The sequence below is a fragment of the Oryctolagus cuniculus genome, chromosome 14, assembly GCF_051225735.1.
Source record: "Oryctolagus cuniculus isolate XC-2025 breed Fujian yellow rabbit chromosome 14, ASM5122573v1, whole genome shotgun sequence".
Classification (NCBI taxonomy): domain Eukaryota; kingdom Metazoa; phylum Chordata; class Mammalia; order Lagomorpha; family Leporidae; genus Oryctolagus; species Oryctolagus cuniculus.
The window spans coordinates 23,668,087-23,956,444 of record NC_142880.1 but is presented as its reverse complement, the minus strand read 5'-3'; the positions used below and the strand labels follow the sequence as shown (position 1 = coordinate 23,956,444).

General features: G+C 37.9%; 1 long non-coding RNA gene and 2 pseudogenes across 2 annotated transcripts; all 3 read left to right on the top strand.

Moving 5' to 3' along the window:
- The first annotated feature begins 72,208 nt into the window (after positions 1 to 72,208).
- LOC127492897 (U2 spliceosomal RNA) lies at positions 72,209 to 72,372 on the top strand (annotated as a pseudogene).
- Positions 72,373 to 78,730: 6,358 nt separating this feature from the next.
- Positions 78,731 to 221,222, top strand: LOC149122264 (palmitoyltransferase ZDHHC5 pseudogene; annotated as a pseudogene).
- A 2,274-nt stretch (positions 221,223 to 223,496) lies between these two features.
- LOC149122263 (uncharacterized) lies at positions 223,497 to 226,379 on the top strand. Of its 2 annotated transcripts, none has more exons than XR_016220236.1 (3): positions 223,497 to 223,677; positions 223,974 to 224,074; positions 225,868 to 226,379. It is a non-coding gene; the product is annotated as an uncharacterized LOC149122263 (long non-coding RNA). The 2 variants fall into 2 exon arrangements; XR_016220235.1 differs by lacking the exon at positions 225,868 to 226,379 and adding an exon at positions 224,500 to 225,149 and having other exon boundaries at positions 223,501 to 223,677.
- The last annotated feature ends 61,979 nt before the right edge of the window (positions 226,380 to 288,358 follow it).

Below are 288,358 nucleotides of genomic sequence, written 5' to 3'. Positions count from 1 at the left end.
TTTTTTCAATTATTGATATATTTGGATATTAATATGACTTATTGCTAAACTTATACATTACTTCATGTTAACCTTGAGTGTAATTGTAGAGGAAATTAGTTCACATTAAAAAGTAGATTCAGAGGCTAGTGTTGTGATATAGCAGGTAAAGCTGCAGCCTGTGCTGCCAGCTTCCCCTATGGGCACTGGTTTCTGTCAAGGCTGCTCCAGTTCCAGTCTAACTCTCTGCTAATGGACTGGAAAAAGCAACGGAGGATGGGTCAAGTATTTTGGCCCCAGCTACACAAGTGAGAGACCTGGATGAAGCTCCTTGCTTTGGCTTGGCCCAGCGCTAGCCATTGTGAACATCTGGAGGGTGAACAAGTAGATGGAAGATCTCTCTCTCTCTCTTTCTCTCTCTCTCTCTCTCTCTCTCAGTCTCTCCCTCTTTCTCTGTATCTCTGACTTTAAAAAATAAATAAATCCTTTAAAAAAAGACTAGATTCAGATACAAATTGTTTGGATTTTACAATGCCACTTCATACACTAATTGTTAGAAAAAACAAAAATTCTCATTATGATTGATCATCAAAATTATTTTTAGACAAATCCATAATCAAAGTGGAAGGTCTCTCCTCCCTTCAGAGAAAGGTACTTCCTTCTTTGATGACATTTTCTTTCCGCTGGGATCTCACAGAGATCTTTCATTTAGGTCAGTTTTTTGCCACAGTGTCTTGGCTTTCCATGCCTGAGTTTATGAACTCAAGAGGCTTCCATAGCTTTGGCAGCTCATGACAAAAGCCTCGGATGATTACTGACATCATAAATAAGAGTGTCAATTGTTAAATCAACAACAGGAGTCACTGTGCACTTACTCCTCATGTAGGATCTCTGTCTTTAATGTATTGTACTATGTGAATTGATGGTAAAAGTAGTATTCAAACAGTACTTTATATTTTGTGTGTCTGTGTGGGTGCAAACTGTTGAAATCTTTACTTAGTATATACTATGTTGATTTTCTGCATATAAAGATAATTAAAATGAATCTTAATGAAAAATGGGATGGGAGAGGAGAAGGAGATGGGATGGTTTCTGGGTGGGAGGGTGGTTATGGGGGTTATTAATGTATTATAATTAGGAAGTTCAGTTTCAATCAAAATTATTCATCATCCTTGAGAAGCTAGAATCAAATTCCCTCAAGTCCATCCGTGTGCCTTCACACTTATTTTGGGAGGATTCACTACATATTCTAGGATAATTCCACTGCAATTTGAAGAGAACACTATTCAACAGTAAATTTGATCAGACAATGGGATATGTGGTGAGAGTCTTGAAATAGCATGGTAGATATTCTTAGAGATGGTCATAACAGTTGATATGGTGGAGAATGAACAGATATCTGTGATAGCTGTGAACATTATTTGATTTTATCTTTTTGTATCCCAGAACCTAGTCAATAGCCTGAAACTTTATATTTCCTCATATATTTTGATTGAAAGAACAATATGGAATAAGCTATTTGCTGATACTGCCTGTCAGCATTAGGTTTGGATTAAGATTTTAGGATTGGAAGATGTGTTGCGACCCACTTACTAGGATGTTTTCAAGATTACAGGGACTGCCTTCCTAAACAGTAGTGTTGGTAGGGAAATGGAATGTGCTCCCTACTGTTGTCGAGGGAAAGAGGGAGAGAAGGAGAGAGAGTGAGAGATCTCTTCCATCTGATGATTGACTCTCCAGATGGCTGTGTTGGCAAGGGCTGGGCAAGACCTAGACCAGGAGCTTCTTCCGGGTCTCCCACATGGGTGGCAGAGGCCAAAACACTTTGGTCATGTTTTTTATGCTTTTCCCAGGGCCTTATCAGGTAGCTGGATTGGAAGTGCAGCTGCTGGAACATGAACAAGCGCCCAGATGGGATGCCATCATTGCAGACAACAGCTTTACCCACTATGCCACAACGCCAGCCCCCGAAAGAACTGTTTTACATATCTATTTGTATCAACAACATTTGAGTGTTCAGTTGTTCCACATCCTCTCCAACTTTTAATAATTTCACTTTTTCTTCTTTCATGTATTTGTATTTCATGATGGATTTATTTTTCATTTTCCAGATAACTAATGATATGGGATAAGTTTTCATGTGCTTATTGAATATTTGCTTATCATCTTTCAGAAGAATTGTTTCAAATAGTTTTCTCCTTCTAATGTTTAAAAATAAAATTGATCTTTAGTCTTTTTGTATTCTGTAATATTAGTAAATCTACTTATTTATTTTAGAAGAGTTTTAGTATTTTCCTGATCAAAAATATTTTCATAGGAGTTTGCATTTAGCCTAGCAGTTGAGATGCCTGTGTCCCACATTGGAGTGCACAAGTTTCATACTCGTCTCAGGCTCCTGACTTCAGTTTCCTAATAATGCAAACCCTGGAAAGCAGAAGTGATGACTCACATAACTAGGTTTCCACCATCCACATGGTGGGATGTTTCCAGTTCTCAACTATTCAACTATTGTGGACATTTAGGGAAAGAATCAGTGACTGGGAATTCATTCTCTCTCTCTCTCTCTCTCTCTCCCTCTCATCTTTATCTTTCTCTGCCTCTCATTTTTTTTTAAATCATATACAAATAAAGTCAGCTTTCCTTCTTCCTTGCCAATATAATGAATACTTCTTTTTCCTTTTTGTTTTTCTATTTTAATAAGCACAGTGTCCCACACAAGGGTAAGTGGAAATAGTAGAGGCAGATATTATCTTACTGCTCACATTATGGAAAGTTTTTGGGTTTTCACTGCTTGATATAGCATGGTTCTTTCACTGTTTGCCTTTACCATGTTTGGAATGTTTACTTATATTTCTAGTTTCATTGTAGTTTATCTTTTATTGTAAACAATGTTTCTGTTTTATAAAGATTTCCTTTATTTTTTGAAAGGATCATTCATTGTTTTGCCTTTAATTTATTAATGTGGTGAATGACAGTAATTAATTTTCCTATGCTAAACGTACTCCACCTTATCAGAGTATGCAACATTTATTTATGTATGCTTCAGTTCTATTTACCAGCTTTGTATTATGGAAATTAAGAATAGTTCTATAATTCAGGAAATTTATAAGAAATATATTTATGAATCAGCTCAGAATAGTCAATTTTGATCAAGAGGCCAAGTGTGACTACCTCATCATCATTATATTCATGAGATGCACCCAGAATACTAATCACTTAATTTCCTTGAAATAGAGGTAGAACTTGTGAGATCTTGTTTAGCTCTAGGATTTTGATGTTAAATACCAGTTATATGAGCCAGAATCCTACACTTCACAAATAGATATGACATGTTATAAAGATCATTTCAGACTAACATAATCAGCAAAAGGTAAGTAGTCTACCACTTTCAACAGCATAAATAAAATATATACTGCATAGTTATGTACAGTATGTCAAAGTAAATATTTTAGAAATATTTCAACTTGTACTGGACATTGTGGTGCAGTAGGTTACATAGCCTCTTGGGACGCCTGCATGTGTCATCCCAGCGACTGTACTTTCTGTCCAGGTTCCTGCTGGAAGGCAGCAAATCGTGGCCCAACTTCTTAAGTCCCTACCACTGACATGGGAGCCCAGATGGAGTTCCTGGTTCTGGCTCCACCCGTGTTCAGACCCTCCTGTTGTGACCATGTGGGAAATGAATCAACAAATGGAAAATCTCTGCATCCGAGTTCTCCTACTCTCTCTGTCACTCTGTCTCTCAAATAAATAAATAATAAATATCTAAAGAAGAAATATTTCAAGTTAAAAAGTAAATTGCAATAGAGTATACATAGCATCATTTCTATTGTAAATAAATAAAACATGATGACAAATGCACATAAAAAACAAAGCTAATAGCATTTACAAAAATGTTAATTTTTGGTTTTCAAAATTATGAATGTATTGGAAAAGGAGACCTGCTTTTAATATGTTCTCTCATTGTTTTTTTTCTTATTTTTTCTATGTTTGTGAACATGTTATTTAAAGCAACAGCTAGAGTTTTATTATGGAATACTCATTTCTCTGTGTGTGTCAGAGATAGAAAGAGACTCTAAACAAGCAAAATGTGTAAAGACAATGATACCTACTTCATTTTAATTCAGATAAAGCAAAAATAAACACAAGAACAATAGTTACCATCTCCTTCTGTCTTGGATGAATCAGAGAAAAGATGACACGCTTCTATTCTTTGATATTCCACCAACCGATATTGACTGTTGAATCATTTACATTGTAAACATCTGTTAGGAATGATCTCTATATCCCATTACAACTCTGGGGAGAATAACAGGACACAGTGAAGGGTTGATAGCTTTAGAATACATTCTTCTTGCTAGATACCATTTTTGAACTGTTGTGCTGCTTATAACAGCACTGAGAAATACTTCTAATATAACTGTTTTATGAGACACATAAAATGGCATTCATGCTGCCATACTAATATTACTATCTCTAATTTCTAGCCATATTTGCCAATTTACACTACTCACCATATTTATAGATAAAAATAAATTGCATTTGTCAGTTTAACTTTGTTAGTGAATTCTTAGTATGAACAAATCTCAGTGAAAAATAAAGTAGATTTTGATTTGTTTTTCACAATGTTTCACTCTGAATTGTTTCGTTACTTTTGCTACCAAGGAGTTTCTTATACCCATGGAGTCACAGAACACATTTCAGTGTGCCCCTTTCTCCCTGATCTCAGAATGCTAACATAAATAGTGTCGAAGTAAGCTTCCCATCATAGCAAATTGTATTTCTCTCTTCCATTGTGCTTGCCTTTTGCACTCCTGTGCTCCACAGAAAGCTCATTTAGAATGTTGCTTATGGTGTATTCATTAGGAATCATTAATTTGTGCAAGGCGCTTTTCACGCTTCTTCACTGCCTTCTGCCTGGGAAGAGGAGCTCTAGAAACTGCCTCAAGAGAGCTCCCATGGCCCTTGTCTTCTGGCCAGGTGGATTCCCATCAGAACTGGAAGAAGACACAGGAAAGAGTGAGGTCAGAGTGTTTATTACCTTGACTATTTCCCAGCATGTCTGGCTTGGCTGGCTGTTATCTTCCCGAAAAGGTTACTTGATCCTTTCAATATGGATGACCTTATGTATTTCTCCGGGTTTTTTTTTTTTTTTTTCTGGTTCTAGAAACTTCTTCCCCTTGTCTCTTGGTCTCCATTAGCAGTATATTGAATTACCCCAAACTCAGTGATGTGTAATAGCCACTTCTTTTTCCAAGTTTTATTTATTTGAAAGACTGAGCAATAGAGAGAGAGAAAAAAAGGTATGCCTTAACATTCATGGATTCATTCCCCAAATGACCACAGCAGATGGGACTGGAACAGGCTGAAACCAGGAATCAGGTCCCCCCTGAGAGTGGCAGGGACCACATATTTGAGACATCATTTCCTGAATCCAACGGTGAATATTAGCAGGAAGCTGGGTCAGAAGCAGAGGAAGGGCTGATCTCAGGCATTTGGATATGTGATGTAGTGCGCTTAACATGCTGTGCCACAGTTCCCACAGTAGAATAATCATTTTCTATGTTCACGTATCCTACGTATCATCAATTCACACAGGGAAAAAAAAAGAGTCAGGTTGTCACTGGTTCGTTATGTCTAAGGCCTCTGAGGAAAGATTGTAAAACTCAGAAATAACAAATGTCGAGAGTCTGAAACTGTCTGACAGTGCATTCATTCACTCTCATGTGTGATGTCCAACGCTGGCAGTTAGCTGGAACTTTAGCTTTGCGCAGGAACACCTTCACATGGCCTCCACATAGTTTGGCTTCTTTACATTTTAGTTCCTGGATTCAAAAGGTAAGAACCCTGATGGAGAGAGAAAGACAGAGATGAGTAGATATGTTGACTGTGTAGAAGCTCTATGGCCTTTAAAGCCTAGACTCAAAGTCGTTTAACATCATTTTCAGCCGCTTCTATTTTTGAGGCAATCACAAAGTCCTTACTAGCCTTAAGAAGACAGAAAATAAATTTCAAGTCCTATTTGAAGAGTAAACAGATTCTACAAGTAAACTCAGACCCAGCTATTGCTATAAAAATAGCACGTTTCTTATTTAATAAATAAATTTTAAGGAACAATTTAAAGAAACATACTGTCACTATTACTTTTTATAAATTCTGGCTGAAGTAATAAAAATTAATACATGATTATGTAATGTAATGTAATATGCTTATGCTGCACATGGCCATTAAAATAGGGAGTTCACACAACTGTATCTGGCTTCAGAGTGAATTAGTTTCTATATTTTTAAAATCACATTATCTAGTAGCTGTTTAAGAATTCTTTTTTTTTTTTTTTTTTTTTTTGCAGCAAAATTACTCAGGAGAACTTGTGGCATGAGATTAACAGGAAACTTTTATTTAATAAATATAAATTTCGAAAGTATAACTTTTGGATTATAGTGGTTCTTCCCCACATAATCACCCTCCCACCCACAAACCATCCCATTCCTACTCTCTCTCCCATCCCATTCTTCATTAAGAGTCATTTTTAGGCCTGCGCCACGGCTCAATAGGCTAATCTTCCACCTGTGGCACCTGCACACCGGGTTTTAGTCCTGGTCGGGGCACCAGATTCTGTCCCGGTTGCCAGCTCTCTGCTGTGGCCTGGGAGTGCAGTGGTGGATGGCCCAAGTTCTTGGGCCCTGCACCTTCATGGGAGGCCAGGAGAAGCACCTGGCTCCTGGCTTTGAATCAGCACGGTTTGCCGGCCGCAGCGGCCATTGGAGGGTGAACCAACGGCAAGGGAAGACCTTTCTCTCTCTCTCTCTCTCTCACTGTCCACTCTGCCTGTAAAAAAAAAAAAAAGAGAGAGAGAGAGACATTTTTAGTTATCTTTTTATACAGAATATCAACTCTATACTGAGTAAAGATTTCAACAGTTTACACCCACACAGACACACAAAGTATAAAGTACTGTTTGAAGATTAGTTTTACCATTAATTCGCATAGTACAGCACATTGAGGACAGAGGTCCCACATAGGGAGTAAGTGCACAGTGACTCCTGTTGTTGATTTAACAATTGACACTCTGAAGCAGCAGATGGAAGACCTCTCTCTTCCTCTCTGCCTCTACCTCTGTAATTTTGCCTTTCAAATAAATAAATCTTAATACAAAACAATTGACACTCTTATTTATGACGTCAGTAATCACCCAAGTCTCTTGTCATGAGCTGCCAAGGTTATGGAAGCCTCTTGAGTTCACAAACTCCAACCTTATTTAGATAAGACGTTAACTTTTAATAAATATTATAAAATACTAGATAAGATTATATGTGTTTCTACATGGTAAAGTAATCAAATATATAGAGAGCCTATTATTAAATTCTAAAATATCTGCAAAAATAACTTCTGGATTTTGTAAGGTCCGGTAGTCCCAGTGCTGGATATTGTCTACAAAATAGATGAAATCAGTATGTCAAAGAGACCTATGCAATCCCATGCATACTACAGCACTATCCACCAGAGCCCCCCCAAAAATGTAAACAACCCAATTGAACCTCCAATGATGAACAGGTAAAGTAATGTAGTACATATATACAGCAGAATACTCTTCAGTAATAAAAAAAAAAAAATGGAAACTCTCACTTGTAACAGCAAAGATGGAATGGGATCATTATGTGAAGTGGTCCAACACAGGCAGAGAAAGACATGTACTGTGTGTTCTCTCTCATATGGGCAATCTAAAAAACTTAACTTCACAAAGTTGAGAGCAGAAGAGGCATTACCAGGGTCTGGGAAAAGTCAAAGACGGAGGGGGAGCACGAAATTAACTAATGGGTGGTAAGTTATAGTTGGATAGGAGAAATAGCTTCTAGTGTTATGTTGCACAGTATATAAATAGCAATAAAGTCTTGTTGCAATAATGTATTTATACAATAATATGTTTATTCTGTTACTGTTACTATATTAATTATAATGTTACTAAAAAGATGTGTAAATAAAAGTAATTACTCAATGATTTTAAGCAGCTAGAAGAAAGATTGTGAAAGTCTTCAGTGAAAAAATGAATAATTATCTAGAAAATAGATATGTTTACCCTTATTTGACACTGCACAAAGTATACATATATTAAAATATTAACTGGTAGCCCACAGATACATCCACTTTTATGTGTGAGTTAAACATTTTAAAAATTAGTATAAATTTTGAAAATAAAAACACAATAAAATACAGAGAATAATTTAGATTTAAACTTTAAAATAGTTTGTATCTAAAGGTGGTTGGAGAAAAGCAAATTTGTAATTAAGTTACTTGAGGAATTAGGACTTTAAATTGATTACATTTATTTAAGACAATTATGTGGGGACGGCACCATGGCTCACTTGGTTAATCCTCCACCTGTGGCGCCGGCATCCCATATGGGTGCCGGTTCTAGTCCCAGTTGCTCCTCTTCCAGTCCAGCTCTCTACTGTGGCCCGGGAAGGCAGTGGAGGATGGCCCAAGTGCTAGGGCCCCTGCACCCGCATGGGAGACCAGGAAGAAGAGCTTGGCTCCTGGCTTCGGATCTGCACAGCTCTGGTCGTTTCGGTCATTTGGGGAGTGAACCTATGGAAGGAAGACCTTTCTCTCTGTCTCTCTCTCTCACTGTCTATAACTCTACCTGTCAAATAAATAAATAAAAAAAGAAAGAAAATGATGTAATATGGTCACATTACAATTTTTACTTTGTTAAATTTTCTGGTAAGATGTGCCTTTAGTAAACGATGGTTATTCAGTCCGTGACCTGGGATTTTATCTTAACTTCTTTAATTGAGCACACAGAGGACACTAAGGATGTAGGGGCTGAAAATGGGTACGGGATGGTATATTCACATGTACATAAATGCAGTAAGTTTAGCTACATAAAGATAGAAACTCCTGTATATTTTGACAAATACACCATAAGCTGCTTAACAAGTGACACTGGAGGGTTAATCATACTTTAGCTCCCTTGCTTAACAGGAAAGAGATAAAAAATTGAAATTTGGTAAATGTGATTCCTCTGTTCCTTCCACTGAGACTCTGCTGAGTGCTGAGGACGTCCAAGGACAGCTGTGATTGCGCCAATGGAGCAGAGCTCTCCACCCCAGCCCCAACCTGAGGAATCTTTTGTTAAAGAATGGCCCACTTATAATAAATCATTATTCCTGTTCATGCACTGTTAGGAAGGAAGAATGACAGCCCTCTCAACGTGATACAAAGCTCAGTGATTTCCTAAATCATACTGAGACAACACAGGGTTTCGCCAGAGAATTCTGGCCAACTTTCTTGCACTCATATCTTTATAATAGGCTGGGAACAGTCACAGCTCCAGAAATCTTTTTGAATCAAGATAAAATTGCACACTTTAAAACATCCATCTTGTTTCAAGTTCTCTGAAGTATATCACTTAAAGAAAATTATTTCTGATACAATTTTGAAGCAATTTTAATAAGTACAAGTTTCTAAATGTTTGTTTATTCTTAACGATATATTGTCAATGTAATTTTTGTCTAATTACAAATTTGTCTAAATTATAAATCAACCCTAGGCATTGTTATATATAGTTATTAAAACACTGAATTCACACAACTCTATCTGACATCAGAGTGAATCAGTTTCTGGTTTTTTGGATCATATTATCTAGTTTCTGCTCATGAATTCTCATAGCGAAATTGCTCAAGCTAACTTGCGACATTTGTATATTTAATTCTATGAAACAAAACTTCCATTTGATTATTTGAAGTCATTAGAAGATATATCTAATGATGATAATGTGTATATGTCATTTATATCTATAAAATAATGTATGTAATAAATAGCCTAAATCATTGTAGATTAAAGATATTATTTAATAATCACACTTCATTTTGATAATTTTCCTGTTATTACAGAAGATAACTTTTTATAAGGAGATAACTCAGGACACTGAAGTTGTACAGTATGATCTCTGAGACTTATTTTCAAATGGTTTTGCAATTAATAACAAATTTATCCAAAGACACATATATACATTTCCTTGAAAATTACCATTTTCCATTTAATCACAAAGGGATTATGGAAGGCTAGTGGACACACTCTCAACCAGAAATAAATGTGAAATCATGATTTTTTACATTCATTTATGATTATGATTTATATAAATGGAAAAATTCATGTATTTCATATACACAGATTTAAGAGAATAATGACACTGTCCTTTCCTCCCTTACTCCTACCCGCTTCTTCCTTAATTTTTTTTAAGTTTTACAATGGCATAATCACATGCTTAACCCTAAACTAAATAAAAAATTCAACAAGTAGCAAGTAGAAAAAACACAGTTCCTCAAGACTACAGACAAGGGCTATAAACAATAGATAAATCACAAAATGTCAATTTCGCTCATGTACACTACATTTCTTGCACTCTTTATATTAGTTGCTACAAAGCAGATAAAACACAGATTTTTCTTTTGGGGACTGGCTTACTTGGCTAGCATCAGGGTCTCCAATTGCATCCATTTTATTGTGAAAGACAGGATTTCATTCTTTTTTAAAGACGAGAGTAGTGTTCCCCTCTGTATATATACCACTTCTCCAGACACCAGTTGATGGATGTCTGGGTTCACTCTATATCTTAACTGTTGCAAATTGAGCTGCTATAAACATAGGGGTACAGATAATTCTTTCATATGCTCTCATGAAGTCATAATGAATGGGAGATATAGGCATCCTGTGCCTCGTGATGTGATACATTGAAAATGCACATGATTTTAATGTATTCCTGACCAAAATGTGTAACCTGAATCTCATTTTGATCAAATGCAAGTTAAAACCAAACTAATCTCTATTCCATCATCTAACTTCTGTTAACTCATTCTTCAAGAATTCAGTGTCTGTAAAGATAAAGTCAAAGTAACTGCTCGAGATTAAAGGCAAAGAGGCCGGCACCACGGCTTACTAGGCTAATCCTCCGCCTTCAGTGGGGGCACCCTGGATTCTAGTCCCAGTCGGGGCACCAGATTCTGTCCCGGTTGCTCCTCTTCCAGTCCAGCTCTCTGCTGTGGCCCGGGAGTGCAGTGGAGGATGGCCCAGGTCCTTGGGCCCTGCACCCGCATGGGAGACCAGGAGGAAGCACCTAGCTTCTGGCTTCGGATTGGTGCAGCATGCTGGCTGCAACATGCCATGCGTGGGGGCCCCTTGGGGAGTGAAAAAGGAAGACCTTTTTCTCTGTCTCTCTCTCTCATTAACTCTGCCTGTCAAATAAATAAATAAATAAATAAGGCAAAGAAAGAGCCAGGTACACTAAGCCCAATATGTTATCTTAGGTTGTGTCTTGGAGACCAACAACGGAAAAAGGAAGACCTACAAAGGATGTGCCTGAGACTTTGTCAAAATCTCAATGCTGATTACATATAATAATTTTCCACTGAAGAAGCGGGTTTATCCACTAGGCCATAGTGCTGGCCCCCATCTTCATTTTCTAAAAACAGACCTCTATTTACAATTTTCTATAGTCCAAGGGTCTACAAATTGCCACTTGCAGACACAGTCCAGGTGTGGCCTGTGTTTATAAAGAAAGTTTAATTGTCACCCAGTCATGACCATACATTTTCACATTGTCCACAGATGCTTTCGTATTATTTGATATTTGGCCTTTTTATAGGAAGAGTTTGTTCAACCCTTTCTAGTGTTTTAAGTCTAATATTTCACAGCTGTCTACACAATGTTACTATGAGTCTGGATAGCAGTGTATCAAATGATCTCTTTACAATCTTCTTGCTCTCAATTTTGCTCTCCTCTCTTAAGCAACACACGTGTGGGCTAGCACTGTGGCTGACTTGGTTAATCCTCTGCCTAAGGCACCGGAATCCCAAATGGGCACCAGGTTCTAGTCCCAGTTGCTCCTCTTCCAGTCCAGCTCTCAGCTGTGACCCGGGTAGGCAGTGGAGGATGGCCCAAGTGCTTGGGCGCCTGCATCCGCATGGGAGACCAGGAAGAAACACTTGGCTCCTGGCTTCAGATTGGCATAGCTCCAGCCTTAGTGGCCATTTAGGGCGTGAACCAATGGAAAGAAGACCCCTCTCTCTGTCTCTTTCCCTCACTGTCTAATTCTATCTGTCAAATAAAAAAAAAAAAAAGCAACACTTGAAATCCATAAAACCTTCCATCCTGTCCTCAAAGTGAGCTTGCTGTTTCATATTTCTTTATTCATCTAGAACATGTATTTTATTCATGTTTTCATTCAACACTTATTGTCCAGTTATTTTATTTGCATCAGTCTCATTACAGTAGTTATGTATAAGGATGGTTAATTTCTTTGAAGCCCATTTGTAAAAAGTTGAGAGAATTTAATAAAGAATTTTATATCATTTAATAGCAGATGATGCAGATGTAAATTGTATTTTCTGTTCCCACCACTAATCTATTTTTCATATATGTTTCTGTTTCATCTGCTCTCCAGTTCATTTGTATAGCATTTCACTTTTTTTTTTTTAACTTTTATTTAATGAATATACGTTTCCAAAGTACGAATAATGGATTACTATGGCTTCCCCCCCATACCGTCCCTCCCACCCACAACCCTCCCCTTTCCCACTCCCTCTCCCCTTCCATTCACATCAAGATTCATTTTCGATTATCTTAATATACAGAAGATCAGCTTAGTATACATTAAGTAAGGATTTCAACAGTTTGCTCCCACACAGAAACATAAAGTGAAAAATAATAGATGATTTTTTTTAATGATGATGAAATCAGATCAGACCTATTGTCATGTTTAATCCCAGTGAGAGTCAAGTTGGGAGTTGATAGTTTCTTTTTTTTTTTTTTTTTTTTTACAGAGGATCAGTTTAGTATGCATTAAGTAAAGATTTCAACAGTTTGCACCCCCATAGAAACACAAAGTGCAATATATTATTTGAGTACTCGTTATAGCATTAAATCTCAATGCACAGCACATTAAGGACAGAGATCCTACATGAGGAGTAAGTGCACAGCATAGCCCTGACTGTTAATGAACAACTTAATACATTATCCCTCTTAGTAGTTTTTTTGTCTGTTCTACTTAATATGACTGATTTAATTCTGTAATTAATACACAGTTATTCTTAAGTGTTGAAATTTAACTGAAATGTGATCCCTGTTAAACATAAGAGTAGGAATAAGAGAGGGAAGAGATATATAATTTGGGACATGCTCAAGCTGACTTGCCCCAAATGGTAGAGTTAGAAACATACCAGGGGACTCCAATTTAATCCCATCAAGGTGGCATGTACCAATGCCATCTCACTAGTCCAAGTGATCAATTTCAGTTCGCAATTGATCATAATGAAAGGACTAAGAGTCAAAGGGAGCACATAAGCAAGTCTAGTACCTGCTAACACTAACCGATAGAATAAATAAAGGGGAGAGTGATCCAACATGGGAAGTGAGATACTCAGCAGACTCATAGAATGGCAGATGCCCTAAATAGCACTCTGGCCTCAGAATCAGCCCTAAAGGCACTCGGATCTGGCTGAAAAGCCCATGAGAGTATTTCAGGCATGGAAAGCCAAGAAACTCTGGCAAAAGATCTCTGTGAGTGAGATCTCAGTGGAAAGAACAGGTCTTCAAAGAAGGAGGTACCTTTCTCTGAAGGGAGGAGAGAACCTCCACTTTGACTATGACCTTGTCTAAACAAGATAAGAGTCGGAGAACTCAAGGGGCTTCCATAGCCTTGGAAACTCATGACTGGAGCATAGGGAGATTACTGATGCCATAGACAGGAGTGTCAATTGGTAGCATTTCACTTTTGATCAGATCCTGTACTACTCAATTCTGGAACCATGATAATGGAGAAGATGTGACAAGAGATAAGTGAGTACATAGACAATTGTTCTAAATGATTTCACACAGCAAAATGCCAACATGTGGCAGACAAGATGCTGCACCCAAGATTTTAGGATCTGAAAAAAGCAACATGGACACTAAAACCTTGAGAATTCCTCCAAAGTAGCAAGATTAAGGACTAATAAATCGCATTTTAGTGAGATAATACTTGGAACATTCTGAGTTAAAAGACTGAATTGTTAGATATTTGCCTTGGGACATAAAGAGGAGTCATGCAACAGATATTCCACACCCAAAATGACAACAGCTACCTAATATGTATTTCTAAGATTGCTTAATTTTGGCATATGAGCAAATAGCAATCTATATTTATGATTATTAATGCCTTTTAGAAAGTAGTCTTCAATAAGGTAGAGACCATTGCAGTTTAAATAAAATATCTGACTGCCATCTGGATATATGATTGTCAAAATAAAAGAAACACAAAAAAGTAGGCTTTGGTTTTAGGAGCCTCTCTCTCTTTCTCTCTCTCTCTCTCTCTCTCTCTCTCTGTTTCACACACACACACACACACACACACACAAATACATGTGCAATGGCATGCAAACATACTACTTAGCAAGAATCACCAGGGTTCTTATATTAGCCATTCCATAAAGACTCAATAAGCTCCAGTAAATTACTAGATTTCCATGTTCTTCTTAATAAATCTACAAGAATGGCTTTTATCTTTAAAATTTGTATGATATTAACTCTGCTCATAATGTTCTATTTTTCTACTATGTTAATCTTGCTTTGATTTTTCATGACTTTTTCTTTCTTATCAGTTAATACAATAGAAAAATCCTTGAAATACAAGAAGAATGGATATGGAAATTAAATTATATTGAGATATGACCAAATTCAACTATATATATATGTAGACGTTAATCTATCATTTATTTATATATCTTTTGTTTAACTGCTAAGCATTTATTTCCTAAGATTTATTTATTGATTTGAAAGGCAGAGTTACAGAGAGAGAGAGAAAGATCTTCCATCTGCTGGTTCACTCTACAAATGGCCACAATAACCAGAGCTGGACCTATCCAAAGCCAGGAGCCAGGAGCCTCTTCCTGGTCTCCCTCGTGGGTTCAGGGGCCCAAGCATTTGGTCTGTCTTCTGCTGCTTTCCTAGGCACACCAGCAGGGAGTTGAATTGGGTGTGGAGTAGCTCATACTCGAACCAGTGCTCATATGGGATGCCTGCATCACAGGCAGTGGCTTTATTGGCTACGCCACAGTGCTGGCCCTTAAGCATTTGTTTCAAACTTAGTTTATGTTATCAGTGAGGCTAACAGAGGTAACTATAAAGTTGACCCCATCCCAAAACACAGTTTGACATTTCTTTTTTTTTGTTTTTCACACTTTTCTCCTTTTACACTCTACTGGGTTTGACTACTACATCATTTCTAGACTGTGTTTCCTATTTCCTTTCCATTGCTCTTTGTGATCTGTGCAAGTCACTTAGAAAAGTTCTTTTGACAAAGACAAACTGCCTGCATTCCTTACACAGAAAGTACTGGTATTGTTTTAGGGCATTTGAGTTAAAAAAAAAAAAAAAAACACAACTTAATTCCCTACACATAAAGAATAATATTACTGTCAACCATTCCATTCTAGATCTTATGGTTGGACAGCCAAAGGAAACAGGATCTTTCTCACAATTAAGAGAATCTGAAAAATCATGTCTTATGATTCCGATTGTCCCTGTCTTTGAAATAAGTGACTCTGGGGTCTGCATTGAAAGAACAGCATTTGTTGTGGTAAAGCTACATAACTTAATATCAGTGATAGAAACAATTGGTCTTGCTGTTATTTATAAGGTTATTGCATGATTTTAGCCAATTTTCATTTATCACTCAATTTAATTTCTAGCAGAAATTCACTGTGCAGTTTCTTTTACATGTCCAGTGTCACCAATGCTGAATCCAAGGAAGGATAGGTTAATTGACTTGCTCAAAGCCAACACACAGAAAATCTAATTATTTTATGTCTGATGTAAATTTATAGAATAGTTTGCTTTTTTTTTTTTAAGAAAAAGTTTAAGAGGCAGTAAAGAAGCTAACTAAATCATATCTTCTACTCTGTGGAGGAAATTACAAATACTTGAGCTTTGCGGTAAAATCAAATTACAGACTATATGACCTTAGCAGTACTTATGCTATGAGTCTCAATTTCTTCTCTGAAAAATGAGAGACAGTTACAACAGAGTTTTTGTAAATGTGTAAACACAAAGCAAAAATCTGACACAAGACACACCGAAGTGAAATTTTGCCTTTTCTAATGCTGAAAATATGTTCTTTAATGAAAAATGCCAAATTATGTATGCATGTAATTCTTTTTTAAGATCTGTTTATTTATTTGAAAGGCCAGGAATATTAGAACAGAGCTGGATCTGAAGTGGAAAAGCCAGAACTTGAACCAGCACCCATCTGGGAAGCTGTCACAGCAGACAGCAGCTTAACCCACTACATCACAGCACAGGCTCCACCAGTAATTTTTAAACACTCATAGAAATTTACCTGATAAGTACTTATAATCTATAAAAGATAATCAATAATAATAAGGGCTATTTTAGTTTTGTTTGCAAATTCAATGAAAATTACTTACATATTAATAAAAATACTTTATTCACTTAGACTTTCAGAGGCATAAACACTATCACTGAAATATGGGTAAGTATTATCCATATTTCTGTTATTATAGATTTACTTTTTAATTTGGAGGTTTATTTTATAACATTCAAAACTATTACTCAGATTCAGTTTGATTAAAGTAATTTAATTATCCCTTGGCATACAGGTGATTCCCTATTTAATTCTACAAATTATTACCAGTTTTCTTAAAAATTACAACATATTACATCTAGTTTAAAAGGAGGGAGTTCACTAGAATTCTATGATTATTAGAAAGTACAGTTTATTGTATTTTAAAAATTATTTATTTGAGAGGCAAAGAGGGACAGCACAGATAGAGAGCTCTCTCATCTCTCAGTTCATTTCTCAAATGCCCACTATATCTAGGTTTGCCCAGGCTGAAGTCATAAGCCAGGAACTCAACCTGGGTCACCCACCGTGGGTGGGGAAACTCAAGCGCTTGAGCCACCACCGTCTCCAGACCCCACCATGGTGCATATAAGCAGAAAGTTGGAAAGAGAATGAAGCTTGGAGTTGAATGCAGGCACTCCAATATGGGATGTGGGGGTCTCAAGACACCTATTAATCATTAGCCAAATCTCTGCCCTAGTTTATTCTATTTTTTTTATCATCATGAATATAAGCTTTATACATTGAAATCCTTCAAGCTATTCTTTTTTATTATTATTATTTGACAGGTAGAGTTATAGACAGTGAGAGAGACAGAGAGAAAGGTCTTTTGTTGGTTCACTCCCCAAACGGCCGCTACGGCCAGCGCTGCACTGATCCGAAGCCAGGAGCCAGGTGCTTCCTCCTGGTCTCCCATGTGGGTGCAGGGGCCCAAGCACTTGGGCCTTCCTCCACTGTCTACCTGGGCCACAGCAGAGAGCTGGACTGAAAGAGGAGCAACTGGGACTAGAACCGGCACCCATGTGGGATGCTGGCACCACAGGCAGAGGATTAACCAAGTAAGCCATGGTGCCGGCCCCTCAAACTATTAATAATGGAGATTTTTAAATAAAGTTTTGCAAAAATTTTGTTATAGCATTTTATTTTATCAATTATTTTTATTCTATTATATCACTGTTGATACAATAACAACTGTAATATTCAACAGTTCCTTGTTCAATGACTATATAGAAAATCATAACATATCTTATTTTGTGTATATTTTACTACAAGTTTCCTATACTTCAGAATATATTGTTATTTTATTGATATGCATGATGACATAATGAAAACACCACCCCAGTGGATTAAATATTATGGTATGCAAAATTTAAGCATCATATCCACCCATAGATTATGGTTTTTAAAATATTCACTCAATTATAATATTTATTTTTCACATGCTAGGAATGGAAATGGCTGTAATTTGTAGTGTCAAAATTTGTTCCATTCAGCTTTCAAAAGGTTTAATCTTTCTGTTATGAGATATTAACTGAGGCTGATGGCCTGGAAATATACAAGGATGGGGAAATGAGGAGTAATTTATACAATTATTTCATTTTCCTTACATTTCTCTGTAATTTTATCGCATTTTAAGAATAGCATGCATGGGCTGGCCTTGTGGCATAGTGGGTTAAGCTGCTGCTTGCAACAACAGCATCCTATTGGGGCGCTGGTTCTTGTGCCAGCAGCTGCACTTCCTATCCAGCTCCTGCTAATGTGCTTCAGAAAGCAGCAGAGGACGGACGAAGTCTTGGGTCCCTGCACCCATGTGGAGAGGGGGAGGAAGCTCCTGGCTCCCGGCTTTCACCTGGCCCAGCCCTGCCCATGGTGGCCATTTGGGGAGTGTACCAATGCATAGAAGACTGCCCTCTCTTCTGTAACTGCCTTTCAAATAAATAACATAAATATTTTAAAATAACAAAGCATGCCATTTAATTTTATTCTAATCACTTTACCATATTTTATCATATTCATATTTTTCATACATTTTATTTCATTTTTATTTTTAAGCAATTCTCAGCTTTGCTGTCCACATCATTGATTTGCTTTTCCACAGAGCAAATGCTTTATTTGACTGAATCTTACTGTGATTTTAATTTTGCTGCTGCAGTATTATTTCCTTTTTGATCGTTCTATGATCCATTGACTTTTCATGCTACCCTATTGTTTTTTAAAAATCTTAGCTTGATATACTTTGATTTTTGTTACATTTGTAGGGAAGATATTGTTTTATATTCTTTAGAAGATATCAATTATCTTTTAAAAATATTTTTAATGATTCCTTCCAACAATTAATCACTTACCTTTTCTTCCTAAGATTTACATTCTGTCCCCCCTTTCCTTTGTTCCACAATTTTTTATTTGCTTTCTCTGAGTTAATTGTGCTAGAATAAGGTGAACTGTCTTAAGATAGGTGCTAATAAAGATAATATCTGGTGCCAGTGCTATGGCATAGCAGGTAAAGCCTCCACCTGCAGTGCATGCATTCCATAAGTCCCTGGTTTGGGACCTGGCTTCTCCACTCAGATCCAGTTCTCTTCTGTAGCCTGAGAAAGCAATAGAAGATGGCCCAAGTCCTTGGGCCCCTGGCACACACATGGAAGACTGGGAAGAATCTCCTGGCTCCTGGCTTCGGATTGGCACATCTCCGGCCATTGCGGCCATCTGGGAAGTGAACCAGCAGATGAAAGACACCTCTCTCTCTCTCTCTCTCTCTCTCTGCCTTTCAAATAAATAACTCAATCTTTTTAAAAAAGATAATATCTGTGCTCGGCCCACTAACAGTCCTGTGGATGTTCTCAAAATCCCTGTATGAAGAACGTCAAACAGTTATGCAAAGGCACTGCTCCAGCCTTCTGTATGTACTTCACATCACACTAGTACAGATTCATGACCACGCCACAGACCTGCAGTTGTACTGAAATCTGAATTTAGTTCCATTCCTAATCACCATAAACTTAGCCATGCTTCCTGACCTGTCCCTTCATCTGACCATACTGCTCATCTGGAGTACTTGGCTATAATGAAACGCACCTTGCAAATTCCCTTTGTAGGCCTTTAACCTAAGTGCGAACCAACCACCTTCCCTGCCAACACACACACACACACACACACACACACAGAGGCAAACATAGCTTTGTTAAAGTTGAAGTTTCACTTGATGTGGAAGAAATACTATCGCCATAGTATGAACTCCTTCTCTGGTGATTAATAAATTACTACAAAAATATCAGAGAAAATTTACAGGCTTTTCTGTTGGGTTTGGATCATGGGTCTAAGGATGTAGTCACATGGGGAAAGACAAACACTTCATTTAGTTTGAGAAGTCTTCTCTATCAAGAGGCAAAATGTTCTTTTCTAACCATTATCTCTATATTCATTTTGCTATACTTACATGTGTGTGTGTTTGTGTGTATGTAAATTTTATATATATACATATATATAGTGTATGTATGTAGCATAACTTGGAAAGTTGCATCATAACCATTAACAGGCATTATTTTAAATTTTAGTATTAAAAATAGTACTAAAAGGGGCCCGGCGCTGTGGCTCACTTTAATCCTCCGCCTGTGATGCCTGCACCCCATATGGTTGCTCCTCTTCCAGTCCAGCTCTCTGCTGTGGCCTGGGAAGGCAGTGGAGGATGACCCAAGTGCTTGGGCCCCTGCACCCGCATGGGAGACCAAGAGGAAGCACCTGACTCCTGGCTTCGGATCGGCACAGCACTGGCTGTAGTGACCATTTGGGGGGTGATCCAACAGAAGGAAGACCTTTCTCTCTCTCTCTCTGTCTGTAACTCTACCTGTCAAATAAATAAATAAAAAAATCTTAAAAATAGTACTAAAGACATATTATAAATATAAGGTGGAAATCATACAAATATGCCTTACATGTGGATAAAAAGTATTTATAGCAACTTAATTATAACTGTACAAGAGGAAAGAAAAATAGTGTTAAAAAAGTAAGTGATCTAATGCTTATGTACATTCACACAATTAGATATTATGCATCTCTTCAAATCATATTAACAAGGTAAACTTAATAAATCATGAATTCAAAACCATATCTGTGACTGAACAATACGTATCTGAGCATCTTTGAATAACAACCATGGAGCCAATGAAGCTAATGTCAGACCAACTCACTCTCTGGGGATGACAATTCAATATGAATAAAATACAGTAATTTTTAAGAGAATATTTTTCTGAGATTCAAAACTAGAAAAGCATTCATATCTGAGAACAGGAAATTGCAATTAAGACAGACTATATTGGTAATCAGTTTTGTCTACTAAGGTTTTATCTCCTTCAAAATACACAGGATGAGGAGAACACTACAGTGTTGAAACTATGTCAGAACTTTGGGTTGTGGAGACCAGTGTTATAGCTCAAAGCACCCAGTGACTCAGGATCTCAGCAGGGGTGGCATGAAGAGAGCCACAAGTCTGTGTCCTCATGCATCAGCAAAGCAATGGACAAATAGGCCACTCTAAGCAAGCCCATCCTTTCCGCCACTCTTTTTATCTTCAAGTTAAATGTTTTCCCAGAAACCTCCCTTTAGCCAGCCTTTCTGAGAACTGTGTCACATGTTCACCCATAAATTCAGAAGAGTCTGGTTGATTGAATGTGACAGCTTGGAGTGTCCATTGTAGCTCCATCCTGCTTCCTATTCAGTGCAGAGGGTTATGTAGCAGAAATATTTCCTGATGAATTTTCTCTGTCTCTTGCCATTTTTTCCATGAAAAGATGGTTTGGGGAGTTTTTTCTCCTTGAGAATTTGCTTTCTTGATAACAGAATTTCCTTTTACAGTGCACAGGATAACGGCTACGTAATAGAAGTATTTCAGACATTAGATATACATTGGTGAGGGAAATTGGGAGAACAGCATAATTCAGGGGAATTCTTGAGGTCCTTGAGAACAAGCACCAAGTGGATGCCTAATTTAACTGCTCCAGAGTAACCCCTTTACTGGAGATAATATTTATTTTGTATTTTGATAAATTGAGTGTGAACAGCTAGGGAAGTGTAATATGTGTTGCAGAGCTCCAAAATGATAATGTTGTTCTAAACAGTATATTGGTTTCTTCTTAAGCCATTACCAACCCCCTCAATTTCTTGGAATCCTTGATTCACTATGCATAATGCTTGTACTTTGGATAAATAGCTCTTGTTCCCGGAGTTAACCGTCTGACTGCTTATTGGCGTCAATCAATTTTAAAAAGAAAGGCTTGAGAGTACTTGTAAAAAGGTACTTTATTTGCGGAACACTTTCGATATTTCAAAAGCTCTGTTGGAGACGGCATTTCGATAACCAATAGTCATAGAAATGTCTCTCATTTTCCAGACATTTATAAACTTGTCCCAAGATAAATTGGTCTAGGCACTCCTTACCACCAATTTCATTTGACATTTGTGTGTAGGTGCATGTCTTTTGAATTTGACCTGAGTGATTGATTTGGAGTAATGCACACTATTTCTGAAACGCCTTGTACTAAACAAAGATTTCAATATTAGTAAAATGGTACTTTTATTTCCTTAACAAAACTATTTGGGTTGTGTGTTTATGTGTGTAAAATGTACTTCAAAAATTTCATGGAAAATGTATAATATGAAAAGTGTATATAAGGGTTTCAATTTTTTTACACCAAATAAACTTTTAAAATTTCCATTCAATGAAATTTTGAAATGCACTCATATGTAAATAGGTATTTTACATTACAGATATATTTATGCATGATTGACATTACTGCTTATATCATCACATGCTTATCACAAATAGAGATACAGCAAATATTTTTGCAGTCTTTGGAGAAAAATATACTATCCATGTTCTTAAGTTCAGATGAATCCGTTTCTATCCTATACTAGTAACACCAATATAGAATAAAAATAAATCAGAATGTCAGAATAGGTAAGGCATAGCCTAAGAGAAAGACGATTACTCGAGTAGTATATTATATAGTTTCGTAAGTAACATGGATAACTTAGAGTCTTACATTTCGTAAATGTCTGTTCATCTTGTAAAACTGTTAGCTTGTAAAGTCGTGTTTTGTTGCAATCTCATGACTCATTTCCTTTCCTTAACTCTCCTGCTGCAGTTTTAATACGTTCAGAATAATAAAGCTGGCAGCTTTCCATAAAAACATTTAATAAAAAACTTGTGATGAGACAAATATTTACAATCTATCAATTCTGTTAACGATGCACTGGTTAAAAGAGTACAATATAGGTAATATAAATATTTAATCGACCAGCCTAGACTACCTAACAGGTACCCATTTCCTGCAAAATTAATGGAATGTCTTCCCATATGTTAAGGGGCTTATCTCATAATTTCTCAAAGAACTTGTAGGTTTTCTAGCAGCCAGAAATGCATCTTAGGACATGTGTCACAGTAGAGTTTGACTGATAAGATAATTACTGTCAGTTGTCACCTCCAGGAAAGTCATACATGACAAGAACATCCTCTGAAACAAACTCTGTTACTCACTTCTAGGGGTCCCTACCTCCTGGGCTTCATGGCCTCTAGTCACCTCTCTGCATGTTTTGCTGATTATGTGGAAACCACGGTTTCCCAAAACAAAAAGGCTGAGTCTCGTCATCTGTATTTTTTTTTTTTTTTTTTTGCCAGGCAGAGTGGACAGTGAGAGAGAGAGAGAGAGACAGAGAGAAACGTCTTCTTTTGCCGTTGGTTCACCCTCCAATGGTCGCCGCGGCCAGCGCACCGCGCTGATCCGATGGCAGGAGCCAGGTACTTCTCCTGGTCTCCCATGGGGTGCAGGGCCCAAGCACTTGGGCCATCCTCCACTGCACTCCCTGGCCACAGCAGAGAGCTGGCCTGGAAGAGGGGCAACCAGGACAGAATCCGGCGCCCCGACTGGGACTAGAACCCAGTGTGCTGGCGCCGCAAAGCGGAGGATTAGCCTAGTGAGCCGTGGCGCCAGCATCTGTTTTTTAAACCAGAGTTGTCACTTACTGAATCTCCAAAAGGAAGAGGCTTATTGCCACCTTAATGGCTTATTATCATCTGCAGCTGACACTAAGCAATCAAGCTCATGTGGGCCCATGACAATCTATAAGTGATGGGGATTACTTAATAAGCATTCTATAAAGTCACATTTTGTCAGGTGGTCTTATAAAAAGAATCCAATGTAGTACAATTATTTAGTTAGAATTTTGGTACACACACACACACACACACAAAGTAATTTTGCTGGAGATCACACATGGGTGGAGGAACGAACTATTTGTATCATCAGCCATTGGTGCTGTAGAACCGTGAGACCATTGAAATAATTAAAGCTCTAGGATTAATCCGCAGCCAGACTCCTATACTCATTTCTTCATTTGGTAGGTAAAATATCTACCCTCAGAAGCTCTAGTTGTCTGTAGTATCTAACCTCAGCAATGGAAACATCAGTTCATCAGATATACTTAAATGACTTCTTATATTTCTATGATATTATATGGGTCACATTTAATAATCTTGGTGATGAGGACCTGCTCCCAAATTTGTAACCTCAGGATTTCTTATTTCCAGGTTACCAAATTCTAGATGGTAATTGCCAGTGTCTAATATATTAATTCTCTCTAATGTAAATACATAGTCTTATAGATTTATTTCCAAATTATTTTTAAAGAATTCTCTTTTTAAAGATTTATTTTTATTTGAAAGACAGTGTGAAAGATCTATTGAAAAATTTGTGATTTAATTATGGGTATATAGTTGTATGGGCAAGACAATTTATTATTTTTTTACTTAAGGTAAACAAATTTCAGGTAATTCATATCTACAGATTTAGGAACTCATTTATACTTCCCACACTACCCTCCCTCCCTGCCACACTCCCATCCCTCATCCTCCTTTCTCTCTTATTCCATCTCTTAATTTTTACAATGATCTACTTTCAGTTTAATTTATACTCATAAGATTAATCCTACACTAAGTAACCAATTCAACAAATAGTAAAAAGAAAAACAAAACAAAACATTGTTCCACAACAGTAGAGACAAGGGCTATAAACAACCATCAAATCTCAAAATGTCAATTTCACTTTTTTTGTGTGTGTGTGTGACAGGCAGAGTTAGACAGTGAGAGAGAGAGAGAAAGAAAAAGGTATTCCTTCCATTGGTTCACCCAAAATATGGCTGCCAGTGCTGGCGCGCTTCGATCAGCGTGCTGCACTGATCCGAAGCGAGGAGCCAGGTGCTTCCTCCTGGTCTCCCATGCGGGTTCAAGGCCCAAGCACTTGGGCCATCCTCCACTGCACTCCCAGGCCACAGCAGAGAACTGGACGGGAAGAAGAGCAACCAGGACAGAATCCGGCGCCTCAACTGGGACTAGAACCCCGGGGTGCCAGCGCCTCAGATGGAGGATTAACCAATTGAGCTGCTGCACCGGTACCCTGTTAGTTACTACAGATCAGGGAAAACATTAGTATTTGTCTATTGGGGACTGGCTTAGTTTTCTAGGTATAATGATTTCCATTGGCATACATTTTCTTGGAAAACACAGGATTTCATTCTTTTTTACAACTAAGTATTTGTCCAGTCATCAGTTGATGGACATCTGGGTTAATTCCGTATCTCAGCTATTTTGAATTGCACTTCAGTAAACATGAGGGCACAGATCACTCTTTCATATGCTGATTTCATCTCCTTTGGGTAAATTCCCAGGAGTGGGATAACGGGGTCCTATTATAGGTCTATATTCAGATTTCTGAGGTATCTCCATACTGTCTTCCACATGGTTTTACTAGTTTACATTCCCACAAACAGTGGATTAGGATACCTTTCTCCCAACATCCTTGCCAGCGTTAATTGTTTTTTGATTTCTGGATGAAAGCATTGTAACTGAGGTGAGGTGAAACCTCATTGTGGTTTTGAGGTAGGCAAGACATTCTTAAGAAAAAAGGTTTAAAATACAGGACCTTCCAGTGCCTGAGAAAGGGCACCATTTATCTTCAGTGCCTGAGAAAGTGCACCATTGCAGTTATTATGGTAAGAGATTAGTTGTCCTTTAGCATTCTTGGCCAAAAATTTTCAATACTTATAATTTTGGAGCAGGTTTTGTGGCCTGCAGGTTAAGCTGCCACTTGAGACACTCATTCTCATATCTGAGTTTGGGTTCAAGCCCCAACTACTCAGATTCAAATCCAACTCTCAGCTAATATGTCTGAAAAGCGTTTGATAGCATCTCATGTCCTTGAGTCCCTGTTTTCCTTGTAAGAGACCGAGATGCAATTCTTGGCTCCTGACTGTGGCCTGGCCCAACCCTAGCTGTTTATGGCCATTTGGGAAGTGAACCAACTGAGGGAAGATTTTAATTCTTTCTCTTTTCTTTCTGCCTCTCCTTCTCCTCTCTGTCTCTTTCTCTCACTCTCTGGCTCTCTGTCTTTCAAATAAATAAAAATCAGTCTTAAGTAATTTAAATTTAGCATTTCATCGAGAGTTTTGCAAGATGGTCTAGCTATATGTAATTCTGGATGAATTATAACACTGAGATTAAATTGCTTTCAGTACCTGAATTCATTGACGCTTTTATCTTCCAACTTGTCTTAAATCCAATATCACTGTATCTGGCCAAGGAAATAAATGGCTTCATGATGGAAGAAACTGAATATTAAATTAAAATGATCTAAACATTGTGAGTATTTTCCCAAAAAATAGTCTCCAAATATTATTGTGTGATTATCATAAAAATTTCAATGTCAGCTGAAATGTCATATTGGTAAGAAAATAGCAAAAGAGAATATTAAATAATAAAAAAAGAATCATAAAATAGCTTTTATATTGATTTTGGAAGAGTTCATTAAAGGTTTTGCTTTATTAAAAGCAAATTAATCTTAATTTTCTTCCCAAAGTTGGTAGAACAACTAAGGCATTCACACTAGCTCTGGAAATGTTGGAAACATCTTCTGAGAAAGGACTTCAGCACTGCTGTGATGGAAAATTTTATGGTGTCCACTTGACTGGATTAAGGAGTATCTTCAAACCTGGGAAAGCATCATTTTGGTTGTCTGTAAGACTGTTTCCAAGGAGATCAACATATGACCCTGGGTATACTAGGTGAGAAGACATGGCCTCTGTGAGAGTGGTTACCATCGATGAGCTGGGAGTCTGGAAAATCATTTCAGAAAGGCAGTTTGGTCTCTCTCTGAGAAAACAAGAAAAAAATCTCAATGCTGTCTCTGATGTCAGTTGCTGGGCTTTGGATTCTAGGACTTACACGCAGTGCCTCCTTGCTGATCCTCAGGCTTATGGTCTTGAACTGTGACTCACATCTTCCACTTCCCTAGAACTGAGGTCTTGGAAAGTGGACTGAGCCACACTACAGATAACCTAGTGTCTCCAGATTGTAGACAGCTTGTGATGGGACTTCTCCGTGACCATCATCATGTAGGCCAACCCCCTCAGAAATCCCCCTTTATATATTTCTCTACACATCCTATTAATTCTGAACCTCTAGAAAACCTTGACTAATGCAGTGCCATGGGTTAAATCTGATGCTTTGAAAAGATATTTCTAAAATGTTACAATTAAGAGAAGCTGAGTGTGGAAAGAGAATGCTAGGTGAATCTATGTCACACTTTCCTGCATTTCATCTTCAGAAGATGGCCTAGGTTACTATGCATAACCCGCAGCTTTTGACTGGCTCTTCTAGGTAACAAGAAAAGGGCTTTGGGAGGAAGTTTTAGTCATGACCTTTACAAAGTCACTAAAAGCAAAGAGTAAAATCACCCTATTATCCTTAATTATAGAGCAATTCCAGGAGCATTTCCATTGCAATAGCTCTCTGCTATTTTTCAGGCCACCTAGTTGCCATTTCTCCTTTGACAGAAAGCCTACGATATTTCAAGGAAAACACTGTCTCCTCTTGGAGTCCCCTGTTCCTTGCAGAGTTGACATTGACTGGAATTCTAACTCCAAGTGTGAGGCCAGGATCCAGACCTAAGCCAATAACCCATCTTCATTGTCATGATAAATGGACTGATGTATGATCTAGTTTGGATGACTTACTGTCAAATCCAGTGTTTTCCTGTAATTTTAAAGGTAAAATCTCTTTTCTGAATGGATTTCTGGATAACATATGAGTGTAAGTTGAAACAGTTGCACCAACTACTCCCAGGATATGGTAATAACACACCTATGTGAGAAGAAAATAGACCAAATGTGCTTTTAAAAAGAAAGTAACTTCTATTTGCATAATGTAATTCATATAGGGTAATCCTATTGCTTTGCAAATAAAAAATTCCTAACAAACACTCTTTAGACCACTGATATTTATAACTGCATGTGTCTACCTTTGTTGTGTGTTAACTTTATTCAGTGGCTCTTGCTTTAATTGTGTTAACTGTGTAAATTTTCGAAGAGTCCTTATGATATGATATGCAGAAATAACATCGACAAGTATATAGTATGTTGTCCCTGAAATTTATAAAAAATTTCAATTGGTTGGCCTAAAATTTGTTAATAAGACAACCATTAACATATAAATCCAATGAATAATTATACATGTCCAACATGATCAGTGAATGAATCAGTTTGATAGTGGATTTAAAATTTTATTCCAATTAATCTGATTCAAAATATAACATTTTATGGTAAAGATCACTCTAAATTCACATATTTATTTCTGAAATATGTGCACTTGTTTAATATGAATTCACTAATAAATGAAAGAATACAAAACAAATTAAAAAGTTCATACAAAGTAACTGATTAAATATTAGCATATAGTCTGCAGAGAAAAAAATCCAATTGATTTACCCTGCCTTGAAAAATAAGACTTTTATTTTCTACAACATAAGTTCAGCTACAGTTAATTATATTAAAATTTCGGCTATAAGAAATTTAACATTAAACTCAAAATAGTTTTTTGAGTCCTGTCAAAACATGATTTTAACCCATATTTTAACTGCTATGGTGTTTTAACTTGAAAAAAATATATTCTTCACAACCCCATTATGCTTTTCCCTCCTTGATATAGAAAGAAACAAGCGCACTAATGGAAGGAAGAGTTATAAGTTGTTACTGAGTAGCCTGAGGCTAAAAGAGCCAGTGCTAGACAAATTCCTATTATCTATTACATTCTCCAAAAATAAATATGAAGTCAAAATATATTTAGTCATTTCAGGACTAAAAATGAAATCTGGGGACTGGCAATGGGGTGTAGCAAGTTAAGCCCCTGCCTGTGATGCCAGCCTCCCATATGGGCACCAGTTCAAGTCTTGGCTGCTCCACTTCAGATCCAGCTCCCGGCAAATGTATCTGGGAAAGCAGTGGAAGATGGCTGAATTGTTTGGGTCCCTGACACCCATGTGGGAGAAGAAGCTCCTGGCTCCTGGCTCCAGGCTCCTGGCTCCTGGCTCCGGATCATCCCAACCCTAGCCATTGAGGCCAGTTGGGGAGAGAACCACTGGAAGGAAGCACTCTCTCTCTCTCTCTCCTCTTTTCAGCAATTCTGACTTTCAAATAAATAATTAAATCTTTTAAAAAATTAAACCTGGGGAAGTGGAGGTTCTTTTAATGCAGTTTGAATTCAGCGATGATGTGGAAGTTAAGTCTTTGAATTATGTCAGTAAGCTTAAAATAATGAAGAAAATAGAAAATACAAAGTGCGCAAAGATAACCAAAAACAAAAATATATACATTATCACAATATATTTTCCTCATATATGTTTCTCAAAGTCTCAGATATCCTATAGAAGAAGCACCTGTGTTTGTTCCTAAAAACACTGATTTGTGATCTACTCAGAATCCAGGGACGCAGTATCTGTGGGAGTGATGGAAACTGAATGATTGTTATTTTTCCTCAGGACATTTTTGTTGATTGATCGCTTACAGATAACTAAATCAATTGTATTGTCCCAATCTTGTACCAACTTTAGCTTCAACTTTTACACAATCTACACCCTCACATCTTGATACTAATGATCTTTTAGGAACCAAATTTGGTCTTATCTACATCAACTGATGACAGTTAATGGTCATTATGTGACAACAGTGCCTGTGAGACAAGACCCCTGCTCCTGCAGCACCCACATCTTTGTCCTTAAACATATTGCAATGCCTTCAATATGCACTTAAATTTTCTTTAAATTTCTTTTTAATTGAGTAAGATAGTGGAAAAAGAAAAATGAAAACTAGTGTTTGTTTCTTTGGATTCGTTCTGAGAGGAGGAGCGTGCTGGGCACAAGAGGTGTGGAATCACCACACAGACCCCGGGCATCAGGTGAAAGCGGGCCGGAGCCAAGCAGCCTGTAGACTCATCTATTTCAGTTGGTACAGCAGCTTATATAGCTGAGGCAGCCAATCCGGTCAAGGGGTGGTTTATGCCCTAACCAATCACAGCCTGTTGCCAGGCAGTTGCCAAAGCCATCCAATCACAAGCTGTTGCCAGGCAGGCTCCGTTGCCAGTTGGGTTCCAAAGCCATTCCTGAGTAAGTGATGCCTGCTTACCAGCGACCATCTTGACATGGCCTTCTCATTCCACCACAAGTACTGAAACAACTGATATTTGAAAAATATTTTAAAAATTTGTATACAAGCAAGCCTTGTGTTATAGCTGGTTAAGATGCTACTTGCAACATCAGCATCTCATATGAGTATGGGATTGTGTCCTAATCATTCCTCTTCTCATCTAGTGGCTGATAATGCACACAGAGGAAGACGGCCCTAGTATTTGGGCCCCAGTAACCCATGTGGGAGACTTGAATGGAGTTCCTGGCTTTTGGTTTCAGCCTGCCCAACCCCAGCTGTTTTGGCCATTTGGGGAGTATATCAGCTGATTTAAGGTTACTTTATATCATTTCCTCCTTATCTCTTTCTGTAACTCTGCTGTGTGAATAACTAAAGTAATCTTTTTTAAAGAAAACCTGCATACATTTTAAAAAGTGATGTTTAGCCCCTTCTTCCTATCACATTATGTTGAAACATAAAAATTACTGGTGAAAACTTATGCTACAGATTTATTTTTCATGTTGATGCCCAAAGGAAAGGTATGTGAATAGCTGGTGATCACATAAAAGATTTTGGTTCTGGTGTTGAAAGCTCCTGTTTATTTATTGATTTTACTTTTGGATATTTTGATTATCTATGTCTTAATTTTTAAGAAAGGTATGTAAGAAACTAGAGTTTCTGAATATTTAATATTGTGATTATCATTCAGTTATTTATCTATTGGAAAAATATGTGTGAAGCAAGTCTTTCAGTTGTAGAAATTGAATACTATGTACTAAAAAGTTAGGGAATCCTGTTTCATTGAAGCCATTATTTGTGAGGTGACTATTCAACTCAGAACTAGGGAGGCCAAGGGAACAAATAGTTGCATAGGAAGTTTTTTTTTAATGGATAAGATGGAATGAAAAAATAATTTTGCAATCGGAACAAAAGAATTACATTTTATTTACCTTTTAGAAGGGCAGAGTGACAGAGAAAGAGGGAAGGAGAGAGAGAGAGAGAGAGAGAGAGAGAGAGAGAGAGAGATTCCATTGGCTGATTCACTTCCCAAAACCCTGTAACAGCCAGGGGCTGACTGAGCAGAAATTTGGATTGTACGTTCAAAGTAGCCAGGACTGAAACAGCACTCCAATACTGGAAAAGGTCATTGCAAGCAGTAACTAAACAGCCGCACTGCAACGCGTAACCCTAGAAATGGTATCTCAAAGAGAGTTTAGATGTGCTCACCTTAGTAATTAGTGAAGATCAAGAAAATATCCAATCATTTACCTTGTGATAATACTGTATTTAGAAATTAAAAATACTCGTATAGGAAACAGAGAATAATGAGTTGAGCAAGATAACAAAGCTATGTTCCCTAGTACTGAAAAGCAGGGAAGGTGAAAGGAGAGTCAAAGTGACGATGGGTGGGTTTTTAGCAAAGTGGCTGAGCTGTGTCTTCTATTAATTACATGTGTTTGACAGCCAGCCCTGGCTTCTGACTCTAGCATTTTGCAAATGCAGATCCTAGAAGGTAGTTGTGATGGGTCAAGTGACTGGGTCCCTTCCCCTGTAGCAGCTTTAGCCCAAGCCCATCACTGGCCCATATGGGCATTTGAGAAGTGAACCAGTGAATGGGATCTCTCTGTGTGTTGATCTGTATGTCTCTATCTCTCTGCAATAGAAAAACAATTTACAAAATGAAACCACAGTTTCTATGTCTAAATAACTAGAAAGCAGGTAATGAAATTGTCTATGACAGTGAACAAAGGAGAATAGCAATTGGTAGAAAATCTCTGGAGGACAAAAGCAAACCCCCTTCCTCCAGGTTCAGAATGCATTTCCTTTGATGTTCCAGTACAGCTCAGCACACAGAACAGTTATTGTTGATCACAAACTGTTAATTAAGGAGCATGAAACTAACAGTTCCTTTGATAAGTTGTCATAATGTATGCAATAGATAATGGACTGTAACATCTTAGTTATGTAAAGCTGCACTTTTGCATACTCAATGTTTTTTCTGTGCCATCATCTTCTCTTCCTTGGATCCAGTATGTGAGTATAAAATGAACATATTTATTATTTGTTATTTTCCTTTATTTTAGAATGCTTTTGGTAGTAGTTTAGATATATGACAGTAACAAAATAACAATTTGTATTTTAAAATTGAAGCACTTAAAATATACAACAATTAGAAGCAGGCATTTGGCACAACAGTTAAAATACCACTTGGCACAAGCATATCACACAACTAAGTACCTCTGTTCCTGTCATGGCTCCATTCCCAATTCCAGTTTCCTGTTAATACACAGCCTGGAAGGCAAGTTCAAGTTTTTGAAAGTATATTCTGGGGCCGGGGCTGTGGTGAGTGAGGAAAAGTGATCACCTGCAATGCCGGCATCCCATGTGGTTGCTGGTTTCTGTCCAGACTGCTCCACTTCTGATTCAGCTCCCTGCTAATGCACCTGGGAAAGTAGTGGAAGATGGCCCAACTACTTGAGGCCATGCACCCATGTGGGAGACCCAGGGAAGCCCTTGGCTACTGGCCTTGGATGGGCCCAGCTCCAGCCATTCAGCTATTTGGGGAGTGAACCGATAGATGGATGATCTCTCTCTCTCTCTCTCTCTCTAACTTTGACTTTCAAATAAATGAATAAGTAAACCTTAAAAAAATATATTCTGATTAAAAATACACAATGGAATAAAATAAAAATGAATAAAATCCTGACTTTTGCAAAAAAAATGTATAACTGTAGATCATTATGCTTAGTGAAATAAGTCAGACCCAAAAAGGCAAATGGTAGTTAACCCATAGACAGAATATAAAAACTTTAATATGTATGAGTTTAATTGACATTTTTTGGATTGGATTATTTTTAGCCCTTTTCTGTATTTCTGCAGAACAAGGATCTTTGAACTTTTTAATTTTTTGAAGTCTTTATTTAGTAGAACATTTAGCCATTGACTATAAAGTAAACTTAGGCCAGTGCCGTGGCTCAATAGGCTAATCCTCTGCCTGTGGCGCCAGCACACCTGGTTCTAGTCCCGGTGAGGGCGCCGGATTCTGTCCCAGTCACTCCTCTTCCAGTCCAGCTCTCTGCTGTGGCCCAGGAAGGCAATGGAGGATGGCCCAAGTCCTTGGGCCCTGCATCCGCATGGGAGACCAGGAGAAGCACCTGGCCCCTTGCTTCGGATCAGTGTGATGCACCAGCCACAGCAGCCATTGGGGGGTGAACCAATGGAAAAGGAAGACCTTTCTGTCTCTCTCTCTCTTACTGTACACTCTGCCTGCCAAAATAAATAAATAAATAGGCCAGTGCCGCGGCTCAATAGGCTAATCCTCTGCCTGTGGCGCTGGCACACCGGGTTCTAGTCCTGGGCAGGGCGCTGGATTCTGTCCCGGTTGCCCCTCTTCCAAGCCAGCTCTCTGCTGTGGCCCGGGAGTGCAGTGGCGGATGGCCCAAGTCCTTGGGCCCTGCACCCCATGGGAGACCAAGCCTGGCTCCTGGCTTCGGATCAGCACTGTGCGCCGGCCGCAGGGCACCAGCCGTGGTGGCCATTGGAGGGTGAACCAACGGCAAAAGGAAGATATTTGTCTCTCTCTCACTATCCACTCTGCCTGTCAAAATAAATAATAAATAAATAAATAAAATAAAGTAAACCTAAATATGTTATCAGAAATGTTAAAAAGGAAAGAAAGGAAGAAATGAGGGGGAGGGAAGAAATCAGGGAGGGAAGTATTATTATATTTTTAGTGTCGTTGTATTCTATGACTTCTATTAAATTTGTTCTCTATATTGACAAAAATGTAAATTAAAAATAAACACTGCATCCTGAGATTTTAAATAATATTTGATTATAAAATGCTAGTAACACATTTTGTGAGATTCACTTGATAACTTAGCAGTTACAGGAACTGGCTATATCTGACTTTCATTTTTCTCTAGGTGTAGTAGATCGGCTCACTTGCACACTGCAGGTGTGGCATATTTTGATTATAAGGTCAAGAAGATGAGAAAGCATCACTCTCATCCCCTGTTTTTACTTATTGTATCACTTAGAACAATAGGGATTTTCAAAGATCATTTTGCAAGTTTAAATAGACACTTGGATTGCTTTATCAAGTGTCCAAGAATTTCAATTTGCAAGATCAAACCTCAGTGCTTCTCACTGGGAATAAAGATTCTGAATGAGAATAGCAGATTGGGTTTACTAAATCAAACTTTGCATATCTGACACAGTGCAACCCCTGCATCTGCAGGCTATTACTGGAGCATCTCCCAACAAACCCTGTTCTTTTCTGGGCTCTGAAGCAGGGCACTTGGCTTATTATTGGCATTTCCATGAAAAAATTTCATTTTCGATTCAATACACCAGACCAAACTAATTATTTTCTCCAAAATGTCCTCATTTTCTGTCACTGTCTCAGACAATGCTTTCACCACCTCCCTGGGTCTGACACTTGAAATTGAACTGCTGGTGTTTCAGCATTATCTTTAACTCCTACACTTCCTTTTGTTGTCCTAGAGGTCTTACAAAAGAATGCAAAGCAGTTATTTCAGTTAAAAAATTTCTTGGAATCATAATGTCAATAAATGTTTATAAAAATATTATATACACATTTAGAGAATTTAGACAATTTGACACATCAAGAGATTAAGTTAATGCTTACTCATAATCCTACAAATCAGAGAGAACTAGTGTTAACATTGTTTTTCAACATGTAATAATGTCAACTGCAATATTTAATATTCATATTAATGTATATAATTTATAAGAGAAGAATAATTACAAACATGAGTTCAGCCAAATTCTCCATGTTTTAAGAATGATTGTTGGCCTGCGCCATGGCTCAATAGGCTAATCCTCCGCCTGCGGCACCGACACACTGGGTTCTAGTCCCAGTCGGGGTGCCAGATTCTGTCCCGGTTGCCTCTCTTCCAGGCCAGCTCTCTGCTGTGGCCCGGGAAGGCAGTGGAGGATGGCCCAAGTTCTTGGGCCCTGCACCCCATGGGATACCAGGAGAAGCACCTGGCTCCTGCCTTTGAATCGGCGAGGTGCGCTGGCTGCAGTGGCCATTGGAGGGTGAACCAACGGCAAAGGAAGACCTTTCTCTCTGTCTCTCTCTCTCACTGTCCACTCTGCCTGGAAAAAAAAAAAAAAAAAGAATGATTGTTGCATCAAATATTCCCCTGTCTCCCTTTTATTTTTTTTTTTTGTGTGTGTGTTTGTATGTGAAGAAAAACCACAATCTCTTTAGCACAAAATGTGTTCACTTAACTCAAAATCTGTTTTTATACTAACTACTCAAAATCTGTTTTTATACTAACTACATGATATCCTGTTAAATGAAGGTGCTACAAGTTATTAAATTTATCCCCCTCTATAAGCTTATAGATTATTTTGATTTTTCTTCTTTATGAACACTGTGTCTAAGATGATCATAGTAACCATATCTTTTTGCAAGTGTTTCCTTAGATGTCCCTAAAGTTTGGGGCTTTTGAGGTTCACTGTGCAGGGTCTTGCTTTGCCTCTCATTTCCTGCAGACCAAGGGCATGCTTCTCAGCATGTCGTTTCACACCTTGGCTGAGTGCTTTCACAGGCATTCACTTTTCTAGTTTTGTGCCCCATTAGAATTGCACCTAGTCACATAGCTAAAATGCAGCTATGTTAAACCCTTTGGATACAACTGCATATTTCCTTCTCTTGTTTAAGCATGTCAGAGTCTGTTTTTTATTTGATTTTTATACTTCAAAATGTACCATTTACAGGACAATTTCTCTTAAGTATCATTTTAAAAGAGAAGTGGGAATGGGAGGGTTGTAAGGAGAAGTACAAACCCCTGCTTTGACAAAAGGCTATCATTCAAACCCAGCTGAGGGAAGGAATGAGCTTTATGGAGAGGGAGAGGTAGGGGTCCTTGAAAAAATATGTCATTTTCTAACCTCTAGATCTAGACACAATCAATGTTTTGCTCCATTTTTCTTTATTAATTATCAGAATAGAAACTCAAAATAGCTTTGTTTTCTCTGTAATTATAAAAATAACATAAGCTCTTTTTTGCAAAAAAGCACCATATATAATAAGAAGTCACCTGTATTGGCCAGCATGATGGCTGCTGCTTGGGACGCCAGCATTCTCTAGCAGAAGGAAGATTTGAGTCTGATGCTTGGCTTTCGGTCAAGCTCCCTGATTATGCTCCTGGGAAAACAGAAGAAGATGGCCTAAATGCTCGGGGCCTTTCCACCCCAGTGCGGGAACAGGATGAAGCTTGTGCATCCTGGCTGCAAGCTGGCCCAGCACAAGCCATTGGGACCATTTGGGGGAGAGAATCAATGGGTGGAGTTTCTTTCTCTATCATCCCCTGTCTCTGTCACTCTGCCTTTCATATAAATAAAAGAAATATCAAAAAATAACTAATCCATCAATACCTGTATCCATCTCTTACTGGTGTAGTTTGGGTACACAGACCTGTTGCACTTCATCTATGCACACATTCTCATGTATGCCATGCAACTACAAACATAAGATTGAAGGCTGGATATCTGGCCTAGTGGTTAAGATACCCCTGTCCTACAGCAGAGTGCTTGGGTTTGGTTTCTGGCTCCAGTTACTGACTCCACATCCCTGCTAATTTATACCCTAGGAGGCAGCAGTGAGGGCTCCAGGAATTAGATTCTCACCACCCATGTAGGAGACCTGAATTGAGTTCCTTAGGTCCCAGTTTTGGTCCTGGCCGATCTCCCAGTTGTGGGCATGTGAGTAGTGAATCCTTTGATGGGTATTCTCTCTCTCTCTCTCTTTCTCCCCTTCTTTCTCTTTCTCTCTCTCTCTCCTTCCCTCCTGTTTTATTGCCTCCCTTTTTGACTTAACAATCTATCACCTATCAATTTTCTATGTCAGTAAATACAATTAGTTACTAATCATTTTAATAGCTGTATTAAAGTCACTTCTTTTAATGTTTTATAACAATGTGCTATCAAATCATCACTTGTTTTTATGTTACTAAAAACATCTGTATCCATAATTCTTGACAGCCTTGCATGCTAAGGCTTTTGATGCCCTATAGAAAGACATTTCTTGTGTAAAATATGACCTAGTTCTGCCTCTTCCTGGAAAACATTTTCCTCCCCTCTATGAATTTCTGTGATATGTATGTGTCTAATATGCACATAAGTAAAATTCCATATAATAAAAGTGTTTTTGACTATGTCGTGATTCCAATAAGCATGCCTAGCAAGTGACTAGTTCAAAGTATGTTTTAATCATATTTGCATTTGCCGAAATGTCTTGCTGAAAGCAGCAATATATATTTGATTTGTATTATAGTGAATATCTCTTGTGAGACGTGTAGCCTTTACCTTGTTGAGCACAATTTAGGTGTTTGTGATATATGCTTAATATTGCATCATACAGTTTCAAAATTTCTGCTTTGATAGTGAAAAGCAGAGAAGGAATGCTAAATCTTTCTGGTGTGGATAATAGTTTTGTGCACCCAAGCATCACAGAGCTGTCTGAAGTTCAAATATTTCCAAGTAAACTTGGCTCTCTGTTGACTTCTGGACATTTTAACTGAGCACTGGGTCAATATTTGAATTACTGAGGTCTTTGATTATCAATCTTTATTTCTTACTTTCCCATTTGTCCGTAACCCTAGAACATCTTAAATGCTAAATAAATAAAAATGTATGGAATTTTATACAGATTTATTAGAGATTTAGTAATCAAGAATTTGTTGAAATCCTCACAACTTTGAGCATCTATAATATGATTTTATGAAATAAAATATTTTGTATAGTGCTTGAATTACTCAAGATTTCATGAAGTTGGGCCTTCTTTTGCATTACAAACATATTATACTCTGACACAATAAACTAAGAACATCTTTCAGTTTTATTTATTTATTTATTTTTACTTAAAAGTAACAGCAACAGAGAGAGAGAAAGAAAGAGAAAGAGACAGATGTCCTTACTACTCATTCACTCCTTTTTTTCCTATTTATTTATTTGAAAGCCAGAGTTACAGAGAGGCAGAGGCAGAGAGAGAGAGAGAGAGAGAGAGAGAGAGAGATCTTCCATCGGTTGGTTCACTCTCTAGATGGCTGGCAACTGGAGCTGTACTGATCTAAAGCCAGGAACCAGGAACTTCTTCTGGGTCTCCCATGTGGGTACAGGGGCCCAAGGACTTAAGCTATCTTCTATTGCTTTCCTAGGCTGTAGCAGAGGGCTGGTCTAGAACCGGCACCATATGGGATGCTGGCACTGCAGGAGTGGTGGCTTTACCAGCTATTCCACAGCGCTGGCCCCTCATTCACTCCTTAAATATGCACAACGGCTGGGGCTTGAGCCAGGCCAAAACTAGGAGTTTGAAACTCCATCAGTGTCTCCTATGTGGATCGCAGGAACCCAAGTATTTGGGTGATCATCTGTTTCCTTTCCAGTAGTGTAAACAGGAAGCTGGATTGGAAGCAGAGTAGCCAGAACTTGCACTGACACCCCTGTAAGGGATGTCAATATGTCTTAACCACAGGGAACATCTTTTTACCAGGAAAAAAAGTGGCTTTTAGAATACTTGCCTGAATATCTGTGAAATTTGCATTCAGGGCTGAGTGTTTTCAGGAAAATCAATACAAAATTATAATGAATCTTAAGACAAATTACCTAAACAGAATTGGTTTAGTCTTTTAATATGCCTTCTAGTATAATATTGTTCCCATTATACTGCCTTTTAAAATTGGAATTTCACCAAATGCAATCTTCCAATTGATGGGACCAGGGTTGAAAGTAGTGAAAAAAATACCAAAGAGACACCTATTTTAGTTTTAACAACTTTTTAAACTATTCAGAGCATATGGAGTTATTTGGGTAATAATTTAACATATTCAGTCATACAGTTTTCTTTCAAAATACTTTGAACAATGATTAGAATAAACAATTAAAGAAAACGCATCTTCTATAAATATATTTTACTGTGGATCTCAAGGGGCAATATCTTGGGACAGCAAAGTACAAAAGGCATACAAACAACCAAAGGAAAAACCGCAGCAGAATTTCTGCCCAGGGCTGCGGTGAAAGTGACAGTTTATTTCAGAGCAGTGTTCTCTATGGGGACAGTATTGTATCCCAGGGTAATGTGGCAATGTCTCTAGACATATTTGGTCATCACAAGTGGAGGATACCTGTGTAGTCCACTGGGTGAAGGCCAGGAAACCGCTAAACATCCTCCAGTACACAGGACAGACATTCATAAGGAAGAATGATCTGGGTCAAAGATTTTAATATTGCCAATGTTAAGAAGCAATGTGTTAGTGCCTATTCACTCTCCCTGCCTTGTTTGTGGTTTCTCCTACCCCAACCTTTGACCCAGGTACTAATACCTGGTCCCTCAGGTCAAGAAACACAAAGACGTGGGACTGGTGTGGTACAGTGGGCTAAACCACCACTTTGACACTGGCATCCCACGTAGGCACTGGTTTGAGTCCTGGCTGTTCTGCCTCTGATCCAGTTTTTTTGGTTATGTGCCTAGTAAAGCAGCCAAAGATGGTCAAAGTGCTTAGGACCTAGGAATCCATGTGGGAGACCTGGGTGGAGTTCCAGGCTCCTAACTTCCAACCGGCCCAGCCCCACCTGTTGAGACCTTTTGGAGAATGAACCAGCAGATGGAAGATGCCCACCCCCTTTCTCTACCCACCCCCCATATCTACCTTTCAAATAAATAAAACTTAAAGAAAAAACACTCACAATATGTTTACTATAAACCAGGAGCTGTGTAGCACTTCCTATTCAGCCCAAAGGTACTCAACCATCAGTCATAAATTAAAAAAAAAAAGTAATGCAATATGTATTTTTTATAGATGTGTTTATTTGTTTGAAAGTCAGAATTGCAGAAAGAGAAGGAAAGCAGAGAGATCTTTTATCCACTGGTTCGCTCTCCAAGTGGCTGCAACAGCCATGTCTGGCTTAGGCCAAAGCTAGGATCCAGGAACTTCATCCAGGTCTCCTGCAAGGGTGCAGAAGCCCAGGGACATAATGGGCCATATTCCATTGTTCTCCCAAGTAATTAGCAGGGAGCTGGATTAGGAGTGGAGTAGCCAGGACACCAACTGGTACCCACTATGGATGTCAAGGGGCAATATCTTGGGACAGTAAAGTACAAAAGGCATACAAACAACCAAAGGAAAAACTGCAGCAGAATTTCTGCCCAGGTATTGTTCAAAGTATTTTCAAAGAAAACAGTGGGTTGCCAGCATCCCAGGTGGGAGCTTTACCCACTGCTCCATAATGCCCACGCAAGGAAAAGCAATATTAAGCCACTTCTCATTTGCTTTCCCATACATACGCACATGCACTCAACTCATTTTCTCTCCTTGTTTCCTTTTTCGTTGGTAGTCATTTTTTAAGAATGAGATAAAAAACTGATCACATACAAAGGAATGTTAAAAGGTCTTAATTTAACTGGACATTCATTCTGATTGTGGAATGTTCTTTATTCCTCTTCCTATCAACAATGAGAGTGAGAATCTAGAGGTTTAATGAGAGTTGTTCCAAGACTAATATTTTCACACAATTTCCTAGTCACCCTAAATTACATCAGCTTCCACATTCAGGCAGAAAACCTGAAGAAGCATATATTTAGAAAAAAAAATTTTTTTCTTGGCGAACTCCAATCCATGGATTAGGATCAGCCAGACACTCTGATTTTGTAAATCATTGGAAAACTACGTGTTCAAGTATTGCCTTGGCTTATAATGAAGATCGGAGTAGTTGCAGCAGCAAGGATATCACCCACGCGGTTTTTATATTCTGTTGGTTGGTGTTGTGGTGCAGCTGGTTAAATATCAGAGCACTGGTTCGAGTCCCAGCTGGAAGTGACAATTTTAATTTTTTTCTAGGACTTGTACTTTTTTGATTTTAGGGCACACACTGTAACATGTAGCCACTAAATACCTTTGACAGGCTTATTAAGAAAGAGATGAATTAATTCTCCCCCCTCTTTAATTTTATACCTATTTTATACATATATGTGTGATGGAGGTATTTTCATGTTATGAAGATTTAAAATGTGGATCCAGTTCTGACCTGCCAGGATTTTGAGGTGTTCCTTTTGTCCATTTTCTTATAATTTAATTTGCTATTTGTGTTTGAGATTTTTAAAAATTGCTAAATCATAAAATAAAGTACCTACTTTGACTAACAGCTGCCACTAAGGACTTTTGTGCTTAATTAGATGCAGACAGGAGAAGAAAAAGAACAGACAATGTAATTTGGGCAACATGGTATATCTAAAGAAATGGAAAAGCACAAAGAAAATGTTATCTATTAATAGGCTGGTTTTTTTTCTGACATAGAGAGTTGCTAGGTCCTATCTCTTATCTAAGAAGGGTGTTCAAGTCCAATCATTTAATTGGACCCCCATCTTCAATCCCCACCCATTGTCCTGGTATTCGCAGGTCAGCAAACAGCAGTCAAAGCTCCCTAGTTGCTTAGGAGAAAAAATAGCAAAAACCTAACAATGTGTTTAGTTTCTGTCTTTGTTGTCACTTTCCAAGGCAATCTTCTATCAGTCCTTATTGGCTTGCCTCCTAAACAATTTTCCAGTACTGCTCTGACCCAGCACATCACATCTCTCTTGGTCTGCAGCAACAGTTTCCTGACTCTTCTCTGTGTTCACAGCCTTGCTTCACATGATCTGGTTTCTAGAGTGCATTCTTTTTTTCTTCTTCTTTTAAGAAGTAATTATACAATCCACTTCACTGTATAATGCCTCTGTCCATCTTCGTGATTATAGCAACAATGCAAGCCTTTCTCTGAACTGCAGAGAGCTACATCAGGACTCTGCTGCCAGAAGTTCACCTCCTACACCTGCTTCTTTTGTCTTCTCTAGAGATGCTGCCCTTCTCTTCTGGCCAGGTGACTCACTTGTTTCTGGCCCTCTAAGCCTTCTGTCCCCTTTGGGAATGTCTTTCTTCTGATCTTTGCTGGTTGTATCCACTGAAGAGATCAAGTGAAGCTGGAGGAATATCAGCATGATTTCTACTACAGTAATAACAGAGTTTTTTTTAAATTTTTTACTATTCTGCTGGCTTTATAGACAATTTAACATACAGTGACTTTATGTGTAATTTTTCCCCTATATATTCCTTCAGTTTCCAAGGCATTCATTAATGAATGGTATGTTTTCTATATTTTGCACCTGTGTCATTGAGATGTAATTTTCCAATAAGTTTTCAACTTGGCATGTTGTGACAAATATAGACAGGTACATAAACACCACTTTATCTGAGATATTGATTATTTCCTTCCATCCCAAAATTTCCTTTCAAGACATTTGCTACCAATAACCTGTCCCCAGTTTCTTGAATAGACATTTCTCAAAAAAGGAAAATACTAACAGATATATGAAAAAAATGCAGAACAACTGCTAATCACAAGGAAGAATTCTAATCAAGACCACATGGGTACACAGTGGGGTTTGTGCTAATAGGTTTATAAAAGCAAACTTTTGTGTTTTTTTTTTTTTAAGTTTTGAGGCGCTCATAAAAAAGACAGGCTCTTATCAGGCATTACAAGTAGTTCATGGTGGAAGCTGGCTAAGGGGTTAAGTTCCTTGTTACAATACCCACATCCCACATCCAAGTGCAAAGGTTCAATACCCACTTCTGACTCTTGACTCTTGCTTTCTGCTACGTGCATTCTGGGAAACAGCACTGTTGGATCAAGTAATTGGGTTCCTGCCACACAGGTGGCAATCTGAATTGAGTTTTCTCAGAAGCTTTATCTCTATTGCTCTCTCTGACTCTCAAATAAATAAATTAACACGATTTTCCCCAAAAAAGTAGTTTTGATTTAATTACATTTAGAAAACCCTGAAGCAGAAATATGAAATTGTTTGTATTCCTAGGAGAGGTGAGCTGCAGCAGTGCATACCTGAGAGGTGTCCTTTGTGAATGTCGGGAGACTACACAACACGACCCACTGCCAGATGTCATTTCCATGTTCTTCATCATAAAGTGGTATGAGCATTCTGAAAATTTTGTTCTTTTGACTTTGTCTCCAGTGTGCTAGTGTCAGGAGAAAAGATATAATCTAGTTGGGCTAAATTCCTAAGTTATTTCACTTTCATCACTGTCACATCGGTATATTGTGGGACAAACTCAAATAGGAAAGTGCTCATCTGGGTGTGTGCCACGAAACTCTCCCCAGGCCAGAATTAGGTGTGGAAAGCTACTGGCACCTTGACACCATTTCCCCCTTTGCTACTTTGCCCTTGATGTTTTACCAGTAAAACAGATTAACTTAGACTTTCTGCTTCCTAACTCTTACCTCATTCCATCTGTTCTACTCCTGGAACACCAAATGTTGCATGTCTCATCACATTTCCCTAAAAATCCTTCTATCCTAAACGCCACTCCATCACCATTCACTAATTCCTATTCTTTGCTTTAGTCATCATGGTTTCATAAATATCCATTTAATAGCAACTCTTATACATTTCTATGTGAAGTTCTCAGGGTAAGAAACCCCAGCTAAGAGTGGCCAGCGCCGCGGCTCACTAGGCCATTTCTCCGCCTGCGGCATCAGGGGCCCGGGAGTGCAGTGGAGGATGACCCAAGTGCTTGGGCCCTGCACCTGCATGGGAGACCAGGAGGAAGACCTGGCTCCTGGCTTCAGATCAGCGCAGCACTGGCCGTAGTGGCCACTTGGGGGGTGAACCAACGGAAAAAGGAAGACCTTACTGTCTCTCTCTCTCGCACTGTCTAACTCTGCCTGTCCAAATAAAATAAAATAAAATAAAAGAAACACCAGCTAAGTTGACAGTTCTTTCATGAAGGAACAGGAGAATGATGATTTCCGTATCAAATGGAAGCAATAACACAGAGTTGCACATTAGATGCACCTAAACTTCAAAATTTCAAAATAGAAGTTTTGTTGCAGGTAAAATAAATGGAACTTATTTGGTCATCTCCAGGAATGAATGGCAGCATCAAAGATGCTTAATCCACCACCTCTCATCCACCCCATGCAAAAAGAAAAAAAAAAAATAATTTCAATTTGCACCAAGGTTCAGAAGCACTGAGGAACAAGGTTTGATGAGGGCTGCAGGTAGGAAGTGCTTGAGCTGAATCACAAGGGATGGTAGATCGAGATTTTGACCATGGGGTCAAGAATGATCACTTCTGACACAGAAAATGGCAAGGCATAGTTAATATACACATTGACTTATCTGCAGTAGTGATAATATTTTTAAAGATTGATTTATTTATTTGAAAATCAGATTTACAGAGGGAGGGGTAGACAGATCCACTGGTTCACTCCCCAGATGGTGGCAATGACCAGGGCTGGACTAGGCTGAGGCCAGAAGCCAGGAGTTTTTTCCAGGTTTACCACATGAGTAGCAGGGGCTAAAACACTTGGGCCATATTCTGCTGCTTTATCAGGACATTAACAGGGAGCTGGATCAAAAGAGGAGCAACCAGGACATGGAGCAACACCCATAGGGGATGCTGGTCTTTACAAATGGATATTTTGTGCATTTTAGCTGATATTCCAATAAGTTTAATTTTCTGATTTTATTTATATAAATGACAATGAATTTGGTAAGTGGAAAATTTGTTCCTTTTCTATATATATATCCATTTGTACTGGGATTCACCTAGAATTTTATAAGGGAAAATAGTTCTTTTCAGATTATAAACATAAATCTCAATAGGCAATATGGAAATAAAATTCTTCAGAATAAATTTCTTTATGGTAGTATAACTTTGTGTATATCATAAACTTAAAATGTTCAATATTATCGCACAAAATATTAATAAAAATTATGTTTCATATGCATCCTTGTACTACACACACATAAATATATATATATATATATGGCTATTCTTAAACATCAATAAACAACTTATTAAATGAAAAATCTTTGAATTTCATATTCTAGAGATCAAACTCTGTCTCTGTTCTGGAACTATGAGAATACTCCCTAATCATTTTTCTTTATTTAGAATCTGAACTTAAAAAATTTGGAATGTCTGGAATTTAAATGTGACCACTAGATGGCACCAGTTATCCCAAACATATGCGAAATGTCAGAAACAGTAGGAGAATAACAATTTTGAACCTAGCGTTGCCATGGTGACTTGCCTGGCTTGTTGTAGAAGCTTTTCCCTAGGCTACTTGCCCCTTTTTGCTTTTCTATCTAAATACATGAATTTATCCTTTTATTCACATGGTTATACATTCTGTCAATGTATTGGTTATGTTCACAATCTGTGTTGTGTGTCATGCCCTGGTGCCTATATATCCATTGGGGTCAAAAGGATATTTAAGCCATGGTATTTGCCATGATACAATTTTAATTTGGTTAAGACATAATAGATAAAGAACAAAAACAAAACAAAACAAACTAGCCAAATCAAGAAATATTTGAGTTGATAAAAACTAGGAGCTATTCTTGATTAATGTGGTTGGATGCACAACATTTAATACCATGAATTACAGGATATGACTCTTAAGTGTGTCAATAATGTTTTGAGTTTCTGAGACAACTTTCTGATCATAAGAAGTCTTGTGAATGTTTCTTGATATATACTGCTTATTTGAAAATGTAAAATTCGGAAGAATATAGCGCTGATTGAACAGGGGAAAAGGCCCACCAAACCAAGTTGTCATGTGCACCTTTGACTATTTTCATACAATGTGAAATGAATTTCTTCAGCGTAAAGATTGTAACTGTTTGCCTGGTAAACACACTAAGAACACAGAAAAGATAGTAGTATTCCCTAATACCTATGAATAAAATTATGACTGTGAGAATTACACTGATAATATGAAAACGAAGTTAAAACCGACTCCCTATAGAAATGCCTTTAATTTTTAAGGGTCTCATAAACAAAAATGAAAGAAAAATTTAAAAAGCATTAACATTAAATGTGAGAAAAATGCAGACCACTCTTGTTCCCAGTGTATTTCGAGAAAAGCCTGTGCTGTGCACTGAATGTGTATGTATCCTTCACATTCCTACTCTCAAACCCTAGATGGGCTCATGAGAGTGGGACCTTTATGGCCAGAGCGATATTACTATGAAAAAAAGGAAGACATAACTAGGAAGAAGACCCTCACCAGAACTGGGCCATGTGGGCATTCTCAGCCTGACCACAGACTTCCAGCCTGCTGCTTAAGCAAATGCAGTCTATGGCATTATACAATAGTAGCCAAAGTGAGTAAAATACCCTGTACATCAGAATCAACTGTGGCATGCCTTACACCTGGGGCTGCACCTGAGACTCTGGGGCCAACTCCTTCTAATTGATCACTCAATGAAAGAATGAATGGACGAGGAAAGGAGTAGGGGAAGAGCGAATCTGGAAATAGGGACAATGGATATTTTTGCTGTAAAACTGAAGGCACTCTCATGGAAAACCAAGCAGAGTAAGGTTTCAGAAAAGGCAGAGTCCTCTGGTTCCTTTCACAAAACTGTATGTGGTGCTACACATGGCTTGTTTTTTTTTTTCTCTAATCAGCTTCAAAATTTGAGCACTCAAAGAGTCCTTTAGTATCCACTCTGTTTTAAGTGGCTCACTCTTTTCCTCATATGTTTCTGCTTATATTTCTTACCTCCAATGACACTGAATGAATGTATAAAATATATGTACAATTCCTTATACATTCTTTTCCTCTCCCTGCTAGACAGTGGACTGTAGAGCACCAACTGATGTCCCTGTGTCTTTCAATCACTCCCCTATTAGACTTGGAGCTGGAAGATAAAGATTCTGTTTCCCCAGTAAGGATTAAGTTCCTCTACAAACACTTAGGCTCATTGAGAAAAATAGCCACTAACTGAAAACTATACTAATTTAATTACTACTCCTGACTCCTGTTCTGTGTGGGATCCAGTTGAGACTATCCATGAAGGCTTGTAGTTTTTACATGTTGCACTTGATGGGTTTCAAAAGTCCATTTGATTATTTCTTCTGAGTGTGCTGTTATGTTCCTTTTGCATCCTTCTGTCTTTGGCATGCTATTCATAGTTATTTTGAGATCAGTTTCTGCTTACTCCAAGTCTGGATCTGCTTCTTTTTTTTTTTCTATTTTATCTCTTATTAATGACTCTATGGCTTTTCTCATGTCTAGTGATTTTATATTATATTCTGATCATTATAGATACCCAGATATAGAGTTCTGAAAATCATATAATTCCTGAAAAATACTAATGTTTATTCCTTCACACATTATAATTACTAGTAATGTGTGATAATTCTGTGATAGCCTTGATGTTTTTGTTCCTATCTGGAGGGTGTGCCTCTTTCTTCAGCATGGTATTTTTATGCTTAGAGTGCGGCTTTTTTGGAGTCTCACTTAAAAATCAATAGCGCTCACTAGGCAATTTTTAGCTCTAACCCTGGTTGGGTTGGAACTTCAGTGTCCCCAGCACTTACTCCGAGACATTTTTCTGCTCTTAGTCACGAGGTAATGTTCTTTGGTAGACTCTGGAATCATGCTTTGTATGCGAACAGCTTAGAAATTGTCCCAAAACCCAAAATGAGATTTTATCCAGATTTTGGTCTCTTCTCTATATCTCTCTTCTTTTCAGCATGTACTCCAAATCTCTGTGATGTTTGTTACTCACCCACAAACCTGTTCCCTCCTGCTGTTGTCTGTTTCAGTTCAATTTCCCTGAATAATGGTTTTGACAATTTCTTTAGAGAGAATGCAAAGGAAAATCAGTGTTCCCATTTTTGGTATGCCATCTAACACTTGCGAAGTATTCTACTTCAAGTACCTATTTTTATTTACTTGAAAATGAGAGAGAGAGAGAGAGAGAGAGAGAAAGAGAGAGATCTTCGATCGGCTGGTTCACTTCCAAAATGTTCCCAAGACCCAAGGCAAGACCAGGGCAAAGCCAGGAACTAGGAACCCCATCAGCTTCAAAATTTGAGCACTCAAAGAGTCCTTTAGTATCCACTCTGTTTTAAGTGGCTCACTCTTTTCCTCATATGTTTCTGCTTATATTTCTTACCTCCAATGACACTGAATGAATGTCTAAAATATATGTACAATTCCTTATACATTCTTTTCCTCTCCCTGCTAGACAGTAGACTGTAGAGCACCCATTGATGTCCCAGTCTCTTACGTGGGTACTAGGGACTCAGCACTTGAGTCACCATCCATTGCCTTCCAGTGTGCACAAGCAGGTAGCAGGTTCTGATGGGGCATGCCCAGGGCTGACTAACTCTCTATGCCCCAGCATCACCAGCCTGCGATGAATTATTAACTGTGTCTTATGTATCTGTTATTTTTCACTAAAGCAAATGTCTAATGCCAATCAGTATTATTCTATCATGACTACAAGTAAAAGTTTTCAAAGGATTCTAATTGTGAAGTTTCAAGCTGTAGAGAATTTGTTATGTCTGGTATTTTCTTTTCTTTCAGTAACTGTTCATTCATTTTTAAACAAATATAAATATAGCACCTATTATACACAAGTAACTATTAAGTACTGAGAATACAGATGCAGAAAAACAAGTATAGATCATGCCTTCATGGAACTTGGCAGGGAAAATATTCATTAAACAAAAATATGCAGAAACCAATTTATCCAAATCTCATAAATGGAACAAAATTAAAAATAGAACTTCCCAAGAATGCATAATACACAGACTCTCAGATCAGCGTTTTATATATATATATATATATGAGTAAATTAGTCAAATTATCCACTTGTTCTTTCTTAAATTTACTGTGGAACTGCATACATCTACAATATTTGAGCAGCAGTCAATTAACTGAAATGGGGGCAGAATATTTCTTGCAACTAATACTAAGATATTTTAAATATCTTGGGAACATTTTGATATTTATACTGTGAAATACTAACTTATGAGCAAGAAGAGAAATATCCACCTAAAATATTATGTTTTCTGCAATGACTATAAGTTCAGCTTTATCTACTCAAAGAAAACAAGTAAATTTACTTAGATGAAGTGTGTCTAGGGAGACCAAATGGGACATGTGATTTTCCAACTGAACATGAGCTTCTCTTGGGGGACAAAGCAGTTTCACACAAACAGTGTTCTGGTAGAGGCTTTCAAAATAGCTGATATTCATTGGGAAAGTGAATTTTATTATATGAAAATGATAAACATTTCCCAGAACAACTGAGCAAAAAGCCATTTTCCCACAACCTCTTCTGTCATTATTCATGAGAATAGAAACTTAGTATAAAGTTCACATGAAGGTCAAGGAATAATTTCTTTCACTTAATGACTCAAATGGTTTAAGGAATATTTGGACCTTGATTCATTCAGACCTTAAAAGTAGAATTTTTATTTTCTCAGTCAATATCCTACGATCAAATGGAAGGAGTCTTTTATTTTCTAAAAGTTTAACACAAGTACCAGGGATATGGAGTTATGGCACAAACCAAAACCATGTGTACTGTTCTCACAGAGAAATACTGAATAATTCGGGGAATGCAGTATACCTAGGAATTACCATTTTGTGTAATACAAGCAGTAAGTGCAATGTGAAGGCATGACAAGCTAGTGAGACTTTTAATGGTCAGGAGTGTCTTGGTTAAGGATATTGGGGCAAAGATGTCTCTGACTGAGTTCATTACTTACTGTAGATTGACATGACATAAATGACTTTGAGAATGGTTGAACCTTTCGTCTCTTGATCTGGGAGTTCCTAATGGAGCTTTGTCATGGAGAAGGGAATAGGTCCGTCCAGATACTTGCCACAAATCTTTGGCTTACATTAGAACTCATGTATCATCTGTGACACTTCATCATCTCATTTGATGAATAACAGAAGGGTTAATTCTAAACCCCACAGAAAATATGTATCAGACCAGCAGATAACATTTATGTGTAATTATTTCACCTGGGCAGGTGAAACTGAGATTCCAGTGAGTGAGGTTTATGTTCATTGCAAAAAAAAAAAAAATTAAAAATACTAATTTCATCTGTAATAATCTTTAATAACCTTGGTAGTCTTTTTTAAAATTTACAGTTTTTAAAATGGGATATTAAGAATAGAGTTTAGGCTGGCGCCACGGCTCAATAGGCTAATCCGCCACCTGCAGCACCTGCACACCGGGTTCTAGTCTGGGTTGGGGTGCTGGATTCTGTCCTGGTCGCTCCTCTTCCTGTCCAGCTTTCTGTTGTGGCCCGGTAGTGCAGTGGAGGATGGCCCAAGTGCTTGGGCTCCTGCACCTGCATGGGAGACCAGAAGCACCTGGCTCCTGGCTAGGGATCAGTGGGGTGCGCCTGCCGCAGCAGCCATTGGGGGGCTGAACCAACAGAAACGGAAGACCTTTCTCTCTGTCTCTCTTATTGTCCACTCTGCCTGTCAAAAAAAATAAGACTAGAGTTTAAATGTTACTCTGACATGAGTACAAAACCCCCAGAGGGAGGGGAAGAGGAGAGGGGGGGAGGATGTGTTTCCAAAAAAAAAAAAAAAAAAAAGTTAAAGACTTAAAACTTTATCCCTTTTAGTATTTTTTTTTGTTCTACTTAATACTATTGGTTGAACTCTTTAATTAACACACAATTGTTCTTAGGTGTTTAAATTTAACTGAAAAGTGATCCCTGTTAAATATAAGAGTGGGAATAAGAGAGGGAGGAGATGTACAGTTCGGCACATACTCAATCAGACTTGCCCCAAACAGTAGAGGTAGAAAGATACCAGGGGATTCCAATTCAGTCCCATCAAGGTGGCATGTACCAAAGCCATCTCACTAGTCAAAGTGATCAGTTTCAGTTCATAACTGATCATAATGATAGGATTAAGAGTCAAAGGGATCTCATAAACAAGACTAGTGTCTGCTGATACTAACTGATAGAATTAAGAAGGAAAGAACGATCCAACATGGGAAGCGGGATACACAGCAGAATCATAGGATGGCAGATGTCCTAAACAGCACTCTGGCCTCAGAATCAGCCCTTAAAGCATTCAGATCCAGATAAAAAGCCCATGACAGTATTTCAGGCATGGAAAGCCAAGACACTCTGGCAAAAAAACAGACCTAAATGAAAGATCTCTGTGAGTGAGATTCCAAGATCCCAGTGGAAAGAATGGGCCATCAAGGAAGGAGGTAGCTTTCTCTGAAGGGAGGAGAGAGCTTCCACTTTGACTATGGCCTTGTCTAAATAAGATCAGAGTTGGCAAACTCAAAAGGCTTCCATAGCCTGGCAACTCATGATAAGAGCCTCATGTGATTATTGATGCCATAACAAGAGTGTTAATTGTGAAATCAACAGCAGGAGTCAGTGTGCACTTACTCGTCATGTAGGATCTCTGTCCTTAATATGTTGTATTATGTGAATTACCGGTATAACTAGTACTCAAACAGTACTTAACACTTTGTGTTTCTGTGTGGATGCAAACTGTTGAAATCTTTACATAGTATATACTAAATTGATCTTCTGTATATAAAGATAATTGAAAATGAATCTTGATGTGAATGAGATGGGAGAGGAAGCAGGAGATGGGAGGGTTGCAAGTGGGAGGGAAGTTAAGGGGGGGAGCCACTGTAATCCAAAAGCTGTACTTTTAAATTTATGTAAATATATATTTATACATTTATATTATATATTACATATAATATATAAATTATTATATCATTATATATAATAATGAGCTGGCATATATTTATATTATATATTATATATAAATATATATTTATATAAATTTCAAAGTACATATATATATATTTTATGCCAGGCAGAATTAGACAGTGAGAGAGAGAGAGAGAGAGAGAGAGAGTTAAAGGCAGTGAGAGAGAGAGACAGAGAGAAAGCTCTTCCTTCCATCGGTTCACTCCCCTAATGGCCGCTACGGCCGGCGCACCACATTGATCTGAAGCCAGGAGCCGGGTACTTCCTCCCAGTTTCCCATGAGGGTGAGGGAACCAAGTGCTTAGGCCATCCTCCACTGCCCTCCCAGGCCACAGCAGAGAGCTGGACTGGAAGAGGAGCAATCGGAGCCAGAACCTGGCACCCCAGCTGGGACTAGAACCCGGGGTGCTGGTCCTGCAGGTGGAGGATTAGCCAAGTAAGCCACAGAGTTGCCTGGAAATTTATATTTATTAAATAAAAGTTAAAAACAAACAAAAACACAAAAAAACCATAAACAAGTGATTGATAAATGATTTGGAAATTTGTAGAATGGTCAGTCTTACCTTGGCCCCATCACTTATTCCTTTAGTTTGTTGGAAGATGTAAAGCTTCAGGTTTAACTAAAATATAAATAGAAGCAATTGGGCATAAAATCAAATGGCAAATATACCACAGAAATACAATTTAGAAAGCTCAGTAATAATCAGTATTAAGATCAAAGTCTCCAACTGATTCCTTTTCTGGGTTTGATATGCAGCCTCTGAGCAGGGAATGGGGACAGACAAGTGAAGCTCAGCCTGATGCTGGGAAATACACTCCAGTACTTCATGGAAGAGAGGAGATTACAACTCCAGCTTCCTAGTGGGTGACGAAGAGTGAGGATTGCTGCAGCACTCATGGTTCAGTGCGGTTTGGGGCTGATAATGAGGCAGAATAAAGCTGGTGTGGAGCCTTGGCTGTGAGACTCGCAGAACCAAGTGTAACTAAACAGCACAGTGAGCTGGCATAGAGATGTGGCTTTAAGAACTTGTTTCTTTGTGTTCATTTTTTTTTTTTTCAAATCAGAGTGGTCAGCTAAGCAAACCTTTAACCACATGAAACAATCCTTGGACTGTGCAGGAATGAGAATGCAAGTGTGTGCTTGTGTTGCTTGCTTTCAGCAATGCTTGCTCATTCTCCTCAGAAGAGACAGAAAAAAAATCCAAAACACTTTCAGAACAGAAATTTATTGTTTCCTAGATTCTATCAATTAGCAGCTCACCATTAATTATTTACTATGAGGTTTCACTGCTACAACTTAGCACTCTGCATATATCATAAAGCCTTCAATTTGTGTAACCATATATATATATATATAGAGAGAGAGCACTACCATCAAATGATTATTATTTATTAATTTTAATTGTTTCTAAAAGGTGATATACACATGAACGACATAGGATTAAAACAATGCCAAGTGGAATCTAAGAAGTAATATTTCTTTTTTTTAACTTTTATTTAATGAATATAAATTTCCAAAGTACAGCTTATGGATTACAATGGCTCCCCGCCCCCATAACTTCCCTCCCACCCACAACCCTCCCCTTTCCCGCTCCCTCTCCCCTTCCATTCACATCAAGATTCATTTTCAATTCTCTTTATATACAGAAGATCAGTTTAGCATATATTAAGTAAAGATTTCAACAGTTTGCTCCAACATAGAAACACAAGTGAAAAATACTGTTTGCGTACTAGTTATAGCATTAAATCTCAATGTACAGCACACTAAGGACAAAGATCCTACATGAGGAGTAAGTGCACAGTGACTCCTGTTGTTGACTTAACAAATCGACATTCTTATTTATGGCACCAGTAATCACCCTAGGTTCTTGTCATGAGTTGCCAAGGCTATGAAAGCCTTTTGAGTTCACTGACTCTGATCATATTTAGACAAGGTCATAGTGGAAGTGGAAGTGGAAGTGGAAGTTCTCTCCTCCCTTCAGAGAAAGGTACCTCCTTCTTTGATGACCTGTTCTTTAAACTGGGATCTCACTCGTGGAGATCTTTCATTTAGGATTTTTTTTTTTTTTTTTTGCCAGAGTGTCTTGGCTTTCCATGCTTAAAATACTCTCATGGAGGCCGGCACCACGGCTCAATAGGCTAATCCTCCACCTAGTGGCACCAGCACACCGGGTTCTAGTCCCAGTCGGGGCGCCAGATTCTGTCCCGGTTGCCCCTCTTCCAGGCCAGCTCTCTGCTGTGGCCCGGGTGTGCAATGGAGGATGGCCCAAGTGCTTGGGACCTGCACCCCATGGGAGACCAGGAGAAGCACCTGGCTCCTGCCATCAGATCAGCGCGGTGCGCCGGCCACTGCAGCCATTGGAGGGTGAACCAACGGCAAAAGGAAGACCTTTCTCTCTGTCTCTCTCTCTCTCACTATCCACTCTGCCTGTCAAAAAAAAAAAAAATACTCTCATGGCCTCTTCAGCCATATCCGCATGCCTTAAGGGCTGATTCTGAGGCCAGAGTGCTATTTAGGACATCTGCCATTCTATGTGTCTGCTGTGTATCTCGCTTCCCATGTTGGATGGTTCTCTCACTTTTTGATTCTATCAGTAAGTATTAGTAGACACTAGTCTTGTTTGTGTGATCCCTTTGACTCTTAGACCTATCAGTATGATGAATTGTGAACTGAAATTGATCACTTGGACTAGTGAGATGGCATTGGTACATGCCACCTTGATAGGATTGTATTGGAATCCCCTGGCACATTTCTAACTCCACCATTTTGGGCAAGTCCGATTGAGCATGTCCCAAATTGCACACCTCTTCCCTTTCTTATTCCCACTCTTATATTTAACAGGGATCACTTTTCAGTTACGTTTCAACACTTAAGAATAACTGTGTATTAATTACAGAATTCAACCAGGATAATATTAAAAAACCCAACATTCGGGTTCTAGGAGTTCCTGAAGGCATGGAGAGGGATAAAGGATTAGAAGGCCTTTTTAGTGAGATACTAGCAGAAATTTTCCCAGGTTTGGAGAAGGACAGAGACATCCTAGTATAGGAAGCTCATAGAACCCCTAATAAACATGACCAAAAGAGATCCTCACCACGACACGTTGTAATTAAACTCACCACAGTGAACATAAAGAAAAGATCCTAAAATATGCAAGAGAGAAACGTCAGATTACTTTCAGAGGATCTCCAATTAGACTCACAGCTGACTTCTCATCAGAAACCCTATAAGCTAGGAGGGAATGGCAAGATACAGCCCAGGTACTAAGATGAAAAACTGCCATCCCAGAATATTATATCCTGCAAAGCTCTCATTTGTGAATGAAGGTGAAATAAAGACCTTTCATAGCAAACAGAAATTGAAAGAATTTGTTGCCACTCCTCCAGCCCTGCAAAAAATGCTTAAAGATGTGCTACACATAGAAGTAATGTTTCTATTCTATCCTGTGTCCTATTCCTCAGTTCTCCTCCATTGTAACTACCTTTATGGTGGTACTGAATCTTCCAGAAATATACTGTGCACATACACATATAATTGTCACACTGATACCTGCATATACATTTTTATTCATCACTTAATAGTACAACTTTAAATAATTCCCTTGTCAATACATATAAAGCACTTTCACACATTTTAATAATGGGATAATATTTTCTGTTATGCATCTATTTCATGAGTTTGTTTAAACCAATCTGATTATATGGATAAAGTACCACTGATTGTGGCTTTACTACTAATCATAAAATGATAGTCATTTAACACATATATTTGTGTCCATGTGAGAATACATACATCAAATAAAAGTCTCATATTTAACCTTGAGAGATAATGTGGTTGGTTCTTGGTGCACCCAAGAACAGTACTACCCAGAACTTCTCCCCTTCGTCTCTCAAGCTATGCAATCCTTCATCCCACCAAAATTTATCTGTCTTCCTGATTCACTTTGGTACTTTTTTCTCTTGCTTCCAAGTGTCTCAGTGTCAGATCTCTGTATCTTGATAAATATATGGTTATTATAATATGTTTTGCTCTCCTCCCACCATGGAAATAATCACTGACATCCCAGAAACCTAGTGTGGAACTTTGAAGCATGGTTCTATTTGTCTTCTGTTGCATGCTGTGCTGCTGCATGATGGACAACAGGAATCGATGAAACTCTTTGGATTTATTTTAGTTCACCCTTTCATGCCCTTATAATATCTGTGTCATGATTATCCTTTGAATTTCAGGAAAAATTTTAATTTAATGACTGGCGTTTGTCACTTGTATTGTGATGTTGAAATTTGTGAATGGGTCCCTCTTTACTGCCAGTTGTTTGAACCACTTGTTCTCCTTGGAAGGCATATTAACTTTAACATTTCATTCTGTGTGTGGGAAAACAAGTAGGCTCTTCTTCCTTGGAAGGATGACTACATCAAATATGTTACACCTTTTGTATCAATTCACATAAACAGGCAAGAAAAAAGACATTCACTGCTAATGATTTAAAATTGTAACTGCAGGTAATTAGCTACATCTTCTCCTTTAAAAAGTGACGATCATTTTAAAATTATAATCTTGATGAGATCAAAGCAACCATCTGCTTGGGTCTCAAAATCCGTACACAAATTTTACCTACTGAATTATGTGAAAGAGAGGAAAATATATGTATAAGATGATGTAAATTCATGAAAGCATCAGCGACAATAGACTTCCTTAGCTTGACTATGTTTATTATCTCCAGGCATTTTAATTGTCTTTTTTTCTGTCAACCCCATAAAGGCAGGAAATTTGAGAGTTGTATCAGATTTCAGAGAAAAACAGAACCAGTAGGAGATTATCTATCTATCTATCTATCTATCTATCTATCTATCTCTCTATCATCAATCTATCTATCAATCATCTATCTTTCTGTCATTTATCATCTATCACCTACTCATTTATCATCTATCAATCTTTCATTCATTAGTATGAGTTACCAGGGTGAATTAGCTTACTCTGTCATGCAGGGTAGCTGGTTCAGTAAACCTGAAGTCCATCATGAAGGAGCAACCAAAGGAAGATTAAGCCCTGTGAATACATGTGAGTTGATGTTTGAACTCACAGGAAAGTCATCAGGAATGGGAGATACAGGGTAGGCTGTAGCCCCATTAGCCAGAAGGAAGATCTGAAGAAAATGAACAATTGCAGATTCAGCTGCAAGTTGAAAGTCTCTGAGTTCTGAGAAGAAATGAACCCTTTTAAAACTGCTTTTGACAGATTGAGTCAGAGCCACACATGATAATCTCCCTTTTGATTCACTTAAAGTCCATTGATCAGAGGCTTTAATTACAACTGCAAACTCCTCTCACAGCGGCACTGAGATTTGTGTCTGGTTCAATAACCAGGATAAGGTTTGTGGCTGTTACCAGTTGCTCCCACTGTCTTCACATTCTCCAAATTTTATAAGAGAAAATCTCTTCTAGCTCACTTTAGCTAGAATCATAATAGTCAAAGATTTCCGAGCCCCATGGCACAATTTGGCTAAAGTGACACATCACAAAGACATCACAGGTAGTATCCATTCATTAGATTTCCTATTGCTTTGATACTGATGCTAAGAAAAGCATGTTTAAAAATAAATACTCCACAGCTTCCAAATATTGCCTGGTTCCTTAAAATATCTCCCAATGCATGCTGTTCAATAAGGTGGTCCCAAGCCACACATGGCTATGTAAACTTAAGTTAATAAAATTTACAATTTGTTGCTTAGTGGCAGCTGTATTTTAAATACTCAGTCTCTCGTGGATTACAAGGGAAATGCTTGACAAAGCATATAAAGAATATTGTCATTTGTACAGAAAGAGGCACTCTCCAGATAGTCTTGTCTAAGAACTAAATAACTTCTTTTTTATTTGTGTCATTTGTAATAGGTCCTGTTGTAGGCATTGAGTAACAGTGGATCAAGCTGCTGGTTGGGATACCTGCATGCTGTACCCTGTATAATCCCTGCCTCCACATTGATCTAATTTCCCACTTTTGTTCTTGGAAGCCAGGTCAAGTAATGGCTCAAGTAATTGAGTTCCTGCCACCTACCTGGGATACCCAAATGGAGTTCTGAGCTCCTGCCTTCTGCCTGGTCTAGCCCTGGCTGTTGTAGCTATTTGGGGAGTGAAGTACCTAAAGGAAGATCATTCTTTTTTGGTCTCTCTGTGGCTCAACTTTACAAATGATAAAAACAACTAGGAATAACAAACTCTTTATTATAAAAATAAAAATGCCCAGTACTGAGTGGGTGCTGATGTTTAAAAAAATTAAAAAGTTAAAATAAGAAATTTAAAAAATGAATTTTTTCTTTTCTAAAAATGTATGAGCTGTAAAATTAACAATACATATAAAAATTAAAATTACAACAAATGGAAATTTATTTTGCTTAAAAACTATCCAATTGCAAATGTTACATTAGTGCAGGATGGTGATAGAGGGTGGAGCTGGTATATGTGTGTGTGTTGAAGAGGATAGGAGAGGACTCTGTATATTCTACTCAGTTATACCATGCATCTAAAATTTTCATTGTCCTAAAATAATATAATGATTAAAAATTGGTAATATCTAGTTTTTGAATATTTTTTCATTTAAAAAGTTTATAAATCAAGCTATATATCATGAAACAAGTGAATTGAAACTACATAAAAGACTTTATTATTAATGATTCCTAAATTACAAAATTTAATTTAATGGAAATAGTTGGACTCGGCCTTAAATTGAATTTTTTACAACGGATTAACAAGGCAGATAGTAGACAGAAAGTATATTTATTTATTTTGAAAGATTAATTTATTTATTTGAAAGTCAGAGTTATACAGAGATTGGAAGAGACAGAACAGAGAGAGAGAGAGAGAGAGAGAGAGAGAATCTTCCATTTACTGATTCACTCTCCAAATGGCCACAATGGCCGGCACAGGGGCAGCCTGAAGCCAAGAGTCAGGAGCTTCCTCTGGATCTCCCACATGGATGCAGAGGCCCAAGCATTTGGGACATATTCCGCTGCTTTCCCATGGACATTAGCAGGGAGCTGAATTGGAAGTGGAGCAGTCAGAACTCCAATTTGTGCCCATATAGGATGCTGGGGTCACAGGTGGCTGCTTTACCAACTATGCCACAACTCTAATCCCAAAACTCTATTTGTTAAAGGAAAATTAGTTACAAGTTTGAACTTTGTTTTCGTAGAACTATAAACTGTTGTACTCAATAAGGCTCCCATTTTAAGCATAATTTTTATTTAGTTTTAAGTGCTACTCAATATTTTTTTTAGCTTACTTCTGGCATCTTCCATTTTAATTTGATTTTATGTAGCATTTGATAAATTTTGACATTTAATATTTCCTCTACAATTGGTACTTCAAAATAGTGATTAGCATAATTATTTTAAAAAGTATTTGCTAGAATTAAAATCATATTTTTAATTATCTTTAAACAATCTGCAAATATAGTCATTTTAGTGTAATATGAATTCTAAAAAATAATAATATGAATTCTGAAATTTAGAGTAACTTTCTCAAATAGTCATGAATCCTAAATATTGAAGCATGTTTCAAATATTTTTAAGTAATAGAATTAAAAAGGTGTCATGTACCAATGCCATCTCACTAATTCAAGTGATCAATTTCTGTTTACAATTGATCATAATGATAGGACAGAGAGTCAAAGGGATCTCATAAACAAGACTAGTGTCTGCTGATACTAACTGATAGAATTAAGAAGGAAAGAACGATCCAACATGGGAAGCGGGATACACAGCAGAATCATAGGATGGCAGATGTCCTAAACAGCACTCTGGCCTCAGAATCAGCCCTTAAGGCATTCGGATCTGGCTGAAAAGCCCATGACAGTATTTCAGGCATGGAAAGCCAAGACACTCTGGCAAAAAAAAAAAAAAAAAAAAAAAAAAAAAAAAAAAAAAAACCTAAATGAAAGATGTCGGCGAGTGAGATCCCAGTGGAAAGAACAGGTCATCAAAGAAGGAGGTACCTTTCTCTGAAGGGAGGAGAGAACTTCCACTTTGACTATGACCTTGTCTAAATATGATCAGAGTCAGTGAACTCAGGGGGCTTCCATAGCCTTGGCAGCTCATGACAAGAGCCTAGGGTGATTACTGAGGCCATAAACAAGAGTGTCAATTTGTTAAGTCAACAACAGGAGTCACTGTGCACTTACCCCTCATGTAAGATCTCTGTCCTTAATGTGCTGTACATTGAGATTTAATGCTATAACTAGTACTCAAACAGTGTTTTTCACTTTGTGTTTCTATGTGGGTGTAAACTGTTGAAATCTTTACTTAATGTATGCTAAACTGATCTTCTCTATATAAATAGAATTGAAAATGAATCTTGATGTGAATGGAAGGGGAGAGGGAGTGGAAAAGGGGAGGGTTGCGGGTGGGAGGGAAGTTATGGTGGGGAAAGCCATTGTAATCCATAAGCTGTACTTTGGAAATTTATATTCATTAAATAAAAGTTAAAAAAAAGAATTAAGTGATAAGTTTCTTCATGTAAATTGTTTGAAATACATTTGTGAAATACAGTAGCAGTCAGAAAGTTAATTTGAATTATGTGTGAACTTAATCGTTAATTTTTATTTGGAAAAAAATCAGTAAACATCTTCCACTTAATAGAATTTCATGTTAATTCTATGAATTATTTTATAATCATAAATGAAATTATTTAATGCCTTCTTTTAATATGAGAGTTATATGTTTTCAGCTGGGTGCATGATCTTGAGCAAATATTCTTCTCAATGTTTAACAATCTCAGGTATAATCTCATGGGCCTAATATTGAGTGATTCCTAAACCCTTGTGTTATTATTGTTATTATAATGTCAAACTAGATATTTATCGAATATATTTGCTTCATGTTTTTTTTTTATGTCCATCCCTAATAGAAATGACTATTTGGAAGTCATGTAACCTATGTTAAATTCACCTACAGGTCCCAGTGAACTTTTCTAAAATAATGTAATCTCACTTTATGATCACACATGCTCTGGGCACTGGTTTCATATTCTTTCTCCAATACGCAAACCTGAAAATTATTACATTTTAAAAATCTTTTATCTTCTACTCCCTAACACTTTTAATTCACCTAACTCAGGTGAATCATCATTTTTTAAAATTTAATGTGTATTATCTAGACAGGATGCTAAAAAGAGATTCTTTCTATTTCAATTCTAACTACTAATGTAAAAACATTTCAAATAAACTGATTTCTGTGTAAAATATTAGATTCCCTAACCTGATTTGACAATTGGAAGTCAAGTTTAGAGAGCACTGGAAATACTCAAGGCCTGGAATTTGAAATGTATGAGAAGTGTTGACAAGATTGAGGTTACATGGCTACAGTCAGCTGAGTAAAGAGGTGGACAGAGACACTGGTGACATTCAACTTCTACTCTCACAGAAGAAAGCACTCAATTCTGTTTTGTGAATCTGATGTGGACCTAAAGAATGGAATTACCTGGAGCCATTTTGAAAGGGTCTGTCTCCAGGCTAGGTTCTTGATGTCAGCGAATGTTCCAGCAGATAGGTAGACTTTCAGAATTTTAATGGCTGCAGTCAGAAGTCAAAGACAGCTGTCAAGTAAAGATCTAATCAAGAGTTGCCTAAATTGTAATACATCAATTTTTCCAGCCCTTGGAACTTTCATGATATATAGCATGATGACAGGGATGGCAGTAATTTCTAGGCCTTGCTCATAAAGCACTATTGTGTCGCTCCCCCTCTTCGTGGAGGAACGACACAGGACCCTGCGCTGTTCTTTCTGTCTGCTCGGCCCTCCCCGGGTTTGCTGCTGGTTCTTCCCGGGTTGGCTACTATCCCTTCCACCTCCGTGGAAGGGCAGTTCCCCCTGGCCACATTCCCCACTTCCGCAGGGGAGCGGCACACCGCCGGCCGGTTCTCTCGGGGGCTGCACGGGTTCCCTTAGATGTTCCCCATAGATGTTCCCTGGTGCATGCCGTCTCTCTCCTCCTTTATAGTCCTCCTCCGCCAATCCCAACTCGGCCGCCCCCACGCCGAGTACGCTGCTCTCCAATCAGGAGCAAGTCCTACAGTTAATTGGTTGAACTGGAGGCAGCTGTGCGGAAGCTGTTTTCTCCTCTCCCAGCGCCATATTGTAGGAGAGCAGATGCATAGAATAAGTCTTAATTCCAGTAACAGTCTAGTCCGAGCTGCTCCCCACAGATCCCCCTTTCTTTTTATTTTTGGCGTTGATACGCGCCTGTCTTCGGTGTCCCGCAGCACACACTCTGCTCTACTTGCTAGAGTTGCCACAGGCTCTTACAAGTCCTATCCATCAGGCAAACCGAATCCGGGTCCTCTCTTCGCCATGTTGTGAGGAGGTTTTTAGGCGCTGATGCGTGCCTGTGTTCGGTGCCCTGCAGCGCATGCTCTGCTCTGCTAGAACTGCCTGCAGGTGTTTACAAAACCTATCAGGCAAACCGAATCCAAGCCTTCTCATTGCCTTATTGTGGGGGAGACTTATTAGTGTTAGTTTGTGCCTATCTTCGGTGACCTGCAGCTCATACTCTGGTCGAGCTTTGCTGGCGCTTACCGCCTTAAATCAGGCAGACCGAATCCAAGCCTCCTAATTGTTGCATTGTGGGGAAGCTTTACTGATGTTAATTCGTGCCTGTCTTCGGTGACCTGCGGCTAGCCGCCCAGGTACTCATCGCCTCACTAATCGGGCAGACCGAATCCAAGCCTTCTAATTGGCATGTTGAGGGGAGGCCTTATTTTTCTCTATTTCTCTATCTCCGGGCATTCCTACCTCTCCCATTTCACTTCTATCTTCCAGCATTCCCATTTCTCTTTTACTTCACTTCCAAACTTCTGTTTCTCTTATCCCCGCAGCTTCCCGCTCTCATTCCATTTCTAAACTTCTGTTTTCTCTTATCCCCGCGGCTTCCCGGCGCCTCGCCCTGCCGGCAGCTTCACGGCTCCGCGCAGCTTCCCGGCGCCTCGCCCCGCCAGCGGGCTCCGCCCCGAGGCTGCTTCTCCGCGCCTCGCCGGCTCTGAGCCGCTTCAGCCCGCGCCTCATCTGCGCGGCTTCCAGGCTTTGCGCGGTCCGCGGTCTCCACGCTTAACCCTTTCGCGTCTGAACCACGGCCTACGCCAGCCCCGTTCCCTATCTACTCACGCCCCGTGCTCTCTCTGCACGCGGCGGCTTCCGCGAGTAACACAGCGTAGCTTGCGTCTCCACCACTAGCATTCAATCCAAGTTCCCCGGGCTAGCCTGGCGAATTCAACCCAGCGTACGTCTCCGCCCCACGATTTGGCTTCCCGTCCTTTGCTCCCCGGGCTAATCAGACGGATCCCAATCTGGCTTACGTCTCAGCTTCTGGTTTCAACTTTTCGCCCCCTATTCCCGGGCTAACTTGAGAACCCCAAAGTGGCTTTCGTTTCCGCCTCGGCCTGCCCCCCGCGGCTTCAATTTCCCTAACATTTTTCTCTACCCGGTATGTTTCCCCAAGCTTTCTTCCAACAATACTCCTCCCTCATTTCTCCTGGCCTCTCCCCACAGTCCGTATCCGAGTCTGTTTGTTCTAGCTTTCACTTTCGCTTTCAACCTTAGAGATTTCTCCCAGCTTCCCCCCGTAGTCCGTATCCAAGTCTATGCCTAGGCTTTCAATAGCTTCTTCCGGCACCCTTTTCGTCCGGCTTTTCCCTAGGCTGTTTGCTAGTCTCTCTCTCCGGTATTTTCCCTAGGCTGTTTGCTAGTCTCTCTCTCCGATATTTTCCCTAGGCTGTTTGCTAGTCTCTCTCTCCGATATTTTCCCAATTCTTCCCGTTTCTTCCCATTTCTTCCCTCCTAGGTTTCATATCCGTCCTAAGTTTCCTATCCGAGCTAGGTTTCCTATCCGAGTCACGGCACCATTATGTCGCTCCCCCTCTTCGTGGAGGAACGACACAGGACCCTGCGCTGTTCTTTCTGTCTGCTCGGCCCTCCCCGGGTTTGCTGCTGGTTCTTCCCGGGTTGGCTACTATCCCTTCCACCTCCGTGGAAGGGCAGTTCCCCCTGGCCACATTCCCCACTTCCGCAGGGGAGCGGCACACCGCCGGCCGGTTCTCTCGGGGGCTGCACGGGTTCCCTTAGATGTTCCCCATAGATGTTCCCTGGTGCATGCCGTCTCTCTCCTCCTTTATAGTCCTCCTCCGCCAATCCCAACTCGGCCGCCCCCACGCCGAGTACGCTGCTCTCCAATCAGGAGCAAGTCCTACAGTTAATTGGTTGAACTGGAGGCAGCTGTGCGGAAGCTGTTTTCTCCTCTCCCAGCGCCATATTGTAGGAGAGCAGATGCATAGAATAAGTCTTAATTCCAGTAACAGTATAGTCCGAATTGCTCCCCACACTATTGCTCCTGGCTCTTTAAATTTCCCTCACTTCTGGGAGTTACCAAATGTTACCTTGGATGAACAAATGGATTACAAACACTGAGAACCACAAACTTCCCGTTGTTGCCTGACCACTCACCTAGAGTCTATTTTCTGAAAAAGAATCCAAGTTCAGTTACTCTTTAAGCCATTAGATTTGAGCGTCTTATCCTCACAGTTTAACCTATAACCTTAGAAATAAATAACCTAAAACCCTATCCTTTCTCCGTATTCAATGTGGTTCTCCATTATTTATTTCTTGTAGAGCAGCAAATCTGATCCAATCTCATCATAGATTGAATGCTTCTTCATTGTATTACCATCCTGTTTCTGCTAAAACTTGCTCATATTGAAGAAAATGTAATCAGCATTTACTGTTCATAGTTCCCCTTTGACCTCATCAAAGGATCTTTCCCAAGAATAGCCCTTTAATTTCAAAATTGTCATCCCTGATTCTCCCATTTTTCATAAGGTAGCCTTGATCTTGCCCTTTTATTCTATTTGTTAAGCCTGTACTTGCCTTTATTTCCCTTGACTATTCCTCTACTCAAAGCAGATGTCTTATTTCTCTCCCTGCTCTTTTTGTTCCATACAATTCCACTTACTCTGTTGGTCTCTAATATTAGCTTTATATTGACAAGAAGGCTATAATTGTGTACTCTGATTGATTCAATTTTAAATAAGTTTATTTTTAACCTGTGGCCCTGATCTTTAGAAAGAGTCATACTTTACACCATTTGTAGCCAACTCATCATGTTTTCATTGGGAAGTAACACCTTTACTTTAGGGACTCCATTTTAGAGCACCCAAGACTCCATATTAAGAAAGCTCACTCCACAATGATACGATGGTCTGAAACTATGGTCTAAACAAATTATTAGTGTGCGTTGGACAGTGTGGCCAAGCAATGTACCACTGAGGCTATCATTCCTAGACTGAGACATAAGCAAAGTGATGTTAATAGACATATGGACAGAAGATCAAAAGAAAAATATTATTATAGGTAGATGGGTCCAAATGCACAGGATTTTATTGAACAGAAGAAGTTGATATGAACAAATAGAAGAAAAAATCTTAGTGGCTACAGCATCATATCCCGAACAGTGTATTTTTTTTTTTTTACTTTAGATGTTCCCTAATTGTTAGTGACAATGCAATTTCAAAGAATGTGGATGTGCCTGTTATGGTGGAGAATAAATATGGAAAGTAGAGCTCAAGGCTGCAGCTTAGCGGAAAGAATTGAATATAGGGGACTAGTTGGTAAGATGGCAAAAAGAATAAAATGACTACCAAGGTACTTTGAGCCAACCAACCAGGAGCCAGGAGTTTCTTCCAGGTCTCCCACGTGGGTGCAGGGGCCCAAGGACTTGAGGCATCTTCTACTGCTTTCCCAGGCAATAGCAGAGAGCTGAATCAGAAGAGGAGCAGCCAGGACTGGAACCAGCACAGATATGGGATGCCAGTGCTGCAGGCTAGGGTTTTAACCCACTGAGCCACAGAGCTGGCCCCAAGCACCTCCATCATTTCATGTTTACCCTATCTTATTTTTTTGCTTGCATGATAGAAATATTTTTGTTATTGTTTTAATAGAATAATATGAATAGCTAATAAATGCATATAATTCACTATGATTAGACTATATTGACAGTAGAAATCCCCTTACATGTTAAAAAAGTGTTGCTGGAAATAAATGAAATCCTTGAAGAAATATTTTCTTAGATATTTGGTAATCACTTCATTTATATATGCATGAAAATTTTCCATCTTTAAATTCTAATTTAGAGACATTAAGAATCTTATCTATGAAATTTTCCTATCTATCTAGAATCCACATTAAATTTAATCAAAACAAAAATTCATAATTATGGAGTTAAAAATATTCCATTCTACTTTGCAACTCTCTGATGTTTCAGACTTCTACTAAAACCAGTGGGCTAGTAAACATTAAGTACAGACTAGCGACATTCTAAAAAGTCTTGCCTTGAGAAAAGTGCTCTTGACTTTTCAGTGCCATTATGCACATTTGCTATTTGAAAGAAGTATTTTTGAATAGCAATAATAAAAATGGAGCATTAATTCAGCAATTATAAAATAAATTTTAAATATGTTATCACAAAGATTCAAAAAGAAAAAGAGAAAGAGGGAAAGGATGTGGGTGAGAGGGAGGGTTGGAGGGAAGTATCACATTGTGTTCTTAGAATTGTGCCTATGAACTGTGTGAAATCTCTTACTTTTGCAAATAAAATATCTTTTAAAAGAAATATATACAGTTTCATCATTATCTATGCTCACAATACTCTGCAGTAGAACCTAGACTTTGTTTATTCTAACTGTAACCTAGTACCCACTGACCAATCTTTTCCCACCTTGTCCTTTCTCCATGGCCTCCGGAAACCACCATTTTACCCCCAACTGCTGTGAGATCAGCTTCTGTTAGATGCCACATGCATGAGAGATCACAGGATATTTGTTTTTCTGTACATGGCTTATTTCACTTAATGTAGTATCTCCAGGTTCCGTCCATATTGTTGTAGATATGAACTATGTACTAGCATAAATATGCACTATATTAAAATAAGATAGATAACATATTCATAAAAATTTAGACAAAATAACATTTACTAGAAATTATTAGAATCTTTTAAAAGGGAGGTTTTAAATATATCACATCATCCTTAAATATAATGAAAGAAAAGCTTTATTATTTAGCATAAAAACAGAATGTTTCTAACATTAATAAACTCCATACAAAGCATACCAATATCATATAATATCGAATAGATGGTAAGATGGTCTTTTTACACTCATTAAATATTAATCAATGACTTGGGTGAGAATGTTCCAATTTGGAACTACAGTGCAGTACGTTTTCTCTGTAAGGCATTTCAATAATGTGTCTAAAGAACCATGTGTAATGATAACATACCTGTGAGCTAGGTCCCCTTTTGCTCCTTGGTAGAAGATTGCACTAGGGTTTCAAAACCCTGTGCAGAAAAACCCTGTGATCATTTTGGAAAAGTGTAGCAGATGCTTTGGGACATAAAGCATACAACCTAGATCTCCAACTCACTAATTTAGGCTTGTGCTCCTTTTCACAAAGTTCATTGAACTTGAAGGATAAACATGTTTGCAATTTTCATTCTTAGGATCATCCATTCTTGTTAGTAGGTGATCAACTCAGTACTCAGAGGCTGTGATGTCCTCAGACTTTGCACCATGATATACTGTATCTTTAGTTACTTCACCTTAGAATATGCTTCCCCCGGGTGCAGGCATCTGGCCTAGTGGTTAAGTACCACAAACATCTGGTTTAAAGTATGAATCTGAGCCATACATACAATTATAACTTTTTTCACTTGTTGCTGAACATAATTTAAACCTAGAAAGATATACAGACCCACTGAAATCAAATTTCAGTTCTTAGGGGAGGGTGTCTGATTTGGCAGTTAGGCTACACACATCCATACTGGAGTGCCTCTGCTTCCTTATGTTCCTGTTAATGCAGACCCTAGGAACAACAGTCTCAGCTCAGTTCCAGCTGTTGCAGGCGTTTAGGCAATGCATCAGGATGGGAGTGTGCTCTCTCACAAATAACTTTTTTAATTTAAAATAAATTTATTATAAAATGAAATATCAATGAATAGATTACAATTGTACACCTGATTGAGATTTTTTTTATTTTATTTTTGACAGGCAGAGTGGACAGGGAGAGAGAGAGACAGAGAGAAAGGTCTTCCTTTTTGCCGTTGGTTCACCCTCCAATGGCTGCAGTGGCCGGCGCGCTGCTGCTGCGCTGATCCGAAGGCAGGAGCCAGGTGCTTCTCCTGGTCTCCCATGCGGGTACAGGGCCCAAGCACTTGGGCCATCCTCCACTGCCCACCCTGGCCACAGCAGAGAGCTGGCCTGGAAGAGGGGCAATCGGGACAGAATCCAGTGCCCCGACCGGGACTAGAACCCGGTGTGCCGGCGCCACAAGGCGGAGGATTAGCCTAGTGAGCCATGGCGCTGGCCCTGATTGAGATTTTAGATATATAAATTAAATTATGATTCAACATATGCAAATCAATAAATGTGATACAGCACATTTACAACTTAAAGAATAACAACCATATGATTATTTTACTAGATGCAAATCAAGCATTTGATAAAATACAACATACATTCATGATAAAAAATCTTAAGCCAATGGGTATAGAAGGATGATTCCTTAATATAATGAAAACAATATATGACAAATCCACAGCCAGTATCATATTGAATGGGGAAACATTAGAAGCATTGCCACTAAGGTCCGGAGCCAAACATGGATGCCCACTCTCACCATTGCTATTCAATATAGTTCTATAAACTTTACCCAGAGATATTAGGCAAAAAAAAATAAATCAATGGGATTCAAATTGGAAAAAGGGAAGTCCAATTATCCTTGATAGCAGATGACATGATTCTGTATATAGGGGAACCAAAAAACTCTACTAAGAGACTATTGGAACTCATAAAGAAATATGGTATTGTTGCAGGATAGGAAATCAATACAAAAAAAATCAACAGCCTTTGTATTCAAAGACAATGCCATGGCTGACAAAGAACTTGTAAGATGAATACCATTCATACCTAAAGAAAAAGCTTAAATACTTTTAATAAATTTAATCAAGATCATGAAAAATCTCTATAATGAAAATTACAAAACATTAAAGAAAGAAACAGAGGACACAAAACATGGAAAAATCATCCATGTTTATGGATTAGAACAATTAACACCATCAAAGTATCCCTACTTCCCAAAGCAATTCAGATTCATGAGATTGCAATCAAAATATCAATGACAGGGGCCAGCGCTGTGGTAATTAATATACAGAGCACAAGTGATGTATTATATACGAGTAAAATTGCCATTTTGAGATTTGATTATTATTTTCAGCCCTTTTCTATACTCTTGAGGAGCAGTGGTTTTTCTACTTACTGCTTGTTGAATCCTTTATTTGGAAGAGGGTTAAGCTTGTGATTATAAAATTATCTGAGATACGTCATTTTAAGAATTAAGAGAAAAAGTAAGAATGGAAGAGGGAGAGTGGGAATGTGGGTGGGAGAGAGGTCATAATTTAAGAATCTACTACTTGAGACACCTGTGACAAAAATCGGGATGCCTGGGGCTGATTCTCGGCTCTGCTTCTGATTCCATTTTCCTGCTACAGTGCACTCCGTGAGGCAACATGTGAAAGCCCATGTATTTGGGTACTTGCCACCAACTTGGGACCCAACTCCTTGGTTCCTGGCTTAGGAAAATCAACCTAGTCTTAGTCTTTTTCAAACTGAGCAGCAGATCTGTCTATTCTGATCGTCTCTGTTTCTGTCACTCTGTTTCTGAAATCAATAAACAAAAATAATTGAAAATATGATTCCACAAGCTCTTTTAGCCTGAGATGGCTTTGTTGGCCAGAGAACACTATTCTGCCCATTGTGAATTGGGATTCAGAGAGACTTATTTTCTATGTTGCTGGCTATACTAAGTAGGGGAAGAAACAATCGTGTACCCTTTTAGGTTCAGTAAAAAATTAGCTGAAAAAAGATAGATTTACAGGAGAAAAGGGCAGAAATGTTGTTGCTTTGCATGGCATGGAGTGGTGCCTCATAAGAGTAAAAAACCAATGTACCAGCTGGTTTTTAGAGGCTTTAACTACATTTAGACAAACGGCCATGCACTTCTAGAAAGGTGACACTGCAAAGAGGATTTCTGAGCTTTTTGGTGATGGTAAATTGTGGAAAGTAAACCTGTAAGGGACACTAATAATATAAGGGTTACTCAGTATGGTTTGTTTACATAGACTGTTCTGGCCCATCTCTGTTTCTGGAGGTACTTGCTGTTCTCTTCTTACACCGAAAATTTATGACCTGTTTTCAGGCAGATAAAAGAAGGACAGAAGGGTTGTCTTATGTTTGATATTTCTAAATTGCCAGCTCAAAATAACCCTTATGCTGGAATGCCATGATTTGGAGAGACGTTTTGTTCCCTTACAAAGGAAGAATTTTTAATTTCCCTTTAGATTTCTTAATTTTCATGTTAAGGAAGGAACATAAAGTTATTATTTCACCTGGAAAAACCTTTATGTTATACTCCAAATGCATAATCCCAGTTTATTTTTATGCCAATACAAACTGAAGGAGAAATTCTAATGTATAAATCTCAGGAAAGTCACAAGTATCTAGTTGAAACCATGATAGAAATCAAGAATTGGAGATTTTTGCCTAACTTTGTGATGATTTGGAAATTTGGAACAGCCATACATGAATGGCTCTCAACTATCTAGCAGAAAAATCAATATATTTAAGGGCTTTATTGTCACTTAAATAAATGTAGGACATAATCTGCTTTCTCTAATATCATAAATTTTAGTTACAACTCTTTGGTGGGGAAAGAGTGTCACAATTAATTTGTTTATTGACCAGAAAGATTATCAAAAATTAACATCGTTATGTTCTTGGTAAAGATTTATAATAGCAATAGGTACAATATAATAACAGCAAGGAAATGATACGCATAAGCAAAAGTAGAGACATTACACTCAAATTTCTAACTTCTCCTTCTGTCCCTGTAGGTTAATGCAAAATGTAATTTTCTCATGTAAGAGTTCTGTATCCTAGGACACTCAGCTGTCAAGGTCTAGAATTCTCAAAGGTGCAAATTCAATCCAGGAACCATATTTATCAGAAATTTTTGTGTTTTCTTTAAAAATGCATGACAGAATGGTTCCTCTTTTCTTCATATATAATTTTGTGTTTGTTCTGCATTTTGTGTTTTTTAAAGATCATGTATTTATTTGAAATTTAGAGTGACAGAGAGAGATGATAGATAGATGATAGAATGATAGACAAATGTAGAGTAAGCTCTTTCATCTGTTGGTTCGTTACCCAAATGATTGTAACAGCTGATTCTGGGCCAGACCAAAACTCAAACCAGCACTCTATTATATATGGCATGTGGCATAGCAGGCAGTGGCTTAACCCACTGTGGCAAAACCTGACCCCAGCTTGGTTCCTCTTGATCCACTACATTGCACAGTCAATATGAGAATCTGCCAGCGTAATGCTGAGGGTTCAACTCTGGAGCATTCTCATGATTACAGAGCTATTGTATCAACTATTTGTGCAACCTACCTAAAACTAACTTATTAACAAACAAAATAACCCCAAACAAGTAATATGGTAGGTGTGTCAAAGCAAATTGTCTCCAAATGAGGCAATGTAGTGTTACAGTGAACGGTTTCATTTATAATTAGTAATGCCATTACTTGTCTCCCAACCTGAGAACTTAATTCTTTGTAATAAACTTGCAGAACAATTTATCTCTTCCAGAATACCAATTTTCTCCACAATTTCTGGCTCAACAAAGTATTGGAATGAAAATAACTCAGTAGATAGGTTTCTTTAAGAATTTGTATTTATTCAAAAGTGAATGTAAAATATTGAATCTTTAAAGCACACAACACTTCTGTAGATTTTACTGCAAAAAAGAAAAAGTAGCAATCTAATTAATTTTTCTGTTTTACTAAGACCAAGTGTCTTTCATTCTGGTGACAACCCTTGTGCTGAGGCCCTTGTTCCTTTGCAAACTAAATAGGGTGTAGAGAGGCTTGCATATTTATCCTGGGCTCCTGTGTCCTTTGCTCTCACACTCAGGATGTTGATCAGAATGACCTCAGGCTCTCCTTGGCAGCCTCTTCAGGAGAGAAGACAGGCTTGACTCATCGGTGCCTGGCCTTGAATACCAAATGGGTTCCCAGCGAGCATGAAGTTCTCTTGTAGTTCTGTGGTGCATAGCTGGAGACCAGGAGCTTCACCTTCCAGGGGGAAGGACTAGCTGTGTAACCAGCCTCAACTTTCTTTGGTGTTCCTTCCTTGAATCCTCGGGATATTGAAACTAACTAGACTCTGCCCTTAAGCATCCTGTTGCTGCTGTACTCCATAGTTTTTACCATGCTCTAAAAAAATCAAAAACATTTTTCAAAGAGTGAATGAGGTGACAGCAATACTTTTTCTTATGTGGGAAGCAGAATCTAGATGGCTACATATAATTTGGAAAGATAGTTGAATTACTAGGGATGACTACTTGCAGCCATAATTCCCTTGCTTTTTAGAATAATTACATTTAGATATACTTCTTTAACTACAGGATGATTTGCTTACTGTTAAAAATTTAACAACATTTCATTTTTCACATTGGGAACAGATATTCTTGCTTAACAGCATCAGAATTCAATTCTAAGCCACCACGGTCTGATTAACAAGGGAAAAAGTAATGAATGAAATGAATTAGGAAAATGGCATTGTTCAGTGATTCTATAGGTTGTCTTTGCTTCTCAGGCTTTTGCTAAGATCCAGTGTAGTATCTGTTCTTGTCAGTTGAAATCTGTAGGTTGAATGACAATTAATACAAGGTAATATACATCCTTTAAACGTGTTAGCTAATTATGAAAGAGGTTTCCTTCCCCAATCCTTTTTTTCTTAAAACATTTATTTATTTATTTGAAAATTAGAGTTACACAGAGAGAGGAGAGGCAGAGAGAGAGAGAGAGTGAGAGAGAGAGAGAGAGAAAGGTCTTCCATCCGCTGGTTCACTCCCCAATTGGCCACAACAGCTGGAGCTGCACCTATCTGAAGCCAGGAGCCAGGAGCCTCCTCCAGGTCTCCCACGCAGGTGCAGGGCCCAAGCACTTGAGCCATCCTCCACTGTCTTCCCAGGCCACAGTAGAGAGCTGGATGGGAAGTGGAGCAGCCAGGCCACAAACTGGCGCTCATATGGGATGCTGGTTCTTCAGGCCAGGGTATTAAGCTGCTGGGCCACAGCGCTGTCCCCCACCACCACCCCCCGCCCAATCCTTTATCTTTCTTTGAAATTTGATGTACTTTGCAAGTCCTGATTTATTATTTTTTTTTAAATTGAGGTACTTTAACTGCTATTGTTTCTTACTTTTAAAACTGTTTTTTTCATGGTATTTAAGAATTACAGAGACTTGAGTGAGAGACAGAAAAAGAGCTCCCATCCACTTGTTCACCTCCCACAGGACAGGCTAAACACAGCTATTTATTTTCCATCTTGATCACAAAAATCATCATGCTTCTTTAAAATTATGTGTGGAAGAGACGCTGGCATTGTGGTGGAGCAGATAGAGCCGCCACTTGTGACGCTGGCATCCCTTTTGGGCATCAGCTGCTCCGCTTCTGACCCAACTCCTTGCTAAGGTGCCTGGGAAAGCAGCAAAAGATGGCCCAAGTCCTTGGCTCCTGCACTCATGAGAGATCTGGAAGAAGCCCCTGGCTCGGGTTTCCATCCCGCCCAGGCCTGGCTGTTGTGGCCATTTGGAGAGTGGAACCAGAGGATTAGAGATCTACCTCTCTCTCTCTCTCTTTTTCTCTCTCTCTCTCTCTTATTCTGTAACTGTGCCTTTCAAATAACTAAAAGAAAAATAAATCTTAAATATAATTATATGTTGAATATATAGTATAGATTTTTTAAAGGTGATGGCTTATTTTAAGCATGAATTTAAGAATGAAGTTTTAAGAATTCATCTTATAACTCTTACTAGTACTAGAGAGTATAACTCCAAGAGGAATAGCGGTCTAATCATTTTGCAAAGATCAACTATTGTGGAGGCATCCAGCTCCCCTTGGTGACGTAAACCCTGCACACATGCTGTTGATACCACCTGGGTCCTGCAACTCCACAGGGCACCCGCTGAATCTGTGTGTCCCAGAGCAAGTTCTAAAAGGCATGTGAGCTGGATCCCAGGACCACACAGCAGTGAACTGTAACTGAGCAGTACTGTTTTGATACATCAATTCAGGGCCTACACCACTGTTCAGGGCACAGACTTGCTGATACCCAAAACTGTCCATACTGAATGAGTTTTGCAACCATTTAAATTGTTGATAATACTGTCTTTTATTTTTTGTACAGACTCAGGAGCTTGTTCTCTTGGCTTTCTGAGACCCACTTAAAGTGCTTCCACAGGTTCTCTGAATATCTGACATGCATCTAACTTGTTTCTTTCATTTTTTGTTTGTTTTTTTCTTGAACCGTTAAAAATTCATCTGCAATATCCAGATGAGAGAGAAATAGATGCTAATGCTTAGGAATTTAAATCAACTGAAATAGTCAGTAATGTTTTCATTTTTTCCTGAGCCCTAAAGATATCCTCCTTTCAGTTTCTGACACTTGGATATACCTGTTTTAGCTAACAGTTCTCAAAAGAATTTTCTTTCTCATATACATCCTAAATCTTTTATATTTTTCCTATGCTGTAGAGCTTAGCACAATCTTTCACTGATCAAATGTAATTGGAAATAGTAAAAGTTTAGAAGGATTGTATTAGAAGTCAGGACCAACAGAAATGGTCTTTTTGGAGTTTACTCTTTTCCTGCCAAAAGAAACTTCAGGAAATCTGGGATTAAAATTGGAGCAGTAAGTAAAAAACAAGCAAGAATTCAAACAATTATTCAATTAGACTTATTAGATGGAGAGGACACAAATTCAATATTCTTAAAATGAAGTTTACTATGTCATGGTTTCATTGTACATTGAACATAAATGGTCCTGTATAAAGGTAAGAAGCATAGTGAACATACTTTTTAAAGTTGAAGTCCTTTTGTGGGGACTGACATTGTGGTACATCGGGTTAAGCTGGGGTCTGCAATGCTGCCATCCCATATGGGCATCTGTTCAAGTCCTGGCTGCTCCACTTCTGATCCAGCTCCCTGCTAATGTGTCTGGGAAAGCAATGGAAGATGGCCCAAATCCTTTGGCCCTTGCATCCACATGGGAGATCTGAAGGAAGCTCCTGACTCCTGGCTTCCACCTGGCTTAGCCCCAGGGAAAGCAACCATTTGGGGAGTGAAGCAGTGGATGGACACTCTCCCCCCACTCCACCGTAACTCTGCCTTTCAAAATAAATAGTATAATAATTAAGATAAATTTAATAAAATAAGATAAATAAATAATTTAAAAAGTCTTTTTCTGGGTTGAAATCAGCCATTCAAACCTAACATACATTAACTTTATTTTAAAAATTAAGATTTATTTATTTGAAGGCAGAAATACAGAGAGAAGAGAGACATAAAGGAAGAAGAGAGAGAGAGGGAGAGAGACTCTTTCAACTGCAGGTTCACTCCCCAAATGGTTGCCACAGCCAGGGCGTGGACAAGCTGAAACCAAGAGACAGGAACTCCATCCAGGTCTCCCACATGCTTGTCAGGGGCTCAAGCACTTGGCCTGTCTCCTGCTACCTTTCTGGGCACATCATCAAGAAGCTGGATCAGAACCAGAGCAATGGGGACTGGGATCAGCACTCTTCCTATGGAATGCCAGCACTGCAAATAGTGGCAGCTTAACCTGCTGTGCCACAATGTTGACTCCTAACTTCATTTTTCTTTCTTTCACACCTGTGATAATGACAGTTAAATAGTGGGATTTTAGAATGGAGGGGATTATTTCAATAGGTAGAATGTTAACGTGATGTACTTATGGGCTGCTAGCAGACAGAACTGTGGATGCAGGCAGCAGTGTAAGCATTTGCTGCAGATGAAGGAAAATCAGGATGCAGGGAAAATATGGGCCACACTCACATTAGTACAACCCTTCTCACTGTTGGTACTGTAGTATTTCAAAGTGGTCTGTATAAACTGATATTTAGAAGAGGATGCCTGCGAATTAGAACAGCTATGCGACAAGGAAGGACTCTAGCATTTCAAGTGTTTCTGTGATTTGTGAAAGAACAGTGACTTGTTTTTCAATTGAAAGCTAAAACTAAATTAGTGAACATACTACTTATTGAATTCTTTGTTTAGTGGCGGATTAAGCTTGTTATTATAAAGTAAATTGAAAATATGTCATCACAAAAATTAAAAGAAAAATAACAAAGTCAGAAGGAGAAAGGGTGGGAACATGCAAGGGAGGAAGGAAAGAGACAGGGAGAGAGGGAAGCATCATTGTGTTCTTAAAATTGTATGTATGAAATATCTGAAATCCATTCCCTTTATATAAATAAACTTAAAAAAGAGGTACCCATGAGCATTAATATCCCCAAAATAAACCGAAGTCTGAATCCCCAGTACCTGTGACTATGACCTTTCTTGCAAGTATTATCTTTGTAGATGATCAAATGAAAATGAAGTCATTAAGGTGGGCCTACTTTAATATCCTTGTGTCTTTATAAAAAGGGGAAATTTGGGCGAAGCACAGGCATGTACAGTAGAGTGTTGGAACAGGCCTAAAGACTGGAGTTATGATGCCATAAGCCAAGATACAAGTGAGGTTCCTGGAAGAGTCATTCAAACACCCTCAGAGGGAGGATGGCCATGTCAACACCTCAGTCTCTCAGTTGTGGAACTCCACCCCCCAGAACTGCAGACAAAACAATGTTGTGGTTCTACCTCATCCAGTTTGTGGTATGTTGTTTATTATTTGCATTTTTCGTTTTTCTTTATATACAAGAGAGAAAGAGAGAGAGAGAGGATGCATTTGTTGTGGGCTGGGATAGGGTCTGACAGTAGCCAGGCCAGGAGCCACGAATGCAGTCCAGGTCTTCCACATAGATAGCAGTAACCCAACTATGGAAGCCACTATGGATGCCTTCCAGGGTCTGCATTGACAGCAATCTGGTGTTAGGAGCCAGAGCTGATAATTGAACCCAGGCCTCTCATGTGAAATGTGTGCATCTCAACCCCCTAGCTGAATACCTAGTTCTTGTGATCCTTTATTACAGAAGCCCTAAATAATTAATACAGGTAGCTTTGTAAAAACAATAATAACAAAACAAAAACATTTTAATGAAAAACATTGAATTTATTGTTATCTATGTACAATTGAAGTTTTATTTATAAGTGATGTCTTCCTTAGAAAGGAGAATCTATTGAATACTTTAAAGATCTATGGAATTAAGGAAAAACATATGATATATTTTCTAATTAATTATAAAAATAAGAACTAAATATATGAGATGAAGTAATGTAATAAATGAATTTCTCTGAGTCCTATCCATAAAAGTATTAAGTGGACTCTAGTAAGAAATAAAGACAATTTCTCTCTGTACCTCTGACATCAAAATACATCATTATGTGATATTTGTGCTTCTTTCTATAACATCCTTTGCTGTTGTGATAATCATATTGGTATTTGCCAGTCTTTAAATCACTTGTGCATATTCAATTCCACAGGAGCACAAAAGATTCTTCTCCCTCTAGTGCACTGTTCTGCATTAGCTGAGCTCTTCTGTGTAGCCAGCCCCCACACAAAAAGTCACCACGGCCTCTTTCCCTGTAAACCATGTTATGAAAATGCACAGAGTAGGTGGCTGACAGAGACATGGGCAGACAGATTAACAACATGATACAGTAAGAACAATAACATACAATAATGTTTATTTGCATATCAACCTAATCTCATGACTCATAATGTTGGGCGGTATTGGCTCTAAGATTTATATATATCCAACAGTTCTAAGTCTATGTTTATGTATTTATGGCTTTGTGGGATTTTTGTTATACCATTGGCACGTAATGCTAATCAGATGATGGTAAATACTAATATTTAATAACTATACTTGAAAGCTTAGAGAATTTAAAAAGTCAACCTTCCCTTGCAAAAAATAGGAAAATATGAGTTAAGAGAGAATTTAAATTGAAAAGAGCCACCAAGATGAACAAATAACTCAAAGAATACCTTTTAAAAAGCAGTATAAGTATACATTATTCTTGTAATTTCCAAAATGCCCTTCAGGAAATATTATGCTGTAAATTATTTTGTCCTAGATGAAGAATAATAAGAGGCCTCACATTCAGAATAGAAATTAATTGCTTTCTGCTTATAAATTCTATTGTTGTAAGCCTCTACTGCCTCTTCCTACTAATGAAAATAAAATTAACATTTTCCAGGTAAACAGCATTTCCCTTCCACGTGTTGAAGTGGCCAAATAATCTGTCACAGATGTTTTTTCTATCAAACATTTCACTCGCAAGTTTCTAATCTTTCTTAAACACCCCAGAGCTTAATTTTGGTCTTCTCCAGTTCTAGCATTTTCTATTAGTAGGAAATAACTTTGTGCCAAATATTTCTAATTGACATCTGCAGAGTATCCTGTAATTCTTCCCTCATCTGTCAGGGAATTCAACTTCTGTAGTTCTATTTTTAAATTAATAAATCAAAGGATTGTTGTTTTCCCTTTTGTGATACTGAAAAACAAGACAAGCATCATTATGAATATAATGATTCCCAAAAATAATGCTCCTATCTCTATCACCCTGACGAATTCCATACAGGTTCACAGGGAACCATGCGGTGACCCAAAATACGCCAGTGCAAAGGACAATTTTGCTAAAAAAGTTCAGCTGATGTATTTTTCTAATTGACACAACTTATCTTAAATAGAGAGTATTGTGGTTTTTCCATTATAAATTTCTGTCATTAGTCATAACTCACAAAAATCCACAGGAAAAATTTGGATTGTTGATGTTGCTTTACAAGTGAAGAAATTTGGTTGGGAAGGGGGTGGTGGTAGATGGAATGTTTATAAAACTAAGATACAGACAGATTTTTTTCCCCACACTATTTCAGATCTCCTGAAAATTCCTGTGTTTTTTAATCACACTATGTCAAAATAAAATTTTTTTTCTGGCATTTTCAATCATTGTTCTATTTTTTCCAAAAATTGAGAACAAGGTCTAAAATAATTTTCCAGTTACTGTATCATTTTTACAATACTAATTATCTCTGAAAAATTTATGAACATGCCTGATGGAATGCACTGTAGGTGTAGGGAGAAAACCCAAGTGTGAGGTCAAACAAAATAGGAAATCAAGGAACACCTGAGCAAAAGCATCATGGACAGCAGCTTAGACATTGTGCAATTACGAGGCATTGATGAAGCAAGAGATCAATCCAAAGAAAGGGATGCACACTACAGAGATTATTGTTTTCACAGCACCAAGAACATTTTGAAGGAATCTAGAACAATCACAGGAAGTAAAACCAGCCCTTACAGAAGAGAGAATTTGGGATGAGTTAGAAGAGGTCACTTTATTAAAATCCTCCCTCAGGATCAAGCATCATGCTTTACTACTAAGCTCGCAATAGGTTAATTCTAATGCATAGGGATTAATTTTCAATTTGGCTAACTATGATGTAGATGATACAATGGCACCAATTCAGGTCTGACTTATACATGTATACTTAATCATGATAATGATTATCTTGAGTCTGGAATGGTAAAAACACAAAGACGCTTAAAAGCTGAGTCATGTGCCTGGCATTGTGGCCCAAGCATGTTAAGCCACAGCCTGTGACACCAGAAATCTTTATAGGCACCAGTTTGAGCACTGAATGCTCCTTTTTCACTCCATTTTCCTATTAATGCTCCTGGGAAAGCAATGGAAGATGGCCTGAGTATGTTGGCCCCAGCCACACACATGGGAAACCATATGGAGTTCCAGGCTCCTATCTTCCACCTGATCCAGCTCCCAGTCATTGAGGTAATTCTAGGAGTGAATCAGCACATGGAAGATCATTCTTTCGTTTCTCCCTCTCTCTCTATAACTCTATGTTTAAATAAATCAAATAAATCTTTTAAAAAAATCTGAGTTCAGAAACAAACAATATATAGGAATCATTGATCAAGTTGATCCATTATTATAAAATAAATGCCATGAAGATAATATTAAGTTTTAATCAAGTGATTGTATAATCACAAAGTTACTTGATAAATTTAACACTATTAATCCATTCTCCTGTTTGAGAACACTATCATTGGGTAGGTTTTCTTAGAATTTGGAGATGCTAATGTCTATTCTTTTTTAGAGTTTTGTGGTGTATTTGTGATATATTTTATTATATTTTAAAAAATCATGGATTCTAATAAAATAAAAGTTAATATTCACTTTTGTATTAGTTTTTGTGATTGTGAAAGAAATGGTTTTCTAATGCTTCATTTGCTTCTAATTAGCTATGTGTGCTCATGAAAAAAAATCTCCTTAGTCCTCATGTAGCTCTTTGTTCTTAGTATTCCTATGAAGATAAAGATGATGGATGGGGATAATAGATGTAGAAATATTGTGAAAGTATGCAGATTATATAGACCTGCCTACGGATTATTGTTACTGCTTGACTATTACCACTTCCTATTTTGATTCAGCCATCTGTACATTTCTTATGTTGCATTGAGCAATCTTAAAAATGAGACTGGTCTCTATTTGTCTTTTCAAACAGATGTGAAGAGAACACAGCTGTTATCAAGGACGAGATAATTTTATCTCAAAATTTTTCATATTAGCAAAACATTGGCAGCTCTATTTTAAAAAAATAGGAGCCTAATAACACAGATGTGGGACAAGTCATTTGCAGTTTATTATGATAATATTTAGAAAAATTAAGAATCGTATGGTTCTCCTTTTAAAAGTTCATTGTACAGGGATGCTGGTGAGAAAAAAATGTTTGCAGTATGACTGAGTTAAATTAAAGGAAAAGTCTTCTTAGACAAAAGATTGTCTTGGAAGTAATGAAAGAAACCACACTGTAAGTCATTATTTACATATTATCTCCATAGTGGTAGTATGCTATTTTTTCTTTTATATCCACTAATATGTACACATTTATTTTTGAAGTGAGTGATCCATGGTCAGAGAAAAAACTACTACAGAACTGGTAACTTCAAGAGAGCTGTTTCTGCCTTGATTTAGATTTAATTACTCATTTCTTACATTTACCTATACTAAAGATAGGGGAAAGAGAGAAATTTTGACATTGACACATGAATAGTAATTGGTTTAATTATATTTTATATTGGATGGTTTTGTTTCCTTTAATTTTACATATTCCAGGTATTTGGTTATTCAACTTCCTTTTTGAAATCACCAGGTTGATTCCTTAGATACTTTGAGTGTGTTTATTAGAATGCAGGTAGTAGATTTCTTTACTTCTTTCCTTCTTTATTTGTCACAATTGTCAAATATCAAGGTAAGATGAGGTCTTAATATGCTGGGGGAGTTACTTAGTTAAGATAAACAGCAATGGTAACATTACAACCTGCTCTTTGGGGGAATGGAACACTCTAGTAATAGTTTGGTCTGAATCTTAATGGTGATTAAGGTTTGTAGTTATGCTGGTTACTTTAGAAGGCTTCCTAGATCAAAACATTTTGACATCAAAATAAGAGAAAGTCCAGTGGATTTTTGCTGAAATATATATAATTACTCGAGGGGAAAGACCATGGTATAATTTGCACAGGGTGATTGAATGCCTTAGGAAGCAAACTGAGAGACGTTTCTGACATTGTAAAACTACAATGTGAGAGAGTCTATGAATTTAAAATGGGCATTTTTACATGTAAACGATAGAAGCACACTGCCTTCAGCCGATTACTAGAATGAGGTTAGAAACCATACAAAGATGTGTATGCTGATTACTTGCTGGGAAGATTGTATGTAGGCAGCTCTGAAGGTGAGAAGTCTGGATAGGGTGGGAAGATTCTTACCTCTGGATCAGCAATGAAGATCCCTGTGTCCCATATCAGAGTATCCAGGTTCAATACTGGATCTAACTCTTGACAGCAGCTTCCTGCTTACCCAGCTCCTGAGAGGCGATGGTAATGTCTCAGGCAGCTGTGCTCCTGCCACTCACATAAAAGACTTTGACTGAGTTCCCAACTCCTGGCTTCAGCCCTGGTCAATATGAGCATTTGGGGAGTGAATCAATACATAAGAATGCACTCTCTCTCTCTCACACACACACACACACACACAATACCAAAAAAAAAGTGCATAAAGAAATGACTACAGATTCAATTTTTATTTTATTAGTTAAATCATACAAATGCTAATGACAGAAATGATTTCAGAGACATTCTGTTATGGCATTCACTGAGAGATGAAATTGAACATATTACAATGAAATGGAAAAACAGTTAGTCCTAGACTTATAATGGAATTAGATCCCAATAAACCCAATGTAAGTTGAAAATATTCTAAGTAACCACGTAACACATGAAATACCACGGCTCAGCAATGCAGACTGTTGTAGAGAATCATAAATTTACTCTCCTGTTTGCATAACTGATTCAGTGATATTGCCAAGGAAAAGATAAAATTCAAATTTTGAACTATAGTTCTTGGAATATGTGTAGACTTTGACACTGTTGTAAAATCATAAAATCATAACTCACACCACATGTTGGGCACCATCTTTAAAGGGAAATAAAAATCTGTCAACAAATGAAAGCTGCATGTTAGGAAGCTAAACATTTATAGACGTAAGAGGAGCAGTTAGTGATTGTGACATGTTAGTAACAACTGCAACAGAAACTGACATTGCAAAGTACCGCACTCAGCAGCATGCAGAGTGAATATAAACTGGATATTAACAATTTCTAATGATGCATGAGTCTATTGGTTCCACCCAGAAATGCATGAATGTGAGAGAAGAAGTAACACAAAGGTAAGGGTACTATGTGGTGCAACAACAATGTCCACATAAAAGGGCATTGTGCTAGAAGAAGGGAATTATTGTCAAAGAAGGTAGGAACACTTTGGGGTAAAATGTTTCCTGGAATATATCTCCAGCATCATTAACAAGTAGATCAGTACAGCATTTTTAATGTATAAATAGTTAGAAAACTTTTTCTTATTACTGCTTTGTTATTCTGGTACTTTAGTTTTAGAGTATATTTACAGAAAAAAATGGAATAGGTTGTACAGAGTTCCCAAATGTGCTCTGTAGTTTCTATTTGCCTAACGTCTTTTATTACCAGGGTGCCTGTATTTTAATTAATGAACTGATGTTATACATTATTACGTACCACAGTTTACATTAGAGATCACTCTGTTCTTTAAAGTTCTGTGCCTTAGAAACATGTTTATGTTATGTATAACCATGACTGTATCATATAGAGGAGTCTTACTGCATGGGAATTCCTCCCATTTCCCTCTACCCCCCCCCAATTTCTGGCAAAAACTGATTCTTACCGCCTATTCAGCTCTCTGCTAATGCAACTAGAAAAATAGTAGAAAATGGCTCAAGTCCTTGGGCCCCTGCATCCATGTGGATTCCCAGATGAAGATACTGTCTCCCAGCTTTGGCCTGACACAACTCCAGCTGTTGTGGCCATTTGGGGAGTGAACCAGTAGATGGAAGATGTCTCTGTATATTTCTTTCTCTCTCTCTCTCTCTCTCTCTCTCTTCATCTGTAACTCTGCCTTTAAAAATTAATTAATTAAAAAATTGTCACAAAGTTGAAATACTAGTACATAGCCTTTTTAAACTTTTATTTAATAAATATAAATTTCCAAAGTACAACTTTTGGAGTATAGCAGCTTTTTCCCCCCATAACCTCCCTCCCACCCGCAACCATCCCATCTCCCACTCCCTCTCCCATCCCTTTCACATCAAGATTCATTTTCAATTCTCTTTATATACAGAAGACCAATTTAGTATATACTGAGTAAAGATTTCAACAGTTTGAGGTATAACTAGTACACAGTCTTTTTAGACAGGCTTCTTCCTTTTACTTACCAGTACATATTTTTTTTCTGTACCTTTTTGTGGCTTGCTAATATATTTCTTTTGGTCACTGAAAAATATACAATTGTACAGATGTACCACTGTTTATATGTGGTTGCCTCTTAGAGAACATCTTGTTGGCTTTCAATTTTTGGCAATTATTAATCAAGGTGCTATTATCAACCATGTACTTGTATACAAAATAATCATTCGTTTGAGCAAATGCCAAGGAGTGCAATTGCTCTATTAAACGGGAAACCCACGTTACCTCTGTCAGGAATGCCAACTGTCTCATGATGTGGTTGTACCATTTTGCATTTCTGTCAGCAATGGCAGAGAGTTTCTGTAGTTTCACATTATTACAAGTTAAGTATGTTGGTGAAAAATATCCTCAGTTTTATTTGGATGAGAAAATTTTTATTTCTATTTCTCCTTTGAAATATGATGAATACACATTCCATTTCAATTTTTTATTTTAATGCTTCAAATATGTGTTTTTGCTCCATGCTTTCTAAAGAGAAGTCAAGTGCAATTTATAGCCTTGTTTCTTTGCGGATTAGTTAATAAAATCTAGATTTGTTCTATATTTTGTGTTTATCTATGATTTTCTACAGTTTCAATATAACATGCCTACCTGTATACTTTTTATATTTATCCTGCTTAATATTCTCTGAGCTTTCTGGATCTGTATTTTTTGTGTATCCTTAAATTTTCAAAAATCTTTTCTTATTACTTTAAATATTATGTTCTATTCCTGTCTTCCTTTATCCTAATCTTGGTATCTTTATTCTGCACATGTTATACCTTTTGTAATTTCCTACAGTTCTTGGATATTCTACTAACTTTTTTTCCCATTCCTTTTTTCTTTCGGTCTGGGAATTTTGACTTGATATATCCTCAAGCTCAAGGATTCTTTCCTCAGATATATACTATCTGATGATATATCCATCAAATATATTTTTATTTCCTATATTGTAGTTCTTATTTGTATCATTTTAAGTTTTTTTTTAAGATTTATTTATTTGAAAGGCAGAGTGACAGAGGTGATGAGGGGGATAAAGAAAGAGGAGAGAGAGAGAGAGAGAGAGAGAGAGAGAGAGAGAAATCATTCATCCACCATTTCACATCCTGAATGGCCACAACACCCAGGGGTGGGCAAATCAAAGCCAAGAGCCAGGTACTTCATTGGGGTCTCCCAACAGGGTGGGAGGGTCTCAAGTACTTGCAATATCTTTCGCTTCCTTCCCAAATGTATTAGCAGGGAGCTGGATCTGAAACTAGGCAACAAAACCAGCACTCTGATATGGGATGCAGGAGTTGCAAGTGGAAGCTTAACCTGCTGCACCACAACACCAGCCTCTCTGCCATTTTAAATACTTTCGTAAATTTGTCCATCTCTCCACTTGGATTTTTAGGATTTTTTAACTGGAACTATTCTTTCAAAATTAGCTCTCATGCTCTGAATACCACCTTCAGGCAGACATGATTAGTAAGGAGACTGATGTGTTTTACAGATAGATACTGTGTTACTATGTTCTTTGGAGCTTGGGCTTTATAGTCAGAACCAGGCACTGATGGCCACACCCATGTACACTAGCCCTGATTTTTATATGTTTATGACTGTTTTCCTCTACATGATTCAGTGACTTAAATGTCCATGCCTCTGTTTCCTTTCCTTTGGAACTAAGTTTTCTAGCACTTCATCAATTAACATTTGAGTGTCCCCTAGCTGTTACTGACACTAGTATGTTCTGCTCCCTATAAGATATGACTCAATATATTCTATGTCTCTGTGGCTATCAGGGCAGAAATTTGCCCTATACCCTAAATGATCTGAGGAGAGCTATTGATTTTCAGTTCATTCAGCTTTTGTTCTTGTTATGAAGATTGGATTGTTGATTTCCAATTTCTCTACCAGTTAAATCCTTTTTGCTTAGCAAGGAAAGAGGATTTATATGAACATATCCCAGGGGAAGACAATTTGGGAAATGCTGACATAGCTACAGATTTTTCAGGTATCTTTTAAAATATAAAATAATGACCAAAATATAAGTGTCTGAACACCAAGCATGAAAAATAACTCCTAAGTCAATTTAATATTAAAATATTGTACTTGCTTAAAGAACAATGAATCTCCCAGTTACATGAGTAAGCATTTTAATACTTAAGTTGGCTTTACTGAACATGTCCTTTTTCTTTAAAACAAATAATTCTCAACTTTCGCAAAGGTTATCAAAAAGTTAAAATTAACAAAATAATAAAGATAAGAGCTAACATTCAGTGGTGGATTAAAAATACGCTAGTGTCTAAACATTTTACTTCCATATTGCCTCTCCAAAATGTATATGGTTGTATTATTACAATTTTACTTCCAAAGGAAAGGAAGCAGGGAAGCAGAGGCATGCATATTTTAATAATTAAACTCAGTATGGAGGCAAACATACACACACACACACACAGAGTAAAAGAGAGAGAGCGGCGCCGCGGCTCACTAGGCTAATCCTCCGCCTTGCGGCACCAGCACACCGGGTTCTAGTCCCGGTCGGGGTGCCGGATTCTGTCCCGGTTGCCCCTGTTCCAGGCCAGCTCTCTGCTGTGGCCAGGGAGTGCAGTGTAGGATGGCCTAAGTGCTTGGGCCCTGCACCCCATGGGAGACCAGGAGAAGCACCTGGCTCCTGCCTTTGGTTCAGCACGGTGCGCCGGCTGCAGCGCGCTGGCCGCGGCGGCCATTGGAGGGTGAACCAACAGCAAAGGAAGACCTTTTTCTCTGTCTCTCTCTCTCACTGCCCACTCTGCCTGTCAGAAAAAAAAAAAAAAAAAAAAGAGAGAGAGAGAGGCCATCCATTCATTGGTTCTCTCTCCAAATGGCCATAACAGCCAGGAATGGGCCAGACCAACATATATATATATATATAATATATATATATACACACACATGCACATATATGATTAAACCTAGTGTACACAGACGTGGCTGTCAGCATCTAGATCTTTCTGAGTACAAAGCCCAAGGATTAGAGAACAAAACTATCAATTATCAATGTCATGACAAGTCAATTATTGATTTAATCATGGGTCATCTCTGACTCACTGACCTCAGCAGTCATGAATGCTAACTTGTTGGGAAGTTAATGGCTCCTTAATAATATGAAAGTCACACACAAAAGTTTGTGCATTTGTAATAGTTAAAATGTAGGCAAATATAAAGTAAAATTTCCTGTGCATAATGTTTCTTCTGTCAACATTTATTTAATTAAGAAATTATTAATGAATTGCTACTCTGAGTCAGGCTTCTAGTAACTACTACAAGAAAAATAGTGTTGAACTGGACAAGCATAACCTTTAGAAATGTTAAACAAAAATATGTATGCATACCTGGATCTGAGGACAGGACAGGATCAGTGTAATGGCTAGCTCATCATGTTTACTCCGGACTCAGTAAACAGTGACTATTATAAAAATCCCTTCTATTTATCTGAAGGCAGTTAAAGAGAAAATGAGGAAGAGACAGAGAGAGATTGTCCATCCACTGGTTCATTCCCCAAATGCTTGGAATAGTCAAGGCTAGGTCAGGCAAAAGATCAGAGCCCAGAAATTAATCCAGTCTCTCAAATGCTTGGTAGGAACCAAAGGACTTGGGCCATTACCTGTTGCCTCCTATGGTGCAACAGTAGCAGGAAGCTGGATTTGGGAATAGACCTGGGACCCAAAGCCAGGCATTTCAGTATGAGACAAACATTCTGAGTGGCATCTGAAATTTTATACCAAATGCCCAACCTGTCAGTATTTTTGAGAAGAAATCACAGCCTTGTACGATATGCAAAAGAATATTTTCACTGCTAATCCAAGTGATCTTACACCTGTGTAGAACTCAATATTGACCAGGCAATATAATCCCTCGATGGTTATGCAGTAGGAGACAGAACGAAGTCGCTACAATAATGTGCATGTGTATTCAGGATCCTCTAAGTGGTTGAGAATTTCTCACCCTGTTTGCTGGAGTTGTGAGTTTAGTTTCTCAACAATACAAGTGAAAGTTTACAGCTACAACTTAGAAGACAAACAGACATTTGTCTTCATTATATTCGCTGTTTGTTGATCTGAAAACTTTTTTAGTGTTTGTAAAAGATGCCAGATTGAGAAAGCATCTAAAAAAGAAGTTCACTGTTTATTCATTGATGACTCATTAGCACCTCAGTTTCCTCAAAGCCTTGTTATCTCCAGGCATCTTTGCAGGTTAATGTGATATTTTTCTGCACTTGTATGTGTATTCAGTTTGTGGCAGAGGGGAATGGAAAAGCAATCATGGGCTACTGTATACCAGGTTAGTGGTCAGAGTCCAGTGTTTGGCTTCCTGCATGGAAGGCACTTAGTTTCTCTCCACATCAGTCTCTGCATCTGTGAAACAAGGACACCTAACACTTCCCACTAGGTTGTGGTGAGGATTAAATTAGTTAATATGTGAGAGCCAGAGTTGTGGTGTTGCTGGTAAAGCCACCCCCTGCAACCATCATATCCCAAATGTGTGCCCCTTCATGTCCTGGCTGCCCTACTTCTGATCCAGCTACCTGATAATGCCCAGAGAAAAGCAGCAGATGGCCCAGGTTCCTGGGCTCTGATACGCATGTGGGGGACCGGAAAGAAACTCCTGATCTCTGACTTTGGTTTGACCATCATAGCCATCTGGGGAGGATGGAAGATCTCTCTCTCTCTTTCTCTCTCTGGAACTCTTACTTTCAAATAAATAAATAAAGCTTTAAAAATATATTAGTTACTATGTAAGTATGTGTAAAAATGGAGTAATATCTTTCACATATTACATTTTTATTAGTGTTAGTAATTTATTAATCAGTAACCATCAAGTGTATTGCAAAAAAATTAACAGCACACTTCCATCTTTAAGTAAACTGACAGCATAATAAGTAAGTATTCACCCTGATTTTTATTTTGTAGGGGTAGTGTTTCAGACAGAATTGTGAGCAGTAAAAGAATGAATGGAATAACTGTGTGCAATGGATCTCAGTATCTGTAACATCAGGGAATGATAGGACTTTATTATTTCTCCTTTAACATCCCCATGCAAATGATTTAGTATACTAGTTCTTTTGGTTTTCTTGCTTTTTTCTTTGTTTCTGCATGCTTGTCTGAAATGGCTTTCAAATTCATGTTTTTTGAAGTATATTTTGAGGCTGAATTCAGACTCTCTCCACCTTGCTTATATAAGGGTGAATTTTTCCATCCTCAGAAATTAGTTCCTTTTCTCTTAGGAATTTGTGGCAGAATATTGGACTCTATGCATCTTTTTTTCTCACAAGAAAAAGATTTCAGTTCAAGAAGCATGGAGGTCAACAGTCCAATCTTCAATCACTGCAATATGATTAGAATTCTCTTCATTTTTATTTAAAGGCCATGCTATTGCATAGAGGAGTATTTTCTGAAGTTTTCAGAGTCATGAATAAAATTTTTATATGATACGAACTTTAGCTAAATATTATAAAATTGTAGGACTTATCCACCTGATAAAGTACCTGGGTCTAAAGTTAAGATATAATTGAATATGTAGGTGGTAGAAATACAGAAGACAGTGAACTCTGCTCCTAGAATTGAACACATAAATAAAACAGGTGAGTAATCCATGAAAAACAACTGAATTTAACAATTTTTCAAAGTACCAGAACACATATATCAAGAGAAGAGATGAGACTACAGATACGTGTACAAGTTATTAACATGCAGTTGATTCCATGCCATATCATGTCATATGTACCTCCTTGACATACATTAGATGGCTAAGTCTTGTTACTAGTCATGTATTTTGCTTGCATTTCCTCACCAGTTTTCTGATGAGCTCCTGATATGTGATATTAATATATTTCCACTGTTAATTCTGGCATCTTTCATTATCTGTGCTAACATATTAATACAAGTTTTTAGACTCTTGGCTTAATTTGTGGTAATATAAAAAGCTAAAGCAGCAGATTAAACTCATCATCATCATCCTCACAACATATCTACTCAGTTATTTTTGTTAATTTCTTCTAAGATATCAAGAATGCTTCTGGGCACTCTTTCAATTGAATTCTCACAGGAATTCTATGGTATTTTTGCTAATATTCTTCCCATTTACCAATGATGATGTATAAAAGAGTAAATAAAATTACATGAGGGTTTCGGACAACAACATGGTAAAGCATGCTTTAAATCCAAACACTGACTCCAAAAATGAAAAATGACACAAAATTATTGCAAAGGTCTATGGTGGTGACCAACACAAATCTTGCCTTGGCAAGCTGGTAGATGCACCATGCTGGAAGGTAGCTGGGAAGTTCTCAATGTCACAGGGCCTTCAAGGACATCATTCTGTTGGGAAATCTGATAGTTATAGATACTGAAAGAACAGTTTGGGAATTTGCTTGCTTCGGCCTTTGAAATTATGAAGGGTAGTTGCATAAAGTTGTCTCTATGCATTTTGTAATAAACACCATGTACTGTACAATGAAACTATATAAAATTTGCTTTTCAGCATTTTTTTTAAGATTTATTTTATTTAGTTGAAAGATAGCATTACAGAGAGAGATAGAATCAGAGATAAAGAGGTCTTCCATCTGCTAGTTCACTACTCAAATGACCACAATGTCCAGAGCTGAGCTGATCTGAAGCCAGAAGCCAGGAGATTCTTCTGGGTCTCCCACATGAGTGCAGAGTGCAGGGTTCCAAGAAAGTTGAGCCATTTTCTACTGCTTTCCCATGCAATAGCAGAGAGATGGATCAGAAGAGGAGCAGCCGGGACTTGAATCGGTGCCCATATGGGATGCTGGCGCTGCAGGCTGGGGCTTTTACCCACATCACCACACTGCCGGCCCCTCAGCAATTTAAATGTACAAAATATGTTCAGGATGACATGAAGTTAAAAATGTAGGTCAACGTGTATTGAGGTGGATTCATTCTAAAAGGAGTAGCGTGGTGGGGGCAAGAGGCACAGAGTCACCACACAGACCCCAGGAGTCAGGTGAAAGCAGGCCAGAGGTGAGCAGCCCGCAGACTAGTTTATGTCAGTTGGTACAGCAGCTTATATAGCCAAGGCAGCCAATCCAGTCAAGGGGCAGTCTATGCCGAACCAATCACAGCCTGTTGCCAGGCAGTTTCCAAAGCCATCCAATCACAGCCTGTTGCCAGGCAGTTTCCATTGCCAGCGGCCATCTTGGAATGGCCTTCTCATTCCACCATAAACGTGCTATCTGCCATTGTGAAAAAAAATGCCCTTGCTGAAAGATAACTTTATTAAAAATTTTGTCTTCAGTTTGTCTTCCATAAAGCATAGTTTCATTTTATAAGCACTGATACTGATTTACTCCAACGTGATGTTAACTGAAAGGAGTACATACAAGGTTTGGATGCAAAATATTTCCTTTTAATTAATCACAATATTATTTACTAATAGTGCTTATTTGAATGTTTTATAGAGCATGAGTCATGGTATTCAATCTTCTTTAAGCATTTGTGTAAGTATGGCAAATATATAATTTTTTAAAGATTTATTTATTTATTTGAAAGTCAGTTACAAAGAGAGAGAAGGAGAGGCAGAGAGAGAGAGAGGTCTTCCATCTGATGGTCACAGCTGGAGCTGTGCAGATCTGAAGCCAGGAGCCAGGAACTTGTTCCAGGTCTCCCACATGGGTGCAGGGGCCCACGGGCTTGGGCCATCTTCTACTGCTTTCCCAGGCCATAGCCTTTCCCAGACCACAGCAGAGAGCTGAATGCAAAAAGGAGCAGGTAGGACTTGAACCAGCACCCATATGGGATGCTGGCACTGCAGGAGGCAGCTTTATCCATTACACCACAGCACAGCCCCCCACCCCCACCCCAGGAGATTCTGACACGCAACAGAAGTGGGAATAGCTACAGAGTGACCCTTTGCTAGCTTCTCCAGAGGAAATGTGGTCATACTGCCACCTAGGTTTAGTATCTGGAAGCATGAATTAAACATTCTGTTGTTGGCTGCCTTGTCTGTAGTACATCATTATCACACACTCAGGAAACTCATACACCTCATGAGAACATCTGATGCTATTTCAGCCTTCCTGACAGTGTTCATCGTGTGTTCACTGGAGATATACTGCAGTGCACTCAGATAGTCCCATTGTCCTTATCATAAAATTATGTGGATTACCCCCAGTACTAGTGCACATATGCTGATATCCCAAAATGATGGCACTCTGTATTGTAAAATCATAATCATAGAAACATGAGTGAAACAGAAGTCCAGCTTTCAGATGGGGACACTGAGAGGGACAATGAACAAAGAGGGACAATGGCAGCAAACACTTTCAAATGGGCCACAGCCACAGTGTCTCAGAGGGTAGACACATGGTTGGAATTCACTGGAAACGTGGTGGCTCTAGTTTTCTATTGCACAGTAAGGTGATTGTAGTAATGATTTATTATCTTATAAAATAGCTAGAAGTGAGGATTTAGGATGTTACCAATAAAAAGAAGGGATAAATATTTGAGGTGCTAGAGATAACCACCAAGATTTAATCATCACATGTTGCATACATGTATTGAGATATCTCACTGTATCCCATAAATATGCCTAATTATTATGTGTCAATTAGAATTTTATTTTAGAAAAGAACATTGAATCCAATCTGAATTCATCTTGACTCTAAATTTAAATTGTAATAATTTGGGAAATATGCAAAATTTCTCAATGCAATTGGCTATTCATATATTAAGCTGTGTTAATACTGTTAATTTATCCCATATTTTAAATAATTATGAATTTAAAAGACATTATAATAGATAGAAAAGGAAAGACAGTGATAAAGAATGAGAAAGACCGAGAGAAACATCTTCTAACTGCTGATTCACTCCACAAATGGCCACAACAGCCAGATCTCTGTCAGGCCAAAGCAAGGATCCAAGAACTCCATCATGGTCTCCCTCATGGATTGCAGGAGCCCAAACACTTGGGCCATTTTATTCTGCCTTTCCAGGTACATTTCCAGAAAGTTAAATCAGAATCTTAGCACTCTGACATTTGATGCTGGCATTGCCAGCAATGTCCTAATCCCTATATCAAAATATCAGCCCCCATTCCATATTTTTAATTAAATTTAGAAAAAGGAATGTAAACAGGTCAATAAAGTTCCACATATAGAGAGACTATTTAATCAATAGTACTTACTGCTATTTTTCTTATTATTATCAAATGTATATATTAGTTGAATGAAGGGGATTTCTTCTGGTTCTGCCCTTACACTGTAACACGATATGTGCTCCTGGAGTAGAATTTAGTATCATCCTCAGATGTGATTTATTCATAAGCACTAGCCTAAAAATAGACATATTTATCAATACAATTTTCCAAGACAATTATTCATTTTAACATATCATGACATGGATTTGAGTTAGAAATAAATCTGAATTTGAACTCAGTCATGTCATGGAGCATTTGAAGGGAAATGTGATTTTTTGATTGCTAAATGAAAGCAGTATTTGAAAGAAGAGACTGAATGATTACAAAACCCATTAAGAACTATATAACTCAGGATTCTTGTATTTGAAAATCTGTGATTCTCACTCATTTCCAGTAATCATAACTTGCTTAGGTTTATGACAATTTTTTTCAAAAAATAATTTCTGATCTTTAAGTTGAAGTTTTATTTTGATAAGCTTTGCCTTAATACACTACTGAGTCACCTCCAGGGGAGTTTCAATCCACGTGTAATCTTTTCTGTTTTATCTGATTAAAAAAAAGGTTAAAAGATCATGAGAATATATGAAGAATTATCTTCTATAATTGTTTAATTTCCTAAAGATAAAAGCAGAAAAATGCTGTGTGTTTGTGTGTGTGTACACTGGAGATAATTTCTCCCAATTGCTTGAAAATGAACTTTGGCAATTTTAATTGTCAGTTCATGGTGTATGATTTTTTATATAATGCTGAAATGCTAAAGTGCATAGTTACACTTCAATGAGAAATAATTTATATGCATACCTTTTCCTGTTTGTTTGTTAATGAGGATTATATGAACAAAACACTGTGCATTCAGATAAGAAAGCCTTCTTTGTTACTTACTTTCAATGAGGAAGTTTTTCACCTGCAATTTCTCAAAAAACTTGAGAGTTAATTAAGTGAAATAGTTATAGCATCATATAAAGGGGGGTTTTAATTACATGTGGCTGGCAAGAAATATTACTTGCTCTTTAAATGACAATCTCAAATAAGACTACAACTTAAGGTATTTTTTAAATATTTATTTATTTATTTATTTTTGAAAGATAGAATTACAGGGAAGAGGGGTGAGACGGGGGTGGAGGGGAGAGAGAGAGATATCTTCCATCTACCCAAAAGGCTACAAATGTCAGGGCTGAGCCAAGCCTAAGTCAGGAGCCAGGAGCTTCTTCCAGGTTTTCCACCTGGGTGGCAAGGGATTGGGAACTTGGATCATCTTCTGCTGCTTTCCCAGGCACATAAGCAGGGAGCTGGATAGGAAGTGGAGCAGCTGGGACAGGAACTGGCTCCCACATGAGATGCTCTCCCTGCAGGGTATGGCTTAAACAGTGCACCACAGCACAGACTCCAATTTTAAAGTTTTGTTTTCGGGTTTTACTTACTTTTGTTTATTTGAAATCGACTGTCTTTTCCTGAAGCTGTCTGCCTGTTCTTTATCTTGTCCCTCCAGGTGTGCTGGAAAGGAGCAAGTAATAGAGGTAACTGTTAAGGTAACAATATGCACTATAACAAATGTATGAAATAGGTGGCTGGACACAATGAAAAATAACTTCTTTCATATGTGATATTCCCAGGGTAGAGGAGCAGTGTTCTGTTCCACAGAGTCCTTGAGTTCCAGGTTACAAAGGCTGTGCCATTTAGAAAAAAAAAATAGTATCCAAAATTACACTGGGCTTTGACATCCAGTGAGAAGGGAAAAGTGAAAAGGTGAAGAAAGCAACTTTCCCCCTTGGACTCTGGTTTGAATTTTATCTACATTGCTCTGCTTATTCTATGTGTTAGATCGGGTCGCATAGCCCCATCTAAATACAAGCTATGGAGAGGCTGAGAAATGTGGTTCCTCCATATTCGATACTGTGAAGGAGAGATGCGGGCCAGTGCTGTGGCACAGCAGGTTAACACCCTGGCCTGAAGTGCTGACCTGAAGTGCTGGCATCCACATGGGCACCGAATTCTAGTCCCGGCTACTCCACTTCCAATCCGGCTCTCTACTATAGCCTGGGATAGCAGTAGAAGATGGCCCAAGCCCTTGGACCCCTGCACCTGCGTGGGAGACCTGGCACCTGGCTCCTGGCTTTTTTTTTTTTTTTTTTTTTTTTTGGACAGGCAGAGTGGACAGTGAGAGAGAGGAGAGACAGAGAGAAAGGTCTTCCTTTGCCGTTGGTTCACCCTCCAATGGCCGCCACGGCTGGCGCACCGCGCTGATCCGAAGGCAGGAGCCAGGTGCTTCTCCTGGTCTCCCATGGAATGCAGGGCCCAAGCACTTGGGCCATCCTCCACTGCACACCTGGGCCACAGCAGAGAGCTGGCCTGGAAGAGGGGCAACTGGGACAGAATCCGGCGCCCCGACCGGGACTAGAACCCGGTGTGCCAGTGCCACTAGCCTACTGAGCCGTGGTGCCAGCCTGGCTCCTGGCTTTGTATCAGTGCAGCTGATCCTGTGGATGGAAGACCTCTCTCTCTCTCTCTGCCTCTCCTCTCTCTGTGTAACTCTGACTTTCAAATAAACAAATAAGGGGGCCAGCGCCATGGCACACTAGGTTAATCCTCCGCCTGCGGCGCCACCGACATCCCATATGGGTGCTGGTTCTAGTCCCTGTTGCTCCTCTTCCAGTCTAGCTGTCTGCTATGGCCTGGGAAGGCAGTGGAGGATGGCCCAAGTGCTTGGGCCCCTGCACCCACATGGGAGAAAAGGAAGAAGCAGCTGGCTCCTGGCTTTGGATCTGTGCAGCTCCAGCCGCAGCAGCCATTTGGGGAGTGAACCAACGGAAGGAAGTTCCAGCTTCCTGCAACAGCTGGAACCAGGAGCTCAATCCAGGTTTTCCACAAGGGTCACGTGGCAATAAGTCACTTGAGTCGTCACCCCTGCCTTCCAGAGTCTGCATTCGCAGGAATCTAGAGTCAGGAGGCAGACTGAGAATGGAACTCTGGCACTCTAATTCGAGATGTGGGTGTCTTAAGCAATGTCTCAGCCACTAGGCTGAAAGCCCGGCTGCTCCTCATCGATGATTTAAAGCTATTTCCTTTCCATGCTTACAGTTTTGTTCTGAGACAATTGTAATTCTCATGTCAATGAAATAATGCAGGGAGATTCCATGACCCCTTTATTCAGTTCTCCCAGATGGAAACATCTTGCAAAACAGTCATGATATTGACAATGAAGCATTAAAGACACAAAAAATTGCCTTCATCACTATTTTTTTTATGTTTCACTTTTAAGCTGCACCTTTTCTCTGTCTTTTCACCTCCTTTTAACACCCATAGCTATGAATTTCTTCCTTATTTCTAATTTTTTTTCACTTCAAGTGTGCAACATAGATGGAATTGTATGGCGTGTAACCTTTGGGACTGACTTGGTTTTCATAGAGTGCAATTCTCTGGAGACTCCTCAGGGCTGTTGTATGGAATAGCGGGTGGTTCAGTTCTTCTGTAAAGTGAGATGCACAGTAGGAAGGTGTGACTGGTGATATCCAGTGCCGCTGAGGTTGTGGAGTATGAGAACATTTCATCTGTCCTGGCAGGGATGACAAGTGATATGACCATTCCAGAACAGAGTTTGGTGGATTTTTTTTAGCAACAAAAAAAAGTCTCACCACATGATCCGTCAACCATTCCCCAACATAATTATCAAATTCATCTGAAAAGTTACATTTTTATAAAATCCTGCAAGAGAATATTTATAATAACTTTATCCTTGATCATCAAAAACACACTCAAGATATCCTTTAGTAAGCAAATGATAAACCAACTGTGGTAGATGAACAGAGTGGTACAGTATCTGAGAAAAAAAATTCTTTAATTTACAAAGTGACTTTGATGAATTTAAATACATATACGCAAAATGAAATTTGTCTAATTTCTATTATATGACATTCTGTAAACATAAAATAACCAAGATAATGAAGAGATTAGTTGTTGTAGGAATTCAGCTTGAGTTGGGGTTGAACATGTGAAGTACAGGGGACTTTTATGTTGTGAAAATATTTATTAAGAAATGATACTGACGGGGGCCGGTGCTGTGACATAGCCAGTAAAGCTGCTGCCTGCAGTGCTGGTATCCCATATGTGCGCTGGTTCAAGACTCGGCGGTTCCACTTCTGATTCAGCTCTCTGCTATCGCCTGGGAAAGCAGTGGAAAATGACCTAAGTCCTTGGGCTCCTGCACCCACGTGGGCGACCAGAAAGAGGCTCTTGGTTTTTGGCTTCAGATCAGCCCAGCTCCGGCTGTTGTGGCCATCGGAGGAATGAACCAGTAGATGAAAGACATCTTTCTCTCTCTCTCTCTCTCTCTCTCTCTCTCTCTCTACCTTTCCTTCTCTCTCTGTGTAACTCTAACTTTCAAATAAAATAAAATAAATCTTTAAAAAAAAGTAATGATACTGACTGATAAATTCATTACACACTTGTCAAATCTTATAGAATTTTACAGAAAACGAAGTAACTTAAAAGTATATACATTAACAACAACAAAACTTTAGCAGGATGAGGGTGGAGGAAATCCAAAAATGATAAGTAGAATGTAACAAAATGGTCTTTTTTAAAAGATTTATTTATTTATTTATTTGGAAGTTAGGGTTAGAAAAAGAGAGAGAGGGAGAGAAAGAGAAAGAGAGATATCTTCTATCCACTGGTTCACTCTCCAAATGATTGCAACAGCCGGGTCTGGGCCAGGCCAAAGCCAGAAGCCAGGAGCTTCTTCTGAGTCTCCTATGTGTGTGCAGGGCCCCAGGGACTTAGGCCATCTTCCACTGCTTTCCCAGACACATCAGCAGGGAGTTGGATTGGATTAAAGCAGCAGGGACTTGAACTGGTGCTAATATGGGATGCGGGCTGCAGGGAGTGGCTTTGTCCACTCTGCAATAACGATGGATGTTTCTGACATTTTAAATACAATTCTGTTTTGCTTAGATCATCACTGTGGCAGCGGGTTAAGCCATGGCCTGCCGTTCTGGCACACCATACAGTCACTGGTTTGTGTGAACTGCTAATGTGCCTGGCAAAGCAGCAGAAGATGGCCCAAGTCCCTAGGCCCCTGCACCCATGTGGGAGACCCAGAAGAAGCTCCTGACTCTTGGCTTTGCCTGACCCAGCCCCTGCCATTGCTATCATTTGGGGAATGATCCTGCAGATGGAAGATCTCTCTCTCTCTCTCTCTCTCTCTCTCTCTCTCTCTTCATCTATCTTTCTCTCTTTCCAACTCTACATTTCAAATAAATAAATAAATAAATATTTAAAAATGTCAGAAACAGGCTGGCTTTGTAGTGCAGTGGGTTAAGTTGCCTTTTGCAACACCAGCATTTCAAGTAGGAGATCTGGAAAGAGTTCCTAGACCCTGGCTTCGCTGTACCCAGCCCTGGCTGTTGTTGTGGTTTAGGGAGTGAAACAACAGATGGAAGATCTCCCTCTCTCTCTCTCTCTCTCTCACTGTTGCTCTTGCTCTCACTCACTTTCTCACATCCTTATTTCCCTGATAGTCTGTAATATAAATAAATAAATCTTTTGAATAATGCCCAAAGCAACCTCACTTTATTTGACTTCAGAAATGAATGCCGTTTCCAAGTATGAAGGCAAAAGAACCTATTAGAAGACCTGTGCCCTTTGCTGATAAACTTGTTTCCTATGATAGAATGGATCAATAATTCTGAAACTACTAAACATATATGATAGAATTGAACAACTGCTGAAATAAATTTCTTATTGCATGAATGAAAATCTACAAATAAGCAAGAAGAAGATGCTAAAACACCCCATGTTGTATTGGCTGGTGTGGTACAGTGTCCCACCACTTGGTACACTGGTATCACATATCAAAGAGTCGGTTTGAATCCTGCTACTCTGCTTCAGAGCCAAAATTCCCGCTAATCTTATATACCAGAGAAGGCACAGGGTGATGGCCCAGATGCTCGGACCCCTGAACCCATGTGAGAGATTAGGATGGTATTCCTCACTCCTGGCTTTTGCCTGGTCCATCCCTGGCTGTTGAGGCCATTTAAAGAGTGAACGAGCAAAGTGAAGATTTATGTTTCCCTCTGCCTCTACCTCCTTCTTGTTGCTCTGCTTTTCTCTCTCTCTCTCTCTCTCTCTCTTTTTTTTTTTTTTTTTGACAGGCAGAGTGGACAGTGAGAGAGAGAGAGAGACAGAGAGATGTTGCTCTGCTTTTCAAAGAATATATAAATCATTGAAACAAACTCATGTGGCAATTGATTAGTATTGTAGATAATAACATGAACTTATGCTTAACTTCATATGGGTATTTATTGGCATATGGAATATTTATAGTTTATGTATGTGCTAGAATACACACATATTTTTCATTATTCAGCCAACTGAAAAAAATCTAGAAGTACTAAGTTCTAGAAAAGACATACAAACTAGATTTTTTCTAGGTTTTTTAGTCATGTTATATAAATATATAGGAAATTTTATGTGTAGGCATTTATAGATATATTTATGGCTTATAGAATATATTATATAAGTATTATAGTCTATTACTTACATATTTCTCCATGTATTTTTGCATATTTGTGTTATCCAGAGGAAATTAATATGAAACAATATAGAGATCCCTGGAAAAGTGACTGATTCCTGAGCTGGCGATATAAAGGTGACCCTGAACCATCTTGTGTTGAATGAGTTTAAGGACGAGATAAAAATAAAACACCAAAAACTCACAGTGAAGGAGACATTTCCTTTTTTAATTTGTAAAATTTATTACAGAGGCAGAGGAGGAGAGGGAGTTCCCATCTGCTGGTTGACTCCACAAAGGGCTGCGAAGGCTGGAGCTGAGCCTGTTTGAATCCAAAAACTGGAAACTCAATATAGAAATTGGTAGCAAAGCTGCACTCAAACCCAGGTACTCCACCATGAGATGTAGACATCCTCACTGGCATCTTCGCTGCTAGGCCACACAATTGCCCCAGTGGAGGCATTTCAAAGACACAGGAGCCAACTAAAAGAGCACCTGGCTCTTTTACCTAAAACATTTTGAACAAAAATATAAGTAATAATCAATTATAATCATACTCTAATGTAAATATCTGTAAGTATAGACTCATTTAAATGAAAGAATAAATAATTTGTTAAAAGAGAGAATAGATTAATCTCCCAAGTAGAAGAATTCTGGAGGTTTTACATGGATACTCTCTATCTCCATGGGTATTTTCCATCTCTCCTTGTGAAATATGGGTAGCGTATATAGGCTGTTCTCCAAAGAGTGATATATCAGATTGAAATTAGAAAAGTTATTTTACAGTACAAAAGTCTGACAAAACACTGCTTGGGTCAGGCATCAAAATTAACTTGAATGGTATTGTCAGGTTACAATAGGTCCCTTTAGCATGCTGTGATGAGAAAAGCACTTTACCCTAATCTCACACTGCACCTAATAATGAGAAAACTGCTAAGCAAATGGCAATTGAGAAGAAGTCTATAAAATACTCCTTAAAACCTTGAATGTCTTCCAAATCAAGAAAAGTATGAGAAATGGTCGGGCCAAGAAGATCCTGAGGAGACAATACTGCTAAAGATATTATGCTGACCTGGTTGGAACCCTGAGGAAGACAGACAGGATGTAACAATGAGAATCTGGACAAACCATAAACCTTCATGAACATAAATATTAGCATTGCTGTGACAAATGCATCACACTAACATCAACTTTCAATAATAGGGAAAACTGCCTTTGACTTCTGTTGGAAAGCTACACATTTCACAACTTTTATACAAATCTAAAACTATTGTAATTCATTTCTAATCTTAAAGTTGTGTTTATTGTAATCAGCTCTGAGTGATTTCATTTGGGAAATTACTGCTGGTCTGAACTGAGGCTGCTTTCAAATGAATAATGGGACTCTCTTTAATCAAATGGGTACACACTAGTGATTCATTTTCTTTTATCTGGAGAAGTAGATTTAAATGATTAATTAAGACAAAGATCATGAACTTCTCTTTCCTAGTACTTAATATCTCCTGACTTTTCCCCTTTAGAGAACTGTTGCATGCATTTCTTCCTTTGGGTTTGTTACTTTCCTATTAAGTAATTGAGTTTTCCATTTTCTTGTTATTTTTCTCCTCTACTGGCCTTTGCTTTTCCTTTGACATCCCTTTGTCTCTTTAATTGAATCAGTCCTTATTGATTCTTAACAGCAACGTAACAAGTGCAGAATGTACTCATGTTTCGGAATAAATATATACACATTACAGATATAATATGCCTTTTGCTAATCTGCCTAAAGTGTATAAATACAATTAATTGAAGGTAGGAAGTATTATTTTGAGTGGCTTCTTCAATGGTCAAAATGTTTCTTCAATTAATGGTGGGTACTGTAGCTTCAATATTATTCTGCAGTTCCTTATCTGAAAAGCTTATTTAGTGTAAATGAACCTAATTCACTGAGGGTCTTGTGCTATTGTTTTAAAATAATTACATTTTATTCATCATTGAAGTCAACTGGCAAATGGTCTCTGCCTCAAGCTGAATATCCTAGGCTCTTTTGAAGGTGAGAATATTATGTAAGCCTGTTTGCTCAATGACACATACCTTGGCTTCAATGAATATCCCATTAGGAGAGGACTCATCTTAGGCAAAATTGTGTTGTGAGCCATTTACTTTGCTGCTGACCTATTTCTCTGATGCAGATGTCAACGTGGTTCCAGGTATAAGTTGTAAAGAAGGAAAAAAATAAAGCTTAGATTCTAGTTATGCCAAAAAAAGTTATTGAGTACTGTGTTATTTGTGGAAGTTACTTCTTTATCCTACAAAATTCGAACTACAAAGTAGGAATCATAATTTCTACCTAATAGCTTTTCTGTGTGAGCATAAAATTAGGCAATTTGTGTAAAGTACCAGAGTAGTGCCTCTGTGCTCCATGGACAAGGCAAAATAGCTGCTATCTTGGCTACAGGACTCTTCAATATAAAGCCACACCAGTACTCTGATGGAATATTCTACTATGTCATCTCATTTCATTCATTTGTTCCTGTGGCACACCTGTAAGAAATACGGCATGTCTGAAATTTTATATAAACAAGTAATATATATGAAGCAAGATTATAGTGAAGAGCTCCTGCCTTATGGGCATTGTCAGTGACTTAGGAAATGCAGATTTCTGGGAGAAAATGGAAACAACAGAGTTAACACCTACAGAGCATACATTGTGTTTAGACCTGGATATACTGACTTACTGTATGAGAATTCAGATGCTATGGGGCAGAAGTCTTAAATATATTTGGTGGAAGGGGCTAAGAGGTAGAAGCAGAGAAATCATGTATGTTTGACAGTAAAAATGCTAATGCTAAGATAAACGAAGTAAAGAAATGAAAAAACATAGAAATTTATATTTGAAATAATACAAAATCAATTTTGAATAGCCATAGTGTTTTTGCTCAAAGATATCTTGGTTTATTTAAATTGATTTTCACATTTTTATAGAATTCCATTGTATTTTCATCTATTATTACAGAAAATCTTAATAATATAACTCTTGATAACTTTTTAGTCCACCGATAATCTTTGTATGTAGGAATAAGCAATTATTTTTATTTCTGTTTACCTTTGTTATATAATCCTGCAGTTTTTTTTGTGTTAAATACATATTTATTTAATATAATTATAACTAAGCTCCATCTCAATGTTTCAATCTAGCCAAGTCATTTAGTTTCCTTTGGATTTTACTTTTCTAGGGGCTTACCAGCAGGCTGAATTTTCTATTAATTATATATTTTGTATCATGTCATACTCCTAGTCCTCAATCATGAATAGTTAAATAATCTAAACTGAACCCCTACCTAAGTAAGATTTCTTTCAGATGTCATCATTTTCAAGCATTTTGTCTGTCCAAGGCCCATTCCATATGAAAATCGCTTACATAGTTTACAACATGCAGCCCACCATGTCATACTTCTTGATCCCCTGCAAATTAATCTAGTGTGTGCCAAACTGTGTTGAAAGTGCTCTCAAACCAGAGGCAGATTAGTCTTCAGACTTCTCCTGCTGACTCTTTGCTAGGTATTCAGAACTCCTCAAATTTATTAGGTACTGCTTTTGCCTTTTGTGATTTCATGCTGTGACTGTACAAGTTTAATCAACCCTTTTTCTTATTAAAAGCTCTGTGCATGTGGTTATAATTAGCATTTCTAAAATTCCCTCCTTCAAATATCCCTTTAGATCTTAAATGAACTGTCAGTGGCAAATTTGTTACTGCATAACGGCTTCTGAATTCCCCTTCTCCATTATGGAAATATTCAGTTCGGATAAGGTGAGTACCCTGCAAGAAATGGAGTTTGACTGAGGTAGGTGTTCAGCCTAGTATTTGAGATGCCCACGCCCCACATCAGAGCATGTGACTCCAGATTCCTCTTAATGCAGACTCCGGGAGTAGCAATGATGGCTCAAGGACTGGGTGGCTGCACCCATGTGGGAGACCTGCTTTGAGATTCTACCTCCTGCCTTTGGCCTGTGACCCAGCATCACCCATTGCAGGCATTTGGAGAGAGAATCAGTGAATGAGGATTTTTTCTCTGTCTCTCAATTTCTATGCTTCTGAACTAAATTAACTTAAGTAAAAATAAAGTCTGATCATTATTGATGGTAAGAGGGATCCTGGGGGACCAGCACTGTGGCATTGCGGGTAAAGCCACCCCCTGCAGCTCTGGCATCCCATATGGGCGATGGTTCGAGACCGGCTGCTCCTTTTCGGATCCAGCCTCTGCTGTGGCCTGGGAAAGCAGTAGAAGATGGTCCAAGTCCTTGGGCCCCTGCACTCACGAAAGACCTGGAAGAAGCTCCTGGCTCCTGGCTTCGGGTCGACTCAGCTCCTGCCCTTGCAGTCAACTGGGAAGTGAACCAGCAGAAGGAAGACCTCTCTCTCTCTCTCTCTCTCTCTCTCTCTCTCTCTGCCTCTCCTCCTCTCTCTGTGTAACTCTGACTTTCAAATAATGAATAGGGGCTGGTGCTGTGGCATAGCAGATAAAGGCTCCCCCTGCAGTGTCAGCATCCCGTATTGGTGCCGGTTCAAGTCCTGGCTGCTCCACTTCCAATCCAGCTTTCTGCTGTGGCCTGGGAAAGCAGTAGAAGATGGCCCAAGCCCTTGGGCCCCTGCACCCACATGGGAGACCTAGAGGAAACTCCTGCTCTTGGCTTCGGCTCGGCGTAGCTCCAGCCATTGGTAAATGAAGTTAAAGCCTTTGTGTTCCGTGACCAGGGATTTGTCAGAAGGGTAAGCTCTGTAACTACATCTATGACCTCAGGAAAAAAGTAAAGCTTTTAAAAGTTAATTAATTTAGTATTTTATTATTATGTATAATTATTATTATATTTCACTTATTTTTGATCTATATACATGTGCACACATCCACCTATTACATATATACATATTCATCCATATGAAAATAAATATATGCAGATATTTATTCTCTTTTTAGGTAGCATTGATGGAAAATTAGCTACTGATTGTAGCCCATTTGATCCAAGGGAATATTTCAGCAACTGAAAATGATACTTTGAGTATCAAAACTTATTTTATTCTTTTTAAAGTTTATTAATGGGGTCAGCACTGTGACACAGGGGGTAAAGTTGCCTCCTGCAGTGCCAGCATCTCATATGGGCACTGGTTCAAATCTCGGCTGCTCCACTTCCCATCCAACTTTCTGCTCTGGCCTGGGAAAGCAGTGGAAGTTGGCACAAGTCCCTGGGCCCCTGCACCCATGTGGGAGACCCGGAAGAAGCTCCCGATTTCTGGCTTCTGATCCATGCAGCTTGGCCTTGCGACCATTTGAGGAGTGAACCAATGGATGGAAGACCTCTCTCTGCCTCTGCCTCTCTGTAACTCTATTTGTCAAATAAATAAATCTTTAAAAATTTTAAAAATAAAGATTATTAGGATAGTTGGTAGTTCCTTACAGTTTATCTTCTTGAGATGAAGAGAAAAAAAAATCAGTGGTAGGATCTCACAATAAGGGAAGCAAAAGCGCACTTTTTAGGTCCCTGTTTTTTTTTTTTTTTCAGGCAGAGTGGACAGTGAGAGAGCGACAGAGATAAAGGTCTTCCTTTGCCGTTGGTTCACCCTCCAATGGCCGCAGCGGCCGGCGCGCTGCAGCCCGCGCACCGCGCTGATCCGATGGCAGGAGCCAGGAGCCAGGTGCTTTTCCTGGTCTCCCATGGGGTGCAGGGCCCAAGCACCTGGGCCATCCTCCACTGCACTCCCTGGCCACAGCAGAGAGCTGGCCTGGAAGAGGGGCAACCGGGACAGAATCCGGCGCCCCAACTGGGACTAGAACCCGGTGTGCTGGCGCCGCTAGGCGGAGGATTAGCCTAGTGAGCCGCGGCGCTGGCCATAGGTCCCTTCTTAATCTTTCTGTTGATAAAAAATCAGATATCAGGTAGGTGTGTTTGTGTGTGTGTGTGTGTTTTAAAGTAACACACAACTTTGTTTTTGAGTCTTCAAAATAATAAAGTTTTAAATTATAGGAGCAGTTAAATGTCATTACAGTGAGAACTGTTTCTGCTCTCACTAAGCTTTGTAAACAATCAACAGTAATCAATTAATAAATACAAAAATTTAATTTCTTTGTAAAAGAAACACATAGTGATTACTAGCTCTTAGTTCTCCTAACGATCAGAGACAATGATCTTATAATTTTACTTTGGTCTAGAAATAGTAAAATGATTTCAAAATGCCTTGAGTATATAACTTGGACATTGTGAAAAAAATTAATATATAGTCTAAGTAAGGTTATACTCAGCAATGTTTTATATTCCGGTGCAATTTTCTTATCACAGAAGCACACTCTAAGTAGCATATTCTAAACAATAATTTCTGAAAATCAAATAAAATTATGATGCTATTCCTCAGTTGTCTCCCATCTGGGTTTAGCATTTGGAGGACAAAGATAACTTTTGAGTCATTCCCTTTGGAAGCTGTCATTTAAAAAACTCATTTACATGTGCAGGGGAACTTAGTTGCTACTGATGTGAAATCTTTCTAGAAAAAAATGTAGAATTGTTCATAAAACTCTTTCTATGATTATGAAGCAAAAGTGAAAACTATGAAGTCTATAATCATTGTTTTATGTGAAGTACTTCCAGTGTAAATATATTCATTAATGTTGAGCAAATATGTGAGATTTGAAAAATTATTTTGACAGTGGTATATATTTTTATCTATAAAGAATGTTCAACAAGATACTAGAAATAGAATTTTCAATTATTTCTGTATTTCAAAGGAAAGACAGAAAGCTGTATTTGACTTTGTGTGCTAAATATAATAGCTTTGTACAGTGAAAGAGAACATAATAAAAATGAGAAAGCAATCCAGGGATTGGGAGAAGATATTTGTAACATATTACCCTACAAAGGATTTATCCCCAAATATTCATATGAAGTCAATCAAATTAACTGAAAAACATGGATAAACCAATAGAAAAAGTGTTAAAAACTTGAATTTCATAGGAAAAAATTATCTAAATGGCCAATGCATGTAAAAATATTCAGCCCAATTAGCATCCATGGAAATTAAAACCACATGGAGATATCCCTTTGAAAATATTTCCACCTATATTTATCATAGACAGTGATGACTATACATGTGAAGGCTGATATATGAGAATATTTACTGCAAAAAATGATTGCAACTTTGAAAAAATTGAATGTAATCAAAATGTTCTATTTAAAAGAAGCGTTCGGGGTCAGTGCTGTGGTATAGTAAGCAAAACCTCTACCTTTGACACAGACATCCCATATAGGTGCCATTTAGAGTGCTGGCTAGTCCTTTTCTGATCCAGCTGTCTGTTAATGGCCTGGAAATGTAGTGGAAAATAGCCCAAGTGCTTGGGCCCCTGTACCCATGTGATAGATCTGGAAAAAACTCCTGGCTCCTGGCTCCTGGCTCCTGGCTTAGGATTGCCCAGCTCTGGCCACCATTTGAGGGGTGAACCACTTCTCTCTCTGTCTCTCCCTCTCTCTGTAAGTGCCTCTCAGATAAATAATAAATCTTCAAAAAAAAAAAAAAGAAAAAAGAAAGATAATAGCATAAAATATTTTAATGGTAACCTGGTGGGGAGTTAATTTTTTTATTAATTCTTGAAATAATGTTGAATGACATCATTAAAAATAGAGATAGTGTATATGAATATTAGAAATTTCAACAGCTCAAAACATGCCTACCTAAGCACAGGTTTGTGTAAATCTGGGCTGGAATGTGGGACTTAACTCCAGCACCCCACTCTAAACAAAGGTGCTGTGTGCCATTTCTTCAGTTGTTTTGTAGAGGAGATGAATGGAGAATCTGACAGAAATAACATCAGAGTAGAAAAGTGATCAAGGGATAAGGAACTGCCATCGTCCAATTAGGGAGGTAAGTGGTGAATTAGTTTTCTTCTTTCCCTCCTCAGCCTTAAGGTTTCCAAGAACAGAATGAATATAGGGATGGATTCCGTTCCAGAGCCTCCCCTTGCCATCTTGACTTTGGTCTTGGGACCACCTAAGTGGACAGCCCAGCTAAGCTGGCCCTGCTTGCTCACCTGCAAAGCTGAATAGAATAAAAGGCTTTGTTTTAAGAAAGTGCATTTGTGATAAGGAGTTACACAGTAACAGAACTACCACCTGTGGATATGAATAACATCTCCCCACTCCTAACTATGAATGACTTCTCTTTGCTCTTAACTTTGACAGTTAAATTTATACTCTGTTTTCTCAAGTGACATTTCACATTTATTGCCATCACCCCCCACCCACTTCTGTACTTTGTTATGAGTTGGGAGAGTCCTTGAAATCCTTGAAGTGCTCTTCCATTGGAGAAATGAGCTGACATGATGTGCTCTCAGCCAGGTTAGTAAATATCATTGTTGTTAAGATGCTTATGAGAAGCTTCGAATCTGGGAAATTGCTCTTTAACTTGATGGGATATTTTTTATCCTTTTAGATAAGATACTAATTTGCATCCTTCTGAAACTCTTCAATTCAAATCATAAATGCTCATTATACTTTTTCTTCATTGTTAGGATGATCAAGCCTTATGTATGCACATTTTAACACCTCTGGAAATTGCTACAGTCCTTTGAACAAACTAAGTACTGGAGAAAATGAGGACTTTATTTCTAACATCTTGTTTTCAGAGATGGATGCAGATGTCAAAAACAAATGCTCAACAAGTTGAATGAATTCTAGGCCTCTATTGATGGAAAAACATTATCAAACAGTACTTTGTGAAGCAGACCCTCCTAAATTTGTGTACAATATTATTTGAATAAGTACCATTTCCCAGTTACGATTGACCAAGAGTCTCTATAATAAAAATAAATCTTAAAAAAGGAAATATTTATATTAATATAAGGGTTGATATGCATTAATGTACACAACAAAAAGCCTTGCAATGTCAAGGAAAGATTCTTCTAGGCACTATGAACTTTACAAAATAATTACTAGGAACGCTTTATACTTATTTTTGTTATTTTAAACAGTGATTCTGTTGGTCTTCTCTGCAATTTATCCTTTCTTATAATTTTTAAAAATTGTTACCATTATGAACTGTTAAAGTAAATCATATTCTAAATTTATAAAACACTTTATGCATATAATCCATTATATATTGTTTAACAATTATATATATGTGCAATTTTAAAATGCTGAAGATTGCTGATTTGAAGAATAAAAGAGAGTATAGTGACGCATGATCAGTGAAGCCTGATTCAAAGTCCATGAAGTGATTATTCCAAGAATGTATATATTTGTCAACTAAGGCTTAGTTAGGTATAGCTTATTGACTTGCCTTCTTGTAGTTGTTTTGGTAAACCAATTTGGAAAGAGAATAAAAATACATTTGTAAAACAGAAATCATTATCTCTTTGTTGTTTATTTTGACAAGTTTTTGTAATATCATCATGTCACTCACTTTACAGATGGAATGCTTATTTAAAATGTAATCTGTCCTTGTTATTTATGTAGTTAGTTATACAGTCAGAATTCAAATCCAGATCTTCCAACTTCCTGTCTCAGGTCTTAAATGACTGTTCTCAGGTAGCTATGAACATATTCAAGGGGCCGGTGCTGTGGCACAGTGGGTTAAAACTGTGGCCTGCAGCGCTGGCAGCGCCGGCAGGGCCGGCATCTCATATGGACTCCGATTCGAGTCCCGGCTGCTCCATTCCCGATCCAGCTCTCTGCTATGGCCTGGGGAAACAGTAGAAGATGGCCCGAGTCCTTGGACCTCTGCACCCATGTAGGAGACCTGGAAGAGACTCCTGGCTCCTGGATTTGAACCAGCTCAGCTCTGGCTGTTGTGGTCATTTGCGAAGTGAACCAGCAGAATGGAAGACCTCTCTTTCTATCTCTCTCTCTGGCTCTACCCCTCTCTCTGTAACTCTGTCTTTCAAATAAATAAAATAAATCTAAAAAAAAAGCCATATTCAAGCACCAAACCAAAATTCCTACTGTATGTTTTAAAGATTTATTTATTTATATATTTGAAAGGCAGACTGACAGAGAAATGGAGACATACACACACATACACACACACACACACACACAGAGACAGAGAGAGACAGAGAGAGAGAGAGAAAGATCCATTGATTTACTCCTCAAATGAGTATAAACAACTGAGGCTGTGCCAGATTGAAACTGAGAATCAAGAACTCCATCTTGGTTACTACGGGGGTGGCAGGTGCCAAAGTAACTGGGCCATTTTCCACTCCTTTCCAAGGCACATTAGCAGGGAGTTCCATTGGAAGCACAGCAACTGAGACTTGGATTGCAGTTCTGATATGGGATTCTGCTGTCTCAAGTGGTGGCTTACCTCACTGACCCACGACTCCAGCTTCCCTATTGGATTTTTTGAGCAACCCAATAAAATTGCCCTAACATTTAACTGAAGAGAGTCAAATCTTAACAGAGCTAAGTCAATTTACAGAAAATAATATAGGAATGGGCATTTTGGAACAATATGTCAAGCCCGGGAAAGTAGTGGAAGATGGCTCAAGTGCCCACATGGGAGACTCCGGTTATAGTTCCTGGCTCCTGGCTTCAGTCTGGCTCAGCCCTGGACATTGTGATCATCTGGGGAGAGAACTACTGGGTTTAAGATCTCTTTCTCTCTCTCTGTTGGTCTCTCCTTGTCTCTTTCTGTAACTCTGTTTTTCAAATAAATAAATAACATAAATCTTTAAAAAATGCTATAGAAGTCAACAGGGTTCAGCAGTTTAAGTTGCTATTTGGGATGCAGGCATCCTGCATCCAGCTGCTGTTTGAGCCCTGGCTGGTCTGCTTCCAATCCAGTGTCTTGCTAATGATCCTGGAAAAGCAGCAGATAATGGTCTAAGTACTTGGGTCTCTGCCACCCACCTGGGAGACTCAGATGGAGTTTCTGGTTCCTGGTTTTGGACTGGCCCAGCACCTGCTGTTGTGGCCATTTGGTGAGTGAAACAGCAGGTAGAAGATATCTCTCTTTTGCTTTTGAATATATAAGTCTTTTTAAGAAGAATGATCTCAATAGTTGAGTAGTATTTTCAGTATGTGGTCAGGAAATGATCTATGAAGAATCTTAAAGAATATAATTATTATAACAACTGTGACACTCCAAATAAGGAAATGCTAGTGGCTGTTTGAATGTAAAATACTTGTTATTTTCTCTTTTCATTTTGCTTATATTTTGCTTTGCTGTTTGTTAGGGCTGTGTTCATTCAGGCATATATGCCTCTCTGTGCAAGGATCTAAATGTGTCAGCATGATGGAAACCATGATTTAGATACGGTGCTTCCATCTTTATCTTTAATCCTTAAATTTTCTCCAATGAATTAGCAATTCATCACAGAACATACACTAAAGTGGTACATTCGTACATTTATAATTTCTGCAAAGTATATTTTATTTTCTCTACATATCAAGGTGAAATATAATGATTCACAATGAAGTATTTTAAAGATGGCTACATTTAGAGGAAACTATGAACTCATGAGCCTACATTTTTTTCTTCAAGCCAGTAATGCTTAAAACAAGATATTTACTGTTGCAGTAATTAGTTTTCTTGTCTTTACGTTTAGTTATGCAAATGGTGATTTACAGATCATAAGTTAATAGTCCATTCAATGTTATGAAAAGTCACTTGTAACTTGAGCAGGGGTCATTTTTCTTTAAAGGTTCATTTATTTATTTGAAAGGCAGAGTTACAAAGAGAGAGAGGAAGCCACAGAGAGAGAAATCTCCCATCCCCAAGTGGCCACAACAGCCAGAACTGAGCCAGGTCCAAGCCAGGAGTCAGGAGCTTTTCCTTGGTCTCCCATGTGAGTGCAGAGGCCCAAACACTTAGGCCATATTCTACTGTTTTTCTCAGGCATATTAGCAGGGAACTGGACAGAAAGTGGACCGGTGAGGAGAGTCCTTTCATCTGTTGTTTTACTCCAAAGAAAACACTGGGGCTAAGCCAGGTGAACACCAGGAATCAAGGTCTCCAGATCCTCATGGTGGTAGTGGGAACCTGAAGAGTTTGGCCATCACTGGGCCATCATCCAAAGTCCATTAGAAGGAAGCTGGATCAGAAACAGAGGAGCTGGGACTCAAATCTGTCACGTGAGGATATGGGATACAGGTAACTAAACAGAAAATTAATCCTTTATGCTGCAGTGCCCACCCTATGATGTGAAAATTTTCTAAGTTCTTTAACCATTAACTTTCAAAGTTTACAATATTCTCTCAGCAGCAATCTTTCTACAACTAAATTTATACCTTATCCTAATACTTCCAGCACTATGATCACATATGTATCTTCCCTTAAGTACACAAAAAGTGTTTTCTTTTTTTTTTTAATTTTTTTGACAGGCAGAATTTGACAGTGAGAGAGAGAGAAAGAGAAAAAAGCCTTCCTTTTTCCGTTGGTTCACCCCCCAGTGGCCGCTACGGCCAGCACGTTGCAGCTGGCGCGCTTCGCCGATCCAAACGCAAGAGCCAAGTGCTTCTCCTGGTCTCCCATGCGGGTGCAGGGCCCAAGTACTTGGGCCATCCTCCACTGCACTCCTGGGCTATAGCAGAGAGCTGGCCTGGAAGAGGGGCAACGGGACAGAATCCGACGCCCCGACTGGGACTAGAACCTGGGGTGCCAGTGCCGCAGGCGGAGGATTAGCTTAGTGAGCAGTGGCGCCAGCCCCAAAAAGTGTTTTCTAGGGTGGTAAGCAGGAAATACCACCACCTGCAAAGCTGGCATCCCATATGGTCTCCGGTTCCAGTCATGGCTGCTCCACTTCCAATCTAGCTCCCTGCTAGTGGTCTGGGAAAGTGGTGAAAGTGGGCCCAAGTTCATGGGTCCCTGTACCCCCCTGAGAACTTGGAAGAATTTTCTAGCTCCTAGCTTTGGTTTGGCATGGTTCTGGCCATTGCAGCCATTTGGGGAGTGAACCAGCAGATGGAAGATCTCTGTCTCTATCTCGTCCTCTCTTGATCTGTAACTCTGCCTTTCAAAATAAATAAATAAATCTTAAAAAAAAATTGCCAGCATCATGGAGATTTGGATTTTTATCAATAACAATTAAATCAAGAAAAAATAATGCTTATACAATCAATATACCTCACAACTTAACCAACATTGCTGAAATGAGGAAAGATAGACTGGTAAAATGTCCTTTAAATTATTAAACATAAAATTTCTTTTATTCATCATTTTTGTCATTTTTTTTATTTTACAGGACTTTATCTTTGTGGAAATCATGCTACAGATTTTATAAAAGCTCCAGAGATGTTTGTGTGTATGTGTGTAGTGCTTTTTTTCAAGCCTAACTGTGAAGTCATTTACACAGTACATTTAATGAGTCTTTGAAAAATTTCATGTGAGAGCTCACTATGATCCATTACCCAAAGGAAATATCCTTCATTATCTAAGTTTGTTCAGCCTGCAGACTGTCAACAGTATGTAGAATGTATTGCTATTTATTAATATCCTAAATAAAATGCAAAAATAAAATGTTTAATTGAATATTTGAGAAAAAATAATGTGTTGCGAAGACCTTTCTGATACTTTAAAGAGTTTCAGGTGTGTAGATAAGCTCCCTGTGGAAGGATGACTGACTGCCTCAATGATTATTTCAAGGACACAGGTGTTAATGATGGAAAATTAAGTTTGTCAATAGGTAGACATTTTTGATAACCTACCTATCACATACTTGTCATGTACTTGCTTTGTATGTGTGTGTATGTTTGTGTGTGTGATCATGTACATTAGGTTGGATTTATTTGGCTAATACTGAATATTTGAGACTGAGTAACTTACAGATAATTAGTTTTTTTTCAGCTCCTAGTTCAGGAGATGGGGAGACTTAACACTGAGGGACCACATATGGTGATAATCATTTGCTGGTGAGTCCCAAGGCAACACAAAGCATCAAATGGCAAGAGAGGGGCTCAAAAAAGATAGAGGCAAACTAGCTTTTATAACAGATTCACTCTCCTAAAATAATGCAAAACTGGATTAGTCCATTCAGGATGGTTTAGCCTCATGGCCAAATCACTTCTTAAAGGTCCAAGCTCATAATTCCTCACAATGGAGATTAAATTTCAATGTGGAATTCTAACCATAGCAATTTGCCTAGATAGAATCATTTGGCTATAATCTAGATTTCTAAATTAGGCTTCTATCAGTTCTCAATAATTTCCTATTAACAATTAATTTCTTAATATAATTTAAAATTAATTTTTATATCCCTTTGTCAAGCTTTTCAGGTCAGAAGAATGCAACAATTTAAGTGTATGATTATAACACATGTTAATTTTTCATTTCTATATTTAGTAATAGATACAATAGTTATTCTTAGAATATATTTAAATAGCACTGGGGTCGGCGCTGTGGCTGACTAGGTTAATCTTCCACCTGTGGCGCCGGCATCCCATATGGGAACCGAATTCTAGTCCCTGTTGCTCCTCTTCCAGTCTAGCTCTTCGCTGTGGCTTGGGAGGGCAGTGGAGGATGGCCCAAGTGCTTGGGCCCCTGCACCTGCATGGGAGAGGAAGAAGCACCTGGCTCCTGGCTTCGGATCAATGCAGTGCAGGCCGTGGCGGCCATTTGGGGAGTGAACCAACGGAAGGAAGACCTCTCTTTTTTTTCTTTCTTTTTTTTCTTTTTTTTTTTTTTTTTGACAGGCAGAGTGGACAGTGAGAGAGAGAGACAGAGAGAAAGGTCTTTCTTTTTGCCGTGGTTCACCTTCCAATGGCCGCCGTGGCCGGCGCATTGCGCTGATCTGAAGCCAGGAGCCAGGTGCTTCTGCTCGTCTCCCATGCAGGTGCAGGGCCCAAGCACTTGGGCCATCCTCCACTGCCTTCCTGGTCCATAGCAGAGAGCTGGACTGGAAGAGGAGCAACAAGGACAGAATCCGGTGCCCGGACTGGGACTAGAACCCGATGTGCCGGCGCCGCAAGGCGGAGGAATAGCCTATTGAGCTGTGGCGCCGGCCAGGAAGACCTTTCTCTCTGTCTCTCCCTCTCACTGTCTATAACTCTACCTGTCAAATAAAAATAAATAAATAAATAGCACAAGATATAAAGTCACAATGTAAACTTTCTTGCATGATGAGTCACTCTTTTTTAAAAGACTTGGTTGAAAGACAGAGTGACAGAGAGAGAGAGAGAATCTTTAATCTACTGATTCATGCCCCAAATGGACTCAACAGCAGAGGCTTGGCCAGGCTGAAGTCAGGAGCCAGGAACTCTATGTTTCCCACTTGGGTAACAGAGACCCAAGTACTTGGACCACAATCTGCTGCTTCCCAGGTTCACTCAGTCTGAGTATCTGGGACTCACACTGGTGCTCTGATAGGGAACATGGACATCCTAAGCATCAGGGTGACATGCTGTGCCACAGCACCCTCCCCAACAAGTCATTCTCAAATTGTACTCGAGGAGATTTAATCCTCACACTGCACAAATTTAAGGGATTTTGGTCAGAATAGAAGCCATTTGTTATTTCAAAATATCAAAAACTGATTTGTCTTCCCCACAGTTGTGCTTAATTTTATAGCTTTAAAGACTGTTGTCATGCTTCTTAACTTTATAAACTGGATACAAGAAACCAATGTAAATTATATGTGTACATATATCTGACCCATTTTATAAGAAATTTAAGTTGTACATGATTCATGATTTATTTCTCACTTGTTATAGATGAGATTGTAAATAACTGGAAGTTAGAATTCTATCATTTTATTTATTTATTTATTTTTTATTTATTTATTTTTTTGACAGGCAGAGTGGACAGTGAGAGAGAGAGACAGAGAGAAAGGTCTTCCTTTGCCGTTGGCTCACCCTCCAATGGCCGCAGCGGCCGGCGCGCTGCGGCCGGCGCACCGCGCTGATCCGATGGCAGGAGCCAGGAGCCAGGTGCTTTTCCTGGTCTCCCATGGGGTGCAGGGCCCAAGCACCTGGGCCATCCTCCACTGCACTCCCTGGCCACAGCAGAGGGCTGGCCTGGAAGAGGGGCAACCGGGACAGAATCCGGCGCCCCGACCGGGACTAGAACCCGGTGTGCCGGCGCCGCTAGGCGGAGGATTAGCCTATTGAGCCGCGGCGCCGGCCCAAGAATTCTATCATTTTAGAAGGCTTAGTCACTAGGCTAAATGTAAGTCATTTATTATACAATAGGTTGATAAGGTGATTTAAAATTTTACATTTGGAAATGAGGAAGAAATCTTTGAAATTAATTTGTCAGCAGCTTCCAATATTTTCTTTCAAATTCTAAGACAATGATAAATTCTTTTATGAAGTCAAAATTTGAAAGTGTTTTTAAAAGCACTAGTTTGCAAATTAAAGTTAATTCACTACATTTGATAAAGCTACACTTATCTAAAGTGCCTTTCACTTGATTATGAATGTTATGATTGAGTCTTAGTATGCAACTACTATTTAAACTCATTACCTATGTTACTTAAATCACAAGCTCTTATAATCAGAGTAAAGTTACTCAAAACACAAAAACTTCTACTGCAGACAGACAAGAAATTATCGTCTTGCAAGTGTATTGATAGAAGTAATTTTAAATAGCCTACTTGTGTTCCTTACCTTAAAATATGAAAATAAAATTAGAATATATGAAAATGTTCTTTTAAATATTTCAAGCATGGCATATTATTTATGTAAATTTATAAAATATATATGAGAACCAAATATATGAGGGCACTTCAAAAAGTCCAGGGAAAAGATGATTTCAAATGTTCATTTTGATGCTCAGAAGTGTCTTCAAACAGTTCATAGAAAGTGCATATTATGAAAAAGCTGCATAACTTTCAGAAAATTCTCGCCACAAAAACTTTGATGCTCTTATTTTGTACAAATTTGTAATTTTTTTTAAGATTAGGAAGCAACAGGAAGTCAGAAAGAACAGAATAAGGACCTCAGCTGGATGCCTAAAGTTTTCCCATAAAAAAAACTCATAAAACTGCTTTTATTTGATAACATTAATGAGCAGGAGCATCGCGGAGGTGAAGGAGAAAGACTCTCATGAAGGATCCCAGGCATTTCTTTGCTAAAGGCTTAGATTCACTTTTTCAAAACACTCTCAAAATAAACAGATGTTACTGTTCTTTGTTTCTCCGGAAAGTTGATGATTTAAATGATGATCTTTGCTTTGACTTGGCCGCTTCCACCTCTTGGTAGGCATTGCTCTGATTGTCATTTGTCTTCAGGATTATACTAGTAAAGAAATTCTTCATATTCTGTCACTGCCTTCAGAAGAAATGGTTCAGGATCTTGATCCCATTTGTTTAAAATTTCATTGAAAACTCTGCTGCCATCTACAGCTGATCCCGAATTCATAGCCTTGGCACCTGTCAGGCAGAATGTTTGCAAAACTCTAATTTTTTCTGTGGCAATTAGGTAAATTGAGTCAAAAAAAGAAATTTCCGTGGTTTGACTATTGTTTTTGTAGTGAATCATTAGTCCTCTTCAATTAAAGCAAGAACAAGATTAATATTTTTATTCATTATTAGAGTGGATGATCTGCCACTGCAGGTTTCACTTTAATGTCATCTTCAATCCCCCTCCCCCTTCTAAGATTTACTTATTTATTTGAGAGGCAGAGTTACAGAGGAGAGAAAGGGAGAGACATAGAGAGAAGTCTTACATCGGCTGGCCCACTCCTCAGATGCCCACAATGGCCAGAGCTGGGCCAATCTGAAGCCAGGAGCCAGAAGCCTCCTCTGGTTTCCCAACGTGGGTTCAGGGGCCCAAATACTTGGGCTGTCCTCCGCTGCTCTCTCAGGCTGTTAACAGAGAGCCAAATCAGAAGTGCATTAACCAGGGATGCAGGCACCACAGGCAGAGACTTAATCTGTGATGTCACAGAGCCGGTCCCATCATGTGCTTTCTTAAACCGAGTAATCCACTTGTGAACTGTTAATTTCCTTTTGGAAATTTTCTCCATAAACTTCTCATAAAGTAATAGTGATTTCACTATGTTTCCACCCAAACTTCATCATCAATTTAATATTTGTTCTTGCTTCCATTTGGGAATTTGTTTTGCTTTGATAGGTTTTTTGTTTTTTGTTTTTTTTTTTTTTTTTGACAGGCAGAGTGGACACTGAGAGAGAGAGACAGAGAGAAATGTCTTCCTTTTTTCGTTGGTTGGTTCACCCCACAATGGCTGCTGCGGCTGGGGCACTGTGACCTGCGCACCACGCTGATTCAAAGCCAGGAGCCAGGTGCTTCCTCCTGGTCTCCCATGGGGTGCAGGGCCCAAGCACTTGGGCCATCCTCCACTGCACTCCCGGGCCACAGCAGAGAGCTGGCCTGGAAGAGGGGCAACTGGGACAGAATCTGGCGCCCCGACCAGGACTAGAACCCGGGGTGCCGGTGCTGCAGGCAGAGGATTAGCCTAGTGAGCCGTGACGCCAGCCTCAGATGCATCAAACTCTATCCTGTTAGTATGAGTTTAATTTGGTGCAAAAAATGTGCAATCTGTGAATGTTCTTTGTAATATGCATTTCCATGGGCTGTTTGGAGACCCTTCATGTAAAATTGTGCTCAGAATTATCAGTCACAAATTATGTAATATATATCAGGATTGATGGTAAACATCCTACTGAAATATGTTTCTATATTCTCACAAAAGTTCAGTGAATCTCATGCCATTATTATCTCTCATTAATCCAATGAATAAATTTAGCTTTAAAAAATGTGTAACTTTGGGACTGACATTGTGGTGTAGTTAAGACACTCCTTGCACTGCCAGCATTTGATTTCAGAGTACAGGTTCAAATCCTGCTCCCTGCTAATGTGCGTGGGAAAAGCCATGGATCATGGCCCAAGCACTAGGACCTATGCCACACACGGAAGACCCAGAAGGAGTTCCCAGCTCCTGGTTTCAGCCTGGTTCAGCCCCAGCCATTGTGACCATATGTGGGTTGAACCAGCATCTAGCTAGATCTATCTCTCTCTGTCTCTCTGTCTCTATCTCTCTCTCTTTGCTTACAAGCTAATAAGCCTTAAAAATAAATAGATAAAAATATCTTTTTCAGAATTGTGTGTTTCAGAAAGGGCAAAGCAATAATCTGACTCTAAAATCCATCCTTTAATCTCTGTGCATTTTTCATTTCTACCACAGTGAATAATAATTTTTTCAAGTTGATATCATTGAATTCTATATGCCTGTCTACTTTTAAATTTATGTGCGAATTCAAGTCTATGTTTATTCTGTGTCCAGAAACTATGTGCATGCTGATATGTAAGTGTTTATAGAGGTGAAAATACAAATGTTATTAGTAATAGGATGTGTCTTATTATTTTGTCCTTTGCTCAATAGAATACTGATAGTAATAGGTGTTTCTATATCGTGACATCAAATATCCATTAAATTTTATCGTTGTAATAATAACAAGAAAATGTAAGCTAATATGTTGCTTTTTTAAAATTTTGTTTAAGTAATACAACTTCACTCATTTAATAGATATAGTTGTGGGAATGTGATGATTCTTCCCCCTCCTCCCTCCCACTTTCCTTTCCCATTCTTATTTTTTACAGAGATCAATTTTCAGTTAATTTCCATGCTCATAAGATTAACCCTACCCTACGTAGAGAGTTCGCCAATTAGTATGAGGAAAAAAATGAAGAAAAGAACAAAACCAACCAACTGACCAAACAAACAACAAACAACAAAATATTGTTCCTGTCTTTTAAGTCTACATGATAATCATCATTCATTTTCCTATTAAATAAACTATAATAATGTTGTAATAGTTCAAGTTTACAAAACAGGTAAGTTTAAGTGTGACTGTATAAACATCTCTCAATATTTCTCACCTGATAAAAATATGGCTCAAGTGTTAATTTAAGTATACATTCTCATAGAGAAATTTGAAATATACTATGGTTTATAGAAAATAATCCACTTAAAACATTGTTTCAAGCACGCATCTGTGGCTTAAAATTATGCAAATCTGATTTCTGAAGAAGCCATAAGTGTGTTTGCCCCACATTGACAAGAGAGTCTGTGGCTCCACATTGTTAATAGAAAAAAAAAAAAAAAAAAGACAGCTCTCTCTGTTTTCCAGCAGATGTAACTTTGCCCCAGCATAGCTTACAGCCCCTGGATGAGTATTCTTACAAAACTGAAACATCATTTCCTGCATTAGAGTACATTGGATGGGATCACCTCTGATAAAGCCTATTTTAGACACAAAATAAAGCAAAAATTGGAAGTATCTTACTAGGTAATGTGCAAAGCTGTTTATATAAACTATTTATTTTAAACATAACCACATCCCTACAGTAAATATGAGTGTTTTTGTCCTAATTAAACAGATAGCAAAACATAGGCTGAAAAGAGTCAAGTAAGTATATTTACTGTTAAAAATATATTTTTGTTTACCTCTTCTTATTTGCTTATCTCTTCAGCAGTCAACAAACAACAAAAATTCCCTAATGGACAGTGCATTTTATTTGAGCAGATACACACACACACAAACACACACACACAAGCTGTCAGGTTTCTTTAAAAAGTACAAAACACTCAAATAAATTGGATTTTGTGATAATCAAAAAAATAAATTTTAGTAACAGAATGTCTTAAGTATTACATGTTGAAAGGATGCTACTGTATATTGTGTTTTAAAAGTATATGTCATATATTACATTTTAAAAATGGGGATTTCTGATAGATGACAAATCATGTTTTTATTTTAAGTATGTCTCAGGCAGTATTTGGATACATTATGTCTGAAATTCAAATTTAAGTTAAAATTATGTTTTTACTGGTAATCCTAGCACACGCTAGCACACCCACATAGACTAGACTGGATGATGACAAAATCTATGAAGAAAATATTTTAGGAAAACAGAAGAGAAAATAGCCATGATAATGGCCTGTGATATTTATTTATTTATTACTAAAGATTTATTTATACAAATGGCAGAATGACAGAAAGGGTTCCCTCCGCTGGCTTACTCCTGACAAGGCTGCAATAGCCAATATTGACTCAGGTCAAAGAAAGGAACCAGGAACTATATGTCTCCCACACAGATGGCAAGGACGCAAGTAGTAGAACCATCATTTGCTGGTTTCCAGGTACATTAGCAGAGAGCCAAATCAGAAGTGGAGTAGCTGTGACCTGAACCCTCATTCTGAGTTAGCATACTGCTTAACTCACAGAACCACAGTATAGGCCCTGGTCCTGCAATACTATATGGGAGGCTTAGTGAAGATGTAAGAAGGTGACATTTGAGCAAACACATGATTGAAGGAAGTGAGGAAGCAAGTTAAGGTTTTCCTAGAAGAAGGACTTTCTAGGCAGTGAAATCGACAAATGTAAAACACTAAATCAGGACTCTGCTGATTACACGAAACTCAGAGTAATGAGGAACAGTGGGACATAAGTTTACTAGAATAATGGTCAAAGCAAGTTTATGACTCAAGTGCATTTTTACTGTAATTCATAAGCACTATTATAGATTATGGATATACACACATACAAATATATAAACATAGGAATATAACTACTCACTTGTTTCATTAAGCTATGTAAGAACAAGATTCAGGGGCTGGTGCTGTGGCATGGTGGGTAAAGCCTCTGCCTGCAGCACCAGTATCTCATGTGAGCACCAGTTCAAGACCTGGCTGCTCCACTTCCAGTCCAGTTCTTTGGTATGGCCTGGGAAAGCACTGGAAGATGGCCCAAGTCCTTGGGCCCCTGTACCTGCATGGGACACCTGGAGGAAGATGCTGGATCATGGCTTCAAATCAGTCTAGCTCCAGTCATTCTGGCCATTTGGGGAGTAAACCAGTGAATGGAAGAACTCTTTCTTTCTCTCCCTCCCTCCCTCCCTCCCTCCCTCCCTCTCCCTCTATCTCTATCTCCCTCTGCCTTTGCATCTCTGTAGCTCTGCCTTTTATATAAATAAATACATCTTTAAAAATAAAAGAACAAGATTCAGTCCATGTTGACATCAGGGAACACCAATAACAGTGTACTTAGGTAGACAACCATGACACAAATAATGAATGACTGTATTCCATCAAATTTTAACGCCAGATCTATCTATCTATCTATCTATCTATCTAATCTATCTTTCTATTATCTTTCTTTTTTTTTTTTTTTTTTTTTTTTTTTTTTTTTTTATCTTTTATTTAATGAATATAAATTTCCAAAGTACGTCTCATGGGTTACAATGGCTTTCCCCCCCATACCGTCCCTCCCACCCACCACCCTCCCCTTTCCCACTCCCTCTCCCCTTCCATTCACATCAAGATTCATTTTCGATTATCTTAGTATACAGAAGATCAGCTTAGTATACCTTAAGTAAGGATTTCAACAGTTTGTTCCCACACAGGAACATAAAGTGAAAAATAATAGATGATTTTTTTTTACATGATGATGAAATCAGATCAGACCTATTGTCATGTTTAATCCCAGTGAGAGTCAAGTTGGGAATTGATAGTTTCTTTTCTTTTTTTTTTTTTTTTTAACAGAAGATCAGTTTAGTGTACATTAAGTAAAGATTTCAACAGTTTGCACCCCCATAGAAACACAAAGTGAAATATACTGTTTGAGTACTCGTTATAGCATTAAGCCTCAGTGTACAGCACATTAAGGACAGAGATCCTACATGAGGAGTAAGTGCACAGTGACTCCTGTTGTTGACTTTACAAATTGACACTCCTGTTTATGGCATCAGTAATCTCCCTATGCACCAGTCATGAGTTTCCAAGGCTATGGAAGCCCCTTGAGTTCTCCGACTCTTATCTTGTTTAGACAAGGTCATAGTCAAAGTGGAGGTTCTCTCCTCCCTTCAGAGAAAGGCACCTCCCTCTTTGAAGACCTGTTCTTTCCACTGGGATCTCACTCACAGAGATCTTTTTGACAGAGTGTCTTGGCTTTCCATGCCTGAAATACTCTCATGGGCTTTTCAGCCAGATCCGAGTGCCTTTAGGGCTGATTCTGAGGCCAGAGTGCTATTTAGGACATCTGCCATTCTATGAGTCTGCTGAGTATCTCACTTCCCATGTTGGATCACTCTCCCCTTTATTTATTCTATCGGTTAGTGTTAGCAGATACTAGACTTGTTTATGTGCTCCCTTTGACTCTTAGTCCTTTCATTATGATCAATTGTGAACTGAAATTGATCACTTGGAATAGTGAGATGGCATTGGCACATGCCACCTTGATGGGATTGAATTGGAATCCCCTAGTATGTTTCCAACTCTACCAATTGGGGCAAGTCAGCCCGAGCATGCCCCAAATTATACATCTCTTCCCTCTCTTATTCCCACTTTTATGTTTAACAGGGATCACATTTCAGTTAATTTTCAACACTTAAGAATAACTGTGTGATAATTACAGAATTAAACCAGTCATATTAAGTAGAACAGACAAAAAAAAATACTATGAGGGATAATGTATTAAGTTGTCCATTAGCAGTCAGGGCTATGCTGATCAAGTCACCATTTCTCATAGTGTCCATTTCACTTCAGGAGGTTTCCTTTTTGGTGTTCAGTCAGTTGTCACCGATCAGGGAGAACATATGGTATTTGTCCCTTTGGGACTGGCTTACTTCACTCAGCATGATGTGTTCCAGATTCCTCCATTTTGTTGCAAATGACTGGATTTCGTTCTTTCTTACTGCGGTATAGTATTCTAAAGAATACATATCCCATAATTTCTTTATCCAGTCTACCATTGATGGGCATTTAGGTTGGTTCCAGGTCTTGGCTATTGTGAATTGTGCTGCAATAAACATTAGGGTGCAGACCGCTTTTTTCTTTATCAATTTAAACTCCTTTGGGTAAATTCCAAGGAGTGGGATGGCTGGGTCGAACGGTAGGGTTATCTTCAGGTTTCTGAGGAATCTCCAGACTGATTTCCATAGTGGCTTAACCAGTTTGCATTCCCACCAACAGTGGGTTAGTGTCCCTTTTTCCCCACATCCTCGCCAGCATCTGTTGTTGGTAGATTTCTGTATGTGAGCCATTCTAACCGGGGTGAGGTGAAACCTCATTGTGCTTTTGATTTGCATTTCCCTGATTGCTAGTGACCTTGAACATTTTTTCATGTGCCTGTTGGCCATTTGGATTTCCTCTTTTGAAAAATGTCTATTGAAGTCCTTGGCCCATCTCTTAAGTGGGTTGTTGGTTTTGTTTTTGTGGAGTTTCTTGATCTCTTTGTAGATTCTGGTTATTAACCCTTTATCTGTTGCATAGTTTGCAAATATTTTTTCCCATTCTGTCGGTTGTCTCTTCACTCTCCTGACTGTTTCTTTTGCAGTAAAGAAACTTCTCAATTTGATGCAATCCCAATAGTTGATTTTGGCTTTGACTGTCTGTGCCTCCCGGGTCTTTTCCAGAAATTCTTTGCCTGTGCCAATATCTTGAAGGGTTTCTCCAATGTTCTCTAATAACTTAATGGTGTCAGGACGTAGATTTAGGTCTTTAATCCACGTTGAGTGGATTTTTGTGTAAGGTGTAAGGTAGGGGTCTTGCTTCATGCTTCTGCACGTGGAAATCCAGTTTTCCCAGCACCATTTATTGAATAGACTGTCCTTGCTCCAGGGATTAGTTTTAGATCCTTGATCAAATATAAGTTGGCTGTAGATGTTTGGGTTGATTTCTGGTGTTTCAATTCTGTTCCATTGGTCTATCCATCTGTTTCTGTACCAGTACCATGCTGTTTTGATTACAACTGCCCTGTAGTATGTCCTGAAGTCTGGTATTGTGATGCCTCCGGCTTTGTTTTTGTTGTACAAGATTGCTTTAGCTATTCGAGGTCTCTTGTGCCTCCATATGAATTTCAGCATCATTTTTTCTAGATCTGCGAAGAATGTCTTTGGTATCTTGATTGGGATTGCATTGAATCTATAAATTGCTTTTGGGAGAATGGACATTTTGATGATGTTGATTCTTCCAATCCATGAGCATGGAAGATTTTTCCATTTTTTGGTATCCTCTTCTATTTCTTTCTTTAAGGTTTTGTAATTTTCATCGTAGAGATCTTTAACGTCCTTGGTTAAGTTTATTCCAAGGTATTTGATTGTTTTTGTAGCTATTGTGAATGGGATTGATCTTAGCAGTTCTTTCTCAGTCATGGCATTACTTGTGTATACAAAGGCTGTTGATTTTTGTGCATTGATTTTATATCCTGCCACTTTGCCAAACTCCTCTATGAGTTCCAATAGTCTCTTAGTAGAGTTCTTTGGATCCTCTAAGTACAGAATCATATCGTCTGCAAAGAGGGATAGTTTGACTTCTTCCTTCTTGATTTGTATTCCTTTGATTTCTTTTTCTTGTCTGATGGCTCTGGCTAAAACTTCCAGAACTATGTTAAATAGCAGTGGTGAGAGTGGGCATCCCTGCCTGGTGCCGGATTTCAGTGGAAATGCTTCCAACTTTTCCCCATTCAATAGGATGCTGGCTGTGGGTTTTTTATAAATTGCTTTGATTATATTGAGGAATGTTCCTTCTATACCCAATTTGCTTAGAGTTTTCATCATGAAAGGGTGTTGAATTTTATCAAATGCTTTCTCTGCATCAATTGAGATAATCATATGGTTTTTCTTCTGCAGTCTGTTAATGTGGTGAATCACATTGATTGATTTGCGAATGTTGAACCATCCCTGCATACCAGGGATGAATCCCACTTGGTCTGGGTGGATGATTTTCCTGATGTGTTGTTGTATTCTGTTGGCCAGAATTTTATTGAGGATTTTTGCATCTATGTTCATCAGGGATATTGGTCTGTAATTTTCTTTCAGTGCTGCATCTTTCTCTGGCTTAGGGATTAAGGTGATGCTGGCTTCATAGAAAGAATTTGGGAGGATTCCCTCTTCTTCGATTGTTCTGAATAGTTTGAGAAGAAATGGGATTAGTTCTTCTTTAAATGTCTGGTAGAATTCAGCAGTGAATCCATCTGGTCCTGGGCTTTTCTTTGTTGGGAGGGCCTTTATTACTGTTTCAATTTCTGTTTCAGTTATGGGTCTATTTAGGTTTTCGATGTCTTCATGGTTCAATTTTGGTAGATTGCATGTGTCCAGGAATCTATCCATTTCTGATAGGTTTTCCTGTTTGCTGGCATACAGGTCCTTGTAGTAATTTCTGATGATTCTTTTTATTTCTGTGGTGTCTGTTGTTACGTTTCCTTTTTCATCTCTGATTTTATTGATTTGGGTCTTTTCTCTTCTTTTTTTAGTTAGTTGGGCCAATGGGGTGTCAATTTTGTTTATTTTTTCAAAAAACCAGCTTCTCGCTTGGCTGATTTTTTGTAATGTTTTTTTGGATTCAATCCTGTTAATTTCTTCTCTGGTTTTAATTATTTCTCTTCTCCTACTAGATTTGGGTTTGGTTTGCTGCAGTTTTTCTAGGTCCTTGAGGTGCGCTGAAAGTTCATTTATTTGGTACCTTTCCAATTTCTTGATATAGGCACCTATTGCTATAAATTTGCCTCTCAATACTGCTTTTGCTGTATCCCATAAGTTTTGATATGTTGTGTTGTTGTCTTCATTTACTTCCAGAAAGTTTTTGATTTCTCTTTTGATTTCTTGAATGACCCAGTGTTCATTCAGGAGCATGTTGTTCAGTCTCCATGTGTTTGCATACTTTCTGGGGTTTCCTGAGTTGCTAATTTCCAGCTTCATCCCGCTGTGGTCTGAGAAGCTGCATGGTATGATTCTAATTCTTTTAAATTTGCTGAGATTTGCTTTATGTCCTAGTATGTGATCAATCCTAGAGAAGGTTCCATGTGCTGCTGAGAAGAATGTGAAGTCTGTAGATGTAGGGTTGAAAGTTCTGTAGATATCTGTTAGATCCATTTGGGCAATAGTGTCAATTAAATCTGCTGTTTCCTTGTTGATCTTCTGTCCGGATGATCTGTCTATTTCTGAGAGTGGAGTATTGAAGTCCCCCAGTACTATTGTATTGGAATCTAAATCTCCCTTTAAGTCCCTTAACATATCTTTTAAATAGACCGGTGCCCTGTAATTAGGTGCATATACATTTATAATAGTTACATCTTCCTGTTGAATTGAACCCTTAATCATTATATAGTGTCCCTCTTTGTCTCTCTTAACAGTTTTTGTATTAAAGTTTATTTTGTCTGATATTAATATGGCTACACCTGCTTTTTTTTGGTTTCTGTTGGCATGGAATATCTTTTTCCAACCTTTCACTTTCAGTCTGCATGCCTCTTTGTTAGAGAGATGTGTTTCTTGTAGGCAACAAATAGTTGGGTTGTGTTCTGTGAGCCAGTCAGCTAAACGGTGTCTTTTAACTGAAGAATTCAGACCATTAATGTTCAATGTGACAATTGATACGTAGTGACTTTGCCCTGCCATTTTCCCGGAAATATTTTCTAGTATATGCTTTGAGCTTCCCATGCTCTTTTACTGGTAGGTGTTCTTCCTTTCCCTTCTTTCATATTGATGGCCGTGTTTCTGTGTTTCTGAGTGTAGCACATCTTTAAGTATCTTTTGCAGGGCCGGACGAGTGGCCACAAAGTCTTTCAATTTCTGTTTGCTATGAAAGGTCTTTATTTCACCTTCATTCACAAATGAGAGCTTGGCAGGATATAATATTCTGGGCTGGCAATTTTTCTCTCTTAGCACCTGTGCTATGTCTCGCCATTCCCTCCTAGCTTGTAGGGTTTCTGATGAGAAGTCAGCTGTGAGTCTGATTGGAGATCCTCTGAGAGTAATCTGACGTTTCTCTCTTGCACATTTTAGAATCTTTTCTTTATGTTTCACTGTGGTAAGTTTAATTACCACGTGTCGTGGTGAGGATCTCTTTTGGTCATGTTTATTGGGGGTTCTATGAGCTTCCTGTACTAGGATATCTCTGTCCTTCTCCAAACCTGGAAAGTTCTCTGCTAGTATCTCACTAAAAAGGCCTTCCAATCCTTTCTCTCTCTCCATGCCTTCAGGAACTCCTAGAACTCGAATGTTGGTTTTTTTAATAGTATCCTGTAGATTCCCAACAATATTTTTCAGGTTTCTAATTTCCTCTTCTTTTCTTTGGTTTGACTGTATGTTTTCCTGTGCTCTATCTTCTAAGTCCGATATTCTCTCTTCTGCTTCACCCATTCTGTTTTTAAGGCTTTCTAATGTGTTTGTCATTTGATCTATTGAGCTCTTCATTTCATTTTGATTTCTCTTGACTATTACACTTTCCTGTTCTACTAGTTTCTGAGTTTCATTTTGACTCTTCCTTAAAATTTCATTTTCACGAGAAAGATTTTCAATCTTGTCCATTAAGGATTTCTGTAGTTCAAGGATTTGCTTTTGAAAACTTCTAAATGTTCTTATCATAAATTTTTTGAAATCCGTATCTTGCATTTCTTCTATCTCATCATCTTCATACTCTTGGCTTGGGGTGTTTTGCTTATTTGGAGGCATCATAGTGTCATCGTTGATCTTGCTCCCTCTATTTCTGTGTTTGTTACTCGGCATAGTTAATTCTTCTTGCGTCACTGTGCGCTTTTTTTTTTTTCTTTTTTTTTTTTTTTTTTTTTATACTGTGTCCGTGTTAAGTGGACTGCCTGCTGTTGGAGGAGCCTTGGAGGCTTGAGATGGGTGGGGCCTGAGAGCTCTGCCTGGTTCTTCCAGGTTAAGGGTGTGCAAAGGTGACACCCTCAGGTTATGCGTGGTAAATCTCTCTCTTTTTATTTATTTATTTATTTTATTTATTCAGGGGGTAAGTAACACTGCAGGGCAGGGCTGTGCAGAATTGATGGTATTTAGCTTCCAGTCTTTGGCTCCTCTGGACTCCCACTGGGTTGCCTAGGCTACTGAATTGTAGTGACTCAGTTCCTTAACTCTCCCCCACTGATATGTAAATCCAAAGAGGAGGCCTGCTCTTTGTCTCTTGGGAATTCTTCAAGTCTTGCAGGCTTGTAACCTTTGCAAGGTTAGGGGGAAGAGAAACCCCGAAGCTTTTTTTTTTCCTTCTTTCCGGTAGTGAGTTTGCTGCACTTTCCGGCCCCCCTCTAGATTCTGACCCCCGTTTCCCCACCAATGTCTCGGGTTATTGAGCTCACCTCCCCTTCCAGCGCCGATGTGTGGACTCGGAGCCCTGAGCGTCTCAAGTCTCCCCGCTGTTTTCTGTGTGGCGTGCACTCTCCTTGGAGCACTGTCGCGCAGACCCTGGGGCTTCTGCGGCTGGGTCCCGCGACTTTGCTTCCGTGCGGTGGGCGACCTTGTTCTCCCAGTAGGTCGTCCGATTCACGCCTGCTCCATTCAGAAGGGTTTCCCCTGCAATTTTTGTTTGGTTCTATTTTCTGCGGCTACCGTAACTCCCCTTTTATTAAACTAAATTTTCCCGGACTATCGGTGCGCGCCCTCACTATTCCGCCATCTTGGCTCCGCCCACCTATTATCTTTCTTTCTATCATCTATCTACCTTATACAGCTTTGTGTTTCAGAAAATGGCACTAGGAAGATAATCAAGTAAATTATTACATCAATGAATTTTATACTTCCAAAATTACTAAGATGTTGTGTGGCAGACTTACATCATATATTATATGCCTCAATCTACCTTAAAACACAATTTGGTTTATAATAAAATACTCTAGTCTGTTTATTATTGTACTTTCCTTTATCCATTTAAAGAAACATGTAATTGAATATAGCAAAAGTCTTCATTGGAAGATGAGATCCCCCACTAAAATGTCTTGTGTGTCAATGCAGCAGACTTTATATAAGGGTAAGTTCAATTATAATTATCTGGCCATGTAGTGTGAAGACAATCTTTTGCAATACAGAATAGAAAACAGAATACCTAGAATGAATTTAATGATGTCATGGAACATGAAGGGAAGGTCTTTCCTGGGCAAATAGAGAGAAAAGGAGAAAGAGGGAAAACAGATGACAGAAGATCCTACTCAATTATAAGAGGCATAGTTAATAAGGATTTATTCAGATAGAAAATATACTGATGCTTGTGACAGGCCTATTGAGCAGAAAAATATCTTTAAATGGAAGGAAAGAAGCAGAAGACTGGATTAACCTTTAAGTTATTTATTGGAGATGTTAGTTGATTAGACCATTTGAAATTTAAGTCAGCCTTATTGATGTTAATATATTGAATATATCAGTCTTACACTATAATTCATCATGTGCGACCTACTAAACAAGAAAATTTGCCTACATATAGTGTCTGCTAATACTAACTGATAGAATCAAAAAGGGAGAGAACGATCCATCATGGGAAGCATGATACACAGCAGATTCATAGAATGGCAGATGTCCTAAATAGCACTCTGGCCTCAGAATCAGCCCTTAAGGCATTCAGATATGGCTGAAGATCCCATGAGAGTATTTTAGGCATGGAAAGCCAAGACACTCTGGAAAAAAAAAGAAGAAGACCTAAATGAAAGATCTCTGCGAGTGAGATCCCAGTGGAAAGAACAGGGCCATCAAAGAAGGAGGTACTTTTCTCTGAAGGGAGGAGAGAACTTCCACTTTGACTATGACCCTGTCTGAATAAGATCGAAGTCGGTGAATTCAACAGGCTTCCATAGCCTTGGCAACTCATGACTAGAGCCTAGGGAGGTTACTGATGCCATAAACAAGAGTGTCAAACTGTTAAGTCAACAACAGGAGTCACTGTGTACTTACTTCTCATGTGGGATCTGTCCTTAATGTGTTGTCCAATGTGAAGTAATGCTATAACTAGTACTGAAAACAGTATTTTACACTTTGTGTTTCTGTGTGGCTGCAAACTGATGGAATCTTTACTTAATGTGGGGAGCAACTGAGACTAGACTAAGTTACTGGAATTAAGACTTATTCTATGCATCTGCTCTCCCACAATATGGCGCTGGGGAGGAGTAAACTTCTACACAGCTCCTTCGCCAATTTGACTGATGAGCTGCAGGAGCTGATCCTGCTCCTGATTGGAGGAGAGCAGCGTGCTCGGCGTGTGGGCAGCAGAGCATGCATTGGTGTAAGAGGACTATAAAGGAGGAGAGAAATAACATGCACTAGGGAACATCTGAAGGAACACCTGAGGAACATCTGAGCAGCCCCCGAGAGAGCCGGCCGGCGGTGTGCCGCTCCTCAGCGGAAGCGGGGAAAGCGGCGGGGGGGTGCCGCCGCTCCACAAAGGTGGAGGGGCCGGCAGCTAACCCAGGACAGCGTCGTTCCTCCGCAAGTGAGGAACCGGCAGCTAACCCAGGAAGGGACAAGCAGACAAAAGAACAGCACAGGGTCCGATGTCGTTCCTCCGCAAATGGGGGAGCAACAACTTAATATATACTAAATCAATCTTCTGTATATAAAGATAATGGAAAATGAATCTTGATGTGAATGGAATGGGAGAGGGAGCGGAAGATGGAAGAAGTGCGAGTGGGAGGGAAATTATGGGGGAGGGGAAGCCATTGTATTCCATAAACTGTACTTTGGAAATTTATATTTACTAAATAAAAAACTATATATATATATATATATCTCATTATATATACATATATATAACTTGGATAAGCCCTGTAAATTATATGTAGTCTTCTGAAAACACCCCACATAATTCATCAGTCATACAGAGAGAATAAGGGCTATTCACCAAAAATGTTAAACTATTTATATATTGAAAATTCTGAATTATTTTTAATTTCATGTATGTACTTTTCATATGATGGAAATTCTCAAGCAAAACTAATGATTTCTAGATTAGAAACATGTATACCCTCTAGAGAAGCATAGCATTTGTGGCCATTTCCTGCAGGTACCAGATGTGAATCTTCCATATGTAGGTGTGATTAAGATCGTGACATAAGCATCTTCTTACCCTAAAAAATTTGAAAAAGCAGAGAAAGGAAAAACAATAAAGAGGAAATGAAGTTTCTATATGTATTTGCTGAAAGATCTAAGATTATCATTAACAATAAAGTATTTTAAGAAGAATTATTATTTGTCACAATTATAAATTCAACCTTGTAAGCAAACATCAAGAATGTATTGATTTAAAATTATTTAGATTTTCTATATCCTCAAAATGGACATTTACACTTAGTGAATCCATTAGTTTATTTACTCTTGTTGGTTTGGAAAGGCAGAGAGAGAGAGAGGGAGAGAGAGAGAGAACAGAGAGAGAGAATCTTCCACCCACTGGTTCACTTCCCAAATGGCAGCAACAGCAGAGGCTGGGCCAACCTGAAGCCAGGAGCCAGGAGCTTCATCCAGATCTCCCACATGAATGCAGGGGCCAAAGTACTGTGCCACCTTCTGCTGCTTTCCCAGGTGCATTAGCGGGAATTGGAAGTGGAGCAGCAGGGTCTTGAACTGGAGCCCAAATAGGATCCTGCCATTGCAGGCGTTGGCTTAACCTGCTACACCTCAATGCCAGCTCCATTTTGTTACTCTTATAACAGTAATAATGAGATAATCAAGGTATGTAGACAAGTGGATATCTGCAATATAAGTAGTTTAATTTAAAGTAATCAATAATGTCATAAAAGCATAAGACACAGCCGGCGCCTCGGCTCACTAGGCTAATCCTCCACCTGTGGCACGGGCAACCCGGGTTCTAGTTCCGGTTGGGGCGCCGGATTCTGTCCCGGTTGCATCTCTTCCAGTCCAGCTCTCTGCTATGGCCTGGGAGCGCAGTGGAGGATGGCCCAGGTCCTTGGGTCCTGCACCCACATGGGAGACCAGGAGGAAGCACGTGGCTCCTGGCTTCAGATCTGGGCAGCGCGCCCGCCACAGCATGCTGGCTGTAGCTGCCACTTTGGGGGTGAACCAACAGAAGGAAGACCTTTCCTTTTTTTATTTTATTTTTATTTATTTTTTTATTTTTTGACAGGCAGAGTTAGTGCGAGAGAGAGAGACAGAGAGAAAGATCTTCCTTTTTCCACCCCCAAATGGCCACTGCAGCCAGTGCACTGCGGCCAGCACACCGCACTGATCCGAAGCCAGGAGCCAGGTGCTTCTCCTGGTCTCCCATGCTGGTGAGGGCCCAAGGACTTGGGCCATCCTCCACTGCACTCATGGGCCACAGCAGAGAGCTGGACTGGAAGAGGAGCAACCGGGACAGAATCCAGAGTACTCCCACCGGGTCTAGAACTCGGTGTGCCAGCGCCTATTGAGCCTCGGCGCTGGCCAGGAAGACCTTTCTCTCTGTCTCTCTCTCTCTCACTGTCTAACTCTGCCTGTAGAAAATAATAATAATAATAAAAAAAGCATAAGACACAACTTAATGTACATTCTTGAAATGCATTGGTGATTTAACATTGAGTTTCTTTCAATCAAATTGAGCATTTGCATGCAGCTGTAGGACTTGAAAAATAAATATGCTTTCTCTTTCTGTTTTTCAAGAAGTGTGCTTTTGAAGAAAAATATTCAGTGTCATGGAGGATGAGAAAAAAATTAATCAGGATCTACCACTTTTCTGTTGCAATTTTGATGTTTTCTCATGGTTACTAGATGGCAGTCCTGGATACACCCAGCCAAGTTTCATGGCCCATTATGTATGCAGCCTACGAATATTTTTCAAGTGCTTCCTGTGGATACCAGAAAAAAGGTGGAAAAAGAGGAATTGAGAACATCTTGAAAGCATACTGTGGAATAGATGCCTAAGTTTAAACATATGCTGATATCAAATAAGATATTTGCTGTAATGCCACAAGAACACATCAGTATTCTTCTCATGCATATGCTATCCACTGTGGCAAAGGAGAGGGAAAATGAGGAATTTATGAGAAAACATCCTATATTTTTTAATATAAACAAATGCCTGATTTTCTCATTTGACAGGCTTTGCTTATCAGTGCTATGTGAATTGAGATTTTAGCCATCTGAATCGAATCAAAAGAGAAATTACATAGACTTAACTGGAATGTATGGTATAAGTGTTTATTAACTATGACTTAAGAAATGATTGTCTATTGTGAAGAAAATTCTATAGTAACATGTTTGTTTGCAAACCATGTTTATACAACATCATTCTAATAATATTATTAATTTATTTGAGAGGCAGAGAGAGAGTGAGATAGAGAGAGTGAGAGAAACAGGTAGGCATATTAACAGAAACAAGTTCTTATCTGCTGGTTCACACTCTAAATACCAGTGATATCTGGGACTAAGCCTGGTAGAGCCAGGAGCCCTGAATATAATCCAGATCCCAACATGTTTGGCAAGAATCCAATTACTTGAACCATTATTGCTGTCTCCCAGAGTCTGCATTGGCAAGGAGTTGGAATCCAGAGCCAGAACAAGGAATTGAACCCAGATATTCCTGTGTGGAATATAGGCTCCGTAATCAGTGTCTTAACCACTAGGGCCAACACCTGCCTCTGAGATTACTATTTTTAAGTATAGTTTCACATGACACAGTGCTGTTTTTTCTGAAGAAAATTTAGTTATGTGAAAAAAAAATTAAAGTATTGACTCATGATTTTGTTTTGTTCCTTGAGAGTTTCTGTAGCTCTCTGTCTCTTTTTCTTCACTTTTTTTTTTTTTTTTTTTTTTGACAGGCAGAGTGGACAGTGAGAGAGAGAGACAGAGAGGAGAGAAAGGTCTTCCTTTGCCGTTGGTTCACCCTCCAATGGCCGCCACGGCCGGCGTACCGTGCTAATCTGAAGGCAGGAGCCAGGTGCTTCTCCTGGTCTCCCATGGGGTGCAGGGCCCAAGGACTTGGGCCATCCTCCATTGCACACCCGGGTCACAGCAGAGAGCTAGCCTGGAAGAGGAGCAACCAGGACAGAATCCAGTGCCCTGACTGGGACTAGAACCTGGTGTGCTGGTGCTGCAAGGCGGAGGATTAGCCTATTGAGCTGCAGCACTGGCTTTTCTGCACTCTATAAAATAAATTTACTTTCCCCAGGGAAGTGATGGAAAGTAAATGAACTAATGTAGAAAAAACTCTTGCAAAGTGTTATAAAAAATGAGATTTCATTGACAGGACTGATCAAATGGATTACTTAAGTATTATACCAAAATAAGTAAATGCCCTAAATCACTATTCTTGCCAAATGACCATGAGAAGAAGGAATACCAAAAATCATAGTATCAATAGAATTTATGCCTAAGGTTTGGGTAATTGTTTTCCTTGCAGCATGGTCAGCAGTTCTGTGGAAGAAGCACAGACGCAGCTCTGCTAGGGGAATAAGGGATGAACTGGGCAGGAAGGAAGTCAGCGTTAGTGCAGCCTCAGTTGTGTCTGTGTATCTAGCTCTGATCTATTGAAACTATTTATGTGAACGTCAACATATTAGTCAGAAGATTTTTATTCTGCTTTGTTAAGTGGGAAAGAGAAAAACGGAATTGTGATTCCAGGGTACTTTAGCCATTGATACAGCATTGTGAGATGAATTCATTTTTTAGCTCTGGCAGTGATCAACTGATACCTGGAAACATAAGGACTCATGACCATAATAATTTGTCCCAGCTGCTATAGAATCTGAGAGGCACTCAATGGGTCATCCCAGTCACACACTTCATCAATGATGAACAGAGCAGAATCAGTCATTGGAAGCCTTATTTTTGGTTTTTTGATACTTGCAATTTGTTACTATCCATACATTAATGCCTATTGTCTCTGTATTTTCATATATAGAACTTGGAATTATTTTGTTGATGCTATCACAGGTAACAGTTTTTGTTGTGGCACTGTGTTACAATCTTCCCAATTCTAACAAACAAAATATACCAGCAGATTAACTTCCTCTGGTAAATTATCAAATTTTTCACAAGTTTTGTCCGACTGTTTTAAACTAAGAAAATTTCTGAATTTGTTTTCCATGTACCAATGTTAAACTTAAATATTAATATGAGAAAACCCAATATATTATGGAATATGTTACATAGATTTGGGATTCCCTGGACTTAATATCTGTTGAGTATTTTCAGCTATCCTCCAGTCTTTGAAAATAAAAGATATAGGAATGGTAGTTGTGGCACAAAGGGTTAAGTTGCCACTTGGTTGTCCACATTCTTTATTGGAGCACTAGTAGAAGTCTCCTGTACTCTGCTTCCAGTTCAGCTTCTAGCTAATGTGTCCTGGGAGGCAGAAGGTCATTTCTCAAGTGCTTGGGTCCCTGGCCCCTGTGTGGGCTCCTGGCTTCTACCTGGCCCAGTCCTGACTGTTGTGAGTATTTGACTCATGAACCAGTGGATGGACGATCTCTCCCTTGATTGCTATCTCTGCCACTGTCTCTGTCTCTCTCCCTCTCTGTTTTTCAGGTAGATGACAATAAATTTAAAAAAATTAGAATATATTAAATTTTACCAGTAAATTTGAGTCTTCTTTGAAAACTTCACTATCTATTTCCTACCCCTTTCAATTCTCCACCCTTTCCTCAGAGTCAAATATTATTAAAGATTTGGTAAATTGTCTTCTCAACTTGTGTATCAGTTATGCTGCATATATAGTATTTTACCGAATTTTGCTTTAAATCCTTGTCAAATAAATTGATAGGAATTATGTACTACTATATTTTTAATGATTCTTTGACTGTATTTGAAGTTGAACACCTTGTCATTTGGTTACTGCTTATAGCTCTTTCCTGTGACTGGTTGAACTATGGTCTTTTTTACTTTTTTTTTTTTTTTTTTTTTTTTTTTTTTTTTAGACAGGCAGAGTTAGTGAGAGAGTGGAAGTTCTCTCCTCCCTTCAGAGAAAGGTACCACCTTCTTTGATGACCCGTTCTTTCCACTGGGATCTCACTCGCCTCGCGGAGATCTTTCATTTAGTTTTTTTTTTGTTTGTTTGTTTGTTTGTTTGTTTTCCCCCAGAGTGTCTTGGCTTTGCATGCCTCTGAAATACTCTCATGGGCTTTTCAGCCGGATCTGCCTGCGTTTAACAACATGTAAAAAGTGTACCTGTTTGTATGTTAATATGTGGTGTTTTGTTACATGTATATATTATGCACTGTTCGATCAGGGTAAATAAATCTGTCACCTTTTCAGATTTATTTATTTATTTGAAAGTCAGAGTTACAGAGAGAGAGAGAGAAAGAGAGAGAGAAAGATTGGTCACTCCCCGATCGGCAGCGATGTCTGGAGCTGCGCAGATCCAAAGCCAGGAGCCAGGAGCTTTGTTCCAGTCTCCCACATGGGTGCAGAGGCTCAAGGACTTGGGCCATTTTCTAACACTTTCCCAGGCCTTAGCAGGGAACTGAATTGAAGTGAAGCAGCTGGGACTCAAACCGGCTCACAGATGGGATGCCAACACGGCAGGCAGCAGCTTTCCCCACTATGCCACAGTGCCCACCCCAATCTGTCACTTCTAACATGTAAAAGAAAAAATAGCATTATATCATGTGCTTTAAATTTATGTATAACATCATTTATATCATATTATAAATATTTAATATTTTGCTGCTGTAAAGTATGTGATTATATAAACATGTATATGTATATGTATAAAAGGATGATCACAGAGATAAACACACATATCTAGCTTTCTCATCCTGAATTTTCTAGAATATTTCATATTATGACATGCAATCTTTTAATTCATTCATTGATTCTGATTTTTATGCTGTCAAAATTTAATTCAAAAAGTACTGTAATAAATACCTGAGGTCATATGATAGATTTTTCCAAAATAGAAGTTTTCTAATATGGTTTTCATGGGTCTCTGAATGGCCTCAATTCCTTCTGAAACAGCTGATAAAGTCAAAACTTTTAGCAACAATATCAATACATCATTTACCAGTTTTACGGTTTTAACCTTGATTTTGATGATGCAACAGCAGTGATAATTTAAACTCCTGCAGCCTTAGTTGAATCAAGACAGTGACATTAAGTTGTATGAGTATTCTTTGTATTCTTCACTGGTATATAAATACCAAAAAGATCAAGTATCATTAATCATTATCAATAATAAACTTGCATACCAATTATTAAACTTATCAAATCTTCACTCTTGGTTATATTTTTTAACATATTCTTCTGGAGAAGTGGGAAGTAGACCTAAGGTACCTCCACTCTAGTGAGACAGCTTGAATTGGGAACTGAAATGCTTTTCTTTTTTTTAAAAAAAAAAAACTTTTATTTAATGAATATAAATTTCCAAAGTACAGCTTATGGATTACAATGGCTTTCCCCCCATAACGTCCCTCCCACCCGCAACCCTCCCCTTTACCACTCCCTCTCCCCTTCCATTCACATCAAGATTCATTTTCGATTCTCTTTATATACAGAAGATCACTTTAGCATACATTAAGTAAAGATTTCAACAGTTTGCTCCCACACAGAAACATAAAGTGAAAAATACTGTTTGAGTACTAGTTATAGCATTAAATCTCAATGTACAGCACACTAAGGACAAAGATCCTACATGAGGAGTAAGTGCACAGTGACTCCTGTTGTTGACTTAACAAATTGACACTCTTGTTTTTGGCATCAGTAATCACCCTAGGCTCTTGTCATGAGCTGCCAAGGCTATGGAAGCCCCCTGAGTTCACTGACTCTGATCATATTTAGACAAGGCCATGGTCAAAGTGGAAGTTCTCTCCTCCCTTCAGAGAAAGGTACCTCCTTCTTTGATGACCCATTCTTTCCACTTTCCACTGGGATCTCACTCGTGGAGATCTTTCATTTAGGTTTTTTTTTTTTTTTTTTTTTTTTTTTTTTCCTTGGCTTTCCATGCCTGAAATACTCTCATGGTCATTTCAGCTGGATCCGCATGCCTTAAGGGCTGATTCTGAGGCCAGAGTGTTGTTTAGTACATCTGCCATTCTATGGGTCTGCTGTGTATCTCACTTCCCATGTTGGATCATTCTCTCCCTTTTTTATTCTATCAGCTAGTATTTGCAGACACTATTCTTGTTTATGTGATCCCTTTGGTTCTTAGTCCTATCATTATGATCAATTGTGAACAGAAATTGATCACTGGGACTAGTGAGATGGTATTGGTATATGCCACCTTGATGGGATTGAATTGGAATTCCCTGGTATGTTTCTAACTCTACCGTTTGAGGTAAGTCAGCTTGAGCAGGTCCCGAATTGCACAGCTCTTCCCTCTCTTATTCCCACTCTTATATTTAACAGTGATCACTTTTCAGTTAAGTTTCAGCACTTAAGAAGAATTGTGTATTGATTACAGTATTCAACCAAAAGTATTAAGTAGAACAAACAAAAAAAATACTAAGAGGGTAACATATCAAGTTGCTCATCAACAGTCAGGGTGAGGGCTGATCAAGTCACCGTTTCTCATAGTGTTCATGAACTCTGTAATTAACACAGAATTATTCTTAGGTGTTTACATTTTAACTGAAAAGTTATCCCTGTTAGGAATTTGGAAAACATTATGCTGAGTGAAATAAGCCAATCCCAAAGGGACAAATACCACTTGTTCTCCTTGATAGGTGACAACTAACTGAGCACCAAAAAAGGAAACCTGTTAAAGTGAAATGCTTTTCTTATGGAGCTCTCTTTTGCACAAAAGATGAGTGACAAATTACAGTTTTTCTGACGTGAGTATCTCACAGATTTTTTTTTCTATAATGAATCCAGTGACCTGGCACTTAAAAGAAGAAAAAAATGACAGAATGTGTCACCAGTTATGACATTTGAACCACTGAGCAAAGTTTAGAATTTTAGAATATTTGTATTCAGCACAATAAAGTTGACATCTTCCTAGGACTTGAAAGATTTCTGATGAAATTGGTGGTAATATAAATACATGAATTTTTACAATTATGTATATTAATTATGCCATTATTTGGAAGAGCTCCATAATTCTGTGATTCAGTGTTTTCCAAATTGCAGATGTATGGCATTAGAATCATGCACAAGTTAGAAATCCACTCAAAATAGAACATAATGACTTTTAAAGAAATTGAGCACTAAAAGTTTGTTGTCATGTATCAAAGTTCACACTTCTCTTAAAATACTGGTATAGTATCAAAGAAGTACATGTATATAAAAAAGGCATAAAAGTACTTTTTGCAAATACATGTTTGAGTCAGACTATGTTTTTGTGTTGTGTTGCAATTTGAATAATTCATTGTAAAAACTACATTCAGAATTTTATATTATATCAATGTCTATTAATTAAACAGTCAAACGTAGAGTGAGTCATCTAGTCAAAGAAATTTAATTCATCCTTGCAAAATATTTTAAAATTTTGAATTGATTTTTATGGAAATAAAACCTAAGAAAATGAATAAAATAATAATAATATATATTATCAATTTTAGCTACATCTAATTTTATTCATTACATATTTTAACAAAGCAGTTATGGGTAAAATATATTGGCAATAAAATGTGGCAGTCTTTTTAATGATTGATATCAAATGATCAAACATTGTTTTGCACAGTGCCATTCATTATATCTGGCTTAATTTTGTTTCTTTTTAAAATGTGGCATTGGGCTTCTGGTAACTCAGTACATCCTACTTGATTCTGTGAGTATATGTAATTTTTTATAATCTATGAATATTAAAAGGAAAGTTCTTGAGTATTTTAAATAAGATGTGATGATTGAGGCCCAAGTCAAGGTCTATGAAATGAAAAGCAGGTGCTGAAAACAAAATCTTTCGGGGCTGGTGCTGTGATGCAGTGAGTTAAAACCCTGGCCTGCAGTACCAGCATCCTATATGGGCACTGGTTCAGGTCCCGGCTACTCCACTTCCAGTCCAGCTCTCTCCTGATGTGCCTGGTAAAGCAGCAGAAGATGGTCCAAGCCCTTGGGACCCTGCACCACGTGGAAGACCTGGAGGAAGCTCCTGGCTCCTGGCTTCGGATCAGTTCAGCTCCGGCCATTGTGGCCATTTGGGGAGTGAACCAGTGGATGGAAGACCTCTCTCTCCGTCTCTACCTCTCTCTATAACTCTGTCCTTTGAATAAATAAAATAAATCTTTAAAAAAAGAAAGAAAATGAAATCTTTTTTAAGGTTTTTCAGATCAGTTTTAATTTTTTTAATTTTTGAAATAACACTTTATAAATTTACATCATAGTGAAAGGCTTCATGCTCCACTAAAAAAAGTTAAATGAGTAAAAGATGTAGACCATAGTTCAGCAGGAATACAGGGAAGGCTATAAAAATAATCAAATGAAAAATGTCAATCTCACTCATAAACAGTAAATTTTAAAATAATCACAGATAATCAAAGCTCTAGTAGTACATTATTCTTACTAATTTTGTGTAACAAGGATATAAAACAAAGTTTGACAAAGCTATATTTGCAGCAATACTGATACTCATAGACATTCCTTTATTTTTTCTTTCATGTGTTTTAATTTTAGCTCCCACATATAAGGGAGAAGTACAGTACTTGTCTTCCTGTGTCTGGCCTATTTCACTCAACAGGATGTCCTCCAGTTGCAACTGTTTTGTGGCAAATGGTAGAATTTCATTCTTTTATATAGCTGAATAATTCCATCATGTGTGCGTGTGTGTGTGTGTGTGATATTTTCTTTATCCATTCATTTGATGAAGAACACGTTGGTTGATTCCATATTTTGACTTCTGTGAACAGTGCTTCTATAAACAGTGTGCTAGTATCTCTTTGGTACAATATATTCATGTTTTTTTTGGTCTGTACCCAGTAGTGGGGTTGCTGGATCATATGGCAGGTCTATGTTTAGTTTCTTGGAGGGCTGGTGTTATGGCGCAGTGGGTAAAGTCACCTCTTTCTACACTGGCATCACATATGAGTGCCAACTGGAGTCTCTGCTGTTCCACTACCTATGCAGCTCCCTTCTAATGACCTGGGAATTTAGCAGAAAACGGCCTAAGTGTTATTCATTAATTGGGTCAAATGTACCAAACTGATGTAAGATTTTAATTATAGGAAAAACTGCATGATATATGCAAATTCTCTGAAATACCTTTTAATTTCTGTAAATCTAAATATAGCATAAATTTTGAATTTTTATCCACGTATTTCTAAGAAATAAAATAAAACCTCAACAAGAAGACACCTCCCTGCAAAAAAGAACTGGAAATCCCCATAAGGTTTTCCACAGTGGCTGCATTTATTTACATTCCTACCAACAGTTGTAAGTTCCCCTTTCTCCACATCCTCACCAGCATGTGTTACTCTATATTTTGGATAATAGCTATTCTGACTGGGGTTGAGGTTTTCTCACTGTGGTTTTGATTTGTATCTCCCTGATGGCTATGGATGTCGAACATTTTTTTTCATATTGCATATTTGTATTTCTTCTTTTGAGTACTTTGTACTCCTCAGACCATTACTAACATGGATTGGTTGGGTTTTTAAAAGTATGGTTGTTGAGGTTTTTGAGTTATGATACACTCTGATTATTAATCCAAAATTTTGCCTGAAGAAAAATTCCATTGCTAAACTATATTTATAATGGTTTATGATGTTTATTTATGCTTGAACTTTTATTTCTGGGACTGGACAATTCCAGTAAAAGAGTAAGAATATAATCATTTCTAAAAAATTACATCATCTTAAGACAATTCCGATATTAGCTTATTCTCTTACATTGAATGCAAAATTATTTTCCTGTACCATTCCAAGAAAACACATTTTTAAAAATCTCATTGCATCTAAGAATTTCCCTGAGCACTTCACTTCCAAAACATAGATGCATTTGATCAAAATAATAAAGTCAAACATTTAAATACAAATTCCTATTTAATAAGAGCTTTATTATAATACATTTAACTGTATTATTGAACTTATTATCATTGATAAAGACAGGCTATTCATGAAGACATGCCCACATTGATTTTTGTCCTGATATTACTAAATTTTAAACTTTGTCCTTTGCCCAAAATAGTCTCTTAAAATATTTTACATGAACTTGAAAAGAACATATATTCTTCCATTTGTAAGCACACTGTTCTTCATAAGCTGATTAGTCCAAATTTATTATTTCTTTTTATCTTGTCTTCCATATTTGTACTGATTTTTTTTCTGTTTTCTATCACTTAAAGAGAATTTGCTAAAATTCCCTATTACTGTTGTAGATTTACCTTTTTTTATCCTCTCAACTCTGATGAGTGTGTTTTAAACATGAACACATATTATTCTTTAATGTATTCAGTTTTATTTCTTTAAAATAATTGTCTAGTTACATCATTATTAGGATCACTCATATGTCTGTTTCTTTTTTTTTTTTTTTTTTTTTTTTTTTTTTGACAGGCAGAGTGGACAGTGAGAGAGAGAGAGAGACAGAGAAACCAGCGAACCGTGCCAATCCGATGGCAGGAGCCAGGTACTTATCCTGGTCTCCCATGGGGTGCAGGGCCCAAGGACTTGGGCCATCCTCCACTGCCTTCCCGGGCCACAGCAGAGAGCTGGCCTGGAAGAGAGGCAACCGGACAGAATCCGGTGCCCCGACCGGGACTAGAACCCAGTGTGCCGGCGCCGCAAGGCGGAGGATTAGCCTAGTGAGCTGCGGCGCCGGCCTCTTTTTTAAAATATGTATTTATTTATTTGAAAGGCAGAGTTTATGGAGAGAGAGAGAGAGAGAGAGAGAGAGAGAGAGATCTTCCATCTGCTGGTTCACTCCCCAAAGGGCCACAATGATTGATGCTGGGCCAGTCCAAAGCCAGGAACCAGGAGGTAAGAGATTCCTCTGGGTTTCCCACAAAAGTTACAGAGGCCCAAGGATTTGGGCCATCCTCAGATGCCTTCCCAGGCACATTAGCAGAGAGCTGGATTGGAAGCTGGTTTTTATGGAGTGATTCACTGATTGACTGATGGATTTCTTTATCCTATTTTGTTGCTAACCCACAAAGAGTAGCAGGGGATCAAAAAGGGTATACAAATAAATTAATGGTTAAAATATTTTAAAATGCAATGAAATTAAATATACACAAAAAGGAAATTTAATACACACATATAGAAAACCCAGAAAATAAAAGAAAAATACTTAGAGTCAATCAAATAATTAAATGTGTATTTTTAGGGAATTCTCTCTTATAAAAAGACTAATTATGCTTATTGCACAGTCATGCTGTGTGACAGGAAAAATTACATGTAATGTCAATAAAAAGTCAGTCCTGTGGCATAACCTATTATAGTTTTAAAACTTCAAATGTAAACAATAAACAGAAATCAAGTCACCTTTAAAGGAAAATCAGGTTTGGCTCAGAACCCTCAATGAACACACCCAGTTATTGAAGCACATCAGCAAATTTGTTCAAAGAAAGGAAATAGGAAATGAAAGTGTATCTTAGATTCAGCTAAAGTATCTTTGAAGTAAATTAGGGGAACAAAGAGAATATTTTCCCTCAGTCATTAGCAAGCAAACCATAGAAGACAAACTTCGGCAAGAGATAATGAGACAACCACTGCAAATTGGAGGAAAATCTTCCATTTCTTCTTTTGAAATACGTCTTCGACCAATAGCAAAATCTAACAAAGAAAGACTATTTCTATCACTATATAGATGCTTTAAAGTTTTAAAAAATGTGGGAAAAGCGTTATTACTCTTTCTTCAATGATTACTACTACTGTAATTTGCAGATGAAGGAATTACAGTAAAAGCAAATAAAATAACTTGCATATGCAGACTTTGAACTAAAACAGGAAATGCAAACTTTGAGCCATAATAAGGCTCCAGAAATCTTCTTTGTAGCCACGTTTTATATGCACTAAATTATCAGGGCTTTGATGTAGGTTCTAGTGCAGCATTCTCACTAGTCTAAGTGTCATAAGTTTAGGATACTTACAAAGCTTCCTTAGTTCTTGGGTTGCTGGATTGCTTTTCGTTTCCAGAGAATCTCAAGTATGTGTTATTTAATAAACATCTTAACTAGCAATTTTAACTTCTTCAGTTTTTCCCAGGATTCCAATAACTTCCATTTCAGATTCCAGAACAAAAAATAATTTTAAAAAGGATATCACAGAACAAAGATATTGTTGTTTGTTCATTGTTTCAACTGATATTATTAAGAATATATTGTGATGAGAATCTGGTTTATTTCCAGGGACCAACAAACCAAAATTTTTACTCACCAAATTTTATTTCAGACATACTAGATAGATAATAAATATTATAATAATAATGTAAATAACCATAAAATAAGATATATGCTATGGAAAAGAAATAGAAGTTTGCAAAGAGGACTAGGAACCAGGGTGCTTAGTTGAAGTTGCAAAATAATCAAAAGATAATTTGAATTAACACTGAGCAAGAGTTGAAGAAGGTGAACAAAAAAGTGATGTAGATACACATGCAAAGTTAATTACAGTTAGAGAACACAGTAATAGAATGTCCCCTACACAGGAGAATACCTGGCAGATTCCTAAGACAGACGTAGTGTGGCAGAACAATCAGAGTGAGGGGAAATGGCAGACCAGTTCCTTCAGCCATTCTAGGCTCCAAGGATTTTTTTAATATTAATTTTTAAAGATGCATTTATCTTATTTGAAAGGTGGAGTTACAGAGAAGGAGAGGGGGAGAGAGAGAGAGAGAGAGAGAGAGAAAGGGAAAGACAGATCTTCCATCTGTCACTCCCCAAATGGCCCCAGTGGCTGGAGCTGGGCCAATCCAGAGCCAGGAGCCAGGAGCTTCTGCCAGGTCTCCCACGTGGGTGCACAAATCTTCTACTGCTTTCCTAGGTGCATTAGCGGTGAGCTGCATCGGAAGAGGAGCAACTGGGACTTGAAAAGTGCCAGTATAGGATGCGGGCACTGGAGGCAGCAGCTTAACCTGTTACCCGACAGCACTGGCCCTGGCTCCAAGGATTTTTACCTCTATTCTGAGAGAACCAAGAAGCCATCAGATGGTTAGTATAGAAATGTGAAATGATCTGAACTTATATTTTATTAAGCTACCTCTGACTGCTATTGAAAACGATTCTGGGGGAGGGGTTAGGGAACATTACAGTAGTGAGATAGTTTAAAAGACTGTATCAAGGGTGTGCATTTGTTTTTAATGGTAGATGCTGCTGAGCCGACACCTACATCCCTTAGTGCATTGCCTGAACTTGAGTCCTGGCTCGGCTTCCCATCGAGCTTCTTGCTACCACACAGCCTGCGAGGCAGCAGGTGATGACACAAGTACTTCTGTCCCTGCCACTCATTGAAGAGACCAGCACAGAGATTTGGGTTCCTGTTTTGGGCCTGGCCCAACCTCAACTGTTGTGGGCATTTGAGGAGTAAACTGGCATAGATATCTCTCTCTCTTGCTCTCTCTCTTCCCCCTACCCTTGATTCAAATGCATAGACATAAACAAATAAAGGGTTATTACAATATGAGGAATTATTTTGCCCTGGACATAGAGGTAATATTACAATTATTAGTGGTTTTTAGCCAATTTTATTATATATCTTGTACATCAAATTTAACACTTTTTTTTCTTCCAGTTTTTTTTAATTTATTTTGAAAGAGTTACAGCAAGAGGGAAGAAGAGAGAGAACTTCCATCTGCTGGTTCAATCCACATTGTGTTCCTTTGGCCATTCTAGGCTCCAAGGATTTTTTTTTAATATTAATTTTTAAAGACGCATTTATCTTATTTACTTGGGGTGTCTTCCATTGCTTTTCCCAGTCTAAGGCTAAAGCATCTTCCATTGCTGGATCGGAAGTGGAACAGCTGGTACATGAACCAGTGACCATATTGGTATGCTGGGAAGCTGGCTTTGCAGGTGGCAGCTTAACCTGTGAAGCCACAGAGCTGGTCCTTTTTTCTAGTTTTTTTGTTTTGTTTTGTTTTGCTTTAAAATAATTTACATAAAGGAAACAATTTTCTTGTATTTCATATACACAGTTTCAAGACATAATGATACTTTCCACCTTCTCCCTTCCTCCTTCCCTCAGTCCAACCCTCACTCCCCCTTCCTCTATTATTTTTCTTTTAACTTTTACAGTGATGTACTTACAGTTTACTTTATAATCACCAGCTTCACCCTCCACTAAATACAGAATTTAACAAATAGTGAGTAGAAAAACCACTGTTCCTCAACAGTGTGGACAAAGCTTACAAACAATAATCAAATCTCAAATTGTCAATTTGATACTGTTATTTTTGTGAATTTTTGGAAAAGCTTTTATCTATTTAATAAAGGCAAGCATGTGATGGTTTCTTTTGCCTATTGCTCACAGAATTTGGACCTGTCAGTTTTTGAGTCCCTATTTCTACAGAGTGATGATTCCATAGGTACACTTCATTAGCATCATTTTGACAAACAGTTCAAGCTTGATAAATGACTGGAAGATCCGAGGAATGCTGGAAATTCCATCACAATGTCACCTTTGGGCAGTATTTGATTTTTAAGAATGGTAAATTTTATGTATATGAATAGTCTTTTAAATGATTTAAGGTATTTTAAATAATTTTGATATTATCCTGATAAGCACTTCTAAAAAAATCAATGGACCCTGTAACTTATTAAGATTTCCTTAGATTGACTCACATCATTCTGTGGTCCAGGAGCCAGGATAGCACAGTACAAAGTCACATCTCCTTTGTCTCTTCTTGGTTGTCTGGTCGAGAGTTTCTCAGATTTTCCTTGCTTTCGATGATCTTGATAGTTTGAGAAGTGTTGACCAGATATTTCATACTCCTTCCACTGAACTTTTTGGGTATGTTTCTCAGGATGAACAGTGACTATGGGTTTTTAGCAGGAAGACCACAGAGATAAATCTCCACTCTCATTGCATTCTGTCAAGGGTACATGCTATCAACATGACTGAGGAGGCTGACTTTGCCTGAGTGAGATATGGCGTGCGTGCCAGGTTCCCCCACTGCACCATGGCTCCCTTCTGTACGCTACTGCCTGGGAGGAAGTCAGCATGCACTGTCCAGACTTACAAGAAGGAGGATTTTGCTCTGCCTTCTCGAATACAGAGCATCTATGTAAATTACTTGGAATTCTGTACAGATGTGTCTCTTTGCCCACATTTATTTATTTACTTCATAATTGATTTATGTTAACAGGGACTTGGAATTCTGAACTTTGGCATTAGATATTACTGAATTCCTATAGATATGGATGCTTTCTGAAGAAATTTACTCAGAAATTAGAAAAACTTGTGCTACTTGATGAATTAATAATATCCTGATTAGAAAGGAAATTGCTCTCTCAAAGAACCACATATATTAAAATTTATCTGGTCTACTTGGTAACTGGGCCATTTGGCCACAGAATCAGAGATGTATCAATTGGATTTACTCTCCACAATTTAGGAGCTCATCCTTGCCTAGGCCTTGATAGATTTCAAATTTAGAATTGTATTCATACGGCCAGCACTGTGGCGTAGCGGGTAAAGCCGCCACTGCAGTGCTGGAATCCATATGGCCTGTTTGAGTCCTGGTTGCTCCAATTCCAATCGGGCTCTCTGCTTTGGCCTGGGAAAGCAGTAAGAGATGTCCCAAGTCCTTGGGTCTCTTCACTCACATGAGAGACCTGGAAGAAGTTCCTGGCTCCTGGCTTCGGATTGGCTCAGCTCTGACCTTCGAAGCTATCTAGGGAGTGAACCAGCAGATGGGAAACTTCTCTCTCTGCCTCTGCCTCTCTATAGCTCTGCCTTTCAAACAAATGAATAAATCTTACTTTTAAAAAAATTATATTATCTTACCTTAAGGTTTTTAATTCTCTGTGACGCAGGGAAAAAACACTTTCCTGTTTTTTGTAATTTATTCCTCTTTTTCTGAATGAATACTAGCACCTTTCTTGATAATACAATCCGTAAAAACTGTTATTTTCCCTTAATCATTTGCAAAATGAATTCTGTGCACTTATGTTTGGATGGGTTTTACTGCTGCATCTCAGGAGTCTCCTCTGCCAGTTTGAAAGTTTTCCATTTGATGCTGGCCACTTTTATCCCTTTAATTTTCTACCAGTAATTATGAGGTTTAAGTTTTATCTCTCTGATCCCCTCCAGCAGCTGTTTCAAGATTGACCTTCTTTGACTTCTTTATGCGTATGAGACTTTGAAGTCCTTTTCTTTCTAATACATTCTGAATATCATTGAACTTTTGTGTTAAAAGTGAATTGCTTGTTGTGAGTCACCTTGATTTCTCCTTTGAACATTCAAAGCATTATTTTTCTAATGTTTTGACTAATAACATATTTTAAATCCCAATTGCCACTTAACTAACACATATATGTTAAATGATGATAATTTGTTGAGTATAAAACATTACATTTTCTATTATACTATTGTCTTTAGAAAGATTACAAATCAACATTGGACATATTGAATTGATTTCTTCAGCAATCTCTTCATGAAAATAGTACAGTATGTGATATTATATACCTCCACAAGATGGAAAAAATAATTTAAGTTACATACATTATGTACATTACCTTATTTTTGTGTGTGTTTATAATAGGAAATATTCATCTTATAAATGCAATTTACTTGTAAAATACTTTATAACACGTGTTATATCAAGAGATGCACATTTTTCTACTCTGCTTCTCAGATACATTCTCACTGTCAAAAATGGGTACGTGGGGGCCGTTGCTGTGGTGTAGCAAGTAAGATCTGCAGTGCCAGCAGCCCTTATGGGTGCCTGTTCAAGTCCCAGCTGCTTCACTTCTGACCTAGCTCTCTTCTATGGCCTGGGAAAGCTGTAGAAAATGGTGCAAGTGCTTGAGCCCCTGCACCCCGTGGGAGACCAGAAGAGGCTCCTGGCTCCTGACTTCAGATGTGCTCAGCTCTGGCCATAGTGGCCATCTGGGGAGTGAACCAGTGGATGGAAGACCTCTCTCTATCTCTCTCTGTAACTCTGCCTTTCAAATAAATAAATATTAAAAAAAGAATATGCCATGGTCAGTCATTGTACCAACCTACTTTTTCATTCTGCCATTTATATTTTACATTAAATGCTTTGTTTCCAAATTATCCAAATAATTAGAAAAGTAAATATAATTAAGCGACTCACATAATTGCAGATGTTTTCTATAGAAAATATTAACACTGATATAAATTTTGGATTTCTTAGAATTATCTTTTGTCAATACTGGAGGCTAAATTTATACTTTTGCTTGTCCCTATATGTATTTTTTTTTTTTTTTTTTTACAAATAGAGTTAGTGAGAGAGAGAGACAGAGAGAAGGGTCTTCCTTTTTCTGTTGGTTAACCCCTCAAATGGCTGCTACGGCCAGCACACTGCACCCATCCAAACCCAGGAGCCAGGTGCTTTCTCCTGGTCTCCCATGTGGGTGCAGAGCCCAAGGACCTGGGCCATCCTCCACTGCACTCCCGGACCACAGCAGAGAGCTGGACTGGAAGAGGAGCAACCGGGACAGCATCCAGCGCCCCAACCGGGACTAGAACCCAGGTTGCTGGCACCGCAGGCAGAGGATTAGCTACTGAGCCGCGGCTCCGGCCCCCTATATGTATTTTTTATGCATGTGTTACATCCATTTTAACATTCTCTTTATTGTCATTCCACGTATATTGTTTGATAACTGAAGCAACAAAGAATTCCATCTCATATCTCTCTCTCGAAAACATGATAAGGAAAGCCAAAATCCATGGAGCATTACTCTTTTTTTTAAAGAATATTCTTAAACATAATAGGAAATATTGTACCATTGTAACGAAACAGTGACTTCAAACAAATCTTTAAGGGCAACTGATGTAATTTTATTTTTGCTTACCCATCAGGTTTAAAGCAAGCAAGTTGCAAGCTGAGTGTGTACTGTATGTGCCTCAGGAGCTACCATCAATGCTAATGATGTGTTAATGGTCACAGGACTGCTGAAACAGCATACAAAACAGCTGTATGGTAGAATTACTTTATCTCTGAGCTGTATAAACATTAAAATATAAATCATGAATTGATATTTATGAATTGATATTTATCGACAGTTTCTCTCTCTCCAAGAAAAATTTTAGTACATTTTTCTCAAGAATGTCAATGAAATAACTTACATATTATTATTTATATTTCCTGAATACTATATGTTTAACAAATAACCGATTTCATAATCTCATTGCTAAAGTCCCACTATGTGCAAAACAGTCTCCATGACGGTAGATTCAAATGATCTATGTAGGGCACCATGATACATCATTATTAATGTCCTTCATCTTTTTGTTTCTGTTATGTTTTGCTTTGTTCTTTGGAATTGACTTGGTTGATGTGGAATTTGACATCACATTAAGGGAAAATATAGACTTGGTGACAGCAGAGCATTTTTGCTAGAGTTTTCATTATTGAATAGCTCATAAATTAGAAAAGCAAAATCCATCACTTGCATCTTTCTGAACCTAAACTTTCCCACTTCCAAATCAAATCAGATTTTCATGACTACCTTTATAAGATATGTTTCAGGATCCAAGGACATGCTCTACATAATCTGGATATATCACTAATTGTATCACAGATGTCTTATTAGCATTTTGTCTCTGGAAGGTGACATGATGTACTGAGAACTGAGGAAACAATTTCTTAAGTAGCATTATTGGAGAGAAGGAATTCAGATATTTTGAGCATTCCCTTCAAGAAAAATAAACAATTTAATCAGGGTGATTATAACATTCCCAAGAAAATAAAGTGGGAATCTAAAGTTATAGTATAAGACTTTATGAAATGTTACTAATAATGGAAATACTATTTGATAACTACAATACTATAAAATTATATCTAATAATTAGAATCATTCAATAAATTTTACTAATAGGAAAAGATGTGTATCCTGATAAACTGAAGTAAAAATCTGTCTTTAATGTTAATCAAATAGAACTCAGCAGACAAAAAGAGATTCAGAACTTCCAGGTTCATTAGACGCAAAAGCAGAATCATTGAAAACCCAGACCTCAGATAGAGAACAAGGGGTGGATGCCTTATACCTATTGAATTAGATCTGAAAACATGCTGTGTGTTTACTGTTGAGCGATCATAGCTTTTTTCTGGTGGGATTTAGCAGTTCCTGGTGATACCCCATACTCCACCCTTGCACCAGCTCTTTGCTGACTGAAAGAAGCTAAAGTTAATACAATGAAACACTTGAAAACTGTCTTACCCTAAGATTTAAAAAGCACAACAGAGGTTCTAGGCCATGCTTGTGGGGTGGTCATGAAGACGGGATTGTTAATGTTGTCACTTAGCCTGATGCTTGGAACTACACAACTCTCAAATTCACAGACTCTAATTTCTTTGTGAATATAAATTACATTATTCACCCACCAGACTCATTCAAAATTTTGCCAGGGCTGAATTAATTTCTGCCAATAATTACTAAGATAAAATTGTTATTCACACTATCTGTTGAATCTTTTATCAACAAGGAGTCCTGTAAACATCCATAAATCATCTAAAATTTTGATCCTGGAAGATACAGTAACTTTTGCACCATCTATAGAAAGAAATTATTTTAGAAACATTATACGCACTATATTTGCCATACACAGGATTCTATATGAGTTTAACTAATTTAACATAGTTTGCACAGTTAGTAAAATGAAGGCATATTACAAAGTTGGACTATCATGGAGAGCTCTAAGTAGGAAATAAAGGTGAACCTTTCAGTGAAAGCAAGAAAGGGGTAGTAGGGGTACAAGTGATAGCGGGGAAGGGTATAACAATGATCCTTGTCGAATGCGTTACAATCAAAGGCATTTATAATCTGCTACACTGTTTTTTTTTTTTTTCAAACTCACTGTAGTTGAACTTTTGATACTATAGTTTAAATACTTTTAAAAGTATATGAGGGGCTGGCACCACAGCTCATTAGGCTAATCCTTTGCCTGGCACCGGCACCCTGGGTTCTAGTCCCGGTTGGAGCACCGGATTCTGTCCTGGTTGCTCCTCTTCCAGACCAGCTCTCTGCTGTGGCCCAGGAAGGCAGTGGATGGCCCAAGTGCTTGGGCCCTGCACCCACATGGGAGACCAGGAGGAAGCACCTGGCTCCTGGCTTCGGATTGGCACAGCACACCAGCTGCAAAGCATTGGCCATAGCGGCCATTGAGGGGTGAACCAACGGAAAAAGGAAGACCCTTCTCTCTGTCTCTCTCTCTCTCACTGTGTAACTCTGTCTGTCAAAAAAAAAAAAAAGTATATGAGGATACGGATTTCTGTCAACTGAAGACTGGATAACGATATTATGGTATATGTACACCATAGAATACTATACACCAGTTTAAAAAAAAAAAGAAAAAAAATCCTGTTGTTTGCAATAAAATGTATGCAACTGGAAATCATCACACTTAGTGAAATAACCCAATACCAAAAAGGCAAATAACATATGTTCTCCCTGATATGTGGTGACTAATAGAGTACCTAAAATATAATCTAGAGAAGTAAAATTGACACTTTGAGATGTGATGATTTTGAAGTCCTGATCTCAACTGTTGAGACATAGTTTTGTTTTTTTTTTCCCACACTATTTGTTGAACTCTTTACTTAGAGTAGGGTTAATCTTATGAGTATAAAGTTAATTGAAAATTTATTTTTTTAACAAATAAGAATGGGAATAGGAGAGGGAGGAGGGAGAAGGGCTGAGTGCGGGCGAGAAGGTGGGTAAGGAGGGAAGAATCATTATGCTCCTAAATTTACATATATGCAATACATGAAATTTGTATACATTAACTGAAAGGTTTCTAGGTTTAAAAAATAAGTATATGAAGGTTGGCATTATGGCATCCAGGTTGAGCCACCGCCTATCATGCAGATATCCCATCAAAGTGATACTTTGAATCTTTGCAGCTCCACTTCTAATTCAGCTTCCTGTTAATATACATGGGAAAGCAGTGGAAGACGATTTGAGTGCTTGGCCCTTGCCATTCTCGTGGGAGACTCAAATGCAATTTAGGGCTTCTGGCTTTGGTCTTGCCCAGCCCTGGCTGTGGTCATTTGGGGAGTGAACCAGTACATGGAGGATCTGTGTGTGTGTATGTGTGTGTGTGTGTGCTTTTCTCTATTTGTAACTGTTTTTCAAATAAAATTTTAAGCGCATATGAAAAGTGTTTCAGTTTGAGAAAATAAATGTATTGACTCTTTTTTGACTTTCTGCTTTGATTATGAATAAGAAACAGCTAATGCTTTGTCAGAAATGACAAGAGATAAAGTGATATTTTTTGCTGTCTATAGGAGGCAAATATAACCTAAGATACTCTGCTAAGTCATATGATTTTAAAATTTCTTGTTTTTGCTTATTTGAATTGCAGAGTGACTGAGAGAGTTGGAGAGAGACTGAGAAAAAGATCTTCCATTTGCTGATTCACTCCCCACATGGCCACAATGGCCTAGGGCTGGGCTGGAACAGGCCAAAGTCAGGAGCCTGGAATTCCACCCAGAGTTTCCACGTGGGTACTAGGGGAACAAGTACTTGAGCGTCTTCCACTGTTTTCCCAGGCACATAAACAGGGAGCTGAATCAGACTCATACAGGCACTCCTATATGGGGTGCCAACATTAAAATGGCATTTTACCCTGCTGTGACACAACAAATCCAAATTATATGGTCTTAAAAATATTTAAAAATTCACGAAAGGCTTAGAGAAGTACATAGTTAGAAAAATTACATGGATATACAAATATTGGAAATGCTTCTGTGCATTTGAGATTATATTTTCACACAAACTATTATTCTTCTTAGGAAATTTGAAAAGTAGTTCCAGAGTCACCAAAGCAAAAATTTATTTTCTCACATGAGAAAATATTGACCAAGAATGAATGCCTGTTCTCATCATGTGTCCTATGTCCCATCTAGCATAACCATCTTTGCTGCCCTGAACCACTTTATTTTATGATATCTATGTAGTTTCAGATTATTTTCTTATGTAAGCAATTACAGACACATTGAACATATTGCTAGAGGAAGAACATTAAGAGAGATAATAAGACAAAACAAACAATTCCAGGATAATAAAATATAAATGGGAATATACAAAAGCATTTATTAGGAATTATCTAGGGCACTATAGTATTAGCATATATTATATAATATTATATAATAGTTTGTTTTATCTCCAAATAATTCTTAAAGAAACAAAGTTATCTCTAAAGTCAGGAAAAGTAAATAGTATGATTTAAACAAGATTTGGCTTCCCAGCCCATCCAGACATTTAAATTTTACATACTTATCTTAATGGTTAATGTATTAATTTAACAGTTAATGGATGAAAGGTAGAGATTTGATATAATTCTATTATCTAGGATGTAGGCTCAGAGGGAGATCTTCAGGTTGAGGGCATGCCTTTGGAAGGTAGGTCTCCTGAGGGCTGCTGGTAAAGTGGACTTGGGCCCAGCTGTGAGCCTAAATAATATCTCTTTCTAAGCAGCTTCTTTTAGGTACTTTAGTTGAAGTATTGAAAAAGCTAACGCAATTCAGCCGATAACTTGCTTAAGATCGCTAAGCTTTTTATTATGGGATAAAGATATCTAACCCAAATGTCCCTGGTTCCAAAGCTCATGATGTTTCAAGATGTGGACTATTCCATGAGCCTCGAAATCATGCATCTTAGTTCTAATTCATTTTTGTTTCCCAAAATAGCCCCTGCTGTAAGTACTAAATAACCATAATTAAACAGAATATTTCTTTTTTATTTTATTTTTATTTATTTTTTTATTTTTTGACAGGCAGAGTTAGTGCGAGAGAGAGAGACAGAGAGAAAGGTCTTCCTTTTTTCGTTGGTTCACCCCCCAAATGGCCGCTGTGGCAGGCGTGTTGTGCTGATCCGAAGGCAGGAGCCAGGGGCTTCCTCCTGGTCTCCCATGCATGTGCAGGGCCCAAGCACTTGGGCCATCCCCCACTGCCTTCCCGGGCCACAGTAAAGAGCAGGACTGGAAGAGGAGCAACTGGGACAGAATCCGGCACCCCAACGGGGACTAGAACCCGGGGTGCCAGAGCCGAAGGTGGAGGATTAGCCTAGTGAGCCACGGTGCCAGCCTAAACAGAATATTTCTAAAACTATGGAAAGGCATCTTCATGTCCCAGACATCTCCTGGGTTTTTCTTAGTCTGTCTAGAAGAGCCTGAATTCCTTGATGGAACTTAATACACACTATCTGGCTACACTGTACCTGCCTATTGATCTGTATTTTCTTTGTATAGAATATGTATTTCATTTAGATTGAGGTCTTCATTGGCCATAATGCATGTCTTGTATGAAGCTATTTCAGATAATTAATTGAAAAATTGATCTAAATGACAAGTTTATTTTGGTGCAATTTTTTTTTTCTCCATGGATAGTTTTTTGTTTCATAATATGAACTTCTCATGAGCTTTTGAAGTAAACCCCATATATATCATCTCTCATGCATCTTCCGATTTTATTTAGTCTTATAGGTCTAGTACAGATTCCCCCTTCTCCAATCAAGAATGGATTATTTATTTACAGTACATCTTCAGGTTCTACAACACTCAGCTGCTAAATATTCTCAAAAGTATTGTTGGTGATAAAAGGCTAAAGACTTTGCCTCTTTCTGGATTTATTAGGCTTCCTTTGGGCTGTTGTTTTAATGATTCCCTGGACCCCTTGTCAATCTCATTCTTAAATTTTTCCAATTTTCCTTCATTACAGGTTCCAGAGACCAATCAATTTATTTGTCTTTACTAGCTAACCACTTTGTCACTTGGGGTTTTCTTCTGCCTGAGAGATACAGCAGTATATCCCAAGATATGGTTATTAAAATGCCTTCCCAATTTTTTGTGAGTTTCAAATCTTATACCTAATTATTTTGCTTTGAATTGTTTATATTTGTAAGAAAAATGTAAAGGCATAAAGTCACATCTATTGTAAACTCCTTATATGTGAAAGACTTACTGTAAGACCTAACAAAAATCCTCAAATTTTATAATCATAAACTAGCATCAATTTCTCATTCTGAAATTCTCCTGAAGCCCCAGGTGCTATAGAGAACAAAGGCTTAACTCTGCCATCATATAGATTTAACCATCATTGAATTCAACACTGCCTAAATAGAAACCATTGTTTCATTATGTTGTGTTGAATTATAATTGCTAGTTTACTTTCAGTGCTAATTCTCTCCACAGGAAGCTAACACATATGTTAACATTAATCAATTAATTAATTATAAGGGAAAATGGTAAATCAGACAAACAATACTTGTCCAGAGACTCATGCTGAGCAATAAGTTGTTCTAAAATAAACAGGCAACAAGAATAATTGCAAAGAAAATCATCCTATAGATATTAGCAGAATGCAAAATCTTTAAACCTAAATAAGCCACTTAATCCAAGTCAAAATGTCTTACAATATGTATATACTTCTACTTTATTCCATATACATGGTTGATCAGAAAGTCTGTATGTTCCTCTTTCATAATACAATATCTATGTAAAATGCCCTTTCTATCCACATGGAAATCATTGTGGTATAGGTCTATTACTCCATCCTATCCACCAAAGTAGTTTCTTCATTCGTTGAGATCCTTATCTTTATAGCAATTTAAATCATATTGAAATATTGTGTCTTCATGTCATTCTCTGTCTCATACACACACACATGCATACACACATACACACACAGACATTCACATACCATCAATAACAATCTAATAATTTGACAAGGATAGTTCTGTTACTTAGTGTAGGATTCAAGATCACCTGTACAAAACTTCCTCTCCTGTTTTCTCACCTGAATGCTCCAATTGTTGTATTCAATAGGATATATTAGTTGAGTCATAATATGACAAATCTACACTCATGTCTTAGTATTTACTTATATGTAGCTCCATTAAGGTTATTACCAAGCTCTTTACCTTTGTGTGTTTTCCTCATTCACTTAAATGTATATTTCTCAGTTTACAACCATCACCATCACACACATCCATTTGCCCTCATATCCGTACTGGCTTTCTCTCTACAGTAACTGTGCTATTGTCTGTAAACTTAATTTCATATATAGTTATTTAGTTAAAATTTTATAAATATGTGCATTATTCCTTTAGATATACACTATGTTCTTTCAAAAAAGGAACAGTATCTGTGTATTGTACTCTCATTGACTATTACATCTAATACATCTATAACCAATTTCCTGTTTATAGTATGTGATCAAAATGCTATAAACATAAGAAAGCTTTCCTTCAATTACTAAACAAGGGAAAATGTTCCAAGTGTTCCAAAAATCAAAACTCATCCAGGATTTCCAACATTCTCCATGTATCAATGCTGCCTCCCAAGTTCTGCATTAGCAGGAAGCTAGAATTGGAATCAGAACTGAGTCTCATAGCTAGGTGCTCTGTCATGGAATATGGGCATCCTAAGCATGTTTTAGCCATAATAAATTGTTTAGTCAACTCTCTTTCCCTATCATTATATGGTTTACAAGCTAAGACTGGAAATAATTTACATGTGAACTTACTTCCACAGAATTTTCTAGGATATGAATGATATTTGAAATTAATGAACATATTAGGGCTTGTATTCATTATCCTGTGAGTTAGAACCTAAGGGAGAATGTCAGAATCTTTCAATTTAGTCTTAAGGACCTTGATTGTATACATGAGAGAAACAAAAACAAAACAAGACTTACTAAGACTTCTTGGTGGAAACATTGTATTTTTTTTTCTATTCCCATGACCAGGGATGACTTAGTCTTGGTTTTCTGAGTGAGTCTGCCTGTAACATCCATTTTCATCCAGACTTTTTATCAGTGCCCACCTCTGGGGAATTTTTTTCAAGCTGCTATATAGAAGTGTCTTCAAGGTGCCACAAAATTGTTTCCTTGAACTGTAATCTCACAATATTCATAGAGATCCCAACAATGAGAACTATGTCGGAAATAAGGGATAGACTTTCACAGATGTACTATATCTGTTTTATGTGTATTTGATGCCAGGTTCCTGAGGCTTGCTCACAAATGATTCCCTTTATCACTGTTCTAATGTTCAACATACCTATTTTTGAATTCAGAAACAAAAAAGTTATTGTGTTCTGCATTGGTTTGGCCTCTTGTTTTTAGAATAGGTACTGTGTGACCAATAACTAACTCCCACCCTACTGCCTACACACAAAGGCCTTCAAGGGTACCACTGCTTAATTGGAAGTATCTATTGTGAGCTTTCTCTAGCTACCTGAATTTCATTGCTGTTAATGTTCAAAAGAAAATGGTTTATAAAGTGTTAGGACATTTATTTGTGTCACAATTAAATGTTCATTCACAATAGTCCAGGGAGTGAAATAGGAGTTTACTTTATACAGGGTCATTTTAAAGGTCTAAAATTTGAAGAATTTTACCATTTAAATTGAAGTTATTTTTATTTTAAAAGAGCTCACAGGATAAAGGAAGTTGCTTGACAGTGCTTCAGTCATTATTTATCTTACTGATTTGAGTAGATTTTGTAAGAATGGAAATTATATTTTTGATATGTGAGAAATTTTTCAAGGTAGCAATAGGACTTTTTAATTAATAAGACAATAATAATTTTTAAAGAAATTCTATTTTTGTGCTATCAGAATACAAAAGAAAACATGTAAAAGATCTCATCAATAGTCAGTCTTTATTTGACTTTCATTGAATTTCATGAAACTTTCATTGAGTTTTATAATATGAAGTGTATACAAATTTTTTGCTAATGCAAAATATAACTTGGAATGATTAAATCATCAGTGATTTTATTTAGCATTCATTTATTTTACTTGAAAGGAGGAGTTACAGAGAGAGGGAGAGACAGAGAGAGAGAGAGACAGAGAGACAGAGAGATCTTCCACTTGCTGGTTCACTCCTCAAATAGCCACAATGGCTGGAGATGGGCCAACCCAAAGCCAGGATCTCGGAGTATTCCCCAAATCTCCTACGTGCGTTCAGGGGTCCAATGACTTGGGCCACCATCCACCACTTTCCCAGGTACATTAGCAAGGAGCTAGATGGGAAGTGGAGGAACCCTGACTTGAATCGGTACATATATTGTATGCTGGTGCTGCAGACAGTGGTTTAACCCGCTATGCCACAGTGCTGGCCCTGTTATCTTTAACTTTTTAAATGGACTCTAAATTTGTATCCTCATACAGGGGATGCTCCTTCCAAAAGAGTAGTGAACCTTAGGCTGTGTTCGAGTCTCTCTAGCATTGCTGCTTCCTGTGATTTTTGGAAAATCACTTAATCTCTAAGGGTTTTGGACATTTTAACCATAGTGGGTTGTTTTTGCTAATATCTTCAGTTTTGGAAGGATAAGTTTCCAGGATTCTGTGGGTTTGATATGTTTCTATTGTATCCCTTTTATTATGTTATTTGCACTATTTCATTGCTTTAATATTCTACTTTGAAAGATAATTATTTGGTTTTTAAGATTTAAAACAATTGGAAAGCAGAGTTACAGAGAGAGAGAGAAAGAAAGAGGGCGAGAAAGTGAGTGAGAAAGAGAGAGAGAGAGGGAGGGAGGGGACCGGGCAGACTGAAGCCAGAAGCCAGGAGCCAGGAACATCTTCTGAGTATCCCACGTGGGTGGCAGGCACCCAAGCACTTAAACTATCTTCTGCTGCTTTCCTAGGCCATTAACAGGGCCCTGGATTGTAAGTAGAGCAGCTGAGACATTAACTGGTGCCCATGGCAATGCCATGGACGACGGCTTTATCTGCTATGCTACAACTCCAGCCCAGAGAGATAATTTATTTTTGAACTTTTAATTTTTACAAATAAACTAAGGTTTTGAGGGCAAAATCTCTACCTTATTCTACATTTCCTGAAAATTTGGTCACATCAAACTTTGTATTTCAGAAGGAAATCTATTGAATAAGCCTTACTGATTGCATCTGAATTGAAGTCAAAATTCTGCCAAGTGGAGAAAGCAGTACATCACGTTACATGAAGACAGACCATTTATTGGATGAGGTTGTTTCCAAAGCCCTCATCATTCCCTTTCTAAAGCACTGTCTGCAAGAGGAAGAGAGGATATAATGAAACATCCCTCACCAGTGAGAAGACAAACTTCACGCTCAAGAGGGACGACACTGCCAGACACAGGAGTGTGAGTCTCAGCCACTCAGTCCATCACCAGTTCTGTGGACTACAAGACCTCTGTCCATGAACACACAGGGAGACTTGGGCCAGCAGTGTTACTGGCATATGCATTTCCAGAATTATGAACTTCCTGATTCTGTCATCTTTTTTCAGTAAAGCTTATTATTTAGCATATAATATATTGTATTTTCAAATTAATTCAGTGGCCAAATCCTGACTCCATGTGAGTATAGCAACAATGCTGGCAGAGAAAATTTTGGAATAGAAATAAATGAGGTGTTTTCTATGTGCAAAAAAAAATTGCTTCAAATCCAGCGACTATGCGTGCTGTACTCTATTTTATACTAGCATTCTGTTCAGACCAAAGTGTCCTCTGATGTAGAGCATGCACGGGGCTGTGCTCTTTTCAGTCTGACAAACAGCAATTTGGTGCAGTTGGAACTTCTTATTAAACTGTGTCAGGTTAGGGAGTCCAGGGCTAACAGAATTCTCCTGAATCAGTGGCTGAGACATTTGTGTTGGCTTAATTGCCCATTTGCCCTTTGACTAAAATTAGGGATTAAGTCCCCTCCTTGGGAAATGCAGCTCAACTTAGTAAGAAGTTAGACTGCACATTCTAATTAGATCTTTTCTATTTCATATGGCCGTGGGGTTTTCACCTTGACAACAACACACAGTTCCATTTTGTTCTGTTTTAGAAAAGATTTTGCCTTCACATTTTACATAAGGCAGTTTCCATCTTTTATTAATAGTGGCTCGTCGGTTGTCATTGTACCTTGTGTAGGAGGTTGGCTAACGACTGAGCGTGGGCATCCTATACAGCACCTTGCATTTTCTCTTTTCATCATGTGAACTTCAGCATAGCGTGGCTTTGTCATAACAAAGAGCTTTCTGAGGCTCTCATGGCTGGTCAGGTATCTCATCAATAATGTCACTCAACATCTGATCTGGTTTCCAGAATTCTCAGCATTACCTGAAACATCTTCAATTATAGTGTAAGTTTTTATTCAAATGCAATTCTTTAACATAAATATTCATTACTATAGAGACTGAAAATATATGATGCAACATCGAAAAAAGAACTTCACTCAAAAATCATCAAAATAAAAATGAGCACGGTATGCAAAACCACATAGAATATCATGTTGACTGTAATGTATATTTTTCTTCCTGAACAATAGAGTACTGATTATTGAGAGTTATATATGGAAACATGCTCATTTCCTCTTTTTATTTTTCCTCTGAGTATTTTTGTTATTGCTGTTGTTCTTCTTGATGCTTTGTAACTGATTCCCAGAGGGGTGAAAATAAAAGAAGAGAGTCACACTCTCTCCATTGAGTTAGGATCTATGTGTGTTTATGAAGCCCTGAAAGCCGCCCACTGATGCCTGCCTGTGCTTCATGACTGAGAAGTGACTCACCTGTACACAAAACCAAGAAAATGACAGGGTTTTGATTTAGCATAGGCTTCCTGAAGAGTGGTCTGGTAGAAACAAGTAATTATTTCCTTTTCCAGAAAAATAATTTGCTTTACAATCTGTAAAATGAGGCAATAAGACAGAAGCTCCAATACCTTTTCTGGGGAAAATTCTACAATGATGTCTTTCTTAAGGTAGGAATATCTCACCTGACTTCATTTTCTTAGGAGAAAAATAGCGGTGGGTTATAATCGTGGAATGAAATAACAATATCTAAAATTTCTGCTTCCTTATTATTAAAATGAACTTTTAAAAAAAATCTTCAAATTAGACATTACATGCATGGATGCTCATTTACTTCTTTTGAGGCTTTCTACAGCAATTCTCCTCTGTTAGGAGGTGATGGGAAGTGCATCAGTGCCACCAAGAACATCTAACACTATTCCCAAATGGGTTTAGCTTAAATTTTGACTACAGAATCATTTTCCTAGCACAATAATTCATATGGAAAGTTTATTTCTTTCAATTTCATACTTTGACTTCATAGCTGAAATTCCAGACTCTAACACATGATTCCTTTTATGGCCTTCGTGCACCATTATGATTTATCATGATCAACAACAAAATCAATGCTCACCATCATTAAAGTCAGGTGCAGTTGAAAGTGTTTTGTACACTCCAAGCTCATCAGAACTAAAGTTAGCACACCAGTGGAAGTTAGAGTTGCATTCATGTAAGTTCTTGTTTAGGATTTTTAAATGTATCTAGCTTTCTTGACTATTCTATTCCTTTATATATCAACTGTTATTGAAACATTGGTAATATGTTGATTGAGTCTACCAAGAGAGTCGGACTGGGGTGCTGGCATTGTAGCTTAGCTGGTTAAGCAGCTACCTGGGACACTGGCATCCAATATGGTGCTGGATTAAGTTCTGACTAATTCTCTTCCCATGTGGCCCCTGCCAATGCAACTGGCAAAGCAACAGAACATGACTCAAGTCCTTGGGCTCATGCCATCCACGTTCCAATGGGAACACCCAGAATGGAGTTTCAGGTTCCTGTCTTTGGCCTTGCCCAGTGCTGGTCATCATGGCCATTTGGGGAGTGAACCAGTGGATAGAAGATCTCTTTGTCAGCCCCTCTCTCTGTAACTCTACCTTTCAAAAAATAAATACAGCATAAAAAAAATCCCAATTAGTAAAATATCCCTGCAACATCAATTAAGATTACATGTTTATTCAATTTTGTATAATCTTTAAAAATTCTATTCATTAAAGCCATTTTAACAAGTTGAAAATAACTTATAGAATAAAAAAAGAGCATATAGCACACCTTCAGTGATACTACTCAACTTCTCTGTCATTAATATTTTTCCTTTTCAATTATTAATCCAAAACTTACCACATCTTCCTTAAGTAACTACAGTCACAAATACGTGCAACTTTGATAAGTACAAAGCATCATTTTTAAAAATTAATTGTACTTCAAATGTATTTATAATTACTCAAGCAATATATAAATACTATCTTGTAGGGGGAAAAAAAAAGCAAACCAAGCTTCCCAGTAAAGGAAAAGTACAAATGGACACCTAAGCAATTGTTTTCCTCCTGATAAACACCATTTGATAGAACCTAACTAACACATGTCCAGACCTTAGTCTATTAATTCACAGACAATCATACATATGCATTATCTTTTTGCTGTCTAGTTTTCAATGGAGAATTTTTTCTTTTTATTGAATGGATTAGATTACACGTAATATTCCCTGAATTATATTTGGTAATTATGTAACTTGGAAGCTCATTATATCAGTTTACATAAATCTACTTTTTAATAAATATTAAAAACAATCTGAGGCTGTACCTGTGTTATTAAAACCTTCTACTTTGATGATATTTAGTTTCATTATGTTTTTGAATCAGGGATATTTTGGAATTCTGAAGTTACAAAAGTATTATCTGTTGTATTCTACTATTTTTAAAATTCATTTGTTCCTCCACAGTCAGGACAAGGGCTGATCAAGTCATTTTTTATCATAGTGTCCATTTCACTTCAACAGGTTTCCTTTTAGGTGCTCAGTTAGTTGTCACAGATCAGGGGGAACATATGTCATTTGTCCCTTTGGAACTGGCTTATTTCACTCAGCATAATGTTTTCCAAATTCCTAACAGGGATCACTTTTCAGTTAAAATTTAAACACCTAAGAATAATTGTGTGTTAATTACAAAGTTCAACTAATGGTAACCAGACTCAAATCTAGTAGGAGAAGAGAATTAATTAAAATCAGAGAAGAAATCAACAGGATTGAATCCAAAAAAAATTACAAAAAAATCAGCCAAACGAGGAGCTGGTTTTTTGAAAAAATAAACAAAATTGACACCCCATTGGCCCAACTAACTAAAAAAAGAAGAGAAAAGGCCCAAATCAATAAAATCAGAGATGAAAAAGGAAACATAACAACAGACACCACAGAAATAAAAAAATCATCAGAAATTACTACAAGGACTTGTATGCCAGCAAACAAGGAAACCTATCAGAAATGGATAGATTCCTGGACACATGCAACCTACCTAAATTGAACCAGGAAGACATTGAAAACCTAAACAGACCCATAACTGAGATAGAAATTGAAACAGTAAAAAAGGCCCTCCCAACAAAGAAAAGCCCAGGACCAGATGAATTCACTGCTGAATTCTACCAGACATTTAAAGAAGAACTAACTCCAATTTTTCTCAAACTATTCAGAACAATCAAAGAAGAGGGAATCCTTCCAAATTCTTTCTATGAAGCCAGCATCACCTTAATTCCTAAGCCGGAAAAAGATGCAGCACTGAAAGAGAATTACAGACCAATATCCCTGATGAACATAGATGCAAAAATCCTCAATAAAATTCTCGCCAATAGAATGCAACAACACATCAGAAAGATCATCCACCCAGACCAAGTGGGATTTATCCCTGGTATGCAGGGATGGTTTAATGTGCGCAAGACAATCAATGTGATACAACACATTAACAGACTGCAGAAGAAAAACCATATGATTATCTCAATAGACGCAGAGAAAGCATTTGATAAAATACAACACCCTTTCATGATGAGAACTCTAAGAAAACTGGGTTTGGAAGGAACATTCCTCAATACAATCAAAACAATCTATGAAAAACCCACGGCCAGCATCCTATTGAATGGGGAAAAGTTGGAAGCATTTCCACTGAGATCTGGTACCAGACAGGGATGCCCATTCTCACCACTGCTATTCAATATAGTTCTGGAAGTTCTAGCCAGAGCTATTAGGCAAGAAAAAGAAATTAAAGGGATACAAATTGGGAAGGAAGAACTCAAACTATCCCTCTTTGCAGATGATATGATTCTTTATTTAGGGGATCCAAAGAACTCTACTAAGAGATTATTGGAACTCATAGAAGATTTTGGCAAAGTAGCAGGGTATAAAATCAATGCACAAAAATCAACAGCCTTTGTATACACAGGCAATGCCGTGACTGAGGAAGAACTTCTAAGATCAATCCCATTCACAATAGCTACAAAAACAATCAAATACCTTGGAATAAACTTAACCAAAGACGTTAAAGATCTCTACGATGAAAATTACAAAACCTTAAAGAAATAAATAGAAGAGGATACCAAGAAATGGAAAAATCTTCCATGCTCATGGATTGGAAGAATCAATATCATCAAAATGTCCATTCTCCCAAAAGCAGTTTATAGATTCAATGCAATACCAATCAAGATACCGAAGACCTTCTTCTCAGATCTAGAAAAAATGATGCTGAAATTCATATGGAGACACAGGAGACCTCAAATAGCTAAATCAATTTTGTACAACAAAAACAAAGCCGGAGGCATCACAATACCAGATTTCAGGACATACTACAGGGCAGTTGTAATCAAAACAGCATGGTACTGGTACAGAAACAGATGGATAGACCAATGGAACAGAATTGAAACACCAGAAATCAATCCAAACATCTATACCCAACTCATATTTGATCAAGGATCCAAAACCAATCCCTGGAGTAAGGACAGTCTATTCAATAAATTGTGCTGGGAAAATTGGACTTCCACATGCAGAATCATGAAGCAAGACCCCTACCTTTCACCTTACACAAAAATTCACTCAACATGGATTAAAGACTTAAATCTACAACCTGACACCATCAAATTATTAGAGAGCATTGGAAAAACCCTGCAAGATATAGGTACCGGCAATGACTTCTTGGAAAACACCCCAGGAGCACAGGCAGTCAAAGCCAAAATTAACATTTGGGATTGCATCAAATTGAGAAGTTTCTGTACTGCAAAAGAAACAGTCAGGAAAGTGAAGAGGCAACCGACAGAATGGAAAAATATATTTGCAAACTATGCAACTGATAAAGGGTTGATAACCAGAATCTACAAAGAAATCAAGAAACTTCACAACATCAAAGCAAACAACCCACTTAAGAGATGGGCAAAGGACCTCAATAGACATTTTGCAAAACAGGAAATCCAAATGGCCAACAGGCACATGAAAAAATGTTCAAGATCACTAGCAATCAGGGAAATGCAAATCAAAACCACAATGAGGTTCCACCTCACCCCAGTTAGAATGGCTCACATTCAGAAATCTACCAACAATAGATGCTGGAGAGGATGTGGGGAAAAAGGGACACTAACCCACTGTTGGTGGGAATGCAAACTGGTTAAGGCACTATGGAAATCAGTCTGGAGATTCCTCAGAAACCTGAATATAACCCTACCATTCAACCCAGCCATCCCACTCCTTGGAATTTACCCAAAGGAAATGAAATTGGCAAACAAACAAGCTGTCTGCACATTAATGTTTATTGCAGCTCAATTCACAATAGCTAAGACCTGGAACCAACCCAAATGCCCATCAACAGTAGACTGGATAAAGAAATTATGGGAGATGTACTCTATAGAATACTATACAGCAGTCAAAAACAACGAAACCCTGTCATTTTCAACAAGATGGAGGAATTTGGAAAACATCATGCTGAGTGAATTAAGCCAGTCCCAAAGGGACAAATATCATATGTTCTCCCTGATCGGCAACAACTAACTGAGCACCAAAGGGGAAACTTGTTGAAGTGAAATGGACACTATGAGAAACAGTGACTTGATCAGCTCTTGTCCTGACGGTTGATGTACAATTTTTAAAAAATTTCACCGAAGTAAATATATCTTTTAACACTCATCTTCTACAAACTTTTTGAAATTTCTTCAAGTTTCAACATACAGGTGATTCTGTTTCTGGTCTTGTTTTAAATCATTAATTTACTAACAAAAATTTATTATTTCTTTTTAAATGATTTATTTATTTATTTGAAACAGAGAGACTGAGACACGGAGAGAAATCTTCCATCTGCTGGTTCACTCCCCACAAGGCCAGAATGGATTGGACCAGGCCAAAGTCAGGAGCCAGGAGATTCCTCCGCAGGGGTGGCAGGAGCCCAAACAGGGCCATCTTCTGTTTCTTTTCCCAGGCCACTAGCAGGGAGCTGGATTGGAAGTGGAACATCCAGGGTACCAACTGGCACCCATATAAGGTGCTGGCATTACAAATGGCAGCTTTACCCACTATACCACAACAGTGGTCCCTCAGAAACATTTCTTTTGTATTTTTAAGATTTATTTGAAAGGCAGAGTTACAGAGAGGCAGAGGCAGGGAGGCAGAGAGAGAGAGAGAGAGAGAAAAGGAGAGAGAAAGAGAGAGAGAGAGAGAGAGAGAGAGAGAGAGGTATTCCATCTGCTGGTTCACTCCCTAGATGTCCACACCAGTGGGAGCTAAGCTGATCTGAAACCAGGAGCCAGGAGTTTTTCCAAGTCTTCCACATGGATCCAGGGGCCCAAGGACTTGGGCCATCTTCCATTGTCTTCTCAGGCCATAGCAGAGAGCTGAATTGAAAGTAGAGCATCTGGGACTCAAACGGGCACCCATATGCGATGCTGGCACTGCAGGCGGTGGCTATACCCATTAAGCCACCATGCCTTCCCCTACCCGCCAAACATTTCTTTAAACTCAGTTTACCACTAGCTGCTGTCAAACTTCAATAGAATGCTATGCAACTATCTAAGTCACACTGCTACTTAAAGAACATACTTTCTCATAATGCAAGTTTTGAATTTCTCTCATTATGGTTCTTCAGAAATCCCACCCTCATCAATTCTTTCTTGTGTTTACAAAGGACTGGAAGGTAAGATGATTTGATGTGTGATGGTGTTTTCTTCAGAGCCTTCACATGTTTCCTTTTGAATCCTCTCAATAGCACTCACAGCCCCAGGAAGGCTGTAGTCTTCTTCTGCCCGTACCTAGAAAAATGCTAACAACACGCAGAGGGAGAGTACACTTGTTCATGAACTCTTAGTGATTTTTGCTTGTTCATTTTTTTAAAAAGATTTGTTTTTGTTTATTTGAAAGGCAGAGTTATATATATATATATATAGAGAGAGAGAGAGAGAGAGAGAGGGAGAGAAAGAGAGAAAGAGAAAAGGGGGGGGGGAATCTTCCATCTGCTGCAAATGGTTCACTCTGCAAATGGACTCAACAGGGCTGGGCCAGATGAAGCCAGAAGACAGGAATTCTTCCAGGTCTCCCAGGTGGGCGCCGGGCCCAAGTACTTGGGCCATCTTCTGCTGCTCTCCCAGGTGCATTAGTATCGAGCAGGATTGGAACCGGAGCAGCAGGGACGTGAACTGGTACCCATACGGGATGCCAGCATCACAGGCAGCTGCTTTACCCACTATGTCACAATGCCAGCCCCATGTTAATGGTGACCTTTTCCGCTGGTGGGGAAAGGAGCTAAAGAACAACTGGCATGATGAGAAGGAGGTTTGGAACATTTCTAGGAATAGCAGCATATCGGATCCTAGTTGTTAATGTCATCTCTTCCAAGGAACACAGAAATTAAAGCCTCTTCAAGAGAAGACATATAAAAAATCCCAAAAATTAGGGAACACATAAAAATTTTGCATAAATAATGCCTACTAGGTATTAGATAAAATACTTATTTATTATTTATTTCTAGGCATGGTGGCTCTGCCTTAAAATCTCGTGGTGCCGTTGACAAGCAGAGGTCTTATTTTTGAAGAAGTCCCAGTTATCAATTTTTTTGCAATGTGTTACAATTCCAAATAAATGAAGATGTATTCAACTTAAATAAGTTATGGGATAGAGTTTATGGTGTCTTTTATAATGCATATACATATATAAATCCCAAAGTCACATATACTTTCTCCCACGTTTTAGTTAAGAAATGTAGAGCTTTAGTTTTTGATTTTAACTGCTAATTTGTGCTATTTTTTCTGTGTGTATTTTAACTTTTGGGACTACCTTAACTGTGTTTTTTTTTTAATTTTTTAAGATTTATTTATTTGTAAGGCAGAGTTACAGAAAGAGAAGACAGAGGGAGAGGGAAAGGGAGAAGGTGAGAGAGAGAGAGAGAGACTGATTTTCCATCTGCTGGTTCACTCCCCGAATGTCTGCAATGACCAGAGCTTGGACCACCTGAAGCCAAGATCTAGGAGTTTTTTTTGCAAATCTCCCAGGGGCGTTCAGGGGCCCAATATCCCACTGCTATTCCAGGCCATTAGCAGGAAGCTGGATATTGGAAGTAGATCAGCCAGGACTCAACCTGAGCCCACAGAAGATGCCAGCGCCACAGGTAGCAGCTTCACCTGCTGTGACACACCACCAGCCCCTATCTTAACTGCTTGATGATACATACCCAAATGTGATTCAAAGTATTTTGTAAAAACTATATTTACTCCATCTTCTTGATGATCAACTGATATGGTTGTTTCTATTTTCATACTCTCTATTTTGTTCCTTTGACCTATTCGTTCAACAGGAAACGGACATCATCCCGTTTTTAGAGAAGTGTTTTTTTTTTTAAGGGTTTAATGTAAGGCTTTATTTTTTCCTTTTTTTAAAACTTTTATTTAATAAATATAAATTTCCAAAGTACAACTTTTGGATTATAGTGGCTTTTCCCATGATAACCTCTCTCCCACTCACAACCATCCCATCTCCCACTCCGTCTCCCATTCCATTCATCAAGATTCATTTTCAATTACCTTTACATACAGAAGATCAACTTAGTATATACTAAGTAAATATTTCAACAGTTTGCACCCACACAGATACACAAAGTATAAAGTACTGTTTGAGTAGTAGTTTCACCATTAATTCGCATAGGACAACACTTAAAGGACAGAGATCCTACATGGGGAGTAGTTGCACACTGACTCCTGTTGTTGATTTAACAATTGACACTCTTATTTATGATGTCAGTAATCACCCGAGGCCCTTGTCTGAGCTGCTAAGGCTTTGGAAGCCTCTTGAGTTCACAAACTCCGATCTTATTTAGACAAGGCCATAGTCAAAGTGGAAGTTCTCTCCTCCCTTCAGAGAAAGGTACCTCCTTCGTTGATGGCCTGTTCTTTCCTTTCCGCTGGGATCTCACTCGCAGAGATCTTTCATTAGGTCATTTTTTTTTTTATTTTTTATTTATTTATTTTTTTTTTTGCCACAGTGTCTTGGCTTTCCATGCCTGAGAAACTCTCATGGACTTTTTAGCCGGATCCAAATGCCTTAAGGGCTGATTCTGGGGCCAGAGTGCTGTTTTTTTTTTTTTTTTTAAACTTTTATTTAATGCAAATAAATTTCCAAAGTACAGCTTATGGATTACAATGGCTTTCCCCCCCATAACTTCCCTCCAACCCGCAACCCTCCCCTATCCCACTCCTTCGCCCCTTCCATTCACATCAAGATTCATTTTCAATTCTCTTTATATACAGAAGATCAGTTTAGTATATATTAAGTAAAGATTTCAACAGTTTGCACCCACATAGAAACACAATGTGAAAAATACTGTTTGAGTACTAGTTATAGCATTAAATCACAATGTACAGCACATTAAGGTTAGAGATCCTACATGAGGAGTAAGTGCACAGTGACTCCTGTTGTTGACTTAACAAATTGACACTCTTGTTTATGACATCAGTAATCACTCTAGGCTCTTGTCATGAGTTGCCAAAGCTATGGAGAGTTTTAAACAAGGAAGTTCCTTCAAGTATGTTCTCTTTTTTCCAAATTTGCTCTGATCATTCGATTTCCTTATCATCTCCACTTGAACTTTAAAATCAGCCTTATTCTGTTAAATGTCTGTAGGAATGTTGACTAAAATTGTAGTTAATGTATCAATCACTTTGATGAAAATTAGAATCAAAAAACATCTAGCATTCCAATTCATTAACACAATATAACTCTAAGTTGATTTTTTTTCAAATTTTTATCCACAAAATTTTTCAGTTTTCAGGTTAAAGGACTTTTATATCTTTGGTCATCTTTATCTCTATGTATTTCATTTTTTATGCTATTGCCAATTATACAAATAACTAAGTAGGCAGGTAGATAGATAGGTTGACATAGATTTATAGTTAAGAAAATTTCAAATTCCAGCTGTTCATATATAGCATATAGAAGGATAATTGATGTTTTATGTTTATTTTACATAAGCTTAAACAACTCAATAAATTATCATCAGTTACATTTAAATAAATGATTATATTTAAAATAGTTTCATGTAATAACAGTAATGTCTTCATATTTAGACATGTAGTTTCAATTTCTGGGACTTGTCCTTTCCTGAAGATCATTTCTTATTGGAATGGCTTTTGTCTCTCTGAGTATTTTTTTTCCATTTCTGATCATTTATATTTGTTGGTAATGCACTTTTTCAGCTTATGTATATCTGAAAAAAGTCTTTATTTTGCCTTTAATTTGAAAATGTATCCTTAAAGGGCACTGACTACATTAACCCATTTTTCCTCCAAAATTTTACAATTATGGTCTGTTGTTCCTCAAAATAAATCTTTTTGTGTTGATTATATGTGTTTTGTATTTTTAGTCTGCAGCTGCCTCACAAAGCTTTTTCCTTCTCAGTTATTTTAGGTAATATACTTATGCTGTGTTTTTTTCATATTTATTTTGCTTGATGGTTTATGTCCTAGATCTCTGTGTTTATAGTTTTCAACAAATTTCAAAAAAAAGCTCAACCAATATTTACCCAATCATTATTATTAAGATTTGAATTTGACATATATTTGACCATAAGAGTTTTTTTAAACAATTCATTGATGCTGTTTACTTTTTATTTTTTAAAGATTGCTTTATTAACTTTAAAGGCTGAATTACAGAATAAGAGAAAGAGAAAGAGAGAACGGGAGAGAGAGAGAGCACACTTCCATCCACTAGTTCACTCCCCAAATGACCACAAAGGCTGAGGCTGGGCCAGGCCAAAGCCAGCAACCTGGAACGTCATCCTGGCTTGCCACATAGGTAGCAGGGACCCAATACTTGCGACATCTGCTGCTTTCCCTAGCATGCTGGCAGGGAGTTGATTTGGCAATGGAGCAGCCATTTTGTGAACTGGTGCTCATATGGGATGCCTGTGTCACAGGTGGCAGCTTAACCCACTGTGCTACAACTCTGGCCCCTGCTGTCCAGTTTTGAGTCTTCTTTTGTGTCCATGCTTCATATTGGATAGTATCAAATGCTATAACTAGAGTTTACCAATATTTTTCTATAATATCTAATCTTATAGAATCTTCTGTTATATATTCAGAATTCAAACTTTTTGGGACATCTCTAGAAATTTCCATAAGAAGTTGTCTTTTTTCTGAAACAGTAACTTTTTTAGAAGATTTTATTTTATTTATTTGAAAGTTGGAGTTACAAAAGGAGAAGGGAAGAGAGGAAAAGGGAGAGGGAGAGGGGGAGGGAGAAAGAGAGAGAGAGAGAGAGAGAGAGAGAGAATCTTCCATCCACTGGTTCACTTTCTAATAGCCACACCAGTCGGGGCTGGGTTAGACCTAAGCCAAGAACCAGAGGTTTCCTTCAGACACTCTGCTTGGGTGCAAGGACCCAGGGATTTGGGCCATTCTCTGCTGTTTTCCCAGGTACATTAGCAGGGAGCTGATCAGAAATTAAACTGCTGGGACTCAAACCAGAGTCCATATGGGATCCCAGATTTGCAGGCAGCTGTTTACTGATTACTGTCCAATCTATTACTCTACAATCGATTACTCTCTCTAAGCTCATCAGTCTATAGTCCTTTAAATAATGCAATCTGATATTTAGCTGAAAGTAAGCTTTGCAACTGCAAGTATGCAGGCCTTAATGTATTCAGTGACTTCATTTTTAGGAAAAGAAAAGCCTTCTTGTTTCCTTTCAGGAGGGATATTCACAGTGACATGAGAGACCAAATTCCATTTTTCCCAAGATCATTTGGTTTGATCTTTTTTTCTCTTTTTAGCATCATGCATAATGCATGGCAACCAAGATGCTTTATCATTGCAAACTTCTGCAATAGTCAATATGTTCCCAGATAAATGTGTGTGCTTCCTCTTGAAAAGTGAGCATTTGCTTCTAGAAAGAAAACACTGCTGTGAAGGCTTTACCACAGCACTCTGTTGTACATCAGGATATATCCCTCTCTGAGGCATGAGGCTTTAGGCTTTTTTTAAGATTTATTTATTTATTTGAGAGGCAGAGTTATAGAAAGAGAGGGAGCAACAAGAGAGATGTCTTCCATCTGCTGGATCACTCCCCGAATAGCCACAACAGCCAGAGCTGGGCCTCTCCAAAGCCAGGAGCCAGGAGCTTCTTCCAGGCTTCCTATGTGGATGCAGGGGCTCAAGCATTTGGGCCATCTTCCTAGACCATAAGAAGAGAGCTAGATGGGAAGAGGAGCAGTTGGAGCAGCCAGGACATGAACCAGTGTTCATAACCCATTTGGGATATTGGCACCCCAGGCTGAGGCTTAACCTACTACCACACAGTGCAGGCCCCGAGTTTTTGTTTCTTTTTTAATTAAATAATCCCTGTGTTTGAATGCTTTCAGATTCATGTATCACATGTGTCGGAGACATTGTTCTCATAACCCCTCTTCATACCTCCCATGATATTGTCTTTTTATGATTTATTTATTTATTTGAAAGGCAGAATGACAGAGAGGCAGAGGCAGAGAGAGAGAGAGGTCTTCCATTAGCTGGTTCACTCCCCAGATAGCCATAATGGACAGAGCTGCACCGATCACAAGCTAGGAGCCAGAACCTTCTTCCAGGTTTCCCACATGGGTGCAGGGGCCTAAAACCTGGGCCATCTTCTCCTGCTTTCCCAGGCTATAGAATAAAGCTGGATTGGAAGTAGGACAGCCTGTACTCGAACCGGAGACCATTTGCTGGCACTGCAGGCTGTGGCTTTACCCACTACACCACAGCACCGGCTCCGAAATTGTGTTTTACAGGTTGATCTCATATGTTTCAAGAAGCCCCATCTCCGTTTCTCCCTCTATTCTCATTTTTCTTACTTCCTTAGCTTCCCGGACTTTCTTCCCCTACTTAATCACACACTTCATAACTGCATTTCAATAGTGATTCATCAGCATGCAGGCAATGACGGATTTTTCAGCTGCTGGTGTTTCTTGCAAAGTTAAAAATTACATACATATTGCTCTTGCTGATTTTCATATTTGCATTCAAAAATTTTGCGTTTGATTTTGTGTTGAATATATGGCTTTTCTCCATGTGGCCACTGATGGTAGACCCCGAAGAGGATTTGCCACATCCTTCAGGGTCACAAGAGATTTGTGTCTTCCCCACTGAACAGCCTTGTTAGATGACATTTGTCTTCAGACTTCCATTATTGGTGCCACAGTAGGGAAAAAGCTGATAAACAGCCTGGGTACCACCGGGGATGGTAGCAAACTGAGCTGAGCTTTCAAAGGTTAAGGGGGAAGTGTTGACAAGGACAGGGACTACATAGCCTGGTTCTTCAGTGTAGGATAGCTCCACCTATCTGTCTTTCACATCCCAGGAAGCCTCTGCCCCTTCGTGCCCTCAGAACAGATTCTATGCACGCACTACATGACAGCTGCCCAGCAAGAAGGGTTTTAAGACTTCTTCGTATGGTCCCTGTTTCTACCTAACATGCTTAACATTTCCTAGAGACACTTAAACATACAGAAAACTATTATAATAAATATCTTACTGCTTACTTTGGATGTACTTTTCCATCAGTTAATTTTTACTTTATTGTAAGTTACATTTTCCAGCTGCTTTATCTACTTGTAATTTTTTATCAGACTACAGATAAAGAGAATTTTACATTGTTTGTACTATAAACTTTTGTATTCCAGTAAGCATTGTAGAGCTTTGTTTGGGGAAGCAGTTAGGTTTCTTCAAAACTGTTTCTGTTTGGAATTTTGATTTCGAGATTTAAAATGTAATCAGAGCAGTCGTTAGGCTAGGACTAATTGTGCCCCTACAGATTCAAATCTAGATGCATTTCTTCTTAATAACCCAGCACTTTGAATTTTTTTCAATCTGGTTCTTGGGATTAAGACTGAGTTCCAGCTCCATATATATCTCCCCAACTCTCTCTCATATCATGTGGTTCTAGGGGTTATTCCCCTCATAATTGTAAGGCTATTTCTGGCTTTAAATGATTTCCTCTTATGAATAGGCTGCTCAATACTCAACTGAATCTATATGGGAATTTTTGAGGTTATCTTGAGATCTTGTTCCGTATTCTTTTCTATCTTGTACTCTGCTTTGCTCGCTCATCCTGCCTTGTCTCCCAAGCTCGTCTTCTCAACTGACAGAGAAACAAAATTGAAGCTCCACACCCATTCTTTATCTTCAGGTTGCTGATGGATGCTCTGTGCACAGTTAGCTGCACCATCCTATGGTTCACATAGCTGAACTCTCTTGTCTCTCAGATATCTGATCTTAACTCCTGATACTCAGTGTATTAAAGTCTATTGTGTTATATATTATGTTTGTTTTATTGTTATTTCTGGGTAGAGGATAAATCTAATCATGTTATTCTTCTTGGTTATCAGCATTAGGAAAGCAAAAACTTTTCATGTGATTGATGGGCTCTCATTTTTAAGACATATATTTCTTGTTTTTATACACGTTTCACAGTTTCATCTCTCAAATTTATCTCCACTATATATTTATTTTTGTATTTAAGTGGTAACAAAGATGCAGGTCATTTTTCTGCATTTGAAAACTCAGTCGTTACATTGTTGTTTCTATCCTTTATGCACTAGATTACCTTGACACTTTCATGAAATATCAATTGATCCTATATGGGTTCATCTATCTCTGGCCTTGGTATGCTGTTAGAGTAATCTATATTTCTACCATTGTATAGTTACAACATCATCTTGTTACTACTATTTTTTACAGTAAATCTAGAAATCAGGAAGATTCAAATTCTCCAATTTTATTTATTTTCAAATTTTATCTTAAATCAAATAACTTCCATACAAGGTTTGAAAAAAGCTTTTATGTTTTCTATTTTGAATGAGATGACTTCCAAACTGTAAGTAAATTAGGGGGATTTGGAACTAGTAATATTGAATTTTCTGGTCCACAAACTAATTGTTGATATTTGGTTAAGTATTCCTAATTTCCCTCAGCAGTATTTTGTAGATTTCATTACATATGGCTTGAAATATTCCCATGAAATATAAACCTGGGAATTTCCTGTATTTGGTTCTACTGTGTTTTGTTCTATTTTGAGGGTAATTTTTTTAAAAAAATTATGCTAGCATATGACAACCTGAAAAACATTAATGCTTCTCATAGATTTTTGGAGATTCTTCCAGATTTCTATATATATCATAATATTATCTGCAAATGAAAACTTTATGAAAGTACTGATTCCTGTGAAGAAGTCTTCTATCCGCAGGTTCACTACCCAAATGACCACAATGGCAGAAGACAGGCTGACCCAAAGCCAGGAGCCAGGAGCTTCTTTTGGTCTCTCATCTGGGTCTAAGGGCCCAAGTACTTGGGCCATATTCTACTGCTTTGCCACGCCAAAGCAGAGACCTGGGTCAGAAGTGGAGCAGCCAGGACTCGAACCTGTGCTCATATGGGATGCCAGCACTGCAGGTGACAGTTTGCTGCCCTGGCATTTTACATTTACATGATTTTGTCTGGAGTTTTATTTTTTAATTAGTGTTGGAGGTCATTCTGGCATACATTTAACCATTTTGTCTTTGGTTTAATAATTTCTAGGCTTTTATTTAATCATTGCTCTCAGATTTTAGAGTCCATTTCTGCCTGTAGGCCAATGTCCAAAATCTGATCTTTCATTTATTCATACAGTTTTATTTTAAAATTGTTGGATAAATCTAGTCTGTATTATTCTATCATTGTCATAGAGAGTGGTGCAATTAATTATTGGTTTGAAGATCCTTTTCACTTAATACATGATGAATATGCTTTCATGTTATATGTATTATGCAACCATGGGTACCTATTTAATTGTGTCAAGTATTATAACTTAATTACCAATTCATAGTTGGCTGATTTCTAGGTTATTTATGGTTTTACAAAATTTTAAAGAATTTCATATTAGCATTATCTATTGAGGGTATGCTAATAATTGTCATGTGTTTAGTTCTTCCTGTTTCTTTAAAGTTCCAGTATATTAGTGGAAATAACACCATGTATTTGATTTCCAGTTCCTAAAATCTTCAGATAGCCAACTACTAAAAATTTGATATAGTTAGTAAGTCGTCTAAGGAATAGGTTGACATAATAACAATCAACTAGTGTTCAAAAAATCCTACTGTGTGGGGCCAGTGCTGTGGTGCAGCAGGTTAAAGCCCTGGACTGAAGCGCCGGCATTCCATGGGGTCCCTGTTCTAATCCCGGCTGCTTCACTTCTGATGCAGCTCCTGCTGTGGCCTGGGAAAGCAGTGCAAGATGGCCCAGGTCCTTGGGCCCCTGCACCCGCGTGGGAGACCCAGAAGAAGCTCCTGGCTCCTGGCTTCAGATCAGCGCAGCTCTGGCTGTTGTGGCCATTTGGGGAGTGAACTAGTGGATGGAAGACCTCTCTCTCTGTCTCTACCCCTCTCTGTAGCTCTGTCTTTCAAGTCAATAAAATAAATCTTTTTAAAAAATCCTACTGTGTATCATATGTCATTAACATCAATGAAGAGCATGGGGATAATGGAAGAGTTATGAAATATGCTTTTTAATTTTAATTTCACTTATAGTTGGTTAAGTATAAATGTCTATGATTTATAAATATTTCAAGGCAATTGTCTACCAATTTCTAATATGCTTACTTAAGTGTTCTTTCTCCTTTTCTGGTTATAATTTGTGATTTCAGAAGATAGGAGAAAGTCAAGAAAAAATATTGTAAGGATTGATTATTTTAGGATCAAGTTACCACAGAGGTGAAAGAAAGTTAAATTTAACATCCCTCCTTCTATATAGCACTCAATATACAAAGGCAATTGAGACTTTCAATAAAAATGCTGACATTCTTGCTTCGAGTGTTTCTTTTTCAGCTTTTGAGATTTGGGCTTGCTACATATCAGATTTTAGGCATTTCTGGAAGCAGTTATCAAATGCGCTTAAAGGCTAATGATGTATGAATAAACACATACATAAATGAATATGTATTTCTCAAATATGATTTATGGATCCTGCAAATTTAGTAATATTTTCAGTTCTTCATAGGGAATCTATGATAAGGTTAAAACAGAATTTGATAATTTGGGTCCCAGTGTCCTTCTGGCGTGATATAGTTAGATGCTATAAAGTTAGACCAAAGTTTTGCGGAACTACAAAACCAACTAAGGCTGGTATAGTGGCACAGCAGGTGAAGCCACCAGTTGCAATGCTGGCATTCCATATGGGTGCCAGTTTGTGTCCCAGCTGCTTCACTTCCAATCCAGCTCCCTGATCATGGCCTGGGAAAGGCAGTGGAAGATGGACCACGTACTTAGATCCCTGTCACCCATGTAGGAGACTCAGGTGGAGCTCTTGGCTCTTGGCTTTGGCTTGGCCAACTGCTGGCCATTGTGGCCATCTGCAGAGTGAACCAGAGAATGGAAGATCTTGCTCTCTCTGTCTCTCCCTCTCTCTCTGTGACGCTGACCTTCAAAATAAATCAATAAAGATAAAAGAACTAAAAAATTAAGACGCTTGTCTCAGTTATCTAAACATTTGAGTAGAGTTTTTCTGCAGAAATAGTACAGTCTTGACTTGCAATCAAAGCTCAAATTTCTGAAAAAGAGAAGAATCCGACCATTTAGATTACCAGGAAACTTGCTTAAATGAAGACATATAGCTGGGTGATGACAAACTTAGGTGTTGATAAAGCTAAAGGCTAAATGCAAAATAACACAGAGTGAGGATTTCAGAAGCATTATTAGTTCAAGGAGTTTAAACTCTAAGGCTATTAACCAGAACAAAAGATGATATATACAAGCGGACTTATAATCCTATGAATAACTCTAAATAAATTCACTCATTTAGCTATCCACAGCTACAATAAAAACTGTCCCAAAATTTGATATTTAACAATAGCTATCATTTATTTTGTCCATGAATCTGGAATTTATGTAAGCTCAATTGACAAAATCTCTTTTGTTATCTTTTACAGATTCAGTAAGGCGCACTAGTGGTCTCTTAAAGGTCTCTTTGCTCACATATTTTATATTCAGTTGAGAAGATTCAAACTTGTGCACAGTGAAACCAGCCAGAGTTATTGGATATCCCTCCCAGTCTCTCTATGCAGTTTTTTCCTGTGGTCTTTTCACATAATTTCCACAATATAGTTGGCCTTCTAGTGTTATAACTGAAACTCCCAGAGAAAACTGGCAGAAAGTACATGCTATACTCTCACCTAGCCTCAGTAGTCACTCAGAATGATTTCACAGCATGATTTGATGAGGTAGTCATAAAAATCCATCTTAATCAAAACATCATTCTTTATGGGAAAAGGGACAAAAATTACAGACTTGTTTTAAAACCACCAACTTCATACTGCAATTGTTTGGCTTCAGAGAAACCATAAGTTGTTAGGGAAAAAAAAAAAAGAAAAAAAATTGATGTAAGTAAACATGTTCACATTGACCAGGAAACAGAGAAAAGGTTACACTTCCTACGGTAATGAATTATATTCTGAGGCTAATCTGCATCCCATCAGCCTAATCACTTCCAGTGTGGTTAGTGGTCCACCTCCAGTGTAGTTAAGAAGAGAAGTAAAATGGGAATTATTTCCCAGAAATTTATATTTTATGTAAGAAAAATCCCCTCTGTTTTTGAAGCCTTTCTCTAAAGTTTTAGATATCTGCATTGTTGGTTAGTTAGACCAATTTGCATTAATTGATCTCAACAAGTGTTTTATTCTACCTCAATGACAAAGATAAAATGCAAAAAGTATCATATACTTCTAAATAAATAAAAGTGTATTGCATGTTTCTATAAGAATATTCAGTGTGAATATTTTTAAAAATTAAATAATCATAGAATATGATGCATTTATTCATTTTTAGGATTTATTCCAAAGAAATAACCAGATAGCTATGTATCTGCATTCTACTTTTTGTTATGAAATACAAAATAAATCTACTTATTTTATCTTAAAATAAATCATTGAACAAGTGATTGTTATTGTGCATTCAGGAACACCAAAAATAAATATTTCCACAGATGGAATCTAACATAAAATCAATTTGCAAGAAGCCTAGGAAATAGTTTATTGAATTTTATTGAATTTTTACCCTCTGTGATATAGAGGGCAGGCAAAAAGAACATGAATATAATTAAGAGAAAAGAAAAAAAATTAACAAGCTATGAAAGGACTATTATTAAATTTCTAAGACAAATACCTTGCATCAATATGTGTTCAAATATACAAAAAATTCACAATATTTTACACATAAAATTATTTACAGGGGCCAGTGCTGTGGTGCAGTGGGTTAACACCCTGGCATGAAACACCGGCATCCCATATGGGTGTAGGTTCAAGACCCAGCTGCTCCACTTTAGATCCAGCTCTCTGCTATGGCCTGGGAAAGCAGTAGAAGCTGATCCAAGTCTTTGGGCCCCTGCACCCACGTGGGAGACCTGAAAGAAGCTCCTGGCTCCTGTCTTTGGACTGGTGCAGCTCCAGCGGTTGCTGTCAACTGTGGAGTGAACTAGCGGATGGAAGACCTCTCTTTCTCTCTCTCTCTCTGACTCTCCTCTCTCTTTCTGTGAAACTCTGACTTTCAAATAAATAAATAAATAAATCTTAAAAAATAATTTACAGTATTACATATACCCACATATTTTCTTATGAAGTATTAAACATGGAAAATTGATAATATATAGATTTTTGCTCTTCATTCACTGTTTGGTAGTTTATATATTATATTTACAGAAGAGCTGCCAAAATTGCAGAAAGAATCTCTATATGCCATTCAGCCAGTTCCTCCTTATATTAACATCTTACATAACCATGATGCCATTATCAATGAAAAAAGTCACAGTACAGTATAATTAGATGATTCAGGAATTTCATTCAAACATCACTTATTTTCCCATTCACTTTATTCACCTATTCTTGAATGTAATCCATAATTCCACATATATTTAGCTACATGACTTTCTTCATAGTCTTTTCAAATGCAAATTATTATTAGTACTTCCATGTCCTTCATGAAAAGGACACTTTTGAAGAATTCTAGCCTGTTATAGTGTCCTTTTTTTCACCAAATATCTTCAACACTAGATATGCATATACCCCTCTCACTCTACTGTGAGAGGTTTTCAGTGGGGATGTGTGTTATTGTTGATGTTAGCTTGATAATTGCTCCACTGTTTCTATTTTTCTCTTGAAGATATTAAGTGTGTGAAGGGGGGTATTTGAGACTATGCAAATATCATTTTCTGTTTAAACATTTACCCCCTATTTTTAGAATTTTCCAAATATTGCTTGTGAAATCTTAACGTGGATTTTGATGGTGATTCTCTATTCCCACCATTTATTCTATAGGTATTTATAGAACTGACTCTGTAGTTAAAGGCCATCCCTTCCCTCCCCCACTTACTTATATATTTAATAATTTGTTTAGATCAGTGTAATTCTAAAATTTTCTTTAGATAAAGGACATTATTCTGTTAATCTTTTTAATTTATGTTTTACTTATTTTAGGGACAAACAGAAAAACAGCTACCTTTCATTTATTTATTTCCCAAATGCCTACAATAGCAGGGGCTGGGTCAGGACAAAGCTGAGCTTCAGTAACTCAATCCAGGTGTCCCACATTGGTGACAAGGACACTTGTATTTTATTCATAACATGTGCTTCCCAGGGTACATGTTAACAGGAAGCTGGAACCAAGAGCGGAGCTGGGGCTTGAACCGAGGCATTTTTTTTTAAAGATTTTACTTATTTATTTAAGAGGTAGAGTTACATACAGTGAGAGGGAGAGACTACCCAAGTGGCTGCCATGACCAGAACTGCACCAATCTGGAGCCAGGAGCTTCTTCCAGGTCTCCTACATGGGTGCAGGGGCCCAGGACTTGGGCCATGTTCCACTGCTTTCCCAGGCCATAGCAGAGAGCTGGACCAGAAATGGAGCAGCCAGGACTAGAACCAGAACCCTTATGGAATGCTGGCGCCACATGCAGAGGCATAACCTACTGTGCCACAGCACTGGCCCTGAAGCCAGACATTCTGATATGAGATGTCTATCACCCACTCAGGAGCTAAATATTTATAATAAATTGTGACATGAGTTTAATTTGGTTCTCTTTAATATTTAGTTTATTGCAATTCTGTTTAATTTACGATTTATTTTGGTAACCACTAATCTCTTCATATTGTTGAATATATCAGTCTATTAGCAGGGTGTATCTCTTCATTTATTTAGTTATTTTTTCAATTTCTTCCATCAGTGATTTTTTTTTCTTATTTTAGTTTTCATTTTATGGTTATAAGCTTACACATATGTTTTTAGAGTTGTCCTGGTTTGTATGGTTTCAAAGTGATTACTATAATTTTTGCATTTACTAATCTGTACATAACTTTTTTACCTGTCTGCCTTCATGATTCTTTGTCCAATGTTTCTGCAACTCGATTGTGATATTTTAATAAAATATTACATTAATTGTTGTTTTTGAGGTTTGCATATTTGTAGTTTATATTGCCATTAATTCTTGAAAATTCTCAAATTAAACTATTTATTCTGTTCTGTTTTCTGTTTTCTTTCTGGGATTCTAATTACACAGTGAGACCATACAATATTGTTACACAGCTCCTGAGTGCTTTATATTTTCTTTTTTTTTTCTCTTTGTGTTTCAATTTGAATAAATTCTATTGACCTATTTTCTAGTTCATTGAATGTTCTTTCAGGTGTGTACAGTGTACTGATGAGTCTGTCAAAGACATTCTTTATGTCTCTATTACTGTGTTTTTAATTTCTAGTGATACAAACTCCAGGTTGTTTGACTCTCGCAATAAAAACTGACAAGAGGCCAACGTGAAACCCAGACAAGGTTTATTGGGCCTTAGACCTGCGAAGAAGCACAGCACCGTGGGAAGAGCTCCCCTGACCGTCGCAATGAGGGAGCAGGAGCTGGGCAAGGTTTTCTGAGGTGGTGCAGTGCCCCCTCCGCACACGGCACTTCAGTCTGTACCTGGCGTTGAGTTCTAGCCTGTCCTCCTCAGCACATAGCGAGTGGTTTGAATCCAGCTAGGCATTCTGTGCAAGTGCAGTTTTATTTTATTTTTACTTTGTTTCTTTCCCACGTGACACACTCAGAATGGTGGTGTTGCTCCTATCCTGCACCCCAGGCAGCTCTCATTTCAGTCACACTGGGCTGTTGCAGATCTGTATGCTGGTTACAGAAATTCCCAACAGCAGAGTCGAGTCTCTTCCTCTCTGATTGTGGTGTGGAGTCCATTGCTTCATCCTCCGCTTCTACTAGTAGTAGATAATTTCCTCATGCCTCCTTCTACGTGCAGTCAGATTTCTCTGGTGCCCTCTGAGTGTTGTATTTTGTTTGCCTTGTCCACAGCTTAAGACTTTTATTTCAGAGTGAACACATAGAGAAGAAGGGCCCAAGTGGGTTTTCTTGTGCTACTCTCACATAACTTCTAGAAGAGTACAATATCCCTGCGCAAACAGGTTTCTTCAGCACATGCGCAGTTGGTTATTCAAGAAAGTGCTGACCTTTGCCCTCACAAGAATGGCTCTGAAAATGGTTCTTTTGTAAAAGAAACTTACATCTACCTACATGGGTAAAGTAACAGCAGAGGCAAGCATAGACCATTTTACCTGACACGCCCTTTTTACAAGAATAAGGAATTGGGGTCTCACACCCAACCCAGACAGAGGACACAGCTGACTATTATCTGGGAGACTTCTGAATAACCTGAAAACCCTTGCTTGTTATGCACATCTTTCCCTTTACAAAAATAGGTATGTATGTTTCTGAAGAATGCTAAGTGGGTGGGTAATCACACTGTCAGGATTTTTCTTCCAGCTGTAGCTTTTCTCCCTTTTGTGTGTAAGAAATTTATGTGCCTTTTCTTGAATGTAATATTTTCTAGTTTATTCCAGAAAACCTTGAGAGGCCAGGGAGACAATTTTTGTTCAATCCTTTAACACCCTTCTCCAGGACTGCAATACAAAGGAAGCTTTCTTAGAGCTCCTTTTGATCTTTTCGGTGACTACTGTGAGGCTGGCAAATGAGTGTCTTCAAAAGGGTGGACCCCACACTGTCTATGACTTTCGGGGGCTTTACAGTGTCCTTCCAATCCAAATACAGCCATCAACAATTTGTCAGTTACTCATGTTCAGCCCTTTGCATCAAAACCAAAGGAGCCCTCATTCACCTCTTCTGTCTCCCTGCAGATTTCTTCTCTATGTGGGTTCTGTCTCTTACAGATTTTGAAATGATTGTCTATTATTTATAAAAAGTCTCAAAATTAGTCATAAATTTAAGCATACCTCTGTATGTGTATGTGTGTGTGCATGTTTTCATTGTGCATTTGGGGGTGAAGCAACTTCAACAGACCAAGTACAGAAATGAAGATACAAATCTCATGCACTTGTTCATTAGAATTCTAGCACTAGTATATGTTACATTTATTCATTTTTAAATAGCCTAGATATATTTTAAAATATACCTATCATAAATGCACTTTTTAATTCTTTGTGTTAATCTAAATATAATAGTCTGTATTTCCTAATTTCATAATGAAAAAGGAATTGTTTAAAATGATATATAGCAGGGCTTCAAGGAAGATAAAAAATAAGGGGAATATGGTTTCCAGGAAGATGCTGCAGCCCAACTTCGTGGGGACAGATGTCATCGTTCTGGGGAACACACCCATGCCTTGTCCTTTGTGTGCCATCATCTGGCTGATCATTTTCTACCCTCAGATATATTCACAAGTATTTCTTTGATATCGTGCTACTTCATGTAAGTTCCTGAACTAATTCAAGAAATTCAAAGTATGCAGAAGCTAGCTATTCAGCACAACCAAAGTGGAATTGCTTCATGAGGGATCAAACAGAAAGGAAATAGATAAAATTCATAATAAACATGTTAACAAATTGGAATGAATTTATTGTTGTAGATCACGCCAAAAATGGATACAAGAAAACTAAAGGAATGTCAAAAACAAAGGAAAGTAGAAAGAAGGAAGGAAGGAAGGAAGGAAGGAAGGAAGGAAGGAAGGAAGGAAGGAAAGGAATGATGGGCAGGCATTGTGCCATAGTGGATTAACCTACTGCTTGGGATTCACACATCCCATGTCAGAGTGCTGGTTGGGGTCCCAGCTATACTGTTTCTGACTGAGCTCCCTGCTGATATACTGCAGAAGTACTAGATGATAGCCTCAGTACTTGGATCCCTGTTACTCATGTGAGAAACCCAGAATTCTGGTTTCCAAAATCAGCCTGGCTCATCCGAGGCTGTTTCAGCCATTTGTGAAGTGAATGAGTGTTCAAGTGTTCAGAACATTTTCTCTCTCTCTCTCTCTCTCTCTCTCTCTCTCTCTCTGTCTCTCTCCTCTCCCTTGTTCTGACTCAATGCATGGAACAAGAAAATCATAAAATGTAGTTCTCAGATTATGACCTCAGTAACAAATCATTACCTTTAATCAAAGATGGGCTTCCCAATGTATCTGGAGCAAAATATATTGGTTATTGTAGTCATGCTGAAACTAAAGCATAAGCTCTTTGGTATCAGAATCAGATTCATGCAATATTTCCACAGCAGACCCTATAAGAACTCGTCCAGGCCGGCGCCGTGGCTCACTAGGCTAATCCTCCGCCTTACGGCGCCGGCACACCGGGTTCTAGTCCCGGTCGGGGCGCCGGATTCTGTCCCGGTTGCCCCTCTTCCAGGCCAGCCCTCTGCTGTGGCCAGGGAGTGCAGTGGAGGATGGCCCAGGTGCTTGGGCCCTGCACCCCATGGGGAGACCAGGAAAAGCACCTGGCTCCTGGCTCCTGCCATCGGATCAGCGCGGTGCGCCGGCCGCAGCGCGCCAGCCGCGGCGGCCATTGGAGGGTGAACCAACGGCAAAGGAAGACCTTTATCTCTGTCTCTCTCTCTCTCACTGTCCACTCTGCCTGTCAAAAAAAAAAAAAAAAAAAAAAAAAGAACTCGTCCAAAAGAAGAGGACACCTGGGAAGCATCCCGCAAAAACCATCCTCAAGATGAAAAAATACTTCTAACACAGGAGTTACTGAATAGGAGTTTCTGAACATACTGAGAATCATCAAGAAATAAATCTATTGGTAACTAATGTGGACTTTTGCCAACTTTTTCTTTTAAGATGTATTTTATTTCTTTGAAAGGCAAAGTCAAGTCATAGACAGTGGTTATGTGGGGAGGGTGGAGAGTTGCTGGGGAGGGGGAGATCTTCTGTCTGTTGGTTCACTGCCCAAATGTCTGCAAAAGTTGGGGCTGGATCAGGATGAAACTAGGAACTAGGGACTCCGTTCAGGTCTCCCACGTGGGGTGTCAGGGTCCCAAGTATTTGGACCATCTTCCATTGCTTTCCCAAGTGCATTAGCAGGGACCTGGACTGGAAATGTTTTTCCAGCTTTTCTAATGCAGTGATCACAATATGATATGTTTCATTGCTGTAAATGGAAGTTGTTAACTTCTAAATTTGATACTTAAACTATTTTCATTCTTTTCTGCCTTCTTGAAAAAGTTACAATACATCTTCATTTGGTCAGTTCCCTCCTGCCACCAAACCACTCCTCTGAAACTGCTGGCATCCTTGTGTTCACCAGATGTGCAGGTTGGGCAATCTGATGCACAGGGATTTGGATTGGTGTGGTTTCTAAACTTCAGAATGTCCTTAAGCCTTTATCTTTCTCTTCATGGGGAAGCAAACTTCAGAAAATGATTCTTTTCAATCTTTTTACTTTATGAAATAATTTAGTTAAAATTGTACTTTTGAAAGGGCAAGATGCTTGATGTGTGCAAGCATTTGAAGCTTGCCTACCTTCATGCCTATTACAGGAATTACTGTATTGTTTCTGTTATTTTTGAATGTTGCATTTTTATATAAAATATATTAGATAGTAATCCTTTGTCAGATGCATAATTTGCAAATATTTTCTTCCACTTTTCGAGCTTTAACTTTACTCTGTTGATTGTTTCTTTGCGCTATGCACAGTTTTCCTAATTTTATTGAATCATTATCACATATCTTTGCTTTTATTGCTTGTACTTTTGGGATCCTATGCAAAAAATCATTGCCTGTGCTATTGCATTGAAATACTTACTCAATATTTTCTTGAACTAGTTTCATAATTTTGAATCATATCTTTGACACATTTGGAGTTGCTTTTTGTATAGGTTAAGCAGTAAAGACATCACATTTTAATCATTGGCATACAATATCCGGTTTTCCCAGCACCATTTATTGAAAATACTATTATTTCTCTACGGTATGATTTTCCTATTGTTGTCAATGATCATTTGGCTATAGTTGCATGGATGAATCTCTGGGATCTCTATTCTCTTTCATTGGACTCTGTGTCCATTTTTATGTCAGTGTCCTACTTTTTGATTAAAATAGCTCTGTACTATGTCTTGAGATCTGGTATTGTCATGTGCCAAGCTTTTTCTTTTTGTTCAAGATTGTTTTGACTATTTAAGTCTTTTTACTTCCATATAAACTTTAGGATTGTTTTGTCTAGATCTATGCATAATGCCATTTCATTTTTTAAAGATTTTTTTTTATTTGAAAGACAGACTACAAAGAGAGGTAGAGATAGAGAAAGAAGTCTGGTTTACTCCCCAAATGGCCACAATAGCTATGGCTGAGCTGATCTGAAGCCAGTAACCATGAGCTTCATTTGGGTCTCCTACATGGGTGCAGGGACACAAGGACTTGGGCCATCTTCCACTGCTTTCCCAGGCGCATTAGCAGGGAGCTGGATCAGAAGTGGAGCAGCTGGGACTCTAACCGGCTTCTATTTGGGATTCTGGTGCTGCAGAGTAGAGCCATTAGACCGCTGCACCACAGTGCTGGCCCCATGTCATTGGCATTTGAATGGGAATTTCATTGTATTTATAAAATGCCTTGGATAAGACAGTCATTTTAAGAATATTATTTGGGGTCCGGCAGAATGGTTCACTTGGTTAATCCTCTGCCTGCCGCGCCGGCATCCCATATGGGCGCCAGTTCAAGTCCTGTTGCTCCTCTAGCTCTGGCTGTTACAGCCATTTGGGGAGTGAACCAACAGCAGGAAGACCTTTCTTTCCCTCTCTCTCTTTCTCTCTCTCTCTCTCTCTCTCTCTCTGTCTATAACTCTACTTGCCAAATAAATTTTAAAAAGTATTAATTATTCTATTCCATGAAAATAAAACACTTGTCCATATTTTTCATCAATTTCTTTCATTAGAGTTTTAAAATTTTCATTATAGAAGTCATTCACATGCTGGGTTAAATTTATTTCAAGGTTTTTTTTTTTTTGTTTTTGTTTTTTTGTTTTTTTTTTTTTGTACCTATTATGAATGGGAATGGCCTCTTAAGCTCTTTCTCAGTGAGTTCATTACTATTGAGTAAAAATGTTACTGATTTTTGCATGTTGGTTTGTCTTTCTGTGACTTTACTGAATTTGTCAGTGCTGATGGTCTCTTGTTGGAGGTTTTAGCTTTCTCTATATATAGAATCATGCCATCTGCAAACAGGGATAATCTGACTTCCTCCTTTCATATTTGTATGCTTTTTATTTCTTTTGTCTAATGGCTCTAGTTAACACCTTCAAAATGACACTAACAGAGAGCAATGAGAATGCATGTCATTATCTACTTCTAGATCTTTGTGGAAATGTTTTCAGCATTTTGCCATCACATCTTACATTAGCTGTGGAATTATTATATATAGCCTTTACTATGATGAGGCATGTTGGTTTTATACCTGGTCTGTTCAAAGCTTTTATCATGAAAAATGCTGAATTTTATGAATTTCTTTTATGCATCTATTGAGATGACCCTATGATTCTTACCTTTTATTCTGTTCATGTGATGTTCTTATTGACTTGTATGTGTTGAACATCTCTGCTCCTCAAAGGACACATTTTGGTTGATTATGGTGAATGGTATTTTTAATGTGTTTTTTGGGTGAAATTTGCTCTTGTTTTGTTGAGAATTTTTGCACCTATGTTCATCATGGATATTAATATATAGTTTTCTGTTGTGTTCTTTTCTGGTTTTGGCATCAAGATAATGTTGGTCTTATACAAGGAGTTTATATAGATTCTCTCCTTTTACATTGTTTGGAATAGTTTAAGAAGAAATGGTGGTGTTCATTCTTTCTTAACAATTGGGTAGGGAAGGGCAGGCATTGTGGCATAACAAGTAAAACTGCCACCTCTGACACCAGCACCCCATACGGGTGCTGGTTTATTGTCTGCCTGTTCCACTTCTGATCTAGTTCACTGCTAATGGCATGAGATAAGGAGCAGACGATGGCCCAAATGTTTGCACCCCTGCCACTCATGTGGCAGACCTACATTAAGCTCCTGGATCCTGGATTTACCCTGACCCAACAATGACAATTGCAGTCATTTGGGGGTGAACCAAAGAATGGAAATTATTCTCTCTCACTCTCTTTCTGTATCTGTATTTCTGACATTCAAATAAAAAAATTAATCTTAAAAGCTTGGTATGGGGTAGGTGTTGAGGCACATAGGTTAAGACATCACCTGGGGCATCCACAGCCTATATTTAAATAATAGTTCAAGTCCCTGCTCTTCTGCTACTGATTCAATTTACTAATAACAGACACCCTAGGAGACAGAAGATGAATAGCTCAAGTATTTGGATCCCTGCTATATATTTAGGAGATACAGAGGGAGTTTTAAATGCATGGCTTTGACCTGGCCCAGTCCTGGTTGTTGTAGGCATTTGTTGCAGGCAATGTGGCAATGTTTCTCTCTCTCTCACTCTTGCTTTCACTTGATTTTATATGTTGGGAGACTTTTGTTTACTGAATCAATCTCATTATTTGGTATTGATCTGTTCAGGTTTTCAATGACTTTACAGTTAAATTTTGGTAACTTAAATGTATCCCAAAATGTATTTCTTTCTTCTGGATGTTTCAGTCTGCTAGCATATGGTTAGTTCACAATAGTCCCTAATGATCCTTTGTATTTGCTTGGTATCAGTTTTAATATTTCCTTTTTCACTTGCAATTTCAATTCATTCAAATACTTTTCTTTTTATTCTTAGTTGGATTAACTAAATATTTATCAATTTTGCCTACCTTTGCAAAAAACCAACTCTGTATTTCATGGATTTATTTATTTATTTATTTATTTTTACTTTCTATTTCATTTATTTCCACTCTTGGTCTTTATCTTTTCTTTCTTTGTAATAACTATAGGTTTGTTTTAGGATTGTTTTGTCTAGATCTATGAATAAAGCCATTTCATTTTTCAAAAATTTATTTTTTATTTGAAAGACAATTTTTTAGATCCTAGAGATGCATTGTTAGATTGATTTTATTATGTCTATTTTCTGGCACTTATCTCTATAAGCTTTCTTGTTAAAACTGATTTAACTGTATTCAGATTTTGGTGTATTATATTCTTGTTTTCATTAGTTTAAGAAACTTTTTAATTTCCATTTTAATTTCCTTAGTTCCCCACAGTTCATTTGGAAGTATGTTGTTTTTCAATTTATATATCTATAGATTTTCTTTTGTGGTTAATTTCTAGCTTTATTCCACTATGGCCAGAAAAAAAATACATGTTGCTATTTTTATTGTTTGAATTTGTTGAGATTTTTATTTTATTGTTATAAATCCTGGTGGACATTCTTATGATGATGAGAAAAATCTGTATTCTATGGCTGTTGGATAGAATGTTCTGCTCTGTTAGGTCCATTTGTTCTTCAGTGTAGATAAACTGATGTTTTTTGACTTTTTTTCTAAATGATTTATCCATTGATAAAATGGAATATTGATATCACTCACTATTACCATATTGGAACCACTCTCTCCCTTTAGATCTAGAAATGTTAGTTTTATACAACTCCATGCTCCAGCAGGAGGTACATATTCACTTACATTTGTCACATCTTCTTGTTGAATTGATCAGCATCATTGTACAGTGGCCTTCATCATTCTTTATGGTTTTTTCACATGGAAGAACAGAAAACCCTGCATGTTTTTAGTTTTCATTTGATAAAATATCTTTTTTCATCCTTTAACTCTTATCACACTTGTGTCTTTACTAGTAAAATGAGTTGCTTATAAGTAGCACATGATTAGGTTTTTTTTGCCTATTCATTCAGCCAATCTTTATCCATAAATTGGAACTTTAGATAATTTACATTCACGGTTTCTACTTGTAAATAATGACTTCTTGTTAGTTTTGAAAATTTATTCTGTTTATATTGAAGATCCTTTGTTCTTTTTCCAAAGGATTTGATACTTTGACATGTTTTCTTGATGGTTGTTAACTTCCTTTTGCTTTTGCATGTAAGAATTCCTTATACACCTTTTGTAAAGCTGATCTGGTGCTGGTGAATTCCACAGGATTTGGTTTCTCTTGGAAAAACCTTTATTTTTCCTTCATTTATGAAACATAATTTGATTTTATTTTAGAACTGGAAATATGGTATTCTATTCCCTCCTGGCCTATAAGGATTCTGTTAAAAATCTGCTGTTAATCTAAAGGAGGTTTCCTTAAACCTGATCTAATATTTTATCTTGCAGATCTCAGAATTCTCTCCTTGTGTTGTGTTTTTGAGAGTTTGCTTATAGTGAGGCACAATGAGACTCTTCTATGATCATATCCATTGGGGGTCTTTTTTTTTTTAAGATTTATTTTATTTATTTGAAAGAGTTACAGAGAAAGTTACAGAGAAAGGCAGAGAGAGAGAGAGAGAGAGAGAGAGAGAGAGAGAGAGAGAGGTCTTCCATTCCACTGGTTCACTCCCTAAATGACCACAATGGTCAGAACTGTGCTGAACTGAAGTCAGGAGCCAGGAGCTGCTTCTGGGTCTCCCACATGGTGCAGGGGCCCAAGGACTTGGGCCATCTTCCACCACTTTCCCAGGCCATAGCAGAGAGCTGGATTGGAAGAGAAGCAGCAGTGACTCGAACTTGTGTCCCTATGGGATGCCAGCACTGCAGTCTGGGGCTTTAAATGGCTGTGCCACAGTGCCGGCCCCCCAATGAGGGTCCTATTGGCTCCTTGTATGTGAGTGTCCCTGTTGTTCTCCAGAGGGGGTACACTTTCAGGTGTTATGACATTGAATACATTTTCCAGACCTCTACTCTTTTCATCCTCAGGATCCCCACAATTTACTGTTTATTCAGTTAATGGTATCTTAATTTCTTGGGGCTTAATTCTTTTTAAACTTTTTTGCATATTTTTTCTGTTGGGAGTATTTCAGCTGACCTTCTTTTAAGCTCAGAAGTTCGTTAGTTAGCTCGATCTAGTCTATTTTGACTTTTTGAGTTTTTCATCTCTAAGATTTCTGTTTATTTTGCTTTTAAGAGCTCCATCACTTTGCTGAGTTTCTCAGTCATATCATGCATTTTTTCTGGATTTCATTCAGCTGTCACTCTGTATTCCCATGCATCTCTTTGAACATCCTTAGGATCATTCATTTGAATTTCTTATCAGGCACGTCAATCAACCTCCTTTGCTTTAGAGTCTGTTATGAAGAAATATTGTGTTCCCTTAGGGGCATTATATTGTCTCATTCTTCACATTCTGGTGTCTTTATGTTGATATTTGTTCACCTGGAATATTAGTGTTTTCTATCACTTTTAATGAGTGACTTCATGATAAAAGGCTTTTGCTTGAAAATATCTTCAGGTGTCAGTTTGGTAGACTGAGTTTTGTTTCCAATTGGATGCAATAGTGTGGTCTCCCTATATCTTCTTCCACAGAAATTGCCGGCAGCAGTAGTTGGATGGCTCCTTTCAGTCCCAGAAGGGGTGTGCAGTTCATGAGCCAAAGTCCAGCATTATAGGCAGGCTGGCTCTCAGTTCAGTGTGCCTGGAGCTGTGGGAGTGCTGGCTGGAAGTCCTAGATGGATCACTTGTGTGTCTGAGTTGGCAGTGGTGCTGTTGTCATCATAATAGAAAATGACCAAAGTCCAACAGTGCCAACCCCAGATTTCTAAAAGTCTTGGCACCTACCTTCCTTTTCTTCCTCTAAGCAGAATATTACTCTCTCTCTGTTATACTGATTGGTGTGGAGGGAAGACTGGAATGAGTAGTCCTGCAGCCAAACATTCTCAGTCACACCTGGAGCATACATGTCTTAAGACCATTGAAATATAGGCAGGGCCAAAGGCTATGAGTTTCTGCTGTTGAGGTAAACTGCCACAACCATTGGTTATGCAGCCAGACAATAAGTCCAACTGACTGTAGCCTCTGGTCTCTGCTTGGAATCAGGGCACTTCAATGGCTATATCTGTAGGCACTGGCCTGGGACAGTTAATCAGTATTTACCCAATGATAGTTCTACCTCATCCAAGACACAGACCAGTGCTCACTTTGGTGCCATACTCCCCTGTGGCTTGAAACTAGCTCCCTGCTATCTTCCCACAGTTGAAGAGTGGGTAATGAATGCAATCCCTTGCCAGCTCTGTCTGGTTCTAAGCTGGGTTACATCTGAGTCTCACAGCAAGAAGGCCCTGAACTGTCTTGCAGATTCAGGCCAAGCCAGTGAGAACTGGATCATGATGTAGGGTAAAATATTCATCCATCCTACCAGGGAACAGAATGTCTATCCTTTCTATCAAAACCCAGGCAGGTATAAAGGCTCTCTGCAAGTCTGAGGATATGATCCTTTTATCTCTTTATGGTGTTAGGCCCACCTCAGTAGGTCCATTGCTGAGCATCAAGCCAAAGCGCTTAGCTCAGTTTCCTGCCCTACCCCTTTATGGCTGAAGCCTTACTCCTTGATGTTTTCCTGAGTTTGGGGGAGAAATGGTAGAGACAGTCCATTGGCCATTCAGACTAACAATAAGCTGTGCAACTCTTAAGTCTCACAGTTACTGTGAAACTTGGCACTGGGTCAAGTCAGGTATAAGCTAGCTCTGTGTGAAGTTGGCAGTGATCAAGGCTGAAATTATTGCAAAACACCAGGGCCAGGTCTCTGCCGGATGTCAGGCTACATCTCTGAGTACCAACCTAGGGGTCTAAGACTTGATTTTATATCATTCTAAGCCTCACCTTGGCAGATCCAGTTTTGAGCTACTTTCACACCACGCTCCCTTGTGGCGTGAGTCCTGCTCATTGTCTGTTAGAGGATGGGTGAAGGGTACTGGAGGCAGTCCCTGGGCTGCCCAGACTGATGCTGAGCTAGGCCATACCTGGGTCTCAAAGTAACTTAGCCAGGCATTGGGAGAGTGTGTCTACCCTTCATGAAGTTGGTGATGATAGCATCTGTCACTCTAAGGTACAGGTCTCTGTCTGATATCTGTGTATATTTAAAGACTGGGTCTGTGAACATTGTCCTAGGAATAGAAGTTTTTGGCCTTAATCTAGTTCTGAGTCTCACTGTTCCAGGGTGGCACTGAGATTTAAGGAAAGATCCTAAGTTGACTTTTCTACTCTACCCTACAACATCTGGAGTCTGGCTGCCTGGCTAGGGAGGGTTCAAAGAAGGAGTTTGCATCTACAGGCCTGTGCACAGAGAACCACAGGACACTGTCTGTAGGATTCACTGTTGAAACCTGGCACTGAGTTTGAAGTCTAATACCTGGAAATTACTCCATCTTCCTTCTCTCCACACTGTGTTATTTGGAGCTGAGAGAGATGTGACACAGAAATTCTTTGCTTCCTACATTTTCAATATTCATTCCTTCTTATACTAAAATCCAGCAAGGTGTTTTCTCAACTGTCTTCCTGGATTCCTGTGAAGGTGCCAGGGTGTGTGAATAGCTCTCCAGTTTGGGGTTTTGGTTCACCAGTGTCTTATGCAACTGTCATCTTGCTTTACCCAGGGTCCTGTTAATGTTAAGTTAATAACCTACAAAGAAAAAAAAATGTCTGGACAAAAGAATTTCTTTATTCTAACCCTAAGACTCTTTGTGAGTTTCCTAGTGCTGCCATAACAAAATACCCTTAACTGTGTATCTTAAAACAGTAGGAAACTTTTCTCTTATAGTTTAAGAGGCTGGAGATAGGAAAGTAGGTTATCCTCAGGACTATCACTCCTCTTAAGGATCTAAGTGTCAAGTCTTCTCTGCCTTTCCTTAGCTTCCGATGTTAAGCAGCAGTTCTTAGCATTCCCAATGACACAGATGTGTTGCTCAGACATTGCCTCTATCATCCCACGACATTCTTCCTCTGTATGTCTGGGTACTTCCAACTTTTCTTATATGGACATAAGTCATATCGATCTAGGGTCTACCCTAATCCAGGACAACCTCATCTCAACTCAATTACATCTAAAAAGAAACTGTTTCCTAATAAAGTCACATTCACAGTTACCAGAAGTTAAGACATCAATGTATCTTTTAGAGACACAGTTCAATCCACAACAGATGCTAATTGGGTAAGAATAGCATAGCAGAACATGGTATAGCAACATATTAGTGTTGAAAGAACACAATCCTTAAAGAAATACTAAAAAATATAAGTCTTTATCTGAGTTCTGATCATTTCTTACTGTATGATTTGAGCTGTGTGATTATTTTTCACAGTATGACTTAGACCTTTGTGATACTTGGTACTTTTATCTCTAAAAACACAGCTAAAAATTTTGCCTACACATAAAGTTTCATGGAGGTTAGATGAATTAGTATTTTAAAGCAATTATAATAGATAATGGTACACAATAGATAACTATATCTTCTTGCTACTACTGTATTTATGTAAATAATGAGGGTCTAGAAGTTAACATCAAAGAGAAAGAATAGCTGATGATCAGGAAATGAAATTCATTGTGGGATAAGATGATGAAAATAGTACTTAAATAACCCAGAGCTTGAGCCTTAAAAATGGAAAGTGGGTAAATGAAAGGGGAATACAGCTACAACAAGCCATAGAGTGATATGAACAAAAGTAATTTTTTCTGCCTTCTTTCCTTTCTGTTTCAGAACAAGAATTCAGCTATTTTTACTTGATTTCAAGTTTCTCAACACATACACATATTTTTTCTTCAAGAAACATATCACATTGGATCATGAGTGGTTTATATTTAACGATGTTTCAATATACACTGCAAAAGAAAATAAGTTGAATATTTGTGAGCTAGTACTATATTTTTTAATGATTTATTTTGAGGGCATGGAGATTGTGGGGCAATGAATTAAATTGCCACCTGCTCTGCTGCCATGCCATATGAAAGCTGGTTTGAGTCCTGGATTTTCCACGTCCAATCGAATTCCCTCTACTGCACCTGATAGGCAGTGGAGGATGGTCTGGGTGCTTGAACTTGTCCCACCCATGTAGGGAACCCAGATGGAGTTCCTGGCTTCTGTCTTCAGTCTTGGCCCAGTCTCAACTGATGTGGCCTCTATCTATAACTCTGCCGTATCAATAAAATAAATAAATTGATATTTTTGAGAGATCTGTTTTTTAAAGAATTTTATATTTGTTTACATATTCATTTTAAAGGAAAAGCAACAAAGAGGGAGAGACAGAGAGATCTGTTTCCTGGTTGGCTGCCCAGATGACCAAAACAGCCAGGACTGGGCCAGGCTATAGTCAGCAGCCAGGAACTCCATCTTGATCTCCCACATGGATGGTAGAGGCCAAAGGATTTGGGCCATCTTCTGCTGCCTTCTCAAGCACATTAGCAGAAAGCTAGATTGGAGGTAGAGTAGCCGGGACTTTAACGGGCACTGTGATTGTCATACCAACATTACAAGAGGTGGATTAACCTGCTGCAACACGATGCCAATCCTTGTGAGCTAAATTGAGTCTAGAAAGTAGAAGGTAGAGTTGCAAAGACAATCAACTTTATGATAATGTAGTATCACAGAAGTAGAGGAATTGTTATATATGCATATAATCATTACATTTTTATTTTAAATTTATTTGTATTATTTTTGCAGAAAATTCTGGATGTTTCTGGAATAGTGTGTGATATTTTAATACTTGTATATAATGTTTAATGGATGAATAATATGTGAATTAGCACAAATATTCATATTATTTAGTGATGAGGACAGTCAAAATCCTCTCTTCTTCCATTGTTAAAGAACATTTCCACTTTAAAATGAATTAATAATTTGTATTTATTTGAAAGGCAGAAAGAGAGAGACAGAGAGAGAGAGAGGGAGAGAGAATCTCCCATCTCCTGTTCATTCCTCAAATGCCAACAGCACACATGTGGCCAATCTGAAGCCAGTAACCAGGAACTCAATCTTTGTCTCCCAAGTGCTTGAGGGACCCCTGTACTTGAGTTCAGCAGGAAGATGGACTTGGGATAGAGCCAGGACTCAAATCCAGGCACTTTGATATAGGATATAGGCAGCCAAAGTGCAGTATTAACTACTCAACCAAATGCCTACCATTTCCTACTATTTTGAATTACACAGTATGTTACTATTGACTATTGTCCCTCTAAGTGCTATAGAACATAAGAACTTATTACTCCTACCTTAATTATAAATTTGTATCCAAATTATTTAGAAACAATTAACTAGTCTCTCAGTTTCTCCCTGTCTCTATTTACTCAGCATTTGATAACTACTATTCTACTCACTTATGCTAAGAGATCACCTTGTTGAGCTTACACATATGCATCACAACATGAGATATTGTATTTTTGTGCCTTACTTATTTCACTTAATATAATGTCCCTCTGGTTCATGCATGGGGTTACATAGTATAGAATTTGATTATTTTTATGGATAATATTTTATTGTTTAGGCATACCACATTCCTATTCTTCATTCATCTCATAATGGGCACTATTTGATTTCAAAACTTGTCTATTATGAATAATAATCACAAAAACATGGTATTGCAGCTGTCTGTTCAAACATAGTTTTCCTTTGGAAATATATTCAGTATTGAGAATATGTAATATACATTTTGTTATGCATAAATATTTTCTTTAAACTAGGATATGTGAATAATTGATATGTAAAATGACTTCTTAATATTTTTCCATTTTGAAATTCAACTAAATGTTCAAACTGTAAACTATGTATTTAAATATGAATCAGGATTCAGAAATGTGCTAGTATATATGAAAAATTGCATATTCTAAAGAAAAATAATTTATTTCTCATTTAAATATAATAGGTCTTGTTTTAAGGATTTCTTTATTTATTTGAAGAGGTAGAGTTACAGAGCAAGAGGAGAGACAGAGAGAGATCTTCCATCCTCTGGTTCACTCCGCAAATGGCCACAACAACAGGGGCTAGGCTAGGCTCAACTCAAGAGCCATGAGCTTCTCTGGGTGTCCCATATGGGTGCAGAGGCCCAAGGATCTGGGCATCCTCTGCTGTTATCCCAGGCTCAATAGCAGGAAGATGCATGGGAAGTGGAGCAGCCGAGAATCAAACCTGCATTCATATGGTATGCCAGCACTTCAGGCTGTGGCTTTAACCCACTGAGCCACAGCACTAGTCAGTGTTACGTCTTTAAATGTACTTAAGGGACTGGCACTGTGACGTAGCAGGTAGAACTGCCACCTGCAATGCCAGCATCCCGTGTGGGCACCAGTTACAGTCCCGGCTGCTCCACTTCCAGCTCTCTGCTATGGCCTGGGAAAGCAGTGGTAGATGGCTCAAGTCCTTGGCCTCCTGCACCTGCATGAGAGACCCAGAAGAAGCTCCTGGCTCCTGGCTTTGGATTTACGCAGCTTGGGTCTTTGCGGCCAACTGGGGAATGAATCAGTGGATGGAAGAACTCTCTCTCTCTCTCTCTCCTCTGCCTCAGCCTTTCTGTAACTCTGCCTTTCAAATAAAATAAATCTTTAAATAAATAAATAAATAAATAAGTAGACGTACTTAAGCATAAATAAATTTAGATATATAAAGGACATGTAGGTAAATAATTAAATACAATTGGGTCCTTCACTGTGGCACAGTGAACTAAGTTGCTGCCTCCAATACCAACATCCTGTATGAGAACACTGGTTCCAGTCCCAGCTGCTGTGCTTCCAGGCCAGCTTCCTGCTAATGTACTTGAGAAAACAGCTGAGGACAGCCCAAGTGCTTGAGTATCTGCCACCCAACTGGGAGGCCAGCATAAAGCTCCAGGGTCCTGCTTTGATCTAGACCAGCCCAGCAGTTGAGGCCATTTGGGTAGCAAACCAGCAGATGAAAGATTCTCTTTCTCTCATTCTCTCTGTCTCTGTCTCTCACTTTCCCCTCCAAATAAATAAATAGTTCTTTAAAAATTAATTAAATACAATAAAATAACTAAATGCATCACAGGCAAAATAGTATCTACTATAATGTACAAAAAAAGGTTGGGGCCAGCGCTACGGCTCACTAGGCTAATCCTCTGCCTTGCGGAGCCGGCACACCAGGTTCTAGTCCTGGTCGGGGCACCAGATTCAGTCCCAGTTGCCCCTCTTCCAGGCCAGCTCTCTGCTGTGGCCAGGGAGTGCAGTGGAGGATGGCCCAAGTCCTTGGGCCCTGCACCCCATGGGAGACCAGGAGAAGCACCTGGCTCCTGCCATCGGATCGACGCGGTGCGCTGGCCGCGGCGGCCATTGGAGGGTGAACCAACGGCAAAGGAAGACCTTTCTCTCTGTCTCTCTCTCACTGTCCACTCCGCCTGTCCAAAAAAAAAACAAAACAAAACAAAACAAAACAAACAAACAAACAAACAAAAAAGGTTTAGGAATATCTATCAGAATCTTAGGGAGCACTTTTTATTACTTACTGTAGTAAAATATATACCATTAAACTTGCTATTTTAGTGTATTCTTCAGAGACATTAATTGCATTTACAATATAATTACACTGTTGGCCAGCCACTGTGATGATCTATTTGCGAAACTTTCCCCAAAGCATTCAGTCTGAAACCAGTAAGCAATAGTTCCACTTCACTTTTTTTTTTTTTTTTTTTTTTTTTGACAGGCAGAGTGGACAGTGAGAAAGAGACAGAGAGAAACGTCTTCCATCTTCCTTTTTCCCTTGGTTTATCCCACAATGGCCGCTGCGGCCAGCGGCGCACCACCCTGATCCGAAGCCAGGAGCCAGGTGCTTCTCCTGGTCTCCCATGCGGGTGTAGGGCCCAAACACTTGGGCCATCCTCCACTGCATTCCTGGGCCACAGCAGAGAGCTGGATTGGAAGAGGGGCAACCGGGACAGAATCCAGCGCCCCAACTGGGACTAGAACCTTGGGGTGCTGGCGCCACAGGCACAGGATTGGCTTATTGAGCTGCGGCGCCGGCCACTACTTCCCTTTTTCATCAGGTCCTCGTGCTTAACTTACTTTCTGTCATTATGAAGTTGCCTATTTTAGAGATTTAAGAAAATAGGATTATACAATATTTGTTCTTTTGTGTCTGTTACTTCACTTAACACAATGTTTTCAAGAATCATCCAGTTAGCATGTATCAGAATTTCTGTTGTTTTTTTAATTGCTGAATACTACACCATATTGTGTGTATTAATATCTATACATATGTATGTATGTATAAACACATTTTGTTTATCTCTTCAGCTGTTGATGGCTGAGTTTCTTACACATTTTGGTTACTGTTAAGAATTCTGCAATGAGTATGACAAGTATGTTTGAGTATCTATTTTGAATTCTTTGAACTATATACTTAGAAATGGAATTGTTGAATTGTTTTCACAGTGGCCATTCTATTTTACATTTAAATTAATAATATAGAAGTTGCTGATTTCTTCACATTTTACACTAACTGCTTATTATTTATTTTTTTTAATTTTTTATAATTGGCATCCTAATGGGAATGAGCTGAGTTTTCATTGGTTTCATTTTCATTTCCCTACTGACTAATGACGTCTGGAAGTATTTTCATGTTTTTACTGGCCATCTGTATATTTTCTTTGGAGATATATTTAATCAAGTGTTCTGTGCATTTTAAAATGCTTTTGTTGGTGAGTTTTAGGAGTTTGTTATAGATCTGGGACATAAGGCTTTCTCAAATAACTCATTCACAAATCTTTTCTCTAATTCTATAGTTTTTACTTTTGCTTCCTTACAGTGAATGGGCTCATCGCCCTTGTTGAAAACCAAATGGGCATAGATGTACGACTTTTTTCTGGAATTTTAAAGTTTTTTCCCACTGTTCTATACAGGTATGTTTATCCTTAAACCAGTACCACATTGGTTTCATAATAGTAGATTTATAATAATTTTGAAATTAAAAGTATATATACCAAACTTTATTTTTTGAGAGTCATTTTGATTCTAAGGGGCTCCTGGCATCGCCACATGGATTTTTCCATTTTTCAAAAAGAGGCTGCTGAAATGTTGTTAAAGAGTGTTTTAAGTTTGTAAATTGTTTGTGGACAGTATTTACATATTAACAATATCATATGTTTCTATTCAGGAATAATGGAAGTCATTCAATTTATTTAGATCTTCTTAAATGCTTTGTAGGTTTCACATTACAGCTCTTTCACCATCTTAGCTAAGTTCAATCTTTGATATTATATTTTTATCTTCTATTTAAATAGAGATGATTTTAAAATTTTTAGTTATTCATGGATATTTTAAAACAATTTTGCTTTCTGATACTGTCATTGCTATAGTATGTTCTAGTAGTATATAGTATAGTATGTTCTAGTAGTATGTTCTAGTGGATCCTTTGGGATTTTCAATATGTAGAATCAAGTTATTGGTGAATACACAGTTTCATTCCTTTGGATGTATCTTATTTCTTTTTCTTTTATAATAACTCTGGCTAAAATTTCCAGTGAAAATCAAATGACATTGGTGCGAATGTACCACTATCTTGTTTTTATCATGGGGGGAAGATTTCATTCTTTTTAATTGGGTTTGAAATTTGATGTTGGTTTTCATAACTGTCCTTCATAATCAAGTTCCTTTTCTAGTTTTCTAAGTGATTTTACTGTAAGAGTATAGAATTTTGTCATATGTCCAATCTGAATCAACTGAGATGATAAGACATTTTTCTTTGTTCTGTTAATATGAAGCTATACATAAATTGATTCTCTTATGTTGAATCATCTTAGAATTCAGGGAATAAATACCAGCTGATCATCACCCTGTAAATAATTTGTTAGATTTGGTTTAGTATTGTTTTACTTAGGAGTTTTGAATATATATTCATAAGAGATATTGGTCCATGGTTTACTGTTCTTGGAATTTGTAAATAGGACTGTAGACTTAATGGATTGCTAACTTAGAATGAATGTTAATTTCTCTCCCATTATCTATTTTTAAATATTTTTTTCATTCCTCTACTTGCAGATATCCAATTTTCCTAGTACCATTTATTGAGAAGACTGTTCTTTTTATGATGCATGTTCTTGGAACTTTTTTCAAAGATCAGATTGTTGTGTGTGGGTAGAATTCTAGGAACTCTTCTGCATTTGGTCCACATATGCGTTTTTATGTCAGTACCATTCTGCTTTAATTTATTGGAGTTCTTTTTTACATACTTTTAACTCAGGTAGTATAATTTTCCTGTTTTTGTTGTCATTGTTGCCCTTGAAGTTTGCTTTAGCTAAATCAAGGTCATTTGTAGTTCCAAACACATTTAGTATTTTTTTCTAATTCTGTGAAACATCATCATTGGTATTTTGATAGAGATTATTTGGAACATTTAAATCACTTTGTTTTTAGGCATTCTAACAAAATTAATTATTACAATGCACCAAGATGGATGCCTTCATGTTTTTAATGACCCTTTCAATTTCATAATTAATGATTTATAGTTGTTGGTGTCTTTCAACTCTGACTTTTTTCCTTCCTTTCTTCCTTCCTTGGTACTAGAAATGGGAAAGATTTCTTTATTTCTTTGACAGATAATTTGCTATTGGTGTATAACAATGCTACTAGTTTTTACATGTTGACTTTGTACCCAGCAGCCTACTGAATGTGTTTATTAGTTCTAGTAACTTGTTGCTAGAATATTTGGATATTTTTATATTTACGATCATGCCATCTGCAAACAATGACAATTTGACTTCATTGTTTCCAATTTGCATGCCATTAATATTTTCTCTTGTCTAACTGCCAAATAGTAAAATTGGACATCATTGTCTTATTCCAGATTTTGTTAAGAAAAACTTTTACTTTTCCCCATTCACTATTATTGCTGTTAGCTTCTTTAAAAAAACAAGAACTCAGGAGCCAGGAGCCACTTGTGGTTCTCCCACGTAGGTGGCAGGGGCCCAAGCACTTGGGCCATCCTCTGCTGCTTTCTCAGTCCATTATCAGGGATCTGGATCAGAAATGGAGCAGAAAGGACTCAAACCATCATCCATATGGAATGTGGTCATTGCAGGCGATGGCTTAACCTGGTATGCCACTGTGCTGGCACCTGCTGGCTTCTTATATATGGACTTTATTATGTTGATATACATTCCTTCTATGTCTAATTTGTTTGGAGTTTCTCTCATGAAAGGAAATTGACACTTGTCTAATTCCCTTTCTGCATCTATTGAAACAATCACATGATTTTTTTCACTGATTCTGTTGATGTGGTATACATGTTTGTTGATTTCTGTTAATTATACTGTCCTTGTATTCCTTCAACAAATTCCATCTAATCTAGATTAATTATCTTTCAGAACTGTTGCTCAGGGTGGATGTTATTGCATGTGGGTTATTTTACAACTGGTGATACCCACATCCCATGTTGAATTGACATTACCTGACTAGAGTCCTAGATAAACCTCTTCTGATCCAGATTCCTGCTGATTGTACAAAGAGGCAGCAGGTGATTACTAAAGTATTTTGGTTGCTGCCGCTCAGATAGAACTCCTGGATCCTGGTAGCAGATAGAACTCCTGGATCGTGGATTTAGCATAGCTCATCCCTGAATGTTGTGAGAATTTGGAGAGTAAATAAACAGATAAATGGAATCTCTCTCTCCCTTCCTCTCCCTCTCCTTCTCCTTTTCCCTCTTCCTCTCCCTCTCCTCTCTCTCTCCTTGTCATTACTCTACCTTTCAAATAATTACATGAATGAAACTTTAAAATGTGCTGTGTTTTTGGTTTACTAGTATTTTCTTGAAGATCTGAACACACGTTGATAAGATAGCGGCCTAATAGCTTTCACCGTATGCATGTGTGTGTGCCTTTGCCTAATTTTGGATTCAAGGTAATCTTGACTTTGTAGAATAAATTTGTAAGTATTGTTCCTTTCAATTTGTTGGAATATTTTACAGAATATTGGGGTTAATTATCCTTTAAATGTTTTGGTATAAGACAGCAATGGAGCAATCTAGTTGGATTCTTTTTTGCTGGGAGAATTTTGATTGCTGATTCAATCTTACTAACGATTGTTAGTGTCTGTAAATATTCAAATTCTTCATTATTCCAATTTGGATAAGGTGAATAGTTCTAGGAATTGATTGTCTTTTGCTAGGTCATCAAATTTGTTGCTGTACAATTGCTGTTAGTAATCTTTTTGTAATTCTGTGGTATAAATTGTAATATCTCACATTTCATTTCTGTGTTAGATTTTTATTAGTTTAATCAGTAGAGAAACACACTAATACAGAGAGAGGTGTGATGACAAGAAAAAGAAGGAGAAGGAACAGTATGAGAAAGAGGAGGAAGTGGATACGGATAAGGAGGAATAGGAGGAGAAAGAGGTTGAGGAGGAGAAGGGAGAAAAGAGGGAAGCGGAAGAGGAGATGGATAAGGAGGAAGAGGAGGAGAAAGAAGAGGAGAAGGGGAAGAAGAAGGAGGGGGAGAAGAAGGCAAAGAAGAAGAAGAAGAAAGAGGAAGAGGAAGAGAGAGAGAAAGAGAGACAGGTTACATATATTGGTTCACTCTCCAAATTCTTTTCAATCAGGGTTGAAATTGGCCAAATCCAGAAGCTAGACACTTCCTCCAGGTCTTCTATATGAGTCACAGGAATCCAATTACTTGAGCCATCACTATTGCCTCTTAGGACAATCGTCAGCAGAAATAAAGAGACAAGAGGCAGAGCTAGATGTTGATTGAGGAACTCTGACACAGGACACAGGCATCCTAACCGATGTCATTTAGGTTAAATGCTTGTTCATTATCTCTGATTTTATATATTTGAATTTTCTGTTTTTTTTTTTTAATAAGTCTAGCTCAGGGACTTTAAATCTGGTTGTATTTATTAAATTAGTTCTTTATTTCATGAATTTTTGCATGGTTTTTAGGACTATGTCATTTATTTGTGCTCTGAATTTTATTTTTTTATTTTTTAAGACTATGTCATTTATTTGTGCTCTGAATTTTATTTATTTCACTTTTGCTAATTATGGTTTGCTTTGTTCTTGTTTACCTATTTCTTTGAGGTATACCAATAAGTTTTTTGGGATCTTTCTGTTTTTGCAAAAAAAAATGTTATATTTATTTATATATTTGAGAGAGAGAGAAAGAGAACAAGACAGAGAGAGAGAGAGAGACAGAGAGAGAGAGAGACAGCACTCTCATACACTGGTTCACTATCCAAATGCTTATTACACCCAGAGCTGGGTTAGGCCAAATCCAAAAACTGAGAACACCATCCAAGTCTCTCCTGTGGGTGTCAGGGACCCAACTATTGGGGCTGTCTACTGTTTCTCAAGATGAATATTATCAGGAAAGTGGAATGAGGAGCAGAGTTGGTACATGAACCCAAATATTCTAAAATATTGTGCAGGCATGCCAAATGACTTCTCAACTGCAATGCAAAATATCCATTCATTTTTTGCTTTCTGATGTTTGCCTTGATTGCTATAAACTTTGTTGTTCCTGCTGCTTTTGCTGTTGTGTTTTCTTTTATATTTATGTCAAGAAAATTTTAATTTCCATCTTAATTTTATTTTGATGCATTGGTTTTTCAGGGGTAACATGTTTAATTAGCACGTATTTATATAGTTTCCATTATTTTTTCTTATTTTTGACTTCTATTTTTACTGTTATGGTTAGAAATGAAACTTAGTATGATTCTTTTAAACATTTGTTGAGACTCATTTTGTGAGCTGATACCTGATCTATCCTAGAGAATGCTTCATGTGCTATTGAGAAGAATATGTATTCTGTAGCTGTTGAGTAGAGCAATTTGTAGATGTTGTGTTAAGTCCAGTTGATCTAGGTTGCTGTTTAACTCTATTTTGTAGTTAATTTTCTGACCATATGATCAGTCTCTTTTTGAAAGTGGAGTGTTAAAATCCCCTGGCATTATTTTTTGTTGGAATCTTTCTCTCCCTTGAAGTCTCTTAATTCTTTATATATTTGGGTGCCCTGAAATAGAGTATAAATATTTTAAAATATTATTTCTTCTTGTTGTATTGAGCTCTTTGTCTTTATATAATGATATTCTTAGTCATTTTTATGGCTTTTGACTTAAATATATATTTTACCTGGTATAAGTATGGCTATGCTTGCTTCCTGTGGCATTCTACTTCCTTGGAATATCTTATTTCATGCTTTCACTTTTAATTTGTGCATATCCTTAGATTTGAAATGAGTTAATTGTAAACAACTTGCAGTTGGGTCTTATTTTTGTATACAATTGATCAATCTGTATCTTTTACCTGGAAATTTTAATCCATTTACATTTAAGGTAATTTTTGAAAGGCTGAGGTGTTACAACTGCTATTTCAATGCTTGCGTTCTCATTTTATGTAGTTCTTTTCTTTTTCCCTCAGTCAAAATTTTCCTTGTGGTAATGTGATATACATAGTATTGATTTCTAAAGGTAGGGAAAGAACAGAAAAAACAAGGGATAAAAATAGTGATAAAGAAATCTCTGTTTTCACTCTGCTCCTTTTCAGATTTTAAACTTTTGAAATCCTATCATATTACATACAGGGCCTGTTTCTCAATATTTTAGTTCAGCTATTATGAATTTCTTTTTTTGATTTACTCTTTATACTAAAGAAATGAATGGTTTTACACCATATTCACAACATTAGGCCTTTCTCTGTTTATCTACAGCATTTCTTACCAGTGAGTTTTCCACCTTCTGCTATTTTTCTTCTGATTCATTACTATGTATTTCTTTTATTTTATTTTTTATTTGACAGCTAGAGTTATAGACAGAGAGAAAGGTCTTCCTTCCATTGGTTCACCACCCCCCAAATAGCCACTACGGCCAGTGCTGCGCCAATCTGAAGTCAGGAGCCAGCTGCTTCTTCCTGGTCTCCCATGCAGGTGCAGGAGCCCAAGCACCTGGGCCATCCTCCACTGCATTCCGGGCCACAGCAGAGAGCTGGACTGGAAGGGAGCAACCGGGACTAGAACATGGTGGTCATATGGGATGCCAGCACCACAGGCAGAGGATTAACCAAGTGAGCCACGGTGCTGGCCCATTAATATGTATTTCTTTTAATTTGAAGAAACTCCATAACTATCTCTTGTATATCAGATCTGATGGTGATGCCTTCTCTCAGCTTTTGTTTTTTTGGCGGTGCCCTTACAACTCCTTCACTTTTGAAGAATAGTTTTGGTGGATGAGTACTCACAGATAAATTTTTCCTTTTTTAATTCTGTTGTGTGAAAGTCTACTTCCACTACCTCCTAGCCTGTATATTTTCTGCTAAAAAGTCTGTAGTCAGGTGCATTGGTACACCTCTTCACATTATTTGTTTCTTTCCTCTTGTATCTTTAATAATCCTTTCTTTCTTTTCGACATTGGAGAGCTTGATTATAATTTGTCACGGCATAAAGTACGTCAGGTTGAAGCTGACTAGTGACCTTAGACCATCCCATGCATAAATAGTTGTAAATTTCTAAAGGTTTGGGAAATTTTCTGTTACTATCTCCTTGAATATATTTTCTATACCTTTGGCATTCCTGTGTTCCTTTTGAAATCCAGTAATCATGTATTTGACCTTTTCATGTATCTTAAAATTCCAATAAGCCTTTCATCATTTCCCAGGATTCTTCATTAATTTATATCTCCTCCATCTGTGTGTTTTTAATAGCTAATCTTCCAACTTGTAGCTTATTTTTTCTGTTTGATTTGTTCTGTTACTGTCTTCAGTCATGATTTTAATTTCACTTTTAGTTTTCAGTTAACAGATTTCCATTTAGCATTTTATACTACTGTAATATCTCTGTCAAATCTCTTTTTTAGAGTCTTAAGTCATTTATCTGTGTTCTCTTGCAGTTCATATAGAGTCCTTAAAACTGCTATTTTCAAATGTTCATTCTAGCAGTTGAAAATTTCTATTCCTCAATGATTGGTTTCCGGTATCTTATTATGTGCATCAGTTGAGGCCATGGTTTCCTGGAACTTTTTGATGATTGTTGGCATACAACATGATCTATGCTTTAAAGGGTTTGGTATCATCATATGACTTTCTGTAGCTCTTCTTCCAGAAATTCTAAGCAGTCTGTTTATTTTCTCTGAGCCTGTGGACACTTCTGCTATTTCAACAAAAGGTGGTGGCCTAATTTGAGGCTTGCTGTGGGTTGGCTGTTGATGTGTTTTTACTATTTTTAGTTCTAAAATATGCCTCAAGTTCAGATTCATTCCAAATCCAAGATGGTGCATTATTCAGAATGAACCAAAAAGGTGTCTATGAAGGGGTAGTCTGTTCTTTCAAGGTTCTTCCTGGTGCTGGTGTAAGGCCCAATACCTTTCCTGTTGTTACCAATGCCACAATGCTTGATCACATCTGGACCTCACAGCCTGGGGTATAGGACCCAGGCCTGCCTTTGTATATTCTGACTGTTGTTGAGGTGGATTCACAATCTGATACCACTCTTATCAGCCACTGGTGCTGTACACTTGGATGCAAGACTGGGCATCTGAGGCTGTGGAACTACACTTAGCCACAAAGCACATCCAGAGTCTAACTCCAAGCAATGGCTTGGGGACAGGGACCATTATTATCTGCTCAATGTTCAGTATTAGCAGCCTAGTGATGATCCCTCAATAGAGTTCTATGATTACTTGATGTCTATGCAAATTTACAGGAGGTTTATCAAGGTACACTCTCAGCTGCCCAGGAAGATACTAACCAGATGGATCACATCTGAGTTTCATAGTCACCATGCCCAATGCAATCTTGGAGATGCAATCCAGGATAGCATGAGGCTTGTAGTAATAGATAGATAAAGTTAAATTTACCCCATAGCAGGCACAGAGCTCTGTCATATAGAAGGGAAAGTCTGGAGAATCTGCCCTCAAGCACTGGCCTAGGCATGAGGATTACTAGTCTCTGCCTGGTGTTTCAAAACATAATCTTGGCAGAATAAAAAAGGGAGAGAATGATCCAACATGGGAAGTGAGATACACAGCAGACCCATAGAATGGCAGATGTCCTAAACAGCACTCTGGCCTCAGAATCAGCCCTTAAGGCATGCGAATCCGGCTGAAAAGCCCATGAGAGTATTTAAGGAATGGAAAGCCAAGACACTCTGGGGAAAAAAAAAAAAAAACTAAATGAAAGATCTCTGCGAGTGAGATCCCAGTGGAAAGAACGGGTCATCAAAGAAGGAGGTACCTTTCTCTGAAGGGAGGAGAGAACTTCCACTTTGACCATGGCCTTGTCTAAATATGATCAGAGTCAGTGAACTCAGGGGGCTTCCATAGCCTTGGCAGCTCATGACAAGAGCCTAGGTTGATTACTGATGCCATAAACAAGAGTGTCAATTGGTTAAGTCAACAACAGGAGTCACTGTGCACTTACTCTTCATGTAGGATCTTTGTCCTTAGTGTGCTGTACATTGAGATTTAATGCTATAACTAGTACTCAAACAGTATTTTTCACTTTATGTTTCTGTGTGGGAGCAAACTGTTGAAATCTTTACTTAATGTATGCTAAACTGATCTTCTGTATATAAAGAGAATCCAAAATGAATCTTGATGTGAATGGAAGGGGAGAGAGAGTGGGAAAGGGGAGGGTTACGGGTAGGAGGGATGTTAGGGGGGAAGCCATTGTAATCCATAAGCTGTACTTTGGAAATTTATATTCATTAAATAAAAGTTAAAAAAAAAAAAACAAACTAAAACAAAACAAAACAAAACAAAACAAAACACATAATCTTGGGGTGGGCATTTGGTGCAGAAGAAAAACACTGCATGGGATGCCCACATCCCATATTAAAGTGCCTGCATTTGAATCTTGGCTCTGCTTGCTCTTGTCCAATGCATACCTTGGAAGACTACAGGTGATGGCCCCTGGTATTTGCTACCCTACCATCCATTCAGGAGATCTGGATTGTGTTCCTAGTTCCTGGCTTTGACTCTGCCTGCTTCTGCTTAATTTCATCCACTTGGGAAGTGAACCAGGGTGTGGAAGATCTGAGTCTGTCTCTGACTCATTCTCCATCTCCCTCATTCTCTACCTCCATTTCAAATATGACAGAAATCAATCAATAAATAAAGTCATAAATAAAATAAAAGAACCATGATACATTTTTACAGTTCCTGGCTGCCTAGCTCTGAATTGGGGAAGTAAAGCAGTTGGAAGGTCTGGTTATTGCAGATGACAGCTCCTGTCTCGGACATCCCAGCCTCTGAAACTTTGTGCCAGTAAATTAATGCTCATCATACATTACCAAGTCATGATATTCTGCTATGTTACACTTACACAAAAATCGATAAGACCAAAATCCTTTTCTGATTGGATGGTGCAGTGTCTGGGCAGGGATTATGCCGGAGTGGATGTCAGCTTTCCAAGTTCATTTAGTGTGAATATTTTCTCAGTTACCTGGTGGGGAAGAATCTCTCACTTTGTTTCTTGCTTTCTCTCAGAGAATTGATCTGAATAGATCTGTGCATAGTTGTGACCTGTTCAGCATTTTTATGTTCAGTATTTTTATGTTCAAGTGTGGAGGGAGAATCAGGATCCTCATTTTCTTTCATGTTGCTGGTGTTTGCCATAAAGTTATTTTCAATATGATGTTCACTCAATGAAATTACAGCCCTAGAATGTCTAGATCTCATTGGTAAGACATATGTAATTATTATTTTTTTTTTGGACAGGCAGAGTGGACAGTGAGAGAGCGACAGAGAGAAAGGTCTTCCTTTTACCGTTGGTTCACCCTCCAATGGCCGCTGCGGCTGGCGCACTGAGGCCTGCGTACCACGCTGATCCGAAGCCAGGAGCCAGGTGCTTCTCCTGGTCTCCCATGCGGGTGCAGGGCCCATGCACTTGGGCCATCCTCCACTGCCCTCCCAGGCCACAGCAGAGAGCTGGCCTGGAAGAGGAGCAACTGGGACAGAATCCGGCGCCCCGACCGGGACTAGAACCCGGTGTACCGGTGCCGCAGTGGAGGAATAGCCTATTGAGCCTTGGCGCTGGCAGACATATGTAATTATTAATACCCATATCTACATATCTATATCTAAAGTATTTATATGTGTGCACTACTTTTAATTTTAATCACGTTTTCATTGACATTATTATGTAACAAGATTAAATTATCTTCACCACTCCTTATATCATGATCATTTTGAACTAGAATAAGTATTTTTATGATTTCTTTCATAAAGTATGGAGATCTTGAAATGCCATATCATGATACTTAAGGTCTTAGCTTAGAAATATGCAAGTGCTAACATCTTTTACAGAAACTTCCCCTTGTTTTCAGTGTGAGTCGAAAACACACTACCACACGACATCTGGAAGATAAAGTCATAGAATCACTAACCAGCATGAGCTATGTTCATTTATAAGGGAATTTGGGAGAGAAATCCATTTTGTAATTTCTGTTAACAGAGAATTTAAGATCATAGATAGTTTCCAGTTCAGTAGTTTATTAATATTGTGTGACTCAAGGGTAAAAATTTTAGGCAAAATGTTGACTTATTCATCAATGAAAGAAATTTCAGTTCACTTCTTGAATAACCTTCAATATGATGGCATTTCTAGTTATCATAAACAGACATTTTAAATTACTTTGAATATTAGTGTATTTATATAATATCTTTGGCTCATTAATTATGCAAATTGACTATGCTGCATTAATTTTCCTTTTTAGTGAATAAATGATTTAAGTTAATGGAAAGAAAATGTTACTTATTCATTAGTTTTCAGAAAGTTCTCTGTGATAAAAATATTTGTGAAAAAATTTTGGTATTGCCTGATATTTTGAAAACTTATTGAATCAATATGCTATTAAGGAATATTTGTTAAACTTAGTCAAAATTTGAAATGTTGAAACTCTCTATATAATTTAAACTTTGACTTATTTATTCACTTACTTATTATACTCTTTCCCTTTCTTTGACCTCTGTAAGTATATTTTCAAAATCTTCCAGGAAATGGCTGAGAGCATCTTGCTGAGGCTGTTAGCACTGAGATCTTTCTTCTCCCCTCCCAGGGGCTCAGGCCCATCTTTCAGGCCTGTTGATTTCTACAGACTGCATTCTCCAGGTTCCTGGGTCACGTGTTTCTGAGCATTTTTGGCCAGTGGGAGAACTGCAAGAAGACTAGCCAGCAGAGAAGGCAGAGAAGAGAAGTAGACTGCTATGTCCAGGGCAGTTTCCCTGTCACAGCTCTTGTCTGCTCTCTGGCTCCATTTCCTTCTGGACAGACTTGTCATAGTTCTGGCTTGATCATGTGGAGCCAGCTCTTGAAAACTGTGTCTCTCTCTTTTAGTTGGTGTGGTTTCCTGCTGTTACTAATTGCTGGGTCACCTCCTGCTCCTCGACTTCATTCACTCACATCGCCAGTTTCCTGCACTTGCTTTCCTCTTTTTTCTTTTTTAAGACTTATTAATTTATTTGAAAGTCAAAGTTACACAGAGAGAGGAGAAGCAGAGAGAGAGAGAGAGAGAGAGAGAGAGAGAGGTCTCCCATCTGCTGGTTCACTCCCAATTGACCACAATGGCTGGAGCTGCGCCTATCTGAAGCCAAGAGCCAGGATCCAGGAGTTTCTTCTGGGTCTCCCACGCAGGTACAGGGGCCCAAGGACTTGGGCCATCTTCCACTGCTTTCCCAGGCCATAAGAGAGAGCTGGATCAGAAGTGGAGCAGCTGGGACTCGAACCAGCATGCATATGGGATGTCGGCGCTGCAGGAGGTAGCTTTACCCCTACACCATAGTGCTGGCCCCGCTTTCCTCTTTTTTACACACATGAAGCTGCTACTGTTTGCTGTTTAGACTCTGACTTATATTCTCTTCTTCAGAAAATAAATGTTTATTGTAGCATATAAAATTAGCTATTATCTGCTCACTTTGTTTTTTCTGTATTGAGAAATCACCATTTTTTCCTGCTTAATTCCCAAACATTTCAACTTAATAAAATTTGTTTATTGTTAGGACTTTTTTGTAGCATATAAAATATTTCACTTTTATACATTTCCTTTACTGGACATTTACAGTACATTTCAATATTTTTTTTTTCATTTGAAACAAACTTGAAAATTTTGGCACATATACTGAAAAGTCATTTCAGCATTATAAAAAATAAGGATGTGATTAATGATTTGAAAGATAGTTAAGAAATACTCTAGAATAGAGGGTTTTCTAGTGAAGTAGTGAATGAGATATAGAAATTGAAAAAAATATAAAGTAATATATTTTATTTATTTGTTTATTTATCTATTTGACAGGCAGAGTGGACAGTGAGAGAGACAGAGAGAAAGGCCTTCCTTTGCCGTTGGTTCACCCCACAATGGCCGACGCGGCCGGCACTGTGCGGCCGGCACACCACGCTGATCCGATGGCAGGAGCCAGGTGCTTTTCCTGGTCTCCCATGCGGGTGCAGGCCCAAGGACTTGGGCCATCCTCCACTGCACTCCCTGGCCACAGCAGAGAGCTGGCCTGGAAGAGGGGCAACCGGAACAGAATCTGGCGCCCCGACCGGGACTAGAACCCGGTGTGCCGGCGCCACAAGGCGGAGGATTAGCCTAGTGAGCCGCAGTGCCGGCAATATATTTATTTTTAAGTTTATTTATCTATTTTTATTTATCTGAAAACAGAGGCACATTGAAACAGAGAAAGACATCTTGCATTTATTGGTTTATACTTTAAATATCTACAACAGCTGTATCAGACTGAAGATAGGAGCCGGGGACTCCATCCAATTCTTACACAAAGATGACAGGGATTGGAGTACTTGAGCCATTACCTGCTGTTTCCCAGGGCACACAATAGCAGGAACCTGTATTGAAATCAAAGGCAAGACTGGATCCCAGACACTGTGATATGGGATGCAGATATTACAAGCAGTGGCTTAACCTCATGTACCATAACACCACTTCAAATTAAGATATTAAAAAAAAAAGGAAAAAATTTTTTATAGGAAGCAACTGTCTATCCTTTGGGTGATCAATATTAACGCCTCTTCTAACATTTTCCTGGACAAATCATCACTGTTTTCATCAATGCAAGATTGAACTTTCTCAGATTTCCTCTTGGCTACAGTTGTCTGAGTAGTTTCTAAGTACAAAGCAACTGAAAAATTCTCATTTTAGGGATTCTGTTTTATGGAAGAAAAAGTAACAACTGGTCTTTTCCTCTTGTTTTAAAAATGGGCATTATGTTTGAAAGTATAGCAGCAATTGTGAGGAATAAGTTTTGAAGGAAAGTGCACTCTCTCTCTTTTTGTCTCTCACTCTCTCTCAAGTCAGCAGCTTGGCAGAATGGATTGAAAGTAGGAGACTGGATCCTGGTATTTTTGAGAAGTAGAGTCAAAAACATGAGCCCATGCTGGTTCTGTTTTTCAGGAGAATCTTAGGTAATATATTGCTTTTACTAAGAGTAAAATTTTTCTGTAACCACTTTTGCTACTTTCAGTTTTGTCATTGGGCAACGCCATGCTTCAAGCCTATGCTTTGCTGTGGGAAAAGTGACAAACTGAAGTGAGTTTACTGTGATGGCTTTGCATTTGCTGCAGTGGACTAAATAGATTCTATATTCAAGGACGGAGTACACATGGACCTTGCTGAGATAGGTAAACAGGTCTTCCACAAACAACACAGCTGAGGAGATTTCATTTTTCTTTCTTTATAACATTTGACAAGTAAGAAATAAAACACGTTTCGAGTCTATTCTAACAAGCTAAAAACAGAATGTAGGCAAAATGGATCAGAGGAAAGAAAGAGAAAACAACAATAATCATGCACATCAATAAGATTTTGTTTGAAGGAGAACCAAGTACACATGTATCATATTGCATAAAATCTCATCTAAATGCTTTTTGAAAAAATAATGGCTCAGATTTTCTCTTTTTCTCTAAGAATCAAAGTACAGAAGATGAGAGCTCAGACATTTAATATGTAATATATTTAGTAGCTTTATATATTATAGCAATCATTAAGTCTTTAGTAACAATGTCCCTTTGCAACTAAATTGCTTGTTGTTTCTATACTTGATCTTAGCCAAAAGGCTGAGAGGGGATGCTTGTTGTTTCTATCAATGTTGAATAAGGAAGAAAGAAATCCAATAAGCACAAACAATATTTTCTAAATTATGTGTGCTACTAGTGCTTTTAATATCAATATTATCCAGCATGCAGAATAGCAGAGAAGGGACTGCACTCTGGCACCTTGCCATCTGGGTTCTGGTTCTAGTCCTGGTTGCTCCACTTCCAATCCAGCTCTCTGCTACGGCCTAGGAAAGCAATGGAAGATGACCCAGGTCCTTGGGCCCCTGTACCCATGTGGGAGACCTGGAAGAAGCTCCTGGCTCCTGGCTTCAGGTAAGCACAGCTCTGGCCATTAAGGCCATCTGGGGACTGAATCAGAGTAAGAAAGACCTCTGTGTGTGTGTGTCTGTCTCTCTGTAACTCTGCCTTTCACATAAAAAAAAAAAAAAAAAAAAAAAAAAAAAAAAAAAAAAAAAAAAAAAAAAAACTTTAAACAAATAGAAAATATAAACAATTGTGAAAATTATTTTGTTTTGTGACACAGTCTCTGATTTGGTTCATAACTAAGTGGGGAAAACATTGATATAAAAAGTTGCAGTGGCTGGTATCTGGCCTAGTTAGTATGTAGCCTGAGATCCCAGCATACTGTTTTGAAGTGCCTGTGTTCCAGCTCGCTCCTGATTCCCACTAATGCACAGCTGGTAAGGCAATGGGGATGACTCCAGTGGGTGGGCCCCTGCTATCTATGTGGGAGGCTGAGCTGGCTTCCTGACTCCTGATTTTGGCCTGGACTAGGTCAAGCTTTTCTGGGTATTTGAGGAGTGAATCAGCATATGGAAATCTGTCTTTCAATCATTCAGAAAATTGAAAATTAAAATGTTTTAGAAATGTGAAAATGAACTTTAATCCTTAGAGTTGTTAGGCTAATTAAAATGGTTTTCAAAATGACAGAGGTTATAAGGAGTTATTATGTTTCTAACTTTAAATATCATTCTCACATATATTAATTTTGCAACATAAGTTTCATTTATTTTATGTCTGAGAACACTGAATTCAAAGATTTCCAATAATGTAAATAGATCACAAGTGACATGAGAAGGGGATGAAAGCCTTCAGTATTGATTACTGAAATCTCTTGAACACTTTAGCCACCATAAACATACTAGGATTGAGAAGAACATTCTGACTCAATATTATCCAACTGACGTAGCATAAATGGAATTTGACTTTAGTTCAGCAAAAAGTAGTTTATCAGACTCTAGAGAAAAATGATTTCTTTTCAATTAGAGTGCTACACCTCTAAACAGTTATTAATAAACTACAATTGAATGAAAATATGTTTAGTATCAAAGAACAGAAATCAGCATTTTTGTATTCTTTGTGATGTTTATGAGTCTACTATGGCTAAATTTTATCATTATAACTTCTACTAGATAGTAGATGGGCACAAAATTAGGCGAATTAAAAGGGTTTTTGGATAAAAGAAAACATTTGAATTTAATATATTTGATCTGTATAAAAAGTTTGAAAAAACTTGCAGATTTTTTTTTATTCCAGTGAATACACACTTTGGATCATCAGAGAAAGACATCCAAGAAACCATTGTAAATTTCAAAAGCCCTATTTTTGCAATCTAAAAATGTAATCAAAGCACACTTTAGAATGTGACTTTCATAATATGCTCTATGTATTAAAATAAGACAGTTACTATCACAGAAGTGATAAATTGTACAAGTGTAGAATTTTAGAATTGTGAGAGATGAGAAAAAAAGAGCTACTAAAACAACCCCATGAGATTAAATATTTTTTTTCTAATCTCCAGTGATATCACATTAAAGTTGAGACAAAACCTGGCTCATCAAACCACATAAAAGTGATGGATCAACCCGTATTTCTGTTTTTGATAATTCTTGTGATTTTATCTGCAACTTTCTATCTACTATATGAACTTCAAAAGATGCATCTCAGGCAAGTTAATTAAGATGTTCTATAAAATAAAGGGCAATAGTTTAGTATACTTCGTGCACACATATACTCTTTCTTACTAACTTAGGATAGAAAGATAAATATTGATTTCAAAATAGTATTAAATTGCCAATGAATTTAACTTCTATAAATTTTCTTACATTTATTCTATTTTTATTCCGCTATATGGCTAGAAAAATTGAGAGTTTTTGAAGAGAATCATTTAAAAAAAAACATGCTTTCAGTAGTGTAAACACAACAGGATTATTAGGGTGAGTAAATTCTTTCTTTTCTTTCTTTCTTTTTTTTTTTTTTTTTTTTTTTTTTTTTTGATAGGGAGAGTGGACAGGGAGAGAGAGAGAGACAGAGAGAAAGGTCTTCCTTTACCGATGGTTCACCCTCCAGTGGCCGCCGCGGCTGGCGCGCTGTGGCCAGCGCATCGCACTGATCCTAAGCCAGGAGCCAGGTGCTTCTCCTGGTCTCCCATGCGGGTGCAGGCCCAAGGACTTGGGCCATCCTCCACTGCACTCCCGGGCCATTGCAGAGAGCTGGCCTGGAAGAGGGGCAACCAGGACAGAATCTGGCACCCTGACTGGGACTAGAACCCGGTGTGCCGGCGCCGCAAGGCAGAGGATTAGCCTATTGAGCCAGGGCGCCGGCTATTTTCATTTCATATGTAGTATCTTTGTAGGTGCTAATTGTTGCTATTTTGATACACACTTTATTTCAATGAAAGTATGAGAAATGCACCAATTTCAACAATCAGATATGGTAAATTAATACAGGAAAATGATCAAATAACTATCTAGTGTAGTACCTTATCTCAGTAGGACTCCCAAACCATTGCACTTTAATTTTTACAAAAAAGAAGGGGAATGTGAACCTGTTTTCATTTGTTCATTTTTTATCATAGTGAGGCATTTGCATTTTTAAATTAAAATTCTTTCTTGTTAATTACATTAAATATAAATTTGATATTCCTTTAATTTTATAAAATTATTATAACTAATCTAAAGTCTCTAACAACTAATACTGTATTAGTAATGTTCTAAGTCCTTTATTAAGACTATTTCAGCACAGGTTTTTGGAGAATTCAAGCTTCAAGTTTAGAAGAAATATTATCAATTTGTTATTAATCAAATTTCAGCCAAGGATACTGTCTTTTTTTTAAAAAAAAAAAGATTTAATTATTTATTTGCAAGGCAGAGTTACAGAGAGGCATAGAGAGAAAGAGAGAGAGAGAGAGAGAGAGAGAGGTCTTCCATCCATTGGTTCATTCCCCAAATGGCCCAACCTGAGCCACAAGCTTCTTCAGAGCCTCCCACGCAGGGGTGGGAGCCCAAGCACTTGGAACATCTTTGACTGCATTCCCAGGCTGTGACAATTAGCTGAATAGGAAGTGGAGCAGCCAGGACTAGAACTGGTGCCCATATGGGATGCCAGCACTGCAGGCGGTGGCTTTCAGTGTCGGTCCCCCAAGGTTACTGTCTTACCAAACAGGTTAAAAATATTGCTAGGTAAAAAGTTCATTTTAATAAACTTGGTTGGCTAAAATGGTATTATGTGTGCATGATTATTTTCTTGAATACATGGTTCTGATGGTACATGGTTTATCCATAGATCTTGTTTTCAGAGGCACTAATGTTTATAAATATATACTGTACAGCTGTGAGTGAAAGGAAAACTATGACTCTGTATTAGTAGTACATTTGTATAGTATTAAAATATTTTGCATTAAGGCAATTAATAAAAATAATGAACAAAACAATCTTAAGAAAGTTATGAGGACAATAACCAAAATTGTGTTTCCACTTTTCGTAAGTCAAACATCATGAAAAAATAATTTATTTCAGCTTGTAGTCAGACTCTATGAAGACAGTTAAATTATTTGATCAATAATAAATAAATACAAGCATAAGAACAAGATTTTAGGTCATATTACATCTAAACAATATGTTATAATAAGCACTGAGTTTCTTAGGAAAGTAGGTAAACAATTATTCAGTAGTGAGTTTTAGCTTCCTATTTTATATATTTTTGTTTTGTATGTAAATTCTATCTTAATAGCGGAAGTCAAATATTTAAGGGATAATGAAGTTGAAAGTAGTAGACTTAGTATGTATTGTTCCAAGCACAAATACTATCATAGAAATTTGAAAAAAAAAATCAGATCATGGGGGCTGCTATAGGTTACAGCCCTGGGCTGCAGCATCAGCATCCATGTGTTGAGCCTGACTACTCCACTTGCGATCCAGCTCCCTGCTGATGTGCCTGGGAAAGCAGCAGAGGATGGCCAATTTCCTGATGCCCCTGCACCCACATGGGAGACCTGAAAGAAGCTCTTGGCTCCTAGGCTTTGGATCTGCTCAGCTCCAGTTGTTGTGGCCATTTCAGGAGTGAACCAGTGGATGGAAGATCTCTCTCACACTCCATCTGTTTCTACCTCTCTCTCTAACTCTGTCTTTAAATAAATAAAACTGATGAAATCTTTACTTAATATATACTAAATCGATCTTCTGTATATAAAGACAATTGAAAATGAATCTTGATGTGAATGGAATGTGAGAGGGAGCGGGAGATGGGAGGGATGTGGGTGGAAGGGAAGTTATGGGGGGGAAAAGCCATTGTAATCCATAAACTGCACTTTGGAAATTTATATTTACTAAAAAAAAGTTAAAAAAATAAAAAACAGATTCTAATTCTAGGAAAGGAGTATTTTTTTTAAATTAAAGTTACTATCGGCGCTCAGCCCTCTGCTTCTCTGCTGAGCCACCCACCTGGTCTGGCCAGGTGTAATCTCTCCTCTCAACATGTAACCTCGCTCCCTCCCACCCCAGTCCGAGCGACTGGGCACACTCTCAGGTCCTGTCTGGAGAGGTGCCCATCCGTCCTTACGGATGTCCCTTCCCTGATAAACCTTGCTATTTTATCCCCCACTACTCTCTGTCTCACGCCTGAATTCTTTCTTGCGCGAAGACAAGAACCCTGCAATTTCTCCGGTAACATTTTTGGCAACCACGAAGGGATTTTGAGAAGACATCGGAGCACCCAGATATTTGGGAAGACCAAAGAAAGAGAAGACAATTGTAATCAGACCTCCCTTCCTTCAGCCAGAAGTGTCAGATTACTGTGAAGATCATGGATAATGGCATCCAGGGAGAGCTTAGGGGAACTAAGTCTAAGGGAAGCTTGGAAACAACAGAGAGCCAGTCCGCAAATGCCAAACCCTGGCCTCCTCCTATGCCAGACCTGAGCAGCTGCATGGGACTGCGAACATACCTTTACCTGGCTACTAATGGAGATAGCAGCTTTTGGGGCAAGGACAGCCCCCCACACCAACCATGTACAAGTGTCGGCCGGGTTATAGTAGCAGCAGTACATCAGCTGCCCTGCCTCATTCCTCCAGCACCAAGTTAGTCATGGGGACAGTTTGAGGAAGCCAACCTCAACTGCAGAGAGCAGCCGTCATCCCAGTTACCACTCAGAGCCCAGCTTGGAACCAGAGAGCTTCTGTTCTCCCACATTTGGCAAAAGCTTTCACTGTGATCCACTTTCCAGTGGCTCTTGTTCCTCCAGCCTCAAGTCAGCCCAGAGAACAGGTTTTGTACTGGACCAGTTGCAGTCCATGCATTCAGAGGGCACCACTTCCACCTCCTGTAAGAGCCTGGCCAATCAGACATACAATGAAAGCCTGAACAAGACCCAGCTTTCAGCTACACCTCTCCCTTCCTGTCAGCCTGCCTGACCCAGCAATGGGAAGCAGAGAGGCATCCACGTTTGGTGCCAACAGGTCCAACATGAGAGCCCTCACCAGTCTGTTATGACAATCTGTGGTGCCATATTGTGGCATCCCTCCAGGGATGAGAGAAGCTGCTGCACCAGTCACCCAGCTCCCAGTCCATGAGGAAGAGCCGGGCTTGGGAGACCCAGGCATTCAGTCAACACCTGGCTCAGGCCATGCCCTCATAGGAGTTCCTCCTCAGCTGATCCAAAGAGATCACCACCGAGCAACACTCCAGTTGGACACCCAGCTGTCCCACGTTTTGGGAAGCCAGAAAGGCTAAGGGGCCAGGGACTAGGGTCCCCTGAACCAGGTCTAACCACCCCATATCTGGGCCATTAAACATCTTACAGCAGCCAAAATCCCCACCTGGTGTCTCTGAGATAGAGGAAGTGGCCTTGCAGCCACTGCTGATGCCTGAAGATGAAGCACAGCTCAAGACCGCCCACAGCAAATCCAACAGCAACCCAAGAGCATCAGCTCAGCCTCTCCTGGCCCCACAAGGGGAAGAGTCAAGAAACTGTCCTGAGCGGGCGGTACCACCTGAGATACGGTGTGAGCCATCAGTGCCTCCCCTTCCCCCGCCACTGTGTCTACACCAAAGGGCCCCGGGTGGCCACCTTCCTTCCCTCAAGGGGCTCCCCTCCCCTGCAGGGACATTTTTTAAAACCCCAATTCCCAGAGGATGAGTGTTTTATAAAATGCAACAGAGTTGGGAGTCAGAGAGTTGGGGCCCTGAGGCTGGGTTAGTAGCTCCCCCCTTTTATCTTTTAAGACCTTCCTTCTTAGAACTGCATTATATTCTATGAATTGCACTCAACCTGTTCTCTTAATATTAAAAAGAATTATAAACAGGAAAATATGTTAATAAAAAGAATGTTATAGTTTCAACTTTTACATATATGATGCTTTTTAAGTAAATGTTTTGTGTGGTTTTGGAAAGAAACTAAGCTTATTTTCAAAATGTATATCTAATTATTTCATGACTTTTTTAGAAATGTAATTTCTCCACTAAAACATCTTTGCCGGCCAGTGCCGCGGCTCACTAGGCTAATCCTCCGCCTTGCGGCGCCGGCACACCGGGTTCTAGTCCCGGTCAGGGCGCCGGATTCTGTCCCAGTTGCCCCTCTTCCAGGCCAGCTCTCTGCTGTGGCCAGGGAGTGCAGTGGAGGATGGCCCAAGTGCTTGGGCCCTGCACCCCATGAGAGACCAGGAGAAGCACCTGGCTCCTGCCATGGGATCAGCACGGTGCGCCGGCCGCAGCGGCCATTGGAGGGTGAACCAACAGCAAAGGAAGACCTTTCTCTCTGTCTCTCTCTCTCACTGTCCACGCTGCCTGTCAAAAAAAAAAAAAAAAAAAAATCTTTGCCTTTCTGTCAAAACTCAACTGACTATAAATGTGTGACATTTATTATGGTTTCTCTAGTTGGGTACAATGATCTATATGTCTACCCTATGACAATACTACATTGTTGTGATTATAGCAGCTTTGTAGTAAATTTTGAAGTAAAGTAGTGTATATTCTTTATATTTTGCTTTTTCAAATTTTTTGATTGCCCATATATAAATTTTATGACTAGTTTATTGGTGTACCAAAATAAATAAATAGATAGAAACAGGCTGGCAGTTGAATACAGGTTTCATTGAATCCATCAATTTGAGAAGTACTGTAGTCTTATTGATATTGAGGCTTCCAATCCATGAATATGGTATCTCTTTATATTTATTTAGTTGTTCCTGTAATTCTCTCAACAGTATAATGTAGTCTCCATGTACAGGTCCTGTGATTATTTTAAGTGTATTCTCAAGTACCCTTTTATTTCATGCTATATTAATAGAATAATTTTCTTAATTTCATTTTTGAATAATTTGCTATTAGCACATGTATATATAAAATCAGTGTCTGTCGGTATTGATCTTGGCTTTTTGGGTCTTGTTAAACTCACTCATTGGTTTTAATAATTTTCACAGGTGCACTCCTTAGGATCTTTTAAAAAAAAAATCATATCATCTGTGAATAAAGGTAGTTTAAATTTCAAAAAAAAAAAAAAAAAAAAAAAAGACCTTCGTTCCCTAATCCCTGGACCAGACTCAGTGGACATTTCTGCAATTGCTTGCCCTGGAGGGAACCAGATCATTTTTAAACCAGAAACAATTTCTAAAAAAAAAAAAAAAGTTACTATCAATTTTATGAATAAAGAGCTAAAACACTGAGCTTTGAACGAAGATTGTCAAGAGACCATATTCTAATACATGTAAATTAAGAAGCTGCTTACATGAGCATGTTATAATTTAAATAATAAGCTTATTTTCATAAAACATAAAATGTGGAATTTGTTTTCACGAGAGAGATTTTCTGTCTTGTCCATTAAGGATTTCTGTAGTTCGAGAATTTGTTTTTGAGAACTTCTTAATGTTCTTATCAATTTTTTGAGATCCGCTTCTTGCATTTCTTCTATCTCATCATCTTCATAATCTTGAATTGGGGTGTCTATTTCATTCGGGGGCGTCATAGTGTCTTCCTTGTTCTTGTTACCTCGGCTTTTGCGTTTGTTTGGCATATTGGAGATATTCTTTGTTTTTGTTTTTTTTTTTTTTTTTTTTTTTTTTTTTTTCTCGTTATACTGTGACTCTAGATTAAGAGGACTGTCTGCTTCTGATGGATCCTTAGAGGCTGTGATGGGTGTGGCCAGAGAGCTGTGGTTCTACAGGGTTAAGGGTGTGCCAAAGGTGATTCACCCTGATTGTTCTCTTGCTCGCTCTCGCTCTCGCTCTCTTGCTCTCTCTTTTTTTTTTTTTTTTGGACTCAGTTGGGAAGTAATTCCACACAGCTGAGTGGAATTGAGAGTAGCTGATGTATGAAATCTGCCCCTGTGGGTATTCGTTTGCTTACCAGAGTCAGGTTTTTCTGCTTGGCTAATGAGGGGCACCTGCTTTACATATGCAAAATGGCGCCTGCCCTTTGTCTTGCTCGGCTTTGTAAGGTGAGTGGAGAGAAAGGCTAAATGTCCGTGCCGGTTCCCCTTATTTATTCGATTTTTTTCTCTCCTCCAGCCAGCCTGGTGAACTTTCCCAAATGGGGTTTCAGGCCTCATTCTCTGCAGGCTCTTTCTGCCTTTCCCCGCCAATGTCTCGGGTTACCAGGCTTTTTGTCTCACCTCCCCTTCCAGCGCTGGCATGCAGACTCCAGTGGTTTTCATAGATGGGGATTAGTTAGGCATCCTGTGTAGCTGTATCCTTGCATCTGGGAAGCTTCAATATCCTGTATTCTTGCAACCAGGATGCTTCAACTCCCTGGCGCACGACCACGGGCCCGGCGACACCCGCTGCCGCTTGCCGCCATGTCCGAGGATCAGGGCTGGAGCCCCTGATGGCCATCAGGTAACACGACAATCCGAGGGAAAAGGGCAGAAAAGCTGGGCCTCATGGAAAAAATGGCGCAAGCGGGGGAAGCTCAGGGACCTCCCAAAATGTGGAATTTGTAATTATGACATAATGAAATCAAGAAAAGGCAATGTAAATGAATATGAGGAAGATGGACAAACTTTTAATGCAATGGTAATTAATAGAACCACAATAAAATAATTCTAATGAATTAGGCAAATATATAGCAACACAATAGCTGTGGCATATTAGATAATCCAAATGATGAGAATAGGAAAAATGATAAATACGAAGTAGTTATATAAATGAGAATATTTATCTTAGAAAAGAGAAAGTTAAGGGGTATTGAAAACCAACCTGAAGTTTCTGTTAGTTTGTTAAATAAAATAAATGATGAATTTGTTTTTGAAATCTGATCATAGTACAAAAGTGAAGATGAAAACGAGAAGAGCAGAGAAACACAGACTGACATGCTAAAGGAAGAATTTTGGAAGACTTCTATCTGCTCAATGCAATCTTTTTGTACTAGTATTTTTATATCGTTGTCAACGTTTATTGACATTTATAATTTTCAGTTAATGATGGGGGTTGATAGGTGGTATAATGTGATGTATGTTCTTCATCAATATTAAATGCTGAAATTCCAGTCTTCAAAATATGAGAGTACAGAGCTTTTGGGGAAGATATTTGATCCTGAAGGCAGAATACTGACAAATAAATCTAGAGCCCTCATTAAATAGGTCTGTGGGAGCTTATTTCCTCTTCCATTATGTGAGGATGCAGTGAGAAGGCACCACCTATAAGTCAGGAAGGAGGTCCTCTCAAGACCCCATATGGACTGGCACCTCAGTCTGGGGTTTGCAGCCTTAATAACTGTGAAAACTAAATCTCTGTGGTTTATGAGTCACCCAGTGTCTGCTATTTTGTTGTAGTACCCTGCATGGTCTACAACAGTGTTTTGTTTGGACAGATTCTATCATTCAAATTCTACAAGGATCTATGCATTCAAATCAAATAATAAGTGGAAATGTATGCTCACTTTTAAAAACCAAGAGCATAAAAACATTTAATAGAGGTGAGGCTGAGGTGTTTTTATTTTTTTGGACAATACAATGTGTAGACTTTCTATATGTACAATTTGGCATCTGAGTGCAAGCTTGTAAAATAATTAACATGCTATGGAATGAAAGTTCATCTACTATTTTCATGGAAAATCTAAAAGTAGTTTTAAACAAGAGTGAGGAAATAATAGGGAACTCTAGACAAAATTTTTAAAAATGTTTGCTAAAAAAAGACAACTACAAAATAATATTGTAAACAAAAGATAATAAAACATTGGGAAAATTACAACAATGGGCTTGTATTGTTAATGTATAAAGATACAAAATATGAGACACATCAATATCAGCACAACAGAGGGGTGCGGGGAAGGGAACAAATTAACAATTCAGTAGAGGCTAAATGCAAATAGTTCTGCAAACATTAAAAACAGATGCTCGACATGGTCATAATTACAGAATAATGCAAATTGAAACTTCAGTTAAGTGAGGTTTATTAGAAGATGAAAGTGTTGCATCATTTGGTTGCTTCTATGGGTATGTACATTTTCAAACAGTCACTGAGAAATACATTTTACTCAATTAAACGTCAGTGAAAAACTAAACAAAACACAAGAAAAATTTAAAGCACTGGCTGAAAGATTTTTTCTACTTTGAGTAAACATAAAAGATCAAATTGCCAAAACAGAATCATATGAATCCTAATACCAAACTTCACTATTATTTCAACAGACACAAACCATCTTCAGGCTGTCAAAACATTGTTTCCTTGAAGAAATCAAAAACTGTCAACAAGATGCCCTGCTGATGGGTTCTATTTTGTATTAACATAAACTCTGAATTTGATTTAGCTTTCAGTATTTAGAAAGTCTTGTAGATTCATGCCTTCCCAGAGAGAGATATTTTTGTTGTGGAATACTTCCCTGTTATTATGCTATTAAATACAGAACTTACATCCCAGTGTCTATGCTAATATACTCAAATGATTGCAACCATTTCAACAAGAAAGGATAAAGGTTTCCATTTCTCCACATCCATGCCAACACTGTTCTAGTGTGGAAGTTGGTTTCGGACAATTTACTTCAGTTTCAACAATTGAAAATTTTTTAAATGTATGCTATAAATCTCTGGTGAAGTCATCTGATTCTGGAATTTACTTTAATGAGAGTATTTGAAAACTGATTCGATCTCCAAAATATTTACGGATCTGTTAAGATTTTCTGTTTTATGAAGATTGAATCTTGGTAGGTTGTATATTTTCAGATTGATTCATTTCTTCCATGCTATCCAATTTATTAGTCTATATTTTCAAAAATAAGCTCATAATTGTTTTTATTTGCATTGCATCAATAATAATATCTTTTTATATCTAAATTCATTTATATGATTCTTCTGTCCTTTTACATTGTGCAGCTTAAAGTTTGTCAATTTTATGGATTTTTTCAAAGTAGCCACTCAGTTTGTTTAATCTCTGTTGTTTTTCTATGCTCTGTTTATGTTTTAACAGTTATTATTTACTTTTTTTCCTGTTATACTTGGGCTCCACTTGCTCTTACTTTTCTAATTCCTTCAGTTGCATAGGTATATTGTTTAGTTCCAATTTTTATTCTATTTAGGCAATTACCACAATTATACTTCTACTTAGGACTGTGTATGCTACATTCCACACATTTTTGTAACTTTGTATCTACATTCCATGCATCTAGAGATATTTTCTAATATCCGTCATCATTTATTTGTCTTTTGGTCCACCGGTTGTTAAAGAATGTGTTGTTTAATTTCTACATGATTGTTAATTTTCTTCTTTTCCTTATTTTTACATTGATTTCTAGTTTCATTGCAATGTGGTTACAAAGGATACTTGATATGTATGATTACAGTATTCTTAAATGCATTAAAATTTGTATTGCGACCTACCCTATAACTTATCTTAGATAAAGTTCTACGTATTATTGAGAAGAACATGTATTCACAGCTATTGAGTGTTTTGTGTATTTCTCTATGGTCCATTTTGCCTTGAATGTCATTCATGTCACTTGTTTCCTTGCACATATTCTTCCTGGGTGATAGCCATTATTAAAAGGGGTGATAGTGAAACTTTCCACTACTATTGTGTATCTGTTAATCTCTCCCTTCAGTTTTTTAGTGTTGTCAAAATCGTCCTCATGTATGTGGGAATTCTAATGTTGTGTGTGTATGTGTGTGTGTGTGTGTGTGTGTATTATTCTTTGGGAATTATTTTGTTATTATGTCTCTCTGTTTATCATGAGAGTTGTGACATAAAGTCTTTTTTGCCTAATAAAAATACAGCCACCCTAGTTCTTTATAATGTATATGACAACTTTTACTAACTCTTTTCTTTTAACATATTGGTTTCCTCTAAACTAAAATAAATATCTTATTAATAATAGTTGGATCTTATTTATTTTTAATGCATTCAGCCTCTGTAAGTCTCTTGATAGGAAATGAAATACATTTATATTTAAAGTAAGAGCTTTTAAAGAAGGAATTGCTATTGCCATTTTGTTAATCATGTTCTATCTCTGTGATAGCAATTTTACTCTTCTTTTCCTTTATTTCTTCCTTTGTGTTTCACTGATAGTTTGAGGCTATGTCCTTTAATCCCTTTACTGTTATTTTGTGTATCTTCTGTAGATATTTCTTTTGGAATTAGAGTGAACACAAAACATTTTAGTTACAACAATCTATTTTAAGCTGGTAACACTTGAAATTCAGTATCTTATAAAATTCTTCTCACTCCCTTCCAGCCAACAAAATATCTCCAAAATGTATACTGACTTGATTTACGGAGGAGTCTCCCTTGTACATGACAAGTTGTTGTTGCTGTGTTTTGCTATTTGATGGCTTGATTATAATTTGTAGTGATGTGAATTACTAAGGCTCATCCTACTTGTTGTCCAGAGATTTTTGAATCTGTATGTGTTCCCTTACCCAAATTTGAAGCTTTTTTGGACATTATTACTTCAAATAATCTTTCTACTCTTTTTTTTTCTCTTCTCTTTCTGAAATTGATACAATGCGTGTTTTGTTCTATTTCACGTAGCTCCTTATGTCCCCTTCAATGTCTTCAATTCTTTCTTGTTTGGCTCATTAGAATTGTTCAGGTTGAATTATTTCAAGTTATCTGTTTGAGCTTAATAATTCTTCTCCTTGATCAAGTCAACAGCTCAGTCCTTCTAGTAAAATTGTCAACTTCGTAATACTGAGTATCTGAAGTTTTTATTTTCAAAAGTTCTTTTTTATATTTTTATTTATTTTTATTCTGAATTTGTTAATGTATTGATTACTTGAACCAGGGAAAATATGCTTATTCTGCATACTTATGGTGTTTATTTTGAAATATTTGTTTCTTTAGGGTCAATTTCTGAAGCTTTTTTTAAAAAAATTCTTTATACCATGTTTCCCTATTTCTTTATGTGCTTCATGTTGGGGGGCATATTTGAGGGGGACAAAAAAAAGAACAGCCTTCTCTCCTACTCTTATACAGGGAAATACCTCTACTAATTAGCCTGGCTTGAAATTCTAATGGCCTCTCAAACATTTACCTTGTTTGTGCTTTCAATATATTTGTGCATATGAATTCCATTTGGAAAGTTTTGTCACTTTCTTTTTATAGAAACTCATAGTCTCTTCCTCCCTCTGGTGCTTGTCTCTAGTAATGCAGATTTTTGGAGCTGCTGAATAGTGGTAAGGCTGTCCCTAAGCTTCAGCTCACTAGATTTTAAATTTGAATGCTATATGGTATAAAGTCCAGACTGCAACCCAGGCCCCCACATAATTTTAAACAGAAGGTAGAATCATGTCACTAGCTAAACTAGAGTGCCATTACTGGGATTTTGGGACATAAATGCTGCCTTACATATCACTTAAAAGACAATTGTTACTTGCCATTGAATTTTATATGGAAGTGTTTCATTATGGAAAGACCCAGAATAATCTTGAGACTAGGAATAGCTATCCTATCTTATGGTAACATAGAGAAACTTTGGAATGGAAATAGAAGGCCAATCAAGGTCACTAATGGGATGGAACTGGTGTAATACATTGCATTCTGTAGAGGAAAACTCAGGGGAGGCCACATAAGCAGTCCGTCGCTTCAGTCCCTGTAGCTTGAACAATTAGGCCCTCCAGGACTGCCTTGCTTCTTATTTGTATATTGAAATCTTAATCTTCTCTAGCCAAGGTGAAAGACACTGTTGAATTGCCTGGTAAGAGCTCCTTCCTGTATTAAGTGTGATATTTTCTGGAAACAGCAATCATATGCCCTGATGGAACCAGGGAAAATAAACTGCCCACCAGGCAGAGCAGAGCACTACTTGTGGTAAAAGCAAAGGAAGATTGAGTGACAGGGGAGATTTTGATTACATTTTGACTGCAGCATTTGCCTTTGGCCTGGCTGTAGAGTAACAACACATGCCCAGCATAACTGTGGGCAAGAAAACATCATTTTCTGGACTATTCATAAAGTCGCTGTGAGAATGTAGAGAAATAACTAAAGTGAACCATTTGTACTGTCATCAAAAGACACAGTTGCTAGCTCCAAAGAGCATTTGAACTACAAGTACAAACATCAATCGGATTCCTAGAATTACCCAGCTGGGTTTATGACATGAGTGAGTCTGCAGGTTCTCTGATCAGACACAGATATAATGAATGAGGGCATATTCCTCTCACACACAATAAAACCACATATATAGGAAGAAACTGTGGTGATAGCAACAGAAAAGTTATCTAATTTGAACTAGAATTTCACAAGATAAGATACACAGATGGTAAGTAGCACATGAAACCAAGTCCAATACAATTAACTCTCAAGAAACTGAAAACTAAGAACAATACATAGCTAGTACTATATAACTCTCAGAATAAAATTAAGAATAACAACAATATAAAGTATTGATACGGGTAACAAACAACAGAATGCTCATACATTGCTGGTGGGAATTCAACATAGTACAACCACTTGGGAAAATAGATTGACTTTTTTGTACAAACTTCAATGTGTAAGTACAGTTTGATTCAACATTCCTACTTATGAATATTAATCTTACAGAAATGCAAATACCAGTTTACACAAAAGAAAGATACAAGTATTTATAACAGTTCTATTTGTAATTACCAACAATGAGAAATGTACAAATGACACTCAAGGGTGAAGGAATAAATGAACTATAGAATATCCTTACAGTAGAATGTTATGCAAAAATTGAAAAGGATAAGAAATGAATATAAGGGACAACTTGGATGGATTTCAAATGCACTATACTCAGTAAGAGGAGCCTATATCAAAAGAATGCATTCTATACTATTCCATCAACATGGGAACCAGGACAGACTAAATTCTAGTATTGGTTGACAAAGATAAGATTTGGGAAAACTCATGACTAAAAGAGTAGCTAAGGCATAATTTTACAGTGGTAGAAATGCTCTGTATCCTGATGGTGATGGTTATACACATGCATGTTTTTGTCTAATGGAGCTTCATGCCAAAAAAGAATCAATTTACTTCTTTTTTTAAACAAATAACTTAGTCTTATGAGTGCTTGTTACCTTATTTTTTTGTGAAATATCACACAAAACCTCTTAATATGAATTCTGAATAGGAAGCCCGGACACTTCCCCTCAAAGAAACAATGAATAAGCAACAATAACTGAACCAAATGTAGTTTGTGAGAAACCTACCAACAAATCAAAAGGCTCCTATACCTCAGGAGACATTGATACCAGTCACATAAAAGCTAGCAAGAAGAATATAGTGGACTCACCACAGTCCTCCCTGCCATGTCAGCATAGTATAGCATCACTTGGAGGAAATGCCCTCCTCCCAGCTACTTCCTAGGGATAGGACAAAGACTTGGCCAATTGATAATGTTTTGGGGTTTTGGAGGCATGACGAAGGAACTAGCATCTTCCTACCTGAATCTCAGTACTGACAGCAGAGAAATATTTGTGGTGGCACAGAGAACTATGGCAATGGTGTAGGCTAGTGCTGTGGCTTAAAAATGATTTGACTCCCAAATTCACACAGGAATTTAAAAACCAAAGACATAGGTTAATGATACTCAGAACATAAAATGTAAATCCAAATACCATGTTTGGGAGGTGGACCTAGTGAGAAGTCCTTAGGTAGTTGTGGATGCCCTCGTACAATAGTCCCCATGAAAAAGCTGGGTGTAACAGCTGAGCTAGCCACATCCTGTGAGCTTCCTGCCTCTGCAGGTGATTCTGCCTCTACAAGGGCTCAACCTTTGCCATACTCATCAGACGACAAACCAATGAAACCTGTCCAACATTAGACTATAACACTTGAAACTATGAACTAAATATTTTTCTCCTAATAATTTCATCAGGCATTGCATTGTTAGCAATACAAAGCTGACAAATCCATTGAGCACCAATTGAATATCTGTAGTAGTGAGTGCAGAACTGACGACCCACCACAGAACTAAGGGAAGAAAAATCCCAGCTCTTGTTGCCTTCTCCCAAGGTAGCAAAAGTATGTGTCCAGCATACCAGCTATTAGAGGATCGCCCAAGGGACTGCTCTATATCTCACTCTCCGGATGGCTGCAACAGTCAGTGTGATGGGTCTTCCACGTGGATGTCAGGGTTCCAAACACTTGGGTCATCTTCTACTCCTTACCCAGTCCATTAGCAGGGAGCTGGATTGGAAGTGTAGCAGACAGGACATGAACCTGAGCCCATACTGAATGCCAACATTGAAGGCTGAAGCTTTGCCTGCAACAGCATAACACCAGCCCCTGATTATACTTTTTAACTACTCTGCATTTCTTTATTTGGGGAGACTATTATGTTGGTACTATCAGTAGATGCAGTAGTATACCTTTATCTGTTACTAAATCTGGAATTCTCTAACACAAGATTATAATAGTATGCCAGTGAATTTAAGTATCCCTGGGGAAACCCACAAATGTGTATATATAGAATAACACCATGATGTTTATCCACAAAAATGAAAATTATGCCTTTGTAGGTCCCAAGGTGACAATGACTAAGGAAGCATCAGGATAGCCTTTTATGGACTGAGTTAGTGTACCTAACTATTCTTGAAAAAATATCAGTTATACATCTTATATTTAAGAAATGCTACATGAGAGTTAATGGAAAAAAAGTGGTTCTGAACATTTTTGAGAAAAATCAGGATGAAATTTTCTTTAAAAAACTAAAATGTATGGGCCAATTTAAATGATAAAATCACAGTTCTGAGCTGTTTTGATGAAAGATCAACTATAAAAAAATTATACTTTCAGAAGCTATTGTAAGATAATATTAATGAAAAAACTCATTTCTTTAAAGTTCAGATAAAGAATAATCTATTTAAAAATAGTGACTTATTGTATGATTTTTTTAAACCACTAGTTTGACTTCTGGAAAAATATACTCCACATTTCTTTTTTATCTTGGCAAGGTCACAGCTGATAAATGATTATACACATAATAGCCAGTACCCTGTTCTCATCTTTGACTCATCAACAGAATTTGAGACAATTTATCACAATTTTTTTGCTGCAAGAACTTTTTCCACTTCTGCATTAAAGCTCTCTTGTTTACTTTATTGGTTGAACCTTTGCAACTACTCTTCCAAGCTTTCAAAATATCTCTCCTGAGTTATTTTAATACACTTAAAAATGCTCTCTCCATCCCAGCTTTTATTTATTATCCTTGCAGTCTTTTCATGATACAGCAGCTGAAGTAAATCTTCTAAAATATGTCAGATTCTGAGACTTCTTGCCCCCCAATCCAGCAGCTTCTCATCTCTCTAAAAGGAAAAGCCATTGTCATAAAATGCTCTACAAGCAAGTACATTTTTAAGCTCCTTTGTACCTCTGTGACTTAATTTTCTATTACTATAATGCCTCTTGCCATATGGCTTGGTAGAAGTATGCCAGGGAAACTGCTGCTACAGGCCCTTTGCACTTGCTGTTTTATTTGACTATAATTTTATTTTTTCCACTAGTATCATTGCTTGTTCAATCACTTTCTTCATACTGTTTCATAAATGTCACCTCTTCAACAAATGTTTCTATAGATATACTGTTTCTTTCCATGCTTAATTATACCTGTTCTTTACCACATTATTTTTTGTTTTTATACTCTTTTAAAAATTATACATTTAAAAATGTAATGGATAGGAGAAAACATTTTTTTGAGAATCGATTATTAATTGCAGTCCTTGCCTCTACTGTTAAGGGACAGTGATTTTTTTCTTCTTACTATTTGTTGAATTCTTTACTTAGTGGAGGGTTAATATTATGATTATAAAGTAAATTGAGAATATGTCATTTTAAAAATAAAAGAGAGGCTGGCACCGTGGCTCAATAGGCTAATCCTCCGCCTGCAGCAACAGCACACCGGGTTCTAGTCCCTGTTGGGGTGCCAGATTCTGTCCCAGTTGCACCTCTTCCTGTCCAGCTCTCTGCTGTGGCCTGAGAGTGCAGTGGAGGATGGCCCAAGTCATTGGGTCCTACACCTGCATGGGAGACCAGGAGGAAGCACCTGGCTTCCTGGCTTCGGATCAGCACGGTGCGCCGGCTGCAGCGCGCCTGCTGCGGCGGCCACTGGAGGGTGAACCAATGGCAAAAGGAAGACCTTTCTCTCTGTTGCTCTCTCACTGTCCACTCTGCCTGTCAAAAAAAAAAAAAAAAAAAAAGAGAAAGAGATAGAATAAGAAAGGAAGGAGGAGGGAGGGTGAGGGGTGAGAATGTGGACAGGAGGGAGGGTAGGGTGGAAAGTCTCACTATGCTTCTAAAACTGTATATATGAAATATATGAAATCTGTTCACCTTATATAAGTTAAAAATATGCATACATTTTCTTATATATGTCTTATTAGTTTTCTTTCTAAGGTATTCAATCAGAGTAAAAATGTTTCTTATATAGTCAATGGTGCATTAGCCATCTAGCACAGTGAGTAGCTGGTATATAATATGATCTAGGAGCAACTTAATTTTTAAGCTCCTGTTTATGTCTATGTCTTTGATTTTTTCTTTTAATACTCTTGCTAATATCATAGTCGACTACTTGCTGATATAAAATATATATGCATTATATATATATTTAGTATAATATATATGTATAACATACATATATATATTTATTTGAATGAAATATTTTTGTTTTGAGTCATTACATCTGTACCACAGAAGTTTTTGTTTCGAAATGTCCACCATGGGTAAATTAATGTTCAGACAAAGTAAAATACTTGCAAATCATTCCTATTAATTTGTAATATATATACTAGCAGAAATAATTGCAATTGCAATGGAAATTTATGGATCCTGGTATATTACACTACTTTTAAAATGTTTATTTATTTGTAAGTCAGAGTTACAGGGAGGGAAGGAAGGAGAGTCAGACAGATATCTTCTATCTGCTGATTCATTCCCCACATGACCATAATGTCCAGGACTGGGCCAAGCTGAAGCCAGGAGCCAGAGCTTCTTCCTGGTCTCCCACATGGGTGACAGGGGCCCAGGTACTTGGACCATCTTCTGCTGTTTTTCCCAGGCTATTAGGAGATGCTGGATCAGATTTTGAATACACAGGGCACAAACAGAGACACATATGGGATGCTGGCATTGCAGGCGGTGATTTTACCTGCTATGCCATAACACCGGCCCCACATGTACTGTTTTTATAAGGGTTCTAAAATCTGTAACACAATTTTAAAAAGTAACATACCCTTCAACCAAAGACAATGTATGTCCTACATTTTGCTACCTTGTTATGGTGGGATGCTTTCCTTATCTGAAAAATCTTAAATGACTTTGGTTATTCAATGGTGAAGATTTGAACCATTTCAAAAATTAAGGACATACATTTGTTTTGTTGTAATCATAAGGTTTCAGGTGAGGTAACAAATGGAATATTGCTTAAGTGAACACACTGATTAGGAATATTAGCAGGAAAATGTGTCTATTCCTTCCTGGAAATTTTCAAGGTGTGCCAGTATCTAAGTTCCTTAAGTTCCACATGCTTGCTCCATAATTATTAAAGCACTATTTTACCTTTTTTACGCTTCTGAGGACGTTTTCAAGAAAATTAGTTTAAAATTAAGTGATTTCTGTTTCATCTGTTCCACCATGTTGATTGATTTTATTTTATTTTATTTTTTAATTTTATCTTTGACAGACAGATTGGACCGTGAGAGAGACAGAGAGAAAGGTCTTTCTTTTGCCGTTGGTTCACCCTCCAATGGCTGCCGTGGCCGGCGCATCACGCTGATCCGAAGGCAGGAGCCAGGTGCTTCTCCTGGTCTCCCATGCAGGTGCAGGGCCCAAGCACTTGGGCCATCCTCCACTGCACTCCCGGGCCACAGCAGAAAGCTGGCCTGGAAGAGGAGCAACCCGGACAGAATCTGGCGCCCCGACCACCCGGTGTGCCGGCACTGCAAAGAGGAGGATTAGCCTATTGAGCCATGGCGCTGGCTGATTGATTTTCAAATAGATGTTCAGTTCACATCATCTATACAATGTGTAAAAAGAAAATATCAGGAAATGATGACAACATTTTACATTTTTATAGAATATTTTTATAGAACATAGCAATTTATATAGTTTGTACCTTGGAATTTCAGTGGGAATCCTTTGAATTGCAGAAGACAATTAATCAATCTTTGTTTTAAAGGATTTCAATAGCTTAGGCAATGCTCACTGTTGCATGGGATATAATTGAGGGAAGTTCTAATTTATCTGATTCTATTCAACATACTCTTTTTTCATTTCATTACAAAGATAGAGTGACAGAAAAAGCAACATAGAAAGACAGTGAAAGAAACCTTCCATCTGCTGGCTCACTTCCCAAATTTCTGCAAGAGCCAGGGTTAAGGCATGCCATAATCAGAAATCTAGAACTCCAACTGGGTCTCGCCTATGGAAGGCAAGGTCTCAAGTACCTGAAATATCATCTGGTTCCTAACAGGGTGCAAATTAACAGGAGGGGAGGTTGGAAGCAGAGCAGAGCACTCTGTTACCGGATGTATGTGCCCAATTTACTTCTTAACTGCTGTACCACATGCCCACTCTCAAGATATTCTTGACTGTACTGTGTTCACATTAACAGTGTTTCTTCAGGTTCCACAGGGGCTCATATTACCAACATTATGCACTTGCTTTTTTGCCTTGGTGCTTGTTTCTTATTATTAAGAATGAAATGCAGTCTTATTTTACCTAGTTTCTGAATTTCATTTGCAGGGCTGCATTAAGGCAAAATTTAACATTTCTGAAATCTCTATTTTTCAAAAAAATTCATTAATTTACATTAATGAATTTACATTAATGAATTGCAAGGGAGATAAACATTTGATCTGACACAGATGAATGATAGAATGGGGAGTACTAATTATTAATGTGAACTTGGATTTTCCACTTTGCAAAAAATTAAATACCATAAACCATTTTAATAGTAATGCTACGAGGTATAATAAGTGAAGTTATATTTGCATCTATCCTTGGACATTAAGAATTGTGCTAGCTACAATTTTCTCATTTTAATGCACTGCTAAAATATTTCATTATCATTTTGCTATCCATTGTGAGCTTTCTTTGAGACAATGCTAACACCAAGTTAATTTCACTAGAATTCTAGTAAATGAAACCATAAGATAAAGACAGCATGCATCTTGCTCATTATTAACTTCTTCATTCTCTCAGGCCATATATGGTGCAGTGGTAGAAAGAGATAAATTTTGATTAGTCACTGAATATGATTCACAATCCAAGAGACAGGAGATATGAATAAATATCAATCAAAAATACAGAAAAAATTAAAAGCAAAAGTATTATTCTTAAAATGCATTTAATAATGTAAAAATCAGGATAGAACATGTGCCTCTACTCAAGTGTTTCTGTTCAAAAATGTTTTGTATACACTGTGTCTACCATGTGGTAGGATATCAGGAAAGCGTAAGACAATTTGGTCGTGTCAACACCAACTGTAGTTTTTAGGCAGGTTTTTGTTTATTTGGTTGCTTGATTATTTGGGTTTTTGGCTTTTGTTTTTTTGTTTCTTTGAAAGTCAGAATGAGATCATTGGAAGGGAGAGAGACAGAGAGAAACTTTCCCCCATTGGTTAATTCCCCAAATGGCTGCAATATTTGGGGCTGAGCCAGGCCAAAGTGAGGAGCCAGGAACTCCAGCAAAGTCTCCCACATGGGTGGTACAGATATGGGCCACTTTCCACTGCTTTGCAGGCTCATTATTAGGGAGCAACATTGGAAGCAGAAGTAACCAGAAGAGAAAAGCCGGAAGTTTGGAGAGGGTTTTTAATTTGAACAGAAAGAGGTAGGCATGAGGAAGGTAACTCCCAGCAGAATCATCTGTACCAAGAAACTATGCAAAGTGGAATTCTGCATAGGGCCTTCTTACATAAGCAGTATTATATCCACATGTGGAATGAATTTAGAATCCAACCTCTATTGCTTTATGTTTTAATTTATTTATGTGCAAATTCTTATTGACTTAGTATAAAGATATCTTTCTATGGATTACAGTGTGATGTAATGTAATGCTTTGGTACGTTGATCAATTCAGAGTTCTTAGGTTATACACCTCTTCTCCAATCAATAAAAGAAGCATGTATATATAAGAATACTTGAAGATATGTGTAGGTAAAATTTTTGGAAAAAGTTAAGTCTTCAAATAGAATGTTGAGTGAAGAGTCAAGTTTCAGAATGTTATACACAGTATGGTGGTATTTTCATAAACATAAAAATTTCAGATGACAAATGGCAAAATAAAATTTGTCAAAGAAATTTTATGAGGACAAAAATGATGAAGATAAATTTTAAAAGCATGCAAGGAATTCAAATACGAATTTTCCAGGCTTACTATTTTATTCCCATTCAAACTTCTAAGATCTGAAGAAAATTGACAAACTTATTGAATTTGAATAATGGATAATGACTATATAAATGTGAAGTATACTTGTTATGTTAGCATTGATTAGGAAATAATAATTAATAAAAAACATGAGTTTTCTATGCTCTAGAATAAGTTAACTAATGAAATGTCTTTTGTTTCTTTTTTCTAGTTTAATTTGGCACTATTTATTCTACCAAAGTGACCTGATGATTTCACACACAAATTTTGTTCGTAGTGTACATATTCAAGAACCAGTGCATTTGTCTTATTGTTGTTGATAAAATGAAATGAGAATTCTGAACAATTAACATTGAAAAAATTGCATTTATGACATGCAAAAGAAAACAATTGTCATTTCTGATTTATTATTATGTGTTATTTATATAGTTATGGAATTGAGATACTATTATCTTTGATTGTTTTCTTATTTTATAATGAAATAGTCTTATATGTCAACAAACTAGAAGTTTAAAAATCAGTGATAGAGTCTGGTGCCGTGGCTCACTAGGCTAATCCTCCACCTGTGGCGCCGGCACACCAGGTTCTAGTCCTGGTTGGGGCATCGGATTCTGTCCTGGTTGCTCCTCTTCCAGTCCAGCTCTCTGCTGTGGCCCGGGAGTGCAGTGGAGGATGGCCCAAGTGCTTGGGCCCTGCACCCGCCTGGGAGACCAGGAGAAGCACCTGGCTCCTGGCTTTGGATTGGCGCAGCTCACCAGCCATTGTGGCCATTTGGAGGGTGAACGAACAGAAGGAAGACCTTTTTCTCTCTCTCTCACTGTTTCACTCTATCTGTCAAAAAAAAAAAAAAATCAGTGAATGATCACAATGTGAAATTAGGATAAGTAGATACACTGTAATTCACTTCCCACAATTTTACATCTTTTCCGTCTTCATCATAACAACTTTTCTCTGTAAAATAACCATGTCCTGACTTACAAAGCCGTAAGTTACTAAAACTTTACAAAAATAGGGCCATAGAGTATATACCTTTTAAATTTTTTTACTCATAATAATTTTGTATATCTATTCATGTTGCTATTGGCAGTAAATTTTCTTCATCTTGACAGCTGTACATTTTTCCATGGTTTGCCATCGATTACCCATTTTCTGATAAGATAGGAGGACAGGTTAGATCCATAATAATAATATATAACATAATACTCACATACAAGAATGGTTTCAATGCTTTATTAAATTTATCACATGCATTTTACAAATATTTTATTTATTTGAAAGGCAGTGTCACAGGGGCAGCAGAGAGAGAGAGAGAGAGAGAGAGAGAGAGAGAGAGAGAGAAAACGCTTGGATCACTCCCCAAATGGCCTCAAGAGCTGGGACTGGGATAGGCAGGAGCAAGGAGCCAGGAATTCCATCCAGGTCTCCTACATGAGTGACAGGAGTTGAAGTACTTGGGCTGTCCTCTCTTTCCCAGGCACTTTAGCAGGAGCTGGATTGTAAGCAGAGTATCAGGACTCGAACTGACCCTCCAATATGGGATGCCCGTATTGCAGATGGCAGCTTCATCTGTGGTGCCACAATGCTGGCCTCTATATGAATCTTTGCACAGAATTTGTATCTCTATCTGTCTGTCTGTCTATCTATCTACCCATCATCTATCAATGACTACTGTGTAGTTACCTAGTGCTATTTTATAAGAAATATCTTCTATAAACAAGCTATTTTCTATGAATCAAATGTGATCAATATCTGTTATCTCTCTGCATTCAGTTCACTTCTTCATAAATACTAATAGCTACACAAATTTGTCTTTGCACCAATACCCCACCTTCCTTATTAATAAATATTTGAAGTACTTTTTGATAGTCATTGTGAAATTCTTAGAAATATCATGTCTATTACTGGTAGTTTTCATTCCCATAGAACTTGTTACTGTCATGTAGGTTTTTTTGATTGTTATTTCTATTGCGCTGATTCTGTGAAATAGCTTGGGAAGAATTTATATGTTTTATTTTCAGCTCATGAATTCAGCATAGCATTTTTATTTTTCTTCAATTTACATCTATTTTTTATAGTTTCCAATGAAGAGATATTAAAGTTTGTTTACCATAGATGTTTAGCATTTTCTAATGCTATTATAAATTTAATTTTAAATCTAAAATATGTAACTGCATTAGTTTGTTGCTTATATATAAAAACCAACAAATTTTATGTAAAATTCCCTCCAGTATCTTTGCTATATACACTTACTAATCAAAATAATTTATCTTTAGATTTTGCATAGGTAGTAAATTTAAAATTTGGTCATGTAAGTCTTAAGAGTTATTTTTCTTCTCTATCTTTATCATTTTTAAAAAAGATTTATCTATTTATTTATTTAATTGAAATGCAGAGTAACAGAGAGAGAGGGAGAAACAGTTGGAAGGAGAAAGATACAGAGAAAGCTCATCCACCTGCTGATTCATTTATCAAACACCCACGTCACATCTGGGCCAGGTGGAAGCCAAGGGACAAGAACTCCATATGTGTTTCCCACAAGGGTGGCAGGGGCCTAGACAATTGGGACATCATGGGCTGCCTTCTCAGGCACATTAGCAGGAAGCTGAATTTTAAGTGGAGCAGCCTGGACTTGAACTGGCACTTATATAAGGGATGTAGGAGTTGCAAGCTGTGGCTTAACCCACTGTGTCACAATGCTGGCCCCTTATTTTAGTTTTGATTTGATTCTGTAGCAATATAATGAAAAAGTAAAATGAGTATATTTTCACATATCTGAGTTTCATAAGGTAAACTGTCAAAAATTCATTTTAAGTGTGAGGACTGCTTCTGGCATTTTGTACTCTTTTTTTTTTTTTAATTCTGTACTTGTATGAACAGCTACAAGCATTTCCTGTGAGTGAATTAAGATAATTCTGCATTTATTGAGTAAATCCGAAATTATTCTTCTTTCTTTGATATTTATGGATTATATTAGTTTATTATTAAATGAAAAATAAATATTACATTGTGAAATAAAATCATATTCATATTTTAATATATACAGTGAAATTTACCAGTACTTGTACACACACACACACACACACACACAGGACAATAATTCAATATATTCAGGGAAAATGAAATTAAAAGATGTTTACCAGTTGGTACAAAAAGCTTTTGAAGTTGTAACTTTTGTATAATAGTAATTTTGAGTTTTTAGGTAAAGATTATGCCTAACTCAAAAAAGCCTTTTTTATTTCACTATTAATTTATTGGATAAATCAGTAAGTCCTTCCTACAAATCTAGAGGTTTTAAACATGACGTTTCATAGATACACACATGCACATACATGGATAACTGACAACCACAAAAATAGGTATGAACTCAGATTTTAAAAATAAATTTGGATAAGCAGTATTTTAAATATGTCTTGTAGGTTCTAAAACTATTCTTATAATTATATACTCCTGTATTTTGGTAGTATTGTTTCATCATCTTTTCTTTCTGTATAATTATTAATTTTTCCTTAACTCTAGTTTGACAACCTCTTTAGGAAATCTTTTAATATTACTAATTAAAAGAACTAGTTTTAAGGACCAGTGACACAGCACAATGGATTTAGCTGCTACCAGCAACAACTTCCAGTTTGAGTCCCTGCTAATGTACCTGAGAAAACAGCAGAATATGGCCCTGGTGCTTGAGTTCCTGTTACCCACATGGGAGACCTGGATGAAGTTCCCAGCTCCTGGCTTCAACCTAGACAGGCCTGACTGCTGTGACCATCTGGGGAGTCAACCAGTGGATGGGTGAGCTTTCCTTCTGTGTCTCTCCCGCTCTCTGTCACTCCGCCTTTCAGGTAAATAAAATAAATATTTAAAAAATAATAAAATAATTTTTATAAGATTACTTATTTATCTGAAAGGCAGAGAGAAACAGAGTGATTTTCCATCTGCTGTTCACTTTGCTTAATAGGTGAAATTAAATATGCAACATAATACATGTTTCTTATATAAATACCATGTTTCTTATACTAATATACACATTATGTTTAATATATGTTTAAATATTGTATTTCATCTTATAAAATAAACATAATTTATTTTATAAATAAATTTTATAAATTTATAAATAAATATATAAGATAAATCTCTTGAAAAATTATATAACAGACTTTGCATTTTTAAATTTGACTATGGCCTTAGTTTTCCTTAAATGAAGTTTTTTTTTTTTTATAACCAATAATGAACATAGTTGTGTTTCCAGAAGTGTCCTGGTAGATATTTAATAATCACATCTCCACCAATATTATGAATGTGTATATATATATATATATATATATTATAAATTTTCTTCACACATAGGCAGTATAGAATAGAAATTCTAAAAATATTAGCTATAATTCTATGATGTACAATAAATAAATTTAATACATCTAAGTTAGTCACATTAAAGGCCTTCACGGATTTTGTTGCCATTCTGATGTTATCATCTGGTGGCAAGCTGCCATGGATAATCATGAACATGTGTAGTTCTACCATGAATACTTACTAATTATTTTGTTTATATTATGTGTGAAACAATAAAAACCTGTCAGATCTTTACTCAATTGTCAATTAAGTGAACAGCTTCAAATCAGTTCTTTCAGCAGAAGAATACATCTTTAAAAATATTGTGCAATAGCTACAGATATGACATACTTAAATTTAATCTGTATCATTGTCACTTCTTCAAGTCTGCATAATGAACACTATACAATACACTCTTAGTTGTACCAGTCACTGCTTTTCAAGATGTGAATGCTCTCTTACAGCAGATTTCTAGTTAGTGACATGATGTCGGTGACCATGCAATGGGAAGTGCAGTAGCAAAACATTTAGCATATTTCCACTGGATGGATGCAATAGATGTAAATAAACGAATAGCTACAATCAATAGTAAAATGTGTCAAATAACTAATAACTGAAGAGCCTAGGTTGTAGTAAGAAAGTTTGTCAACAATGTGGAAATGTTTGCTCAATTGGATAGTTTTTAGTATTTTGATGCAAAAGAGAGTGAGAAAATATTATTTTCATAATGCAAGAATTTTTCACTACAGATTCACATGTTGAAAGTCATAAAGAAAAATATTTTCAAATTCCAAGTTTCCTGTAACTCTTATTTTGCTTTTGATCAGGTCAGGGAGTTCCCATGCAGCCCTGGTGGAAACGCTGCACGACTCTTGAGTGTGGTGAGGTTTGCCACATGGGATGAGCACTTTGAGAAGGAACTAGCTGCAACCATATTCGCTTCCCTTTTATTTTGTTTTGCTTGTTTGTCTATTTGTTTTGTTTTCAAATTCCGCTGAAGTATATGAGGGACAATGCCTACATTATTTTTAAGGCCAAAGTACATTTTAAAAATTGTTTTAGTCTACAAAATGGTTTAGTGGCAAATTGTCAGTTCAACCAATGTGGTTAGACAGGCAATTTTATGACTATTACCTTCCTTTCCCAAATAAACAAAATAATTAGAGAAAACGGTGGAGTCACAATCCATTTAATACTCATAAAACCTTCCTGTTGATGTAGGTTTGGAACTGGGCAACCGAAGTTACTATCCATCTTGCTTTTAGAGTAATTGCAGTTTAAATGTGCGCTCGGAGCGGAACAACCCTAGTAATTAACCACCTTGCTTTTAGAACACTTTTTATCAGTGTGTGTCTTTGAAGCAGAACTAAAAGGAAATAAAATAGTTTTCAGCATACTATTTTTTCCCCTAAAGCAGTATGTCCTGATTAATTTGCTGAATATGGGGCATCCAATGAACCAGAGTGTTCATGTTTTTTATGCTTTAGGAACATGGTTTTGTTTGTTCCTCTTTATATCCTTTTCACCAAAAATTATTGCTATTAATTATTTTCATAAATTTGCTCTTTTGAGTGTTTTATGGAACATTTAATTTTATTTTACTGCTTGTAGTACTGAAAATTAGGTTAATAAGTTTTTGCCATTTTACTGATTAATTCAAAACTTATTTCTACATATCTCCTCTCTGGGAAAAAAAACTGAATATTATGTTTTGTTCATTATCTAAATGACATGGGATGAATAGAACAAAGTGATTGGGACAAAATGAGATATTTCTATTTCATGATGCATCTCTGTAACTTTTTTTAAAAAAAGATTTTATTTATTTATTTATTTGAGAGGTAGAGCTACAGACAGTGAACAGGAAAGACAGAGAAAAAGGTCTTCCATCTGCTGGTTCACTCCCCAAATGGCTGCCACTGCCAGAGCTGGGCTGATCCAAAGCCAGAAGCCAGGAACTTCTTAAAGGTCTCCCACGAGGGTGCAGGAGCCCCCATGCTTGAGCCATCTTCTGCTGCTTTCCGGGCCGTATCAGAGCTGGATCAGAAGAGGAGCTGCCAGAAGTAGAACTGGTGCCCATATGGGATGCTGGCACCACAGGCAGGATTAACCTACTGCACCACAGCACTGGCCCCCTTGTCAATGTTTTTCCTAAGGGTCCAGTTTTGAATTATGGTCTCTAAAGGTAATGGCATTGATATCAATTGCGATAACAAGATACGACATAATAAAAACTAGTAAGAGATTTGATTAAGGCCAATAGTTTTAAAAATGAAAGATGAAAGCCGGCGCCGTGGCTCAATAGGCTAATCCTCCACCTTGCGGCGCCGGCACACCGGGTTCTAGTCCCGGTCAGGGCGCCGGATTCTGTCCCGGTTGCCCCTCTTCCAGGCCAGCTCTCTGCTATGGCCAGGGAGTGCAGTGGAGGATGGCCCAGGTGCTTGGGCCCTGCACCCCATGGGAGACCAGGAAAAGCACCTGGATCCTGGCTCCTGCCATCGGATCAGCACGGTGCGCCGGCTGCAGCGGCGGCCATTGGAGGGTGAACCAGCGGCAAAGGAAGACCTTTCTCTCTGTCTCTCTCTCTCACTGTCCACTCTGCCTGTCAAAAAAAAAAAAAAAAACAAAACAAAAAAAAAAAAAATGAAAGATGAAAGAGCCTCTGTTCCATGCTACAATATGCAATATTAATAAGTATTTCAAAAATAGATGATATATGTAATATTCAGATCTCCTACAGAAAAGAAATTTTCTGGAGTATGTTAATTGAATACAGACAATATTAGTTATTAACTATTGCTTAATGAGCTGCCCTCAAAATGTCATATTGATTACATGAAGGGGATAACTTAAAACACTGATGGAAAATGGAATTAAAAGGTGTTTGTTTTGGTGCAAAAATTTTTGAAATCTGTGACTAAAAAAGGATCTTCAAAATATTCATGGACATGTATATTATGAAAAACTATGATAGTATTCTACAAATTTTGTACCAAAATAAACTTATTTTTTAGTTCTAATTTCCACAATTTTTTGAAAGCCACTTTTATTGTTATACCAGATATAATTTTTGGAGAAAATTCTCTGCTGAAATATTATGAGATATAACCAAGTTAGTAGTCTATTGAATAAAGCAAACTTTCAAATTACTGAAAATATTTAACAAAAAGTGACTGATCATAGGGAATTTTAATTTATAAATTTTAATAAGTATTAAGCAGAAAAATTTCCAGCTTGCCCAGGCATTTCAGGCTCCTGTTGACAAGGTCAGTCTCCTTCAATATTCAACAGAATGTGAGCCATGACTCAAAAAATTACACTCTGCTCCATCCATAGCACCAACCAATAATAGATAAATGTGCTCACTTCTTTTCTCCTATCTCTGAAACAAAGTTTCTCCTTTTTCTTTTTCTTACCATGTTAGGCAATGGGCAGTAATTATAATGAGATCCAGTATCTCTTTCTCGACAGAAATCTTACAGGATCAACTTGTTAGGTAGATTTCTCAGTGACAGCTGACAATTTCATACACGCAAAGATAAGCATTGCCAGAGGAAAATGAACACTTCTTTAACTTAGCAAGTTGTTGCTTAAGACATGTGGCCCAGAGAGCCAAACACGTAATACATACATCTTATAAAAGTCTTTTTTTCTCAACTCAGAAATTATATTTCTTCTTCCAAATATCAGATTTTTTTTTACTGCACTAGCTATATTCTCACAGATGTCTGAATATTTTAATCTGACCTCTCTGTCCATCATTAATGTTCCAAGAATTTTTAGCCCTTTTGTTCATTCAACTTTCTCTATGAGGCATGCTAGCATTCTCTTTCTCTCATTTTCTTTCCATTTCTGCATTACATAAAACACAAATTTCTTTTAAAAAGTTACTCCTTTGGTTCTGGATTACCTGTCAGCAACAGAGCAAAGGAAAATGAATTGGATTTGGGGACAGAAAGAGGTTTTTGTATTTTTTTGTTTGTTTGTTTAACATTTTATCCTTGCAATCTCTGTGGGCGAGAGAAAACTTCCTTTAACCTCATTTTCTCAGATGTAATGAGAAATTTCCCATTATCATAGTAGGCTTGCTGTGGGAATTAAACATAATGTGTTTTAATCATTTGAGTTCTTGACACTTAACAAGTACTCATTGAAGAGCACTAAAATTTCTCTATATGCATTTTTGATTAATTACAGATATTTGTGCAATTTTTTAATTTATTCATGAAGAATAGACTTAGCTGATAAAAAACATGGATACACCACTAAAAATACATTTGTTTTCCATTATTATATTTACAGTGATTTTCCCTTTTGGTCTTTCCAGAAATTACAAATGTCTGGTGGAAACCAGGAAAAAGAATTGAAAGAATTTCAGCTTGTTAAAGATTGCTAATCAAAGAACGCATGACTGACTATCTCTATGTTATAAAACTAAATACCTTGGTTGAAGCTGACAGCAAATCTTCTCAAAGTTAAATTTTAAATGTGATTAAGTCAATGATCATTATAAGAATGTTAATTACATCTGCCACTTTGGACCACATGATCAAATTTTTCTTTAATAAGTTACATAGGTCAAAAACTCTCAGATGAGCTAATCTGAAACTCCTGAGCAAGTAATCACATGAACACTCCAAGTCAATCAAGCATCACCATATGAAATTAAACTCCATATTTATACACATGTCAATAATAAAAATATTGAAAAGCTTGAGTGAAACCATGTGTGTTATCTGTGTTTAAAGTAAAAAGCACTTCCCTGAATTTTTATGGTAAAATTGCTGTTTTTATGAGCTCAGGTCATTTCAAATTTTCATCAACAAAGTGTGCATCATACTTTCTGTAGCAAGAAGCTGCTACTAAGTTCTGATTTTCCAATGTCATGTTCTTTGAATGCAACAAAACAATTTGAATTTTAAATGTGTTTATGTAGCGAAGCAAGTAAATATTAAATCTATACACTGCAGTATTTGGAAGTGTTGCAAATACAGAGATATTGAATGTGTTAAGTGGCATCTGGGTAGATTTAGTTGCATGGTTGCCTCAGAGTCTATTTTCATTAATGAGCACTTATTTATTTTGTCTAAAATTGTCTGAATTTTATCTGAGAACAATTTATGTTTACTTTATGACTAAATACACACAAATGTAAAAATATGAATAATTTTAGCAGAAAAATTACCACTGTTTGGTGGTTAAGTTAAATATTGAGAATAAACAGATAGATAGGATTCATCTTTGTCACATCATGTCCTCCACTAGTTGGAGTCCAGGACACAAAACCTGGGTGAGTGTTAGTAGATTCTCAGTTAATATTTATCATTGATTAGTTATTATTTAATTAGTTGCCTTTCAAAATGTTGCATTATCATTTTCTCATATTGAGAGCCTTTTAATGAAAATTGTCTAATGTATTAAGGAAATTAAACCTACATTATGGGGCCGGCATTGTGGCATAGCAGATAAAGCTGCTTCCTGCAGTGCCGGCACCCCATAAGGGCACTGGTTCAACCAATGCCGCAGCTCAATAGGCTAATCCTCCACCTAGCGGCGCCAGCACACCGGGTTCTAGTCCCGGTCTGGGTGCCGGATTCTGTCCCGGTTGCCCCTCTTCCAGGCCAGCTCTCTGCTGTGGCCCAGGAGTGCAGGGGAGGATGGCCCAAGTGCTAGGGTCCTGCACCCCATGGGAGATCAGGAGAAGCACCTGGCTCCTGCCTTCGGATCAGCATGGTGCGCCGGCCGCAGCGGCCATTGGAGGGTGAACCAATGGCAAAGGAAGACCTTTCTCTCTCTCTCTCTCACTGTCCACTCTGCCTGAGGGGGGGCACTGGTTCGAGTCCTGGCTGCTCCACTTCCGATCCAACTCTCTGCTATAGCCTGGGAAAGTGGTAGAAGATGGTCCAAGTCCTTGGGCCCCTGCCCCTGTGTGGGAAGAGGAAGCTCCTGGGTCTTGGCTTTGGACTGGCACAGTTCCAGTCATTGAGGCCAATCAGGGAGTGAACCAGCATATGGAAGACCTCTCTCTCTCTCTGCCTCTCCTCTCTCTGTGTAACTTTGACTTTCAAATAAATAAATAAATCTTAAAAAAAAGAAAAAAAAAAGGAACAAAAAAGTGTGTGTTAATAGTTTGTAAAATAAAATACACTTCCAAAATGTTGAAGATTTATCTTTTGCTCACAAGTACTCTGATACAGGAATGTTGATTTTTTTAATTTTAACAGTCTGTATAGAAACAAGAAGGTTACATAAACTATCAGCCAGCGGCAGCAGTGAAAGAAGACAGTGCCCATTATACAAATCACCCAGAACTTCAGCTCAGTTATACAGATTAACAACGAATCTCTGAATTCACCGATAAAAACTCAGAATTCACCAAATTGTTTGCTTTAATGGGATTAAGTGCCTGCCAGTCAATGAACCACAATATTAAGGATTTTATATTCAATTATTTAAAAATGAAGCCAATTTTAGTTATTTACACACATATTTCTGGAGTGAAAAACTCCTATTAATTACACAAAATTAATTGACTTGTTTGTACCCAAGTGTATTTTCAGTGACAAATAATGAGCTATTTAATTTAACCCATATTCTATTTTGAGATAATTTACATGTTTTCTTTCTTTGATTCCAAAATGGACAAAATTAATTCTTTTTATAGATTTATTTCTTAAGTCTTTAGTTACTGATCTTTGTTGATGCTTTGCAGGATGCCAAACTGGGTCCTAAATCTTCGAGAATCAGCATGATGACTGCTAAAGCGGAGTTTGGCTTATTTCAATGTTTACCAGCACAAATTCCAGTCTATTTTTGACATTTTTAAAGAAAAATTGGTAATGACTCATTCTGTTTGCTAAGAAGGTGCTGTATTCAAATGTTTATGTAAGAGATTCTTGTTTAAATTTATGAGTTATTTTTGTCCACCAGAATAATTTTTCTCCAAATATTATTCCTCTCACTCCTCAACTTGTTAAACCTTTCTGTTTTCAGAATCTTCTAGTGTCTTTACCTGATCTGATTTTCACTGATCACGGTGCTCTTTTACCTTCAGAGAAAATCAATAATGCGTTGCTACTATGGTTCAGACTCAGTAAAATATAGGAACTACACCTGGCCAGGATATTTATTAAATTAACTAAGCTTTTTCTTTTTAAATAAACAATTCTGTTTTTCAGGCATTGATTTATTTTGTATAGTATTTTATGTAGCTTTTATATAGTGTTGAAAGAATTAAATAGATCACCATAAGTAACTGTATATAGAATTCTATAGCTGAATAAATATTTCTGAAATGCATTGAATGAACAGAGGATACTTAATTCTTAATCCCTTATTTATGAGTTTGTCATCAGTAAAGACACATGAAAATCAGTGCTGAAATGCAGAGATAAAATTTAAGAGCAAAAAGAAACTGATTTTAGATACAGTGGTGGATTGCACATTGAACTGTGAATGGCGTTTGCTGAATACTTAAGGCATCTCTCGCAGAAAACCAAAGTCCAGGGACCTCTCTCAGGTATCAGCCCCATGCACTTTTTTTTTTTTTTTTATCTGTCTCAGTGAGCAAGTTGAGGTTCTTAGATGTAGATCTACCAGAATAATTCTCAATTTCAGATTTCATTCCCTTTCCATTATAATCACTTGTAAAAACTGGACATCTCAAATATCAAATGATAACCCTTTTAAAGAAATAAAATTGCAAAAATAATAAAGCAACTTCAGTTCTGCCTTGTAGTAGAAACTGGAACAGAACAGCAAAGGCTAGTTAATTTCAGCATCCATGTTAACAAATTTCACTTAGCAAATAACACAATTTCAAAGAATGTTTATTAAACTACTTAGGATAATAAAATGTCTAGGTACTTTAGGAGATTACATGAACAGATGAGTCAAGTGTGTGTTATTTACCGCTAGTTAAAATTGTATTGGCAGGCTGGTGCTGCGGCTCACTAGGCTAATCCTCTGCCTGAGGCGCCGGCACTCTGGGTTCTAGTCCCGGTTGGGGTGTGGATTCTGTCCCGGTTGCTCCTCTTCCAGTCCAGCTCTTTACTGTGGCCCGGGAAGGCTGTGGAAGATGGCCCAAGTGCTTGGGCCCTGCCCCTGGCATGGGAGACCAGGAGGAAGCACCTGGCTCCTGGCTTCAGATTGGTGCGGGGGGTGAAGCAACAGAAGGAAGACCTTTCTTTCTGTCTTTCTCTCTCACTGTCCAACTCTGCCTGTCAAAATAAATAAATAAATAATAAATAAATAAATTGTATTGACAAATTGATAGTCTTTATGAGCACAGATTAATCTATGTCACATTTTCAGTGATATTTTACTGAATTGCCTGCATTTTACCCCATTTAATATGTCCTAATTTGTCAATTGATAATTAGTGGTAACCATTCATATTAATGCATACTAAATAAATGGTTTGGAAAGTATTACAAAAATAATTCATCATGTAGCAGAAATCAATATGATCAATCCATATCATTCAGTAAATTTCAAAGGAAATATATGTATAGAAGAAACTACAAGTACACAAAATGTATTCTGAAAATTGAGTTTTATGTATTAATATCCATGTTACATCTAAGCATACAGTAGATGTTACCAATAATTTCAAAGCAAAGCCTTTGTAACTCACTCTGCATTTTATTAACCTATTGTTAGGAACAGATTACTCCTTTCATATTAATTCATGAATCTTAATTTGAATAATTCTCTTGCTAATTTATTCATAAAACAGAATGATTATAATGATGAATTTGGCTTTGTGTTTTTCACATGCCATTCCATACTTTGAAGTATTTAAAAAGTAATGATGAAAATGGATAAATATTCATTCAGGCTTTTGATGCCTTCAATAGAGACATTTTCAAGTCACTTAAGAGACTTTTTCAAGAAAGTGCTAGCAGAAAGTGTAGCAGAACAGATAAATCCGCCACCTGGAGTGCAGGTATCCCATATGGGCTCCAGTTCAAGTCCTGGCTGTTCCACTTTCAGTCCAGCCTAGGAAAGCAATAGAAGATGACCCAAGTCCTTGGGCACTGCACTCAAGTGGGAGACCTGGAAGAAGCTCCTGGCTTAGGCCAGGCCCAGCCCTAGCTGTCTCAGCCGTTTGGGGAGTGAATCAATGGATTAAAGACCTCTCTCTCTCTCTCTCTCTCTCTCTCTCTCTCCCTTTGTCTCTGTAACTCTGCCTTTCAAATAAATAAATAAATCTTTAAAAACAGAAAGAGATAAGGTTGTATTCTATTTAGATTATTTTAACATAAAGTCAATGTAAAATAATTGAAAATATAGGAAGGCCAGGGAATTTCTCTTAAGATATGAATCAAAGCTGTAAAGAAAAACAAAAACAAACACAAACAGGCTGACATAGTTTAAAGAAAAACTACCACTCTGAGTTAGGATGATCCAGTAAATTGCAAGGCAATTCAAAATCTATGTAATCAAATAAGAAAAAAAATCATGCAAACGGAGGCCTGTGGGTTTTGTACAAACATGTATTTTCACCCTGGAATTTGAAAATTGAACCAATTGGCTGATGATAATTCACCATCTGCAAACAAATCTGGGAATTATATTTATTATACAGTTTTCAAAAATTAAAAATTAGTAGAGCAACTAGCTCATTGAAAGCATTAGGCAGTGTCTTCAGTCTTTGTTTTCTAATAATCATTATGTATAAGTCTATTCTGTTGTTTCCATAAAAGTATGTGCAGATTTTTCTATTGGTTACTGAAAAGTGACTTCTGGCCTCCGAGAGTTTATGTCCTACTTTGAGCAACCTTCAAAATCAACACGGGCCCCTTGCAAGATAGGCATCAAAGGCATGGCTTCTTCCTTTGTGCTCCCTGTGTGGGGAGCACGTCTCATTCCTCTGAGCTGCTCACTGCATCTATATGCCAAATTATACCATAAACTTCAAGGATCAGCTTTCAAAACATCTTCCACTCCTTTTTACACTTCCTTTTCTTCATTTTCTCAAAAAAAAAAAAAAAAGAAAAGAAAAGAAAAGAAGAAAAGAAGTGAGAAATGTAGGAAGTCTCCAGCTTATTCCTGTGATTTATTCCCCAAATGCCCACAGTCCAGAACTCAATCCCAAATGGGTGGCAGGGACTCTGCTTGAATTATCACTGCTATCTTCCAGAGTCTGCATTATCAAGTAATTGGAAGCTGAAGCAGAGCTGGGACTTTGATCACTGGACATTAGTATGAGATGTGGATGTCTCAAGTTGTGTCTCAACTTATGGGCTAATGCCCATCCATAATGCCCATCCACCAACACTACCTTAATTCACTATTCATGGAGCCAAATGCCTTTCTCCTTCTCCTGACTGAGCTCGGTAGTAGATACGTGTTGATGATAAACAATTTGTGCTTCCCTTCTACATATTTGTGGGCATTAAAAATTATATTTTTTCACTTCTAGAAATCTGTGGACATTTTAAACACTATACTGCAACTTTTGTGAAACAATGCAGTCCTTTTTAAAGTTCTGGGCAACAGTACTTTTAATGCTCTCAGTCAAAGGAGGAAGAAAACTTCCCCAAGTGCAAATCTGTGCTCTATACATTCCATTTTGCTACATGCACTCTTTTTGGTCTTTCAAAGTGCAGCACACAGAAAATCAGTGCAGTTTGGAAGTGGCACCGTGTCTCCGAGTAGCCTCTTTCCTAGTGTCCTAGTGTGTCTTACTCTGTCTTACTCTTTGTAATACTCTTTCACCTGGAGACTAATGTTATCTTTCTTAAATGCTTGTGAACTGATTTTTTTTTTTTTTTTTTTTTTTTTTTTTTTTTTTGTGCATGGTTGGAATGTTCTGTAACACAGGCACATTGTTCAGACTCTAACATGTGGGGAAAATCACCTTCTGGTTCCCTACTACCTCACATTTTCCATCTTCCAATCCAAAATCAGAATGAAGATCTTACAACTCAAAGTCTTTTTGTTCATGCCATATTTCCTATACTTCTCTTCTGTTTATTTTTCTTCTTCTACGTCTTCTATTTGTTCTTCTTTTTCATTTCAAACTCATTCATTTTCAATGCATAATTCAAATATTATCTTCAGATATTGCTTCCAACTTCCTTGTAAATAGATATTTGCCTGTATTATTTTCAAATGGCATTAATCTGTAGTGAAACTAAGGGTCTTATTAGCATTATATATTTTCCTGTTTAGTAGAAGGAAACTTCTCCAAAATTTAGCATTGATTTAACCTTTATAACTGAATATTTATCATATTTATGTACTCAAAATATTTACTAGTCACAACAATGACTATGAAGAGTTTTGAGAGACATTGATTTGAATTTTGGCAGCAATATACTAAAAAGTCATTGGATCACTTTCCCTACTATATGAGATGTTTCAAAAATGGGATCAAATTATTAAAATCTAAATAGTTTATAATAATTTGGCATATAAAAGTTGTCACTAACACTGGAGATAATATTTTGAAAATTAGAGTGAAGAATTGTTGAAATTGGTAGAGAAGGGCCAGCGCCGTGGCTCACTTGGCTAATTCTCCGCCTGTGGCACTGGCACCCTGGGTTCTAGTCCCAGTCCGGGCGCTGGATTCTGTCCAGTTGCTCCTCTTCCAGTCCAGCTCTCTCTGTGGCCCAGGAAGGCAGTGGAGGATGGCCCAAGTGCTTGGGTCCCTGCACCCACATGGGAGACCAGGAGGAAGCACCTGTTTCCTGGCTTCGGATCGGCACACAGCGGCCATGTGGAGGGTGAACCAACGGAAGGAAGACCTTTCTCTCTGTCTTTCTCTCTCTCTCACTGTCTAACTCTGCCTGTCAAAAAAAAAAAAAAAAAAAAAAGAAATTGGTACAGAAAAACAACTGCTGGAGTTGGTAGAGAAAAAAGACAATAAAAAAGACAAAAATTAAAAAAAACACTCTTGATCTATATCTCAAAGACACACCTCATATTAACATATGGACATGAAAACCTCCAAGTTTTTCCTGAGAATATATGTTTATAGAAAATTTAAACCACAACATATACTCATTAACTCACACACATAAATGCACACACCCTGGATATCACACATTGTGTTTGTTTCAGACTTTCTTTAAATACCAAATGGAAAAACTTTCATCAATAGCTCAGTAAAAATACATAGCAAAACATCAACTGTAGCTAATGTAATTAATTATTTTGGGAAGGGATGGTACCATTCAATGAACATAAAAATCATATGGTCCTTGTAATAGAGACAGAAAAAAATCATTTGATAAAATTCAACAAATACTCATAATAACACTTTTGAACATATTAAAAATGTCAGGAACTTACTTCAGCATAATGCAATCTAAATATCACAAACCCACATAAATGTTGTATTAAATGGGAAAATCTGAAGCCTTTGCTTCTAAAATCTGGAACTAAATAAGGATACTACTCCCACTTTCATAATATAGTACTTAAAGTTTTAGAGCAAATAGTTAAGAGGAAAAATTAAGCATATACAAATAAGATAGGAGCAAGTCAAATTACCCATATTTGAAGATGCATAAAGATATAGAAAAACAAAAATTGATTAACAAATTCAGTAAAGTTTGAGGAGACAAAATCAATAGACAAAATCAATCACATTTTATACACTGATAATAAATCAGTCAAAGAAAAAATTATAAGAGCAATCCTATTCTGAAGAGCTACATACACACAAGCCATGCACACACTTCAATGTCTTAGAATAAACTTAATCAAGGATATCAAAGAATTCTACCAAGAACTCACAAAATACTAATGAAATAAAGAACACCTGCAAAAAATGAAAATGTTCATGAATTGGAAGAATTAACATTATTAACATTGATAAATTGATTTAATCATGTTATAAATTTATTTTGTTATATATATTCAACATGTAGTATACGATGTTTTGATATACCCAAGAGTAATAATGGTACTACAGTCAAATAAATTAACAACTCCTTTTACATAGTTACTTTTTAAAATATTTTTTATTTTACTGATATTTAAAAATTGTACATGTTTATAGAATACAAGGTGATATTTTGATGCACACATATGTTGTGGAAAACTAAACCCAGCTAATTGGCATATCCATCACCTCACTGATATATCCGCAATTCTGAAGAGAACATTAAAATATATTATCATAGTTGTTTTAAGTATACAAGACACTGTAGTTTACTATATTCACTACACTATACCATAGATCTCCAGAACATATCTCGACTCACCAATTTTTATGCCTTTTGAGCCACATCTTCTCATTCCCCTCTCCTTCCACTCATAGTTTCTGGCCACCACAGATCAACTCTTTGCTTTAAATATTTTGATGTTTTTGATTCTACATATAAGAGAGATAATATAATAGTTGCATTGGAAAACTTGAGAAGAGATTTTGGGGATGTATTATAGTAAAATTTGTAAGTTTTGAGGACTCTCCATAACATTTTCCATAATGGTTGTACTGCTTTACATTTCCTCCAATGGTTCACAACATTCCACTTTTCTCCAAAATTAACCTCACACTTCACTCTTGTCTTTTTGTTAGTAGTAATTCTAACTGGAATGAGGAAGTATTTTGTATGACTTTGATTTACATTTCACTGGTGATTAACTTTGTTACATAAACTGTTGGCCATTGAAGAAATGTATATTTATGTTCTGACTTTGAAAATCAGATTATCTGTGTTTTGCTACTAATTCATGTGAGTTGAGTTTTGGCTATTAACTTCTGAACATATTTTCTCCCAATTTTTGCTTTTTGTTAAGTGTTTCCTTTGCTGTACAGAGTTTTTTGAGATATAGTTCCACTTGTTTACTTTTGCTTCTGTTGTCTGAGATTTTGAGGTGATATCTAAAAAATTATTGCCAAGGACAGTTTCATGGAGTGTCTGCCTTCTTTTCCTCCAAGGAGTTTCATGGTTTCAGTTTTCAGAGCAATAGTACTACATTTTGGGCTGATTTCTGTGTGTGATCTAAGCTAAGGGTCGAACTTCATTCTTTTACATGCACCAGTTTCCTTGGAATCATCAAGGCCAGTGTCTGTCATGCATGACTGAGGAATCAGTCATAGAACTCAGGCCTCGGAGAAAAGCTTGATCCCTTGCTTCACCTCTCAGCAAAGCAGGAAGAAAACATCGATGGCCTAGGACTCACTCAAAGGAGGAGTGGAAAGACAGCGGTGTGATCTGCGTGAGAGGGAAAATGTGTAAGTTCTGGAACCATAGAGAAAATAAAATATCAAGTTCACAAGATAAGGACAAAGAGAAAAACCAGCTTCCCAAAGCAAGTGGTCCCCGGTTGAGGTCATCAGGAAAATGCAGCAATTTATTGCAGGTACATGGAGCCAGAAATATTAGTGCACAATGGTCTATGTCCTTAAGAGGGCACTTGTGAATTCTCCTAATAGCAAAAATGTATCTGCTAGGAGCCCTGAATTGCTTTTGACAGAAATTTCTTTAGTCATTAGTATTAGATAGTGTCCTACATAGTAACAGCAAAGAAATATTTCAAATCATATATTTCAGCTCTGAAAAGTGTAGCTCATTTTAGCACTTTATGTGATGACAGCAACTAAACTATAGTGCTGACTACATGGAGGAGAAAAAAATGCATTTCCACATAGATGGTCTGAATAATTAGATTCCAATCATTTAGTCTAAATTTTTTGAAAAAGATAGGTATATCCTCTGAATATTTTTCTCCTACCAAAAATACTATCTTTGTTTAAGCAATGATTTATTTAATGAATACATTAATGTTCTATTGGGCTCTGATTTTAATAGAAAAGTAGCAATGTAAAAATATAACTGCATAATGAATGAAGAAATAGACATGCAACAGCTTTTTTAAAAGATTTATCTATTTATTTGAAAGTCAGAGTTACACAGATGCACACACACACACACACATACAAACAGAGAGAGAGAGAGAGAAGAGCAGAAGCAGAGAGAGTAAAAACTTCTATCTGCCTCTGATTCACTCCAAACGGCTGCAGCAGCCATGTCTGGATCAGGCTGAAGTTAGGAGCAAGGATCTTCATCTGGGTCTCCCATGTGAGTGCAGAAGCCCAAGGACTTGGGCAATCATGCAATGCTTTCCCAGGAGCATTAGCAGGGAGGTGGATCAGAAGTGGAGTAACCAGGTCTCGAACCAGAGCTCAAAGTGATACTGCCACTGCAGGTGGCAGCTTTACCAGCTACACTGTTGTGCTGGCCCCTAGAACAATTCTTACATTAATCCTGTAATCTTAACAAGCAGAAGGTCTAAAATAAAGTTGATTAACATAAAAAATGTGATGAGAATGTAGAATACAAACCCTCATAATCTACAGTTGAGAACTTAATAGTAGTACCACATCTTCAATATACATTCACACAATGGCTCTGCAACTGATCTCAATGAAAATAAAATAAAATATATGCCCATTACATATATGCTGTAGAACATATACACATATACTTGTAAATTTTTTTTAATTTTTTTTTATTTATTTGACAGGTACAGTTATAGACAGAGAGAGAGAGAGAGAAAGGTCTTCCTTCCGTTGGTTCATTCCCCCAAATGCCCACCACAGCCGGCCCCGCACTGTGCAGATCTGAAGCCAGGAGCTAGGTGCCTCTTCCTGGTCTCCCATGCAGGTACAGGGCCCAAGCACCTGGGCCATCCTCCACTGCTTTCCTGGGCCACAGCAGAGAGCTGGACTGGAAGAGGAGCAACAGGGACTAGAACCCGGTGCCCATATGGGATTCCGGCACCACAGGCGGAAAATTAACTGAGTGAGCCACGGCGCCAGCCCCTGTACAATATATTTTTAGCAGCATATTCATAAGAGGTAACAATTGAAGAAACAGGCATACAAAATCAATTTCTATCTACAGGGAGATAGATAAATTAGAAGTGTTCTAACTGTTCAATGATGAGCCGGCGCCGTGGCTCAATAGGCTAATCCTCCACCTTGCGGCGCCGGCACACCGGGTTCTAGTCCCGGTTGGGGCGCCGGATTCTGTCCCGGTTGCCCCTCTTCCAGGCCAGCTCTCTGCTATGGCCAGGGAGTGCAGTGGAGGATGGCCCAGGTGCTTGGGCCCTGCACCCCATGGGAGACCAGGAAAAGCACCTGGCTCCTGGCTCCTGCCAGGATCAGCGCGGTGCGCCGGCTGCAGCGGCGGCCATTGGAGGGTGAACCAACGGCAAAGGAAGACCTTTCTCTCTCTCTCTCTCTCTCACTGTCCACTCTGCCTGTCAAAAAAAAAAAAAAAAAAAAAAAAAAAAAAAAAAAAGAAGTGTTCTAACTGTTCAATGAGATTCTTTTCATCAATACTGAAGAATGAACTTCTGATGGACGCTGAACTTCACTAGCTGAAGTTCGTATTTTGAGTGAAAGAAACTCATCATGAACAAAAGCTGGTAAAACTTATTCTTAGTTATGGAGGTTCGAAAGTTCCTGTTGCTGGTGAATCAGGATGAGGAACAACCTAGAAAGGGACACTGCAGGGAATTCTTGGGCAATGCACCTAGTTTACATTTTGTGTGTATGGTAGTTATATACATCTAATTAATTTAGAATCCATTCCAACTGAACACAAAATCTGCTCAATTCATTGCTTGAAACATTCCTCAATTATAAAATATGATAAATGATATATTTGAAAGATAAAGACTCTATTTTGTATCTTTTGGGAAAGAAGTGGGTCAGGAGAGGAATCCCACTGATTCTTAAATCTATGTCATATATTTTAGGATTCCAGAAAGTTACCAAGTTTGGGCTTTGTTGCTGCTGTCTTTCAAGTATGAAAAGCGTGAAAAGGACAGCTGTAGTGGAAATATAATTAAACTGGCCCCATGAGGTGAATTGAAAGAAAGTTGATTTGTTTTCACTTGAGAGCTGTTGGAGAATATATTATTTAACTTTATACACTGTTGTTAGCTGTTGTAAAGAAATATTGCCTATTTTAGTGTTCAACAGTCTGTAAGTCTTCAAGGTTGGAAAATAATACTTTTCCTCCACTTAATTTAGCTTCTCAATAAAATTTGGTCAAATGCCAACATTATTTCATTCAGATACACTTTTTTGTAAACTGTTTGATAAATCTCTGTAATCTGTTCAAGGAAAAACATGTTGCTTATAAACAGAGGAAGGCAGCTTAGCATGCTTCACTGTGTGAGTGGGGTAGCTCCTGCTGCCTCATTCATCTTAGAACTCTATCAGCTAATAAATATACATTATCATCATCAAGCCTGAGCCCCTCACCGCTAATACTAAACTAATGCTGATCACTGATACTTTTCATATAAAAAGGCTTGCAATGCCTTGGAAGTGGATCTCAATCCAGGCTGGATTTTGTAGAACTCTAGAGTGCTTTTGAAATGTGTGCATACATGGTCTCATTGGAGAGAACATCTGGGGAATAAGTCAATCACAGAAAATTTAATCTATCTGGTCAGATAAATTGAGTATGCAACCATATTGTGGAAGCACTGGTAGTTCCAAGGCCCTTGAAGCTTCAGTTCTCTTCCCCATACTGGGATAAAAGGAAATATTATAACACTCGAGTGTTGCAGTGGTTGGATTTTAAATTTCTAAGTTTCTTTAACAAATCTGGGGCTTGTTTTCCTCTAATACAAATGATTTTTCAGATATATTGATCATTGATTTTTATCCAGATTTAAAATTCCCTTTTAAAATGGTTTTTTTTTTTTTTTGTGATTTCCCATAAAAAGTAAATAATGTCAGCTATTTTCTTTGCAAACTTTTCATTTGATTTTGGTAAGATAGTACAAGAAAATTAAATTTATTATGGGCGATCTCCTTTCATGGAGAGTATCTACTTTCAATTTTTGTCTTAATTAACTTCATAAGTAAAATAAATTATCTAAATAGGCTGAATATACTGTGAGTTGTTACCATGTCCTAAAACTACTCTTAATTTTGTCTTAAGATGCTTTCATATTAAATCTGGGAATGAGCCTTAATTTTGGACTTCAGTGACCACACAAAATGGTTATGCTATCAAAATGTGTAATTTATTTCTAAATGTTCTTCCATTTGCATTATTGATAGTTATTAGGGTTCTTGAAAGACTGGAACCAACCAATATTATCTATACGATGCTTGGTCTTATCTTTGAGGGCAGTTCTAGGGACATTGCTGGGAAGCTCCAAGTAGACCTTTCATAAATTTCAACTGCAAAGACCATCTCCTGGCACAGGCAATATTCAGAGATGACAGTTACCAACATATAATCTTCTCCATCATGTAAACTTCTGCTAAAATTTCAGAAGGTGAATGTAGGGAATGGAACAGGTAAAGGACAAGATAAACTCATGGCAATGATGGGAAACACCAGAAAACATGCGTAGCTAAATAGCCAAGTTTGGTATACTCTGCAGCAAATAAGAGAACCATGATAAATTTAAGGATGCACTTTAAAAATAGTTATCTATCTATCTGTTTATTTATTGACCAAGAGGAGGAGAGAGAGCGAGAGAGAGCGAGAGAGAGTGAGCGAGCATGCACACACTACCATTTCTCTAAATCATTTCCCCAAATGCTTGTAATCCCTGATGCTGGGCCATGCTGAAGCAGGCAGTAAGCAACACACTCCAGGCTGCCCACTTGTTTGACAAGAAGCATTCCCCACTGCTCCCAGGATGCACACCAGCAGGAGGCTAGAATCCAGAGGTAGAGTTGGTGCATAAACTCAGGCACTCTGATATAGGATGCAGCTGTCCTAACTACCACAACAAATGCTTGTCCTTATAGGAGAGTTTATTAAAACCACAGGGAAAAAAAGCCCTATAAGAAGAAATACTATCAAAGCATTTCATTGCCCATCAAATGGTTTTCCTTTCCTTGGAACTTGAGATTTGTTTCTTTCCTATACATCATAATATTGATGAGAAAATAAAATAAGAGAAAAATATTTATTTAAGTTGCTTTTAGACAGATTTATAAGCATATCTTTTATTTGAAGAAAATATTGAATTGGTATGAACTATACTACGAGTCTTATAAAACTCTCCCAAATTCAAACAAACTTAGGAAAACACAATAGCATTACATATGCTGTTGTTTAGGTTTTCAACACTTGTTAGATGCCAGTGATTCACATATGTGCGTGCATTTACCAAGCAATTTTAACAACTATATCCATTGAAACTTTTTACTCCAGAAAATTGAGCACAGATACTCCCTGCTTATATCAGACAGTAGGTAGGCACAATGGTTTTTAAAAATTCAATATCAGATTTTTGAAAATATAACGCTTCTATCATGGTTAAAACTAATTTAAAAATCTAATAAAACATTCTTTGATGCAAAAGTTTCAGAGTTTGAAACATCTCCATCTACTGTTTGAGAGAATCTATGTCTTTTTTATAGCTGGAAAAGATCCTGTTAATCATTCTTTTAAAAATTTGGTTTAAGGTTTAATTCTGAGTCTGACTAATTTCATGTAAACTTTGTTGATGGCTGAAAAAAAATTCTCATCAGAAGTGTGCTGTTTTATAAAATACATATTTTATTTTAAATATCTGATTTATCTCACAACTTTCACACTACAGACCAATGATGTTTTATTTCTTTGCCCCAGAAACTTATAATTTGTATTCATTTTTAAATCTGTGTCTCCTCCTATTTTCTTAGTGCTGTGACATAGTAACTTGTGAATTCTAATGAATTCTGCTTCAGCGGTAGGCTTTTTAATTAAAAAAAAATCAGCTTTTTAGTTTAACTAAAGACATTAATTATAGTACAAATAAAAAAGTATTTATAGATATCACTATAACTCAAAATATCTTCATAAAATGTTCAAATCAAGACAGTACAATGTGTTATCATATGCAGAAAAGAAAGATTTGTCAAAATGAATCAATCCCCCAACAATAGCTGTAGAATGTAGAATGTAGCTTTTGTACTTTCAGGAATGACTGTCCCAATATGTGATCTGTGTTATAAGAAAATATCCACATAATACAAAATTAATGTAAAATATCATTGCCTCAACAATAAAACTGTATTTGAGGAATTGTTTGCAATGCTGCAAATTTAAATTTAAATTAATTAAATGTAATAAAACTAAAAATCGATTTAAACTCAAATACTCTAATTGTACTAAGCATATTTCAAGTGTTCACTGTCCACCTGTGCCCAACAGCTATCTTAGTGGGCAGCATGATTGTCATGTCAGCATTATTCTTAGGCAAGCTAATTCTTGAAATATTACTCTGAGAATCCCACATTCATTTTTTCGATCTGTGGCTAGATAGCCATAAAATCAATATTATCAGCATCCTGAGAAGATGACACATTTATTGTTTCATATATCACAAAGTAGATTGCAACGGGAGTAGTTTCACTTAACAGATAAGATTGATGACTTTAAGACCCAAATTTGATCCTTGAGGAACTTGAAATCAGTGAATGATTAAGACAGGATACACATTTTTTGCAGTCAAGTAGTTTTTCCAGCATAGACACACACACATAAAGTAATAGTGAACAAAAATTCACGCATTTGGTAATATTGTGTGCATACTTTTTGATTTTGTAAAAAAGATTGAAATTCCATTGTACCTCCTTTATCCTTTATGACACTGACTTAACCATGCAATTGGTTGACAGACTCTTGAACTTGTTTTCCTACTATGCCACCAAAACTGTGTGTCCTGCTGGGAAACTTATAAACACAGGAGCAGGGTTTTTGAGGATGTGCTACAGAGAAGTGAGAAAAGAAAATACAGAAAAGTATCTTTTCAGCTTGTCTCATGGTCTTATTTTTATTCTCTGAATTTAGGGAGTTAAAATCAAACACTAACTGAAAAAGTTTGATGAATAATTTCAGAGAAATATCTCTCATTCTCAGTAATATTATTAACCCTCAGAATGGCAAGAGGAACACATACAGAAAAGTTAAAGTCTCAAAGAAAACAACAACAAAAAAAGAAGTTTGCTATTTCTTGGTGACAAAAGGGAAAGTGTGGGGAGCAACTGAGACTAGACTAAGTTACTGGAATTAAGACTTATTCTATGCATCTGCTCTCCCACAATATGGCGCTGGGGAGGAGTAAACTTCTAGGCAGCTGCCTCTCGCCAATTTGACTGATAAGCTGCAGGAGCTGATCCTGCTCCTGATTGGAGGAGAGCAGCGTGCTCGGCGTGTGGGCAGCAGAGTTGGGATTGGTGGAAGAGGACTATAAAGGAGGAGAGAGACAACATGCACCAGGAACATCTGAAGGAACACCTGAGCAGCCCCCGAGAGAGCCGGCCGGCGGTGTGCCGCTCCTCCGTGGAAGCGGGGAAAGTGGCAGGGGGGGCCGCCCCCTCCACGGAGGTGGAAGGGTCGGCAGCCAACCCGGGAAGGACCAGCAGCAAACCTGGGAAGGGCCGAGCAGACAAAAGAACAGCGCAGGGTCTAGTGTCATTCCTCTGCGAAGAGGGGGAGCGACAGGAAATGTTACTCACCTCTCTATTTAAGGATTGACTTTAGAGAATTTAATAATGTAAATATTTCTCTGTCTCTTTAAAATATATGTAAGACATTTGCCAGTTTTGCATGTTAGGAATGCTTTTCTTTTGGAACTTAGAATTATCCTTTTTAAATACAGACACCAAGGAAATCACATCCTATCTTTTATCGCTTTAGAAGTTTAGATAATATGTCAAATTCTGTATCTTAACCACTGCTTATCTCAAAAATAGAATAAATTTCCTATCCCTTTGAATCAATAGAATTAATATATGTGTAGTAGATCATATCTACCTGACTATATGAAAGAATGAAATTGTTTGTGGCTTGTAATCTCTTTAGTGTTATATCTGTGATGTGCATACAGTCTAGTTTAATGGTTAATTAAAAATAAAATGGGCTGGCACTGTGGCTTAGCAGGTAAGGCCATTGCATTCCTTATGGGCACCATTTTGAGAGCCGGCTGCCCCACTTCACATCCTGCTCCCTGCTATGGCCTGGGAAAGCAGTAGAACATGGCCCAAGTGTTTGAGTCCCTGTCCGGTGTGAGAGACTTGGAAGAAGCTCCTGGTTTCAGATCAGCTCCAGACGTTGCAGCCATTTGGGGAGTGAACCAGAGGCTGAAAGACCTCCTTCTGCCTCTGCCTCTGCCTCTCTGTAACTCTTTCAAATAAATAAATAAATCTTAAAATATTTAAAAATAAAACTGCTTTATTAGTTTCTGCATTTTGTTGATAAATTTTACTGGATCTAAAGCTGACCTTATTTTTAAGTAATTTTCCCAAATCTACACTAATCAAATCTGCAATTTAGTTCTACAGAAAGCAGGATCAAGAAATAGGTTCAGAAAGAAAGTAAATACATTCTCAAATGTAGTGAAATATGGTGACAGCAGCTAATACATTGAGTTACAGTAGGATGAAGGGTTTCTTTGAGAATTTCTCCAAAGGCAAGGGTACCTTTCGTTGGGCTAGTTTTCAGTTATCCAAGTCTAGAGCTTCAAATGTTTATTATTTAGTAAATATGTGAAAGTTCCTTATTTCATAAGTAAAGACAGCAAAACTGATATTCATTGATTGTGAAGATAATAAGCCTTTTCTGAATCAAAAGAACTTATGTTGATCTCTTCTGTGTTAAAAGTGTCTTTCATCCTGCTTATTACTTAATCCAGATGTAACAAATACTTTCAGGTACTGCAATAAATCTTTCAAACCACTTGGATTAAATAGTAGTCTAAAAATAAAATAATTTTTATTAGTATAAGCTTTGTTTGCCAGATTTGCATCATATGTAACTATTATCAATAATCCAATAATAGACACCATTAAAATGGCATTAGCTTTGGTTGACTTGATCGTCAGGAAACAGGCTCTCCATAAATCAGGGAGTGATTCTCTATTTTCCTTTTATCATATTTTTTTTACAAAATGCACTGTTAAAATGAAATAATGGAGAAAGATTTCTTGGGAATTCTTATTGGTTATATAATCTAAAATTTTCAGAAGGAAATTTATGATCAAAGGGTTATATGATAGTTTAGTAAGCATGAGAATGGAAAACAAACATTTAAACAAGAACAGGAAAACATTTGCAATCAGTTTTTGTTTTTAAGATTCATTTATTTATTTGAAAGTCAGAATCACGCAGAGAAAGGAGAGGCAGAGAGAGAGAGGTCTTCCATCCGCTGGTTCACTCCCCAGTTGACCGCAATTGCCGGAGCTGCGCTGATCTGAAGCCAGGAGCTGGGAGCTTCTTTGAGGTCTCCCATGCTAGTTCAGGGACCCAATGACCAGGGGCCATCTTCTACTACTTTCCCAGGCCATAGCAGAGAGTTGGATTGGAAGTAGAGCAGGCAGGACATGAATCGGCACACATATGGCATGCCGGCACTGCAGGCGGCGGTTTTACCCATTATGTCACAGCGCAGGCCCCTGCAGTCAGTTTTAAAGTGGAAAAGAAGCAGACTCAATGTGAATCAAATCTGGTGGATATATATTTTTATTTTTTTATATTTTTGTTCATCTTATATAGATCTGTAAAACCCCATCTCACTCTTCCCAGATAGTTAAACAGACGCATAAGAAGGACAGATATACCACAAAAGCTACTATAATTTGCAGATTTTGAGGTGCAGAGGAATATCTCATATGCTGCAATCCAGCAAACAGCAAGACATATTAAATGGGAGTAGAAACACATTCAGGTAGCCACTGGCAGATCAAATATTTGTAGTTTGATGTTATTGTTCTTATAAAAGTGAATTCTAAGTGCAACTAGAGTGAAACAGACTGAATTATACAATTGGATAAATTGAGTACATTAATTTGCTTTGCTGTCTTGTAGAATATAATTCCACAAAATGCCAAATAAATCAAGGATCCTAGGAGTGATGATATCAATTTACCAGAAAATATTTTTTAAAAAATTAAGGATCATCTCTCCTTAAAACAAAGGTGTGTTATTACCTGGAAAGAGGAGACAGGCTGACTCCTGTAGTACCCTCCTGCAGAAAGGCTATAGTTGCTGTGTTCTATGTTCAAGTGTCACGAGATGGCATTCAGTCCTCTAAACAACACTAGCAAAAGGATTGTGAAAGTTATTTCACAAAGATGTTTGGACACTATCAACAATTGCTGTACAACTGTCTAATACACACATAGAAAGCTAAAGAAAATACTCTCTTACTTTCAAAGTAGCAGTACAAATAGTTTATATTTTATGATAATTACTAACTAATTAATCTGAGGAAGTACATATTCGCAATGCTGAACATAGGACATTTCTCTTCGAATTCACTTGAGTTATTTCAACAGAAGGTTTATAGAACCACATTTTTATATCACACTAGTTCTAACATTTCATTTTTAACATTTGATAGAAATGTATTAATTTTGTGAAATACAAGCCCTGAGTGCAATTTATGTCAAGAGAATCCTGTAGAGTTGCATCTCTTAGATTATAAGAAATGTATCCATCCTATTGCATAAAAAATATGTTGAACTTGAGTACGATGCTCTTTACAGTTTCCGAAGGCATAACTTTGTGAATTTAGGATGCCCAACTCATGAAAATTTTGTGAACCAATGTGAGAAACTTGCTGTTAAAATTTCTCATGCTCAAGCTAATTCTCCATAAAACCAAATAGAATAAGGTCTAACTAAAGAGACAATCTTCCCTTAATTCATTTTATTTTTTTTTCCTTTGTGTGTGTGTGTGTGTGTGTAATTCCAAACACTAGTCAGAGCAAAGTATTCTCTTCCAGGTAATTTCTGGCCCCATTATACCTGTGCAGAACTAAGACTGTACTCTTAGATCATCATGAGAAGTATAATTACTGGCAATAGATGTTGGCTATTGAAGGCAGAGATAAATATACTAGTAAACACACTTACTGTAAAAGGGAGACTGATGATATAAAATCAGGTCAGTTCAGACTAGAGTGTAGGTGTGTATCACTGGAAAACAAAGAAACAGATTGCTCTATAGAATTCAAGAACTACTATGAATTTATTGATCTGTGTAGAGTCTCTCAAATATTATTTTGTCCTTGAATTGAAAGAAATCTGGGGACTGTGCAATGCAAACATTTCAATTTGTATAGACTATTTAAGTTAGACAGGTAAATTCATTGCTTATGTAAATAGTCATTGCTAGTAGATAAGTCAGATCTCCATAGCAAATACTTTCACTTCCTCATACTGTTATTTGCACTAACCCATATATTTTTTTAAAATTTTTTTGACTATTATTTAATGAATATAAATTTCCAAAGTACGATTTATGGATTACAATGGCTTCCCCCCATACCGTCCCTCCCACCCACAACCCTCCCCTTTCCCACTCCCACTCCCCTTCCATTCACATCAAGATTCATTTTCGATTATCTTAATATACAGAAGATCAGCTTAGTATACATTAAGTAAGGATTTCAACAGTTTGCTCCCACACAGAAACATAAAGTGGGGGGAGATCCGGCAAGATGGCGGAATAGGAAGGGAGCACACTGATAGTCTGGGGAGAGATAGTTTAATAAAAGTGGAGATACTGCAGGTTCAAGGAACAGTAGGGGAGGAAACAGCAGAAGAAACTCTTCTGGAACGCGTGACTCACAGCGGACCTGCGTGGAGAGCGTGGGAGCCCACAGTTCGGGACACCAGTGGCAGACTCAACACACCAGCGCTGGAACGCGAGGTGAGCCGAACCTCAATAGCCCGAGACACCAGCAGGCAAGTGGAGAGAGGAGACTAGAGGGAACGACCCCCAGGGGGGGAAGTTCACAAGGCTAACTGGAAGAGAGAGAGAGAGAGGAAAAAAAAAAAAAGGGTGACTGGTACGGACACGGGTTTCTCTCTCTCCGCTCACCTCTCAAGGGCGAGCAAGACAAAGAGCAAGCGCCATCTTGGACATACGTCATAAGCAGAGCAACCACAGGTCTGCACCGGCCCTGAGCCTAGCAGAAAAACGTGACTCTGGGCGGGGCGAATTAACAGGAGATTAGGACCTAGTAAATTTGTGGTGCTACTGAACTGAGACTGTGAAAAAAGAGACAGTGGGGGAGAGAACTCACGGAATTCACGTGAGCACTCTCCAGAGACACTACAATTCCATAACTTTGGCAACCCAGTGGGAGGCTGAAGGAGAATTTGAGCCCACTCTGAGGGCCGAACAGATTCCCTGTGGGGTTCTTGGGAAAGAGCTTCCGATCTCTGGCTCCTGTGGGTGTATCATTTGCCTGCTAACTACCTCCAACTTTGTTCAGCTGTGCGGAATTACTTCCCTTTTGAATCAAAAAAAAAAAAAAAGAGAGAGAGAGAGAGAGAGATTTACCATGCCTAACCTGGGAGTGTCACCTTTGGCACACCAAACAGAGCTCTCAGGCCACACCCATCTCAAGCCCTAAGGCTCCATCAAAAACAGATAGTCCACTTAATCTAGAGTCATAGTATAACAAGAAAAAGCACCACAGTGAAGAAACCAAATATCTCCAGTATGCCAAATAACAAACGCAAAAACTGCGGTAATAAAAACAAGGAAGTCACCATGACGCCCTCAAATGAAAAAGACAACCCAATTCAAGATTATGAAGATGATGACATAGAAGAAATGCAAGAAGCAGATCTCAAAAAATGGATAAGAACATTAAGAAGTTCTCAAAAACAAATTCTGGAACTACACAAATCCTTAATGGACAAGATAGAAAATCTCTCTCGTGAAAATGAAATATTAAGGAGGAATCAAAATGAAACGAAACAACTAGTACAACAGGAAACTGTGATAGTGACTGAAGTGAAGAATTCAATAGATCAAATGAAAAACACAATAGAGAGCCTTACAAACAGAATGGGTGAAGCAGAAGAGAGAATATCAGACTTAGAAGACAGAGAACAGGAAAGGATACAGTCAGACCAAAGAAAAGAAGAGGAAATTAGAAATCTAAAACATATTGTCGGGAATCTTCAGGATACTATTAAAAAACCCAACATTCGGGTTCTAGGAGTTCCTAAAGGCATGGAGAGGGAGAAAGGATTAGAAGGCCTTTTTAGTGAGATATTAGCAGAAAATTTCCCAGGTTTGGAGAAGGACAGAGAAATCCTAGTACAGCAAGCTCACAGAACCCCTAATAAACACGACCAAAAGAGATCCTCACCACGACACGTTGTAATTAAATTCTCCACAGTGAAACATAAAGAAAAGATCCTAAAATGTGCAAGAGAGAAACGTCAGATTACTCTCAGAGGATCTCCAATCAGACTCACAGCTGACTTCTCATCAGAAACTCTAAAAGCTAGGAGGGAATGGCGAGATATAGCCCAGGTACTAAGAGAGAAAAACTGCCAGCCCAGAATATTATATCCTGCAAAGCTATCATTTGTGAATGAAGGTGAAATAAAGAATTTTCATTGCAAACAGAAATTGAAAGAATTTGTTGCCACTCGTCCAGCCCTGCAAAAGATGCTTAAAGATGTGTTACACACAGAAACACAGAAACACGGTCATCAATATGAAAGAAGGTAAAGGAAGGAAACCAAGGAAGGAAACCTCACAGCAAAAGATCACAGGGAATTCAAAGCATATATTAGAACTTATCTTTGGCAAATGTCAGGGCAAAGTTACCACTTATCATTAGTCACTTTGAATGTGAATGGCCTGAACTGTCCAGTTAAGGAACAAAACCCATCTATTTGCTGCTTACAAGAAACACATCTTTCCAACAAAGATCCATACAGACTGAAAGTGAAAGGCTGGAAAAAGATATACCATGCCAACAGAAATGAAAAAAGAGCGGGCGTAGCCATCTTAATATCGGACAACATAAACTTTACCACAAAAACTGTTAAGAGAGACAAAGAGGGACACTATATCATGATTAAGGGATCAATTCAACAGGAAGATATAACAATTATCAATGTATATGCACCTAACTACAGGGCACCAGTTTATCTAAAAGATTTATTAACGGACTTAAAGGGAGACTTAGACCCCAATACAGTAGTATTGGGGGACTTCAATACTCCACTCTCAGAAATAGACAGATCATCCGGTCAGAAGATCAACAAGGATACAGTAGATTTAAACGACACTATAGCCCAAATGGATCTAACAGATATATACAGAACTTTCAATCCTACAGCTAAAGATTTTACATTCTTCTCAGCAGTACATGGAACCTTCTCTAGGATGGACCACATACTAGGCCATAAAGCAAGTCTCAGCAAATTCAAAAGAATTAGAATCATACCATGCAGCTTCTCAGACCATAAAGGAATGAAGTTGGAAATTAGCAACTCAGGAATCCCTAGAGGATACGCAAACACATGGAGATTGAACAACATGCTCCTGAATGAACACTGGGTCATAGAAGAAATCAAAAGAGAAATCAAAAACTTTCTGGAAGTAAATGAGGATAACAGCACAACATACCAAAACTTATGGGACGCAGCAAAAGCAGTGTTAAGAGGAAAGTTTATATCAATAGGTGCCTACATCAAGAAATTGGAAAGACACCAAATAGATGAGCTTTCAATTCACCTCAAGGATCCAGAAAACCTACAGCAAACCAGACCCAAATCTAGTAGGAGAAGAGAAATAATTAAAATCAGAGAAGAAATCAACAGGATTGAATCAAGAAAAAACATTACAAAAAATCAGCCAAACAAGAGCTGGTTTTTTGAAAAAATAAACAAAATTGACACCCCATTGGCCCAACTAACTAAAAAAAGAAGAGAAAAGACCCAAATCAATAAAATCAGAGATGAAAAAGGAAACGTAACAACAGACACCACAGAAATAAAAAGAATCATCAGAAATTACTACAAGGACTTGTATGCCAGCAAACAGGGAAACCTATCAGAAATGGATAGATTCCTGGACACATGCAACCTGCCTAAATTGAACCAGGAAGACATCAAAAACCTAAACAGACCCATAACTGAGACAGAAATTGAAACAGTAATAAAGGCCCTCCCAACAAAGAAAAGCCCAGGACCAGATGGATTCACTGCTGAATTCTACCAGACGTTTAAAGAAGAACTAACTCCAATTCTTCTCAAACTATTCAGAACAATCGAAGAAGAGGGAGTCCTCCCAAATTCTTTCTATGAAGCCAGCATCACCTTAATTCCTAAGCCAGAGAAAGATGCAGCACTGAAAGAGAATTACAGACCAATATCCCTGATGAACATAGATGCAAAAATCCTCAATAAAATTCTCGCCAATAGAATGCAACAACACATCAGAAAGATCATCCACCCAGACCAAGTGGGATTTATCCCTGGTATGCAGGGATGGTTTAATGTGCGCAAGACAATCAATGTGATACAACACATTAACAGACTGCAGAAGAAAAACCATATGATTATCTCAATAGATGCAGAGAAAGCATTTGATAAAATACAACACCCTTTCATGATGAAAACTCTAAGTAAACTGGGTTTGGAAGGAACATTCCTCAATACAATCAAAGCAATCTATGAAAAACCCACAGCCAACATCCTATTGAATGGGGAAAAGTTGGAAGCATTTCCACTGAGATCTGGCACCAGGCAGGGATGCCCACTCTCACCACTGCTATTCAATATAGTTCTGGAGGTTCTAGCCAGAGCTATTAGGCAAGAAAAAGAAATTAAAGGGATACAAATTGGGAAGGAAGAACTCAAACTATCCCTCTTTGCAGATGACATGATTCTGTATTTAGGGGACCCAAAGAACTCTACTAAGAGACTATTGGAACTCATAGAAGAGTTTGGCAAAGTAGCAGGGTATAAAATCAATGCACAAAAATCAACAGCCTTTGTATACACAGACAATGCCATGGCTGAGGAAGAACTTCTAAGATCAATCCCATTCACAATAGCTACAAAAACAATCAAATACCTTGGAATAAACTTAACCAAAGACGTTCAAGATCTCTACGATGAAAATTACAAAACCTTAAAGAAAGAAATAGAAGAGGATACCAAGAAATGGAAAAATCTTCCATGCTCATGGATTGGAAGAATCAATATCATCAAAATGTCCATTCTCCCAAAAGCAATTTACAGATTCAATGCAATCCCAATCAAGATACCGAAGACCTTCTCAGATCTGGAAAAAATGGTGCTGAAATTTATATGGAGGCACAAGAGACCTCGAATAGCTAAAGCAATCTTGTACAACAAAAACAAAGCCGGAGGCATCACAGTACCAGACTTCAGGACATACTACAGGGCAGTTGTAATCAAAACAGCATGGTACTGGTACAGAAACAGATGGATAGACCAATGGAACAGAATTGAAACACCAGAAATCAACCCAAACATCTACAGCCAACTTATATTTGATCAAGGATCTAAAACTAATTCCTGGAGCAAGGGCAGTCTATTCAATAAATGGTGCTGGGAAAACTGGATTTCCACGTGCAGAAGCATGAAGCAAGACCCCTACCTTACACCTTACACCTTACACAAAAATCCACTCAACATGGATTAAAGACCTAAATCTACGACCTGACACCATCAAGTTACTAGAGAACATTGGAGAAACCTTTCAAGATATTGGCACAGGCAAAGAGTTTCTGGAAAAGACCCGGGAGGCACAGGCAGTCAAAGCCAAAATCAACTATTGGGATTGCATCAAATTGAGAAGTTTCTGTACTGCAAAAGAAACAGTCAGGAGAGTGAAGAGACAACCGACAGAATGGGAAAAAATATTTGCAAACTATGCAACAGATAAAGGGTTAATAACCAGAATCTACAAAGAGATCAAGAAACTCCACAAAAACAAAACCAACAACCCAATTAAGAGATGGGCCAAGGACCTCAATAGACATTTTTCAAAAGAGGAAATCCAAATGGCCAACAGGCACATGAAAAAATGTTCAAGGTCATTAGCAATCAGGGAAATGCAAATCAAAACCACAATGAGGTTTCACCTCACCCCGGTTAGAATGGCTCACATACAGAAATCTACCAACAACAGATGCTGGCGAGGATGTGGGGAAAAAGGGACACTAACCCACTGTTGGTGGGAATGCAAACTGGCCAAGCCACTATGGAAGTCAGTCTGGAGATTCCTCAGAAACCTGAAGATAACCCTACAGTTCGACCCAGCCATCCCACTCCTTGGAATTTACCCAAAGGAATTTAAATTGGCAAACAAAAAAGAGGTCTGCAGCCTAATGTTTATTGCAGCTCAATTCACAATAGCTAAGACCTGGAACCAACCTAAATGCCCATCAACGATAGACTGGATAAAGAAATTATGGGATATGTACTCTTTAGAATACTATACCGCAGTAAGAAACAACGAAATCCAGTCATTTGCAACAAAATGGAGGAATCTGGAACACATCATGCTGAGTGAAATAAGCCAGTCCCAAAGGGACAAATACCATATGTTCTCCCTGATCGGTGACGACTGACTGAACACCAAGAGGGAAACCTGTTGGAGTGAGGTGGACACTATGGGAAACGGTGGCTTGATCAGCATAGCCCTGACTGTTAATGAACAACTTAATACATTATCCCTCTTAGTAGTTTTTTTATCTGTTCTACTTAATATGACTAGTTTAGTTCTGTAATTGATGCACAGTTATTCTTAAGTGTTGAAAATTAACTGAAATGTGATCCCTGTTGAACATGGGAGTGGGAATGGGAGAGGGAAGAGATGTATAATTTGGGACATGCTCAGGCTGACTTGCCCCAAGTGGTGGAGTTGGAAGCATACCAGGGGATTCCAATTCAATCCCATCGAGGTGGCATGTACCAATGCCATCTCACTAGTCCAAGTGATCAATTTCAGTTCACAGTTGGTCATGGTGGAGGGACTGGGAGTCAAAGGGAGCACATAGACAAGTCTAGTACCTGCTAACGCTAACCGATGGAGTAAATAAAGGGGAGAGTGATCCAACATGGGAAGTGCGATACTCAGCAGACTCATAGAATGGCAGATGTCCTAAATAGCACTCTGGCCTCAGAATCAGCCCTAAAGGCATTCGGAGCTGGCTGAAAAGCTCATGAGAGTATTTCAGGCATGGAAAGCCAAAACACTCTGGCAAAAGATCTCTGCGAGTGAGATCCCAGTGAGTGGAAAGAACAGGTCATCAAAGAAGGAGGTACCTTTCTCTGAAGGGAGGAGAGAACCTCCACTTTGACTATGACCTTGTCTAAACAAGGTAAGAGTCGGAGAACTCAGAGGGCTTCCATAGCCTTGGAAACTCATGACTGGAGCATAGGGAGATTACTGATGCCATAGACAGGAGTGTCAATTTGTAAAGTCAACAACAGGAGTCACTGTTCACTTACTCCTCATGTAGGATCTCTATCCTTAATGTGCTGTACATTGAGATTTAATGCTATAACGAGTACTCAAACAATATATTTCACTTTGTGTTTCTATGGGGGTGCAAACTGTTGAAATCCTTACTTAATGCATACTAAACTGATCCTCTGTAAAAAAAAAAAAAAAAAAAAAAAAAGAAAGAAATTATCAATTCCCAACTTGACTCTCACTGGGATTAAACATGACAATAGGTCTGCTCTGATTTCATCATCATTTAAAAAAAATCATCTATTATTTTTCACTTTATGTTTCTGTGTGGGAGCAAACTGTTGAAATCCATACTTAATGTATACTAAGCTGATCTTCTGTATATTAAGATAATCGAAAATGAATCTTGATGTGAATGGAAGGGGAGAGGGAGTCGGAAAGGGGAGGGTTGTGGGTAGGAAGGACGGTATGGGGGGGAGGCCATTGTAATCCATAAGTCGTACTTTGGAAATTTATATTCATTAAATAAAAGTTTAAAAAAAAAGAAAATTCACAGATGATTAAAAACTAAGCAAGAATTCTTAAAAAAAAAAGAAACATAAAGTGAAAAATAATAGATGATTGTTTTTAAATGATGATGAAATCAGATCAGACCTATTGTCATGTTTAATCCCAGTGAGAGTCAAGTTGGGAGTTGATAATTTTTTTTTTTTAACAGAGGATCAGTTTAGTATGCATTAAGTAAAGATTTCAACAGTTTGCACCCCCATAGAAACACAAAGTGAAATATATTGTTTGAGTACTCGTTATAGCATTAAATCTCAATGCACAGCACATTAAGGACAGAGATCCTACATGAGGAGTAAGTGCACAGTGACTCCTGTTGTTGACTTTACCAATTGACACTCCTGTCTATGGCATCAGTAGTCTCCCTATGCTCCAGTCATGAGTTTCCAAGGCTATGGAAGCCCTCTGAGTTCTCCGACTCTTATCTTGTTTAGACAAGGTCATAGTCAAAGTGGAGGTTCTCTCCTCCCTTCAGAGAAAGGTACCTCCTTCTTTGATGACCTGTTCTTTCCACTCTCTGGGATCTCACTCACAGAGATCTTTTGCCAGAGTGTCTTGGCTTTCCATGCCTGAAATACTCTCATGGGCTTTTCAGCCAGCTCCGAATGCCTTTAGGGCTGATTCTGAGGCCAGAGTGCTATTTAGGACATCTGCCATTCTATGAGTCTGCTGAGTATCGCACTTCCCATGTTGGATCACTCTCCCCTTTATTTATTCTATCGGTTAGTGTTAGCAGGTACTAGACTTGTTTATGTGCTCCCTTTGACTCTTAGTCCTTTCATTATGATCAATTGTGAACTGAAATTGATCACTTGGACTAGTGAGATGGCATTGGTACATGCCACCTTGATGGGATTGAATTGGAATCCCCTGGTATGTTTCTAACTCTACCATTTGGGGCAAGTCAGCTTGAGCATGTCCCAAATTATACATCTCTTCCCTCTCCCATTCCCACTCCCATGTTCAACAGGGATCACATTTCAGTTAATTTTCAACACTTAAGAATAGCTGTGTATTAATTACAGAATTAAACCAGTCATATTAAGTAGAACAGACAAAAAAACTACTAAGAGGGATAATGTATTAAGTTGTTCATTAACAGTCAGGGCTATGCTGATCAAGCCACCATTTCCCATAGTGTCCACTTCACTAACCCATATATTAAAAGCAGTAAGTTTATGGGGCCGGCGCCGTGGCTCACTTGGTTAATCCTCTGCCTGCGGCACCAGCATCCCATATGGATGCTGGGTTCTAGTCACAGTTGCTCCTCTTCCAGTCCAGCTCTCTGCTATGGCCTGGGAAAGCACTGGAGGATGGCGCAAGCACTTGGGCCCCTGCACCTGCATGGGAGACCAGGAAGAAGCACCTGGCTCCTAGCTTTGGATTGGCTCGGCTCTGGCCGTAGCGGCCATTTGGGAGGTGAACCAATGGAAGGAAGACCTTTCTCTCTGTCTTTCTCTCTCACTGTTTAACTCTTTCAAATAATAAAAAAAAAAAAGCAGTAAGTTTATATGCTGGGCAGAATATTTTCTAACGTGTCTCCCTTAGGATGTCCTACTCAAATCATCAGTCATTCATATAATGATGTATTACACCTGTGATTGCACACTATTTGTTTGGCACAGTTGACCCTAAGATAGGTGAACCAAATCTAATAACCTTCTAATGGAGGAACTAGGAAGTCTGATTCAAGGATGGGAAATTTTTTTTTATATTGCTGCTGGTTTGAAGATGTAGAGGGCTACATGAAAGGACCAAGAATAGCCTCTTGAAAGTGAATGCAGCCCCCAGCTGACCACAAGCCAGCAAACATCGGCTTCACTTCTGTAATTCTGGAAAACAGAATTTCACCAACAATATGAATGGGCTTAGAAGACTCTTCCCAGAACTAATAAATAAAAGCCCTGCTTTACTGGATTCTGATTTTGACCTTGAGAGACCCTAAGCAAAGAACCTAGCAAAGCCCAGTTGGAGTTCAATTGCACAGACCTGTGAGATAACAAAAGATGATTTAAAAATTACTAATATAAAGGGAACAGATTTCATGTTTTGTAGTACAATCCTAAGACGACAGCCATACTTCCCTCTACCCCTTTCCTTCCTACCTTTCTTTATTGTCTTTAATTTTCTAAAAGTGTAATTTCAATCCACTCTACAATCACAGACTTAATGCACCAGTATCCACAATATTCAACAAGTAGAAAGTAGAATGACCACAGTTCTACAGGAGTGTAAACAAGAGCTAAAAGCAAGATGTCCAGGGCTGGCACTGTGGCATAGCGCCTTTACCAGGCACCGCCTGCAGTGCCAGCATTTCATATGGGCACCCATTTAAGTTCCAGCTGCTCCATTTCTGATCCAGCTCTCTGCTGTGCCTTGGGAAAGTAGTGCAAGATGGTCCAAGTCCTTGGGCCCCTGCATGCACAAGGGAGACCCAGAAGAAGTTCCTGGCTCCTGGCTTCAAATCAGTCCAGCTCTGGCCATTGTGGCCATCTGGGGAGAGAATTAGCAGATGGAAGACCTCTTTCTCTCTCTGCCTCTGCCTCTCCCTCTGCATCTCTGTAATTCTGACTTTCAAGTAAATAGATAAATCTTTAAACAAACAAACAAAAACACAAGATGTCCGTGTCATTCCTCTACATTTTTTGTATTCACTATTAACTACCACATATTAGCAAAATAAATTGATTAAACTGTGTTAGTCAGCAGTAGGAACTAATGCATCCATATCTGTTAACATTCATAAGTTTTTAAATAAGGAAAGAATTCTGTGTTAATCTGTTTTCTCTTGCTGATAACAGAATGCCGCAGGCTGGGTAAATTATAAGGGGAAGAAGCTTATTCTGGAAGTTCAAGGGCTGACATTTGATGAAGTCCTTCTTGCCAGCAGAGTTTGGAGATGGCACATTATCATGCAGAAAGAGAGTAGGAGCCCATGTGACTGGCCTCTCTTCTTACAGAACCACCTGTGGCCAGCACCACAGCTCAATAGGCTAATCCTCCACCTTGTGGCACCGGCACACTGGATTCTAGTCCCGGTTGGGGCACCGGATTCTGTCCCGGTTGCCCCTCTTCCAGGCCAGCTCTCTGCTGTGGCCCGGGAGTGCAGTGGAGGATGGCCCAAGTGCTTGGGCCCTGCACCCCATGTGAGACCAGGAGAAGCACCTGGCTCCTGCCTTCGGATCAGCGCGGTGTGTAGGCCGCAGCACGCCGGCGGCGGCGGCCATTGGAGGGTGAACCAATGGCAAAGGAAGACCTTTCTCTCTCTCCCCCTGTCCACTCTGCCTGTAAAAAAAAAAAAAAAAAAAAAAAGAACCACCTGTGAACAGTCATGGGTGCGCTCCACTCTAGCCTCATCTAATCCTAATCACTACCCAAATGCCTCACATCTGTGATGAACATAAGTCAGATTAAGTTTCCATTCTCTTAATACCATAAAGTGGCATTAATACCCCATGAAGCCTCAAACTAAATCCAAAACAAAGTAATGTCATTGGTGAAATTTCCATTCAACTTAATTTTACAAATATAAAATTGATGACATTTCTCTAAAGAGGCAACATTCATTCAAATCTTTATAATAATCATTAAATTGCAAAGTAATCCCCATTCTAGGAAGTTATCCTAACAGAAGAATCACAGGTACCAGGAAAGATAGGTGGACAAACATATTGGTGCCCAGAGCCATTTCGCACTGCAGCTCACTTTCTTAGTGGCTTTGATTGCACCTGCAGTTATTCCAGCTGCCAATGACTGGACCAGATGTGTGTGATCCCCCAAAGCAGGCCAAGGAAAGTCCTTCCCCAAACTGTTAAAAACCAATTCCATTTATTTGTGGAAGAAGAAACACAAGTAAGCCTTGGAGACCATCAAATGACCATCTTGCCATGTAACAGAAAGTATCCTGTAGTAAGGAAGAAGCTGAAAAAGGAGAGAAATGAAGACAATGGAAGGGAGAGCGAGAGATCAGTGAGGACGGCCATCTTGCCTCTGCTAAGCATGGCACCGCGCCACCTCCTGCAGCTTCTTCAGCTCTGGTGGCTTGAGTTATCCTCAGTCGCATACTGGTGTTTTTTTAAAGAAAATCTTTCAAAATAAACTTTTTTGTCAATGTTAATTTGAATTAAATGTCCGTTGCCCAAAAAGAAGACTTCCCACAAATTCACAGCTTTGCTTCTAAGGGCATCAAGTGTGAAAGCCCAGTATTAGCATATTAGATAAACTAGGCTCAACAATATAATGGAATTTTGTGCACCTAAGAAAAATCACATTTAGAAAATAATGGCCTAGGAAATCATTTACATTATAATATTACACAAAAATGAAAAAAAATACTGTGATTCTCTTAGTAAATATTAAAATGTTAAAACCTAAACACACAAAAATACAGAAAGGAATGCACTAACATAGCAGTAGTGGCTGCCACCAGACAGTGAAATTCTGCTTGGTATGTTTCATTTACTCTTTTCTTTTGTTCAACAATGAATATATATTACTTTTATGATATGGGAAAATCATTCACCATATTCAAAATGCTCCTGTAAGTAAAAAGCAATTTAAATTTTAAAAAGAAACAGATAATACAATTGTTCTTAATAAAAATAATAGTCAAAGAAGACATTGGATTACATTCTCATACCTTTTTCAGAAAAAATGATTATAAATCTCTCTGCTTTTAGTTTTCTTAAAAATGTCACATTGGTTTAAACAAAAAGAACAAATGTAAATTATTCAAGTCAGGAACAATTTTTATCAAGTACATTTTCTTTCTTTTTTTCTGTTTGGTATTTTATTGTTGCTAAACCCTATCCAGCTTATGTCAGGAAACTGCTTTGTAATTAAAAACCATACAGCTAGAATGAAAGGGTATTACAATTGCATTTATTCCAGGATTGAAACTTCATATTTTTTAAAATATTCATATCTTTATTTGAAAACTAGAGTAAGAGAAAGAGAGAGAGACAGAAACAGAGAGCGACAGAGAGAGAATATGAATCTTCCATCTGCTGGTTCACTCCCAAAACGGCCACAAAGGCCAAGGCTGGGCCAGGCTGAAGCCAGGAACCAGAAGCTTCATTGGAGTCTCCCACATGTGTGCAGGGGCCCAAGTACTTGGTTCATCCTCTGTTCCTTTACCAGGTACATTAGCAGGGAGATGGATCAAAAGTGGAGCAGCTGGGACACAAACTGACACCCATTTGGGATGCTGGCATTGCAGATGGCAGCTTAAACCTGTATGCCATAGTGTTGACCCCTAAACTTCATATTTTATCATGAGAATATTATAAGTCACTCAAATAGAACTTAGGTGGTGGCTGAATGTGCAATTAGCAAGCCTCGTTTCTCTATAGCAAAGTGTGGAGTTGGGGCTGGCATTGTGGTATAGCAGGTTAAGCCACTTCTTACAACGCTGGTACCTGATATTCAGCTTCCTATCCAGCTCCCTGCTAATGCACCTCAAAAAAGCAGCAGATGATGGCCCAGGTACCCCTTGCAAATCACATGGGGGTCCCTGATGGTGTTCAGGCTTTTGGCTTTGACCTGGCCCAGTGCCAGCTGTTAAGGCTATTTTGAGTGTAACAGCAAAAAAAAAAAAAAAATTTTTTAACTATTTTTCCCTCTGTCAATCTGCCTTTCAAATAAATAAAATAAATCCTAAGGAGTGATCCATCCACCTATAAGCTAGAAATACTGATATTTACACGGTTAAGCTGCAGCAGTTATATAGTTACTATATGCCAACTGATATAGAAAAAAAGAAAGGAAGATTCTTAAGAAGTGCACAGCATTTAAAATACCTATTTTGACTACATTTATAGAGTTCCTGGTAGCCGATGCAAGTGTTGTATTAAGTGCTTTACAAAATAACTGTGTAAGTGTTATTGTAATTTTTCAGGTGAAGTATTTGGTGCATTTTGGAGATTAGATACTTATGTCTAGAACATCACAAAGCTCACCCAGATTGCCCTGAGTATAGAGAACTAAATTTGGATCTGTTGGGCTTCAGTTCCTGTGCATTCATCGCCAAGTCCTCAGGAAGTCTATGCTATATAATCCACATACACCCACACCCTTGGCCTATAAACCTTGGCAGTGCAAGGCATCCCATCCGAATCCTCCTGCTCATCTGTTTTACCTACAAGGTGGTCAAACCATTGAGATGGAAACAACCTATAGAAACACTTGGTGAGAATTCTAAGTTTGGCTCCAGGTTTGCTATGTTATTTAAGTCAGTGAATTAGGAAATACTTTGCCAAATAGTGCTTTCTGCATGTGACACAGGATACATAGACAATAAAATCAGATATAGACAAAACATTATTCATTAAAATTAGAAAATATTGTTCATGCTGGGACCGGCACTGTGGTGTAGCAGGTAAAGCCACTGCCTGCAGTGCCAGCATCCTTCATGGGCACCGGTTGGAGCGAGTCCCGGCTGCTCCACTTCCAACCCAGCTCTCTGCTAAGGCCTGGGAAAGCAGCAGAAGATGGCCTAAGTCTTTGGGCCCCTGCACCCATGTGGGAGACCCAGAAAAAGCTGGTGGTTCCTGGCTTTGGATCAGTGCATCTCTTTCCATTGTGGCCATTTGGGGAATGAACCAGCGGATGGAAGACCCCTCTCTCTCCGCCTCTACCTCTCTGTAACTGTGCCATTCAAATAGATAAACAAATCTTTAAAAAAAGAAAATATTGTGTATGAAAGAACACTATCAGCCGGCGCTGTGGCTCACTAGGCTAATCCTCCGTCTGCGGTGCCAGCACACGGGGTTCTAGTCCCAGTTGGGGTGCCGGATTCTGTCCTGGTTGCTCCTCTTCCTATCCAGCTCTCTGCTGTGGCCCGGGAGTGCAGTGCAGGATGGCCCAAGTGCTTGGGCCCTGCACCCCATGGGAGACCAAGAGGAAGCACCTGGCTCCTGGCTTTGGATGGGGGGTGAATCAACGGAAAAAGGAAGACCTTTCTCTCTGTGTGTGTCTCTCTCTGTCTAACTCTGCCTGTAAAAAAAAAGAAAAAAGAAAAAAAAAAGAAAGAAAGAAAGAACACTATCAATATAATGAAAATGTTAGCCAGTGAATGGGAGAAAATGTGTATAGCGGCATGACTAATAACAATCAAGGCCGGCACCACAGCTCACTTGGCTAATCCTCTGCCTGCAGCACCGGCACCCCAGGTTCTAGTCCCAGTCAGGGCGCCGGATTCTGTCCAGGTCGCTCCTCTTCCTGTCCAGCTCTCTGCTGTGGCCCGGGAGTGCAGTGCAGGATGGCCCAAGTGCTTGGGCCCTGCACCCCATGGGAGACCAAGAGGAAGCACCTGGCTCCTGGCTTTGGATGGGGGGTGAATCAACGGAAAAAGGAAGACCTTTCTCTCTGTGTGTGTCTCTCTCTGTCTAACTCTGCCTGTAAAAAAAAAGAAAAAAGAAAAAAAAAGAAAGAAAGAAAGAACACTATCAATATAATGAAAATGTTAGCCAGTGAATGGGAGAAAATGTGTATAGCGGCATGACTAATAACAATCAAGGCCGGCACCACAGCTCACTTGGCTAATCCTCTGCCTGCAGCACCGGCACCCCAGGTTCTAGTCCCAGTCAGGGCGCCGGATTCTGTCCAGGTCGCTCCTCTTCCTGTCCAGCTCTCTGCTGTGGCCCAGGAGTGCAGTGGATATGGCCCAAGTGCTGGGCCCTGCACCCGCATGGGAGACCAGGAGAAGCACCTGGCTCCTGCCTTCGGATCAGCCCAGTGCGCCGGCCGCAGCGGCCATTGTGGGGTGAACCAACAGAAAAGGAAGACCTTTCTCTCTGTCTCTCTCTCTCACTGTCCGTTCTGCCTATAAAAAAAAAAATAATCAAAGTTCATTCATGAGGCATATTAAGCATGGCTCTATAAAAATTCTCAACAAAAACTCTTATCTTTAAATTCCACTTTTCCATTAATTTTCCAACATATTTTATTGTATCTTAGTGACAAAACTCTATAAAAATATTTGACGAGTGTGAAATTGTTTGTTGTTTTAGGAATTTCTGATACATTATGAATATAGATTTCTTTTTTAAAAATTTTATTAACATAAAAGTAGCAGATTTCATGGATATCATGGGTCCAACTCTCAGAAGATAAGCAGAATGTCCTCCCTTCTTGTCTGCATTACCTGTCCATTCTATAAGCACAGGTTTAAAGCACTATGAACCATTATATTCAGCAAATGAAAGCATAAAGACCACAGTTCCACAGGAGCTTATGCTAAAAACAGCAATGGAATCACGAAATGTCAGTTTAGTTCCTATACTAATTTCTTTCTAAATGTTTTTATTAAAATAAAGAGAACAGGGTCGGTGCTGTGGCGCAGCGGGTTAATGCCCTGGCCTGAAGTGCCAGCATAGCATATGGGCACGGTTTGAGACCCGGCTCCTCCACTTCCGATCCAGCTCTCTGCTGTGGCCTGGGAAAGCAGTAGAAGATGGCTCAAGTTCTTGGGCCCCTGCATCCGCGAGGGAGACTTGGAAGAAGCTCCTGGCCCCTGATTGGTGCAGCTTTGGCCGTTGCAGCCAATAGGGCAGTGAACCAGCAGATGGAAGACCTCTCTCTCTCTCTGCCTCTCCTCTCTCTAAGTAACTCTGACTTTCAAATAAATAAATAAATGTTTAAAAATAAAGAGAACAGATTTCATAAATACAATTGGAAGATGATTCCCTCCCTCCCTCCCTCCTTTTCTTTTTCTTTCTTTTTTTTTTTTTTGCCAGACAGAGTTAGACAGTGAGAGAGAGAGACAGAGAGGAAGGTCTTCCTTTCGTTGGTTCGCCCTTCAAATGGCCACCACGGCCGGCACGCTGCGCCAATCCGAAGCCAGGAGCCAGGTGTTTCCTTCTGGTCTCCCTATGTGGGTGCAGGGCCCAAGCACTTGGGCTATCCTCCACTGCCTTCCTGGGCCACAGCAGAGAGCTGGACTGGAAGAGGAGCAACCGGGACAGAACCGGCACCCCAACTAGGACTGGAACCCAGAGCACCAGAGCCGCAGGTGGAGGATTAGTCTAGTGAGCAGCAGCGCCTGCATCCCTCCTTTTCTTAATCTTCCTCCTTCCTTCCTTCTTTTTTTGTATTTTTAATTTTTACAATAACATACAGAAAATTTACTTTATAATTACAGGATTAATGGACTACTAATCATAATATTCAACAAGTAAATAATAGAAAGACCACTGTTCCACAGAAATATGGACAAGGCCTATATTCAATAATCAAATCATAAGTTAAAATCTTAATTCTTACATATTGTGTTTTTTCTAATCTATATTACTACAACATATCAGAGAAAACATGGGGTATTTTTCTTTTGGGGACTGGCATATTTCACTATGCCTTATAGTGCCTGCAGCTGTCTTGGTCAACTGGGGAGTGAATGAGCGGATGGAAGACCTCTTTTTCTCTCTGCCTCTCCTTCTATCTATATATAAATTTGACTTTCAAATAAATAAAATAAAATGTTAAAAAAAGAAGGATCATTATTGGGTAATTTTGGACTGAAAATGAGAAAGAATAATTCATAAACTTTTATTCCTTTATATTATTAATATTTATTGTAAGCCATCTTTGTGTTATAAACTCAATAATTATCAATGAAGAAAATACATACAAAATTGTTTTATTTAAAATATGTTAAAATTTTCATTTATTTCCATTTTATTTGAAAGTCATAGAGAGGAAGATACTGACTGGTAGAGATAGCTCTTCCATTTGTTGGTTCACTACACAATTGCCTGCAACAGCCGAGGTGACCCAGGCCAATGCCAGGTGTCCAGAACCTCAACCACTCTCTCTCACATGAATGGCAGGGACCCAAGTAATTGACCCATCACCTGCTGCCTCCCAGGACTGACATTAGCAGAAAGTCAAAATAGGAAGCAGAGCCAGGAACCCTGACATGGATGTGAATATGTTTAAACTCATGTTTCAACCAGAAATTGTGCTAATTGGGTGTCAGAAAAATTAACGTGAGGCATAAATTATGGAAGAATTTAAAGTTAGCATTGATTGTGCTGTTATTCAAGTATATGTAAGATTTTCAGGAATAAAATCTAAAGGAGGTAACTCCAGGTAAGGTGGATTGCTTTTGAAATTTAAAAATGTTATCTTAAGAAGAGACTAAAAAATTGGTTCTCTAAGAGCAAAAGATTTAGTGTGAAGTTGGGAAGAATGAAATCAGATTTTAGAATGCCTCAGAAAAGTTGCAAAGGAACAGCAAAATTGATTCTTCCTGCCTCATGTGATCTTTTGCTTCTTGACCAACCTTTCCCTAGACACCTCTCTATGACACAGTACCCAATAAATATGTAAAACTACAAAATGTCAATTAAATATATTTTTGAGTGGTAAATGTGTTCAAATCTGAATGAGAAATAGAATGTCATTACTCAAATGTGTCTTTAATGGATTTTTTTTTATTTTCAGTCTCACTGATATTCCTTATGAAGGAAGGATTTTAATTTGTGAAATATTGACAACTGAATTTATATATTCACTCTGTAATAATTTTATATATAAATACACACAGTAAATAAGTAAATACTAGTACATTTAAACTACTATACACATGTTTATTCTGAACAGGTACTAAGATAAGGATGTCACATGCATTAACCATTTTATTTATAACAATAGTTTTAACATATAGGTAACTAATTATTTTATCTATCTTGTATTATTTTATCTATATAAATGATGAGATCAAAGCAAATTCCAAAATAACTTATTTTAATTCATAATCATAAGTACATACAGAATTCATGGACATTAAGTAAAATGTTAAATTTTTAATGTTTTCCATCTGAGTTTAGGCATGTGAAAGATATTCCTGCTACTGCCACTTTTTAAAGAAATATTTTACTGAAGCCATAACTATGCCAAGAGGCAATATGTCAAGGGACATAAATAGATTATTGACAGAGAATAAATAAAACGGTTATTATTCAGAGATGACATAATTAAGGATGCAGAAAATTCAAATGAGGCTGCATTTTATTAGAGTTAATAAAGGTAGATGAAAGGATGAATGGAACAAAATAGGAAATTAAGAACTAGATCACATATTTACAGTCTTGATTTATGATCAAGCTGATATTAAAATTCAGAGGGAAAATAATCTTTCAATGAATTATTTTATGTCCGATGGATAGTAACATAGGAAAGGAGAACAAAGACCTATCAAACTAATTTCAAAAGTCAGTTGTAGATAGATTGCTAATCTAAATAAGATAATAAATATAGAAAAAGTATTGGATAATATCTTCATGAACCTGAAATGAGCAAAACACTTGCTAAGAGAGAAGAAAACAAAAACCTGTTGTTGTAGTCTAAACTAAGATTTAGAATTCAGAGAATAAAGAAACAAATCACAGAGTGAAACCATTTGCCATAGATTCATCTGCCATGTTCTGTGGCACTTTCAAAACCGTTTATTGTAAAAGGAAATTAAAGTTTAGTTTATTCTAGAGCAATTTTTTATTAGAAAAGTTCATGAAAATTTATGTGTGGATTTCATAAAATTTTGGACCTTAATTAAGTGATCATTTAATACCAATTCTCCGTAAACATTTTTTGAAGATTTATTTATTTGTTTGAAACATAGAGCAATGAGAGAACGAGTCAAAGAGAGAGAGAGAGAGAGAGAGAGAGAGAAAGAGATCTTCAACTCACTGGTTCACTCCACAAATGAACATAATGACTGGCGTTGGGCTAGGATGAAGCAGGAACCCAGATTCTGATCTGGGTCTCCCACATGATTGGCAGGGACCCAAGTACTTGAGCTATCTCTGCTGTCCTCCCAGGTGCATTGGCAGGAAGCTGCATCAGAAGCAGAATAGCCAGGACTTGAATCAGCACTCCCATATGGGATGTTGGTGTTAAAAGCATTAGCTTAACTGGCATAAACAGAATCCAACCCTCTGTGAACTTTTGAAAATACCCCTGTACAAAGCAATGGCTAATAAGAGATAAACAATTAATAGAAAAATGAATTAAATAGCTGATAATAAACATCACCAAAAAGATCATGGTAGATATGGAAAAATTAAATTTTATTAATAATATGGAAAATAAAAATAAAACTATAAAGTTGGTATCAAGGAAATTGGGAGAAGAATAGTGGTTCCTAGACTGGGAAGAGTGGTGGGTATAGCTGGTGGGAACAGGACAGTAAATGTAAAGTTAGAGAGGAAGAATAGGTTCTGGTATTTTATACAACAGCACAAAGAGTATGACTAACAATAATGCATTGTATACCTTAGGAAATTCAATGGGCTTTTGCATCTAAGAAACGATGACTGCTGAGATATTACATGCTAATTAACTGGGAATAGTGATGATCCAACATGGACATAAATCAAGCATCCTATTATAACTCACAAAAATGTGCAAATATTGTGTCAATAAAAATAAATTAAAAAAAAAAGAAAAAAAATATGATCCCTAGACACCTACGGGAATAACTGAGATGAGAAAGACAGGTAGTACAAGACATGGAACAGAAAACCCTCACACATTGCTAGTGGGAATATAACTCAATCAAACATTTTGGAATACTGCTTGGTGATGCCTATTAAAAATGAGTATATATTGGCTCAATAAACATGTACCCTATTTACACACATAAAATTATATTAACTTTTTACCAAAATGTACATGCAGTAATCATCATAGCAACAGCATTCCTAGGGAGCATAAACTAGAATTACCTAAATGTCATTATAATAGAATGGATATATGAATGGTGAAATATCCACACAATTGAATACTCTTCAATAATGAGAATGAGAAACTAAAAATACACATGGCAAGCATATCAATGAATAAAATGAACCAAACACAAAAAAGTGCTTACTACATGAGTATTTTTACATAATATTTAACAGTGAGAAGAACTATGCAATTTTACTACTCAGGACAAAGGATGCCTTCGGAAGGGCAAGCCTGGCAGTGATACAATGTGACCAGAAAGGGCTTCTCCTGTTGTGATCATGTTTTTTCTTGATACGGATCATGTTGACTTTGTGGATATTCAACTCTGTCAAACAAATTAAAAATTGCTTAACTATCTCTGCACATATAGTAAGTCAATGTCATTTGTATTAAAATGATATTCTGAAAAGTTCTTCGTGATTAAAAAAACTTCAGTAGCTTAGTTATTTAATAGGTAATATTAAATATTACCCTGATTTTATTTTGGTCTGATGATTCCTGTTACACTACCCACTTTCTGATCCTATTACTGGAAACTTTTACATTT